General features: G+C 39.4%; 1 protein-coding gene and 1 long non-coding RNA gene across 12 annotated transcripts in view; one reads left to right on the top strand and one right to left on the bottom strand.

Annotated features, from left to right (window-relative positions):
* The first annotated feature begins 105,181 nt into the window (after positions 1-105,181).
* On the top strand, positions 105,182-268,023 carry HUWE1 (HECT, UBA and WWE domain containing E3 ubiquitin protein ligase 1). 11 transcript variants are annotated; one of them, XM_073889207.1, is made up of 86 exons: positions 108,040-108,193; positions 108,454-108,512; positions 109,444-109,528; positions 111,323-111,459; positions 135,967-136,035; positions 141,631-141,729; positions 142,409-142,615; positions 143,820-143,972; positions 168,353-168,415; positions 170,516-170,593; positions 171,628-171,675; positions 171,757-171,825; positions 172,433-172,532; positions 173,811-173,932; positions 174,419-174,569; positions 174,705-174,832; positions 175,443-175,583; positions 175,792-175,897; positions 178,222-178,356; positions 178,846-178,947; positions 179,429-179,509; positions 187,550-187,656; positions 187,821-187,998; positions 189,448-189,539; positions 190,161-190,372; positions 195,549-195,606; positions 196,619-196,795; positions 199,893-200,138; positions 201,523-201,656; positions 202,432-202,526; positions 211,620-211,811; positions 213,459-213,675; positions 214,080-214,202; positions 215,373-215,610; positions 215,996-216,226; positions 217,528-217,650; positions 218,152-218,247; positions 218,841-219,110; positions 221,031-221,183; positions 222,697-222,824; positions 223,045-223,126; positions 223,933-224,109; positions 224,561-224,720; positions 225,210-225,568; positions 228,274-228,469; positions 229,874-230,041; positions 231,121-231,266; positions 231,689-231,755; positions 232,705-232,919; positions 236,299-236,510; positions 237,183-237,365; positions 239,931-240,103; positions 240,456-240,604; positions 241,351-241,426; positions 242,255-242,353; positions 242,941-243,074; positions 243,262-243,430; positions 244,764-244,992; positions 245,640-245,818; positions 246,103-246,192; positions 246,342-246,496; positions 248,101-248,146; positions 249,592-249,879; positions 250,979-251,234; positions 251,433-251,563; positions 252,097-252,311; positions 252,388-252,676; positions 252,809-252,911; positions 253,643-254,189; positions 255,060-255,663; positions 256,356-256,477; positions 256,586-256,742; positions 257,964-258,096; positions 258,381-258,583; positions 259,191-259,318; positions 260,592-260,688; positions 261,626-261,775; positions 262,217-262,462; positions 262,788-262,905; positions 263,548-263,688; positions 264,658-264,945; positions 265,060-265,165; positions 265,757-265,874; positions 266,184-266,365; positions 266,626-266,816; positions 267,396-268,023. In XM_073889207.1, exons 5-86 carry the CDS (start codon positions 135,991-135,993, stop codon positions 267,496-267,498), a joined length of 13,278 nt encoding a protein of 4,425 aa, XP_073745308.1. In that variant the 5' UTR covers positions 108,040-108,193; positions 108,454-108,512; positions 109,444-109,528; positions 111,323-111,459; positions 135,967-135,990; the 3' UTR covers positions 267,499-268,023. The 11 variants fall into 11 exon arrangements, with proteins under 11 accessions (XP_073745306.1, XP_073745313.1, XP_073745312.1 ...); XM_073889205.1 differs by lacking the exons at positions 108,040-108,193; positions 108,454-108,512; positions 109,444-109,528 and adding exons at positions 105,182-105,315; positions 105,515-105,619; XM_073889206.1 differs by lacking the exons at positions 108,040-108,193; positions 108,454-108,512 and adding an exon at positions 107,732-107,958.
* A 19,164-nt stretch (positions 268,024-287,187) lies between these two features.
* The window catches only part of LOC141371810 (uncharacterized), a 38,388-nt gene continuing 37,217 nt past the window's right edge, over positions 287,188-288,358 (bottom strand). Inside the window, exon 4 of the long non-coding RNA XR_012377046.1 lies at positions 287,188-288,358. This exon is cut by the window's right edge and continues 2,284 nt beyond it. This is a non-coding gene — a long non-coding RNA (uncharacterized lncRNA).

Genomic DNA, 288,358 nt, shown 5'->3' with positions numbered 1-288,358 from the left:
TGGAGAACCACTGAGCCGGCCTATCCACCTCCTCTGAGAGATGAATGGATAGGCACAGAGAAACCACTTATGCCATGTGGCCACCCTCACCAAGATGTTTACCTTGGAGGCCTTGCCTCATTTGGGCCTGCTGACCCAGAGACGCAGGGTGGTACCCATACATAAGGGAGAGAGATAGACACACAGACCTGGGTTCAAATCTGAGCTTTGACCTTTTCCTAGGGTGGGACCACAGGCAAATCACTCAGTTCCTCTGCTTTACTTCTCCCACCAGTACAATGGGGAGATGCCGTCTATAGCCCAGGAACATTGTGAGAATTTGAGAAATTTCCTTCTTAGAAACCACTGGTGCAGAGTAATGAAGATGTGATGATAACTATAATTGTTAGCATTATTGAGCACTTACTAAGAACCACATATGGTGGACAGAGGCAAGATGGCAGAGAAGTAGGGGACCCTATTTCAGTCAGTCCCCTGAATTTAGCTGGATATCTATCAAACCATTCTGAACACCCACGAAATCAGCCTGAGATGCAAAAATATGTAGCTGGATCTTTACAAGCAGAAAATCTCCAGTGGTGGCGAGGTATGAAGGGCAGAGTCGTGATTCTGTGGGTAGATATCAGAAGATAAACATAAGGAGGAGGAGGGAGCCAGAAATCGTTCTGCCCTGGGGACTGGGCACAGACTCGCAGACCAGTAGCAGCACTGAAAGGGCTTTAGAGCAGCCCCCAGACAGGATTCAGGAGCTGCGGGAGTGTGTGGGTGAACATGGGGTGGCTTGGGGTTTTAGAATCACAAAGGGCAGAGACATGCCCAGCTCTGGGATCGACCTCTGGGAGAGTTGTTGTGGGGTGCACCACCACGGGAGGCTGCGGTTTTTAGCAGCGCAGACAGAAACGGAGACTATGTGTCCTGGAGGGCTCAGTGAAGAGAAGACTATGATTTCTCTGCTCTGGGGCAGAGGTTTGGGTGCAGTCATTCCAGCTCTGACTCTCCAAAGAGATGGAAGAGACGTGGAAAGCCCCCAGAGAACAAAAGCTTAAAAAAACAGGTTTCCACTGAGCCCACCCCCCTACACAGGGAGCAGGGCAACTCTGTCCAAGGAGAGTTGTCTGAGTAACAGTGCAGCAGGCCACTCACCCAAAAGACAGGCTGGAAGAACAAGAAGATGATAACCCTAGGGTCCCCATAAAACGGGTGCATCTTGCTTGGGTCATCATTAATACTTTGGACTCTGTACATTCCCTCAACCACCCCTCAACAGAATGACTAAGAGGAGGGACCCTCAACAAAGAAAAGAAACAGACTGTGGCCTCTGCCACAGACCTAATGGATATGGATATAAGCAAGATGTCAGAGATAGACTTCAGAGTAGCAATTATGAAGTCAATATCTAAGCACGAGAAAAATATTAGTGACAATATAAAATCTCTAAGGCCAGAAAGGAGATCTAATCAGGCCAAACATAAAAATGCTATGAATGAGATGCAGTCTAAACTGGATACCTTGACAGCCAGGGTAAATGAGACAGAAGAATGAATTAGTGAGCTAGAAGACAAGATGATACAAAAGAAGGAAGCTGAGGAGGCAGGGATAAATAGCTAAAAGCCCAAGAGATCAGATTGAGAGAGATTAATGACCCCATGAAAAGTTCCAATGGCAGAATTATTGGGATCCCCAAGGGGGTGGAGTCAGAGAGGACTAGAAGGTATATCTGAGCAAATAGTAGCTGAGAACTTCCCTAATCTGGGTAAGGAAACAAGCATTCATGTCCAAGAGGCAGAGAGGACCCCTCCCAAGATCAATAAGAACAGACCAACACCCCGGCATATAATATAACAACTCACAAATCTTAGATCCAAGGAACAATCTTGAAAGCAGTGAGGAGGAAGAGATTTCCTATGTACAGAGGGAAGAACATCAGAATAACATCAGACCTGTCCACAGAGACTGGCAAGCTAGAAAGGAATGGCAAGACATATTCAGGGTACTAAATGAGAACAGGCAGCCAAGGATACTTTATCCAGCAAAGCTGTCATTCAAAATGGATGGAGAGACAAGGAGCTTCCAGGACTGGCAGAAACTAAAAGAATATGTGACCACCAAGCCCGTTCTGCAAGAAATATTAAGGGAGATTCTATAAAAGAATAGAGACCCAAGAATAATACAGACCAGAAATTTACAGAGACAATATAAAGAAACAGAGACTTTACAGGCAATACAATGGCACTAAATTCATATCTTTTAATAGTTACTCTGAATGTAAATGGGCTAAATGCTCCAATCAAAAGGCACAGGGTATCACAGTGGATAAAAAAGCAGGATATATCTATGTGCTGTCTACAAGAGACTCATCTTAGACCTAAAGACACCTCCAGATTGAAATTGAGGGGGTGGATAAACATTTATCATGCTAATGGACCTCAAAAGAAAGCTGGGTTAGCAATTCTCATATAAGACACATTAGATTTTAAGCTAAAGACTGTAGTAAGAGATGTAGAAGGACACTATATCATACTTACAGGGTCTATCCAACAAGAAGATCTAACAATTGTAAATATCTATGCCCCCAACATGGGAGCAGCCATCTACATAAGCCAACTGTTAACCAAAATAAAGAGTCATATTGATAATAATACTTTAATAGTAGGAGACATCAACACTCCACTCTCAGCAATAGACAGATCATCTAAGCAGAAGATCAACAAAGAAACAGAGCTTTGAATGACACATTGGACCAGATGGACTTCGTAGATATATAGAGAACATTCCACCCTAAAATAACAGAATCCTCATTCTTCTTGAATGCGTATGGAACTTTCTCCAGAATAGACCACATGCTGGGTCACAAATCATGTCTCAACCAATACCAAAAGATTGAGATTATTCCCTGCATATTTTCAGACCACAATGCTTTGAAACTGGAACTCAATCACAAGAAAAAAATTGGAAGGAATTCAAACACTTGGAAGCTAAAGACCATCCTGCTAAAGAATGTTTGGGTCAACCAGGAAATTAAAGGAGAACTTGAACAATTCATGGAAACCAATGAGAGTGAAAACACATCAGTCCAAAACCTATGGGATACTGCAAAGGCGGTCCTAAGGGGGAAATACATAGCCATCCAAACCTCACTCAAAAAAGTAGAAAAATCCCGAATGCACAAGCTAACCTCACACCTAAAGGAACTGGAGAAAGAACAGCAAATAAAACCTAAACCAAGTAGGAGAAGAGAAATAATAAAGATTCAAGCAGAGATCAATGAAATAGAAACCAGAAAAACAGTAGAGGAGATCAACGAGACTAGAAGTTGGTTCTTTGAAATAATTAATAAGAGAGATAAACCTCTGGCCAGACTTATCCAAAAGAAAAGAGAAAGGACCCAAATTAATAAAATTATGAATGAAAGGGGAGAGATTACGACTAACACCAATGAAATAGAAACAATTATTAGAAATTATTATCAGCAACTATATGCCAATAAATTAAGCAATCTGGAAAAAATGGATGTCTTCCTGAAAACTTATAAACTACCAAGACTGAAACAGGAAGAAATTGACAATCTGAATAGAACAATAACCAGTAACAAAATTGAAGCTGCAAACAAAAACCTCCCAAAAAACAAGAGTCCAGGGCCAGATGGCTTCCCAGGGGAATTCTACCAAACATTTAAAGAAGAAATAATACCTATTCTTCTGAAGCTGTTTCAAAAAATAGAAACAGAAGGAAAACTTCCAAATTCGTTCTATGAGGCTGACATTACCTTGATCCCAAAACCAGACAAAGACCCCATCAAAAAAGAGAATTACAGACCAATATCCCTGATGAACATGGATGCCAAAATACTCAACAAGATCCTAATCAACAGGATCCAACAGTACATTAAAAGGATTATCCATCACGACCAGCTGGGATTTATTCCTGGGATGCAAGGGTGGTTCAACAGTCACAAATCAATGTGATAGAACACATTAATAAAAGAAAAGACAAGAACCATATGATCCTCTCAATTGATGCAGAAAAAGCATTTGACAAAATACAGCATCCTTTCCTGATTAAAACTCTTCATAGCATAGGGATAGAGGGAACATTCCTCAAGTTCATAAAAACCATCTATGAAAAGCCCACAGTGAATATTATTCTCAATGGGGAAAAGATGAGGGCCTTACCCTTAAGATCAGGAACACGACAGGGATGCCCACTCTTGCCACTATTGTTCGACATAGAATTAGAAGTCCTAGCACAGCAATCAGACAACAAAATGAAATAAAAGGTATCCAAATTGGCAAAGAAGAAGTCAAACCCTCTCTCTTCACAGATGACATGATACTTTATGTGGAAAACCCAAAAGAGTCCACCCCCAAATAACTAGAACTCATACAGCAATTCAGTAATGTGGCAGGATACAAAATCAATGCACAGAAATCAGTTGCTTTTCTATACACTAACAATGTAACTGTAGAAAGAGAAATTAGGAAACTGATTCCATTTACATTAGCACCAGAAACCATAAGATACCTAGGAAAACCTAACCAAAAGGGTAAAGGATCTATACTCTAGAAACTACAGAACACCTATGAAAGAAATTGAGGAAGACACAAAAAGATGGAAAAACATTCCATTCTCATGGATTGGAAGAATAAACATTGTTAAAATGTCAATGCTGCCCAGAGCAATCTACACTTTCAATGTCATCCTTATTAAAGTACCATCGACATTTTTCAAAGAGCTGGAACAAACAATCCTAAAAATTGTATGGAACCAGAAAACACTCCGAATCACCAAGGAAATGTTGAAAAAGAAAAACAAAGCTGGGGGCATCACATTGCCTGATTTCATGCTATATTACAAAGCTGTGATCACCAAGACAGCATGGTATTGGCACAAAGACAGACACATAGATCAATGGAACAGAACAGAGTCTCCAGAAATGGACCCTCAACTCTGTGGTCAACTAATCTTGGACAAATCCGGAAAAAATATCCAATGGAAAAAAGACAGTGTCTTCAATAAATGGTGCTGGGAAAACTGGACAGCTATATACAGAAGAATCAAACTGGACCATTCTCTTATACTGCACATAAAGATAAACTCAAAATGGATGAAGGACCTCAATGTGAGACAGGAATCCATCAAAGTCCTAGAGGAAAACATAGGCAGTAACCTCTTCCACGCCAGCCACAGCAACTTCTTTCATGACACGTCTCCAAAGGTAAGGGAAACAAAAGCAAAAATGAACTATTGGGACTTCATCAAGATAAAAAGCTTCTGCACAGCAAAGGAAACAGTCAACAAAACTAAGAGGCAACCTACGGAATGGGAGAAGATACTTGAAAATGACATTAGGGATAAAGGGCTGGTATCCAAGATCTATGAAGAACTTCTCAGACTCAACACACAAAAAATAAATAATCAAGTCAATAAATGGGCAGAAGACATGAACAGATATTCTCCAAAGAAGATATACAAATGGCTAACAGACACATGAAAAAATGTTCAACATCATTAGCCATCAGGGAAATTCAAATCAAAACCACAAGGAGATACCACCTTACACCAGTTAGAATGGCAAAAATTAACAAGACAGGAAACAACAAATGTTGGTGAGGATATGGAGAAAGGGGAACACTCTTACACTGTTGGTGGGAATGCAAGCTGGTATAGCCACTCTGGAAAACAGTATGGAGGCTCCTCAAAAAGTTAAAAATAGAGCTACCCTATGACCCAGCAATTGCACTACTGGGGATTTACCACAAAGATACAGATGTAGTGAAAAGAAGGGGCACATGCACCCCAGTGTTCATAGCAGCATTGGCCACAAGAGCCAGACTGGAAGGAGATGAGATGCCCTTCAAAAGACAATGGATAAGGAAGATGGGGTCCATATATACAATGGAATATTACTCAGCCATCAGAAAGGATAAATACCCAGCATTTGCATCGACATGGATGGAACTGGAGGGGATTATGCAGTGAAGTAAGTCAAGCAGAGAAAGACAATTTTCATATGGTTTTACTCATATGTGGAACATAAAGAATAGCACGAAGGACATTAGGGGAAGGAAGGGAAAACTGAAGGGGGGGGAATCAGAGAAGGAGATTAACCATGAGAGACTATGGACTCTGGGGAGGGGGGTTGGGGGATAGGGTAGCTGGGTGATGGGTATTAAGGCTGTAATGTGCAGTGGGTGTTATATGCAAATAATGAATCATTGAACACTACATCAAAAACTAATGATGTACCATATGGTGACTAACATAGCATAATAATAATTTAAAAAAGAACCACAAATGCTTTACATTAATGGTCTCATTTAATCCCCACAAACACTGTCTATAAAATAGGAGCTATTAGCATTCTCGTGCTACAGATGGAGTGTGAATAACTTTTCCAGGGACCCACAGGCAGCATCTGAGTCCTTGCAGCCTGCACACTTAAGCCCTAAGCTATAAAGGGCAGCTCCCTCTCCCTTCTGCTTAAAGGTTAAGACAGAGGGTAGAGCCAGTTCTGTGGTGATAAAATAGAGCAAAGACCTCTGAAAAGAAAGAGGCCAAAGAAATGTATTTGAGCAGGCACCTCAGGGAGTATGGAGGCTCAGTTTGCCCCTAACCTTCATGACAACTGTAGTAGGAAGATGTAGGCTAAGAGAATTCCCAAGTTTCAATTTTCTGAATGAAAGGTGACACATAGACATGTCTTGGATTAAATTCCAGAGGACTTGATCTTGTGGCCTGCTCAGCAAACATCTGGGACTTGAAATTCATCTGGGATTTCATGAGACATTAAGAGGCTCATTTATGCACATGATTCTGAACATCTCTCTCTGAAGGTAGAGGGAAATATGAAATTCCATCCAAGTCTTGCAGCAGTTTTGCCAAACCCCATTCTCCTCAGCCCTCTCACACCTCTACCTAATGCTCAACATTGCCTCACCTCTGACTGCATTGAAAATAGAAGACGCCAGATAGCAATGTCCTCAATTCCTTGCCACAAACTACCTACAAATACATGAGCATCCCTACCTATCCTTTCCTCACTCTTTACCTCTTGTTACAGTGGAAGATGTGCCATTTTTCCTACTATCTAAACTTTCACAAGTGTTCTGTATCCTATTCCTTGATACCTCATCAAGAACCTTGATTAATCAGTTACTTCTCTCCCTCCTGTATCTTCAGCCTCTAATTTTTCTCCTGACTCAGCTTTTAACATGTTCGAGTCTCTTACATCTTAAAAAAAAAAAAAAAATTGCAAGACATAGAATCCACTTCCAAGATGGCAGAGCAAAAAGCTCCATGGATACAAGCTCCTCAGAATACAAGCAAAACTGGTGAAGACAATTAAAAAAAAAAAAAACATTTAAAATCTCTGGAAATTATCCAAAGGCATACACCAAATGAAGCTTTTATTCAAGAAAATCTATTAAAACTTGGTAAGAACATTGAGAGTCGGTGGTTTTTGAGCCATGACCCACTCCTTCCTTCCTCTCGTCCTCTCTCCTACACTCTGTGTTGGTGTAGACAAAAAGATGAGGCTCCCTCTCTCCTCAGTACCCATCCAACCGTTACCTTATCTCACCTGGAGGGGCAGGCCACCAACATTTCTCATCCTTCCAACTCTGAATTGAAGAGGCAGGGGGCTCCCTTTTTCTACCTAGCCCCCTACTCATAGGGCAGACGCTCTGCCCCAGGCATGACAGGCCAGGAATACAGATGACCCAATCAACCTTACCCAAGTTCACTCATAAGGCAGAGGTTCCACACTGAGGGAGCACTCAGATTAGTGGCTCATTAATTTTTCCTAGTGAGAAAGCCTATATATAAGAAAAGAGCTCCAGAGCTTTCCCCCAAAGAACTGACTTTATTTGAAACAGAAGGTAGGGAATTTCAAGCCTAAGAGCACTCTTGAAAAGAATATCTCCTCTTAATTAAGAGCAACAAGCTAAATAATAGGCCAGCTAATTCACCAGAAAGAATCAGAAAAAATATGCAACAAAGAAGAGCCCTGCTGGGATTGTAACAAACCTCAAAGTCTGACCTCAAAAATTCCTTCTACATAAAACAGACTGAATCAGATCATGGAGCAAATTATGACCCAGGACATTGTCAAAAATAATAGAGCAATCAGTCAGTAATTAGTACAAACTGACAGCTGTTTGTGATATCAAATGAGATAGATAGCTTAACAGGGAGATCAGGGAGAGAGTCAAAATGAACCCTGTAAAACCACTGTCATCCCATGGTGACTGTGCACATGCCCAAGGCTGACAACCCTGAGGAGCAACACCAAAGGTTCCTACTGTGGGGAATTAGCCTTCACTAAAGCATTTTAGTCAAGCCCCTTAAAAAAATAAGCAAACAACCACAAAAACAAGCACTGGAGAGAGGAGAGGGGAATCAGTACCCAGAGTTGCTACAATATATTAATTAAAATGCCCAGTTTTCAACAAAAAATTGTGAGACATACAAAGAAACGGGAAAATGTGACCATACAGAGGGAAAAAAATTAAACAATAGAAACTACCTGTGAGAGGGGCCAGATATAGGATATAACACACCAGGACTTCAAAGCAGTCATTTAAATGTGCTTAAAGAACAAAAGGACATCTTGCTTAAAGAATTAAAGGAAAGGGACATTCAAAAGCAGCCACATATGAGAAATTTAGAAAGCCACACATAACTCAAGCATGCTCACAAATGATCTGAGAAAACCTTAAGCTTTCTCACCTCAGGTGATAACTAGGCTCAGAGCAAGTCTAGGTAATATGTAAGGACCACCGTAGCAGAGAGCCAGTCTGCAAAGACTGAGAAAGGTGGTTGATCTCTCTTTTTTCCTTTTTTTCTTTGTTTCTACTTCTGAAATTCAAAGAAATCTCTGTACAAAAATTAGCTGAACAAAAGCTAAAGGAGCAAGACATCAGCAAGCACACATAACAAATAGTCTTTGAAAAAATAGTTTGGTAAGGTCTAACAATAAACAGACTACTATAGCCTTCAACAACAATAAAAAAAAAAACCCTATGGAAGGGGAAGAATCTAATTTCCAGAGTTATGACAATATAATAATCTAATGCCCAATTTTCAACAAAAAAAATCACAAGGAATAAAAGAATAGAAAAACATGGTAATTCAAATGGGCAAAATAAATTGACAGAAATCATCCCCAGGGGGATCGTATGCAGAAATAGGAAAATCCACCCAAAAATTCTTAGAGATCTTAAATAGTCAAAATCATCTTGAAAAAGAACAAAGTTGGAGGACTCAAACTTCCTGATTTCAAAATTTACCATCAAGCTACAGTAATCAAAACAGTATGGTATTAGCATAAAGACAGACACATAGACCAATGGAATAAAATAGAGAGTCCAGAAATAAACCCTCACATATGTGGCCAAATGATTTTTGACAGTGCGACTAAGACCATTTAGTGAGGAAGAGACAGTCTTTTCAACAAATGGTGCTGGGAAAACTGGACATCCCTAATCAAAAGAATGAAGTTGGACCCATATCTTACACCATTAGAAAAATTAACTCAAAATAGTTCAAAGACCTAAAATATAAAAGCCAAAACTACAAAACTCTTAGAAGAAAACATAATGGGAAAGCTTCAGGACGTTGTATTTGGCAAGGATTTCTTGAATATGATACCAAAAGCACAAGCAAAAAAAAGAAGAAAATAAATAGGACTTCATCAAAATTAAAAACATTTGTGTGTCAGAGGACACTATCAAGAGAGTGGAAAAACAAGCCACGAGAGAATGGGAGAAAATATTTGCAAATCATATATCTGCTAAAGGATTGTTATAGGCTGAACTGTGCCCTCCAAAATTCATATGTTGAAGTCCTAACCCCTAGTACCTCAGGAGTGACTGTATTTGGGATAAGGTCTTTAACTGCCATTCTTTATGTGGTGTGAACATTTAGGATCTACTCTCTTACCAGCTTCCAAGTAGATAATAGACTAATGTTAACTACACTCATCTTACTGTGCATTAGATCCCCAGAATTTATTCATCTTTAAACCGTAAGTTTGTGCCCTTTGACCAACATCTCCCCATTTCCTCCTCTTCACCCAGGCCTTGGCAATCACCATTCTACTTTCTTTTTCTATGAATTCAGCATTTTAGATTCCACATAAAACTAAGATCATACACTATTTGTCTTTCTCTAACTTATTTCACTTAGCACAATACCCTTAAGATCCATCCATGTTATCATAAATGACAAGATTTCTATTTTACAGCTGAATAATATTCCATTATATATACATAATGTATATGTATTATATATACACATATATATGTATATATGTACATATATATGTATATATACATATATATGTATTATATACATACATTTTCATATAATACATATGTATTATATACATACATTTTCTTTATCCATTTATCTTAATGGACACAAGTTACTTCCATATCTTGGCCATTGTGAACAATGATGCAATGAACATAGGGGTGCAGATATCTCTGAGACCATGATTTCATTTCCTTCAGATAAATATCCAGAAGTGGGATTGTTGGATCCTGTGGTAGTTCAATTTTTAATTTTCTTTGGAAGCTCCATTGTGTTTTCCATAGTGGCTCTACCAATTTACATTTCCAGCAACAGCACACAAGTGTTCTCTTTTCTCCACATCCTTACCAACACTTACTAATTCTTGTCTTTTTGATCATAGCCATTCTAACAGATATGAGGTGATATCTCATTGTCATTTTGATTTGCATTGAGGATTAGTAATGTTGAACAGCCTTGCAGATACCTGTTGGCCATTCGTATGTCTTCTTTGAAAAAATGCCAATTGAGATACTCTGTCCATTTTTAAAATCAGATTATATGAATTCCTTATATATTTTGGATATTAATATATTATCTGATAGATGGTTTGAAAAGGTTTTCTTTCATTTGCTAGGTTGACTTTTCACTTTGTTGATGGTTTCCTTTGCTGTACAGAAGTTTTTTAGTTTTATACAGTCCCACTTCTTAATTTTCACTCTTGTTGCATGTGCTATTGGTGACATATCCAAAATTTACTGCCAAGAACAATGTAAAGGGGTTTTCTCCCAATGCTTTCTTCCAAGAGCTTTATGGTTTCAGGTATTACATTTAAGTCTTTAATCCATTTCTAGTTAATTTTTTTAAAATTTTATTATGTTATGTTAATCACCATACATTACATCATTAGTTTTTGATGTAGTGTTCCATGATTCATTGTTTGTGTATAACACCCAGTGCTCCATTCAGTACATGCCCTCTTTAATACCCATCACCAGGCTAACCCATCCCCCCACTCCCCTCCTCTCTAGAACTCTCAGTTTGTTTCTGAGAGTCCATAGTCTCTCATGGTTTGTCTCTCATGGTTCATCTCCCCTCCAATTTCCTCCCCTTCCTTTTTCCCTTCCTACTATCCTCTTTTTTTTTTAACATATAATGTATTATTTGTTTCAGAGGTATGTGATTCATCAGTCTTACACAATTCACAGCACTCACCATAGCACATACCTTCACCAATGTCTATCACCCACCCACCCCATCCCTCCCACCCCCCACCACTCCAGCAATCCTCAGTTTGTTTCCTGAGATTAAGAGTTCCTCATATCAGTGAGATCATATGATACATGTCTTTCTCTGACTGACTTATTTTGCTTAGCATAATACCCTCCAATTCCATCTGCGTCATTGCAAATGGCAATATTTCCTTTTTTGATGGCTGCGTAATATTCCATTGTATATATATACCACATCTTCTTTATCCATTCATCTGTCGGTGGACATCTTGTCTCTTTCCATAGTTTGGCTATTGTGGACATTGCTGCTATAAACATCGGGGTGCACATACCCCTTCAGATCACTACATTTGTATCTTTGGGGTAAATACCCAGTAGTGCAATTGCTGGGTCGTAGGGTAGCTCTATTTTCAACTTTTTGAGGAACCTCCATACTGTTTTCCAGAGTGGTTGCACCAGTTTGCATTCCCACCAACAGTGTAGGAGAATTCCCCTTTCACCGCATCCTCGCCAACATCTGTCATTTCCTGACTTGTTAATTTTAGCCATTCTGACAGGTGTGAGATGGTATTGAGGTTTTGATTTGGATTTCCCTGATGCCAACCGCTGTTGAGCACTTTTTCATGTGTCTGTTGGCCATTTGGATGTCTTCTTTGGAAAAATGTCTGTTCATGTGTTCTGCCCATTTCTTGATGGGATTATTTGTTTTTTGGGTGTTGAGTTTGGTAAGTTCTTGATAGATCTTGGATATTAGCCCTTTATCCAATATGTCATTTACAAATGTCTTCTCCCATTCCATAGGTTGCCTTTTAGTTTTATTGCCTGTTTGCTGTGCAAAAGCTTTTTTATCTTGATGAAGTCCCCATAGTTCATTTTGCTTTTGTTTCCCTTGCCTTTGGAGACACGTCTAGCAAGAAGTTGCTGAGGCCAAGGTCACAGAGATTGCTGTCTGTGTTCTCCTCTAGGATTTTGATGGATTCCTGTCTCACATTGAGGTCTTTCATCCATTTTGAGTTTATTTTTGTGTATGGTGTAAGAGAGTGGTCCAGTTTCATTCTTCTCAATGTGGCTGTCCAATTTTCCCAGCACACTTTATTGAAGAGACTGCTTTTTTCCAATGGATATTCTTCCCTGCTTTGTCAAAGATTAGTTGACCATAGAGTTGAGGGTCAATTTCTGGAGACTCTATTCTGTTCCATTGATCTATGTGTCTGTTTTGCGCCAGTACCATACTCTCTTGATGATTACAGCTTTGTAATATAACTTGAAGTCTGGCATTGTGATACCTCCAGCTTTGGTTTTCTTTTTCAACATTCCTTTGGCTATTTGGGTCTTTTCTGGTTCCAAGCAAATTTTAGGATTGTTTGTTCCAGCTCTGTGAAAAATGTCAATGGTATTTTGATAGGGATTGTTTTGAATGTGTAGATTGCTCTGGGTAGCATAGAAATTTTAACAATATTTATTCTTCCAACCCACGAGCATGACATATTTTTCCATTTCCTTGTATCTTCCTCAATTACTTTTGTAAGTATTCTGTAGTTTTTAGAGTACAAATCCCTTTCTTCTTTGGTTAGGTTTTATTTTATTTATTTATTTTATTTTTGGTTAGGTTTTATTCCTAGTTATCTTATGGTTTTTGGTGCTCTTGTAAATGGGATCAATTCCTTAATTTCTCTTTCTTCTGTCTCATTGTGAGTGTATAGAAATGCAATTGATTTCTGTGCATTGATTTTATATCCTTCCACATGCCTGAATTCCTATATGAGTTCTAGCAATTTGGGGGTGGGGTATTTTGGGTTTTCCACGTAAAGTATCATGTCATCTGGGAATAGTGAGAGTTTGACTTCCTCTTTGCCAATTTGAATGTCTTTTATTTCTTTCTTGTTGTCTGATTGCTGAGGCTAGTACTTCTAGGACTGTGTTGAACAACAATGGTGAGAATGGACATCCCTGTCATCCTCCTAACCTTAGGGGGAAAACTCTCAGTTTTTCCCCATTGAGAATGATATTTGCTATGCGCTTTTTGTATATGGCTTTTATGATATTGAGGTATGTTACCTCTATCCCTATACTGTGGATCATTTTAGTCAAGAAAGGATGCTGTATTTTGTCAAATGCTTTTTCTGCATCTATTGAGAAGATCATATGGTTCTTCTCATTTCTTTTATTAATGTGATCTATCACATTGATTGATTTGCAAATGTTGAACCACCCTTGCAGCCCAGGAATAAATCCCACTTGGGGAATAATCATTTTAATGTACTGTTGGATCCTATTAGCTAGTATCATGGTGAGAATTTTTGCATCCATGTTCATCAGGGATATTAGTCTGTAATTCTCCCTTTTGATGGGGTCTTTGGTTTTGGGATCAAGGTCTCATAGAAAGAGTTTGAAGTTTTCTTTCCATTTTTATTTTTGGAAACAGCTTCAGGATAATAGATATTAGTCTTCTTTAAGTGTTTGATAGAATTCCCTGGGAAGCCACTGGCCCTGGAGTCTTGTTTGTTGGGAGATTTTTTATTACTGCATCAATTTCCTTGTGGTTATGGGTCTGTCCTTGTTTTCTATTTCTTCCTGTTTCAGTTTTGGTAGTTGAAACGTTTCCAGGAATGCTTCCATTTCTTCCAGATCATTTAATTTGTTGGCATATAGTTACTTATAATATGTTCTTAAAATTATTTGTATATCCTTGGTGATGGTCATGATCTCTAATCTTTCATTCATGATTTTATTAATTTGAGTCCTTTCTCTTTTCTTTTTGATAAGTTGGGTCAGGTTTTTGATATAACTTTTAAGTCCATCTGTTCCAGTGTGTCATTCAAAGACCTTGTTTCCTTGTTGATCTCCTTCTTAGAAGATCTGTCCATTGCTGTGAGTGGGGTGTTAAAGCCCCCTACTATTATTGTATTAGTATCAATGTGTTTCTTTAATTTGGTTATTAATTGGTTTATATAATTGGCTCCTCACAAGTTGGGAGCATAAATATTTGTTAGATCTTCTTGTTGGCTAGACCCTTTTAGTATGATATAGTGTCCCCCCCTCACCCCTTACTACATTTTTTGGTTTAAAATCTAATTTGTTTGATATAAGGATTGCTACCCCAGCTTTCTTTTGATGTCCATTAGCATGATAAATTGTTCTCCACTCCCTCAATTTCAATCTGGAGGTGTCTTTAGGTCTAAAAAGAGTCTCTTGTAGACAGCATATGGGTGGTTCTTGTTTTTTTTATCCACTGTGATACCCTCTGTCTTTTGATTGGAGCATTTAGCCCATTTACATTCAGAGTAACTATTGACAGATATGAATTTGGTGCCATTGTAATTCCTGTATAGTCCCTGTTTTTGTAGAGTATCTTTGTTTCTTTCTGGTCTATGTTACTTTTGTGCTCTCTCTTCACTTGCAGGATCCCCTTTAACATTTCTTGCAGGGCTGGTTTAGTGGTCACAAATTCTTTTAGTTTCTGTTTGTCCTGGAAGCTCTTTATCTCTCCTTCCATTTTGAATAACCACCTTGCTGGATAAAGTATTCTTGGCTGCATGTTTTTCTCATTTACTACCCTGAAAATATCATGCCAGCCCTTTCTGGCCTGCCAGGTCTCTGTGGATATGTCTGCTGCCAGCTTAATGTTTCTACCGCTGTAAGTCAAGAGCCTCTTGTCTTGAGTTGGATTTTCTCTTTATCTCTGAAATTTGCAAGCTTCACTATACGTTGGGGTGTTGATCTTTTTTTATTGATTTTGAGGGGGGTTCCTCTTTGCCTCCTGGACTTGAATGCCTGTTTCCTTCCCCAGATTAGGGAAGTTCTAGGCTATGATTCGCTCAAATATACCTTCTATCCCTCTCTCTCTTTCTTCTTCCTCAGGGACACCAGTAATTCTAATGTTGTTTTGTTTTATGGTATCACTGATTTCTCAGAGCCACCGCTCGTGATCCATTATTTTTCTCTCTTTTCCTCAGCTTCCTTCCTTTACATCAACTTGTCTTCCATGTCACTGTCTCTCTTTTCTGCCTCATTTACCCTAGCTGTTACAGCATCCAATTTAGACTGCATCTCGGTTAAAGCATTTTTAATTTCAGCCGGATTAGATTTTATTTCTGCACTAAGAGATTCTCTACAGTCATTTATGCATTTTTTTTCAAGCTCAGCTAGTAACTTTATAATTGTTATCCTGAATTCGAGCTCTGACATTTTACCTATATCCATGTTGATTAGATTTGTGGCAGAGAGTATTACCTTTGGTTCTTTCTTTTTTTGTGAATTCTTTCTTCTAGTCATTTTGCCCAGAGAAGAATGGATGAACAAGAGAACAAAATAAAAAATATCAACCACAACCCAAGTGAAATACACACTAGACGAGTCCAAAGAGGTCAAAAACCAAAAAAGAGAAGGGAAAAAAGAATATAATCTCCCAGGTGTACAAAACAGGGTGATCCACTTGGTCCTGGGTATATTTCGGTCTGTTTGTTAGAAGACAATAAATCCCAAAAGTGTCAAGAAAGTAAAACTTAAAATTGAATACAGTGAAAGGAAGCCAAAACTTAAGAATATATCGATAAAATGTAAATGTAAAAAATGAAAGTTAAAAAAAGACTTAAAAACAAAGAGTTGATAAAATAAGAAACTAGTTGAAAAGAAAAAAGAAAAGGAAAATTTTATACTGAAAAATAAACGAATCATGAGAAAAAAACTCAAATTCTATATACTATTTTCCCCTAGTGCCGGAGACTTGCAGTCCTGTGTGCTCCGTAAACTTGGTGTTCATCTGTTTTTCCAACTGGTCTTCTTTAGGAGGGACCTGCTGCACTGATTCTCAGGTGTCTTTGCCTGGGTGGAGTTGCACCGCCCCTTGCTAGGGGGCCAGGCTCAGTGTAAGCTGCTTCTGGTTGCTCTATGTGGCTTTTGTTCCCTGTAGACTATCCACACCTCTTTAGAGGATGAAAATAAAAATGGCCGCATCCTGATCTCCAACCCCAGAACTGAAAAATGGTGGTCCCTCTCTTCAGTAAAACCTCAGGGATAAGCAGTCTTCATTTTTGTGTGTGCCAAACTCTGCAGACCCCCATGGTGCGTGCCTGCACTGATCTTCCCAGGGAAAGATGGAGGGTCAGAATGTTTCTGCTCTTTGCAGGCCCCCTGCACAGAGAGCTGTGGCCCAATCCTGCCACGGTTCAAGGTTTATGGTGAACCAAGCTGAGAGCCCCCTCCCGGGCTCGATGACCATAACCGGTTTCCCCACTCCAATGATTGGGAACTCTGCTGGCTCAGGCACCCCCCAATCCTTCTGTGACGCCGGGGATCCTGAGACCACATTGTTGCACTTAGGATTCTGCCCCACTTCACCACCTGAGCACCTTTCAGGCAGGGATGTCTCTCACTGGAGCACACTTCTAAAGGTTCTGATTTTGCACTCCAGGGCTATATCACTTTCCAGTAGCTAGCTTACCAAGGCTCCCCCCACCCCCAATGTTTATCCTCCGATATATCCCCTCAGATTCACTTCTCTGAACTTTCTACCTTGCAAAAAGTGGTCGCTTTTCTATTTGTAGAATTCCAGCAATTATTTTCTTATATCTCAGGTTGAATTATAGGTGTTCAGAATGATTTCATAGTTATCTAACTGAAATCAAGGGACCAGATGAAATGAGGTCCCCTACTCTTCTGCCATCTTGCCTTCCCTCTCCCACTGAGACTCTATTTATTTTTCTCTATTCTTTTTCTCTTCCTCAGGGTAGGTAATCTCAGTTGACCTATTTTCAAATAAGCTGTTAATCCTTTTACTAACAAAAATCTGATATTAAGTCTCTACTGAATTTTTCATTTCAGTTATTGTACCATTAAATGCAAAATTTTTTATGTGGTTCCCTTTTATATTATCTAGCAGAATTACTGATATTCTAATTGATGAGCTATTGTTCTCATACTTTCCTTTAATTCTCTAGGCAAGTTTACTTCAGTTCTTTAAACATAACTATAATAGATGACTTAAATTATTTGTTTTATAAAGAAAAGGAGCTAAGATGGTGGCATAGTAGGAAGACCATAGACTTGTCTCGTCCCTTGAACACAGCGAGATAACTATCGAATCACAATGAATACCCAAGAAATTGACCTGAGGACTGACAGAACAAACTGCATAACCAGAGGGAAAGAGGAGGCCTCATCCAGGAAGGCAGGAAGTATGGAGATGTGGTTTGGGTGAGAAATGGATTGTGAGTGCTGCAGAGGAGAGGGAGCCCTGGTCACAGGAAAGGCAGGAGAGAGTAGAGCACACAGGGATACACACAAGGAGAGCACTTCCCCAAAGCCACTGTCTGGGAAAATGATTTTTATGAGTTTTTGCAGCCAGTGAGGCTCAAAGACTGGAGCTTTAAAGGTCAGTGGGCTTGGTTGGGATAGGGCCCTGGGGTCCTGCCCTATTCCTGGACAGAAGGCAGGCAAACAACCCCAGGGCAGACTGCTTGATCTGAGGATCACCTAAGGCGCATGGGGAGAGATCGTTCACTCTTCTTGGAACCCATCTATGAGAGGTGGTGTTCACAGAGACGCCTTTCTGGGGACTAAAGTGCCAGCGGATGCCATTTCCCTCCCTGATCCTTCAGCATAGGAAGAGAGACAACTGCTGAGGGCAGCTAACCCAGCCACTGGCTGTTTAGCTTGCCTTGCTCCAAATTCCATACCCTGCACTCTGGTGTGACTGCCTATTTTGGTCAAACCTGCATCTGTACCAGCATGGTGAGACCCTCCCCCAGAAGATTAGTGCAGGCCACTGCCAAAGCATGTCCATAAAGTGTGGTGTTTTAAATGTTGGTAGACTTGCCTGGGAAAGAGCCCAAAGTGCACTGTGCTGCTCCAGAAAGACAAGCACCCCAGAGACAGACAGCATGAAAACAGTGATCTGAAAAATGCCTGGAACACATGAGGGGAAATTACTCACTCTACTTGGAGGGCTTCTCTGAGAGCAGCAAGCACAGAGACCCCTCTCCGGGAACAAAGGACTTAGCTGGCACCATTTTCCTCCCCTGCCCCTTAGCATAAACCAACTTCAGTAAACAGCATAGCACCAACACTGGCTGCCTAACCTGCTTACACCAAGTCCTACCACCCTGTGCTCTGCTGCTACTGCTTTTCTCAGGTAAGTCTGCCTAAGGCCCAGTTCAGTGAGCCCCTTCTCCAGAAGACCAGTAGAAACCCCTGCAAAACACATCTACCAACCAGAGAGTTCTGCAAGTCTTTATTTCTAGTAGAAGTAGCATCAGATCTCATATAAGAAGCAGACCAGAACACACCTAGTTAAAACTTGTCACACTCTGGCCCAGGACCAAACACTGCCCAATGCAGGCAAGGAGAGTCTCTGCAGAAAACTGGCCCAAAGGACAGAGCACCCAAAACACAGCAGCAGAGTACACACAGCACACATCAGAAACCCTCCCTGAAGCACCAGGCCCTGGACATTATATGACATCTTCATAAAGCCATTACTATCAAGAATAGGAAACATAACAGGCTTTTCTAACACAGAGAAGAAAAGAGAGACTTAGACAAAATGCCTAGATGGAGGAATTCATGCCAAAAGAAAGAACAAGAAAGGTCATAGTCAGAGATCTAATCAAACCAGATATAAGTAATATGCCTAAAGGAGAATTTAAAGCAACAATCATGAGGATGCTCACTGGGCTTGAGAAAAGCATGGAAGACATCGGGGACACCCTTACCACAAAGATAAATGAGTTAAAAAAAACCAATCTTGTCATTTGCTATGATGTAGATGGAAATAGAGGGTATTATGCTAAGCAAAATAAGTCAATCAGAGAAAGACAATTATCATATGATCTCACTGATATGTGGAATTTAAGAAACAAGACAGAGTATGATAGGGGAAGAGAGGAAAAAATGAAACAAGAGGAAACCAGAGAGAGACAGACAAAGCATAAGAGGCTCTTAATCACAGGAAAAAAACTGAGGGTTGCTGGAGGGGAGGAGGGTGCAGGAATGAGGTAACTGGGTGATGGACATTGGGGAGGGTGTGTGTTGTAATGAGTACTGGATATTATCTAAGACTGATGAATCACAGACCTGTACCCCAGAAACAAATAATACATTATATGTTCATTAATTGAATTTAAATTAAAAAATTAAAAAAAATCAGTAAGAAATGAAAAATTCCATAACTGAGATTTGAAACAGACTGGATGTAATGACCACAAGGATGAAAGAAGCAGAGGAACAACTAAGTGATATAGAAGATGGAATAATGGAAAATAATGAAGTTGAGAAAGAAGAATTATGGATCATAAGAATAGACTTAGGGAACTTAGTGTCTCCATCAAACTTAATAACATTCATATCATAGGAGTTCCAGAAGAAGAACAGAGGGAAAGGGGACAGAAGGTTTATTTGAGGAAATTATAGCTGAAAACTTCCTTAATCTGGGAAAGGAAACAGACATCCAAATCCAGGAGGCACAGAGAACTCCCATGAAAATCAACAAAAGCAGGCCAACACCAAGACATATTGTAGTTAAATTTGCAAAATATAGTAACAAAGAAAAAAATCCTAAAAGTACCAAGACAAAAGAAGACAATAACTTACAAGGGAAGACCCACTAAGCTAGCTGCAGATCTCTCCACAGAAACTTGGCAAGCCAGAAGACAGTGGCATGATATATTCAATGTGCTGAATGGGAAGAATCTGCAGCCAAGAATACTCTAGCCAGCAAGGAGAAATAAAGAGTTTCCCAGACAAACAAAAACTAGTTTGTGACCACTAAGCCAACCCTGCAAGAAATATTGAAGGAGACTCTTTGAGTTGGAAAGAAAAACCAAAAGTGACAAAGACTAGAAAGGAACAGAGAAAATCTCCAGAAATAATGACAAAATAAGTAATAAAATGGCACTAAATTCATATCTATCAATAGTTACTCTGAATGTAAATGGACTAAATGCTCCAATCAGAACACATAGGGTGTCAGAATGGATTTAAAAAAAAAAAAAACAAGACCTATCTATATGGTGCCTACAAGAGATTCATTTTAGACCTAAAGACACCTCTAGATTGAAAGTGAGGAGATAGAGAACAATTTATCATGCAAATAGATGTCAAAAGAAAGCCAGAGTAGCTATACTTATATTAGACAAACTAGATCTTAAACCAAAGACTGTAACAAGAGAGGAAGAAGGGAACTATATCACAATAAAGGGGTTGTCCAACAAAAAGATTTAACAATGATAAATATTTATACCCCCAACTTGGAGCAACCAAATATGTAAAATAATTAATAACAAAAATAAAGGAACTCATTGATAATAATACAATAATAGTAGTGGATTTTAATGTCCCACTTACATCAATGAATGGATTATCTAAGCAGATAATCAACAAGGAAACAAGGGCTCTGAATGACACAGTGGACCAGATGGACTTAACAGATATATTCAGAACATTTCATTCAAAAGCAGCAGAGTACACATTCTTTTCAAGTGCATGTGGGACATTCTCCAGAATAGATCACATACTAGGTCACAAATCAAGCCTCAACAAGTACAAAAAGATTGAGATCATACCATACATATTTTCTGAGCACAACAATATGGAATTTGAATTCAACCACAAGGAAAAATATGGAAAAACCACAAATCCATGGAGGTTAAACTACATGCTACTAAAGAATGAGTGGGTCAACCAGGAAATCAAAAAAGAAATTTTAAAATACATGGAAACAAATGATAATGAAAACACGACAGTCCAAAACCTTTGGGATGCAGCAAAAGCAGACATAAGAGGGAAGTATATAGTAACACAGGTTTGCCTCAAAAAGCAAGAAAAATCTCAAGTACACAACCTAACCTTACACCTAAAGGAGCTAGAAAAAGAAAAACAAATGAAGCCTAAAGCCAGTGGAAAAAAGGAAATTAATAAAGATTAGAGAAAAAATAAATGATATAGAAACAAACAATCAAAAATAACCCCAGTAGAACAGATCAATGAAACCAGGAGCTGATTCTTTGAAAGAAGTAATAAAATTGATAAACCCCTAATCAGACTTACCAAAAAGAGAAAGGACCCAAATAAATAAAATCACAAATGAGAGAGATCACAACCAGAAATACAAACAATTATTAGAATATTATGAAAAAGTGGGGGCTCCTGGGTGGCTCAGCTGGTTTCCTAGAAAGGCCCTAGGGATAGAGCTTTCCTCATTGAGTGAGCAAGGTAAAATCAAGACAAGTCCTGAGAATGGGGTTTTTCCAGAGAGCTACCAGAGAGATCAGATATTGACAGTTTTGTAGGAATGGGATTTTGAGGGCATGAAGGAGCCTACTCTTCTAAAACTAAAAATGTTCTACAACTAATTTATGGTGATGGTTGTATACTCAGTAAAGTTATTAAGAATCATTGAATTGTACATTTGAAATGGGTGAATTTTATGATATAAAAAATAACAATGAACATGTTGAAAATAGTCTAGACTACCAATTAAAGGAAAAGACATAGGTGTATAACTTCCAACAATTAGAAGGAAAGTAGATTATGGAATGAAAACATCTTTTAAATCAATCCATAGCAAGGTAAAATCAATATGGAAAAATCATTTATTTTTTATTTTTTAAAGATTTTATTTATTTATTTGAGAGAGAAAGAGTGAGAGAGTGAGCACGAGTGGGGGGGAGGGGCAGAGGGAGAAGCAGACTCCCTGCTGAGTGGGGAGTAGGATGTGGGGCTCAATCCCAGGACTCCAGGATCATGACCTGAGCCAAAGGCAGACACTTAACTGAAGTAGTTGCTTAACTGACTGAGCCACACAGATGCCCCGGAAAAAATCATTTAAAAAGTGGGTTTGAATGGGAGGAGGGGATGCAAAACCTTGAAGTGTGAAAAATAAATTGCTCAAAAGAATGGGGACATGAAAAAACGACCCAGGAGCAAACTTGAAAGAGCTCCCAATTCCCAAATCTGGGATAATTTGAGCAAAAGGGGGGAAAAAAGTATAAACAAATATTCCTGAGTCCATCCTGACATAAATAAAATAAACAAAAAATAGGGGGAAAGGAAAAGCTCTTCCTTACAGTAAAATTCTAAATTAATAAATGTATACAGAATAATAGAAATAGAAGACCATCATTTATACAGAATAATAGAAACAGAAGACCACCATTTATGAAACAGCACAAGAACAATTGTTTCAGGCCAAAATCCTCAATGGATGCTAAAATTAGTGGGCATATGATGAGAAACAGATATTTAGATATTCTCAAAGTATCTTCTCACAAGATATTTATTAATTTCAAAGGGAAAACTTTTCAGTAGAAAATCCTGAAAGACACCACTTTTTTTTTCTGAAAGTCACCACCTTAACCAAGTACCGAGATAATAGATATACAGAGAGTATGTACCCCATAATAATGATGTACTGAAAAAGGCATGACATCAATTTTATTGTATTCTTGCCAAACTTGCATAACTTGAATTTGATGAAACATTAAGACAAACTGAAATTGAGAGACATTCCACAAAATAACTGGCCAGTACTCTTCAAAAATGTCAAGATTATAAAGCACAAAGAGAGACTGAGAAACTGTCAAAACCCAGAGTAGATTAAGGGACATGACAACTAAATGCAATACGGAATCCTGGACCCCACATTAGTGGGACAATTGACAAAATTCAAATATGGTCTGTAGATCAGTTAATAGTATTTATCAATGTTAATTTCCTGTTTTCCAGAATTGTATTGTAAAATGTTAACAATTGGGAAAGTTGGGTGAAATATATTCAGAAATTCTTTGTACTAAGTTTGCAACTTTTTCATAAATCTGAAATTATTTCAGTATGAATGGATGTGGAGAAAGGGGAACACTCTTACACTGTTGGAGGGAATGCAAACAGGTGAAGTCACTCTGGAAAACAGCATGGAGTAACTTAAAAAGTTAAAAATGGAACTACCCTACTATCCAGGAATTACACTGCTAGCTATTTACCCACAGAATACAAAAATACTAATTCAGAGGGATACATGTAGCCTGGCATTTATAGCAACATTATCTACAATAGGCAGATTATGGAAACAGCCCAAGTGTCCATCAACTGATGAATGGATAAAGAAGATGTGGTAATATATACAATGGAATATTACTCAGCCATCAAAAAGAATGAAATCTTACCATTAGCAACTATGTGGTTGGAGCTGGAGAGTATTATGCTAAGCAAAATAAATCAGTCAGAGAAAGACAAATACCATATGATTTCACTCATATGTGGAATTTAAGAAACAAAACAAATGAGCAAAGGAAAAAAAAAGAGAGGAAAACCAAGAAACAGAGAGAACAAACAGATGGTTACCAGAGGAGAGGAAGTGGGGGCTGGGTAAAATAGGTGATGGGAATTAAGGAGTATACTTGTTTTGATGAGCACCAGGTATTGTATGGAAGTGTTGAATCACTATATTGTACACCTGAAACTAATATTACACTGTATGTTAACTAACTGGAATTTAAATAAAAACTTTAAAAAAAATGAAGGTTCTAAAATTTTAGTTTAAAAAAGTAATGGGCTTATAATTCTAGTATCATGGGTGACTAAAAGCTCTGAGTGGCCCTCCGCAAAAACTAGACCCTAGATATTATATGCTGTGCCTCTAACAAAAGGTAAGGGAGCTTTCTGGCAATACCCCACCACTGCTGCCACCCAGCAATATGAGCCAGGCATGGAGTGCAGTCAGGAAAGCAAGCAGTTTGGGTGGTAATACTGTGTAATAGAATATCCAGGGGTCATCTACTAGGGTTCAAAGTCTCATAGGCAAGGAACCTCACCAGGACAAGAAATCCAACAGCTGTGAAGCCAGAGTAGCAGGGACCAGGGAGGGGCTATGAAGCCTGAGTTCTTTGAAAACCATTTATACAGATAATGGCTATTGGAACAGCAAGTGGTGGGTAAGCTGAGTCTGAGACTCCAGCTCAGAGACAAACCTTCAGGAGAAAGGCTGATGTGGTCCTAGAATGGGAATACGCACTTGCACCAGCAGAATTTGAACCAAACTCTTTTGGAAAGAAACTTTTCCCAAGTTAGGCCCATAGCACTTACACAAATTAAATGGAACATGATCTCACAAATAAAGATTGCCAAACACCAAATCCTCTCCATTAGTAAGAATCAGTAAAAATAAGATTTTTTAAAAAGATGTAAATCTTCAGGATGACAGATGTTGGAATAATCCAGTATGCAATAGTTATGTATAAAATGTTTAAAGAAATAAAGGATACATTTACAAATACAAGCATACAATAAAAATCAGTAAATAATGAACAAACTTGAAAATGAATTGAACATGGGGTACTTGGGTGGCTCAATCATTGAGCATCTGCCTTTGGCTCAGGTCATGATCCCAGGGTCCTGGGATGGAGTCCCACATCAGGCTCCCTGCCCAGCAGGAAGTCTGCTTCTCCCTCTCCCACTCCCCCTGTTTATGTTCCCTCTCTTGCTGAGTCTCTCTCTGTCAAATAAATAAATAAAATCATTTAAAAAAAGAAAGAAAATGAATTGAACTTCAAGCAATGAAAAATATAACTGCTAAAATAAAAAGTCAATTCATTAATTAAACATCAGACTAGAAACAGTAAAAAAGATAATTAGTGAATTGAAAGATATATGGGAAGAATTTATTCCAAAAACACCATAGAAAGACAGAGATGAAAAATATTAAAGAGGTTAAGAGATATGGACAATAAAATGAGAAGATCAAACAAATGTTTGGAATCTCAGAAGGAGAAAGTGGAGAGACTGAAGGAGAAACAATATGGAAAAAAATAATGGCAGTAATTTCCTGTTTGCAGTAATGCCATGCAACGCTATGTGGATCAATTTTCCTACATACAACTAAAAAGGTATAAGGTTATAGGGTATAAGGTATACATTACACACACACACACTATACAATAGTATTGTGCACGTATGTATATATGTGCATATAAAAATCTTAGAAAAATGAAGAACTGAAAAGATTGTTGACAAACTGCCACGTTATATTTGGGAGGCAGTGGGTGGAAGGTGAAGCAAAATCTGAATACAAAGAGGCATGAAGAATATCAGAACATCATAGAGGCTTTTGCCTTGAGGGCATTTGTCCACAATTACACCTGGTTCCTGTTCAATGGTAAGGGGGATGGAAGTGAAGGCTCAGCTCCTCCTTCTGGGCATAGAAGATAGAGGATACCCTCCCCATGTTAACTGGGGCCTCCAAAAATCTGCACTGCCAAGGTAAGGGCAAACCAAAACTAAACATTTTTCTTCAACTCCAGAGGTTATAGAGGAAGCCATATTAGCTTGTCAACCTATAATTAGATACCCAACTCCTTCTCATTCAAGAACAAGGACAATGAAGGTATGTTCTCAGAAACAACAAACTTAGAGAGTTTATCACCATCATACTCTCACTAAGATCCTATAGGATGCACTTCTGGAAGAAAGAACGTGATCCCAAATGGAAGGTCTGAGGTGCAAGGAGGAATAAAGGGCAAAGAAAATGGTAAATATGGGCAAATGTAAGTAACATTGACCATATTAAGCAGTAATAATAATGTCTAGAAGGATTAAATAAAGTACCAGACAATAACATGTAGGTTGGGAGAGAATAAAGGGAGATATATAGGATGAGGGCAAATGTTTAATGAACTTTAGACTTTGGTCAGATGCAGGATAACTGGTAAAATAATAGAAACCAAGGACATAACTTCCAAACTAGTAGAGAGGAAAAAAATGGAGTGATAAAAATATTCAACCTAAAAGGAGTAAAAAGCAAGATGGGAGAGAAAAAGAAATAGAATGGATAGCTGAAGAGAATGGACAAAATAAGATGAAAGGTTTAAACCCCAATATATCAGTAACCATTTCAAAGGAAAATAGACTTAAATGCTCCAGTTAGGAGATAGAGATTATCACAGTGGATAAAACAAACAAGCAAAAGACAAAACTAAAAACAAAGTCCTTAACTTGATAAATAGTGTATGCAAAAACATATAGCAAACATCATACTTAGTTGGAGAATTAATAGAACCATTCCATTGAAGTGAATACTAAGGGGTGCCTGGCTGGCTCAGTCAGTTAAGTGTCCAACTCCTGATTTCAGCTCTGGTCATGATCTCATGGCTCATGTGATCAAGTTCCACATTGGGCTCTGTGCTCAGTGGGGTGTCTGCTTGAAGATTCTCTCCCTTGGCCCCTCCTTCCCCCAAATAAATAAGTAAATCTTTAAATTCTTTAAAAAATAAAGTCAATAACAAGACAAGATTTCTTATATCTTCTTTCACAATGTTGTACTAAAGGGCTTGACCTATGCAAAAATGGGGGGGGGAAGTATAAGACTCAGGGAAAAAGGACAAAATTGTCATTATTGTTGTTGTTGTTGTTATTAAATATGATTGTCCACATAGAAAATCTACAAATTATTGGGTTTAATAAGAAATTTCACTAGGGTTTCTGAATAAAGATCAATACATAGGGCGCCTGGGTGACTCAGTTTAAGTGTCTGCCTTTGGCTCAGGTCAGAATCCCAGGGTCCTGGGATTGAGTCCCACATCAGGCTCCCCCTGCTCTGCAGGGAGCCTGCTTCTCCCTCTCTCTCTGCCTACCACTCCCCCTGCCTGTGCCCGCTTTCTCTCTGTCAAATAAATAAATAAAATCTTTTAAAAAAAGATCAACATATAAAATAGCACCCCTATAACCAATAACTATTTTTTAAGATTTTTTTATTTTTCTTTATTTGACAGAGAGAGAGACAGCGAGAGAGGGAACACAAGCAGGGGACAGTGGGAGAGGGAGAAGCAGGCCTCCCGCTGAGCAGGGAGCCTGATGTATGGCTCTATCCCAGGACCCTGGGATCATGACCTGAGCTGAAGGCAGACGCTTAACGACTGAGCCACCCAGGCGCCCCAATAATAACTATTTTAAAATGAAATTTAAAAATTAACCCATTCACAGTGAGAAGGGAACAAACGCATTCACAGAATAAGGGGGGATAAAATGACATACCTAATGTATATGTTTTCTCTTGCTGCATAACAAATTAAAATAAACTTACAGGCTTAAAACAAATATTTATTCGATTTCTGTGAATCAGGAGTCTGGGCACAGCTGAGCTGGATCCCCCGCTCAGGGTCTCACCAGAATGCAATTAACATGTTGGCAGGGCCTGCGGTCTCATCTTGGGCTCAAGGTCCTCTTCTAAGCTTACATGATGGTTGGCAGAATTCAGTTCCTTGCTGTTGTAGAACTGAGGGCCCCAGTCTCTTGCTGTCAGCTTAGGACTCACTCTCACTTCCTAAAAGACATCCTCAAGTCCTAGCTCTGAAGCCTCCTTCTTATAGTATAGCAGCTTACTTCTTCAAAGCCAACAGGAGAATCTCACTTCAGTCTGCTATGATGGAGTCTTACATAATGTAATGCAATCATGGGAGTGGCTATTCCATCACTTTTGCAACATAATGTCATCTAATCAAGGGAGAAACTATTCCATCATATTTATATCCATACTCAAGGAAAGGTGATTATACAGGATATGCATACCAGGAGGTGGAAATCTTGAGGGCCATCTTAGAATCCTGCCAACTCACTTAAGAATAAATATAACAGAAACATATGGGAAATATTTTTGAGAAAAATATGAAACATAGACCATCAAAAAGAACCTACTTGAATAAGTGGAGAGCTATAACAAATTTTGTACGTAATACTCAGTATCATAAAGCTACTAACTCTCCCCAATTAATCTCTAAATTAAATTCCAAATCCAATAAGATTTGTTATGGAATTTCTCAAACTGATTCTAAAATTCATATGAAATAGATTTGTTGAAGAATAATTAATGCAATTATGAAAAAAGAATGGGGGGAAAAGTGACTTGTTTTACCAGATATCAAGATTTATTTTACAGTTATAGTAATTAGAACAGTGTGATTCTGGTGCAGGAATAGACAAATGGAAGAGAATAGAAAACCCAGAAACAAGTCCATGGAAATTAGAATATTATAAAAATGGCATTTTAAATACTTGGGAAAGGAAAGAATATTCAATAAATGATATTGGAACAACATATTTTTACATGGAAAAAATAAAATTAGATCACTACTTTATATGTTACACAGAGAACAGTTCTAGTTGGAACAAAGCTCTAAATATGAAAAGCAGATTTTTAAACCTATTAGGAGAAAATATCTAAAAATATAATACGACTTTGAAAAAAATAAAAAATAAAAATATAATACGACTTTGGAGTAGGAAAGTTTTCCTTAACCAAGTTACAAAAAGCCCAAACCATAGAGAAAAAGAATTATTTTGACTTTATTAAAATTACACCTTCTATAAAATAAAAGTACCATAACCAAATTTATAAGACAAGTGCCAGTCCGGGAAAAGATATTTGCAACACATGTAACAGACAAAAATTAAAAACTGGTATAAAGAATTCCCACAGCACAATAAGAAAAAGACAAAACTCAACAGATAACAAAACAACATATATTAAAAGTCTATTACAGAAAAGGAAAACCAAATGAAAAGATACTCAATCTCAAAAATATGAAATAAAACAGTGAAAAACCATTTTGCATCCATCACACTGGCAAAAATTTCTCTTATGATACAGAGTGTGTGGATTCATTATCACCTCATGTACTGCTGTTGGAAGTGTAAATTGAGACAACCATTTTGGAAAGAATTTTGACACTATTTAATGATACATCAGGTATGTTTACCATATTACCAGTAATTTCACTTCTAGCTATTTTCCCTAGAGAAATCTTCCAACATGTGCACAAGGAGAATGCACTAACATGTTCATCACAGCATTGTAATGGTGTAAAATTGGATAATGTGTAAATATCCTTCAATAAGTAAATGGGTAAATAAAATGTGGTATAGTCCTACAATCAAATACTACACAGCAGCTAAAAGAACTGAACTGGATCTATGTATTATCAACATTTAACTGAAAAAAAGTAAGTTAAAAGGTGACATACATTATTAACATATATATGTTTATATATATGTGCTTGTATGTGTTTATATAAATATATTTAACATAATTTAATATATATTATTAAATATATGTAGTCTGAAGCTTTTTCTGTAAAGTTAAAAAATGTACAATGCCATACTTTATTGCTTATAGAGATATAAATGTATGTAAATAGTATTAAATTAAATATTTATTTATTGAATAGTATTAAATTAGATAGCATGAACACCAAATTCACAATAATATTTGTATCTGGGTGGGAAGAAGGGAATAGGACTGAGGCTAGTTGGACAAAACATACTTTAACTTAATTGCTGAGTTGCTTTATCACTTTTAAAAACATAGATTTGAAGTATATATGATAAAATATTAACAAAGAAGAATCCTGGGTGTATGATTGTTTGTTGTATTATTCTTTGTACTTTTCTGTATTTTTAAATTATAAAATAAAATATACCATAGAAGGCAAAATTGGAAATTCTTCCCAAATGATGCTGGCAGACAGGATTGCATTTTAGTGCCAGTTCCAGGGTATTTGTGCTAAGCAGCAACTGAAAATGTAAAAGGAACAAAAGAAAAAGGAGCTGATATGCATTATCACTGTACTGTTCCCATGGACATGTCACTTAGGTATTCTTGTCTATATGTAATATTAGTCTTCCCAAAGCTCAAAACGATATAAGATGACTAACACATCATCAATATTCCAATGTGTTCTATTAGAACAAAACTATAAGGCTCTGGGCAGCAACCGTATAAAATGTCAAATTTTATAGGACGATAAAGTATATAGGTACAGAATTATTGAAAACCTTGCATATTAAAACAAGATTCCCAAAGAGGGATCTAGTAGAATAGAAGCTCTCTTATCTAATGCAATTATAACTGCAGTCAGTCAGCAAATGGTAAAAATCAGTAAAGCAGAGAATCACAAACATGATACATTAATACATTAAAACTTTTACTTTAAGTAAAACATATAAATGTACATTCATTCACCAATCTTTATTTAAGATCAAGGACTTTTCTTTGTGTATGCTCCCACTAATTGGCCTTCTTCCTCATTTTTCCTATACAAACCATACTCGGTGCATTATCTATGAGTTATAGTTTTGGTTTCTTCAAAGTGTAGCAAGAACTTAAAAGAGGATTCTGAAGCAATCTGAGAGCGGAATCCTTTCAGAATTTTAAGAGTGGCTAATAATGTCAAGTGTATTTTTATATCTTCATTTGCCATTCCTTTTCTTGTGAAAATAAATCTCTTCACGTGTGTTTCTATTTAACACCCTGTTTAATATATATTGTTGATTCATTATCACTGAACTCACAGCCAACAGCACTATAACTCATACCCAAATGAAGCTTACCTAACATGCATAATTTCTCTATAAGGCATATCACAGCCTTCTTATACTTAGAAACATTAGATAGCAATCCCTATCAAAATACCAACAACATTATTCACAGAGCTGGAACAAACAATCCTAAAATTTGTATAGAACCAGAAAAGACACCGAATAGCCAGAGGAATGTTGAAAAAGAAAACCAAAGCTGAAGGCATCACAGTTCCAGACTTCAAGCTGTATTACAAACCTGTAATCATCAAAACAGTATGGTACTGACACAAGCACAGACACGTAGATCAATGGAACAGAATAGAGAGCCCAGAAATGGACCCTCAACTCTATGGTCAACAAATCTTTGACAAAGCAGGAGAGAATATCCAATGGAAAAAAGACAATCTCTTCAACAAATGGTGTTAGGAAAATTGGACAGCCACATGCAGAAGAATGAAACAGACCACTCTCATACACCATATATACCATATACAAAAATAAACTCAAAATGGGTGAAAGACCTCAATGTGAAACAGGAATCCATCAAAATCCTAGAGGAGAACACAGGGAGCAACCTCTGCTCTGTGACCTCAGCCACAGCAACTTCTTGCTAGACACATCTCCAAAGACAAGGGAAACAAAAGCCAAAATGAACTATTGGGACTTCATCAGGATAAAAAGTTTTCACACAGCAAAGGAAACAGTCGATAAAACTAAAAGGCAACCTATGGAATGGGAAAAGATATTTGCAAATGCTTCTCAGGTAAAGGGCTAGTATCCCAAATCTACAAAGAACTTATCAAATTCAACACCCAAAAAACAAAAAATCCAATCAAGAAATGGGCAGAAGACATGAATAGACATTTCTTCAAAGAAGACATACAAATGACTAACAGACACATGAAAAAATGTTCAACATCATTAGCCATCAGGGAAATACAAATCAAAACCATGAGATACCACCTCACACCGGGCAGAACGGCTAAAATTAACAAGTCAGGAAACAACAGATGTTGGTGAGGATGTGGAGAAAGGGGAACCCTCTTACAGTGTTGGTGGGAATGCAAACAGATGCAGCCACTTTGGAAAGTATGGAACTTCCTCAAGAAGTTAAAAATAGAGCTACCCTACCACCCAGCAATTGCACTACTAGGTATTTATCCAAAGGATACAAACATGGTGATTTAAAGGGGCACATATACCCCCATGTTTACAACAGCAACGTCCAGAATAGCCAAAAAATGGAGAGAGCCCAGATGTCTATCGACAGATGAATGGATAAAGAAGTTGTGGTATATATAAACAGTAGAATATTACTAAGCCATCAAAAAGAATGTTATCTTGCCATTTGCAATAACATGATTGGAACTAGAGGGTATTATGCTAAGTGAAATAAGTCAGTCATAGAAAGACAAACACCATATGATTTCACTCATATGTGGAATTTAAGGAAAAAAAACAGATGAACATAGGGGAAAGGAAGGAAAAATAAAATAAGACAAAAACAAAAGAGAGGGAGGCAAACCATAAGAGACTCTTAACTATAGGAAACAAACTGAGGGTTGCTGGAGGGGAGATGGGTGGGGGTATGGGGTAACTGGGTAATGGACATTAAGGAGGGCACATGATATAATGAGCACTGGGTATTATATAGGACTGATGAATCACTGAATTCTACTTCTGAAACTAATAATACAGTACATGTTAATTAAATTGAATTTAAATTAAAAATTTTTAAAAAGAAACACTAGACAGCACTTTAGCACTAAGCTTGGGGGCCATTTTAAACAGTAAACCACCTTATGAATAGTGGAACATGGGATTTTGAGGATAGTGAAACTATTTTGCATGATATTGTAATGGTGGGTACATGCTATTATGCCTTTTGCAAAACCCATAGAATTATACAACACGAAGAGTGAACCCTAATACAAGCTATGGACTTTAGTTAATGATAATGTATCAGTATCAGTTCATCAGCTGTAACAAGTGTACCACACTAATGAAAGATACTAATAATGGGAGAAACTGGGTGAGGGGAGAGGGAGTATATGTGAACCATCTATACTTTCTGTTCAATTTTTCTGCAAACCTAAAACTTATCTAAGAAATAAAATCTATTAATTAAAGATATAATCAGTTGGGGGAGGAGAAAGATGGTGGAGGAGTGGGAGAACTAAATTTCGTCTGGTCCCAGGAATTCAGCTAGATAGAAATCAAACCATTCTGAACACCTACAACTCAACAGGAGATCGAAGAAAAGAACAGCAGCAACTCTCTGAACAGAAAAGCAACCACTTTCTGGAAGGTAGGAGGTGTGGAGAAGTGAATCCGAGACAATATTCAGGAAGATAGAGGGGGAGGGAGCCTCCGTCAGCCGCTACTGGCAAGTGATAGTGCAGCGGAGCACAAAATCGGAACATTTAGAAGTCTGCTCCACTGAGGGACGTCGCTCCAGTGGCTAAGCGGGGGGTGGGGGGGTAGAACCCTCCCTGGGACAGTGTGGTCTCAGGACCCTCATGGTCACAGAAAGCCCGGGGGTGCCTGAGTGCGGCAGAGCGCCCAGGTATCAGAGCAGGGAAGCTGGCTGCAAAGACGGAGCCCAGGAGTTGGGCTCTCAGCCCTGGGTTGCCATAAACCATGATCCGCGGTACAGATGGGCCACTGCTCTTCCAGCAGGGACACAAGAAGCGGCAGATCCAGAGAGACTCCCCTTCCTCCCCCAGGAGGAGTGGCATGGGAGCACACCACAGGGATCTGCTGGGTTTGGAGACTCCACACTGGGTTGTGTGTCAGAGATTGAAATGCTCGGTCACAGGCTGGGTAAGCATGCAGTGCAGCTGGAGACCAGGGAGATTGGAGTGATTGACTGCTTTTCTCTGGAGACTCTATTACAAAGCTGTAATCATCAAAACAGTATGGTACTGGCACAAAAACAGACACATAGATCAATGGAACAGAATAGAGAGCCCAGAAATGGACCCTCAACTCTATGGTCAACTCATCTTTGACAAAGCAGGAAAGACCGTCCAATGGAAAAAAGATAGTCTCTTCAACAAATGGTGTTGGGAAAATTGGACAGCCACATGCAGAAGAAGGAAACTGGGGGTGCCTGGGTGGCTCAGTCAGTTAAGTGGCTGCCTTCAGCTCAGGTCATGATCCTGGGGTTCTGGGATCGAGCCCCGCATCGGGCTCCCTGCTCAGTGGAGAGCCTGCTTCTCCCTCTCCCTCTGCCTGCTGCTCTGCCTACTTGTGGTCTCTCTCTATCTCTCTGTCAGATAAATAAATAAATCTTTAAAAAAAAAAAAAAGAAGAATGAAACTGGACCATTTCCTTACACCACACACAAAAATAGACTCAAAATTGTTGAAAGACCTAAATGTGAGACAGGAGTCCCTCAAAATCCTAAAGGAGAACACAGACAGCAACCTCTTCAACCCCAGCCACAGCAACTTTTTCCTAGAAACATCACCAAAGGCAAGGGAAGCAAGGGCAAAAATGAACTATTGGGACTTCATCAAGATAAAAAGCTTTTGCACAGCAAAAGAAACAGACGAAAAGACAACCGACAGAATGGGAGAAGATATTTGCAAATGACATATCAGATAAAGGGCTAGTATCCAAAATCTATAAAGAACTTATCAAACTCAACACCCAAAGAACAAATGATCCAATCAAGAAATGGGCAGAAGACATGAACAGACATTTTTCCAAAGAAGACATGCAAATGGTCAACAGACACATGAAAAAGTGCTCAACATCGCTCGGCATCAGGGAAATCCAAATCAAAACCTCAATGAGATACCACCTCACACCAGTCAGAATGGCTAAAATTAACAAGTCAGGAAATGACAGATGTTGGCAGGGATGTGGAGAAAGCGGAACCCGCCTACACTGTTGGTGGGAATGCAAGCTGGTGCAGCCACTCTGGAAAACAGTATGGAGGTTCCTCAAAAAGTTGAAAATAGAGCTACCCTATGACCCAACAATTGCACTACTGGGTATTTACCCCAAAGATACAAATGTAGGGATCCGAAAGGGTATGTGCACCCCGATGTTTATAGCAGCAATGTCCACAATAGCCAAACTATGGAAAGAGCCAAGATGTCCATCGACAGATGAATGGATAAAGAAGCTGTGGTATATATATATATATATATATATATATATATATATATATATATATATACAATGGAATATTATGCAGCCATCAAAAGGAATGAAATCTTGCCATTTGCAATGATGTGGATGGAACTGGAGGGTATTACGCTGAGTGAAATAAGTCAATCAGAGAAAGACTTGTATCATATGATCTCACTGATATGAGGAATTCTTAATCTCAGGAAACAAACTGAGGGTTGCAGGAGTGGTGGGGGTGGAAGGGATGGGGTGTGGGGGTGATAGACATTGGTGAGGGTATGTGCTATGGTGAGCACTGTGAATTGTGTAAGACTGTTGAATCACAGACCTGTACCTCTGGAACAAATAATACATTATATGTTTAAAAAAAAAAGAAGAAGATAACAGGAAGGGAAAAATGAAGGGGGGAAAATCAGAGGGGGAGATGAACCATGAGAGACCATGGACTCTGAGAAACAAACTGAGAGTTCTAGAGGGGAGGGGGGTGGAGGGATGGGTTAGCATGGTGATGGGTATTAAAGAGGGCACGTACTGAATGGAGCACTGGGTGTTATATGCAAACAATGAATCATGGAACACTACATCAAAAACTAATGATGTAATGTATGGTGATTAACATAACATAATAAAAAAATATATAATCAATTGACCATAAAAAAATAAACAGTAAGCCACCAACAAAGTCACAAAAATGTGAAAAACATTGCACTAAATGTACCACAAAAGGACACTTGTTTACGGTATAAGAATTAGAACAAAAAAGCAGAACATCATCTAGTTTGACTTCAACTAGGAATATGCACATTAAGCAACCCAAATTTTTTTAAAGATTTTATTTATTTATTTATTTATTTATTTATTTATTTTTATTTGAGAGGGGAGAGAGTGAGCACAAGCAGGAGGGAGGGGCAGAGGGAGAGGGAGAAGCAGATACCCTGTTGGGCAGTGAGCTTAATGCAGGGTTTGTTCCCAGTACCTGAGATAATGACCTGAACTGAAGGCAGACCCTTAACCCACTGAGCTACCCAGGCACCTCTGGCAGCCCAATTTTTTTTGCCACTCTGCTGATCCACATGACTGCAAATAACAGAGTACTGCCAGTATTGATTTCAGGGTTACAAATAAATTTTAGAGAAAAAGTGAATTCACACATATAGGATCCATGAATAATGAGAACTGACCAAATATCCAAGATCACTCCATAGGAAGTCTAATAAGGATGCCACTCCTGGCATGATACCACTTGCAGACTCTTCCTGCTACTGTCAATTCTGTGAATAATTTCTCAACATTCTGTGTCTCTGCATCACTCTCCTAAGAATCAATGTTGTAATGGAAGCCTCTTATGAGAAAAACCTAGGGCCCTGTGTCTTACCAAGACACATAATGGGAGATGATTTTTGCATAGAAAGGGTGTTCTGATGTTAGATAGTACCCACAATGATAAAATACCCACTGAAGTTTACCTCTTTGCTCAAAGTATGCATACATCCTTCTTTGCATGTTTACACTTTGTGTTTCAAACTGTTTCCACCTAAAATCATGCAGTTAAAGTTCCAACAACTGAAAATAGGCTCATTCTCTCCCTACAACGAGGGACATCTCAAAGTCATCATTTACTGCATCTGGCTCCAGTTCCAAGATATCTGTGTAATATTCATCCTTCCTCTAATTCTGACGTAATACAATCACAATATTCTGAAACTATGGTGTAAAAAGTAAACTACCAGCATTCCCCACATAAATTAATGGGCAAAAAAAGAAGAAAAGAAAGAAAAGGAAGATTTGTTAAAATATATTAAAACATACATGGCATAATAAAAAGCAAATTCAGATGAAGTCTATAATTCATGGTTTTGCACCCAATAAAGATGTAATTTGTACAAAAAAATGGTACAAAGAGGAAGCAGAAACAGGAATATATTGGAGCACAGCTTTATATATTATTGAAATTAGGCTGGAATCAATCCAAAGTCTATCATTTAAAATATAGGTTTTAATTGTAATCCCCAAAGTAATTACTTAAAGATTACTTCAAAAATGTAATAAAAGATGGTTCTGGTCCAAGATGGTGATGTAGGAAGACCCTGAACTCACCTCTTCCATGGAGCACACCAAATTACACAATTACACCTATTTACAGAACAATTCCCCCTGAAGAAGAACACAGGGACAACTGAACAGCTTCTGCACAGCATAAGATAGAATAGCAAAAGAAAATAGCAAGAGAGATATAGACATGGGTGCCCACTGTATGGAAATCCCCAGGACCCCCAGATCACTCTAGCCACAGATCCACCCAGCCAGCAGAAGTCATTAACCACACACAGTCTACATAGGAGAGAACCATACACAAGACTATTCCTTCAAGTTAAGGAGAAACACTCTTCCATCTAATCCATAGAAACAAACACAGTAAATCAAGCAAAATGAGGAGACAGAGGAATATCCTCCAAAAGAAAGAACAAGACAAAACCTCAGAAAAAGAACTAAATGAAGCAGAGATAAGCAATATGCCTGATAAAGAATTTAAAGTAATGCTCATAAAGATACTCACTGGACTGGAGAGAAAAGTGAAAGAACTCAGTGATACCTTCAATAAAGAGATAGAAAATATAAAAAAGAACCAATCAGAGTTGAAAAATGCAATAACTGAAATTTAAAAACACACTAGAGGGAATCAACAGTAGACTAGTGGATGCAGAAGAATGTATCAGCAATCTTGAAGACAGGGTAATGGAAAGAACCCAAGCTGAACAGCAAAAAGATAATAATTTTTTTAAATGAGGGTAGGTTAACAGATCTCTTGGACAACATCAAGAAAACATTTGCATTATAGGGGTCCCAGAAGGAGAAGAGAGAAAGATAGGGGTAGAAAACTTATTTGAAGAGATAATCGTTGCAAACTTCCTTAACCTAGGAAATAGATATCCAGATTGAGGAAGAACAGAAAGTTCCAAATAAAATGAACCCAAAGAGATCCATACCATGACACATAATAATTAAAATGTCAAAGCCTAAAGATAAAGAGAAAATTTTAAAAGTAGCAAGAGAGAAGTAAAAAGTTACCTACAAGGAAAAACCTGTAAGTCTGTCAGCTGATTTTTCAGCAGGAACTTTGCAAGCCAGAAGGGAATGGCATTATATATTCAAAGTGCTGACAGCTAAAATCTTACAACCAAGAATACTCTAACTGGTAAGACTATCATTCAGATTTGAAGGAGAGATAGTTTCCCAGACAAACAAAAGATAAAGGAGTTTATCACCGCCAAACCAGCCTTGCACAAAATGCTAAAGATACTTCTTTAAGCACAAAAGAAATGGCCATAATTATACATAAGAATATTATGAATAAAAAGATGTAAAATATGATAGCATATACATAAAATATGGAGGAAGGAGTAAATAAATAGACAGAAATAAGTGTTTTTTAGAATGTGTTTGAGCTTAAACGACCATCATATTAATATAGACTGCTATATACTTAGGATGTTACATAAGAATTTCATGGTAACCACAAACCCCAATCTACAATATTTACACAAAAAATCAAGAGGAAGAAAGCCAAACATAGCATTACAGATAATTATCAATCACAAAGAAAGAGAATGAGAGAAGAAAGGAACAGAGGAGAACTACAAAAGCAACCAGAAAACAAATAACAAAATGTCAATAAGTACATGCCTATCAATAATTAATTTAAATCTAAATGGCTTCCAAACCCTCAGTCTGTTTGGGTTGGCCCAGTGGTGGGTATTAAGGAGGGCACATACTGCATGGAACACTGGGTGTTATATGAAAACAATGAATTGTGGATCTCTACATCAAAAACTAATGATGTATTGTATGGTGACTAACATAACATAATAAAATTTAATTTAATTAAAAAAATAAAAAGATGTTAAAAAAACAAGAAAATAAAATTTGTTGTTAAAAAATGTAAATTGCTTAAATGCTCCAATCAAAAGAAATAGAGTGGCAGAATGGATAAATAAATGAGACCCATCTATATACTGCCTACAAGAGACTCACCTCAGACCTAAAGACACATGCAGACTGAAAATGAAAAGATGGAAAACCACTTGCCATGCAAATGGAAGCAAAAAAGAAGCCGGAGTAGCAATACTTACATCTGACAAAATAAAATTTAAAACAAAGAATGTAATGAGACAAAGAAGGGTATTACATAATGATAAAGGGATCAATCCAACAAGAGGATATAACCATTGTAAATATCTATGCACCCAACACTGGAGCACCTAAATGGATTCACGGGTGAATTCTACTAAACATCTAAAAAAGAGCTATTTACCTAACCTCCTCAAACTATTGGAAAAAAAATACAAAAGAAAGCTTCCAAATACATTCTATGAGGCTAGCATTACCCTAACCCCAAAATTAGACAAAGACACCACAAATAAACTACAGCCCAATATCCCCAATGAACATAGATAAAAAAATACTCAACAAAGTATTAGCAAACTGCATTGATCAATACATTAAAAGGATCATTCACCACAACTGAGTGGAATTTACTCTGGGGATGCAAGGATAGTTCAACATTCACAAATAAATCAATGTAATATACCACATCAACAAACTTAAAAATAAAAATCATATGATAATTTCAATAGATACAGAAAAAGAATTTGACAAAATTCAAAATACATTCATGATAAAAACTCTCAACAAGGAAGGAACATATCTCAACATAATAAAGGCCATATATGAAAAATCCACTGCTAACATCTTATTCAATGGAGAAAAACTGAGAATTTTCCCTCTAAAATTAAAAACAAGACAAGAATGTCCATTCTCACTACTTTTACCCAACATAGTACTGGAAGTCCTAGCCATGGCAATCAGACAAGAAAAAAAAAAAATAGAGGCATTCGTATTGGTAAAGAAGAAGTTAAACTGTCACTATACGCAGATGACATGATACTACATATAGAAAACCCTAAAGACTCCACCAAAAAATTACTAGAAATCATGAATGAATTCAGCAAAGTTGCAAGATACAAAATTAATACACAGAAATCAGTAGTGTTTCTATACACTAACAACAAAGTAGCATAAAGAGAAATAAAGACATCTATATAACATTCTACTAACAGCAAAATACACATTCTTCTCAAGTGTACATGGAACATTCTCCAAGGTAAACCATATTCTAGGCCATAAAACAGGCCTCAATAAATTTAAAATGTTGAAGTATGTTCTCCAACCATAATGGAATGAAATTAGAAATCAGTAACGGAAGGAAAGTTGAGAAATTCATAAATATGTTGAAATTAAACAATACACTCCTACATAACTAATGGTTCAGAGGAGTAACCATAAAGGAATTTAGAAAATATTCTGAGATTAATGAAAATGAAAACACAAACCAAAACTTACAGATTACAGCTAATATAGTGCTTACAAGGAAATGTATAGTTCTAAATGCCTATATTTTAAAAAGCAGAGAGACTTCAAATCAATAACCTAACCTTCCAGTTTATGAAACTAAGAAGGAACTAAACCCAAAGCAAACAGAAAGAACAAAAACTACAGTGGAAATAAATGAAATAGAGCCTAGAAAAACAATAGAGAATATCAATAACTGGTTCTTTGAAAAGATCTACAATATTAACAAACCTTTAGCTAAACTGACAAAAAAGAGAAGATTCAAATTACTAAAATCAGGAATAAAAGAGGTGACATCACTAGCAATTGTAAAAAAAGAAAAGGATTATAAATTGATACCATGCATACTTGCCAATAAATTTAATAACCTATATAAAATGGGCAAATTTGTAGAAAAACAAAAACTACTGAAACTGACTCAAGAAGGGAGAAAATATGGGAGTGTCTGGTTGGCTCAGTTGGTTAAGCAGTCAACTCTTGATTTCAGCTCAAGGGTCCTGGGATGGAGCCCCAAGTTGGGCTCCTTGCTCAGCGGGGAGTCTGCTTGAGGATTCTTCCTCTCCCTCTGCCCCTCCCCCCACTCACACTCACTTTCCCTCTCTCTCTCTAAAATAAATAAATCAATCTTTACAAAGAGAGAAAATATGAATAAACCTATAACAAGTAAAAAGATTGTATTAGTGATCAAAACATTTCCCACAAAGAAAAGTCCAGGAACAGATGGCTTCACTGATAAATTCTATCAAACATTGAAAGAATTAGCACCAATACGTTACAAACTCTTTCAGAATATAAAAGAGGAGGTAACACTGCTTGTACGAGGTCTGATGCCAAAACCAGTGACATCACCAGGAAAGAAAACTATAGATTGATATCCTTTAAGAATATAGATGCAGAGGCACCTGGGTGGCTCAGTCAGCTAAGCATCTGACTCTTGATCTCAGCTCAGGTGTTGATCTCAGGGTCAGAGTTAAAGCCCCACATTGGGCTCCACGTTGGGTGTGGAGCCCACTTTAAAAAAAAAAAGAATATAGATGCAAAAATCCTCAATAGAATACTAGCAAACTGAATTTAGCAGCAAATAAAAAGGACTATACACCATGACCAAGTTGGAGCCCAGGAATGCAAGGTTGGTTTAATATACAAAAATCAAGCAAAAAAGGACAAAAATCATATGGTCATCACAATAGACACATAAAGGTATGCCTGGGTGGCTCAGTCATTAAGCATCTGCCTTTGGTTCAGGTCATGATCCCAGGGTCCTGGGATCGAGCCCTGCATCGGGCTCCCTGCTCGATGTGAAGGTTGCTTCTTCCTCTCCCACTCCCCCTGCTAGTGTTCCTGCTCTTGCTATCTTTCTCTCTGTCAAATAAATAAATAAAATATTTAAAAAAAACAACAGACACATAAAATCATTTGACAAAATACAACCACCTTTCATAATAAAAACACAGCAAACTAGGAATAAAATGGAACTTCTTGAACCTGATAAAGGCTATTATGAAAAACCTACATCTAATATCATACATAATGGTGAAAGACTGAATGTTTCCCCCTAAGGAAGAAGACAAGCATGTCTACTCTTACCACTTCTGTTCAACATTGTACTGAAGTTTCTAACCAGTGTAATTAGGCAACCAAAGAAACAAAATGAATCCAGACTGGAAAGGAAGAAGTTAAACTACATGTATTCACAGATGACATGATCTTGAATATAGAAAAATCTAAATAATCTATTAAAAAAATCATTGGATCTAATAAGCAAGTTCACCAAAGTCACAGGTTAGAAAATACGTATATAAAAATCAATTGTTTTTCCATATATTGGCAATAAACAATTCAAAAATGAAATTAAGAAAATAATCCCAGTTTTGAAAGCATCCAAAAATATAAAATACTTAGAAATAAGTTTAACAAAAGAGTGCAAGACTTGTACACTGAAAGCTACAGAACATCATTGAAAAAGATTTTAAGAACTATATAAATGGTGAGAATACTGTGAGAGATTTAATGAAAATGTCAGCTTTCCCAAAATTAGGCTACATACTTAGTGAAATTCTTATCAAAATCCCAGCAAGATTTTTTGTACATATAGACAAGATTATTCTAAAATTTTTATAAGGAAAGGCAAAGGAACTACAATAGTTAAAACCATCTTGGAAAAAATAACAAAGTAGGAGGATCCACTCCACTTGATTTCAAGACATATTATATAGCTACAATTAGCAGGATATGTGTTACTGGTGGAAGGACAGACACACAGATAAATGGAACAAGTAGAGAACCCAGAAACAGACCCATACAAGTCCAAAGTATTTTTGACAAAGATGCAAAATAATTTCAATGGAGGAAAGATAGCCTCTTCAACAAATGGTGCTGAAGCAATAGGATATCCATAAGCAAATAAAGGAACCTCAACCTAAACCTCAAACTTTATACAAAAATTAACTAAAATGGTTTATAGATATAAATATAAAATGTAAAATTATAATCCTCTTAGAGGAAAATATAGAAGAAAATCTTTAGAATCTAGGGTTTGTTGAAGTGTTCTTAGCCTTGACACAAAAAGCATGAACTGTAAAAAAAAAATCAACAAATTGATATTTCAAAATAAAAATAAAACTTCAAAATTTAAAACTTTTGTTCTGCAGGGGCACCTGGGTGGCTCAGTTGGTTAAGCGACTGCCTTCAGCTCAGGTCATGATCCTGGAATCCAGGGATCAAGTCCCACATTGGGCTCCCTGCTCAGCAGGGAGTCTGCTTCTCCCTCTGACCCTTTTCCCTCTCGTGCTCTCTATCTCTCATTCTCTCTCTCAAATAAATGAATAAAATCTTTAAAAAAAACTTTTATTCTGCAAAAGAACTTGTTAAGAGGATGAAAAGACAAGCTATAAACTAGGACAATATATTTGCAAACCACACATCTGATAAAGGACTTCTATCTAAAATTCATGAAGAAATCTCAAAACTCAGCAGTAAAAAATAGTCCAATTAGAAAATAAGCAAAAGATATGAAGAGACATTTTACTAAAAAGGATATATGAATGGCACATAAGCATAGGAAAAGATATTCAACATCATTAGCCATTAGACAAATGTAGATTAAAATCATAAAGGGAGGGGCGCCTGGGTGGCTCAGTTGGTTAGGTGTCTGCCTTTGGCTCAGGTCATGATCCCAGGGTTCTGGGATCGAGCCCCACATCAGGCTCCCTGCTTAGCGGGAAGCCTGCTTCTCCCTCTCCCACTCCCCCTGCTTGTGTTCCCTCTCTCTCTCTGTCAAATAAATAAAATCTTTAAAAAAAATCATAAAGGGATACCACTACACACCTATTAAAATAACTAAAATAAAAAATAGTGACAAACCCAATGCTGGCAAGGATGTGGAAAAACTGCATCTCTTATGCAATCCTGATAGCAAAGTAAAATTGTATAGCCACTCTCAAAACATATTTTGACAGTTTCTTATAAAACTAGACATGCTATTACTATGTGACCCAGGAATTGCACACTAGGACATTTAACCCAGAAAATTGAATATATGTTCACACAAAAATCTTACACAAATATTCATAAGAGCTTTATTCCTAATGGCAAAAGTATTGGAAACAGCCCAAATATCTTTCAATGAGTGAATGGCTGAACAAATTCTGATACATCCACATAATGGGATAATGCTCAACAATTAAAAGAAATGAAATACTGATATGTGCAAAATATTGATACATAGATAGACAATAAGGACATTGTGCTAAATGAAACAAGAAATTCAATACTTAGAAGTCATACACTGTATGATTCCTTTTATATCATATTCTTCAAATGACAAAATTATAGAGATGGAGAACAGATTAATGGCTGCAGAGGATTAGGGATGGTAGGGGTACGGAACAGATGGATGTAACTATAAAGGCATAGCATCAGGGGATTATTGTGGTTATGGAATAGTACTGTATGTTGATTGCAGTGGTGGTTACATATATCTACATACTTCATTATCAATGTCAATTGGGAAAACTGAGTGAAGGGTACACTTAACTTCTTTGTACTATCTTTTTAACTTCCCATGAATATAAATTGGTTCAAAACAAAGTTTCCTTAACAAACAAAACAGTTTGCTTACAAATCAAGCTGATCTTCCCTGTAACACTAAATGTCAAAAGACAATAGTTCTGTCTATAGTTGAATGGAAATGGCTGTGACTCAAGAATTTTATACTTAGCCAAATTGTCTTCCATATGTAAAGGAAATAAAAAGACAAGCTCAACTTCATTCATTTATTCCACAAGATATTTTGAGTTCATAAATATGTACCAGGTAATATACTAGGTGCTGGGGATAAAAAGGTGAAAATACAGATATGTTTCCTGCCCTCATGAAGCCCCTCAAAAGTACTGTGCAGTGTTTAGAATAAAAAAGCATAGAAACAAATAAAGAAATGCTTTAAAACTGAAATCGTTTCCATAAAGAAAACAGAGTGCCATGATTTAGAATAATATGTGAGAACCTAATTTAGAAGGTGTGACAAATACTATTGGTTTCCCACCCCAAATCATTCTTAGCCCCTTTCTTTGTTGACAGAGATGCCTTCTCATCACAGAAACCAAAAGCTAAACATTCACTTTCTCAGCCTCCTTCACAACTAAGGAGTAGGCATTTAACTCAAACCTGGCCAATGGTACCTGAGAAATCTGCTCTGAGGCTTCTTGGAAAGATTTCCCTTCCTAATAGAAATGCAAAGGAGAACTTTTTCTTTCCTATTTTTTGATATCTGAAGACCCCTGAGGGGAATAGGTTGTTAACAAAAGCCAAACTTTTTCTGCTCTTAGGCCATTATTTTTGTCCTTTTCTTAAAGCTTTTTGTGCCTGTGCAATTCAGGGTTGGAGGCTTCTGCAGCACTCTATCCATTCAGGATATAGGGGAGGCACTAAGGAAACCAAGGGAACTCACTGCTGTGTTGTTCCTCAAGTCCTAAGGCCCCTAGGCAGTTTATCTTCCTTCCACCTTTCAGAGTCTTCATATGCTTGTTTGTCATGTATGTCCAGGGCTTATTAGTTATAAGAGACAAGACCTAGGAAGAATGGGATTATTCCATCTGGGAGAACTGGAAGTCCAGAAATTAGCTTTAAATGTTTATTCTGGTTGCTCTGTAGAGCTTGGCTTATATGGAAGCAAAGTAAGATAGAGCATGGATACTTACTGGGAGACTGTTGCATTGTTCCAGGACAGAGATGGTAACTTGGACTAAAGTGATAGCACTGGAATCAGATATAAACAGACAGATCTGAGATATATGTTGGAAATATAATTAGATGGACTTGCTACTGGATTGGGAATGGGGAATGAGGCAAAGAAAGGAATCAAACAGAAATCATTCAATATCTGGAATTTTCAGAGATGGAGGAGACTGGGACAGAGATGGCTTTCAGGGGGAGAGGAAAAGAAAGCAGCATTTTCATTTTGGTCTAGGCTAGAGAGTTTAAATTGGGAACCTTCAGATTAAAACCTTGAGACTAGACAAAATCACTTAGGGAGAACATGTAGAAAGAGAAGAAGGCCAGGACCATGTCCCAAGGAGTTCCAATATGTAGAGGCAGAAAAGTCATAAGAGAAGTATGAGAAGAGGAGGCCAGTGAAGTAGGGGGCAAACTTACAAGTCTTCTGTGACTCTGGTGTCATAGAAGCAGAGAAAGGAAAACATTTCAAAAAAGAAGGAGTGGCAAATTACACGAAAACCTGATAAAAGCAGGAATTAGAAGTCAGCAAGGTAGCTACTGGATGTGGCAACATGGAGTCTACTTGTCATATTGACAAGTTTCAGTTGGATTATGAGGTTTGAAGCCAAGTTTGAATGGGCTGATGAGTAAAGGGAAGTCAAGAGGTAGTAGCCATAAAGAAGAGTATAGACAATAATTTTGAGAAGTGTAGCTTTGAAGGAGAACAGAGATATTCATTCATTCACTCTGCAAATAATTACTGAATGACTAATATAGGCTAGGTATTTTTCTAGGCTCTGGAGATGTATCTGTGAACAAGACAGGTGGAATAAGCCCTAATATGGAAAATTACCTGGTTAAGGAGGATTTTGAGGTTAGAAAAACTAGAGTATGCCAATAATCTAGTTGAAAGAAAAATACTATTCTGCAGGAGAGTGGATAACACAAGAAGAAAAGTCCTTCAGAAGGCAAAAGATAATCATAGACTGAGAAAATACATATCACCAGCACCTTGTGAAAATTACTTGAAGATGTTCTCCAAACAATGAAGCAAAGTTAAGAATCAACTTCTAGTTTGAAAATAATGATTTTTCAACATTTATTATAATTTTTTCAAGCATACAGAAAAATTATAAGAATGATACAGTGAACACTCATATACCCACCATCTAGATTCTATAATTAATATTTAGCTAAATTTGTTTTGTCACATACTTAGCAACTCATATTACTTTTTGATGCATTTCAAAGTGTTAGAGACATCAATACACTTCATCCCTAAGCACTTCAGAATGCATAAAAGGTAATGATTTCAGCACGTGTTTAATCCCACTGAAACAACCTAAGAGCTATAAAGACAGGAAAAACTCTTTATAAGTGAACAACAAGTAGATCAGAAGCTTTTAAAAACATCTACAAGACAGTCAGATAAAAGCAGCAAGTAACCTACAATTCAACTCATCAAGGTAGAGGTTCGTGTAAGAAGTAAGAGGTCTATCCCCCCACCAGAAGAGCTTTGGAAATGTCCAAAGTCAGCAGCTGGGAGTGGAAACAGAGGCAGGCCACAAGATAGATACCAGGGAGAAAACCAAAGGACTGGGGTAACTGTTTCAGCATCCCACATGTGGACCAACTGGCTGAAGTCTGACCCCAGCCTTCATTTGCTGCAGATGGTAAGGAAAGTGGGAGGCATTACCATAGCAAGATGCTAAAAAATGTAGTTGAACCAGTTAGAGAAAGGGTGTTATGCCCCAACTAGCAATTATCACAATGAAAATCACAATTATCTTTGGCACATCAGGAACGTTCCTTGCACTGTGGGTACCCTATTTTCCATGGGCAATTAGACTTAGGACCCAATACAAGAGCTCTAAATCTCAGACAGCAGGAGCCTGAGGCAAGAGTGGACTAAAAGGTCACTCTAGGGAAAAAATCCAAGTCAGGAGAGACATTGGGCACTACACACCATAGTGCTGGCCCATAGAATAGCTAGGGGAAAAAACTAGTCATTTGACAAAATACTTAACTTCCCTAACATGTGACTACCTTTTTGTAGTTCGTTCCATACTCTTCATGTCCCAGTTGAATTCCCCCAATACAGCAAAATAAAACTACAGAAAATATAAGCTTTTACTTTTCCTCGTTCTCTAGAATACCATCTCAGAGGAAATCTGTCTCAAATGTCAGGAATAGACAAACATAGGTCCCTTCTTCAGAATTAGCAGTCAGAGACAAATAATGAGCTTGTGAAAAGATTCAAAAATTTAAGAGAGAAGACCATTCTGAGGAAATGTTTACCTTTGAGATAGACTCAATGCAATAAATAGGTGATAACTTTAGAAAATAGCAAATTAGTATTCTCAGTGAGATTTGAAAGGACATTCCATTTCTGAAGAGGGAACAATCCAAGCTTAATTTCAGATGAAAAACTTAATTGCAGAATTTGAAAACACAGTGGTGATAGTGAACAGTACATTGGATATTGCAGCAAAAAGTCAGTTATTGAGAATAAAGGCTAAAGAAATTCTTTTATAACCTAAAAATAAAAAAGATGATGATAATGAGTCAAAAGGAAAGCAACATGAAAGTATTTCATGAGTGAAGAATGAAATCCTATAAGAATCCAGAAAGAAAAGAGCAGGTTAACTACAAAGGAAAAAAAAATCAGGTCACAATCAGATTTCTCTTCCACACCATAAAATGTAAGAAGACAGCTGAGCATTATCTTTATAGAGTTTTAGGGGAAACCAAAGTTGTGACTCTATATATCCCACCAAAGTATTGCTCGTATGAGAGCAGAAAAAAAAGACATTCCCAGATATTCAGGGACTCAGAAGGTATACACATTTATTTCCTCCATGCCCACTCCTGCTTTGTAGAAAAACTTCCCTGTACATGGAACGTGGAAAGTTTCCCCAAATACCTGGCCACAGCTCTATGGACCAGCGCTACATACATGCCCCAAACTGAGTGAATCAGGTTATTCATAGAACTGGAAATGGGACCCTGAGAGACTGGTCAGGGAGATAGCTCTGGGCATTTGAATCAAAAGGTCATTTAGAGTCAGTGTGGGAGTCACTATATTGAAATCAGCAAGTTCAAATTATGGTGGAGCAGTGGGGCTCTAAAAAAGAGGAAGAATCCGATTTGCAGAAAGAAGCAGGAGAATGGAGTGGATCCAGAGAGCGAAAGGAAAAAAGACAATGACTTATTTTCCTGTCTGTGGTTATCTACAGAGGTTGCCTGTTGTTTTTGTTTTATAAAACCCCTTTTTGTCATTTTTCATGTTTTATTTCTGTATTGGCTAATATTCTTTTAGTTGAAGTAACAGAAACAAACTCAGATTAGTTTATACAAGAAAGGGGATGCTTTATAAAGATATAAGAGTGGCTTGAGAAATCCAAACGGAAGATGAAACTGGGGCCTCAGGAAGCAAAGATTTAAATGTCCAGGAAGTTCTCTCTTTCCGTTGCTAATCTCTGCTTCTCAGTACATACTTGTTTCATTTTTCTCTCTCTTGCTGCCAATTGATTCTTCTTGCTTCCTGGTCCACAGAATGGGAAATGATTACCAACAGCTCTAGAGTTTCCATCTCCCCCATTGTTTAAGAGAGTTTTCAAACTGAGATGGGAATCTCTTAGTCTCAATTCCAAGGGCTGCAGGGAAAAGGCTTATTGGCTCTGTTTGGATCAGATGCCCACTGCAATCACTTGTATCCAGGGTGATTCCCAAAGTCTTACTAAGAGGTGTCTACTATAGATTATTTTAATTACAAAAATGAATACATTGGATAATAATAAGTGTTGATGAGGATGTGGAGAAATCAGAACCCCTCATACAGTGCTGATGGGAATGTAAATGGTACAACTGCTTTAAAAAACAGTTTGGCAGTTTCTCAAACAGCGAAGCATAGAGTTACCGTATGACCCAGCAATTCCACTTTTAGGTATATACTCAAGAAAACATATGCCCACATGAACACTAATATACAAATATTTGTAGCAGCATTATTCATAAGAGCCCCAAAGTGGAAAAAACCCAAATGTCCATCAATTGACAAACAGATAAACAAAATGTGGTATATCCATACAATTTAACATGATTTAACCATAAAAAATGAAGTATTGGTGTGTGATATAACATGGATAAATCTTGAAAACATGCTAAGTAATAGAAGCCAACGTAAAAGGCCACATATTGTGTAATTTCATTTATATGAGATGTACAGAAAAGGCAAACCTATAGAGACAAGAAGTGGTTGCCAGGGTCTGGGGGAAGGAGGAGTGGAGAGTGAATGCTAAGGGGTATGGGTTTCTTTATGGGATGAAGAAAATGTTCTAAAACATTCAATAACTTGAATTAGTTGTTGGTGATGGTTGCACAACTTTATGAATACACCAAAAATCATTAAATTGTACACTAAAGGGGTGAATTTTTTGGTATGTGAATAATGTCTCAACAAAATAATTGTATAAGAAAAAATGAAAGAAACCTTAAAACAATACATGCTTATTCTTTTTTAAAAATCTAAACAATAAAGAACTCCATAAAGTAAAAAGTGGTAGTTTTCTGATCACCCCTAAGGAGTAACCATTGTTAACAGGTTACTGTATATTCTTCCAGACCCTTTGTTATGCATATAAAATGTATATATAATCTCCATAAACAGGTTTGGTGAAGTATTTTTCTTATCCACAATGATCAAATCAGTAGAATAATACTATATGTTGTTTTGAAATTTTCTCTGAACCTTGCATGAGTGCTACATTGTGTTGACCAAAGCCTGCACTCAGTGCCGGGGGGGGGGGCGGTGGGATCAGGGTATGGTCAACGTGCTAATACACAGAGTGCTCTCCTAGGTAGTCTTCTGGGGGTAAGAAAATTCCTTGCCTTCCAGGAGGCATCATTTGCCTGGATACTACCTTGACTCTGCACACAAGGGCTTCTGTTCACAAAGATGCCTTTGTTTCATCCTTCAAGCAATCACCCTTGACTCTCTTTTACATGTTTCTATTATCTCTAAACTTGGAACATCTCCTTCTCCAAGATGCCTCCACCTTTTGTAGCATTTTTTTGCCTGCTTGTGATTCAAGGATTTCGTTTCCTTTTTCCAATCACATTTGCCTTCTCTCTTTCACAGATTCCTCATAATACTATATCTCCTGGGAGAACCTCTTTCAGTTTTCAAGCACCATATTTATTTCTTTTAGAAATATATCATTTCTGTCATTTCCAAATATTTAGAGTAAGAGCAAGATGCTGGAGCATGTGCTTAGTCCTCCATCTTGATCTACTCTCCTTCATACTGCTTTGTGACTTATTTTTTCATCCAGCAATATATAATGGGCTAATGGTTAGGGTCCCTTGACTGCAAGCAACCAAACCTGATTTATTTTAACAAAAGAAAAAAGGGAATTTACTGTAAGAAGAATGAGACAACTCACAGAACCAAAGAAAAGCTGAACAACTGAACCTCAGAAAGGACAAGAACCAGGACAAATTTTAGAATCTAGGTAATCAGTTTTAATGGACAGGATGCCATTGTTGAGATGAATCTGCTCCAACAATAATTTTCCTATTTTTGTGTGATTACACTCAAGGTTCAAAGTTCCTGAGAGAGACTTATTGGCCTAAATTAGATCACATGTTCAGCCCTTCACCATGGGAAATAAGAAGACTTAATGCATAGTTTCATCAAGCGTGTATGTACTTATTGGGATAAGATAGTTCTCCACAGGAAAAAGGAGGAGTAATTACTAAAAGAAGTATACTGTGCAGACAAGAAACAATAGCTGGCCACCATAGGCCATTTCTCATCTGCCCAATAGCCACCTTCCTATACTTGCAATTTCAAAAATGCCCCCTTCCATAATGTACCTATTCCACGTACAACTGAAAGCACACTCACCCCATTCCCCTAGAGAGTCAACAGAAGTTTCATCAGTTGCTACACCCAGATCCAAGTCCAGGATCTCTGCATGATGACTTTCCTTCTCCACTCCACCCTGATCCTTATGTTCTGTAACCTATGGACTAAATGATAATGTTCACCATCACATCCATCACTTCTATATAGAGCAATGGAGGAGATTAAAAGAAAAAATTTTAAAACATATATAAATATACACATATGTATGTGTAACAAATGAAGTAAAATATTTAAATGAAAGTGTAGCTATTCATTTCTACAACTGGTCAGGAGGCTTCACTTGGTATTTATGACTTCCCTTCCCCATTACCCATTCTACATTTTGAGCTGTTGGTGGGCCTGCCTATATGGAGTTGCTTTAGTCTTCCACTAGCTTTTACTTCTAGACACAGTAGTAGCAGAAAGCGTCCCCAGAAGATCCACCAGGGAGGGCCATCCATACTCATTCTTGTCTCGTTGGACAGTAGCAACCTTATTTCCCCTTGATAGAGTTGGTCATTCCAGCCTAATCAGTAACTCCCTCCCTTTTTCTGGCCATCTCCCCAGCAGCAAAAGAAGCTTAAAATGAAAATGTGGCTGTTTTCAAATATACTTCAGGAGAAGCATACCTCTCTTCAGTATTAAAAACCTCTAAACTGATAGAGTTCAGAATCACAGAGACAGGAAGCAACATTTTTACAAGTGATGCATTAAGTGTAATAGTAAGAAGGATCACTCCCTTGGTTCCTTGATCCATATGTTCTGGCTATGAGATTAAAAGCACCATATGTTTATCAGTTACTGTAGAATGGCACCCCATTTTAACAAGGTGCTGCCTCCCAGTTGAGGCACAACTGTCCTTCCCATTTTCTAAAGCTAGTTGGTTTTAGGTGATGGGAAAAATGGTAAGACCAGTGAACATCAGTTCCTTGCCTGACTTTTTCTTTTGTAGGATGAGTTTCTTGGTCAGCACAGTGTTCTATGTAGATATCATAATGGTGGATGAGGCATTTGATAAACCCATGGATAGTGAAAGCATGGTGAGTAAGGAAGGTAAATCTGTTTCCAAAATAATTAGACATTACAGAGACAACAAATCATTGCCTGTTCTATGAGAGAAGCAGTCTGGCATAATCAACATGCCACTGTGTAGCTGGTTGGTCCTCTCGAGCCATAATCCCTCATTGGAAGCTCATGACAAGCAATCAGGGTTAACAACAGGGTCATTCAGCAAAGACCGATTCAGACTTAGGAGGAGGAAGCTGGACTTTTGTTCATGAGTCCATTTAGCAAGCCCTGGGGTGGCTGGGAAGGGAGGCTGACTGATGTTCACAGGATGTTTCATCTTGTCCACCTGATTATTGAGAGCTTCTTCTGTAGTTGGGGGTTATGATGAATATTCTAGAACTATACAAACAGTCCCAAAATCTGGGACCATTTTGAGAGTTCTGTGTGTGTGTTTCTTCCTTAGATCTCTATGCTATTATACCTCCAATCATGTTCCTTTCTAGTTTCCAATCCTCCAACTAAACCATTAGAAATTGCCTATCATTTGATGAAGATCCAAACCTCTATTTTTCTTTCATGGAAAAGTGGACAACCAGTTTTATTACTTAAAGTTCTGCCCACTGATAAGATATCCCTTCACCACTGTCCTTCAGAGCTGTCCATGAGTGAAACTGTAACACTGTAGCAGTCTATTTCCAGCTGATGACAGTAAACATATTGTGGAACAATCTATAAACTAGGCCAAATAGGTTTTTTTTATTCCTTTATAATCTGGCCATGGGTAATTCTTCATCATCCCTTAGGTATGGGACCCAGACAATGTGAGACACCTGTTCATGCAATTTACTTGGGCCTCCAGGATCTGTTTGAGTGCAGTCTTGTATTTACGTTCCTTTCATTATAGAATATTTGGGGGACACCAGTTTTATCACTTGGTAGATTAGAAAAAAAATTAATGACAAACAGCTTAGGTTGTATACCTAAGGATGTTGTATACCTAAGGTCAGGAATTCATTCTCCACCAGAGCAAACCAAGATGTGCTACTCAAAAGGAGATCAGTGCTTGATGAAAGGGGCACAAATTTACTTCAAACCCTTAAAAATCTCAGTTGTGATTCCCCTTTCAGGGCCTTCCATAGGATCCCTTCCCATTGCAGATTAAGCTGTTTGTTCCATAAAGGAGATAGGGGAAAGAGCCTGGGTGGATTTCAGACTTTGAAGTGGCTGTTGTTCCCCTCTCCCAGCCAGCACCAGAGAGAAAGGGAGAGAGATAGAGAGAGCCAGTTAGAGAGCACTTTGGATTCTCTCCATTCTATTGTTAGAGCCTGGGGTGGGGGAATTCCTGGAGGAAAATACAGCAAGAATGCCCTTGTCACTCCCAGGAGATCCATACTCTCATGCTAGCTCACATTCCAGCAAGTGCCTCCAGCAGTTCATCAAAATTTCTACTTTAATGTTCTTACTGGTTTATATGACATCAAGCAGTGTCTGCTCCAGGAAAGCAAATGCTCAGGTTCTGTGTCTCCCTGCAGGCACCCATCTCTCCCTAGGTCATTTGGTTTGAGACCTCAGTTCTCTGAAGGATTCATAAAAATCATTAATATGCAGGCTTTCCAGCTCTTTTCTTACAAGGGCAGGAGTGACATCTTTCTAGTTCTCTACAGCTCCAAGTTGAAAGTGGACATCCTTTGGAGACTGAAATTTGAATTCATATGATTTTCGTATGTCACGAAACATTATTTTTCTTTTGATCTTTTTATCTCTTTAAAATGTAAAACCATTGTTAGCTCACAGGCTGTACAAAAGCAGGCAGCAGGCTGGATTTGGCCCACTGGTGGTAGTTTGCCAACCCTGATCTAAGGGATTTATATTAGTTTATAGTCATGTGATATGGGAAAAGGTTTGCTAAGTGTCTTCCAAGAAAGGCTTTGGATGTGTCCTCACTCTGAGAGATGCATAGAAAAGACAGTCCAGATTCTTCCTTTTGATGTTGCATGACTGGATATAATACACAAAACTTGAGAAGCCACAATGCAACTGCAAGGGGACTAGTTTCAGGAGGCTAAGGATGGCAGAACAGAAAGGTGACAAGATTCCAGATCCTTGATGACATTGTTGAGCAGCTAAAGTAACAATCACTTGAGCCATCCTACCTCATAACATACTACATGAGATAAAAATTTTTTATCTTTAATTATTGTTACCTTAGAGTTATATTTTCTGTTAGGCATTCTAACAAAAACAATAAGTCAGAAATTCTTGTGTTTTAGAGACAAACAAAAGAAACAGACTCTTGGGGCGCCTGGGTGGCTCAGTCATTAAGCGTCTGCCTTCGGCTCAGGTCATGATCCCAGGGTCCTGGGATCGAGCCCTGCATCAGGCTCCCTGCTCAGCAGGAAGCCTGCCTCTCTCTCTCCCACTCCCCCTGCTTGTGTTCCTTCTCTTGCTGTGTCTCTCTCTCTGTCAAATAAATAAATAAAATCTTAAAAAAAAAAAAAGAAACAGACTCTTAACTACAGAGAACAACCTGATGATTGCCAGAGGGTAGGTGGGTGGGAGGATGGGTGAAACAGATAAAGAGGATCAAGAGTATACTTTAAAAAAAAAAAAAGTACTCTTATCATGATGAGCAATGAGTAATGTATAGAATTGTTGAACAACTATATTGTACACTTGAAAATAATATAACATTGTAGTTCATTATACTTGATATAAAAATAATAAATTAAAAAAGAAAAAATTCTTTACTTCATCAAAATAATTATGCTCATTGAAAGAAAATATTTTTATTTAATTTTTAATTTTAATTACACTTAGTTAACAGACAGTATTATATTAGTTTCAGGTGTACAATATAATAATTCAACAGTTCCATACATCATGCTGTGCTCATCATGACAAGTGGACTTCTTAATCCCCATCATATATTTAACCCCTCCCCTACCTCCCTCCCCTCTGGTAACCATCAGATAGTTCTCTACAACTAAGAGTCTGTTTCTTGCTTTGTCTCTCTCTCTCTCTCTTATTTTTTCCCTTTGCTTATCTCTTTCTTCAATTCCACATATGAGTGAAATCATATATTTGTCTTTCTCTGACTTACTTCATTTAGGATTATACTCTCTATTTCCATGCATATCCTGGCAAATGGCAAGATTTCATTCTTGTTCATGCATGGGTAATATTCATATATATATATATCACATCTTCTTTATCTATTCATCAATCACTGGACACTTGGGTTGCTTCCATATCTTGGCTATTGTAAATAATGCTCCTATAAACATAGAGGTGCATGTATCCCTTTGAAATAGTATTCTTGTATTCTTTGGGTAAATACCCAGTAGTGCATGTGCTGGATCACAAGATAGTTCTATTTTTAACACTTTGAGGAACCTCATACTGTTTTCCACAGTTGCTGCTCCAGCTTGCATTCCCACCAACTGTGCATGAGTGTCCCTTTTTTTCTACTTTCTCCCCAACACCTGTTTCTTCTTGTGTTGTTGATTTTACCATTCTGACAAGTGTGATGGGATATCACACTGTAGTTTTGATTTGCATATCCCTGATGATAAGTGATGTTGAGCATCTTTTCATGTGCCTCTTGGCCATCTGTGGGTCTTTGGAGAAATGTCTGTTCATGACTTCTTCCCATTTTATAACTGGATTATTTGTTTTTTGGGTGTTGAGTTGTCAGTTCTTTATATATTTTGGATACTAACCCTTTATCAGATATGTCATGTGCAAATATCTTCTCCCATTCCATTGGTTGCCTTTTAGTTTTGTTGATTGTTTCCTTCACTGTGCAGAAATTCTTTATTTTGATGTAGTCCCAATAGTTTATTTTTGCTTTTGTTTCCCATGCCTCAGGAAACATATCTCGAAAGAAGTTGCTACAGCCAATGTCAAAGAAGTTACTCTGTGTGTTCTTCTTTAGGATTTTGATGGTTTCAGGTTTCACATTTAGGTGTTTAATCCATTTTGAATTTATTTTTGTGTATGGCATAAGAAAGTGGTGGAGTTTCATTCTTTTGCATGCTGCTGTCCAGTTTTCCCAACACCATTCGTTGAAGAGACTTTTTTCCATTGAATATTCTTTCCTGCTTTGTCGAAGATTAATTGACCATACAGTTGTGGGTTCATTTCTGGATTTTCTATTCTGTACCACTGATCTATGTGTTTACTTTTGTGCCAGTACCATAATGTTTTGATTACTACAGCTTTGTAATATAACTTGAAGTCCAGAATTGTGATGCCTCCAGCTTTGCTTTTCTTTTTGAAGATTGCTTTGGCTATTCAGGGTCTTCTGTGGTTCCATACAAAGTTTAGGATTGTTCTAGTTCTGTGAAAAATGCTGTTTGTATTTTGATAGGTTTTGCATTAAATGTGTAGATTGCTTTGGTGAGTATAGGCATTTTAACAATATTTGTTCTTCCAAGCTGTGAGCATGCAATGTCTCTCCATTTCTTTGTGTCATCTTCAATTTCTCTCATCAGTATTTTATAGTTTTCAGAGCAGGTTTTCCCCTTTTTGGTTAGGTTTATTCCTAGGAATTGTATTTTTTTAAAGATTTTATTTATTTATTCATGAGAGACAGAGAGAGAGAGAGAGAGAGAGAGAGAGGCAAAGGGAGAGAAGCAGGCTCCCAAGGAGCAGGGAGCCCGATGCGGGACTCGATCCCAGGACCCTGGGATCATGACCTGAGCCGAGGGCAGACGCTTAACCATCTGAGCCACCCAGGCACCCAGAATTGTATTAATTTTTATGCAATTGTAAACGGAATTGTTTTCTTAATTTCTCTTTCTGCTGGTCCGTTATTGGTGTATAGAAATACAACAGATTTCTGTTCATTGATTTTGTATCCTCTAACTTTACTGAATTTGTGTGTCAGTTCCAGCAGTTTTTTGGTGGAGTCTTTCAGGTTTTCGATATACAGTACCATATAATCTACAAATAGTGGAAATTTTACTCCTTCCTTACTGATTTGGATGCCTTTTATTTCTTTTGGTTGTCTGATTGCTGTGGCTAGGACTTCCAGTACTATGCTGAATAAAAGTGGTGAGAGTAGAAATCTGTGTCTTGTTTGTGACCTTAGGGGAAAAACTCTTAGTTTTAGGATGATGTTAGCTGTGGGTTTTTCATATATGGCCTTTATTATGTTGAGGTATGTTCCCTCTAAAGCTATTTTGTTGAGGGTTTTTATCATGAATGGATGTTGTACTTTGTCAAATGCTTTTTCTGTATCTATTGAAATGATCATATGGTTCTTATCCTTTCTCTTCTCGATCTGATGTATCGCATTGATTGATTTGCATATGCTTGATCATGGTGAATGGTTTCTTAATATATTGTTGGATTTGGTTTGCTAGTATTTTGTTGAAAATTTTTGCATATATGTTCATCAGGGATATTGGCCTGTAGTTCTCTTTTTTAATGGAGTCTTTGCCTTTGGAATGAGGGTAATGCTGTCCTCATAGAATGAATTTGGAAGTTTTCCCTTTTTTCTATAGTTTGGAATTGTTTAAGAATAGGTATTAACTCTTCTATAAAAGTTTGGTAGAATTTACCTGTGAAACCAACTGGTCCTGGACTTTTGTTTGTTGGGTGTTTTTTGATTATTCACTCAATTTCCTTGCTGGTTATCAGTCTGTTCAAATTGTCTATTTCATCCTGTTTTAGGTTTTGTAGTTTATATATTTCTAAAAATGTATACATTTCTTCTATGTTGTCCAGTTCACTGGCATATAGTTTTTCATAATATTATCTTATGATTGTAGGTATTTCTGTGGTGTTGGTTGTCGTTTCTCCCTCTCATTTGTCATTTTATTTATGAATCCTTTCTCTTTTTTTCTTAATATATCTGCCTAGAAGGGTGCCTGGGTGGCTGCCAGTTAAGCATCTGCCTTCAGCTCAGGTCATGATCCTAGGGTCCTGGGATCAAGCCCCCCCCATCGGGCTCCTTGCTCAACAGGAAGCCTGCTTCTCCCTCTGCCTGCCACTCCCCCTGCTTGTGCTCTCTCTCTCTCTCTCTGTCAAATAAATAAATAAAATCTTTAAGAAATATATATCTGCCTGGAGGTTTATCACAAATTATAGAGGAGAAATAACAACCAACACCACAGAAATACAATCATAAGAGAATATTATGAGCAATTATATGCCAACAAATCGGGCAATCTGGATGAAATGGATAAATTCCTAGAAACATATAAAATACCAAAATTGAAACAGGAAGAAATAGAAAACTTGAACAGACCAATAACCAGCAAAGAAATTGAATCAGTAATCAAAAATCTCCCAACAAACAAAAGTCCAGGACCAGATGGCTTCACAGAGCAATTCTACCCTTTAAAGAAGAATTAATACCTATTCTTCTCACACTGTTGCAGAAAGTGGAAATGGAAGGAAAACTTCCAAATTCATTCTATGAGGGCAGCAATATCCTGATTCCAAAACCAAAGACTCCACTAAAAAAGAAAACCAGAGGCCTACATCCTTGATGAACACAGATGCAAAAATTTTCCATAAAATACTAGCAAATCAAATCCAACAATACATTAAAAGAATCATTCACCATGATCAAGTGGGATTTATTCCTGGGCTGCAAGGGTGGTTCAATATTCACAAATCAATCAACATGATACACCACATTAATAAAAGAAAGGATAAGAGCCATATCATCCTCTCAATAGATGCAGAAAAAGCATTTGACAAAGTACAACATCCAATTATGATAAAAGCCCTCAACAAAATAGGTTTACAGGGAACATACTTCAACATCATAAAGGCCATATATGAAAATCCACAGATAATATCATCCTCAATGGGGAAACACTGAAAGCTTTTCCTCTATGGTCAGGAAGAACACAGGAATGTCCACTCTTACCATGGTTATTTAACATACTACTGGAAGTTCTAGCCCTAGCAATCAGACAACACAAAGAAATAAAAGGCATCCAGATCAGTAAGGAAGAAGTCAAATATCCACTATTTGCAGATGACATGATACTCTATATAGAAAACCCAAAAGACTCCACCAAAAAAGTACTAAAAATGATACATGAATTCAGTAAAGTAGCACAATTGTATTGATTTTTTTTCAAAGAACCAGCTTCTGGTTTCATTGATCTGTTTCATTGTTTTTTTAGTCTCTGTATCCTTTATTTCTGCTCTAATCTTTACTGTTTCCTCCCTACTGGTTTCAGGTTTTGTTTGTTGTTCTTTTTCTAGTTCTTTTAGGTGCAAGGTTAGGTTGTTTATTTGAGACTTTTCTTGCTTTTTGAGGTAGGCCTGTATTGCTATAAACTTCCCTCTTAGAATGGCTTTTGCTGCATCACAGAGGTTTTGAAGCATTGCGTTTTCATTTTTGTTTCCATGTTCTTTTTTTATTTCTTTGATTTCCTGGTTGACCCATTCATTCTTTAGTAGCATGTTATTTAGCCTCCATATATTTTTGGTCTTTCTAGATTTTTTCTTGTGGTTTACTTCTAGTTTTATAGCATTGTGGTCAGAAAATATGCATCATTTGATTTCAATATTCTTGAAGTTGTTGTAGTTTGTTTTGTGGGCTAATATGTGACCTATTCTAGAAAATATTTCCTATGCACTTAAAAAATGTGTATTCTGATGTTTTAGGATGGAATGTTCTAAATATCTCTGTTAAATCCATCTATTCCAATGTGTCATTCAAAGCCATTGTTTCCTTGTTGATATTCTGTTTAGATGAACTGTGCATTGATGTAGGTGGGGTGTTAAATTCCCCTATCTTTGTATTGTTATTGATTAGTTCCTTTATGCTTGTTTTTAACTATGGAATGTATTTGGGTGTTCCTATGTTGGGTGCATAAATATTTATAATTGTTATAGCTTCCTGTTGGGTTGTCCCCTTTATTATTATATAGTGTCCTTCTTTGTCTCTTGTTACAGCCTTGTTCTAAAGTCTATTTTGCAATGAGTAAAAACTCATTTCTACTGTTTTTGTGTTTCTTACCTCTCTACTATCACTTTTGGTCTCTCCTTTCCACTCAAATAATCCCTTCTAATATTTCTTGCAGGGCTGGTTTAGTGGTCATGAACTCCTTTAGTTTTTGCTTGTCTGGGGAAATCTTTATCTCTCCTTCTATTCTGAATGATAGCCTTGCTGTGTAGAGTATTCTTGGCTAGAGGTTTTTCCATTCAGCCCTTTGAATAAATCATGCTACTTTTTCTGGCTTGCAAAGTTTCTGTTGAAAAATCTCCTGCTAGCCTTATGTCTTTTTTCCTTATAAGTTAATGACTTCTTTTGTCTCTCTTCTTTAAATTTTTTTTATCACTATATTTTGCAAATTTAATTGCAGTATGTCTTGGTGTTGGTCTTCCTCTGTTGATTCTGTTGGGAGTTCTCTGTACCTCCTGATACAGATATCTGTTTCCTTCTCCAGAGTAGGGAAGTTTTCAGTTATTATTTCTGCAAATACATTTTCTGTCCCCCTTTCTCTGTCTTCTTCTTCTGGGATTCTTATAATATGAATGTTATTACATTTGATGGAGTTACTGAGTTCCCTAAGTCTATTCTCATTTTGCATAATTCTTTTCTCTCTCTTTTGTCCAGCTTGATTACTTTCCATTACTCTATCTTCTAGGTCATTAATTTGTTCCTCTGCCTCTTCCATCCTGGCTATTCATTCCATCAAGTGTGTTTCTCATTTCATTTATTGAGCCCTTTATGTCTGCTATATTATTCTTTATCTCTGTGTAAGGGTCTTACTCATGCCTTCCACTTTTTTCTCAAGTTTAATAAGTATACTTATGATCATTGCTTTAAATTCTCTATCAGACATACTTATATCTGTTTCACTTAGATCTCTGGCTGTGGCTTTGTCATGTTCTTTCATTTGGATAAATTTTTCTGTCTCCTCATTTAGTCTGTCTCTTTGTGTCTGTTTCTGTGTTAAGAAGTCAGCTGTGTCTTCTACTCTTGAAAGTAATGATTTTATGAAGAAGAGGTCCTGGAGAGCCCTGCAGTGAAGTGTCCACTGTTCACCAGAACCCAGCCCTTTAGGATAGTATCCTATGTGTGTTGCTTATGCCCTCCTGTTTTCTCTGACTCGATGTTCCCTTTAGTGTAGTGGTTTGCACTGACTCTCTGCCTATTGTGGGTGAAAAAACTGTTAAGAAAATGAAAACATAGCCACAGAATGGGAGCAAATATTTGCAAATCATATATTTGGTGAAGGATTTGAATTCAAAATATATAAAGAGCTCTTGAAATTCAATAATAAAAAAAACAAAGAATCCAATTAAAATAAAAAACAGGCAAAATATTTGACCAGACACTTCACCACAGAAGATATATGGATGCCAAAAAGCAAATAAAAAGATACTCAAGATCATTAGACCTTAGGGAAATGCAAATTAAAACTACAATGAGGTATTGCTACTGTATTATTAGAATGGCCAAAATTAAAAAGATTATCCAAACCAATTGTGGAGTATGTAGAGGAACTGGAACTCTCACATAGTGCTGGAAGAATATAAAATGGCACAGCCACTTTGGAAAGCAGTTTGGCAATTCCTTGAAAAGTTAAATACACATGTGCCATATGATCCAATCATTCTTCTCCTAGGAATTTACCCAAGAAAAACTGAAGGTATTTTCACACAGAGACTTGTACAAGAATGTTTATAGCCATTTTATTTTGTCAAAGTTTTTATTTAAATTCCAGTTAGTTAACATAAAGTGTAATATTCATTTCAGGAGTAGAATTTAGTGATTCATCACTGACATATAATACTCAGTGCTCATCACAAGTGCCCTCCATAATGCCCATAACCCATTTAGCCCTTCCTCCCACCTACTTCCCCTCCAGCAACCCTCAGTTTTTTCTCTATAGTTAAGAGTGTCTTATGCTTTGCCTCCCTCTCTGTTTTTATCTTATTTTATTTTTCCCTTCTTTCCCTTATATTCATCTGTTTTGTTTCTTAAATTCCACATAAGAGTGAAATCATATGGTTTTACCTTTCTCTGACTGACTTATTTCACTTAACATAGAACACTCTAGTTCCAGCCACATTGTTGCAAATGGCAAGATTTCATTCTTTTTGATGGCTGAGTAATATTCCTCTATCTATCTATCATCTATCTACCTATCATCTATCTATATGCCACATCATCTTTATCCATTCATTAGTTGATGTTTGGCTATTGTTCATAATGCTGCTATAAACATCAGGGTGCATGTACCCCCTTTGAATCTGTATTTCTCTATTCTTTGGGTAAATACCTAGTAGTGAAATTGCTGGGTCATACGGTAGTTCTCTTTTTAAGTTTTTGAGGAACCTCCATACTGTTTTCCAGAGTGGCTGCACTAGTTTGCTTTCCCACCAACAGTGCATGAGGATTCCCCTTTCTCTGCATCCTCGCCAATATCTGTTGTTTCCTGTGTTGTTAATTTTAGCGATTCTGACTGATGTGGGGGGGTATCTCATCATGGTTTTGATTTGTATTTCCCTGATGATGAGTGATGTTGAGCATCTTTTCATGTGTCTTTTAGCCATCTGGATGTCTTCTTAACCACTTTATTTTTAATAGTCACCAACTAGAAACAATTCAAAAGTCCATCAACAGGTAAATGGATAAACTAATTGTGGTACATCCATATAATGGAATTCTACTCAGCAATAAAAATGAACTATCGATACAACAGCATGGATGAATCTCGAAATAAAGTACACTAAGTGAGGCGGAGCAAGATGGCGGAGGAGTAGGAGACCTGGGTTTCGTCTGGTCTCAGGAATTCAGCTGAATAGGGATCAAACCATTCTGAGCACCTATGAACTCAACGGGAGATCGAAGAGAATAGCAACAACTCTCTGAACAGAAAAGTGACCACTTACTGGAAGGTAGGACGTGCGGAGAAGTGAATCCCAGGCGATATTCGGGAGGATAGACGGCGGGGGAGGGGGCCTCCGTCGGCTGCTTCAGGGAAGTGATAGAGCCGCGGAGCACAAAATCGGAACTTTTAAGAAGTTGGCTCCGCTGAGGGACGTCGCTCCAGTGGCTAAGCGGGGGGTGCAACCCTCGCGGGACAGTGTGGTCTCAGGACCCTCGGGTTCACAGAAAGACCGAGGGTGCCTGAGTGCAGCAGAACTCCCAGGTATCGGAGCGGGGAAGCCGGCTGCAGAGACGGAGCTGAGGCGCGGGCTCTCAGCTCCGGGTTGCCATAAACTGTGATCCGTGGCCCAGTCGGGCCACTGCTCCTCCAGCAGGGACCCAACAAGCGGCAGATCCAGGGAGACTCCCCTTCCTCCCCCAGAAGGAGCGGCGCAGGAGCGCACCGCAGGGATCTGCTGGGTTTGGACACTCCACACGGGGTCGGGTGCCAGAGATAGAAACACTCGGTCACAGGCCGGGTGAGCACGGAGTGCGGCCGGAGACCAGGGACACGGGAGTGACTGCTTTCTCTGGAGGCGCACTGAGGAGAGGGGCCCCGAGTTCTCAGCTCCTCCGGGCGGAGATTGGGAGGCCACCATTTTCACTCTGGTCCTCCAAAGCTGTACCGAGAGCTTGCAGGGAACAAAAGCTCCTGAGAGCAAACCCGAGCAGATTGCTTAGCCTGGACTTACAAGGGCGGGGCAATTCCGCCTCTGGCAAAGACATTTGGGAACCATGGCAACAGGCCCCACCCCCAGAAGATCAGCAAGAACAGCCAGCCAAGACCAAGTTTACCTATCAAGGAGAACGGGAGAACTCCAGCGCTAGGGGAATACAGCACATAGAATTCATGGCTTTTTTACCATGATTCATTAGTTTTTCAAAGTTAATTTTTTAACTGTTTTTTCTTTTTTTGAATTTTTCTTTTTCCCTTTTTCAACCAACATCTTATCAATCTCTTTTTAAAAAATTTTTTTTTATTTTTCATTTCTCGAGTCATATTTTATCCCTTCATAGTAGTTACCCTTATTTTTGGAATATATATGTAAGTTGTTCTCTCTTTAAAATTTTGAGATACAGTTTCTTCTAACATATCAAAATATACCCTAAATCACTAGTGTATGGCTTTGTTCTAGTCTCCTGCCTGATCCATTCTCTCCCTTTTTTTTTCTTTTCTTCTTTTTTTAATCTTCTTTCTTTTTTCAAACAACTTCTTATCTTATCAATTCCTTTTATAAAATATTTTACACTTTTCATCTTTACAGTCATCTTCCATCCCCTCACTGTATCAACCCTTATTTTGTACATATATAAGTCTTTCTTCCTTTAAAATTTTAGGAGGCACTTTCTTCTAACAGACCAAAATACGCCCAAAATCTAGTGTGTGGCACTGATCTATACACTAGTCTGATCATATCTGATCATATTCTCTTTTTTTCTTTTGTTCTGTTTTTGTTTGTTTTTATCTTTTTCTTTTTTTTCCTCTTTCTTTTTTCTTTCCTTCCCTTTCTTTTCCCCTGGTTTCAGGTCTTTTCTGATTTGTATAGAGTATATTTGCTGGGGACGTTGTTAACCTGTTAGCATTTTGTTCTCTCATTCATCTATTCTCCTCTGGACAAAATGACAAGACAAAAAAATCACCTCAGCAAAAAGAACAAGAGGTAGTACCGTCTGCCAAGGACCTACTCAATATAGACATTAGTACGATGTCGGACCTAGAGTTCAGAATCATGACTTTAAAGATACTAGCTGGGTTTGAAAAAAGTGTGGAAGTTATTAGAGACACACTTTCTGGAGAAATAAAAGAACTAAAATCTAGCCAAGTCGAAATCAAAAAGGCTATTAATGAGGTGCAATCAAAAATGGGGGCACTAACTGCTAGGATAAATGAGGCAGAAGAGAGAATCAGCGATATAGAAGACCAAATGATGGAATATAAAGAGGCTGAGAAAAAGAGAGATAAACAATTACAGGATAACGAGGGCAGAATTTGAGAGATAAGTGATGCGATAAGATGAAACAACATTAGAATAATTGGGATCCCAGAAGAAGAAGAAAGAGAGAGAGGGGCAGAAGGTATATTGGAGCAAATTATAGCAGAGAACTTCCCTAATGTGGGGAAGAAAACAGGCATCAAAATCCAGGAGGCACAGAGAACCCCCCTCAGAATCAATAAAAATAGGTCAACACCCCACCATCTAATAGTAAAACTTACGAGTCTCAGAGACAAAGAGAAAATCCTGAAAGCAGCTCGGGAGAAGAGATATGTAACCTACAATGGTAGAAACATTAGATTGGCAACAGACCTAGCCACAGAGATCCAGCAGGCCAGAAAGGACTGGCATGATATCTTCAGAGCACTAAACGAGAAAAATCTGCAGCCAAGAATACTATAGCCAGCTAGGCTGTCATTGAAAATAGAAGGAGAGATAAAAAGCTTCCAGGACAAACAAAAACTAAAGGAATTTGCAAACACGAAACCAGCCCTACAAGAAATATTGAAAGGGGTCCTCTAAGCAAAGAGAGAGCCTAAAAGCAGCATAGATCAGAAAGGAACACAGACAATATACAGTAACAGTCACCTTACAGGCCATACAATGGCACTAAATTCATATCTTTCAATAGTTACCCTGAATGTAAATGGGCTGAATGCCCCAATCAAAAGACACAGGCTATCAGATTGGATTAAAAAACAAGACCCATCAATATGCTGTCTGCAAGAGACTCATTTTAGACCCAAAGACACCCCCAGATTAAAAGTGAGGGGGTGGAAAACCATTTACCATGCTAATGGACACCAAAAGAAAGCTGGGGTGGCAATCCTTATATCAGACAAACTAGAGTTTAAAACAAAGACTGGAATAAGAGATGAAGAAGGACACTATATCCTACTTAAAGGGTCTATCTTCCAAGAAGATCTAACAATTGTAAATATCTATGCCCCTAACATGGGAGCAGCCAATTATATAAGGCAATTAATAACAAAAGCAAAGAAACACACTGACAACAATACAATAATAGTGGGGGACTTTAACACCCCCCTGACTGAAATGGACAGATCATCTAAGCAAAAGATCAACAAGGAAATAAAGACTTTAAATGAAACACTGGACCAAATGGACTTCACAGACATATTCAGAACATTCCATCCCAAAGCAACGGAATACACATTCTTCTCTAGTGCCCATGGAACAGTCTCCAGAATTGATCACATCCTAGGTCACAAATCAGGTCTCAACCGGTACCAAAAGATTGGGATTATTCCCTGCATATTTTCAGACCACAGTGCTTTGAAACTACAACTCAATCACAAGAGGAAAGTCAGAAAGAAGTCAAATACATGGAGGCTAAAGAGCATCCTACTAAAGAATGAATGGGTCAACCAGGAAATTAAAGAAGAATTAAGAAAATTCATGGAAACCAATGAAAATGAAAACACAACTGTTCAAAATATTTGGGATACAGCAAAGGCAGTCCTAAGAGGAAAGTATATAGCAATACAAGCCTTTCTCAAGAAACAAGAAAGGTCTCAAATACACAACATAACCCTACACCTAAAGGAGCTAGAGAAAAAACAGCAAATAAAGCCTAAACCAGGCAGGAGAAGAGAAATAATAAAGATCAGAGCAGAAATCAATGAAATAGAAACCAAAAGAACAGTAGAACAGATCAACGAAACTAGGAGCTGGTTCTTTGAAAGAATTAACAAGATTGATAAACCCCTGTCCAGACTTATCAAAAAGAAAAGAGAAATGACCCAAATCAACAAAATCATTAATGAAAGAGGAGAGATCACAACCAACACCAAAGAAATACAAACAATTATAAGAACATATTATGAGCAACTCTATGCCAGCAAATTAGATAACCTGGAAGAAATGGGTGCATTCCTAGAGATGTATCAACTACCAAAATTGAACCAGGAAGAAATAGAAAACCTGAACAGACCTATAGCCACTAAGGAAATTGAAGCAGTCATCAAAAATCTCCCAAGAAACAAAAGCCCAGGGCCAGATGGCTTCCCAGGGGAATTCTACCAAACATTTCAAGAAGAATTAATACCTATTCTCCTGAAACTGTTCCAAAAAATAGAAATGGAAAGAAAACTTCCAAACTCATTTTAGGAGGCCACCATTACCTTGATCCCAAAACCAGACAAAAACTCCACCAAAAATGAGAATTACAGACCAATATCCTTGATGGACATGGATGCAAAAATTCTCACCAAAATACTAGCCAATAGGATCCAACAGTACATTAAAAAGATTATTCACCATGATCAAGTGGGATTTATCCCTGGGCTGCAAGGTTGGTTCAACATCTGCAAATCATCAACATGATACAATATATTAACAAAAGAAAGAACAAGAATCATATGATCCTCTCAATAGATACAGAAAAGGCATTTGACAAAGTACAGCATCCTTTCTTGATCAAAACTCTTCAGAGTGTAGGGATAGAGGGTACATACCTCAATATCATAAAAGCCATCTATGAAACACCTACAGCGAATATCATTCTCAATGGGGAAAAGTTGAGAGCTTTTCCCCTAAGGTCAGGAACGTGGCAGGGATGTCCACTATCACCACTGCTATTCAACATAGTATTAGAAGTCCTAACCACAGCAATCAGCCAACAAAAAGAAATCAAAGGCATCCAAATCGGCAAAGAGGAAGTCAAACTCTCACTCTTTGCAGATGATATGATACTGTATGTGGAAAACCCAAAAGACTCCACCCCAAAACTGCTAGAACTCATACAGGAATTCAGTAAAGTAGCAGGATATAAAATCAATGCCCAGAAATCAGTGGCATTCCTATACACCAACAAGAAGACAGAAGAGAGACAAATCAAGGAGTCGATCCCACTTACAATTGCACCCAAAACCATAAGATGCCTAGGAATAAATTTAACCAAAGAGGCAAAGGATCTGTACTCAGAAAACTATAAAATACTCATGAAAGAAATTGAAGAAGACACAAAGAAATGGAAAAACTTTCCATGCTCATGGATTGGAAGAACAAACATTGTGAAGATGTCAATGCTACCTAGAGCAATCTACACATTCAATGCAATCCCCATCAAAATACCATCCACTTTTTTCAAAGAAATGGAACAAATAATCCTAAAATTTGTATGGAACCAGAAGAGACCCTGAATAGCCAGAGGAATATTGAAAAAGAAAAGCAAAGCTGGCGGCATCACAATTCCAGACTTCAGCTCTATTACAAAGCTGTCATCATCAAGACAGTATGGTACTGGCACAAAAACAGACACATAGATCAATGGAACAGAAGAGAGAGCCCAGAAATGGACCCTCAACTCTATGGTCAACTCATCTTTGACAAAGCAGGAAAGAATGTCCAATGGAAAAAAGACAGTCTCTTCAACAAATGGTGTTGGGAAAATTGGACAGCCACATGCAGAAGAATGAAACTGGACCATTTCCTTACACTACACACAAAAATAGACTCCAAATGGTTGAAAGACCTAAACCTGAGACAGGAGTCCATCAAAATCCTAAAGGAGAACACAGGTAGCAACCTCTTCAACCTCAGCCGTAGCAACTTCTTCCTAGAAGAATCACCAAAGGCAAGGGAAGCAAGGGCAAAAATGAACTATTGGGATTTCATCAAGATAAAAAGCTTTTGCACAGCAAAAGAAACAGTCCACAAAACCAAAAGACAACCGACAGAATGGAAGAAAATATTTGCAAATGACATATCAGATAAAGGGCTAGTACCCAAAATCTATAAAGAACTTATCAAACTCAACACCCAAAGAACAAATAATCCAATCAAGAAATGGGCAGAAGACATGAACAGACATTTCTCCAAAGAAGACATGCAAATGGCCAACAGACACATGAAAAAGTGCTCAACATCGCTCGGCATCAGGGAAATCCAAATCAAAACCTCAATGAGATACCACCTCACACCAGTCAGAATGGCTAAAATGAACAAGTCAGGAAACGACAGATGTTGGCGGGGATGCGGAGAAAGGGGAACCGTCCTACACGGTTGGTGAGAATGCAAGCTGGTGCAACCACTCTGGAAAACAGTATGGAGGTTCCTCAAACAGTTGAAAATAGAGCTACCCTACGATCCAGCAATTGCACTACTGGGTATTTAGCCCAAAGATACAAATGTAGGGATCCAAAGGGGTACGTGCACCCCCAATGTTTATAGCAGCAATGTCCACAATAGCCAAACTGTGGAAAGAGCCAAGATGTCCATCTACAGATGAATGGATAAAGAAGATGTGGTATATATACACAATGGAATATTATGCAGCCATCAAAAGGAATGAGATCTTGCCATTTGCAATGACGTGGATGGAACTGGAGGGTGTTATGCTGAGTGAAATAAGTCAATTAGAGAAAGACATGTATCATATGACCTCACTGATATGAGGAATTCTTAATCTCAGAAAACAAACTGAGGGTTGCTGGAGTGGTGGGGGGTGGGAGGGACGGGGTACCTGGGTGATAGACATTGGGGAGGGTATGTGCTATTGTGAGCGCTGTGAATTGTGCAAGACTGTTGAATCACAGATCTGTACTTCTGAAGCAAATAATACAATATATGTTAAGAAAAAAAAAGAAGAAGAAGATAGCAGGAGGGGAAGAATGAAGGGGAGTAAGTCGGAGGGGGAGACGAACCATGAGAGACGATGGACTCTGAAAAACAAACTGAGGGTTCTAGAGGGGAGGGGGGTGGGGGGATGGGTTAGCCTGGTGATGGGTATTAAAGAGGGCACATTCTGTGTGGAGCACTGGGTGTTATGCACAAACAATGAATCATGGAACACTACATCAAAAACTAATGATGTAATGTACAGTGATTAACATAACAATAAAAAATTTTTTAAAAATTGGGAGAAGAAAAAAAAGTGCACTAAGTGAAAGAAGCCAGACAAAAAAGACTACATACTGCATTACTCCATTCATATAAAGGTCTAGAAAGTGAAAGCTAATCAAGCCACAGAAGGTCATGGAGTAACTTAAATTCACACTGCCGAGTAAAAAAAGGCCAGTCTACAGAATGTATGATGCCAACTCTATGACAAACACAAAAAAAACAAAACTGTAGAGAGAACAGTAAAAAGATCAGTAGTTGCCAAACACTGGGGAGAGGAAGGGAGGGATGAATAGGTAGAAAACAGAGGATTCTTAGGGCAGTGAAACCATTCTGTATGATACTGTAATGGTGGATGACATTACACATTTGTGAAAACCAAGAGAACTACACAACACAAAGAATGAACCCTAATGTAAACTAGGGTTTTAGTTAATAATAATGTTATCAATATCAGTTCATCAATTGTAACAAATGTGCTACAATAATGCAAAATGTTAATAATAGGGGAGAATTGGGGTGTGGAGTAGAAGAGGTAGATGGAAACTGAATTTTCTACACAATTTTTGTGTATAAAACTGCTCTAAAAAATAAAGTTTATTAATTTACTTAAAAAGAGAAGAAGTTCAAGCGAATCTATAGTGACAGAAAGCATAGCAGTGGTTGCTAGGGGCAGGAGGGCCAGGGTAGGTGGGAGTGATTACAAAGGGGTATAGGGAAATTCTTGTGGTGATGGGTATACTGATTGTGGTGATGGTTTCATTGACATACGTATATATGTCAAAACGTATCAAATTGTGCACTCTAAATATGTGCAGTTTATTAAATATCAATTAGATATCAATAAAACTCTTGTAAAATCCTTTTTTGCTTACACGAGTTTTGATGGATTTTCTATTGCTTTTAACTAAAATTTTTAACTGATAACAATCATCATAGTTAGGCAAACTATGTCTAAATGATACATTTAACCAACCTTTGATTTACCCAACTACACAATGGTAGAAGAAAAACTAAGTAGTTAAATTAAAACTAGTATTTGGAAAAGAGAAAAGGAAACAGCACACAGCAGTCACTACCTGTCCAAAGTCCAGACTCTACTGGGGTAACAAAGGTTCCATTCCTTGCTAGTAGAGTACATTCCTTGATCAACCAATCCATCTGTTGCCACCTCTGGGTCTATCTTGGGAGAATTACCTTAGCCTATTGTCCCCCTTTGTCCCATAGGAGATGGTTTGGGGGAAGAATTCCTCTTTGGGGGGATGTATCACTTTAGTGGTGCACTTCTTGTTGGCAGATTCAGTGTTTCTGAAAGTATGATCTGTGGTGAACCAGAATCACCTGTTTAAAATGCAGGTTCCTGGATCTCATCTCTGAACTACTGAATCATAATCACTGGGATTATGGCCTCGAAATCTACATTTCACCAACCATTCTAAGTGATTCTTAGGTATACTGTAGTTAAAATACTTTGGATGAAGCCTTAAATTGTCATCCTCATTTCATACAAAGGAAAATTTAATTTAGAAAGAGCCGATATGCCCTTCAACAGATGAATGGATAAAGAAGATGTGCTCCATATATACAATGGAATATTACTCAGCCATCAAAAAGGATGAATACCCAACTTTTACATCAACATGGATGGGGCTGGAGGAGATTATGCTACGTGAAATAAGTCAAGCAGAGAAAGTCAATTATCATATGGTTTCACTTATTTGTGGAACATAAGGAATAGCATGGAGGAAAATAGGAGAAGGAAGGGAAAAATGAAGGGGGAAAATCGGAGGGGGAAATGAACCATGAGAGACTATGGACTCTGAGAAACAAACTGAGGGTTTTAGAGGGGAGGGAGTAGAGGGATGGGTTAGCTCGGTGATGGGTATTAAGGAGGGCACGTACTGCATGGAGCACTGGGTGTTATAGGCAAACAATGAATCATGGAACACTACATCAAAAACTAATGATGTATTATATGGTGACTAATATAACAAATAAAATTAAATTAAATTTAAAAAATAGGTTTCAATATTATTTATTCTCATATTGATAATCTGTTCTGAGACTGTCTTAACATAGTTCTCAAACTAGGGTCCATTGCCTGGAGGGGGGTCCAAATGTATACTCTCAATTGTTCATAAATTCTTCATAAAATACTTTATTTTTTAAATAGCTCAGGAAACAACAGATGTTGGCAAGAATGCAGAGAAAGGGGAACTCTCTTACACTGTTGGTGGCAATGCAAACTGGTGCAGCCACTCTGGAAAACAGTATGGAGATTCCTCAAATAGTTAAATAGAACTACATTACAACCCAGCAATTGCACTACTAGGTATTTATCCAAAGGATACAAACATAGTGATTGGAAGGGGCACATGCACCCCAATGTTTATAATAGCAGCGATGTTCACAATAGCCAAAATATGGAAAGAGCCCAGATGTGCATCAACAGATGAATGGATAAAGAAGATGTGGTACATATATACAATGGAATATTACTTAGCTATCAAAAAGATTGAAATCTTGCCATTTGCAATGACATGGATGGAACTACAGGGTATTATGCTAAGTGAAATAAGTCAGTCAGAGAAAGACAAATACCATATTATTTCACTCATATGTGGAATTTAAGAAGCAAAACAGATGAATATAAGGGAAGGAAAGGAAAAACAAAATAAGATAAAAACAGAGAGGGAGGCAAACCTTAAGAGACTCTTAACTCTAGGAAGCAAACTGAGGGTTGCTTGAGGAGAAGTTGGGGGGAGATACGGTAATTGGGTGATGAGCATTAAGGAGGGCTCTTGATGTAATGAGCACTGGGTGTTATATGCAACTGGTGAATCACCAAATTCTACCCATGAAACTAATAATACACTATATGTTAACTAAAAGGAATTAAAATTAAAAAAATTTAAATTTTCTTTTGATGATAATCTAAATGCAAAAATTATAATTCTAGATTTGAATAATTGCCTCATAGTAAAGTCCAGCTATATAATTTTGGTAGCCATGTTACCACTGTTTTTGTAATAAAGGTGGTACCCAGGCATATTATTCCAGTTGTCATGGGTATAACAATGTCTGTGCACCTCTGTCCCTAGCTAGTGATGTACTCACATGTCCCATTCCTTGTCTCAAACTGTAGATATAGGAGTCCCTATTTGACACAGTACAATAGATGTCTGGGGTGATCTGAAAGCATTCTTTCATGTGCTAGAGCTAAGGGTCTTCACACATTGGTTAAATGATTGTGATATAGGGTCTTGAGGCATAGACAGAATCTTGTTTCCATTCATGTCACAAGAGGGCAGTGAGAAGGTGAGGTCCTGGGGTATATAGGTAGAGCAACTGTTCTGTCATGCAGATGCCTAGGGGCCAAGATCTCAAAGCACAAGGTGATATTTCCGTTCATGGGATGGATACCCTTGAGACTTATGCCCTGGCCATGGTTCTGGGTTTGGTTCCCTGGTCCAAATCAGTGTTTTTCATGGCAATACTCCTCATCCATTGACAATGCCTTCTCAAGCCCTTCTCAGGCTATGTAACTACATCCAGTAACCACTATTTGGGGGGGGGGTATAGAGTTTTTATTATTTGTGGTTTCTATTACTTTAAAGGATTGGTAAATGTTTTCATTTTTTCAAGATCTCAACCTACCCCCAAGAGGGACTTCTTGCCACAATGTGTGTATGTGTGTGTCACAATTTGAGCTCACACTACCTACTATACTATGCTCCCAGTAAAAGTCTTTGTGTCTCCACAAGGAAAATTCACTCCCCATCCCACAGCCCTCTCCAAGAGAAAAAGGAATGTGTCATTTTCTAAAACTGATTCAAAAATTCCTGTATGGTAGTTTCTGAGTTGATTGAATTAGTTATCAAATAACATCATCAAAGGCACAGGGTCTTCCATTTCTCTTTCTGTCTTCCTCTACGGACAGCAGATCTTTCTTCCTGGTTGCAAGATGGCTGTAGCAGTTCCAGCATTGCATGCACAGAAACATCCTGTTAAGAAGAAAGGAGTTTATTCTTATACATCTCCTTTTATTACTGAGAAAAACCATTTCCAAAAGCCCCCCAGTAGACTTCCCCTCAGATCCTAGATTGCATGTCCACACCTAGACCAATCACTGACAAGGAGAATGAGCCCATTAATGATTGGCATTGACTATTAAAAATTTCACCACCACCTCAACAGAGGACTGGGTTAAGGCCCCTTCCCTAAGCACATGACCACTTCAGGACTGTGTCAGCAAGGAAGAAGGGAGAGAAATGAATTTAGGCAAAGAACAGCATTGTCTGTTTTTTACCCACTTACCTCACACATTGATTGGTTCACAGGGTGCTGCACAGGATTCCCCAGAGGTGTGGGTGGGTGGGCAGCCTGATAGGTGGCCGTCTCCATCTCCCCACTCAAATTCACCACCCAGCTCCCTCACTCTGATAGTTTAGGTTCTGTTTCCCTCAATTTAAGACAAAGTTGAATCCCTCAAAGGATTTGCTCCTGTCGTCTATTCTGGATACAGGGAGATTGTTCCCTGTCTATGCTGGGGTATATTTTCTATACACTGATTTGGACCAGGGAACCAAACCCAGAACCATGTTCCCTGTCTATGCTGAGGTAGTTTTTCTAACCAATTCCTTTATAAGCAATAAGTTAGTTTGGTAGGTCACTTTATCTGGTCTTGACCCATTTTCTGACTGCACTTTGTACACAGTAGAGGGACTCGAGTTACCTTTCCGCATGTTAGAAAGTAGCTGTCTAGTGATGGCTCACAGGGCAACCCCAAATTTCACAGCAGGACCTGAGCCCCTTATCCTATCACTTCCCTTGCATTTTCCTTTTCTTGTTCATGCTGAGAGGTAGTAGTAGCTAGCTTACCAACCACTACTAAGTGTATTAAGGGTAGATGAACCCTGAATGAATTACCCTGTAGTCTTGCCTACCTCACCTACTCCAAATCAGAGATCAATGAGCAGCCAAGAATATTATCCAAATACCAAAAAGCAGTGGCAACTCCTATGGCATTAATTCATCATGGTATCATTTCAGATGTGTGCCAGGAATGCCTCATATTGGTTCCATTGCCTTTTCTCATCAGGCCTGAGTATCCCAAATATATCTAATACAAGTCAGTTAAACCCCTCTCGTTGTGGGTCTTCCCAAGGATGGTTGGGTACTTTTGTACCCAGCTATTCAAAATATTGTCATCAGCAAAATTAAATCTAGGGGATAGCTCATATATTGAGAATATTTTTTTATTTTTTTAGAGCAGAAACTCTCTAAAGTTGTTATACATAGATTTCTTTTTTTTCGCTCAAAGATATGTTTATTAAAAATTGTAGGTGATTATATATATTTATAGCATATATAATATATATGTAATATATATTAATTTCTTTTAAAATACTTGATTAAAATACCTCTAAAGGTAGGGTTGTATAGATTTTTATTTTCTTTTTGTCATTTGAATGTACATAGATTTCTTATCTTTGGAACCAAATGGCTGCAATCAAAAAATGTACTCTGGTGCCTGATTTTGTCCCTACATGTGTTCGGGTGCATCCCATCAAGGCATCAAAGGCAATGACTTGCTGAGAAAAATACTCTAAATCCTCTCCCTCCACCTACCACCACCACCCACTTGCTCCCAGATCACCCAAGTCATCATGCCAGGGTCTCTAGACAAGGAAGTTATCTTCTAAGGACAACACAAATTGCTTTCTCTGCCTTGTATAGGGCACTAAAACTCCTGGTACTGTCCCCAACCCCAACCATTAGGCAGTTCTCATTCCCTCCAATCTTGAAGCAAAATATTAAGGCCCTGTGGGAAATAGAACCCTTGTTTCTTTTTTTGATCACTTTCCTCAGCTCAGGGTCAGCCCACTCTGCCTTCCTCTCCTCTACACCCAAATGAGGTAGCAAAGACTAACTTGGTGCGATGTGACACTGGGCAGCCCCCAACCATCAGCCTGTGCTGGGCCTTTTGCTACTCTTTTTGCGTGTACATTTGAACCCACTTCCTCTGGTTAGGGACTTCCCCATCTTATGATTCTTGGAAGGAGGCAGAGCCTGCCTTCCTCCTCAGACTTAAGAAAGCCACATCTACTCTCCCTTGCAGCTAGGGTGTTGGCACATAACCTAGACCAGTCACCCTAGACTTTGTCTTAGGAGTTAGAGACTCGGAGACTGAGTCTCTCTCTCTCTCTCTCTCTCTCTCTCTCTCTCTCTCTCTCTCTCTCTCTCAGGCAGCACTAGCATTCACAGCAAGACAGAGCTCCCTGCAGGGAAACAGTGGTGAAAGCTATGGACTGGAGTGCTCAGAGGTGCTGCAGTAGGCTCCTCACCAGACCAGTTCTGCAGCATGGTTTGAGTGTTGTTCCTGCCTGCAAACCTGCTTCTCCAGCCCGCCTGCTCTTTCTGGGAGCTGCCCAATATCCTTTTAATGAATTCTTTTTCTACCTAAATCATCCAGAGTCCAATTCTGTTGCTTGCAATCAAGGATCTGGACTGTTACACAGTTGTATCTCCTTCAGGAATTTGTCCTAGTTCCAAGAAATCCCAAAAGGCTTTCTTTGTCCCCAGGGAGAGTTGAAGGGGATTCTCTGTAGATTTCCATTTTGTTATAGACACTAAAATTAGAAACAGTAAGGGCTACCCACTATTGTCCCACAGTATCTAGTTTAGTATCAGTGAACACATATGTTCTGAGCAATGCCGGAAAGCCCCTTTTAAAGAGATTTTGTCCTGGCAGAAGACTTTAAAATGCTTCTTGAAATAGTTTCATGATGTCCTTTATACAGTAGAACTGATCCCTGTGAACATGTTATTTTGAAATGGGGATTTAAAATGTGCTTTGGCAGGAACTAAATATTCAAATGTAATGAGTATAATTGATTTTAAGAATGTTTCTTTTGAGATGATGCAATAACTGCCTGGTATTGAGCTTGCTTCTCCAGTGTGTGCTGGCAAGAAGGTTTTCAAAGTTTATATTGGTACATTTGAAATCTAGTAAGCAATTGGTTCCCCTTCTAAGCTCTGGGGCGGAATCCAGCCCTAAATCATAAGGCACTAACAGTGTCCTAAGACCTGACCAAAATAGGGCTAGAACACTTTGCTGGAAATTTGAATTTCAGCCATGTCGGTCTGTCTGGGAAGACAATGGGGCCATCCCTCCTGTCATGACTGCCAGAATATACATTTCCCATTTACCTCCACTTGCTGTGCCCACTTCAGGAGGGTCAAAAGCAGCCTCATTGAGTATTGTGCCAAAACTATCCATAGAGACACTAAGCATCTGGGGCTTGAGGGAATAGATGGAGGGTTTCTTTTTTTTTTAAGATTTTATTTGTTTATTTGAGAAAGAGAGAGAAAGCATGAGCAGGGCAGAGGGGCAGAGAGAGGGGGAGAAGCAGACTCCTGGCTGAGCAGGGAGCCTGATGCGGGGCTCGATCCCAGGACCCTGGGGTCACGATCTGAGCTGAAGGCAGATGCTTAACGAACTGAGCCACCCAGGTGCCCCTGGATGGAGGGTTTCTGCCTGTCAAGAGCATATGAGCTGGTAAGGGAATATTGGGGAATGATGGAACTGTTCTGTATCTTGATTGTGGTGGTGGTTATGATTCTAGACTGTCAAAAATCATAGAACTGTACACTAATAATAAATTTTATTGTATGTAAATTAAAAATAAATGTAATCTTTTTCTTTAAAGAATAAGAGTGCTGGAACATTCCATGTGTAAATTGTGGCTATACAGTGGCACAGCAGACAGGCATATGACCACAGTGGAGGACTAATCTGAAAGCACTATATGACTGTCAATTCACACTTAAATTAGCCACCTTAAACAGGAAATTCTAAAATTTGTGAGTAACTGCACATTTTAGGGCCAGGAATTCAAATTTGTGAGGAAGCTACTGGGTGTGGCTTTCTTTTAGGCTCCTGCTGGAAGCTGAAAGAATCTGTTCCCATTTTGTCTTAATATAGCACTATTTATTCCTAGACCCTAAAAACTGGGGTCTAAAACTAACACCTATATGCATAAAGCAATTCGCACTGAACAGCCCATAGGGCCCAAATTCCCAGTAATAGGACCAATTTTCCCTAAAAGTTTTGTGGGGTGGCTGGATTCCCATCATTATGCTACTTTGTTGGTGAGAAGCCCTGGTCTCAATCATCTTCAGGTGCTGTGCCACACAACTCTTGGTTGACTTCCCATTCCAGTAGTTCTCAACCTTGGCTGTAGTTTAGAATCACTTGATACCCAGGCCACCACCCAGACCAGTTAGATAAGAATTGCTGGGGTGTGGACTTAATATCAGTGTTATTTTTTAAGAACGCCTCAGGTGATGTCTATACTTTTGAGAGGGGGCAACTTTATTTCATGGACTAGCAGGAACACAGGAAAAGGCATTAATGAATCTGCTCAGGCCACCATAATAAAATACCTCAGACTGGGTGGCTTACACAGCATTAATTTATTTTCTCACAGTTCTAGAGGCTAGAAGTCCAAGATCAAGGTGCCAGGAAAGTTGGTTTCCCCTGAGTTCTCTTCTTGGTTTGCACATGGACACCCTCTTGCTGCCTCTTTCCCAGGTAATTCCTCTGTGTCATGCACTCCTAATATCTCTTTGTGTGTCCTAATCTCCTCGATTTATAAGGACACCAGTCAGATTGGATTAGAGTCAATCCTAACGGCCTCATTTTGCCTCATTTTAATTTAATTTCCTTTTTAAAGGCTCTATCTCCAAATAGAGTCATATTCTGAGGTACTGGAGGTTAGGGCTTTATATGAAATGGGGCTGGGAGACACAATTCGGCCTATAATAAAGGAGATCATGGTTCCTCTGATACTCCTCAACATTTTTATCTTAACCTGTTGGGTTTAATAGACAAACTCATGGTGCTTTGGGAATGTGGCTGCCTGCATCAAGGGTAGGAGACTAGAGTTCAACAGAGCGGTCCAGTTTCTATCTTCACAAGACCATTCTCTCAATACCAACCACTCTTTCTCTTAGGACCACTTCTGCTTTGTCTCCAGAAGGCTCTGAAGTAGATAAGAATAGGACATTAATCAAATTAACTTCAAATTCCCTGCTGCACCCTAAGCTATAAAGTCTGTCTCTGTTGTGTTTCCCATAACAAATTATGCCCAGTCACATTGTCTAAAACAGTTCACCAGAAGTTACATGTCCAGCCCAAATGATAGTATTCAAATGTCCCAAATAATGTATAAATGTCCAAAATCTGGACAATGTGAAATTTCTTGTCTTCTGAAATTCTTGGGAGGAAAATAAATTTCAAAATTCCAAAGAAATTTAAGTCCAAAATTATTTCCTTCCTAACTACTGTTTCTGCTTACTCACAGCTAGACGGGTCTCACTCTGAGGTGTGAGGAGAGCGGAGGTTCTTTTGGCAACTACAACCTGGGCTGTCATCCACTGGAATAGGTGAAGTTCACTCAGGAATTAATTAATTAATCCAACTTCAAGACTCTCACATGTTCCACTGTGTAAGAGTTTTAAGAAGTTAATTAGACACCTAAGATTTTCCCAGTACCAATGCCACATGTGCAAACTTCAGAAGAAAATAATGTAAAGAAGCAACCAGACAAACCCAGTAAGTGGAATATTCTGCAGAACCATTGGCCTGGTATCCTCAGCATATCAGTATTACTAAAAATGGTCTGTGATAGATTAAAAGAGACTTAAGGGACATAAGAACAGGATGTAATGCATGGTCTGGATTAGATACTGCTTTGGATAAAGCAACTGCAAGGGACATTTTTAGGTAATTTGGGGAAATATAAATATGATCTGGGTGTTAGGTCAGTTGAAATTTTACTGAAATAGTAAGACAGAAATTGATGACTGAAAAAAACAGGCTAATAGAACAGTATATGTAGTAAGATCTCAGTTTGGTGATAAGATAAAAGCACATATAGACATACAGAGAGAGACAGAAGGAGGAATCCTGAAAGGAATACACTAGTGTCTTAGAGTGGTGATTTCTGGGTAGTGGAAATTTTACTTATTTAATTATGTATTATATTTCTGCTGGTCTATATAGTCTCATTTTCTACCATGCATCTGGACTGGTTCTATATTAATAAAATGTTATTTTAAAAATTCTTTGTCACAAGTAAAGCTCAGCCACTGAAGCGGTTGTCCCAAGCAAAATTATTTTGCTAGAAAGTAGTACATAATACAGTCCAGACCCACACCGCTGTCAGAAAGCACAGTGTATGTATATCAGAGAGAGTGATATCTGGAGGAAAGAAGGGTAACCATAGAAAACGTGAGAGAAAGAGGAAATCATCTTGCTTTCAGTCTCAACAGGAGGCAACATAAATTGCCCTAGTTGTCTAGGGTCCACAACCTCTCACTTTAAACTCTACTGCATGGAGTACTGGGTGTTACACACAAACAATGAATCATGGAACACTACCTCAAAAACTAATGATGTAATGTATGGTGATTAACATAACATAATAAAAAATAAATAAATAAATAAAAAATTAAAAAAGAACTCCACTGGGATTTATCAAGAGATTAACGATGGCACTCTGTTTACCCTATGGGGGAGGGTGGAATTCCATGCACATTTGCTGTTACCTCTCTCAGAGAGTGGCGTTTGAGACAATCTTGTCTTCTTGAAAAGTTAAAAGATGTTTTGTGGCGGCACTCCAGTCGTTAGGTCATCTTTGTGGCTCCTTTCCTCAACCTCCACTCTATTTGAAACCACTTAACTCCCCATTTTGAACCCCATGCTCTTGGCATCCCACATTCCCCTAAGGATGGGCTTTGTGTGGTGACCCAGCCTCCACACATGAGCGTTTACATGCAATAAGCATGGCTCTGAGCATGATTCAGAATCTTGCTGTGGAAATTTTCTATTGCTGTGGAAACAAATTACCACAAACTTAGTGGCTTAAAACACGCATGTATTCTCTTACAGTTCTGGAGGTCAGATGTCCCACATGGGTCTCACTGGCTGATAATCAAGTGTCACCAGGCCCATCCCTGTCTGGAGGCTCCTCAGGAGCTCATTTGAGCTGTTGGCAGAATTCAGTTTTTTGCAGCTGTTGAACAAAGGTCCCCATTTTCTTGCCTGCTACAAACTGAAGCTGACTACATTCCTTGGTTTGTGGCCCCTCCTCCACCTTCAAAGTCAGCTATACAGGTCAAGTCCTTTTCACACTGAATCTCTCAGACCCACTCTTTTTCCACTTTTAAAGACTCCTGTGTTTAGACGGGGCTATCTCTGTTTCTGACCCTGGAAAAGCTCCTTTTTTGTTAGTTGTCAACCTCAGCCATCCATTTTTTTTAACTTTTTAAAGATTTATTTATTTATTTGAGGGCGGGGTTGAGAGGTGGGGGTGGTGGGGAGGGGATAGGGAGAGGGAAAGAATCTCAAGCAACTCCCCAAGGAGCACGGAGTCCTATGTGGGGCTTCATCTCACAACCCTGAGACCATGACCTGAGCTGAAATCAAGATTCTGGGGCTTAACAAACTGAGGCACCCTGGGTCCACTTTTTTTAACTTTAAAAATAGTTTATAAAAATGTGGGACTACTGTTTCAAATTCAAACAAACTGAAAGAGACACAAAATGCAATGCCTAAAACTTGACTGGATCCTGATTTTTAAAAAAAGCTATGAAAATTAAATTAAGATATTTGCGATAAAGGATAAAAAATTTCCCCAATGGGAAGCTAAAGGACAGTTTCAAATAAATCCCAACAGCCATTTATGTCTCTGGGCTACCTCATTGTCCTTGCTAACCAATAGTATAGAGATTTTCTAAGATGCTGTGTCTTTTTATGCTTGTGTATTATTTATTGTTCATTTGGAGAGAGACTTCCTTTTTCTCCTACAATCAGTAAGTGACCAAATGATACTGACACTTCAGATCATATGGCCCTGAATATTTCAGAACCATTTTCTGGGTGCTTGATAAAACAGTCAGAAAGTTCAAAGTTACGAAGATTGCTAAATTTAGGGGGAAATGTAACTTTAATTCACTGTTTTTAATGACAGCATTTGGAATAGTACAGCAGGGTTAGAGAAAATAGTTTAAATATATTAATAAGATCTCATGAAACCAGGTAATAATTTTATGGGATTGGAGCAATCTGCTTGAACACATGCCTTATTCTTATCTTCTTATGTTATTTTTTGAGATGAGTCTTGCTCTATGTTTTAATTAGCTTCTTTCCTGGTGTTATTATTCATGAATTCAATAGTAATGAGAAGCAGTATACTCGGCTCCAACAATAATCCAGATATGATGTTGAAAACTGCTTTCCACTAAAAAGATTCAAGACTCCTTGATTCCTTATTTAGTACAGGATAATTCAAGATGATCCCATATCTCTTGCTATAGTCAGAAATCAAGGACTCACTGAGAGGTAGCAGGACATCATTAAAAACAACAATATGGTCATCATCTACGGAGAGCTGATATAGTGACAATTTTAGCATCCAAAAGGAAATGATAATGAAAGCCAAGTGGATCCAGTTGGGTCTGTGTAAAGTCAAAAGGTATGATGCTTTAAAGAATACTCAAATATAAGTTGTACTAGAAATAACCCTATATGCCTAATTCTTGTTTGTAAATATGGAGGACAAATCAATAAATTTGAAGTGTTTTAGGTTGTAAAACCAATATAATACCTTTCTTACATGAGGAAGTTTAAATAGATGTTATGGTGAAATGATAATATATTTATTTTGTTTTCTTCCTACAATACATGAAGTGGTAAATTTTAGAAACATTCCCCAGTATATACGGGTTTGTTTCATTTTGTCTTTATTTATATAGTCACTTAGATTTCAACTTTCTCATCTCTGTTTAGTCAGTTACAATTTTTCAGCTGCTTTCCATCTTTAAAAATTTTGTTGCTCTTTTGTCTACTACGGTCTTTCTGGTTTACTTCTTTTATATTCCTTAATTGTAATTTTGGTAGAGTTTGAATGAGAAATAGCAATGTAAGTGAATATCCATTCAATTATGTTTAGTGCGTAATTAGGAGATTTTTTTAAAGAAATAAAATATTACAGTTATAAATGAAAAAAGGCAATGAAAAGACATTTTGGGAGCAACTAGGGAAATCTTAATATGGCCTCGATGATATTACTAGATTATATTAAAATATTGTGAGATTATTGTTAATTTCCTTAGATGTGATAAAAGTTTTGGAATTAGGTAGAATGTTCTTTCAAGATGCATAGTTAGTTTTTAGGAATGATGTAAGTCAACTCACTTTCAGATGGTTCAAAAAATTACATAGACAATGATAGATAAAGCAAATATGGCAAAATATTAACAGTTGAAACTGAGTGGTGGACATAATGATATTCATTGTACTAAGTTGAACTTTTCTACACATTTGAGATTTTTCACAATAAAAAACTGGGAGCATTTTACACTAGATTTCTTGGTATTTGAAACAGGGCTGAGGGCAGGTTTTAGCAATGCCTAAGTCACCATCTTGATCCAGAAGCTCAGCTAAATTTTTCATATTTTAATCTGCTTCTTAGGTTGGTTACCTTTCCTTCTCTAAAGTGTATGTGGCTATATTAGTTAAGATATAGATTCAGCTTCTTGTAACAGACACCCAAATTGACAAAGGCTTAAATAAAACAGAAATGTATTTCCCTTGAATGTAACAGACCAGAAGAAAGCAGTCCAGGACTAGTATGGTGACTGTTCTATAAGGCTATTCAGTCTCCTCCTTATTAACCAGAATGGTGCTCCTGTCCATATGGTACAAAATGGCTCACATTTTAGCCAGTAGGTTGAAGAATGGAAAAGCTCTCACCTTAAGGGCTCTATGCAAAAGTTGTACACATCATTTCCAGTCACATCACATTGGCTAATATTTAGCCATACCTAGCTGCAGTGGAGAATAGGAAATGCAATCTCTAGCTGGGCAGGTATGTGCATACCTAAAAAGATAATTACCTTGAAACAAGGTGAGAACAGATATTGAAGGACAATTAGTAGTGTCTGATGCTTTAGTTACTACTTTTTGGATCAGAGTATGTTCCTTCCTTTTTCTTTAATTTTGTTTTCAGACCCAGCCACTTGTTTTCCTACCAAACTCCTCTATATTTTGTCTTGTGAGGTTCATTATAGTAAAAGACATGCACTCAAGAAACTGTGGGTAACTAAACCTAGTGTGGTGATCATTTTACAATATATACATTTATCAAGTTATTATGATGTACACCTTAAACTAATAAGATGTTATATGTCCATTATATCTCAATAAAATTGGGAGGGGGAGAAATTCTGGATCTGGCAAAAGCATACACAGTTCAACAATTCTTGTCTACCTTCACCTTCCAGAATTGGATAATTCCACCAGAAGGAATTCTCCCATTAAAATCAGTATTTATTCCAGGCTTAACTCAATCCATTATTTTCTTGCCTGATTTCTCTGTTGTATGTCTCATCTTCCTGGTTTCTTTCTCTAAGAGTCCTAACCCTACACATGGTCTAAGCTTGTGCTCACAAGGACGTGTCATACCTGCTTCCCCACCCATAATTGTGTTGCCTTGAAACTCATCTAAAATGCTTGAAGTATTTTACAATGATCTTCTTAGTGTCCCTTTCATAAATCTGTCCAAATTTTTATACCCACTTAATATTATGGTTTATAGTAGTTTTCCATTTCTGTTGTAACAAATTACCACAAACTTCAAGGCTTAACAATACAAATTTATTATCTCAACTGTTCTGTAAATCAGCAGTCCAGATTGGCTCAACTGGTTTCTCTGCTCAGGATTTCACAAGGCCAAAATCAAGGTATCGGCCAGCTGGGCTCTTACTGGGAGCCTCTGGAAGTAATCTGCTTCCAAGCTCACTCAGGTTGTTGTTGTCAAAATCTAGTTCTTTCCACTAATAAATAGCCTTAGGACCTAGTTTCCTTGTTGGCACTCAGCTAGGAGTGGTCTTTAGTTTTTAAAGGCCTATTTCCAGTCCTTGCACATGGGTTCTTACATCTTACATTTGGAATTCCTCTGACTTCTCCTTCTGCCATAGCTCTCTTGCTGCCAGCAAGGATAGGTTCTCTGATGTTAAGGGCTCATGCTATCAGAGTGGGTCTACCTGGAAAATCTAGAATAAACTCCCTATCTTAAAGTCTATACCCTTAATTATGTCTGCAAATTTCCCTTTGTCATATAATACATCATATTCACAGTTTCTAGAGATTAGAGTGTAAATATCTTAGGGAAGGGGGCATTTTGCCTACTAAGCTGAGGTCTCTAAGGTCAGCTTTCAGAGAACACCTTTATATGCGAATACTTGCCCGTAGCACTGTAGATCTGGACTCTTGCTGGCAGAGTAATTCCTATGTGTTTTTTCTTCTCTGCCTATCTCTCTTTGGTCTCTTTGGGATTCAGGGTACCTCTCTGACCTAGTAACAATTAAAATATCTCCCTGTTTTCTAGTTACATCTTTAAGAACTTTTAGATCTGAGTATATCTTCTTTTTCCCTTTCATCTCTGTTTAGCTTGCTATCCAATTTTCCTAAAATCACATTTTCCTAAGACAATCCCTCTCTTTCTCCAGCTTAAATAACATAACATCTTCGATTTTTTTTCTTTAACTCTCCTATTGCTCTTGTTCTGACAGTAAGATCAAAGCTTATTTTTAATTTATTAACCCTTTATTATGGGACATTTCAAACATACACAAAATTAGAGAGATACAATAATGAACCCCATGAATAGTATAATGAATCACTCTGCTTCAAGAATTATCAACACTTTGCCAATTTTAACTCATCTATTCATACTTTTTTCTGGAATATTTCAAAGAAATCTTAGACATCATGTTGTATCACTCACACATGAATTAGTATAAAGCAATATTTTGAAAGAAATCCAATACCTCCTTGATTTTGTGAGCAAACCCTATTCCTAGAGAAGGTGGTCTTTAAAGTTTTTCTGCTTAGTCTTTGGAACTTTAATAATTCTGACTTGTTTCTTCGCCTCTAAACAAGAAGATGCTATGTCTTATATATGATGAGGACTCCCATTTCTCTATCTGTACCTTGATAAAAATCACCTGTCTTCCTAGGTTAAACCCAGAGTCTGGGTCTTTAAAATCCGAAGTCATAATCATAGTTCATGTAATTAGTAAGTCCAGTGCCAACCTGACACCATGCGGAGGTGGTGGTGGTGGTGGTGGTGGTGTGTGGGGCAGGGGGGTGCTGGAATGAGTCTAGGTGTCTGTGGATGTGCCACAAAAATTCATAAGGCAGCTCCCCCAGAGTTTTTTCCTTGCCTCTGTAACAAGATGCATTCAAATCAAGATAGAGGGACAGTACTGATAGAATACCACTTACTAAACGTAAAATATATAATCTCACTCTTTAGTGCTTTGTGATTCACATGGAATTTAGCTACTTTTGCAGTTAAAAGCCCAGTCTGTAGTCCTGACTGAGAAATAGGAAAAAGTGAGCAAAAAATTTTCAGTCCTCTAATACTGAAAAGCCTGATTATTAAAGCTGTGTTGAACATGAAACTAATGTAACATTGTGTGTCAACTACACTTAGTAAAAAATAAAAAGCTGTTTTGAGGCAAACCCAACCAAGACCAAAATATTCTTTTCCTGATACTCTAACCCCTGTCTCAGCCACAAAAGCATGCACAATCTGTTCTTACTATGGTCCACTTGGTTCCACCTGCTTTTAGACACCAACCACAGTTGTAAGTTCAAAAACCTCTGAGGCCTGTGCTTTCTAAAGCTGCTGTCTATTAAAAGCAGTTGCATGCCTGCAGACACCAATCATAATGTAAACTGTTACAAACTTCCAAAGTCAATGATGCACATGGCCAGTACTTTCCAGGGCTTGCCCTTACGGAAAAAAAGAAAGAAAGGTAAGAGGGACGCCTGGGTGGCTCAGTCGGTTAAGCGGCTGCCTTCGGCTCAGGCCATGATCCCAGGGTCCTGAGATCGAGTCCCACTTCGAGCTCCCTGCTCAGCGGGAAGCCTGCTTCTCCCTCTCCCACTTCCCCTGCTTGTGCTCTCTCTCTCTGACAAATAAATAAATTTAAAAAAAGAAAGAAAGAAAAACCAGTTGCAACACCTGTGCATACTGGCCACCACACTCCCACAAAACGAACTGCCTCCCTCAAATGTTATTCTAGATCTCAAATGCCAGTCATTGTATTCGTTTCTCAAGGTTTTTCCACCCATACACCGTGGGGTCTCCCTAAAGGTCCTATAATCACATCACTCTCTCCCTTGAATTCCAAACTAATTAAGAAATAGACACAGGAGGGGCGCCTGGGTGGCTCAGTTGGTTAAGCGACTGCCTTCAGCTCAGGTCATGATACTGGAGTCCCAGGATCGAGTCCCGCATCAGGCTCCCTGCTCAGCAGGGAGTCTGCTTCTCCCTCTGACCCTCTTCCCTCTCATGCTCTCTCTATCTCATTCTCTCTCTCAAATAAATAAATAAAATCTTAAAAAAAAAAAAGAAATAGACACAGGAGTTGAAGAGGGATCCGAATATTGAGATCTGTTGTTGACAAGACTGGTTTGGAGAATTTCAACCCAAACCTGGATTTTCACACCTTCCTGAGGGAATAGATGGGTCTGTACAGCAGAACCTTACTCCCACTAAGCTGACCTTAGTGGGGCTTGCCCGCATGAAGGGGAAGAGAGGAGGACACAGCATGCTATAGGCAAGGGAGCTCTGAAAAATACAGGGCAGGGAGTTCAGCAGGGGCTGAGCAATAAGCCCTCAATTAAATTTTGGAATCTCACCAATCAGTCACTGTGGGGAGAAGGTGGTAAGTGAAAGAGATGGGGTGGTACAAAGTGGAGACTGGAAAGCTCTCTTCCCAACACTTCCTAAAGGGCAGAAATTTCTAGTTCATGTACAGATGGGAATACTAGAAAGGAAAACATCACATAACTAATAAATATGGTCAAAGGGGAAGAACCAAAAGAAGGGCTGCTTTCCCACAAGGCCAGTGCTTTCTCCAGTGGCCAGCCTTACATACTCACTCCACGACTGGAACAAACCAGAGTGCACTAATATGTAGAAACGAGTGCTCCAGTGCCCAGTAGAAACACTGGAACATACTGGTTTTGCTCCATGAACATCCCTTAAGAGTCTTGCCTGATTACTGTGGCCATATGGGAGGGAGAGAACATTAGAGCTAATTTAAGCCCAGTTATTGGTGGGGGTTTTTTGTTTTGTTTTTTTGCCCCAGATGGCCGAAGACCTCAAGTCCAAATCCAAGACAGAGGATAAAAGAGAGCTTAAAACAGAGCTTGCAAAATGGTAGCTGGCTGAACAGATCCAGTCCACAGATGTGCTTGATTTGACCCATAAGAATTTAAAAAGATATTTTTTAAATTACTTGTCAGCATATAAAAATTGGTAGAGTCCATACAAAAACCTGGATTTTATAGCTTCTCTGGAAAAGTTGGAAGATTCCAGCCACGTGAATGTGCATTTCTGTATGGCAAAATCAACTGGACAGAGTAGCCACTCCTTCTTTTAGGAAGGGGCACAGTGCCCACCTAGCCTTTTGCGTGACCTGCCTAGCCCCTGCCTACATTTGGGTTTGTGATCTCTGCATTAAATTGACCAGCATTAGCGATTGTTTGTGATCTGAAAAAAAAATGCAAATCACCCATCTCCGGGAGTGTTTAATCATGTCAGAGTGAGTATTTGGCAATGTGGAGAGTGCCAGGGAGGTGTGTGCCAAGAATCTGACCAGCCATCGGGGCGGGGAGGGATGAGAAGACATCTGTCTATGTAATGAGGATGGAGAAATTGTTATGAAAGGCAGGAGAAAAGGGGGCCACAGCCCGCAGTGTGGAGAAGCAGTCTAGGCTGGAGCAGGTGACAGCGGGAGTCAATTACAGCCAAGTGTTGCTAGGGCAACTCTGTCTCCATGAACAGCCTGGAGGGCCTCTGGCCCTCTCACTGCTAAGGCAGCTGATTTAGGAGGCCAGAGCTCTGAGGTCAGGGAAGCTTAGGAGGAAAAAGATAAGGTTGCTGAAGCATTGTCCTGGGTTAGGGCTCAAGTACTGGTAGTAGATACAGAGGGAGCCACAACACCCCACACGGAGCCGCTGGTGGCCATTCTAAAGGCCTCTGGAATTAAGAACCATTACGTCTCCATCCTTAAGGGCACTTCTTTCCAAACTGCAGGTTGTAAGTCATTGGCGGGCTACACAATTAATTTAGTGGGACAAGATCAACGTTTTTTTAAATGAAAAAAAATGAGTACAATTTTTAAAACAAGAGTGCACTGCACACAGTAAATACTGTTCTGTGAAACAGTGGTTTCAGATGTCTGTGTGTGTGCATGCAGGTACTGAGCTGTGATGTCAAATTTGTTTCTTGCTCTGTTAAATTGAGCCCCCAAATTTTGAAAGCCTCTGTAACAGGCTACAGAGGCAGTCACCATGGCTAGTTGACTGGATGTGTCTCATTTGGCGGGTCTAGTGGATTTTTTGCTATTTTGTTTTTGTTGTTGTGAGCAAGAATGGCAGATGTAGGCCAATTATAACCTTCTAAGGAGGAGTCTCTGGTATCAGAAAAAATATAGGTAATGTTGGGCCAGCTGGGAAACAGGTTTTGAGGTGTGGCTTCTCAGGAGAAGTGCAACTCCACCTGACTGCTTGAGACTCTACCCACTGGGAGTGGTAGCACTGCTGTGATTGTACAGGTGAAGCCGAAAGAAGAGCCTGCTCCACAGTAGTGGACCCAAATTGTGTTTTTGTCTGGAATTTTCCAGGGTTTTTTTTTTCCTCAAGTTTTTATTTAAATTCCAGTTAACAGACAGTATAATATTAGTTTCAGGTGTAGGATTTAGTGATTCAACACTTCCATACAATACCTGGTGGTCATCACAAGTGCCCTCCTTAATCCCCGTCACCTGTTTCACCCAACCCCCCTCCCCCACCTCCCCTCTGGTAACCATCAGTTCTCTATACTTGAGAGTCTGTTTCTTGGTTTGCCTCTCTTTTTTTCCCCTTATGTTTGTCTGTTTTGTTTCTCAAATTCCACACTTGAGTGAAATCACATGGTATTTGTCTTTCTCTGACTTATTTAAGCTTAGTGTAATACTCTCTAGCTCCAGCCATGTCATTGCAAATGGCAAGATTTCATTCTTTTTATGGCTGAGTAATATTCCATTATATATATATATATACTTAATATATATAAAATATTCCATATATGTACCACATCTTCTATATCCATCCATTAGTCAATGAACATTTGGCCTTTTTCCATAATTTGGCTATTGTTGATAATGCTGCTAAAAATATCAGGTTGTATGTAACCCTTCAAATCACTACTTTTGTATCCTTTGGGTAAACACATAGTAGTGCAATTTCTGGATCGTAGGGTAGCTCTATTTTTAAATTTTTGGAGCCTCCATACTGTTTTTCCAAAGTGGCTGCACCAGTTTGCATTCTTACCAACAGTGTAAGAGGGTTCCCTTTTCTCCACATCCTTGCCAACACTTCTTGTTTCTTGTATTGTTAATTTTAGCCATTCTGACTGGTGTGAGGTGGTATCTCATTGTAGTTTTGATTTGTGTTTCCTTGATGATGAGTGATGTCGAGCATCTTTTCATATGTCTATTGGCCATCTGTAGGTCTTCTTTGGACAAATGTCTATTCATGTCTTCTGCCCATTTTTTAACTGGATTATTTTATTTTTGGGTGTTGAGTTGTATAAGTCCTTTATATATTTTGGATACTAACCCTTTATCAGATATGTCATTTGCAAATATCGTCTCCCATTCTGTAGGCTGCTTCTTAGTTTTGTTGATTGTTTCCTTCACTGTGCAAAAACTATTTTGATGTAGTCTCGATAGTTTATTTTTGCTTTTCTTTCCCTCACCTCCAGAGACATATCTAATATCTAGTAAGAAGTTGCTATGGCTGATGTCAAAGAGGTTACTGCCTGCGTTCTCTTCTAGCATTTTACTTATTTCCTGTTTCACATTTAGGTCTTTAATCCATTTTCCTACAGGAAGGTGGTCTAGTTTCATTCATTTGCAAGTTGCTGTCCAGTTTTCCCAACACCATTTGTTGAAGAGATTCTTTTTCCCATTGCATGTTCTTTCCTGTTCTGTTGAAGATTAATTGACCATATAGTTGTGGGCTCATTTCTGGGTTCTCTTCTGTTCTATTGATCTAAGTATCTACTTTTGTGCCAGTGCCATACAGTCTTGATCACTACAGTATTGTAATATAACGTGAAGTCCAGAATTGTTATGCCTCCAGCTTTGCTTTGCTTTTTGAAGACTGCTTGGGCTATTTGGGGTCTTCTGTGGTTCCATACAAATTTTAGGATTGTTCTAGCTCTGTGGAAAATGCTGTTTGTATTTTGATAGGTTTTGCATTAAATGTGTAGATTGCTTTGGTGAGTATAGGCATTTTTAACAATATTTATTCTTCCAATCCATGAGCATGGAATGTTTTTCCATTTCTTTGTGCCCTCTTCAATTTCTTTCATCAGTGTTGTATAGTTTTCAGAGTACAGATCTTTTACCTCTTTGGTTAGGTTTATTCCTAGATGTCTTATGTTTTTTGGTACAGTTGTAAACGGGACTGATTCCTTTATTTCTCTTTCTGCTGCTTCATTATTGGTGTATACAAATGCAACAGATTTCTGTACATAGATTTTGTCTCCTGTACTTTACTGAATTCATGTATCAGTCCTCACAATTTTTTGGTGGAGTCTTTTGGGTTTTCTATATAGAGTATCATGTCTTCTGCAAATAGTGAAAATTTGACTTCTTCCTTACTGATTTGGATGCCTTTTATTTGTTTGGTTGTCTGACTGCTGTGGCTAGGACTTCCAATACCATGTTAAATAACCATGGTGAGAGTGGACATCCCTGTGTTGTTCATGACCATAGAGGAAAAGCTCTCAGTTTTTCACCATTGAAAATGATATTAGAATGAGATCTTGCCATTTGCAACGACATGGATGGAACTGGAGGGTGTTATGCTGAGTGAAATAAGTCAATTAGAGAAAGACATGTATCATATGACCTCACTGATATGAGGAATTCTTAATCTCAGGAAACAAACTGAGGGTTGCTGGAGTGGTGGGGGGTGGGAGGGATGGGGTGGCTGGGTGATAGACATTGGGTAGGGTATGTGCTATGGTGAGCGCTGTGAATTGTGCAAGACTATTGAATCACAGATCTGTACTTCTGAAACAAATAATGCAACATATGTTAAGAAAAAAGAAAAAGAAGAAGATAGCAGGAGGGGAAGAATGAAGGGGAGTAAGTCGAAGGGGGAGATGAACCATGAGAGACGATGGACTCTGAAAAACAAACTGAGGGTTCTAGAGGGGAGGAGGGTGGGGGAATGGGTTAGTCTGGTGATGGGTATTAAAGAGGGCACATTCTGCGTGGAGCACTGGGTGTTATGCACAAATAATGAATCATGGAACACTATATCAAGAACTAATGATGTAATGTATGGTGATTAACATAACAATAAAAAATTTTAAAAAAGAAAAAGAAAATGATATTAGCTGTGGGTTTTTCATGTATGGCCTTTATTATGTTGAGGTATGTTCCCTGTAAACCTATTTTGTTGAGGGCTTTTATCATGATTGGATGTTGTACTTTGTCAAATGCTTTTTCTGCGTCTATTGAAAGGAACATATGGTTCTTATCCTTTCTTTTCTTAATGTGGTGTATCACGTTGATTGATTTGCAAATATTGAACCACCCTTGCAGCCCAGGAATAAATCCTACTTGATCGTGGTGAATGATTCTTTTAATGTATTGTTAGATTCAATTTGTTAGTATTTTATTGAGAATTTTTACATCTATACTCATCAGGGATATTGGCCTGTGGTTCTCTTTTTTAGTAGTCTTTTTCCAGTTTTGGAATCAGGGTAATGCTGGCCTCATAGAATGGGTTTGGAATTTTTCCTTCCTTTTCTATATTTTGGAATAGTTTGAGAAGAGTAGGCATTAACTCTTCTTTAAAAGTTTGGTAGAATTCCCCTGTGAAGCCATCTGGCCCTGGACTTTTGTTTGTTGGGAGATTTTTTATTACTGATTCAATTTCTTTGCTGGTTATTGGTCTTTTCCAGTTTGTATTTCTTCCTGTTTCAGTTTTGGTAGTTTATATGTTTCTAGGAGTTTATCTATTTCTCCCAGGCTGTCCGATTTGTTGGCATATAGTTTTTCATAATATTCTTTTATTATCGTTTGTATTTCCATGGTGTTAGTTGTTATTTCTCCTCTCTCATTCATGATTTTATTTGGGTCCTTTCTCTCTCTCTCTTTCTCTCTCTCTCTCTCTTTTGATAAGTCCAGCTAGGAGCTTATCAATTTTACTAATTTTTTCAAAGAACCAGCTCTTGGTTTCATTGATCTGTTCTATTGTTTTTTTTTAATATCTATATATTTATTTCTGCTCTAATCTTTTTTATTTCCTTTCTTCTGCTGGCTTTAGGCTTTATTTGCTGTTCTTTTCCTAGCTCCTTTAGGTGTTGGGTTAGCTTATTTATTTAAGATTGTTCTTGCTTCTTGAGGTAGGCCAGTATTGCTACATACTTTGGAATTTTCCTGGGATCTTAGGAGTGACACCATTCCCATCAGTTTTTTTCATGGCCCACATTGTTGGTACCCTACCCAACTGCCAACCTTCAGTTTCTTCCTCCCTAATACACCCCCATTTCTGTTCATATTTAGGGTGACCCTAGACTTCATGGGAGCTGGGATCTCAAATGAAGACCTACAAAATGCCAGCCCCAATTTTTATTATATTCAAAAGACATCACAATTACTCAGTCAACTTGTTATAAAAGTTTCTACATGTATAATCTCAATTTCTGCACTTAGTTTGTCCTGGACTAGTAACCAACATTTTGTAGACCAGCACCAGCCCAGGAACCAGACTATGAGTGGCATTGGTCTGACCTGACTAATCATGGTAATTCTATTTCCCTTGCCAAATGATTGGTTTGGGCATGGACAAGAAACATGATTTCTGGCCATTAAGATAAGAGGGGTTGTCTACTGGGGACACCTGGGAAAAGTTTCTCTTGGTCTTAATAAGGGACAAATGACAGTTATGATCTTTCTTTCAGCCTCTTGATGTTAGTGAATGATCATGTGATGCCTGAGTAGCTGCAGCCATCTTGGGGTCATAAAGTGAAGGACCAACAGGCTGAGGATAGTGGAATAGGATGGAGGGACACTGCATTCTTATTATTATTATGTTATATTAGTCACCATACATTACATCATTAGTTTTTGATGTAGTGTTCCGTGATTCATTGTTTGCATAGAACACCCAGTACTCCATTCAATATGTGCCCTCCTTAATACCCATCACCGGGCTAACCCATCCACCCACCCCCCTCCCCTCTAAAACCCTCAGTTTGTTTCTCAGAGTCCATAGTCTTTTATGGTTCATCTCCCCCTCCAACTTTCCCCCCTTCATTCTTCCCTTCCTGCTATCTTCTTCTTTTTTTTTTAACATATAATGTATTATTTGTTTCAGAGGTACAGGTCTGTGATTCATCAGTCTTACACAATTCACAGTGCTCACCATAGCACATACCCTCCCCAATGTCCATCACCCCAGCCACCCCATCCCTCCCAACCCCCACCACTCCAGCAACCCTCAGTTTGTTTCCTGAGATTAAGAATTCCTCATATCAGTGAGATCATATGATACTTGTCTTTCTCTGATTGACTTATTTCACTTAGCATAATACTCTCTTGTTCCATCCACATCATTGCAAATGGCAAGATTTCGGGGTTTTGATGGCTGCATAATATTCCATTGTGTATATATACACTACATCTTCTTTATCCATTCATCTGTCAATGGACATCTTGGCTCTTTCCATAGTTTGGCTATTGTGGACATTGCTGCTATAAACATCAGGGTGCACGTACCCCTTCAGATCACTACATTTGTATCTTTGGGGTAAATACCCAGTAGTGCAATTGCTGGGTTGTAGGGTAGCTCCATTTTCAACTTTTTGAGGAACCTCCATACTGTCTTCCAGAGTGGCTGCACCAGCTTGCATCCCCACCAACAGGGGACACTGCATTCTTAATGATGTTGCTGAGTTGATGAATTACCTGCTCTTGAATCCCTCTATGTCTGGGAGATAATAAAATGGCCTTATTGGTTGATCCACTACGTGTTGTTTCTGCTGTTAATTGCAACTGAAAGAATTCTAATTGATGCACCTTGCAGGACATAACAGGATTAACTAGTTTGGGTACAGAGGCCTATCTGTACTTAGGATATTTTATGGTGAGCTTAGAATTCCCAGAAGAAATTGTACAGATAAAAAAATGGTTAAATGAAGCTGTAGTTGTGTACTGACCCACCAGACATAGCACATGTCATTCTAAATCTAGCATCATTTTAAAAATTTTAATTTTAAATTAACATACAGTAAATTTGATTTTTTGTGTGTATAGTTCCATGAATTTTAACAAATGCAGAGATTCATGTAACCACCACCATAATAAGGATATAGAATATTTCATCATTCCATAAAATCTCCATCATGCTATTGCTTTGACATCACACCCTCTCCCCACTCCTAACCACTGATCTGTTCTCCATCACTATATTTTTGTCCTTTCGAAAATGTCATATAAATGGAAGCAAACAGTACATAACATTTTGAAATCATCTTCTTTCATTCAGGACAATGGTTCTGAGATTTATCCAACTTGTTGCATATTCATTCCTTTTTACTGCTGAGTAGTATTCCATTAGATGGCCATATCACTATCCATTCAACCCTTAAAGGATATTTGGGTTGTTTCCAAGTTTTGGTGATTATGAGTAGAACACTTTTTAAAGCTTTTATGCACAGATTTTGTATGAACATAGGTTTTTACTTCCCTAGGACAAGTATCTGGGCTTGGGATTGCTGGGTCATATGGTAAGTGTATATTTAACTTTATAAGAAGCTGCCTGTTTTCCAGGGTGGCTATAACATTTTGCATTCTCACCAGCAATATAAGAAAGTTCCAGATGTTGCCCTATATTTTCCTTGAAAAATCTTATAGTTCTGTGATTTACATTTAGACCTGTGATCCATTTTGAGTCAATTTTTGTATTAAGTGTGAGGTTTTAGTCAACGTTCATTTCTTATATATGGATGTCCAATTGTTCTAAATCATTTGCTGAAAAGACTGTCATTTGCCCATTGAATTCTTTGTACCTTTGTCACAAATCAATTGACCATATTTGTGTGGGTCTATTTCTGCATTTTCTATTCTGTTCCCTTGGTCTATATATTTATCCCTTCACCAACACCACACTATCTTGATAACTGTACTTATATAATAAGTCTTAAAATCAGGTTGTGTGACTCCTCCAACCTTATTAATCTTTTCAAAATCATTTTGGGTATTCTACTTCCTTTGCCTTTCTATATGAATTTTAGACTCAATGCATCTGTATTTACAAAAAATCTTGCTGAGATTTTGATAGGAACTGCATTAAATCTATAGATGAATTTAGGGAGAACTGACATCCTTAATATTTTGAGTGTTCCAGTCCATAAACATGGTATGTTTGTCCAGTTATTTAGGCCTTTGGAAATTTCTTTCATCAGAATTTTATAGACTTAAGCATATAGATCCTATACATGTTTTGTTAGATTTTTCCCTAAGTATTTCATTTTCTGGAACTATTATAAATAGTATTGTTTATTGCTAGTATATAGAAATGTGATTGATTTTTGTGTGTTGACCTCGTATTCTACAAAAATTCACTTATTAGTTCTAGGTGTGTGTATGTGTGTGTGTGTGTGTTATTTGGGGTTGTCATCTGTGAATAGGGATGATTTTATTCATCCCCTCCTTTCTTCTCCTCTCCCTCCCTAACTGTCTAGAGTTGAGCTGCCTAATTCAGATAAAATATAAGAGTAGAGGATAAATAGAGTTGTTATAGGTCATCTGCAAATTTTTCAAGTTGCTTAGAAGTCATTCTACAAGAAAGTGACAAAAATATTACATGCAGATGATATGATCATATAACTATGAAAAATGGTAAAACAATAATAAAAATCTACAATAATAAATATTACAAAAATACCAGTACTTCTTATGTGCCAGGGACTGTTCCAATTACTGTACATAAACAAACTTTTGTAATCACAACCCTATGAGGTGGATACTATTATCCCATTTTACAGATGTACAAGCTGTAAATGGCAGAGCGGGGCACAAACCCAGGTAGCCTGACTCCAAAGTTTGCACTCTTAATCATTACCCATTGGAACAGAAGATTCTAGAAATGGACTCCAAAATATCCAGATTAGTATGATTTCAAATGAATGAGTAAAATATCAACTATTCAACAATTATATAGAAATAATGGTAGCTATTGGGAAAAATTAAAGTTGGAAACCTATATGCATCCTATACATCAAAATAAAGCCAATATGAGACAAGTATTTAAAGGCAAAAATTAAAAACATAAAGGTGCTAGAAGAAAACATAAAGAGTTTTATAATCTTTAGGTAGGGAAAGCTTTTCAAAGTACAGCCCATAAGCCAGCTATTACAAATGAAATAATCAGTAATTTGATTATATAAAATATTTTAAATTTGTGTATTCTAAGAAATTTACAAGGGTAAAAGACAAATAACAAACTAAGGAAAATATTTGTGACAGGAAGCCACAGTATTATTATCCACAATATAAACAGAGCTATTCTAAATCAATAAGAAAATACTAAATTCAATAAAAACCTGGGCAAGCAACACAAACAGGCTACACATTTGAAAAAAGAAGAATTCAAATTCTTCTAAGAAACAAATTAAAAGGTGCTTGATTTCACCAAAAAGTTAAAAACATGAAAATGAAGGCAATGACATATCACTTTGTACCAGATTAGCAAAGATAAAATGAGGGAAAATACACAGCTTTGGCAAGGGTATGGGGGAAAAACATTCTCATATTCTGGTACTAGGAATATAAATGTATAAAATCTCTTTTGGAGGGAGAGTTGGCAATGTTTATCCAACTGTAACATGTGCATACCCATTGCAGCAATTCCATTTTCAGGTATTTGTCTTACAGGAGTACATACATGTGCAAAGCTATTTACAAGGATGTTCATCTTAGTACTCTATTAATGAAAACTCAGTAACAATCCAAAGAAGCATCCACCCCATGCAACTAATTAAAAAATAAGGTATATCTCTAAGTATTGACATATTAAGAAACCATAATCGAGTGTTATCCACTTATTTCTGAGGATCCTCAAGGGATTTCATATAGGGTGACTAAAATGGGCATAATCATAATACTTGCCTCATAGAGTTTTTTATTCATTCAGTCTTTCAAAAAATATTTATTGAAAATATACAATTGCCAGGCACTATGCTAGGTGCTGGGGTACAAATATAAACAAAAAAGACATGGGCCCTGCTCTCAAGAAGTTCACTGTTTAGTGTAGGGTGTATGTGGTGTGTGTTGGGGGGGCAGAGAGAAGGAACAGCCATTAATCACACAACTGTACAGTTGTCTTGGGTACCTGGGGAGGAAAATAGCAGAGTATCATGAAAGTGTATTACAGGGTGCCCCGATCCAATTTGGGGGGTCAGGGAAGGCTTCTCTGAAATGATATTTGAATTAAAAAGAAAGTTGGTGATGGGCCAGGCACTTTGTATAAATGCCAGCTCCAGAAGTTAGTTTAAAAGAATGAGATAGACATATATACATGGACAAAGAAAGAATGTCAAGAATACATTAAGTCATTCATCAGTTGATGGACATTTGGGCTCTTTCCATAATTTGGCTATTGTTGATAATGCTGCTGTAAACATTGGGGTGCATGTAGCCCATTGAATTAGTATTTTTGTATTCTTTGCGTAACTACCTAGTAGTGCAATTGCTGGATCGTAGGGTAGTTCTGTGCTTTTAGTAATAAATAAGAAAGACTGAAAATGAATAAACCACATATTTCATGTAAACCATTACACAGAAAGCAGCAAAATAAACTTTAGAGAACTAGAGGAATATATTAATAAGTATAAAAGCTGAAAATAATTATTAAGTACAGAGTGGGGGGAATGGTAGAATAGGAAAATAAATCCAAGAGGTGGTTCTTTGAAAATATCAACAAAACAGAGAAACATCTATAGTCTAGTTAAAAGAGAAAGAAAGAAATGCATCAAAAAATAAGACTGATTGATGGATAGATAGATGACAAAGCAAGTATATTGAAACATTAATGGTAAAATCTATGTTGTGGGTATGCAGGTATGTACTGTAAAATTCTTTCAACTTTTCTGTATGTTTGAAAATGTTCATAATAAAATAGATAAAAATCTATTATCATCCAGAACATCATTTTGAGAAACATTCCATTAGAAGTTTCATTAAAACCAGGAAAACAACAGAGATGCCCACTGTTACCTCTATATTTAACATTTTTCTGGAAATTCAATAAAACATAATATGTCAAGTAAATGCATATAGGAGTTATGAATATTATACAGAGGGGAAATCATTTTCACAGATGATATCATGATCTACCTGGAAAACCAAAGATAGTGAATGTAAAAACCATTAGAACTGATAAGGAAGGTAAGTAGGGTGACCAGTTAAAAAAGATATCCTGTTATGCCCAAAAAATATAAAGGGCTACTTCCAAATAGAGGTGGTAGTGAGAAGAAAGTTGTCTTTCGTGTTTTGCTCCATGTTCAATACTTCTGTGATATTTGAATCTTTTACAACCAGAATGATTCATGTAGTTGTTTGAAAAAGGGAAAGTAAATCTGCGGTAAGCCAAATCCTAAAATGTCCCCTTCCCCAGATTTCCCACCCTAACTTCCAAACTGTGAATGTGATCATAGCTGTGATTAAGTTACATTACCTGGCAAAGGGATTTTGCAGGTTAAAGTCCCCCTTAAAATAGGGAGATGATTCTGGATTATCCCAATGGCTTCAATCTAATCACATAAACCTTTTAAAAGCAGAGAGTTTTCTCAGGTTAGTGGCAGAAGAGAAAGGCAGAGAGACTGTAAGCAAAAGAAGGATTCAGTGTGCCACTGCTGGCTTGAAGATGGAAACGGATAAGTAAGAAGAAAGTGTGGGTGACCTCTAGAAGCTGGGAGCATGGGGATCTCAGTCCTACCAAATAGCAAGGAACTGAATCCTGACAACAGTTTAAGTGAATATGGAAATGGATTCTTCCCCAGAGCCTCCAGATAAAAGCCAAGTCTGGGGACACCTTGATTTCAGCATTGTACGATCCTAAGCAAGAACTCAGTCTGGCCCACAAGACTTCTGACATACAGAACTGTGAGACAATAAGGTATTGTTTTAAACTGCTAAATCTGTGATTTGTTACGCAAAAATAGAAAATACAAAATACTTTATATCCATAAAACAATGAGATATATAGCCTATCAAATTTTCAAAGGTTCAAAACCCTTTAATGACCCGGTCCTGCAAGTGGGATAGAGAAATGGCTCACCCATACTCCCCAGGGGAATGTAAATTGGTAAAATCTTTCCTAAAGTACACTGGGCCCCTAAAATGTGAATGTGATTTTGCCTTGTTGAAATTTATTGCAGTCGAATAATCATAGTGGTGAGCAAAGATTTTTCTGAATATCCTTTACAGAACTGCTTATAACAGTGGACAATTAGAAACAATATGATTTTTTTCTGATTTGCCAAAGATTAGTTGACCATAGAGTTGAGGGTCCATTTCTGGAGTCTCTATTCTGTTCCACTGATTTATTTATCTGTTTTTGTGCCAATACCATGCTGTCTTGGTGATCAAGGTACCATACGGTGGCTAACTGAACATAATAAAAAAAGAAAGAAAGAAACAACATGATTGTACAGCAATAGAAGACTGGTTTGTCAAATATAATATCCTACACCCATTTGAAGAAATAAACTTTTGCAAGCAAAAGCCCAATAGGAATTCTTATAGAACTTTACAAGCTAATTTTCAAATTCACCTGGGAAAGAAAATACACAAGAATAGTCAAGAAATTTGGGGGGGGGAAAGACAGAGGGGCTTACCCTAGCAGATAGGAAATAATAATTTAAAGCTCAAGTGCTTAAAAATATGTGGTATTGATGCTGGTATGGATTTTAGGACTATTGAACTGATGATTTATGTCTAAACCCATATATATACTTAGGAATTTGATTTTTGATAAAGGGAAATAATGATCTGTTGAATAAATGTTTTTAAGTCCTAATGAAAAATACTAATAAGTAATTGGTATTACAAGGGAATAATAGTCATGTATTAAGCATAATATTGTAAGAATATTTAATGACTCAGAAAAATATTTACCAAAAAATTCCAGATAAAGAGCCAAACATAAAAAATTCTAAAATATTACAAGGAAATACAGAACAATGTTCCTAATCTTGGAGTAGAAAGTCTTCTTATGCAAGATTCAAAATGCAAAAGCCATAACAGAAATTATTGGTAAATCTGAATACATCAACATTTAAAACATCTATACCAGAAAGACCCCATGAGCAAAGTTTAAAAATAAGCAGAAGTCTGCAAAACATCTCCCACACATGTAACAAAGACTTACATATAGACTACATAATTCAATAACAAGAAGCCAAACAATCCAACTGGAAAACAGATAAAAGATATGAACAGGCAAGTCACAAAAAAACACAAGCAAGTAGCCAACAAACATATGAAACTGTCCCTTAACCTAACAATCAATGCAAATAATGAGACATTTTTCACCCATCACATTGGCAAAATATTCAAACAACTGGTTAATCTGTTTTGTTTCTTAAATTCCACATATGACTAAAATCATATGGTATTTGTCTTTCTCTAACTGACTTATTTCACTCAGCATAATACCCTCTAGTTCCATCCATGTCATTGCAAATGGCAAGATTTCATTCTTTTTGATGGCTGAGTAATAGTCGTGTGTGTGTGTGTGTGTGTGTGTGTGTGTGTGTGTGTGTGTGTGTGTACTATGAACGTAGGGGAAGGGAAGGAAAAATAAGATAAAAACAGAGAAGGAGGCAAACCAGAAGAGACTCTTAACTATAGGAAACAAACTGAGGGGTGCCTGGGTGGTTCAGTCAGTTAAGTGTCTGCCTTTGGCTCAGGTCATGATCCTGGGTTCCTGGGATTGAGTCCTGCATCTGGCTCCTTGCTCAGTGGGGGCCTGCTTCTCCCTCTCCCTCTGCTGCTCCCCCTGCTTGTGCTCTCTCTCTCTCTCTGTCAAATAAATAAATTCTTAAAAAAAAAAAAAAGGAAACAAACTTGAGTGTTGCCGGAGGGAAGGTAGGTGGAGGACTGGGGTAATTGGGTGATGGGCATTAAGGAGGGCACTTGATGTAATGAGCACTGGGTGTTATATGCAACTGATGAATCACTAAATTCTACCCCTGAAACTAATAATACACTATATGTTAACTAAATTGAATTTAAATTAAAAAATTTTAAAAACAATTGGATAAAATTTAGGGAAATGGTTATTCTTATTCACTGCTGGTGGAGGTGTAAACTGGATCATTCTACAAGGCAATTTGGCATTAAATATTAAAATTTCAAAATGTGCTTTCTTTGAGCTACCTATTTCACTTTTCCATATTTGTCTTACAAAAATATTTTAGCATATGCACAAAAATTGTACAAGGATTTTCACTGCAGCACTGTTAATAGTAAGAAAAAATAACACTCTAATAGTTAAAGATTGAAAACAATATATATTTATCAATAGGTGACTGTATCAATAGTTAACTATAGTACACTCAGTCTGTGGAATACTATACAGTACATAAAATAAATGACATAGATTTATATATACTGACATGGAAAGATCTCCAAGCATGGAAAGTGAATAAAGCAATTAACAGAATACACAAAATAAGGTGCCATTTATATCTTTAAAAAGTAAAAAACACAAAACAAAGCTATGTATTTCTATATGTGTACATGAATGTAAGAGGAACTTTAAATTCATCTGTGTTAAGTGTTTTGCAATAATGTACCCATTCATGTGTAATTAGGAAAACCTTTTTAAAATGAAAAAAAGAACAAAAATGAAACTAATTACATGTTAAAGAAAGGAATGTTTCATGTTGTCATTAAAATGTGTTATAAAATAAAATGTTATAGACAAATATTTAATTACATGGCAAATATTTACTAGGTTATTAAATAATCACATGCTATGATAATATTTTTGTTTAAAACTATAAATACATATATAATGCATAGTAAAAGGCTGGGAGGACAAAACTAAAGCATTAATAGTGGTTCTCTCTAGGTGGTGGCATTACAAGTTTTTTATCTTTTGGTATTTTCTTTATACTTTCATATATTTTCTGAATATTCTACAACAAGAAATAGAAGTGTGTGTGTGTGTGTGTGTGTGTGTGTGTGAGTGTGTGTGTGTTTAGGGGGATGTTGGTTGGAATGAAGACTATAAAAGGAGTGGAATTGGCAAGAAAACTGAAGACTGCTACAGATTGAAATTATAATGAAGATTGTGGGTATGTGGGATTTTAGAATTAGGAGTTGGAAAACTAGATTTTATGGGGCCTAGGAATTAACAGTAGAAATGTAGGGGTTAGAACTAGGTGTAGAGTCCATGGATTATTAGAATTAATGCAGATGGAGAGATTGGAATTGGAGTCAAAGGCCTTACTAAATTAAAAAGTTTTTTGACGACTATAATAGCAGTGTTGGTGAGGATATGGGAATATCCAAATAAACTGGAATTCTTAAAAATTTCTGGTGGGACTGTATATTGTTACAACTCTTCTGGAAGGCCTGTCATGTGCTTTTTAGGAGCAGTGACCTTTTGACCCTATCTACTCCATTTCTACAAATTTCTTCTTGAGAGAAATCTTAGAAATATGCACGTATTTAGTTACATCAAAGTTCATGTCCGTATTTCTTTTAATAAAAAAAAGACCTAAACATGGAGTCTTGGTTAAATAATTGACATTAATGGAGTAACACTCACCCATTAAAAATAACACTGTAAAAATATGGATCAATTTCTCTCAAAAGGGGCCTCCATGAAGCCAAGATCATACACAAAATTTTTGTGTAAATATATATTTGGCGGGAAGTGGATCCATTCATCAGATTCGCAATTCGGGGCATGAACCACTGTTCTGTAGGGTTAGAATTAAAACTGAAAGGTGTAATTAGTTTTTATTTCCTCTATGTTTCAAGAGTACTTTGGATAGTGCTTTTGTCTTTATACTTTAAAATACTGAGTTAATACATGCTTTTAAAAAAAAAATTCAAACCTTACCGAAGTATCTAAAGTTGCAGTTCAAAACTCCCCTCTCCTCTCAACCTCTAATCTCATTCTGCAACCCAGATGAAGCACAGTTAATAGTTAGGGGTATCTCCTACAAAATTCTTTTTATTCCTATACATTTACAGGTGCAAATCCTCTATAAACTCTTTGCCAGTTGCACTACCACCCCAAATAATACCAAGGAGAACAATAAAGAGAATGTTTATTGAGAGCTTTCTATGCGCCTGGAGTAAGTGTTCTAAGGGTTTGCCGGGGGGATTCACTGTAGTCGGCGTCCCCGTGTGTCTCCAGCCCTCCACATCGTGTCCCTGCTTGCCCTCTCGCCCCCCATTCTTCACAAGGCTGCTGGAGAGATTAATTTTTAAACGTAAATCAAATCAAATCACGTCACCCTTCAGTGGCTCCCATCGTGCCTCGAATCAAATTCAATTCCTTAGCGACCCTACTATCCTATACCGTTGACTATGTTGGACCCGGAATAGCTCAGGCGCAGTCCCCTAAAGGGGACTCTGCTCCACCACGGAGGGAGTGCCCTCCCGAGGGGCAGGGGCGGGGCTTCTCAAGCGGCGGGGGTGGAGCCTCAGATCGGGTGTGAGGAGAGCCGGAGGGGTAGGTTTTCCGCGGAGGGCGAGCGAGGGGAGCAAGGCTGAAGCAGGGCCGCGGACCCGGCGCGCTCCTGCGGGCCCCGCAGAGCTACTGCCACCGAGGTGAGCGTCTTCCCCCGGGTTAGGGGGCGGGCTCTGCTCGCGAGGCCGTCCTCGGCTCCTCGCGGAGGGTTGCTCCCACGGGACCCTGCGCGGAGTCGTGGAGGTGGCGGCCTTGGGGAGCCAGCCGGCGAGGCTGGTGTAGGGGCCCGGCGGCCTGCCCCAGCCCTCCCTCAACCCCGCCTTCTCTCCCCTCCCCCAGGCCTCGGCCGACGCCAGCAGAAAGCTATCCGCATCTTCAGGGGCAGCGGGGCGGCAGGCAGCGCGGCGGGAGAGCGGCTGACAGTGCTGACAGTGGGGATGCGAGGTACCGGCATTAGTCGTGGCCAAGTGGCCCTAGCGAGGGAGTAGAGGCCGGGCCTTCGGCGTTTCTCTAACAGGTTCTCGGAAGGCGGCCTCAGGAGGGGGAAGGTGAGGGGCCGGCAGGCAGGCTTCGCGGGTAACTACTAGGTGTTGTATATGTTTTGGTATCTAAATGATACTACACACACACACGCACATTCATTTCGACTAATTGCTTTTTAAAAACTTAATATGTCTTGTAGATCTTCATATATCAGGGAATCTAAATTTATCTCATTTATAAACAGCTGCATTGTACGATTGTACTACAGTTTATTTAACCATTTCCTGATTGATGTACATTAGCTTGTTTCCCTTTGAAGGGGGGGAAGGGGGCTATTACAAGCAACGCTATAATGAATGGGTTTGTATATATACGTTTCATGCACATGTATGAGTATTTCCGTAGGAGAAATTCTTAGAAGAGTAATCGCTACTCAAAGTGTATATGCATTTTGAAATTTGATAGATTTGTCCAAATTGCCTTCCCAAAAGGCTATACTGATTTACACTCTCCAATGTTGTGCAATATTGCCCATCTTTCCACAGTTGTGCCAACATGAATTATTATCAATCTTTGATAATTTGGGCCAATTTGAAGCGCAAAAAATGGTATGTCATTGTTTTCATTTGCATTTCTCTGATTACCAGTGAAATTGAACATATTTTTCATTTGTCCGATTACAAAAGTAAATAGGCAAATATCAAATATCTATAAGCAATAAGCATTTCAAAAATTTAACATTAATAACCCCATTCGCAGTGGCAAGAAAAATGAAAAAAAAAGCAACCTAGAAGTAAACTACAAAACTTTATTGAGGTATATAATAGAAGAATGTTTGCATACATGGAGAGGGGATACCATGCTTCTTGATAAGAAGGCTCAATTTTGTAGTGATGCCCATTTTTCTTATGTTGATTTATACAGTTGATGGAATTTCAATAAATATGCCAAGTTTTTGGAACTTAATATGATTCTAAAGTTCATCCAGAAAAAAGATGGCTAAGAATAACCGAGAAAATATTTTAAAAGATAAGTAAAGACGGGGGTATTTGTACTACCAGCTATTAAAATGTACTCTAAAGGAATAATATTTAAATTAGAATAGACAGAACAATGCATTAGAATAGAAAAGCCCACAAATCGAGCCAGATTGGATCCAAGATTTATTGGAGAAACATTGTTGGCTAGACGTGGAAAAACTGCCATATTAAAAACTGCAAGCACGCAACCCCCCCCCCCCAGCTTGAATTTTCCTTTGAGGGCAGACTCCTTTGTTTGGCGAAAACCACTTTATTGGATCTTTTGGTTATGCCAAGGTAAAGCGTCAGGAGTTAAAAATTAGTGGCTTTAGAGCTAGAACTAACGATATGAGTGAGCCCTTCGTTACATTAAGATGGATTCAGGTTAGCCTGCAGTGCGGCGAGGGAAGGAGTCAGGATATTATGTCTTAAAGATTTTTTTCCCCGATCTAATGGGCAAAAATTGTTATGTCATTGTTTTCATTTGCATTTGCGAGCTTATTGTGAGATTGAACGTCTTTTATGTGTTAGTCCAGGATAATATGTGATTACTGGAGGCAGGTAACAATGGGGGACCCATTGCTCCTCTTCCAGAACGGAGTTTGGCTAATTGGTACAGCTCTGCCCGGAAGCGTGAGAATAAACAGGTTGACTTTTTAAATTTTCCTCAAGCACTAGGCTCTAGACACCTTAGATCGGGGGCGGAGGCAGTTTTCAGGACATGGCCGAGATTTGGCGCTGAGCTGTGTCATCGCGAGGTTTGGCAGCCAGCTCCGCAGTGGGTCGGAAACCTCGTGGTAGCCGAGATCCCTGCAGGACGGGAGGTTCCTCCCTTCCCCCGAAAAACTCCCAGTCATTTTCATGAAACCCCGCCTCTCTCCTTTTTAGGAGCGTGCACTAGGTCTCGCGAGATCTAGTGTTTCCTAAAGGCGAGGCGCGGGCGGCATCCTGCGGTGAATTCGAAGGTCTCGCAGAGACTAAAACGTAATATCGCGATAGTTCTCTCGGCGCATGCGGGAGCCGGCGGCGGCAGATTGGCTCCGCCCCTCGGTGCTTCGTGAGGTTGTGCGTCATTTGCTTTTCGCTTCGCGTAGGGTGAGAGCGGAGCCGTAGCGACTTCGGCTTTGGTGGGAGGAGGGGTCTGGGAAGGGCTGGGCTCAGGCTTTTCCCGTCCGGTAAGAGGTTCTCGCGGGATCGCGCGGAGGCGGCTGCGGTTCGGCTACGGACTGCAGCAGCCGCGGAGGCGGCAGCAGCGTCTTCGGCTCGTGCTGTTCTTAGCCGGTGAGTTCTCGCGCGAGCGGGGTTACGTCCTCGTGGGATCCGTTGGCGGTGGCGGAGGTAGCTTGGGGTAGGGGGGGCAGTGACTAGGGTCGGTCCGCCTGCTGTTAAGATGGCGGCGGAAGCTGATGTCTGTCCGGCCAGGACCCGAGACTGAGGTGTTGGCTGTCCGCGTTTGTGACGCTTTCCAGGCACCCGACGTTAAGGAGGTGACTGTTGGCGAAACACCGAGGTGCTGGTAAGCCGAACCTGAGGCAAAGACCACGCCGTCTCTGTTTGAGGCGACACCATTTCCCGGGCCTCGGTCGCGTGTGGGCCCGCCTTTGCCCCACCAATCGGTCAACGCCTCCGTTGTTGCCACCGCAGTGGGTGGGTTGGGAAGGGGGGGGGGGGGGGTCCTGGAGTTAGTTAGGGAGTGGGGCTGGGGGTTAGATTGGGCGGTGCGGGAAAGGGGACCAACCTATGACGACTGGTTCCCTCCCCAATACCTTTTTTCAGGCCTGCTTCTGTTCTCCGCCCCTTCAGCGGCCCAAATGAATCTCCTAGTTTTTCCTGAGGTGGGCTTCACTTTTCCAACTGCCTTGGTCTTTGAACTAAGATTTAGGGGTCAAGCTTTGGTGTCTCTGACGTACTCCTCCCCCTTTTTCCCTAATTCTGTCCTCATCCACATGGATGTTTGAGGCTCGTATTTAAGAAGAGGAGGTAAAGCTTTCCCTGTCACCCCCTCCCCAGCCCTACTAAGGAAGAGCTTGGCCCAAGCCCCTTAGCCAGTCCTGTCTCCCTCTTCTATTGGTCCCCTTGACGCAAGGCTTGAGTAGAGCCTTTCCCGTTCCGTGCATTTACTCCATCTTTGTGGACGGAACGATACAGTAGCCTCCCGTTTCCTCAGGTCTTCACGTTTGTATGACCCTGATTCGAGTACAGGACAGACTTCTGCAACTTTGCAGACTGCTCCACCACTCTTAGATGGAACAGTGAATGGGTTGGTGGTTGGATGATTGCAGACCTCTTGTTCTTGGGGCTCTTAGCCTTCCCTTCCTCATAACGCCCCTTCCCCCCCCCCCAAAAAAAAACTAAAGAAAAGGCTGTAGAGGATAATCCTCCAGTAGACCAACTTTTTGTCCTCTGTCCCCTGCCATCCCTCTTTGCAGGCTCGGGAACCGCCCCTTTTCCCTGTCTTGCTCTGAGTTCCTGAGTCCTCTTGGTCTGTGGACCTCTATCTTTGCTGCTAACCACCTCTTAACATGTTTCTCACTTAATTCTTTTATTCCCCCCACCCCGTGTTCTTTTTTCAAAAGCTGAATCCCCGAGAGAGGAGATACCCTCCTGTCAGGCTCCACTACATTTCCCGTCCTCCATGTGCTAGAAAATAAAATAGTTTTGACTATCTTCCGACCCTCAATCGTTGCCCTGTTTTACTTTTTTCTCTTCCCTTCCCCCATTCCACCATTACTATAGATGATTCCCTATCATTTGTTTTCTTTGTAGATTACATGTTCGGCATTTTCTGTTAAACCCAATGTTGCCTAGATTGAGGAGACCTCAACATTCTCCAGTCAAGGGAGGCACCCTGGTATGGTGGAAATAACTGTGTGCTTTGGGTTCACATCGAACTTTGTGACCTTGGGCAAATTTTCAGATTCTCAGTTTTTTCATCTGTGTAATAGGGATAGTAGCGCTTATAGTTGCTAGAATTAGACAATTTGTAAAGTGCCCAGCTTATGGTAGGCACACAATAAATTGTTACTTTTTCTAGATCTAAGAATAGGTTGGAATATGGATCTGTGTCATATGGTAGTTTTATGACCTGGTTAAGAATAAGAGATTTTTATTTCTCTAATTGTAAATTTTTAGTATATTTCTAGGCCAGCCCTGTCATTTTTGTAGTTTTTTCCTCCTCATGGGCCAAATTCTTTCTCTCTAGTGGTTCATGATGTTTGATTGTGATTCCCACCTGTCTTAATCAACTAGTCTAGGAATTTTAGTGCAAAGTCACTATCTTGAAATGACCACTGGCCCTAAGGTTCCTGTCAAGAACCACACCCAGGTGCCTTTTAGAAGGGATGCCTCATCCCTTGCCTACTCCCTCTTTCCAGTGCTTCAAAAAGAGTTTGTCCTATTATTTACTCAAAGATGAAATTCGTTGCCATGCTTTCCACAGTAATCAAGGGAACTTCTGCCAGCTAGTTTTCAGGTGTTGATACTGCTTTTTCCCTACCTCCTTTCTTTGGTTCCTCAGATCAGTGTGGGGATCTGCTATTTGGCTATACCTACACAGGGTAATTCCTATCTGAGAGAATTTAGGAAAGTTGTTTGGAATATCAAGCTTCTTTCCCATGACGAATTACTGCCAGTTCTTTAATACACTACCTCCTGTTGTGTTTTGCCATTTTATATTTTTCAGCATTCTTTTTAAATAGAAGTGTGTGTATTCAGTTTGGAGGTAGTTTTTCTTAGTGTTAATATTTTGATTAGACCAATATTAAACTGAACACTTTCATCTATTACTATTACCTTGGCCAGGTGATGGGGCTTGAAATAGGAATATGATGGTGAAAAGTTTACCTAGGATTAAAGATTTACCATGGGTAACCATCTGGTAATTAACCATAGGGACACTAGTTTTGAGCTTTAGGGTTTGCTTTGTTCAACTTAAAGTGCTTTGGAGGTAATAGAATAGTCCCTTTTTCATTGGAGGACAGGACATCACTGTTTAGAGATACTGCCTTGGAGTTCTTTACAGTGGGTCAAGCAATGAATCAGAAATTAAACCTTAATTTGATTGTCATTCAGAACTAGAATAAATCTAGGAATGATAATCTAGGTGTGACCTAAAAGGTTTAATTTATTCTAGTAGATCTCTAAGAAGAGAGGAAGGAGTGGCAGTAGCAGTCAAAAGTATTGTCTAAGGTTCAGTGACAAAGTTCAACCTGAGTTTCCCAGGTGTTTATCAGTTGTCTCCCACTATGCCCAAAAAGCATGTGTGAAGGTGAAAACTAGTTTTTAATGTGTGCAGGGTTTTTTTTTTTTTCCCACAAAAAAATAATAAATTTAACATTGCCTTAGTATCAATTTATAGTGAGGATATAAAATTGTAATTACTATCCCCTATCATTTCATTTGGGTTGAGGACTGAGTTGAGTTTTCAGGGGTGTTGTCTAAATGTCAGAATAGAATAATTGGTTTGGCTGTTGGTTCTGAATTCTTGTTACTGCTTAAAGCAGGTCCTTAAAAATGCAAATTGATATGTGAGGGCTATTGCTTAAGAAATAATAACTGTGATCATGTTTGAACATTGATATAATGGTTAACTCCCCCACACCCTAATAAATGTGTTTTTTTTTTCTCCCCACCTTTTTTTTTGTAGGTCCTCCAATAGTCTGACCTGAGTGGGTTAGTACTCCAGAGGAACTAGCAGACCAACTTGGTCGGGAAGGTTCAGGAAGCTGTTGGAGAAGTGTTGGGATTTCCCACCAGGATGAGTATGATTGGCTGTGATTTTAGGTTAGTTTTTGTACATCTTTGGGTAGTATTTGTATTTTACTTCCTGGAATGGGGGGGTATGTATTTCCATTCTGTAATTGAGCTACTTTGGTTTCTTTCATTGTTTGGATCTGATGTGGCATTGGCTGCTTTTCGTGTTATTGTTTAAATGAATTCCATCTGTACATGATTTTTAAATCACCCTAAAGCACCATTCAAAAAATAAAATTGCAAGATATTATGTCTAATCAATTTTTTCAGAGTTATGAAAAATATCAAACATACATAAATCAGTATAATGATCCCACTATGTATCCATCACCAGTTTTAACAGTTACCAGCTTGTAGCCGTTCTGCTTCATCTGTACTTCTACCAACTGTCCCCACCCATTCTTTTGAAATAAACCCCTGCTGGGGCGCCAAATAAACCCCTGCTGTCATATTTTACTTGCAAAATATTTATATGTCTGAAAGAGAAGGGCTCTTTAAACATAACCTTAAAACCATTATCACAACTCAAAAAATTCACAATGATTTTTGAAGATAGCAAATACGAAGCTAATGTTCATATTTTAGTTTGAATTAGGGTCCAAAGAAAATCCATTTATCATAAAGGTGGATTGATGTGTATTTCTTAAGTCTCTTAATCTGCAGGCTCCCTCCCTTTTTTTTCTTCTGATTTATTTGTTGAAGAAATTGTTGTGCAACTTCCATCACATTTGGTGATGGTATCCCAGAAGTGGTATCTAACCCATTCTTAGTTAAGTTAAAGACCCTGGAGGACCCCCATTATAATGGAACAAAGGCAATAATCTCCTGTATCCCAGTTGGGAGTTGATACTGCTGGCCTAGGCACTATCCCAAAATAACTAGTCATGGATTCCCTTTTCTGTGGCAGAGTCTGATTTAATTGATACCTGACCTCGGTTCCATGTCTTGGCCCTGCTTACTGCTCCACATGAAAAGTAGGCCTCCTTATGGAAGAAGCTAATGTTTCCTAGATAATGACCTAAGTGTGCCTTTGGGATTTTTCATGGTTTCAATTTTCTTAGGTGGTTTAGTTATTTTTATACTGTCTTACAATGTTGCTTTTTATTCTTTTGATGTTGGTATCTCAGCTGCTCTGACCCATAACTTCTAAGCTATTAAGACTTAGTGATGAGTTCTTTGGCTATAATACAGTTTTTGAAATGGCAGTACTAAACAATTTTTGAGAGCTTCCACTTACATCCTGATTTTCAGCTATTAATATGCAGCCATAGTTTTTCTGTTATTTTTCATTTTCTTTTTTTTTAAGATTTTTTTTTATTTATTTGATAGAGACACAGCGAGAGAGGGAACACAAGCAGGGGGAGTGGGAGAGGGAGAAGCAGGCTTCCCACTGAGCAGGGAGCCCGGGGCTTGATCCCAGGACCCTGGAATCATGACGTGAGCTGAAGGCAGACACTTAACGACCGAGCCACCCAGGCGCCCCTCATTTTATTTCTTTTGGAAATGGTGATCCACAGCATAAAGTCCTTTAAACTGTTCATTTCTTTCCTTGTGCAAAATTGTTTATCTTGGGATCTACTGTATATCCCTTCCATAGTCAAAACCTGGGAATGGAAGTTGGACATACAGGCTCCAGCCAGCCTTTGACTTAAGCACAAATGTGGGCGGAGCAAGGCCACTTGTGCCTACCTTTAAAACGAGAGTGATTCCAAGTTGAGAGAGGGTAGAGTTCGTGAATGAAAGTTTTTGAGGTATTTAGATGAAATATGATTTTGAATCACCAGTGCTGTGGATCATGAATTCAGGCTTTTCAGTTCTTTATTCATTAATGGAGAAATCAGATTGCTAGTTGAAAAGTGACTATTTAAAAGAAGTGATTTCTTGGGAATTCCAGTGAAGTCCATTCATTCAACAAAAAATTTTTGAGCGTTGGATATCATGGTTAGATATTTACTCCTGTCTTCAGTTTTCTGTAGTTATTAGGAAGTTTGAACAAGGTCACTTACACCTTCTAATCCAGAGTTTTGAATCTGGGGTAACTAGATTTTTGGAACAGAGCTTTATGCAGTAGGCATTTCAATATTTGAATTGTTCCCAGAGTTCTTAACAGCTACAAGTTTATAATGGAAATGCTGTTGGTTTTTTTCTCTTTTGTTGTGTTTTCAACCATGGGTTCAAAGTATTATTGAAATGCCAGGGCGCCTGAGTGGCTCAGTTGGTTAAGCGACTGCCTTCGGCTCAGGTCATGATCCTGGAGTCCCAGGATCGGGTCCCGCATTGGACTCCCTGCTCAGCAAGGAGTCTGCTTCTCCCTCAGACCCTCCCCCCTCTCATGCTCTCTCTCTATCTCATTCTCTCTCTCAAATAAATAAATAAAATCTTAAAAAAAAAAAAAAAGAAATGCCAAACTTGGTTGCTTTGAAAATGTGTGCCCTTCACATCCCAGGTTACATTTCCTGCTGTTACATTAAGTTGTTAAAATCTGATGTGTAGCTGTAACCATATTAGGCTGCTTTGCAATGATCTCACTATAAGGTTGAGAGTCCCAAGTACTTGGGCTCTGGGTGTTTTGCTGTATTGTTCTCTGACTTGTTTCCTCAGTGACTGGTTACCAGATGTTTATATGTTAATGTCAGGGATAATTCAGCTCAGAAGATTCTTTGGAAGCCCTCTCATTTGATGTGTCATAGGGGTTGAGTTGCTAAAACTTGATGTACTTGTTAACCAGCTTGGTCTTCTGGTTATAGAAATGCTTTCAGATAGTGTGAAAGAGTGACTCTCTATGAGTAAAACAACTGTAGGTTTTGTTTGGGCTGTTAATACTGAGTGTTTTCACATTTTAGTGCCCTTAAAAAGTTTTTAATCATTTGGCTTTAAAAATTACAGTGGTGACATGGATTGATCCCAGAATGTGATTTTTATAAAAAGTTGGAATTTGTTTTAGCTTCTTAATGAATATTAAATGGAGATCAGTATTGTAGATGATTCAGTCTCTGGATTGCTGATTGGACTAGAGGAATGTGAAAGTTCTTTTTCAACCCCTAGATTCTGATAGTATAGTGACTAAAAGGGACTAGGAGTAGGGAATTTAAATTATTCTGGAATGGCCTTTTAGTATAATCATTTAGATTTTAAAGATTGGTAAATGTGAACATAACTGCCATGAATTTATGTACCATCTTTAGCATAACCCAGATTTTAAGTCCTTATAATTAGATACCTGAGATAATTGCTCTGGAAATACTGGGATATATTGTATTTGCTTATGTTTTGGAATGTTTTTGGAAGATTGCTTTTTTAATGATAACATTATTTGCTGTAATTATTTTATTATTTGCCTGTGTTTATTAGACGTATTTCTCCTGGTCTTGCATTTTTTCTTCCACTAATTCTTCATTATTGCATTCTGCCAATTGAGTTCTTATAGATGGAACGATCTTTCAGCATAGTGATTAAGAACATGGATTCTGGAGCCAGACTCCCTAGGTTCAAGTTCTGACTCCTCCCCCCCCCCCTTTTTTTTTTTACCATTTGTCATCTTGTGCAAATTATTTAACCTCTGTGCCACAGTTCTTAATCTGTAAAATGCTGATAGTGTTACCTACGTCATAGGGTTTTAGAGACGTTTAGCTGAGTTAATGCATATAAAGTGCTTAGAACAGTAGCTCTGAAACTTTAGGGAACATCAGAATCACCTAGAGGGCTTGCTAAAACAGTCCTGGGCTCCAACCTCAGAGCTTCCTATCCTATAGGTCTGGGAGGGGCCTGAGAATTTGCATTTCCAGCAAGTTCCCAGGAGATGCTGATGTTGATGGTCAGGGAATCAGTTGGAATAGAACAATGCTTGGCAGAGTATTAACTTTTTTTTTTCTGGACTGTTTTCTCAGTCCCTGAGTAAAATACTTTCCAGTGCTGTTTAGTACTGCTTTGAGCTAGAAGCAGTTTTGAAATCCTTTGTTGCAGTGGTTCTCAAAATGTGGTCCCCAGATCAACAGCAGCAGCATCTGGAAACTTGTCAGAAATGCAAAATCTTGGGCTCCACCCGAGGCTTTATTTTAAAAGTGTGTCTTGGCTTAACTGGGGTGTCTTAGACTTTTTGAAACAGTTTTATTGAGATGTAATTCCCATACCATACAATTCACCCATTTAAAGCATACAGTGGTTTTTAGTGTGTTCACAGTTGCACAACCATTACCACGTCAATTTTAAAACATTTTCATCACCCCTAAGGGAAACCCAGTACCCATTAGTAGTGACTCCCCTTCTCTCTCCCAACCACCTCAGCCTTTGGTAACCACTAATTACTTGATATTTCTATGGTTTGCCTAGTCTGGGCATTTCATACAAATAGAATCCTATCATACGTAAGCAGCTTTAACGTGATTAAAGTGTTTTCCTTTTGTACAGATAGAATACAGATAGGGGAAACCACCCCAAAACAAATTTACAGTTTAATAAATTATTTTAAGGCAAACACTTTTGTTACCATAACCCAACTCAAGAAATAGAACTTTGCCTGTTACACCATAAGTCCTTCCATGTGCACATCCCAATCACAGCATCTTCCCTCTCCAGAAAGTATCTGCTCTTCTAACTTTATAGTAATCACTTGTATTGTTCTGGTTTTATCATCCAAGTGTGCATCCCTGGACAGTATAATTTGTTTTGTCTACTTTTTAAAACTTGACATATCTTAAATACCTATAACTTCCCTTTCTTTCTTTTCCTTACACTATATCTGTTGAATAACTCAGGCCGTTTGACCTGTGGAGTTTCCCACAGACTGAATTGGCTTATTGCATACTCAGTACAGTTACTACAAGTTCCTCTGTCCTTTATATTTCCTGCAAATTCACAGTGGATCCAGAGGCTTTTATAAATTCAGGTTCATGTCCTTTGGCAAGAATTGGCGGTGGTGTGTTTGTTCACAACATTCGTTAAGTTGTAATGACGTGTTTTTTTTAATATTAACAGCCATTTCTGCCTAAAGCTTAGATTGATTAGTTTATTGGGAATGTCAAAATGGTGATGTTCTAACTCTGTCATTTTGTTTTTGTATATTAGATGGAATTTTATAAGGTTACTCAGTGATACAGTTTGTATGAGAAGGGTAGGACATGTGCTGAATTTTTAGTTTTTTTTTCTGACCACTTAATAGTTCTGTCACATTGGGCAAGTTAACCTATCCGTTGCCTCATCTGGGGAAAATACTTTATTTGTGGGGTTATTGGGGTTATATGGGGAAATGTAGGTTGTTAGTACACTCTATGTTGTTAGTACACTCTATGTGGTCAGCCGATGGTCATTTCTTTAACATACTATTTCACTTAACCCCTCCAACAGCTCAGAGATGGGCAGTCACGGTGGTGAAGTGATGGCCAGTTAGCAAAGCCTGTCTGGACCCTTCAGGTCTGTGTTGGGATCATCAGTGGTGGTGAGGAAAGGGGTTTGTACTTTGGTCATTTTGGGGCTGACTCTGTCTGGCCCTAGATAAGTAGGTTTCCACCAGAGTAGTTTTTCACTTTGCCAAGCATTAGGAATCACATTCATACCCTCTAAAGGGTCTTACCCACTTCAGTGGTGATGTGTAATACATTGGTTGCCTTGATCTCCTTACATCTACATAGCTCCCTACTGTTCAGTTTTGTTCTGTTCGAGGTTCTGCTGTAACCTTAGTAACCTTAACCCATAATGAGTCTTCCGAATGGTCATCAGTATCACCACTGTTAACATACTTGAGTAGCACCATATATAGCAGAATAGAAAAGAGGTAAATATCCCTTTTAACATTTTGTATATTTTCTGAAGTATAGCACATGGCACATAGTAAGTGCTCAATAAATGTAAAGCCATTGTTCTTTAAATTAATAATATTACCTTTTTTTCCTCACATCTTAACCTCTTTTTAGTTCAGTAACCATTTACTGAGTGTTTTTAAGTACGAGGAGCTAGGGACATAAAATGAATGAGAGTTGGTTTCTTCACTTGAGAAACTCACAGTCCATTTAAGGACTGAGATAATGTTTAAAGTTCCTTAGCCTTTTCCTTTCTGTTGTCATTTTTCCCCTGCTTTGTCCATGTGTGATATAACCTGTCTATTGTTTTTCAAAGCTCTTCTTAGCTCTGTATCCCTAGCCTTTCAGATTGCTGATCTGTGAGAAAGCCTGCAGTTGTCTTCTATGAATAGAGGGTAATATCAAGAAAAACCTTTGGGCCAAGATTGAATTTCAGAAGTGGCACATGTGGTTGACACTACAATATCAGTTTATGGTCTTAAGATGGACCTATAACTCATTTTCCAGTCTCTATCCTATTGCTTTACCTATCTTCCTGCCGTCCTCTCCCTCCACCCCCATCATTCCCCAAGATGTTTACTACATAAAGATAGAGGCTCCTATACCCAATTAGTGATTTATAAAGTATGTAAAGAGACAGCTGTACTTCATATAAAGTAGGATTTGTTTGTGCCTCAGGTTTCATTCTCACCTAGGAAATGGTAATCAAAAAGCCTACCTCATAAGTTGCTGTGAGCATTAAAGTGAGATTATGTATTACTTAAAATGTTTATATAGGATACTACAAAGATAAGGCAATTGTAATTTATATAAAATAAATACTTAATAGCTATGTTACTTGGGGCAAATTACTTCATCACTGAGCTAGTTTCCTCATCCTTTAAATGAGGGTGATGATATCTCATTCTCTCAACAAATATTTGAGGACATACTCAATAATGCCAGATACTGGAAATTCAAAGATAAGCAACTAGAGAGAGGAGGGTAGCGTGGTCTACTAGGGGAGGGAGACTTGTAAATCACAGTCAAAGGGATTGGTATGGGGCGCCTGGGTGGCTCAATCGTTGGGTGGCTCAGTCGTTAAGCGTCTGCCTTCAGCTCAGGTCATGATCCTGGGGTCCTGGGATCTAGCCCCACATTGGGCTCCCTGCTCAGCAGGAAGCCTGCTTCTCGCTCTCCCACTCCCCTTGCTTGTGTTACCTCTCACTGTGTCTCTCTCTCTCTCAAATAAATAAGATCTTCTAAAAAAAAAATCGGTACAATGAGGTGTGAACAGAATGTGCTATAGCCATTTATAGGAGGTCGTCGAGAATGTAACCCCGAATTTTGTGGGGTTAAACAAGATACATGAAAAAAAGTACATCATGAACTCAAAAAATGCTTTATAAAAATGAAATTAGTTAAATGTATCCCAAATGAATCAATAGCCTCAACCAGTATTTCATTTCTTAACAAGACTTGTGCTTTAGATGTGTTTATTTCTTTAAGCTGGATTTTATGAGCTCCTCTAGGGTGTTATGTGCTCCTATAATAGGGTATCCTGAAAGTACTACTTGCATCTAAAAGGATTTTTTCACCCACTTTTATCATTTTCTAGTTTCTGTTACTGAATTAATTTAGGAAAAACTAGAAAATGTGTTCTTATTTTGGGAAAAGATTCCTACTCCCACAAAAATATTCATTCATCATTAACATTTTGGTTGGTGTGTTCCCATCTTAATGATAAGAGTAACATTTTAAAAATAAAAGCAGTAGAAAATTAGGGACAGGCTTTTCCCAGAATAGGAACTAAAACTATGTCTGGTAACAAGAAAAGATACTCAAACTAAATACCAGAAATGCAAATTAAAATGAGATATTTTTTAACCATTAGGTTGGCAAAAAATAATTAGGTAATATCAAGTCATGGCAAAAATACAGGTACGAATATGGTCTTAGAATACTGCCCACAAGTGGTATAAGTTAATACAGCTATTTATGTGGAGATACTTGGCAAGCTGCAAGATAGTATGTACTATATGGTGCTATTTATATATTTTTTAAAAATTAGGGTAAACTGATTATTTGGAAGGAGTGGTCAAGGAGAACTTTAGCTTTTTCTGTAATTGCATTTCTTTTTCTGAGAAACCTAAAATACACTGAAAAATATGAGAGTGATATGACAAAAATCCTTTCCCTACCCCCCCGGACTGATCATCTTTTGTTTTTTTTAAGATTTTATTTATTTGAGAGAGAGTACAAGCACGGGGGAGTGGCAGAGGGAGAGGGAGAAGCAGACTTCCCACTGAGCAGGGAGCCCAATGCGGTGCTCCATCCCAGGACCCTGGGATCATGACCTGAGAGCCAAAGGCAACCGCTTAACTGACTGAGCCACCCAGGCGCCCCTGAACTGATCATCTTTAACATCTATTTTTGCCTCAAATCTTTTAGTGGGGAGGTGTGATATGAGGGGATATACTTAAGTACTTTCACTCAGTATTCCCCTCCCCACTGTGATCTTTACCATTAATTGCTTGAATTTTTATACTGTGAGAATGGTATAAATTACTCATGTAAGTAGAAATTTAAAAACTGATGTTCACACAGCAGCTTATTACTTGTGTAATATTATTTGCATACTTCTTTAAAGTTTGTAAAATCATTTAATAGGAATGTTTTGGGAGTGGGACATTAGTCATTTGTTCATTTTATTGTAGTTCTTGTTTGAAAATGCTTTCCTGACTTTATTTTTAAGTAACGTTTCTCATGATTATAGCGGTACACATGGCTTATTGTTGAAAAAATACACAAATAAGCACAGAAATCTCCTGCCATTCAGATAAATACTGTTAGTATACTGGTACACAATATATTCTTCCAAGGTTTTTCTTTATGCCTGTGTAGCATACGCATATTTTTCCCCAAAACTTTACTCTTTAAAATGTAATTCATAACCTTCCCTCCAACTTTTTTTGTGAAAATTTTCAAACATAAAAATGCTGAAAGAATAGCACATTAAGCAGCTGTATATCACCAGCTATATCCAACAATAGTTAAAATTTGCCATATTTGATTTATATGTACATATGTATGTTTAATTTTTCTGAAGCACATGAAGTAAGAGTGACATTTCATCCTAAAAAAAGAGTGACATTTCATCCTTTAATCCTTCAGCAGGCATGTCTTAATAAGGACCTACAATATCTACAATACCTTTTATCGCACCTAGGAAATTTGTTCTTTTCCTTAATATTATCTAATAGCCAGTCCATATTCACATTTCCTCAGTTGTCCCCAAATTGTCTTTTTTTAAAGCTGTCTCCAAACCAGTATAGAAATGGTATTTTTAAATTTGCTGTTCCCACTTAATATATTGATCTCTGTTCCTATCATAATGTAATATGACAATATAATACTTCTGATGGCTACATTACATTCTATTGTGTATATGATTTATCATTTATTAACCCAAGTTCTAGTTTTCCATGATCTTCAAATGCTTCCTAGCACACAGTAGGCCATTTGGTAAATAAGTATAGAATAAAGGAAAGAAGCTTAAGAACATCTGAATGAGAAGTCTTTGTGACATTATGTTTACTTTCTTAAGAAATTTCTAGAACTGGAGTGGAAAACTATAAAAAGCTTTTGATAATTATCAAATTGCCCTTTAAAAAGACTATCCTGCATTATTCACTATGGTATGTTTAGTATATAATCATGTTGACTTACACTATGACAGCACCTCAGGGTAAGCCTTGATACATTAGTATTAGAGAAGAGCATAAACCTGGATAGATGGAGTATCATTGATATAGATGGTTCTCTCCTTACATCTATACCTACTGCCATATTTTGTAGGGGCTGGCTTGACTCCTCCAACCTAGAGTGCCTTGTAGTCTTTTGACCTAATCTGGGGCTCCATTTTCCTGCTCCTCAAATTTCCTTAACTGTCTTGGCAGGGCCATCCTTAAGAGGAAGTATAGTCTGGAGGGATGTAGATAGCACTTGAAGACAACCTTTTACATAGAGTATTTTAGATTTTTGCTTTTTTAAAAGTAAAGGCAGACTACCTGCATAGTTAATTCAAATCTCTACCTCTAGCAAAGCAAATTACTAGTGGCTTTAAAATGGTAGTCTTCTCCATGTCCAACAGAAGAGCTGAATAAGAACCTATATTTGATATTATCCGTATCAAACTCTTTTTATTTTATTTTATAGGCCCAGATTAGGGGAAATGATTTGTCCAAGATAACAAACATTGCCGGTTAGTGGTGGAGTTGGGCATTGAACCCAGGTTAACCTAGTCCAGTATTTTCGCTATGCTGTATTTTTTCTTAAAACTGAACTTAATCTGTTTCTAAATGTGCCATCAGATGTCATCCATAGAAGTGCAGAATAAGTGGGCCCAACCTATAAGAAAGTTACCCCCCAAATGGGGAAATTTTAGGGGAGTAGAAAGGTAAATGAGAAAAAGTCCAAAAACTCAGTTTCTTTGTCCTTTTGACTGTGGCTGTTACTTTTCAACATGGGGTCAATTTTGAGCTCTTTCATGGGACATTTCAATTTGGCCATGTGTTTTCATGCGTGTTTGTGGATGCCATAAGCCTGTAGCTAGGACTGAATTTCCTGTTGTAAAACTTTCAAATTAAAATATTTTATAAGCCCATCTTTTTTCCCCCTAAGCCCATCTACTTATCCCTTTTCATTTGTTTTAAATTATAGAAGTGTTTGCTGTTAAAAACAAAGATTCAAACTATTTAAACAGTTAAAAATTAGTGTCCCCCCTCCCCAAATGATAGTCTTATTTTATTCATACCACATTTCAAAAATCTGTTGATAATTTGTATGTATTCTTTTATACTTTTTAGCATTTACATACTGTGTTTATCCATTTATGTCCTATGTATATTTTCATATGTTAAAACATATAGCTCAGCTCCATTCTTTTTAATGGTGCATTGCATTTCAAAGCATGGATCTACTATAATTTAATCATTCCCTATTGTTGATCCTTAGAAGTAGAATTCATTCTGGGTCAAAGGGTGGTACCATTTAAATTTTTGATAGGTACTGCCAAAATGACCTCCAGAAAGGCTATATTGAATTGCCATTCCCACCAGCAGTGTCTGTCAGTGCCCTTTTCTCTACCTATATCTGCCAAAACAAGATAATTGTTGATCTTTTTAATTTTAACCAGTCTGATAAATGAGAAATAGCATCTCCTTGCTTTGGTTAGAATTTTTGTAATTATTAGGATGAGCAATGTTAGGATCTTCTGCAAATTGCAAGTTTGTGAGCTTTTACTTGGTTTTCAATCAGATTATTTGTCTTACTGAGTTTTGGGAGTTGTTTGTATATTAGAAATACCAATCCTTTCTGTATCCTCTTAAAAATATTTTCTGTATTTATGGTTTGGGATTTTTGTATAGTCAAATCTGCCCTTTTGTTTTTTCTTTCCTTTATGGTTTCTAGGTTGTATATCTTTCTTGGAAGATCTTTTCTTTGCCAAGATTACAAGAATATTTATCTGCATTATCTTTTAACACTTTTACAGTTTAGCTTTTTATGTTTAAGTAATGGTGTGAAGTAGGTGTGTGCTTTTATTTTTGTCCAAGTGGTTGACCAGTAGTTCCTGTTTTGGGAGAGACTATTTGATTTTTAAATATATGCTCAGCTTAAAATTCTTGGGAAAAATGTAGTTTGTTAAAACAAAAAAAGTTGGAATTTGTGCCAAGTAGAAAACCAGCTTGGCTACTTTTTGGTTTTTAGTTTTTGAGAATAATTCAAATTGTTCATGTTTAATACTTAACATTTGTCTTGAACTGAAGGCAAAGTGTTATAGACAGTGCTTTAAGAGATTTTAGTTATTTTATTTTCATTTTACATGTTGAAGCTCAGATTGTCCTAAGGTCACAAAGTCAGTTGGTGGCAGGGGACTAGGGTACCTTTGCATACTTTTCTTTCATTTTCAGCAAACATCTTTCATGTTATAGATATAAATGTTTTAAAGCAGCAGATTGTTCACATTGTTTCGTTTATTTAAAGAACATTGGAAATGAGTGTGTGCCAGGCTGTGTGTGGTGCTGTTAAATTTACTCAAACAGAGCCAGTTTTGTCTATATGTTGGGACATATTTTTTTTTCTAAAAGCGTTGTTTTAAAGTTTTTTTGTCACTGAATTAATTTTAGCCTCATAATAAACCTGTGAAGTTGGAGTTACTTCATGTTGAAAGAAGTTTGCTGTCATGTTGATAATTGCCCTAATTACTACTGTTCTTTTAAATCATACAGAAGAATCTTGGTGTCTCTGCATTCCAGATTCATTTGAACCAGCTCAGAATAGTTCAGATAACACTTAAAATCTCTGATTCTTAAGTTGTATGGCCCAAACAGTATTTAGTAGACTATTTAACCTTTGGAGAACTGTAACTTACTTGAGAATGAGACCCAGAGCTTCCCAGTCTCATGATCAAAGTTGAGTTTAACTTTTTGGTTCTTGTCAGTACTTTAAGCTAACAGTCTAGAGATCAGTACATGCTTTATGTTCTTTCATATGCAGATAACATGTAGAAAGTTTGAAAAGACCAGCTCTTGTTTGCTTTTGATCTGTGTTTGTGTGTGTGTGTGTATGGAATATCCAGCATAAGATTGCTGCCCTTAAATTAATCTGGAGCTAAAAGAAATAGAACAAATAATAATATGGCTTACTCATTGCCTTGAGACGGACTGTGTTGTTTATTTTACAGGTTACTGACTCAGCGAGGCATAGTAACGTCTAAGATCATACGCTAATAAATGGAATTTAAGCCCATTTCTGTCCAACTCCCAGGCCTTTCCACTATGCTGTTGTCTTCTACTTCATTTTGACTTTCTTTCAGTTGTATTCCTCAATCTCTACCTTTAAACTTAAATAATCCACAATATACGGTAGCAAGTAAATACTTTACTAAGGTCTCTCACCCTCTCCCCATACAGATACATCTTTTGTCAGAATATTTTAAGGTATTAAAACCTAGCTTTTATTTAGAAATATACTTAATCTAGGCTTTTGATAGGTTTGGGCCTTTTCTACCTTTCTTCAGGATACATGACTAGAGGATTTTACCCAGGAGTACAGAATTCCCTCTTATACAGAGGAGGTTTAATCTTGAGAGATGCTGCATATTTCTTTTTAAACTCAGGGATATGAGACAATTGGAGCTTAATAATGCACAAGCATTGGGATTCTGTTTCTTTGGTTGCTTGTACTGTATTGTATCTGACAGTAGCCTATCATGTGGCTTTAGGGGAAATACCATATGCCTGTGTTTCATAAGTGAAAGTGAAAACATCGTAGTCACTAAGTACTAAGTCTTGGAGATCTTTCTGTGGGGTAATGGTTCCTACTGTTGTAGGTCATGGATCGCTTTAAGAAGCCAGTGAAAGCTGTCACCTGTCTCAGAAAAATTCCAACATATGCAGAAATTTTCCATACACCTTAAAAATTTTTATGGACATCCCTCAGTATAGGACAAGAAATCTGTAAAGATTTCTTCACATTTCTTAAAAGGATGTCCAAATTGCTGTGTATGTATTTTTCTAGACTAAAGCACTATGCCCAAAAAATGAAACTGGGCTAATTGTTTCACTTTTGCTAAAACTGTACTGTGTTTTATGCAACTCAAATCTCTAAAAGTCCAAATTTTTTAAAAAGCAAGAGGATTATGGTTGGTGTTATACAAGGATTTATTTTATGTATTCTGTTGATCTCTTGTAATTGCATTTCCAGCTTTGCTTAGGCCACTAGGAAGTTATAATTTGATTGTGTTTTGTATACTGACTTTGCACTGTTTTTATACTATCATTGCTTCTAGTTTTCCTTTTTCCTCTGATTTACGTTTCTGAATACCTGGCTATCTCATAGCACCCTTTGCAGTGCCCTGCATATAGTGTGTTCATACCTATATGTTGAACAGAAAAATGCAAATTGGATGAATTTTATAAATTGGTTTTCTCAGTTGAAAATTTCACCAAGGGTCTGTGACTTGGATTTTTAAGCTTCCTTAAATGTTTACTGGATAGTCATTCATTCATTCATTAATCTAAGTGACAGTTCCTGTGCTGGTGACAGGAATGCAAAGATAAATAGACACAGTCCCACTCATGCAGAATTCACCCTAGTGTTGAGATTGACATGTAAATAAAGAGGTGAGTTGATTGAAAATATATGCGGGACACAGTGGGGAGCACAAAGGAGGGAGTGGTCGATTTTTCTCTGAGGGAGAGGATATCTGAAAAGGCCTCATTGAGGTGACATTTAAGCTGAGCTCTAGGGGATATGCAGAGAGCAGCCATTTTAGCAGAAGGCGCAATCTGAGTCAAGGTAGTCAAAGTCTTGAATATTAGGGGAACTGTAAAAAGCCTCATGTGGTTAAAGTATGTGGGGAGCCAAGGGGAATATTATGTAATGCTGTGGCCCTGGTATGAGAGGTGAGCAGGTACCAGGTCCTAGAGGTCTTGGATGCTGGGTTAGGTAAGGAGTTTGCACTTGATGTAGGTAGATTTTGAGTTTGAGGGAGATTGTTCTGGTAGTAATGTGAAGGATGGAATGGAGGGATCTGGCAGGGTAAAGTCTTAATTTAAAATATTTTAATTTCTGAGATTTTCAAACATATACAAAAGTTAGAGAATAGTATAATGACCCCAGTGTACCTGTTACCCAGCTTCAACAGTTATCAACACATAGCTATTCTTGCTTTATTTATACCCCATTCTATCCCCCGTTCTTTCCTTTTTTTTTTTTTAAGATTTTTATTTATTTATTTATTTATTTGACAGAGAGAGAGAGTGCACAAGCAGGGGAGGCGGCAGGCAGAAGGAGAGGGAGAAGCAGGCCCCCCGCCAAGCAAGGGGGCTCGATCCCAGGACCGTGGGATCATGACCTGAGCCGAAGGCAGCCACCTAACCGACTGTCCTATCCCCCATTCTTTTAAAGAAAATTCCTCAGTGAGTCACAAATAGGCAAACGATAATTAATAATACCTAACAAAGTGGCTCTCAAGTCTGTGCGGCTGTATCACCTATATAGTTTGAAAAAAAAAAGGTTCCCACCTCATATTTACTAAGTCAGATATTTGTATGGCCAGACATTTTTTGATTTTGAAATAAGTGTCAGGTGACTGCACAGCCAGGGTTGAGAACTCTGGATTTAATTTTGAAGTAAATTATTTTGAAGATAATTTTTAAGTAGGTTGATTTTTCTGGCAAATATGTTTTTCCTGAACTCATTAAATGTTGACTGTGGCCCTTCTGGGTGAACTTCACCTATTAGAAAGTGGTAGGCTTTTCTATGGTTAAGTTCTTGACATTAGTTTGAATAATTAGAGTATTAGTTTAAAGGCTGATGTCTTCATTTTCTGTTAGAGGTGGGCAAGACTGAAGAAGCGTTTGCATCTTCGAAATTGGATGTGATGACATAGGGAATAACCATTGTTACAGTTTATCTTTTGCACCAAATCCAGCCGCAAGTAAGGAAGGGGATGGGAGACAGATCAGTCTTTGAGGGTAGATGAGGATTATTCCAGAGCACCAGTTAAAAATGTGTAGACAAGGAATCTCTTCCTCTCCTCCTTAATTTGCATAATTTTCACTTAGACATTGCTGTTTGTTTTTGTTGTTTGGAATGCTAGTAAGAAGGAGCTACCTGGCGTGCTGCCCTTTCCTTTCTACTGGCAAAACTGATCTGCAGCTTTGGTGAGCCCTATTTTGTTGCCTGATTCTTCTGATGCCAGTTTGTCTCGCTTAAATAATTGGGAGTAATGACCTAAAGGGTAACTCCTGGATCTGCAGCTTCCCAGGGCTGTGGGTGGAGCATATATGGGGGATGCATTCTCAGACATCATTCTTACCTCCAAAGTCAGTGTTGGAGGTTTCAGATTCCTCCTCCTTGGTATCCCTGCAACAGATTTTCTTTGAATATACGACAGAGCAAGGAGAGCAAGGATATACGCTTACCTGAGGTATAGTGTTTACAGATTTTGAAGGAGACTCTATCAAGGTAATTCTGTAGATAATTTCCAGATTTGTCTTGGGTAAATAAAGGCTGTTTTTTGGTTGCTTTATTATTACATTTTACTATCAGTCCAATAAAATCTAGGTCACCAATCCTCAGGGTCATGTTTTATATGGCTCAAGGATAAAGATATTGGTGTCTGTAGGAGGAGGGTGGCAGGGTGGACTGTGTGTGCATAGAGACATTTTGTGTACTGTAGAATCATGGAGCAAATTTGGTTTCGTCCAGGTTTACCACTTGGTATGTGGCTACTCTTGGACTTAGTAAACTGGAAACAGTCTTCATCTTCAAGTTGTTAAAGGATTAGAGATAATGCATAATTAGGTAGTAAGTAAATATTAGCTGTTATAATGACATGGGTTCTCTGAATATTTGTTGGGTTGGTATTAATGTAAATAATCAGAAACAAGGCTGGATGGAAATGTGTTCCCTTTATTAAGAAATCCGTTAATATGATTTCTGTGCCTCTGTAATCAAATAGTGTATATAGCAGGCTGGGTTTTAAGACTGTTTGCTGCTTCCTGAGATAATGGATGGTCTGAGCAGTTCTCACCTGAATTTTCTTTCAGAGACTTCATAGAGGCAAAGGCTTTTGCTTTGTGGCAGGTTGGAGTTTAGTGTTCTCTAAAAGCCTTTTTATTTAAAAACGACCAAATTGCTTTTCTGTGATTTCAGTGGGAATTTTAGGCTGACTTGGATTCATCCACACTCCAAGATGTGTTTGCAGCATTTCTTAACCTACCAATAATAAATCAGTAAATACTGAGTGTGTGCTAAACTTCAGGATTAAACAAAAGGTATAGAAAAGTTTCAAGAGCAGGCAGCAGCCACTCCAAGGCATTTGTTTAGATGATATCGTTCTTAATTTGATGCGTACCGTTTGGATTAGGGGTCACTCTTTTCTACCTTAAGAAAAACTGTACAAAAGGAAAATTCTCATAAATGGATGTATGATTATAAAAAGTTTGGAAGAACCTGAAAAGCATGAAGCATAAATAAAAACTGTGTTATCCTGCCACCTAGAGGCAACCACTGATAATGTATATTTTTTCCCTCCCGATTTGTGGGGGTTTCTGTGTGTGCTTGTTTTAAACTTCCTCATCCTGTGGCAAACATTTTCTCATTAATAGGGGGGAAGTGATAGGTACAGGATACAATGTAAGCACATACAGAGGGACACTCAGTCAAGTTTTAAGAGATTAGGGAGAGGGTTGTCGTAATTCTGGTTAGTATTTGTGCTTTCAAAACCCACATGAGTGTTATGTTAAGGTGAAATAGAGGTTAAAGGGTCCCCTACCCTCAGCTTTCTTAGGAATTTTCTTTTTGTTATCTCCTCTTCCCCTCTACCTTTCAATGACCCCATAATTCTCTGCTTGCATTTACAGCCAACATCTTCAGAAGAGTTTTCTACATATGCCATCTGTATTGCCTCATTTTTTTTAAGATTTTTAAAAAATTTTATTTGACAGAGAGACACAGCGAGAGAGGGAACCACAAGCAGGGGGAATGGGAGAGGGAGAAGCAGGCTTCCTGCCGAGCAGGGAGCCCGACACGGGGCTCGATCCCAGGACCCTGGGACCATGACCTGAGCCGAAGGCAGATGCTTAACAACTGAGCCACCCAGGCGCCCCTTGCTTCATTTTCCATTGATTCCCTGACTCACTCCAGTCTGGCTTCCCTTCCCACCATACCACTGAAACTATTGTTCATCAAGTTATCTCTCTTGCCAATTTCAGTGTACATTTTTCTGGACATACCTCATTTTAACATTGGACACAACTGATCAGTCTTGCCATCTTTTGTCTTTCATGATACCATGATGAACTAGTTTTACTTCTACCTCACTAACCTCTCCTTTTCTGGGTTCTCCTCCTTTTCCTTACCTTTAAATGTAAGATCAAGTAGGAACTCAGTTCTGGGCCTCTCTCCTCCTTTCTTTGTAAGTCATCATCTCCAGACCAATGGCTTCAAATACTGTCTATATGCTGACAATCACAGATTTTTATTCAGTCCATACTTCTTCCATGAACTCCATTCTGCAAATATTTGCCTACCTATCATGTAGTAGATGCTGTGCTAGATGCCGAGAGCTTAATACTGTAGAAAATCAAACTAGTTATATTGATATTTGCTATGAGAGAAACAAGCAGGGTAGTGTAATAGAAAAATAACAGACTAGCTTTAGGTGAGTTGCCTTGGGAAGCCACTTTGGGTCTTAAAGTCATTCCTCAAATGGAACTAGCTATGGGAAGAAATAGGAGTGTGGGGTAGAAGCATTCCAGTGGGAATATCACTTGTAAAGGTCTAGAGGACAGAAGGAACTTAGAGCATTCTAGAAACTAAAGGGAAAGACTAAAGTAGTTGTGCAGAGAGGAGATTGGAGAGAGTTCCAGCAGCCAAATCATGCCAGGACCCTGTGAGTCATGATTAGAGTTTGGATATAATTCTAGGAAAACTGTTGAAAGGTTTTAAGCAAGGAAGTAACATGAGCTGATTTATGTTTTAAGAAGATTACTTTTGCTGCTCTCTGGAGAATGGATTGGATGAAAGTAAGTGTGGAAGTGGGGAGATCAGTTATCCCTATTTCACAGTTGAGGAAACAGAAGTGCACAGAGGCTGGTTTGTCCATGCTCATACAGTGAGTAGATGATCTAGCAGGGATCCTAACCTGGGTTTCCTGATTTTGAGCCTGTATTCTGATCTGGTGCTTCTCAAACTTAAAATATATTAATCACCTGAAGATCTCATTAAAATACAGATTGATTCCTCAGGTCTGGTGGGCCTGAGATTCTGCATTTTTAATAATTCCCAGGTGATGTCAGTGCTGCTGATCCTTCAACCATACTTTGAATTGTAAGGCTAACCTGCCACTACACTCAACTTCTATTGAGCCAGATTTGGGAACTACAGGTGTCCTCTGCCCTTAAGCTGATTCAGTATTGAAAGTCATTCTAAATTTGATCAACTGGAGGTGATTACTACAGAGTGAGTTACCCTTTGAAGAGCGACTTCCCCTCAATATATTTTAAGTGAACACACTTGTCTTGATGTAAACCCTACAAAACCAAGATTCGAACCTCAAAGGTAAATGAAGTTTGGGGGAAAGAAGGAAGGGAAAACGGTTAATTAAATAGAAGTATTTAAGTAATGTATAGCTGTGGATGGTGGTTCATAATCACTTAATTTCCTTAAAGTTGATCTTTTTTAACCTAAGTTTAGGAAGATATCTTCATTACATATAAAGATTGCTTGGTGCTCAGAGTTCTGGTCTGACCCAACAAAGGCAGTAGGCCATTTCCAGGAATTTGTTTAGAACTAATTTTTTTTTGTTAGAGGCTTTTTTATGTAATGGGATTTTCAGCCATTTAACTTCTAAACATTAGGTAGAACTCATTCCGTGGTTACTGTTCCCATCATTAGTGTGATTTGACAGTATCTCACCTTCTGCCCCAGCTTTCTCTCTTGAAATAATTTTCTGAACATAGGATCCAACGGTGTAAAAGAGTCTTGTCACAACTGTATATTTTCATCTACAGGGATTTATTGTAATAAAACTAGTAAATAAAGAGAAAAACATGTTGTTAAAGCATGGACGTGGGCGCCAAAAAGGCCTGGATTTAGATCTTGGTGCCGGCATTTACTAGCTAGGCATAAGGTACTTAATTTCTCTGAGCCTCAGTTTTCTATCTGTAAGTGGGGACAAAACTTGGCTTGAGTGGTGAGGATTGTATGAAAGACTATTATATGAAGCCCCTTGGGCAGCATGTCTCAAAGTTTGTTCTTTGGGATGCTTAAAGTTGTGGGCTTTTAGTAAATAACCCTTGAAAAAAATGGTTTTGTGCCCTAATAAGTTTCCTTTACCCAAGATTTGGAGCTGTTAGTAATGTCAGTCAGCCACTTGACTATCCTAAAGGAAGACAAATTCCGTTTTTAACATTTCCCAAATTACTGGAACCTTGTCTTCCTTCATGAGCAGAAGGCTCTAAAATGCTTTAGGAAACACCAACTCATTGTCTGGCTTGTAGTGAGTGCTCAAAAAATACTTTCCTTCCCACTGTGAAACCAGCTTAGAGAACCAAAAAAAACTTGAATTTTCTTAATTGATGTCTCATGGACAGTATTATACTTTTTTAAACAATAGATGTTTCTTGCAACAAAATTACAGAAACCAGGTTAACGTTGCACTGGTTAGGGGAATGTGTGTGTTCGTTCATTTGTTTTGGCTTGGTTGTTTAATTGGGTGCCTATCATCTGAATCTGTTTATGAAAAGTTTGGAGCCCAAACACTGCAAACGGATAAAGCCAAACATAATTGCTGTCCCCGAACCTTGACAGCTAGGGCCTGGGCTTAGGACCTACTCTTGACAGATTAGATGCTCACACTTGGGATTTTTTTGTGTCTAGAACCACTGATGCAAATAACCTGAGACGGTTCAGAAATCATTCTGCCACAGCAGGACCTTCCAGGCATCTAGAGTCTGGTGTTGGCAATAGAGGCGCCCCCAACTAAGCTGTGGGAGGTCCTTGGCTGAAGTTCAAGGCAGCATAGCTCCCTTGGTTCCTCCTATTTTCTGAATATGGATCTATAAGCCTTCCTATTGATTCCCTAAGCTGTTACCCTTCCAGTAAGTCATTTTTCTGCTTTAGTCAGAGTCTATTTTCTCGACCGAGACCCTTGGCTGGTACAGAATCCCAAGTCAGAACAGCTGTGGTTAAAGTGAGACACATGTGTGAAGATTTGCCAGTGATCTCATCTCCATTTTCTTAAGTCAGTAAAAGAGTTGGAGTTGTTTATTAATGCAAGTTAATCAGTGCTCTTGTTTTGGAGGATTGTTTGGTTTTTTGTTGAATTGTGAGGTTCTTTATATATTCTAGATACTGTATATGGGTCGCAAATATTTTCTTCCTTTTATACTTTTACGTTTAAGTCTGTGATCCTTTTTTTTACTTTGCATTTTTTAAATTGAGATAATAACATGACATTATAATAGTTTTAGGTGTACAGAATAGTGATTTGGTATTGTATATATTGTGAAATGATCACAGTAAGTCTAGTTAGAATTTTTTCTTAAGACAAAAACTTTTAAGATCTACTCTCTTAGCAGTTATCAAGTGTATAATACAATATTAACTATAGTCACCATGCTACACATTATATCACCATAACCTATTTGCTCTATAACTAAAAGTTGGTACCTTTTGACCACCTTCACCCGTTTCACTCACCCCTGCCTCTGGCATCTACCAATCTGTTCTATCTGTGAGTTCAGTGTTTTGGGACTTTGTTTTTTGAGACTCTACATGTAAGTGAGACCATACAGTATTTGTCTTTCTCTGAGTTACTTCACTTAGCGTAATGCCCTCAAGGTCCAGCCATTTGTCACAATGGCAAGATTTCGTTCTTTTTTATGGCTGACTAATAACTCCTGTGTGTGTGTGTGTGTGTGTGTGTGTGTGTGTGTGTGTGTGTGTGTATGTATGTGTATCCATCCACTCATCCATCAGTGGACAGTTAGATTGCTCCCATGTCTTGGCTATTGTAAATAATGCAGTAAACATGGGGATGCATAGATCTTTTCAAGTTAGTGTTTTCCTTTTGCTAAATACCCAGAAATGGAATTGCTGGATCATATTTTTAATATTTTGAGGAACCTCCATAGTGTTTTCCCATATTGGCTGCACCAATTTACATTCCCACCAACAGTGCACAAGGGTTCACTTTTCTCCACATTCTCACCACATGATTCATTTTGAGTTAATTTTTATATAAAGAACGAGGCTTAGATCAAAGTTCATCTTTTGCCTATAGATATCTACTTGCTCTGGCACCATTTGTTGATGAAACTATCCTTTGGATTGCTTTTTCAACTTTGTCAAAAATAATTGGGTAGGGGCACCTGGGTGGCTCAGTTGGTTCAGCGCCCAACTCTTGATTACAGCTCAAGTCACAGTCTCAGGGTTGTGAGATTGAACCCTGTATCAAGCCCCATGCTGGGCATGGAGCCTGCTTAAGATTCCTTCTTTCTTTCCCCCCCCCCATGCTCTCTCTCTCTCTCAAAAAAAATCAGGCATATTTGTATGAGTCTCTTTCTTGAGTCTCTGTTCTGATTGATACATGCATCTATCCCACCTCCAATACTACATATATTATATATCTTAACTACTGTAGGGAGATATATATATGTCATGAAATTGGATAGAGTGATACCTCCTCTTTTTCAAAATTATTTTAGCTCTTGTAGTTCCTTTGTCTTTCCATATACATTTTAAAGATTTATTAATTTTAGAGAGAGCACACAGGTGAGTCCACGGGGTGGGAGGGGCAGAGGGAGAGGGAAAGAGAATCTTAAGAAGACTCTGTGCTGAGTGCAGAGCCTGACACAGGGCTTGATCCCACGACCCTAAGATCACAACCTGAGCTGAAACCAAGAGTCAGACGCTCAACTGTACCACCCAGGCACCCCATATACATTTTAGAATAATCTCAGTTTATTTACAAAAAAAATCTTGCTGGGATTTGGGTAGGATCTGCATTAAACCTGTATATCAATTTGAGGGGAATTGACTTCTTTACTGTGTTGTTGAGTCCTGTGAGCATAGTATATCTTCATATATTTAGCTCTTTGGTTTTTTTTTTAATCAACATTTTGTAGTTTTCAACATACAAGTCCTATACATGCTTTGTTAGATTTACACCTAAGTATTTTAGAGTTTTGTTTTGAGCAATTGTGAGTGGTGGTATACTTTTAAAGTTTGGAGTTTATGTGTTCATTGCCAGTATATAGAAATAGATTGATTTGTGTATGTTTATCTTGGATCCTGCAACTCTACTGAGATCATTTATTAGTTCTGGGAGTGGTTTTTTTGTAACATTGGTGGATTTTCTACTAGATTAATCCTTTGTCATCTGCAAATAGGGAGTTTTGTTTTTCCTTTCTGATATATATACCTGTTATTTAATTTTCTTACCTTATTAGAGTGGCTAGAACTTCCAACACTGTGTTGAATAAAGTGGTGAGAATGGACATCCTTACCTTGTTTCTAATTTTGGAAGGAAGGCATTCAGTGATTTGGATTGTATGGTGTTGGGGCTGGCTGCTACTCAGTAGAGGTAGTCTCAAAGCCTCCCAGCAAAGGACTGCAGCCACAATAGTGTGATAGCTGCTTGTTTTAGGGAATGAGTGTGAGAAGTTTTGTGAGAAAAAGCCAAAACTGAATACAAGTAGCTCACTTAAATTTCCACTACATGGATCAGATCGTTGCCAGAATCCTGTTGGTCTTGTTTTAGATATTTGGAAGTTGTAGGCAGCAGGCATTTTGTTCATTTTCTTTTATATTCTGAGATAAGTTTTTAAAAAGTAATCTGGAATTTCATATCCTAACATGTGAACATGTGAACCGTAGAGGGAAAACTGTGTGTGTGTGTGTGTGTGTGTGTGTGTGTGTGTGTGTGTGTATCTGTCTCTATGAAAGCATTTTAGAATATACTCTGGATGTTTCACCAGTTCTTCCTGAAGTGTCCACTGGTTAAATAGATGCCAACCATGTAGGCAAATACACTTTATTTCCACAGTACCGGACTAAAGTCGAGGCCAAAAGATACCTGAATTTTATACTTGTGCTTGGTCAGCTTTATACTCTGACAGCCTTCTTGGGGGAGAGACATTGACCTTCAGTTACTGCTGTGTAGCAAATAACATTATTAGTAGGAGAATCCTTGGTGTGTAAAGAGCTTTCAGTTCACCTCTACTTCTGTCCATGTGTCCTAGTTGCTAATGGGAGAAACCTTTATTTCTTTCTGTCCCTTGTCTGCCATGAAAGATCACATAGGTTTATACTGTGGGTTGCCCACTTTTGTGCCTTCTAAATTAAATGGCCTTAGTAAAAATGATTTGTGTTCTGTGCTTAGGACATTTCTAGTGGGAGTCTTATACCTCATTTTCTAATTTAAAAATAAAAGTGTCGTGTTGCTTTTGTTCTTCTAACACAACTAATATATTTTTATTGGTTAAAACAATAAAAGATACAGAGATGTATATACCTAATCCTTTTGGTTAACAATGAGTTAACATTTTGATTCATACCCCTTCTAAGCAGTTTAGACATAGGTTTATACTGTTTGTTTTATAACCTTTTTATTTCACCATGAATATCTTTTTGTTACGTAATTGTGTGCAGTGTTTATAACAGTTGTGTGTGTAATATTTCATTTTAAACCAATCCTTTTTGGACATTTGGTCCTTTCCAATTTGTCACTATTACATATGGTCATGCAGTATAGATTCTTGTGGTTAAATATTTGTGTACTTCCTTATGATTTTCTTTGGATAAATTCCCAGAAGTAGAATTGCTAAATTTTCCAGAAAACTACAAGGATATGGTGAATTTTTCCATCCTGAGGTGTGTTAAAAACATTGTGATCTTTTATTTTCAGTTATGAGTTTGAGAGGTTTGTTTTTTAAAAAGTGTTTTAATTTTGGCTTAAATTGATTGCAGTCTTACGCAACATATGGATGTGGGCCAATTTTGTCTGGAGAGATTCCTTTTTCTTCCCTACCTCATAGCTGTGCCTCTAGTTGGCATGGCATCATAACTCCAGAGTTTTTGCTTTAAGCATTTTGCATGTTCTTCATTCTGTCTTGTTTATGTCAAGCATATAGTACTCAAGATTGCAACTTTTAAGTTCTCACTTTTTTGGGAAATTTCTTTTCAGATCATAAAACAGAAAATCGAAAACATGAAAGTAGACAGGACTAAACTGAAAAAGACACCTACTGAGGCTGTAAGTATCCAGAAGTATACTCTATTTTTTCATTTCAGAAAAAGTCCGGGCAATCACTTCAACCATATTGATCTTCAAACTGTGTCATCACTTATATATACAAAGTGCAATAAAACAGCAAGTTGTTTTGAAACGGTCAAATTTACTTTTGAACTTCGCTTGATTAAAAAAGTGAATAAGCTAGTCACCAGTGGAAAGTGAGCACTAAACTGTTTGTAGCTTTATGTACCTGAAGTAGGCTCCCTGGCTGCTGTCTTCTGTGTGTTGGAAGGCAGTGTGGTATAACGGAAAGAGCAGATGTGGATTCAAATTCTGTCTGTACTTGTGGGTTCTTTTTCAATTTTGTTTTCTTGAAAATTAAAGTGGTAACACCTTTCTTAACTAGATTTCTTGTGAGGCCAGTGTTGTAGCTTTTTTAAAATTATAGATTCTTAATCATACAATTCAGCTTAACCTGTATTAACCTGTGTATTGGTTGACCATGTCAGTTGATCCTGTCAGCAGTAGAAATCCCAGGTTTAGTCCAATATTCTGTCAGCTGGCTTAAACTGCATTTTGAGGTTAAGAAAGTATTGCGTTATTATGACACTCCTGTAGATCCCATTATGTTGTAGTTCAAGGAGCACGAGCTTTGGAATTAGACATGAGTTTAAATCACTAGATTTTTGTGGCCTGATTTTCACAGCTGTGAAACAGGGTTGATAATTTTTCTTTCCTTGATGTGAGGCAGATGCTTAGCAAAGTATCTGGCACATAATCAATTAGTTCATTTTCTAAATACAAGCCATTTGATTTTTTAAAAACTGTAGCTACCTGGCAAGTATGACCATGGATATCACTATTAACATTTTGCTATATTTCTTCTAGTCTTTAAAAGATTATTGCATGGACATTCTCCCACTCTTTTTTGTTAAGCATTATACTAATGAATGTGAGAAATGCTGTCTTCCCATACCCTCATCAACATTACAGATTATCTTTTAGATTTTTGTTAATAAGTGGGGGAAATATTTCATGGTTTTAATTTTCATGCTTTAATTACATATATTTTCAAATTTATTGGCCTTATATTGGTTGTCTGCTCATGCTGGTCATTTTGTATTTGACATTGGAATATCAGGTTTTTTACTGAGTGCCATACATATCAAGTATGTTCACTTTCATATATCTATGGATACTTTCCTTTTGATTTTGTTTTTGATGTGTTTTGGCATCTTGAATTTTTGACAGTTATATACTCAAATTATTTTGGAAACAAAAGAGCAAAAAGAAAACTTGCCTTAAACTACACAAATTAAAACAGTGGCATCGGGGCACCTGGTGGCTTAGTTGGTTAAGCGCCTGCCTTTGGCTCTGGTCATGATTCCAGGGTCTTGGGATCAAGCCCCGCATCAGGCTCCCTGCTCAGTGGGGAGCCTGCTTCTCCCTCCCCTGCTCCCTCTGCTTGTGCTCTCACTCTCTCTCTCTCTGTCAAATAAATAAAATCTTTAAAAAAAATAAAACTGGCATCCGTGTAAGAAGATAACCTAGGAAAGGATCCTAGTGTACATGTGCGTAAGAACTTAACATGATAATTATAGGAATTATTGGTAGGGAAGGACAATATTAATCGAGAAACTGTCAGGAAAATTGTTTTGACTTTTGAGGGGTGGGGACTATTATATTGAAGAAATTCTAGATAAATTAAAAGTCAAATATTTTTAAAAGAAATAAATTCTTGGTGAAATATAAATGAATATTTACCTGGTGTTAGATGGGGATGGCCCTTCCAAGCATTAAAACAAAGGGAAAAAAAAATAACAGAAGCGTAAAGTAATATATCCAAAGTAAAAAGGCACATGACAAGCCGAGGGAAATATTTGTAACCTAATACACAGTTGACCCTTGAACAATATGGGTTTGAACTGCACAGTTCTACTTATATATGGATATTTTTCAATAAATATAGTATTGTAAATGTATATTTCTTTTCTAAAAATCATAACTTTTTTCTAGTTTATTATAAGAATACAGTATATAATATACATACCATAAAAATATGTGTTGAGTGTTTATGTTACCCGTTAAGGCTTCCAGTCAACAGTAGGCTATTAATAGTTAAGGTTTTAGGGAGTCAAAAATTCTACTTAGGTTTTCTACTGCATGGAGGATAGTCAGCACCCCAACCCCCATGTCGTTCAGCAGTGAACTGTAGTAGCTACATCACTAGGAGAGATGAATATCCCAATGACAAAATGGACATAGTCATTTCAGAAAAGAACAAATTCATTAAACTTCCAGAATAACCTTATACATAATCAGAGAAATGCAAATTAAATTTTTTCTTCTTTTACCTAGTGGATTGGTACAGATTTGTTCTTGGGATCACACCTATACACACATTCCTGGCTCACAACATTTGATAGCTCCTAGCTAATTACTTAGGATAAAGTCCTGGAATTGGAATTTTTAGATCATTGCCTATACATTTTTTTTCTTAAAGATTTTATTTATTTTTTACTTGCGAGAGAGAGAGAGGGAGAGAGAGAGCACAGAGGGAGCGGGAGAAGCAGACTCCCTGCTGAGCAGAGAGTCCAACGTGGGGCTTGATCCCAGGACCCTGAGATCATGCCCTGAGTCGAAGGCAGACACTTAACCAACTGACTGAGCCACCCAGGTGCCCTCCCTATAAATTTTTAAGGCTTGAAGATGCTTAGTTTCCTTGAGCAGCATACCTAATTTTCTGTACTGTGGTTAATACTAGGTATTATTTTTAAGGACATTTAAAAATTTTTTTTACCTTTTGACCCCCTTTACCCATTTTTCCCACCTGTCCGCCTATGGCAATCACCAGTTTATTCTCTGTATCTATGAGCTTGGGTCTTTTAAATTTGCTTTTTGTTTTTTGAATCTGTGTATAAGTTGAGATTATATGGTATTTGTCTTTCTCTAACTTCCTTCACTTAGCATAATGCCCTCAAGGTCCATCCATAATTGTTGTCATAAATGGCAAGATTTCATTCTTTTTTATAGATGAATAGTATTTCACTGTATATGTACACCCCATCTTTATCCATTCATCTGTCCATGGACTCTTAGGTTGTTTCCATATCTTGGCTGTTGTAAATAATGTTACAGTGAACACGGGGGTGCATATATCCTTTCAAATTACTGTTTTATTTTCTTGGGTTAAATACCCAGAAGTGGAATTGCTGGATCATATGGTAGTTCTATTTTTAATTTTTTTAAGGGATCTCCACAGTTTTCCATAGTAGTGGCTACACAAGAAATGCATTTATTGATCACTTTGTATATCAACAGCTGTGCAAAGGATTTTCCCCTAGATTTGATATCTTTATTGGAGCAAGTCAGTGTGAACCTTGGCGATTAGTATGCATCCATTGAACTGGCAAGTGCTTTCTTTTGCATTACCTGGAGAAGGAAAATAACAATCAGTTTGCATTTATGTAGCAGGAACAAGATGGTAAAGATAGACTTTTGTCCCTGGTGCATTCTGCAAACCACAAGGTCCGTAGGGACCTTGAGACTGCTGATAAAACAGAACATCATGCTGGTATATTAAATTGATGCCATTATGCTGACTGTATCTTGTGAGCAGAAAATATGTATGCCAGAGACTGACTGCCCTTTGAAGCTTCAGGGTCTTCCACATCAGACAAGTTTCTAGGAGTCCAGAGGTCTGGGAAATATCAAGATTTCCCTTCTAAAGTGAGAGATGAATTGCTGTGCCTTGTACCATATACCATGAAGACAGAGGAACAACATAGGAGGTGCCTCTTTGGATTTTGGAACCAGCATACATCAAATTTGGGCTTGTTGTTTCGATTCATTTACTGGATAACCTCTAAAGTAATAGTGAGGTCTGGATCTAGAAAAGTCTGAGAAGGGTTCAGGTTATGATATAAGCTGCCCTACTATGTGGACATTTTGACCTAGTAGAATGAGACGTCTGATTTAGGTGTCAGCCAAAGATGCCTCTGGCAAGCTGTGATAGAAGTGCAGCTGAGATTCCTAGAATTTTGGCAAGGCTGTTGTCTGCCAGCAACTATTCTAACATTCAGAAAAGCAGCTTCTGGCTTGCAACTGAAACTTGATACAGACTGAATGCCTGATTGAGATGTCAAGTGATTATAGGATTCAAATGTTCATCATGAATTGGGTGTAATCTAACCCACAGAATCAAAAAATTGGATCTGTGTAACTGCATTTCATTAGACATTGAAGTGGTATATTTGATACTAAGCCTGAATAGGTCCAGAAAGCACAAGTGAATTACATGAGCAGGTGGTTTAGACTCCCATGTTATGTTTCTCTTGCTTCATCACCTCTCCCTCAATGTATATGACTTCAGGGAGAGAAGAAAAAAGTGCAGGCCTGTTAATGGAAGGATTTTATGCCAAGGATTTTACATGCATTACCACAGAAATTTCAGGTAGCTCTTAATAATGCTTCCTCAGAGGGAGAAAGGTTTGGGACTTAGCTTAAAGAAGACCTTTAAACAACCCTGTTTTTCCATGTTGTGTTTTGCGTACTGAAAACACCTCTAGTTTAAATCTCACAACAATGTTGCTGGATAAATAGGTGGCGTTAGTTCATTTTGCAGAAGAGGATACTAAGATTCAAAGAGGTAGCTTACCAACTATCTAATTCCAAAGCCCATACTCTTTGTAGTAGTATGCCGTCTCTCTATTTTAAGCCCCTGTTATGTGAAATAAGTGCTTTAGTATGTGGCAAACATTTGAACCTCACATTATCAAGGTAGTTATTAGGTCTCTTTTCCTGGTAAGAAAACTGGCTGAGAGATTGGACTAGCTCATGATCAAACAGCTTATTAAACATCAAGCTAAGAACTGAACCCAGTTTTGTTTGGTTGCAAATCTAGGCCCGTTTCCAGGATACCATATTGCTTTACAGAGAAAAAAAGCCAGTGTAATCATTTCCAGCTGCCATCCATTAATAGAAGACTTCTGTGTCCCAGTCCCTAGCCGCCTTCCTTCTCCACTTTCAGAAACTTTACTATAAGCTCTCAGTCCATGCCTTGTTACCTGAAAAACAGGCCTTTTCATCAGTAAAAGAGAGCAGGAATATATGGCAGTGGGAATCCTGTAAGAATGAAGTCCCAGTATTAGAAAGTTCAGAAGGTCTTTGCCCTCCTACAGTTAGAGGGTTTAATGTTGCAGAGAAATACAGCCAGTGCTAATCTTCACCTTTAACTGTGAGTTCACTAGGGTTTTTCAGTGTTCCTCTGATTCAACATTTCTTACCAGGCATTCCAGTTAACTTTCATGCTGTGGTACAGAGTCTTTGATTTTGTTTTTATTGGTGTCTATCTCGTTTCCTTTATTTCTGTTGTCGGTACCCTTCCAAGTAGATTGTCTACAAGTTTATCCAAGTTAAAAATGCACAGATGGATTGTTTTATTATAATATTTCCCTTTAATCCCAAGTGATTGGCAAATTTCCCATTTTCTAATATAGTATATTCTTTCAGAAGTTAAATTGCTGAGTGTGTTAGCCTAAAGATTCCTTTTCCCATTCTTTGTTTTTGTGTACCCCTCATCCTCCAAAACACTCTTTGAATACCTGTTTTTCTCAGCCTGCAGACTGCAGAGCCTTAATAGACAAACTCAAAGTTTGTAATGATGAGCAACTCCTCTTGGAACTGCAGCAGATCAAAACATGGAACATTGGGAAGGTATGTGAACCCATGCTCCCAACAGACAGGGCTCCCTGGACTAGTACATCATTTTGTGTTCTCTGATACGGAAAGAGAAACCACAATGAGGTAGCATCATTCATCAGTTACTTAATAAGTATCTAGTGTATGTCTGATACAGCTCTAGACCAGTAACTTTTAGCTTGTGAACACCAAGGAAATATTGAAAAATGTGAAAGAACATTTTGCTAGCTGAGGATGAAGAATGTTTACACAGGTGATGATAAAGAATTTCAACCACAGAATTCCTTTAGTTTGACAATATGAGTTTGAGATAGTTAAAAGAATCTTCTTTAGATAACTCTAAAAAAATCTTTAGATAACACTTCTGATAAAATGGGTTCTGGCAGGGAGAGTCATTGTATTTGTAGACCTCAGAATGTAGCCAGAATTCTCTCTCTGAAGCCTAGTTAAGGTGTCTACTGGTGTTAGCACATGTATACTTGATGCACTGATGTAATAATGAACTCAGGTTTATATGCCTCAGAGTATGATATTTCTCATATAGGTTTCTGTACTGGTGGGGGGTTTTAAAGAGAAGCAAAGGTGGGAAGTGAACTTGTCTAGGTGTCACGCTCAGCAATCACTTGTAGCAAGGCACCCACATGGTACTTAGTACCTTATTCTCTGATGTTCCTCTTTCTCTTCCCTTCTCTAGTGTGAGTTATACCACTGGGTGGATCTGTTGGACCGCTTTGATGGAATCCTGGCAGATGCTGGACAAACAGTGGAGAATATGTCGTGGATGCTCGTATGTGATAGGCCAGAAAGAGAACAACTGAAAATGCTTCTCTTGGCTGTGTTGAACTTCACAGCCTTGCTCATTGAGTACAGCTTTTCCCGGCATCTGTACAGTTCCATAGAGGTAGGAGAGGTTCAAGCCTATGTGATCTCAAGTATTATTTTTCATGTCCAGAGATAAAGAAATTGCTATTTCTTTCTGATAATTGCTTCTTTCCTTTTCATTATGGAGGTGTGGGGTTTTCGGTGTCAAAGACAATGATGATGTTTTTTGGATATAGATACCCTTCACAGGTTGCTGGGAAGGTTCTTTATTGTCACCTTCACTCTGCCTTTCCAGATTCAAGAAATTAATGAGAATGTAATACATGTATTGAAGTATTCTTGGGAATTTGCAAAAATTGATCTTTGTTCCAGGTTATTAGAGCAGCCCCGGATCACTTAAACTGTTAGAAATAGTTTGATTTCCTTGATACATTACTCATTGCCTAAGTGACCTGTTGTGTTTATTTTCCCAAGTCTTTGGTAAAGAAATAGGATCAGAATTTAAAGGAAATGGCTTGGGAAAAGTGGAATAACTGAACTAAAGTATCGCACCCACGGTTTTAAGTGAGGAACGGATAAGCAGTCTGTTAAAGATAAAATAGATTAGTTGCAAAAGGAAATCCATAGCCTTCAGGATTATCAGCAACCAGAAATACCTAGGTTTCTTGCCAACTAAATGACATAATGATTTTAACACTGACCAAATGCTTCAATATATGATGAACTTTGATTTTATTAAAAAATCTAGTCACTTTTGGATTACTGTTACATACACTATACTGTAACAGTCATAAATGCCACCAGCTGTTGCTATCTTTAGCTTCTCTATGGAGGACCCTGCATTTTAATTAGTTCCAATTTTATATTTGTCAAAGGATAAAGAAGGAGCATAAAATTATCTTTCTTTCACAATACTTTTAGTCTAGTTGGAGACTTAATGTTCTTAAGTTCCACTTTGTATCAAAAATCACGTTTGTCTCTTTTGTAATCTGTTTTTTCCCATGGGGACACCTGTGCAATTTTGAGCTGCTGCTCACTTTTTTCTTTTCTTTTCTTTTCTTTCTTTTTTAAACTTGGACTTTCTGGCTTGCTACCAGATTATAAGCTGCTTGGGGACAAGGTTGCATGTTGTAGGTGCTGAAATATTCATAAATAGCTTTTTGTATTGTTAAACTCCTTGATAGCTTTGTGTATATGAACAAATCTATTACTACATAGGCATTTTAAGTTTTCAAGGCCTAGTGTGCCCAATACCATAATCTTGCCCTTTTTGTTCCCTGTAGCATTTGACAACTTTATTGGCTTCCTCTGATATGCAAGTGGTGCTGGCAGTCCTAAATCTTCTGTATGTATTTAGCAAAAGATCAAACTATATCACACGCCTTGGATCTGACAAGAGAACCCCACTGCTAACCCGGCTACAACACTTGGCAGAGGTGAGTCATGGTTAAAGAGTGGAAGAGCACAAAAATTGGACCATATAGTTCCTTTTCACAGGTGTTTTTTACATTGTCAAAATGGATTACTATCCATAAGTTTACTGGCCTAATTGAATAGAACTGTGGGGGCCCCTTAACTAAGTTTACCCCAAAACCTAAGAAGTATTCTCAATTGTTACAAAGATTTTGAGGGATTTCATGAATCTCTACTCACAAAGCAGAATCACTCTTTGTTCAAAAATGGCAACAACTTTTCTAGAAAGAAAGTTCATAATCAGATTCTACTTTGGAAGGAAGTAGGGTGCAATCTGGATTTGAGTCTTGTCCCTGCTTATTAGCTCTGATACCAGTTTTCTCTGGGAATTTAGTATATCTACCTTAAGAGTAGTTTCAGAATAAAATAAAATGTAGGATACTTAGTGCTATGCTCAGTAATTGGTTTGTGATGGTAGTAATTATAATTGAAGGCAAAAAAAATAACCACTCTCATATAAAAGTAACTCAACCAAACTATTGTCCAGTGTTCCTAGAGACAAATTGATCATATGTACTTAGGGTTTGAGAGAGGTAGAAAGCTTTGCTAGAAAGCTTTCTTAGAAGAAAATTGAGGGGTGCCTGGTGGTTCAGTCAGTTAAGCAACTGCCTTCAGCTCAGGTCATGATCCCAGGGTCCTGGGATCGAATCCCACATGCTCCCTGCTCAGCAGGGAGCCTGTTTTTCCCTCTCCCTCTGCCTGCCACTCCCCCTGCTTGTGGCTCTCTCTCTCTGTCAAATAAATAAAATCTTTAAAAAAAAATTGGTAAGGCTGACTTTTTAAAAGCCAATTAATGATTACATCATAAATAATATAACTCAAGTTTCAGGCTATTTTTAGGTACATGATTCCTTAAAAATCCCCCCCCCAAAAAATCTATTTATTTATTTTAGAGAGGGAGAGAGAGCCAGGGGTGGGGGTGGAGGAGCAGAGGCAGAAGAAAGAGAGTTTCAAGCATACTCCACACTGAGTGCGGAGCCCGATGCAGGGCTCAATCTCACGACCCTGAGATCACAACCTGAGCTGAAACGAAGAGTTGGATGCTCAACCGACTGCACCACCTAGGCACCCCTCCTTAAAAATCATTTTTGAATGATATAATATATACCATGTATTGTGAAAATTCTAGGACATACAGAAAAGTATAAAGAGAATATCACCTTTAATTCATCCAGATGGAGCTTCCTTCAAAATTTGAGTATATTTTCTAATTGTATTTGCAAATATGTATATACAGATGTGCGACCTGTTCTGTTAACATAATTTTCTCATGTTATTAAAAAACGTAAGACACTTCAGTGTTGGCTTTCCAAGTAACAGAGGAAAAAGAAGCCATATTTCAATAGATGCTTCAAAAGCATTGGAAAAAATTCAGCACATTAATTAAAACTAATATAAACTCTTAGAAAGCTAGGAAGACAAAATTTAAATTTATAAGTCATCTACCAGAAGTCATAATGGAAAAACTGAAGTATCTCCATTGAATTCAAAAGTCACGCAAAAATGCTATTACTTTTGCCACTTAAATTTATAGTAGAGGTCCTAACAAATACAAGAGAAAAGGAAGAAATGAAGGATACGTATTAAAAGAGAAAACTTGGGGCACCTGTGGCTCAGTCACTTGTCTGCCTTTGGCTAAGGTCATGATTCCAGGGTATTGGGATCCAGCCCCGCATCATGCTCCCTACTCAGCAGGGAGCCTGCTTCTCTCCCTCTGCCTCCCCCTCCCCACTCGTGTGTGTTCTCTCTCTCTCTCAAACAAATAAAGGCTTAAAAAAAAGAAAACTTACTATTATTTGAAGGTGATAGGATTGAGACTTTTGGTTTTCTGGGGAGACAGTATAAAATTATTAGAACTAATAAAAGTATAGTGAGGTAGCCAAGTAAATGATGACTATACAGAAACAAATATTTCGTCTGTACATTAGTAATAACCAATTAGATGATTAGAAAAAAGACCCTATTCACGGTATCGAGTATATTAAAATAAGCCATAATGGGTAAAACCATACGTTAAGAGAAGGTAATGTAGAAGATTATATTGTGACTTACTGGTAGTGAAGGAACTCTTAAAAAACCCAAAGCATAAATCTTATCGTAAAAATTTAAATTTGATCATACAAAATTAAGACTTCCTTTTCAATGAAAAACATCATAACTCACAGCGATATGGGCGCTCACATTGGAATGTAAATCAGCACACTGCTTCCTTGAACAAGAAAAACATCAGTTGGAATAAACAGTGTACTTACTGATATGGCTGACTAACATTCTGGTGCAAACTCATTTTGTCATGGACCAATACCACATTCGAACAATTGGTGGAATATCAGCTGGCCTGTGTACAACAATAAGCAGCACTGCCAAAGATAAAACTTTACAGAGTAGTGATAGATGGATAAATGTTTAGCAATGTTTTAAAACTGTCAGGGGTGGTGTGCCACGGTGGCACAGTCAGTTGAGCATCCGACTCTTGGGTTTGGTTTAGGTTGTGATCTCAGGGTCATGGGATCGAGCCGCATGTTGGGCTCCGCTCTCGGTGTGGAGTCTGCATGAGACTCTCTCTCTCTCTCTCCTTCTGTCCCTTTCTCCCTAAAATAAATAAATCTTTTTAAAAAACTGTCAAGGGACTTTGTCATTGTAGTATATTTAAGGAACACCTCCAAATTAACCAGGATAAACAAAGACTATGGATAGATAATTCACAGACCAGGGAATTCAGCACATTAATAGATGTTGGAACTCATTAGTAATTAGAGAAATACAGCTTATAAAACTACCAGATTAACAAATTAGAAAACTGTGTAATGGTAAGTGTTAAGCAGGCATGTGAGGCTGTAGGAACCCTTGACTGGTTACTTCTGGGTATATATCCCAAAGATGATTTCACATTATTCCATAAGGTAACATCCGGGAAAATACTGCATCATTGTGGCAGTTAGTAGATTGGGTAAGTAAAATGTGCTGCATGCATATTATGGAATATGTAGCACTTAGAAGCAGTGAACCAAATAGTACATGTAGCAACATCAGTAGCTTTTAAAAATAATGCCGGGGGGGGGGGGTGGTTAAAAATGTTTATTGCTCAGTACCATTTCTGAAACTTAAAAATGTACACACAGAACAACATAAAGTTTTGAAAAAAATTATAGATATAAGAAGTGAAAAGTGTTGCCTTTGGCAAGGAGAAAGGAATGTGAATGGGCAATAATTAGATGGTTTACATAAATAAGTAAAAGAAAATAAAGGTAACCAGCAGTATTTAAGATCTGTTAGAACAAAACTAAACCTTTATTTACAGATTTAAAAGATGATCTAAATTTGTGAGTAGAGACAGATGATACCATTTTCTGCATGGGAAGACGCAATATAGTAGAAGCCCTCTTTGATCAAATTAGGGTCAACAGTTGTTAGGTTAATTATTGTTAAAATGTTAAAGCAGATCTTTTTAAAAATGTCATTACTACATACCACTTTTTAAAAAGATTTTATTTTTAGAGAGGAAGAGTGTGAGCCCGGGGGTGGGGGTGTGAAGGGGGCAAAGGGAGAGAGAATCTCGGGCAGACTCCGGACTGAGCGCAGAGCCCATGACCCTGAGATCACGACCTGAGCCAAAATCAAGAGTCTCTGATGCTTAACTGACTAGCCACTTAGGTGCCCCAGTACATACCACTTTTTAAAAACTGAAACACAAATGTCAATTCCTTTTCCTAACTTTCTAATGTAAGGCCACAGACACTACTTGGAGTCAGAAATAGTCTGTTCTCTTACTTACATAAACTACAACTATCATCTCTGATTTCTTTAAAGTAGAGCAACAACGGTATAAAGACTTCAGTTTGTAAAGGAACCTGAATACAGAATTGGAAATTTTTATAATTTACCCCGAATCTCTTTTCCCTAATTTAACACTTTTTATTTTAACATCTTGCCTTTTTAGTCTTTGCCAGATACTCAGATTAGTTTTTATAAAAATAGTTCCCTTTTCAGTTTAAATCATTGTTCTATATAATATTTTAACTTACTTATATACAACTGACATAAATGAGTTTAGAGACAAACACCTGGCTTGGTACACATACAGATAACTGGTGGGAGCAAAAGAGTGATTGCAAGCATGCATTATTCAATATGTTTTAAGTTTTTTTAATTGGCATAGGAACAGACAAATATGTCTGCAGAATGAAATAGTAAGCGTTGTGTTGTTTATAAAGAAAAGTGGGACAATTGACTGTTTGAGGGAAAAATGCGTTGAGATCATTTCTTTACACTAGTCACATGGATCCTACAAACCTATTTAGAAGTAAATATAGGCAGCTCTTTAACATCTTTCATGAGGAAGGATTTCCTAAGTCAGAAAACCTATAAGCCATTTTAAAAATTGACAGATTTTATGTAGTTATAAAGAAAAGGCAGATGACTTCTTAAACTGGGAAAAAGTATTTGCACTGTGTACAACAAAGGAGTAACACGTTATGTAAACAGCTTTTACAAATCCTTAAAAATGTAAATAACATTAGGAAAACATGCAAAAGTATATGGACAGATAATTCATAAAGGAATATGAAATAATTTTTAAACTTGGTCAAGAAAACATGAAAAGATTACACTAGGAATAATGGGGAAATGTACATTATGTGAGATCATTTTTTACCATTAGATTGTCAATACTATCTATAATTGGCTAGGTTATGGGGAAACAGGTACTTATAAACTGTTGGTGTAAAAATGCCCTTCTGCAGGGTTATTTGGCCGCACCTTTAATTTTAAAATGCATACATTTTATTTCATCCAGTAGTTCTAATTTAAGGAAATTATGTTAAAAACATATTCAAGTGTGCACAAAAATTATGCTTAAGTATTCTCACTGCACCATTGTTTGGGAAAAAATTTGGAACATATTTAATAAGGCATAAAAGTGCAGAAAGTTACATACCTTAATTGTAAGCTTAGAGAATTGAATTGGAAATGATGGGTGAGTTTCACTTTTTATATTCTCTACTTTAAATGTTTTAGCTATAATGTATTATATATTTTATAATTAAATGTGAGAATTTGTAATGACTTTGTAGATGTATTTTTAATGACTATAACATTCCATTGTTTGTGCTATAATTGTTACCTGATTTAATACCTACTATATGTAATCCCCTTAATACTCTGAGAATAGGAATTCTTACCCTCATTTTACAGATGAAGAGTATGATATTAAGCAAGGTGAAGTGATTTGCTTAAAATTCCCATAATCAGGCAGTGATTTGGGGTTTGAAACCTGATCTATTTGCTTATACAAGCCATACCCTTTCCAGCCATATTGAATGGTTTTCAGATTTCAGAACAAGGTTTACATTTAGAGATGGAAGAAGAGTGTTCTAGTTAATTTGGTGTTTTGTGTAGAGCCATAACAGCACCTATCAGAATTAATACTTTGTCGGATCATAGCACCCCACTTTGAGGTTATTTGATTATCTGTCAAACTAACACTTCATACTTTATTAAGTTAAATGTTCTGACCATTTAGAAAGTAAAAGTTAAAATGCATTCTATACTTTTACATGGCAAACATGCAAAGTGTGGAATTTTTTTGCTGTAGTTTTTGTGTAGTTTGGGATTATCATGTTCTTTTCTTCCCTTGGATCATTCTATCACCAGGAAGGATTGCTTAAATGATTGCAGTTACAGTAGTTTCCCCCTACCTTATCTGCAGGGGATACATTCCAAGACCCCCAGTGGATGCCTGAAACCATAAATAGTACTGAACCCCATACATACTATGTTCTTTCCTACACAAACCTATGATAAAGTTTAGTTTGTAAATTAGTCACAGTAAGAGATTAACAATAATAACTGATAATAGAACAGTTATAAAAATATACTGTAACAAGAGTTACATGAATATGGTTTCTCTGAAAATAATTTATTGTACTGCATTCACTTTTCATCTTATGATGATAGGATAAAATGCCTATGTGATGAAGTGAGGTGAACGACTAGGCATTGTGATGTAGTCATCATGATACAGCCTTGGTCTGCTGTTGACCATCTGACAATATGTCAGGAGGATCATCTTTCAGACTGCTGTTGACTGTGGGTAACTAAAACCATAGAAAGTGTTTTGGACTCCTTTTACCTTGTATGACACTTGTGCTCCCTTTTTCCTCTGAATTGGGCTAACATAAAGACTGTAGATGGAAGGTTGACTTTTAAGTACCAGACAATTTACAGTCTTGATGGGTGCAATACATTGCAGCTTTTGTGCTTGATGCTTTGTTATTACAAATAAGAGCATCTTAAGGTTTTCAAGGGGTAAGACATATATGCTAGGTATTTAGTAGTAGTAACTACTCAGACTCTCTATTAAAATTTTAAAAACTTAATTTTTCTCAAAAATGTAACTTGACATGGGTTGCTTTCTCCTATATCTTCTTTTGAAATGTGACAGTTCTTATAACAGTGGTCTTCAACAGACATTTTGGTTCATGTCTCTTCATTTTTTAGACTGCTTCCTGAATCTGAATTCTTTTTGTCATCCATGCCCTGTGCAACAGCTACATGTATTCACTTGCATGTGGTTAAGAACTTGGGTTTAGAAGGATCTAATTCTGTCAACAGATCAAATTAATCTCAGTTTATATATCTGTAAATTGGGGATTATGGTATCTACCTCATAGTTTTTAGGTGTAAACTAAATGAGTCATAAAATTCCTAGGTTTAATGCTGATCACGTTGAAAGCACATAATAAATGGAAACTATCATTGAACATGGTTGTCAGCACATAAACTACATGATAAGTCCCTTTTATATTTACTATATATGCATTATTTTGCATAAATACATATTGCCACATGTTTGGGGGTTTTTTGGTGTAGTCTTTTTTTCTCTTGGTCATCTTCCTACAACCTAAAGTGTATCCTTGTGTATGTATTTTTATCTTTATATTATATTGACATGTTTAGGGTATTTTTGTCTTTGAATTACGGAGGCAGGACATTTTTGCATCTCAGTTTTCCTTTTTTTTTTTTTAAGATTTTATTTATTTACTTGAGAGAGAGAGAAAGCGCACATGAGGTGGGGAGGGTCAGAGGGAGAAACAGACTCCTTGCTGAGCAGGGAGCCCGATGTGGGACTCTATCTTGGGACTCCAGGATCATGACCTGAGCCAAAGGCAGTCACTTAACCAGCTGAGCCACCCAGGCACCCATCATCTCAGTTTTCTTATTTAATGGTTTGTTAAAAATTCACTAAATCACTTGTGTAACTATGTCATTCTTTTAATGGCTACATAATATTCCATAGTTTGAATGTTCCATAATTTATTCAACTGTTTCCCTATTAATGCATATTCTTTTTTTTCCTATTATGAACAATGATTGCTACATTAAGCAATCTTATATATATGCCCTTACTTACTGATAATTTTGATTCTGTGTAAGAATCCCAGTAATCTCCATGTTACTTTAATTGGCCCTTACCTGATGGATAGTGAATTTGAGCACCTTTTCATGTTTGGTTATTAGGATTTGCTCTTGTGGATTGTCTGTTCATTTGCCCATTTTTCTCTTGGTTTAGTGTTTTTCTATAAAAGCCCTGTTGGAGATATTAGTCCTTTGTCTCTGTTTAAAGTATTTTCCCCCAAATCTTTGTGATGTTTTTATTGTGTTTATGTACGTATTTTCAGAAATGGTTCAAAAAAAGGTAAATGGCTTCTAGAAAAAATGTTGAACATCATGTTTTGATCTTTATGAAAAATGCCTTTGTATGTGTATCTTTTCTCATGATAGTTTTTTAGTGACTCCCTTAACCCAGTGATGTGGGCCAGTTGTGAATATGAATAGTGGTTAGTTAACTGCAAATGTAGAGAAAGTTCTCCAAGACTTATTGAATTGTTAAAAGCCAGTTTGTTGTTGTTGTTGTTTTATTATTTTTTAACCAACTGAGCCACCCAGGGGCCCTAAATTGAATTTTTAGTTAACATAAAGTGTATTATTAGTTTCAGAGGTAGAATTTAGTGATTCATCAGTTGCATATAACACCCAGTGCTTATTACTTCAAGTGCCCTCCTTAATGCCGATCACCCAATTACCCCATCCCACCACCCACCTCCCCTCCAGCAGCCCTGTTTGTTTACTATAGTTAAGAGTCTCTTATGGTTTGCCTCCCTCTCTGTTTTTATCTTATTTTATTTTTCCTTCCCTTCCCCTACGTTCATCTGTTTTGTTTCTTGAATTCCACATATGAGTGAAATCATATGGTGTTTGTCTTTCTGTGACTGACTTATTTCGCTTAGCATAATACCCTCTAGTTCCATCCACATCTTGCAAATGGCAATATTTCATTCTTTTTAAATGGCTGAGTAATATTCCAGTATGTATATGTACCACAACTTCTTTACCCATTCATCTGTTGATGGACATCTGGACTCTTTCCATAGTTTGGCTATTGTAGACATTGCTGCTATAAACATTGGGGTGCAGATGCCCCTCCAGATCACATTTGTTTCCTTTGGGTAAATACCTAGTAGTGCAATTGCTGGATGGGAGGGTAGCTCTATTTTTAATGTCTCGAGGAACCTCCATACTGTTTTCCAGAGTGGCTACACCAATTTGTATTCCCACCAACAGTGTAAGAGAGTTCCCCTTTTTCCGCATCCTTGCCAACATCTCTTGTTTCCTGAGTTGTTCATTTGAGCCATTCTGACAGGTGTGAGGTGGTATCTCATAGTGGTTTTGATTTGTATTTCCCTGATGCCGAGTGATGTTGAGCATTTCTTCATGTGTCTGTTAGCTATTTTATGTTGTCTTTGGAGAAATGTCTGTTCATGTCTTCTGTCCATTTCTTGATTAGATTTTTTGTTCTTTGGATGTTGAGTCTGATAAGATTTTTTTTAAGATTTTATTTATTTATTTGAGAGAGAGAGCATATGGGGGGGAGGGTCAGAAGGAGAGGCAGACTCCCCGCTGAGCAGGGAGCCTGATACGGGACTCGATCCTGGGACTCCAGGATCATGACCTGAGCCGAAGGCAGTTGTCTAACCAACTGAGCCACCCAGGCACCCTAAGTCTGATAAGTTTTTTTTTAAGATTTTATTTATTTGGGGTGCCTGGGTGGCTCAGTCGGTTAAGCGTCTGCCTTCAGCTCAGGTCATGATCCCAGGGTCGTAGGATCGAGCCCCACATCCAGCTCAGTGGGGAGCCTGCTTCTCCCTCTCCCTCTGTCTGCTGCTCCCCCTGCTTGTGCTCTTTCTCTCTGTCAAATAAATAAAATCTTTAAAAATAAAAAAAAATTTAAGATTTTATTTATTTGAGAGAAAGAGCACAAAGAGGGGAGGGGCAGAGGGAGAGGGTGAAGCAGCTAAGCAGGGAATCTGATGCAGGGCTCAATCCCAAGACCCTGGGATTATGACCTGAGCCTTAGGCAGACGCTTAACCGACTGAGCCGCTCAAGTGCCCTGAGTTTGATAAGTTCTTTATAGATTTTGGATACTATCCCTTTATCAAATATGTCATTGTGAATATCTTCTCCCGTTCCATAGGTTGCCTTTTAGTTTTGTTGATTGTTTCCTTTGCTGTGCAAAGCTTTTTATCCCAGTAGTTCATTTTTGCTTTTGTTTCCCTTGCCTTTGGAGATGTGTCTAACAAGAAGTTGCTGTCGCCGAAGTCAAAGAGGTTGCTGCCTGTATTCTCCTCTAGGATTTTGATGGATTCCTGTCTCATATTTAGGTCTTTCATCCATTTTGAGCCAGTTGGTTTTGTGAAGGTCTAGCACACTGGTTCTCAAACTTGAGCATGTATCAGAGTAATTTTATTATTGGTCTCCCTCCCCTGTTCACACACCTTTATCTCATTCCCCCTCCCGTTTCTGATTCAGTAGGCCTGGGACAAGGCTGGATAATGTGCATTGTTGTTGGTTGTTTGGTTTTTTTTTAAGATTTGATTTATTTATTTGAGAGAGAGAGCGAGTGAACACAAGCAGTGGGCAGGGAGAGGGAGAAGCTGACTCCCTGCTGAGCAGGGAGCCCAACGTGGGCCTCAATCCCAGGACCCCAGGATCAGGACCTGAGCCGAAGGCAAACGTTTAACCAACTGAGCCACCCAGGTGCCCCAATAATGTACATTGTTAACAAATTTCTAGGTGATACTAAGGCTGCTGGTCCAGGGACCACACTTTATAAACCACTGGTCTAGTCTATCCTATTATGTAAAGTTACAAAATCTTACTGAATTCTTACAGTTCCATGTCAAAGAACATCAAGCCTTTTTCCTGATGTCTGAATACTTACTCTTTAGCAAATCCCATCTAGTGAGGTGGGTGGTGTCAAATATTACCTCTGTGGCATGGTTGATAAAATATTTTTTGGGTGTCTGCTTAATTGCTAGAATCATGGTAACACTACAAGGTAGGTGAGGATAGTGAGATTCAGAAGTTATATTATTTTTGGGAAAAGCCTTTGGGCTTTTAGCCTCTGATGAAGTGTAAAATGTATTATTTGCTGTTACTGTCTTAGATGTTAGGGGTTGCTATATAGCATGGTTTTTATTCCAAACCTGGATGTGTCAGTCAGAGATGCAGCTCTTGAATCCACACCCAAACCTTCCAGTTGATACCATTTAAAGAAGTATATGACCAACCCTGTGCTGGATGTAGTATAAAACATGTTCTTCTCTTTATAAAGCTTACATAGTAGTTGAGAAAGCAGATATATGTGCATAATAAAAAGGACAAAGAACTAGTTATTCTGAGTAGTCTTAATAAAAAGCCTAGAATCTCAAACATTCCATAGATTTACCTTGTTGGCTGCAAAAGAACTTTTCTTCATAATAAAAATATGTGCTCAGTATTTTAAAAAATTTAGAAATGTACAGAAGATAATTTATCATGACCATGTGTCTATTCTTAGCATTTTGGTAGATTTTCTTAGTCTTTTATGCATATTTCTTTACATGACTGAACACATGGTCTATATAATTTTATGATTTTAGTGTACTAGCATTAGTGTTTTCCCCAGTTAACTTTGCATAATTTTGTAAGAAATGTTTCTTTGTGTTTAGTGTAATGGTAGTATCATAAATGTCATAGTATCACAGACTTTCACGGATCAGGTTTGGTTTGGCACATGGTTTTTTAAGGATTCCAGCTTAGCACACCTCTCTAGTCATTGGTGCTCTATTTTTATCAGATTACAAAAGATGGAAAGATTTTTCTGGTGACACAGATAATAGAAGTATGCTAAAACAATTAGCTGTGACAACAGAAGAAACAAAAGGAACAGTTGTGAAGGTGTACAGCTTTTCAAGCTTATTCTGCCTTGCAGGTTCAGATCCTTGGTTTGATCCTCAGTCTCATCGTTGGTCTCTTCTATGTGGCATCAAATGTTTGTACCCTTTATCCTCATGGTTATCAGCAAATTCCATGTTTCTTCACCAGAAGTCCTGGGAATAGCCAAGAAAATAGAAAATGTAATGAAGTATTTTTCTTATTGGGTATTAAACTTTTTAAATAAAGCTGTAGGAGTTAAAGTAGTATGGTAGTAACAGTGGAATTTAGTTGAACATTTACACAAACAGATCCAACATGTAGGAGTTGAATTTATAATAAGGACAACATTTCACATTAGCAGAAAAAGGAATTATTCAATAAATAATATAAGAACTGGCTAACTGGGGCAATTAAAGTAGATTCTACCTTATCAGAGTAAAATTAAGATGTATTAAAAAGTTGAGTGTTGAAAGCATGAAGCTAAAAGCATTCAAAGAAAGTATAACTACATGTTCTTACGTTGTTTGGGGTGGGCAGTCATTTGGGGAATGAAACCAAATAAATACCATCAAAGAAGAAATTGATATTAAAATAATGGCTTCATACCTTTTGTGAGTGAATATTTTAAATACTCTGAAGTTATGCCATCATACCATCTCCATTTACAGAACATTTCTCATCGTTTGGGTTATTTTTCAGTATTTTTTCTATTGTAAATAATGCCACAGTGAATATCTTTAATGCATCAATATTTAGTAACATGCTTTTATTAAGTTCTTAATGAATGTTGGACCTTGTAATTTACACATTCTTGTCTCATTTAATCATCAAAAAGATGCTGTAAGCATCATTGTCCCAGTTTTATACCTAAGCTCAATTTTGAGATAAAAGTCAAAAAAAATTGAGTAGCTTGTTCCAGCTGTTGAAGATGAACATAATAGCCAGCTGCCTTAAATCTTTCCCTTTTCACTGGTTCCTCCTATCTATATGTACATTTGAAAAAGAGCAAGAGAAAGCAAGAATATACCTTTTTGGGGGGGGGGGTCAGCTTAGGGAAAGGAATGTCTGTTTTTGTTGATTTTTTTTTTCAAAGAACCAAATTTGGTTTACTTGATTATATCTCTATTTTCTGTTTCATTTATCTCTGCTCTAATTTTTGCCATTTCCTTCTTTCTGTTTGCTTTGGGTCTGGTTTGCTCTTTTTTCCTTAGTTCCTTAAGGTAGAAAGTTAGGTTACTGATTTTAGATCTTTCTTTTTTTAAAGGTAGGTAATTAAGCTGTGAATTTCCCTCTAAGCACTGCTTTCAGCGAATCCTATAAGTTTTAGTATGTCATATTTTTATTTTCATTCATCTTGGGGAATTTTTCTAATTTCTGTTGTGATTTCTTCTTTTACCCATTGGTTGTTAGGAGTGTGTTGTTTAATTTTTACATATTTGTGAATTTTCCAGATTTCCTTCTGTTTTGGATTTCTGATTTCTTTCCATTGTCTTGGAGAAGATAACTTTGTATGATTTTATTCTTTTTAAATTTCTTGAAGTTTGTTTTGTGGCCTAACATATGGTCTATCTGGGAGAATGTTTTATACGTACATTAGAAGAATGTGTATTCTGCTGTTGGGTGGATTGTTATGCATATTTATCTGTTAGGTCTAGTTGATTTAATGTTCTTCTATTTCCTTGTTTATCTTTTGTCTAGTTATAAACATTTGCCCTTTGGATTAGATTAACGCTTGAGTAATGAAGAGTTAGTTTGAATTAATACTTAGTTTTAATAGTACATAAAAACTTTGCTCCTGTATAGCTCTGTTCCCTCCATTTTGTGTTGTTGCCACAAATTACATCTTTATACATTGTGTGCCCATCAGTATAGATGTATAGTTACTGTTTTATATGGTTGTCTTTTAAATAAAACACAGAAAACGAGGGGTTATAAAACTAAAAATATATTAATACTGACTTCTATAATTTACCTGTGTAGCTACATTACTGGTGTTTTTTTATTTCTTCATATGGAGTCAAGTTACTGTCTTGTGCCCTTTCATTTCAACCTGAAGGACTCCAGTTAACATTTTTTGAATCGTGTGTACCAGCAATAAGGTCCCTCAGCTTTTATCTGGGAATTCTTAATTTCGCCTACATTTTTTTTTAAAGATTTTATTTGACAGAGAGAGACACAGAGAGGGGGAACACAAGTAGGGGGAGTGGGAGAGGGAGAAGCAGGCTTCCCGCTGAGCAGGGAGCGTGATGTGGGGCTCGATCCCATGACTCTGGGATCATGACCTGAGCCGAAGGCAGATGCCCCGTCTCCTACATTTTTGAAGGATAATTACGTCAGATCCAGAATTTTTGATTGGCGATTCTTTTCTTCTAGCACTTTGAATATGTCTTCCCACTGTACTCTGACCTCCATGGTTTCTGATGAAAAATCGGCTATTGATCTTATTGTGGATCGCTTGTACATAACAAGTTCTCTTGCTCTTGCTGCTTCAAGATTCCCTTGAAATAGATTTGTAGATCATGTCTTCGGTCAAATTGGAGATGATTTTGGCAATTTCTATAAATAATTTCTCTGTTCCCCTTTCTCCCCTCTTTCTGGGACTCTGATTATGCATATGTTGGTACACTTGATGGAGTGTCCCACATTATCTCTTAGACTTACTTTTAATTTTCCTTCTTTCTACTCTTCAGCTGGGTGATCTCAATTAACCTAGCTTCAGATTTGTTGATTTTTTTCACCTTCCAATATTTACTTGAAAATATACTTGTCTCAGATTTTTACGAAAGTAATACATGTTTAGTGTTGAAAGTAAGAAAGTACCTAAAATTGTAAAGAAGTAAGTCTTCAGTCACCATCATGTACAAAAAATAACTGATAGCATTGTGTTTCATATGCTGCTTTTCCCTCCACATAACCCATGATATCTTCCCGCAGCATTAAATATTTCTTTGGAAAACGTAATTTTTAAAATAGAACTACCATGTGATCCAGTAATCATATAACTGGGTATTTACCCAAAGAATACAAAAACACAAATTCGAGAGGATATATGCACCATGTTAATTGTAGCATTATTTACAGTAGCCAGACTACAGCACCTGTCCATCGATAGATGAATGGATAAAGAATGGAATAATATTCAGCCATAAAAAGAATGAAATCTTGCCATTTGCATCAACATGGATGGACCTAGAGAGTATAATGCTAAGCGAAATAAGTCAGAGAAACAAATACCATATGAATTCACTCGTGTGGAATTTAAGGAACAAATGAACAAAGGGGAAAAGACAAACCAAAAACCAAACAGATGATTGCCTGAGGGGAGGTGGGGGAGGTGGGTGAAATAGGTGAAGGGGATTAAGAGTACACTTCTTGATAAGAGAATAATATATGGAATTGTTGAATCACTGTACTGTACACCTGAAAATAATTTAATACTGTATGTTAACTATACTGGAATTAAAATAAAAATGAATAAATGTGTTGACTTAAAGATTTAAAAAATAATAAAGTTAAATTTGCTTTAATACTTTTTAGGAAAAAAGAAAATTAATTTTTAAAGACTAGACCATAGTCTTGGCTTCTAAACCACCTCCTGGTCCTCCTGAGTTTCCAGAACTGCCCTTCCATGTCTTCTTGGCTACTACCTCCTCCTGTGCTCAGCCTCTTAGTGTTAGAGTGGCTCAGGGCTCCACCCTGGGCTTTCTTATATAATTACTGCCTCAAAAATCTCTACTGGATATCTAATAGTTGTAATGTGTACAATATCAAACTTCTGACCTCTCCTCCCATTTGTTCCCCTAGGCTTAGCCTATTCCATGTACCTGGCTCCTTTCCTTTCCTGGACAGTGCTAGGTACACTCTTCCTGCAGGACCTCTACACAGCTGTGTTCCCAGTTGTCTCTATGGCTTGCGCCCTCATCTTTAAGTCTTAAGTACCACTATCTCTGTAAAGTCTTCCCTAACATCCTGTTTTAATATTAGAACATTGTCTACTCCTTGTCAACCTTTTTGCCTTTATTTTTCTTTATAGCACATGTTACCATCTGATGTTCTATATATTTAATTACATTAGTTGATTGATTCTTCTCCCTGCTTATATCCGCTATTGAAACACTCAAAAAGTGAATATTTTCATTTCTGTTACTGTGCTTTACAGAGCTGTATTTTCTATTTGCTTCCTTTTTTATAATCTCTTTGTTGATATTTGATGAAACCATTCTCATGGTTTCCCTTAGTTCTTTGTGTATGATTTCCTTTAGCCCTTTGAGCATATCTAAAATCAATGATTTAAAAGTCTTTGCCTGTTAAGTCCAATATCTGGATTTAGGGATAGTTTCTATTTTTTTTTCAAGCTTTATTGAGATATAATTGATATATAACGTGTAAATTTAAGGTTTACAAGATGTTGATTTGATATACTTAACATATTACAAAGTGATTACCACACTAGGATTATCACCTCACATAGTTATCATTCCTTTTTTGTGGTGAGAACATTCAATATTTACTCTGAGCAACTGATAAGTATATAATACAATATTGTTAACTGTAGTCACCATGTTGTATATTAGATCCCTAGATCTTATCATATAACTGAAAGTTTGTACCATTTGACCAACATCTTCCTATTTCCCCCAAGCCCTAGCCCCTGGCAACCACCATTCTGTTTCTGTGAGTTCAGCTTTTTTAAATTCCACATATAAGTGATATGATATAGTAATTGTCTTTCTCTATCTGACCTGACTTATTTCAATTAGAATACCCTCAAGGTCCATCCATGTTGTCAGTAAAGGCTGGAATTCCTTCTTTCTCATGGCTAAATAATACGTGTGTGTGTATCATCTTCTTCATCCATCCATCCATAGATGAACACTTAGTTTGTCACCACATGTTGTCTAGTGTGAATAATGTTGCAGTTAATAGGAAAGGGCAGATATCTCTTTGATGTCCTGATATCATTTCCTTTGGATATATACCCAGAGTTGGGGTTGCTGGATCGTATAGTAGTTCTAGTTTTAATTTTTTGAGGATAGCATTTTTCCATAGTAGCTATACCAATTTACATCCCCACCAACAGTGCACAAGGGTCTCCTTTTCTCCAAATCTTAGCCAGTACTTGTTATCTCTTGTCTTTTTGATAATAGTCTAGATCCTAACAGGTATGAGGCAATATCTCATTGTGGTTATGATTTGCATTTCCCTGATGATTAGTGATACTGAACACTTTCATATACCTGTTGGCCATTTATATGTCTTCTTTGGGAAAATGTCTACTTAACTCCTCTGCCCTTTTTTTAAATCATTTTTTGTGTGTCTTACTGAGTTGTAGGAATTCTTTTACTGTTCTCTCACTTCTTTTTGCCATTGTTGCTTGTACTTTTGGTATCCAAAAATACCAAGACCAGTGTCAAGGAGCTTTTACTGTTTTCTTTTAGTAGTTTTACAGTTTCCAGTCTCATGTTGAAGTCTTTAATCCATTTCAAGTTCAATTTTTTGAGTGGTAAAAGAAAGTCCATTTTCATTTTTCTGCATTTTGTTACCCAGTCTTCCCAGCACCATTTATAAAAGAGTCTGCTTTCCCCATTGATTATTCTTGGCTCCCTTTCAAATATTAGTTGACCATACATGTGAGGGTTTATTTCTGGGTTCTTGATTCTGTTCTGTTGGTGTATTTGTCTGTGTTTATGTCAATACCATACTGTTTTTATTACTCTAGCTTTGTAATGTTTGAAATCAGGAAGTGATACCTCTAGCTTTGCTGTTCCTTCTCAGGATTGCGTAAGCTATTTGGGGTCTTTTGTGGTTCCATATAAATTTGAGGATTTTTTTTCCTATTTCTCTGAAAAAAATGCCATTGGAATTTTAAATAGCAATTACATGAATCTGTAGATGGCCCTTGGATTGTATGGACATTTTAACAATATTCTTGTGATTCATCAACACAGGATATCTTTCCATTTGTGTCTTTTTTTTTTTTTTTGAGAGAGAGAGAATGAGAGAGAGCACGAGAGGGAAGAGGGTCAGAGGGAGAAGCAGACTCCCCGCCGAGCAGGGAGCCCGATGTGGGACTCGATCCCGGGACTCCAGGATCATGACCTGAGCCGAAGGCAGTCACTTAACCAACTGAGCCACCCAGGCGCCCCTCCATTTGTGTCTTTAATTTCTTTCATCAGTGTTTTATAGTTTTCAATGTACAGGTCTTTCACCTTGGTTAAATTTATCTCTAAGTATTTTACTGTTTCTGGTGCTACTATAAATGGGATTGTTTTCTTTTTTTAACTTTTTTTGAGAGAGAGCAGGAAGGGTGGGGTGGGGAGGGGCAGAGGGAGAGGGAGAGAGAGAATCCTAAGCCGGCTACACACCCAGCACGGAGCCGCCCTAGGGCTCAATCTCACAACCCTGAGATCATGACCTGAGCTGAAATTAAGAGCTGGACGTTTAACCAGCGGAGCCACTCAGGCGCCCCAGGATTGTTTTCTTAATTTCTTTTTCATGTAGTTTATTGTTAATGCATAGAAATGTGACTGATTTAGTTCTAACAGTTTTTTGGTGGGGTTTTTAGGGTTTTTTTTTTTTTTTAGTACATAAGATCCTATCATTTGTAAATGAAGACAGTTTTACTTCTTTCTCAAGTGGATGCCTTTTTTTTTTTCTTGCCTAATTGTCCTGGCTAGGACTTCCAGTATTATATTGAATAGGAGTATTAAGAGTGGGTACCCTTGTCTTGTTCAGGATCTTAGAGGGAGAGCTTTCGTCTTTTCACCATTTGAGTATGATGTTAGAGATGGACTTGTCACATATGGCCTTTATTAAAACGTTGAGCTGTTTTTCCTTCTATACCTCATTTTTGAGTTTTTATCATGAAAGGGTATTGACTTTTTGTCAAATGTTTTTTCAGCATCTGTTGACATCATATGATTTTTGTCTTTAACTCTGTTAATGTGGTATATCATATTTATTGGCTTGTATATGTTGAACAATGATTGCATCCCAAGGATTAATCCCACTTGTTAATTGTGTATGATCATTTTATTTTTTTTTAAAGATTTTATTTATTTATTTGAGAGAGAATGAGAGATAGCACGAGAGGGAAGAGGGTCAGAGGGAGAAGCAGACTCCCTGCTGAGCAGGGAGCCTGATGCAGGACTCGATCCCGGGACTCCAGGATCATGACCTGAGCCGAACGCAGTCGCTTAACCAACTGAGCCACCCAGGCGCCCTGTGTATGATCATTTTAATGTGCTGTTTCAATTTGGTTTGCTAGTATTTTGATGATAGTTTTTGCATCTTCACTTATCAGGGATGATGGCCTGTAGTTTTCTTGTGGTGTCCTTATCTGGCTTTGCTATCAGGGTAATTTTGGCCTCTTAACATGTTGAGTTTGGAAGTCTGGCCTCTTCAACTTTTTGGTAAGAATTTGAGAAGGATTGGTGTTAATTCTTTAAATGTTTGGTGAATGTGCCAGGAAAACCATTTGGTCCTATGCATATTTTCCTGTATTGGGTATGTTTTGATTACTGATTTAATCTTCTTACTCATTATTGGTCTGTTCAGATTTTCTATTTCTCCATTATCCATTATTGATATTGTAGGAATTTATCCAATTCTTCTATGTCATCCAATATGTTGGCAATTTGTTCATATGTAGTTTCCTTTTTATTATTTTTTTTTATTTAAATTCCACTATAGTTAACATACAGTGTTATATTAGTTTTAGGAATGCAGTATAGTGATTCAACAATTCTTTACATTAGTCAGTGCTCATCATAAGTGTATTCTTAAACCCTACCACCCATTTCACCCATCTCCCTCCCCACCTCCCCATCAGTAACCATCAGTTTGTTCTCTATACTGAAGAGTCTGTTTCTTGGTTTGTGTCTCTCTCCTTTTTTTCTTTGTTTTGTTTCTTAAATTCCACGTATAAGTGAAATCACAGGTAGTCTCTTAATCCTTTATATCTCTGTGATGTCATTTGTAATGTCTCCTCATTTCTAGCTAAAATTTCATCTATTTAGTTCATCTTTTCCAAAAAACCCACTTTTACTTTTATTGAGCTTTTCTATTTTTTTTTTTTGGTCTCTATTTCATTTATTTCTGCTGTGATCATTGTTATTTCCTTCCTTCTACTAATTTTGGGATTAGTTTGTTCTTTTGTATCCTTGAATTATAAAGTTAGGTTTTGTATTCGAGATCTTTCTTGTTTTTTTTTTTTAAGATTTTATTTATTTATTTGACACAGAGAGAGGGAGATAGAGCATAAGCGGGGGAGCGGCAGGCAGGCAGGCAGAGGGAGAGGGAGAAGCAGGCTCTCCGCTGAGCAAGGAGCCCGATGTGGGACTCGATCCCAGGACCCTGGGATCATGACCTGAGCCGAAGGCAACCGCTTAACCGACTGAGCCACCCAGGCGCCCCGAGATCTTTCTTGTTTCTTACCATAGTCATTTATCCCGATAAACTTCTCAGAACTACTTTTGGTACATCCCATAAGTTTTGATATGTTGTGTTTCCATTGTCTTTTGTCCTGATATTTTTAAATTTCCCTTTTGATTTCTTTTTTTTTTTTTGATTCATTGGTTCTTCAGGAGTGTATTGTTTAGTTTCCACATATTGTGAATTTTCCAGTTTTCCTTCTATTATTGATTTCTAGTTTTATACCATTGTGGTTAGGAAAGATACTTGGTATAATTTCAGTCTCTTAAATTTGCTAAGACTTGTTTTGTAACTTACTATGTAATCTAGGCGGGAGAATGTTTTATGTACATTTGAGAAGGGTGTGTATTCTGTTCAGTGAAATGATCTGTATATTCCTGGTAGGTTGCCATTTGCAACAATATGGATGGAGCTAGAAAGTATGCTAAGCAAAATAAGTCAGAGAAAGACAAGTACCATATGATTTCACTTATGTGGAATTTAAGAAACAAAACAAATAAAGGGAAAAGATAGGCAAACCAAGAAATACACTCTTATCTATAGAGAACAAACTGATGTTACCAGGGGGGAGGTAATGGGGGGATGGGTTAAATAGGTGATGGGGATTAAGGAGTACACTTGTGATGAGCACCGGCTGTTCGGTGGAAGTGTTGAATCACTATATTGTACACCTGAAACTAATATCACACTGTATATTAACTGGAATTTAAATAAAAACTTTAAAAAGTATAGTTTAAATTCAGAATTTCCTTATATTCTGTCGGGACAATCTATCCATTGTTGAAAGTAGGATGTTGACATCCCCTATCATTATGTATTGTTATCTGTTTCTCCCTTCAGATCTGTTAGTATTTGCTTTTAATGTATTTAGGTGCTCCAGTATTGTGTGCATATAATTTACAATTGTTATGGATTAACTCCTTTATCATTATATAATGACCTTCTTTGTCTCTTGTTACACGTTTTGAGTAAGAGTGTATTTTGTCTGATACTAGTATAGCTACCCATGCTCTCCTTTCATTTCTATTGCATAGAATATCTTTTTCCATCCCTTCACTTTGAGTCTACATGTGTCCTTAAAGCTGAAGTGAGTCCATGTAAGCTCCTGGGTCTTGTTTGTTTGTTTAAATTTTATTTAAATTCAATTAATTAACATATAATGTATTTGTTTCTGGGGTACAGGTCTGTAATTCATCAGTCTCATATAATACCCAGTGTAATTACAACACATACCCTCCCCAATGTCCCACCACCCAGTTACCCCATCCCTCCACCTGCCTCCCCTCTAGCAACCCTCTGTTTCCTATGATTAAGAGTCTTATGGTTTGTCTCCTTCTCTGGTTTTGTCGTTTCATTTTTTCCTTTCTTCCCCTGTAATCCTCTGCCTTGTTTCTTAAATTCCATGTATCAGTGAGATCATATGATAATTGTCTTTCTCTGATTGACTTATTTCACTTAGCATAATACCCCCTAGTTCTATCCATGTTGTTGCAAATGGTAATATTTCATTTTTTGATGGCTGCATAATATTCCGTTGTGTATATATATATTTATATACCACATCTTCTTTATCCATTCATCTGTCAATGGACATCTGGGCTCTTTCCATAGTTTGGCTATTATGGGCATTGCTGCTATACATTGGGGTGCAGGTACCCTTTCGGATCACTACATTTGTATCTTTGGGGTAAATACCCGGTAGTGCAATTGTTGGGTCATAGGGTAGCTCTATTTTAAACTTTTTGAGGAACCTCCATACTGTTTTCTAGAGTGGCTGCACCAGCTTGCATTCCCACCAACAGTGTAGGAGGGTTCCCCTTTCTCCACATCCTCACCAACATCGTTTCCTGATGCGTTAATTTTAGCCATTCTGGCTGGTATGAGGGTGGTATTTCATTGTGGTTTTGATTTGGATTTCCCTGGTGCCAAGTGATGTTGAGCAGTTTTTCATGTGTCTTTGGCCATTTGGATGTCCTTGGAGAAATGTCTGTTCATGTCTTCTGCCCATTTCTTAATTGGGTCTTGTTTTTCTAATCTATCCAGCCACTCCATGCCTTTTAATTGGAAAATCAATACATCTACATTTAGAGTAATTATTGATAGGCGAGGACTTAGTGATGCCATCTTATTGTTTTATGGCAGTTTTATATTTTCCTTGTCCTTTCTTCCTCTCTCCCTGCCTTCCTTTGTGAATTGATGGTTTTCCATAGTAGTATGCTTTGATTCCTTTCTGTTTATCTTTTTCGTATCTAATCTACGTTTTTGCTTTGTGGTTACCATGAGCCTACATAAAATATCTTACAGCTAAGTCTTTTTTAAGCTGATAACAACTTTGATCACACACAAATACTCTACCCTTTTACTCCCCCCAACCTCATTTTATGTTTTTAATGTTCAGTTTACCTCTTTTTAAATTGTATATTCATTAACAAATTATTTTAGCTCTTACCATTTTTACTGTATTTGTCCTTTGAACTTTATCATCCATGGGTGATTGCTTTTTTTGTTTGTTTTTACCAACCCTTGTATCGAGGGCTGACTTTCAGTAGATCACAGTGAGGGTGCTGCTCTGCTATGTACAAAACCCTGACCCAGAAGCAGGTCGTCTACAAATGGTTTAGCACCAGGTTCCCCACGAACGTGCATTGCGTGACAGGTGAGAGGTCGGCCCCCTTTCCGGCCGCACCCCATTTCCCGGGACAAGGGGCTCTGAGCACTGGACCCTGGTCCTGACACGCAGCAGGGAACGGTGGGGGACCGGCTATCTGAGGCCATCTGAGGCCCCGTGGCACTGCTATGTCGTTCTGCCTGGGTGGGATTCTGATTTAGGAGGTGTTCAGTCATAATCCCACAGATGGTAGCTTTGCCCATGGGTGACTCTTGAAGACCATGTTCTCCTGGGGCTCCTCAGAGTGGCTGTAGCTGGTTCACATAGGCCACTGCAGGTTCTGTAGCTGAGACCAGTACGCAGGTCTATTACCCAATACGCAGGTGGGTGAGACTACCCCCCCATCCTTTGGCTTATGGGGCTAGGTTCCCCAACTCCAACAAAGGCACTTTTGTCCATGGATGGATGCCAAATTGTTGCATAGGGGCAGTGAGATATGTCTTATTTGGCCATGATGCTGACATCACTGCTCATGCTCATGTTGCTGTAATTTTTTTTTCCTTTGTGTGTTTCATAGTGTCTTGTTTCTTTGTATACCTCATAGTTTTTTTTCTTGAATAATGGACATTTTTAATATTATAATGTGGCAGCTCTGGAAATCAAATTCTCACTCTTCCCCAGGGTTTATTGTTATGGTTTGTTGTTTCTTTATTTTACTTTTTTTTAAGTTTGTACCTTTTAAAGATTTTATTTGACAGAGAGCACAAGCAGGGAGAGTGGCAGGCAGAGGGAGGAGGAGAAGCAGGCTCCCCAAAGAGCAAGGGAAGCCCGATGTGGGACTCGATCCCAGGACCCTGGGATCATGACCTGAGCCGAAGACAGTCACTTAACCAACTGAGCCACCCAGGCACCCAGTTGTTGTTTCTTTAGACTTTTCTGAACTGATTTCATAATTATGTGATCATTAATGCTCTTAGCTTAGTGGTTGGCTAGTGATTTCCTTTAAACTCCTAAACAAGAAAATACATACTCCCCCAGTCTTTGCAGGCAGGTTTTGTGTGTATGTTCAGTGGCAATACTCATATCTTCACTACTCAACCAGGATGTTTACAACTATGCCTTAGCCTTCACTTGTGACTTGCACAGAGCCTGATGATCACCCAGGCGTGTGGAACTTGGGGCCTTCTCGGGTCTTTTCTGAGAATGTGTTTAACCTTGGGCATACATGTGGCCTTCTAGATTTCCCAGGAGTCTGTGGAACTTTTCCAAGCCCTTATTCTCCAAAGCATCTCACTCCCCAGCCATTTCCCCCCAAACTTTCCAGTTTGTCTATTGTTTCGCCCTTGTCCCAGGAAGCAGGGATTAATGCATTTGCTTTTTAATGTTTTCAGCAAACGTTCACCCCACCCTTGGGAGCATTCCGAATCAGGCAAAAATGATTCAAACACTGTTGAAAATGCAAGTGAGTTTATTAAGTAAGAATATATGGCTGGAGGTTTGGATTCGGAGGCCAGTAATAGTGCACAATTTAGTCATTTTCCCCCATTACCTTAGGGGCTAGTACTTGATGAGTGTTTAGACTTTGTGATGGCAGAATATAGTAGGAGTAGGCAATATAGAGTCTTCTGCTTTGCAGCTTGGTTCATATCAAAAAGGAACTGTAGAGCATGTGATTCCTCACAGTAGTGAGGAAGGTGAACAGGCTGAGAGCATGGAAAGCATAATATAGTACTGAAGGCCTGATGGGATAAGACTGACCTGTCAGCACGTATGACTGAAGGCATGTATAATTGCTTATAGTTGCTTATGTTCTTCCCAGTAGCATCCTCACAAAACAGTGAAATTGATCTCATTGGAGAAATCGCCTTTAGGCAGACCTTGAGTCTTAAGTCCTTGCTTCTGTTTGCTTCCTCTCCTTGTTGGACTTTCACAGTGGATGTCTTCTCAATGTCAACACTGTATTCCAAGGAGCCACATACTCTTAAATATTTTATACACAGGGCTACTTCAAGCACTATTTTAACACTGCCTTTTTCCTTTTTTAGAGCTGGGGTGGAAAGGAGAATGGCTTTGGACTTGCAGAATGTTGCAGAGACTTGCATATGATGGTAAGTAACTCTGGGATATGGGTATCTCTTGGCAGAGCTATGTGTGGTCTCTTTTTGAGCCTTACTTTACAATGAATATATGGTATATTAAGTTGCCACTTCACATCAGGACCTTTGAGGAACCTGAGATCAATTGAGACATAGCACATCTTGTCTAGAAATGCTTGGGCCCTCAATGTGCTGACAGTAGGAACAATCTCAGAAACACAGTATATGTTCATATCCAGCTCTTGAGTAGGAAGCTGTATTTGGTGCATCCGTTTGAAAGTGTTGAAAAATCCCAGAAAGGGTATTTGCTTGTATTCTCTCACTGAAACTATTGGAATTCTGGGCAGTATGGTATGGTTTTTAAGAATGGATGCTTGGGGAACAGTCCTGCCATGAAGGTTATTGAGAACTTAAAATGTTCTGTGTGTTTTCCATGTTTACTCCTCATGCCCTGTCCTGTTCATACCTTTCATCCATGCTTAGGTTAGAAGGTTAAGCCATCCTCCCTTCTGCTTTGATACGTTGTTTTGGAACCACAAGGTACAGTTGGATTTGTTAAAAAACAATTCTGTGCCAAGAGGCAACATATTTTCCAGCAGATGTTGCTCTCTTTTGTCAGTTTGTCGTGTATAGAACAAATAACTGTGATGAAATTTAGTGAATTTAGCAAGCCTTTTTTCCCCTGGGAGAATGGTTCTTTTTCTGGTCAAAGAAAACTACAAATTAAAACAAATTACTTTCAGGCGCCTGGGTGGCTCAGTCGTTAAGCGTCTGCCTTCGGCTCAGGTCATGATCCCAGAGTCCTGGGATCAAGTCCCACATCGGGCTCCCTGCTGAGCGGGAAGCCTGCTTCTCCCTCTCCCACTCCCCCTGCTTGTGTTCCTGCTCTCACTGTCTCTCTCTGTCAAATAAATAAATAAAATCTTTAAAAAAAATAAAAATAAAACAAATTACTTTCCCCCTTAGTTGGTATACGTTCTTTAGTGTGCGTTATGTGAATGAATATTGGGTAATACGGGAGGTAAGTATTATCTCTTTAATAAAGCTACATAAATCTTAAAGAGTATTCAGTTTGGAATTCTAATTATGAGAAGATGACTTTCGTCTTAAAGTTGGTTAATTCTGAGCCTCCTTTTGTATATCAAGCTTGTTCTTTACCCCTTGTCAAAACAGTATGATACACTCTACTAAGTTTGTATGCTGTCTTGGGCCCAGTCTGTGTTAAGAAATCGCACATCCTTTTATTTATTGATATTTGGTATATCAGTGAGACTTTGAAAAATATGATGTGTACTTTAAAAGGAAGTAATACATATGCATGTTTTTAAAAATACATATGCATGCAATTTCAAAATTATTGTATACAATAATCAATTTTTAAAATGCATGTGTTATGTAAATATAATTAATAACTTTATTATATTCAGTAATTCTCCATTCTCAGAAGCAACCATGCTATTGGTTTCTTTTAAGGATTCATTCTAATGGGCATGCTGTTGTCATCTTAATTTTGTCTTTGCTTTTCTAGAGTTAAAGAGGATTCGTTGTCAGGGTCTGGTTCATATTGACTTGGTATTTACCTGTGCAGAAAAGCATTTTGATACCATGGGAAGTGGTGTAGAATGGTATGAAAGGGAGTATTTGAAGAATTAAGAAGGTACACTAATGAAGCATAGTTTGAATAAAATATTTCAAAAGGTGATGGTATACACTAAAGTTTCCATAAGAATGTTCTTTTCTATTCCCAAGTTAGTACCTAGACCCTTGTATTTGTTCTCCGTCCTTTCTTGGATTCTTATTCATTATTGCTTGGCAGACTTGCCTCTCTTTTTCCTCTTGAAAATAGCTACAGTCAGAATTGATCTCTTGAAAGAAAGAGCAACTGATAACTTAATAAGAAATGTGAAGGCTTTTGGAGCTCTGGGCTCCATCCTCCTGATTTTGTGTTGTTATAGGACATCTGAGCTCTGCTAAGACGAGGGGTGAAGGCACTATAGCTGCTGACTACACTGCTCATTCTGCTGCTACAATGAGTTGGACAAATGGTTAGGACTTTGAAGGAAGATTTGGGGAGAAGATGGTATCTGATTATTTCATGTGCTTTATACACAGAAATACCCACCCAGTGCAACTACACTACACTTTGAATTCTATGCAGACCCTGGGGCCGAGGTCAAAATCGAGAAAAGGGTGAGTCTCATTCAGACTTGTTCTGATAGAGTCTGTGATGGACTTCTAGGACGACTCAGTTAAATGAGAGGATGGTTTTGAGCTGCATTGCTGCCCTCCCAAGTTAAATATATCTAGCAGCTTCTCAGGAATAACTCTTCATAGTTTGGATCTTATATTGGAGCTACTGAAAGACAGGACTCCCCTATGAGGCATTGCCATGTCTTGTGCATTTTTCTCTGTCTCAGTTGAGAATTCCAACATTCAGTTTAATAGTCTGGATAGTGATCACTCAATTTTCTCTATTAGCCAGTTTGTAAGAAGTCTATATATTGCTTACAGGGTCCTGCTTTAATTATCTAGTCATTTCATATTCTTTGAGGAGACACTAAAATTCACTTTTGTTCATAAGTAGCTTTAGTGAATAAGATTTTTTCCCTACCTATAGCATAATAATCTTTCTAGATTATGGCTCCTTGAAAACAGCTGTAGTACATATCTAGAGTGGAAACCATTTTCATGGATTTGGTCTTTGCTGTGAATGCAGAGGCTGTGGGAATTAAGTTAGTTAGGCTTAAAAAGGGATAAGGAAGAGAAAGACAAATACAGAGAACAAACGTGGTTGCTGGAGTGGAGGTGGGTAGAAGGGTGGGTGAAATAAAGGGGATTAAAAGTACACTTACCGTGATGAGCACTGAGTAATGTGTGGCAGTGCTGAATCACTATACTGTATACTTGAAACAAATATAACAGTGTATATTAATTATACTTCAGTTAAAAATAATAAAACTTGTAAAAAGGATAAAGAATATTAAATGTGTCTGACTATTTGCGTTACATTTTGATACTATTGTCTTCAAAGCTTTCTTGAAAATAGCCTATATATAAAATGGGTATTTTGGGGGACTCTGAAGTTACCTTGATTTTAAGAGCATTCAGTTAGGCTTCAACCTAGGGTGACATCTTGGTTTTCAGACAGCTCTCTTTTAGTCTTATGGAAAGGGAAGCTAAGGTATTAACAGTGACTTCTAACAACTCTATCTTTTTAATTTCAGACGAGTAGTAACACACTACATTATATTCACATAGAGCAACTTGACAAGGTAAGAGGAATATTTGACTGTTGGCTAGTTTCCTAACATTCAGTTTACTTTTTGTTCCTAACCAATTTTTTTCTGATGTAGATTTCAGAAAGCCCTTCTGAAATCATGGAATCTCTTACCAAAATGTACAGCATTCCTAAGGATAAGCAGGTATGATAGGTCCTAATATTTATCTAAAGGGTGTGGTTGTTATCCATGTAGATTAGTGATACTTGCTGGGCTGGGAGACAGCATATCAGAAGGAAAGGAGTCAGATCATGGGTAAATTAGCCTCTGTGAGCCTTCGTTTCCTCATCTTTTATGAGGCCAACACCTACTAACTTTCTAGGTAGGTTCTTAGGAGAGATTGAGGAAGACTTAAGCTGCTTTACTCATGCAAATCTAGTGTTAGTATCTCAACACTTTACAGACGAAAGGAGAAAACATTTAGGTCTGGTTTTTTTTTTTCATTGTTACAGTGATAAAATATTTTATTTGATTAATAACAATCAGAACTTGTGCCAAATGTCTTAAGCTTGTTGCCTATCAGTATAGTGATAGTTCTTGGCTTATGGTGGGATATTGGGATTCTCTGAGCCTGTGTTTTGTGGCTCTCGTTTTGTCAGATAACCTCAGAGTAGAACTGTTCTGTTTGACACCTTAACAAATAGCAACAGTAAACCATTTTACCAAATATCCCAAGAGGTAAGATTTAGCCCTCAGAAAGTACATTCACCGTTTTCATTGGTTTCTTAATTTAGGTCTTGTATTCCTACAGATGCTGTTATTTACACACATACGGCTGGCCCATGGCTTTTCTAATCACAGGAAACGATTGCAAGCTGTTCAAGCCAGGCTGCATGCAATATCTATATTAGGTAAGAGAATAACACTACAATTAACAGGCCCTGATGAGGCAATTTAGACATGATTTCCTTTGCACTTCATCTGTGTCTTTGTTCCTGTGAGGCTTATTGTAGTTATCTAGGTGGCAAGTTAAATTGTAAAATTATGCCTACATTTCTAATGTTCACTGTATTCATCATTCTTGAGCTCCTTAATGTTGTATTAGAAAACAGTGTAATACTTACAGACCTATATCACTTGGGTTTAGTCTTGATTTTGGCCCTTTTTCTTTTAGATGGATGTTCAGGTAGTCCTCTCTCCTGGCCCCTATTCTTCCTTTTGCCATTTCATCTTCCTCTTCTGTCCCGTCAGTAGTATATTTCGAAGTTAATTTTCAAGGTATTCATTAAGTCAATACTGTGCATTTTACTTTAGGGTAATAGAAAGGACACTGGTTTTGGAATCAGTCCTGGGCTCTCATCCGGATTCTGCAGATGATTAGCTACATGTTTATGCTTTTGGCCTGTTTCTTCATTTAATATTGGGACTGCACTTACCTTATAGGCTGATACAAGGGTTAAATGAAAACCTGTAAAGCACCTAGCACAAGCTAGGCACATAGCAGGTATAAAATGGTAGCTGCTGTTAATATTACCAGCTTTAGTTACGTTATTACTTGTTTGTCTCCTCTTTTAAACTGAGTTCCTTGAAGTGAAATTCATAACTCTTCTTTTTGTACTCACACCTAGCGTAACTTCTGGGGCGTTAATGGATACATGTTTGTTAAACTAAATGAATGTGCTCAAATCCCTTAGTTTGTACTTCAAGAGACTGTGTCTACTATTACCTCTGTGTGGGATACATTGAAAGTGGATTACACTCATTCTCACCTTTTACTCCACAGTGTCATATGGTTCTGACTTAGTCTGCAGTAGTCCAAATTCTGTTCTTTACAGCCTGTATAAGTGTTTCCAGTGAAAAACAGAAGCAGCACATGAAGAGACGAAAATGCAAGTCTATATCCAAGGCATAATAGTTATTATATCAAGTAGTGATATTATAAAAAATTAACTCTTCACTTTCTCTTCATACTTCCATTCCCAAAAATCCTTGCTCATGACAACCAGTACTAATAGAAGAGTCTGTAGTTTGGAGAATATTTAGGGCTTACCACCATATTTGATCAGTCTTCTAGAATTCAGTGATTCTGCCCTCCAATGCTGGTTGGAAGGGAATCTTTTCCCAGAACCAGTAGGTGCCAAAAGGTTTGTCATTAGGCAGTGGCTTGACCACTGCCTTCTTGCCTAAAGTGTTTATTTCTCCTTTTGCAGTGTATTCCAATGCCTTGCAGGAGTCAGCAAACAGTATCTTGTATAATGGGTTGATAGAGGAATTGGTAGATGTCCTTCAGATAACAGATAAGCAGCTTATGGTAAGTATTAACATTCTCCTGTGTATGTCAGGCTCATGTATATTTATTTTCCTTTTGGTTTCTCCCAGGGGTTTAGAATGAACCCCAAGACGGAAGCTTAGCTCTTTTACTTTTTCCTCCTTTGGATATTTAGCTGCAGAGTTAAGTGCTGGATTTTCAACGTTATTCTCAACAGACCTCTACCCCAAACCATTATCAGTAGAATGACTTTAATTTTGAGTTCTGGGTATTAGCAACTTTGTTCAATCATCTACCTTTTTTTTTTTAGATTTATTTTTTTTATTTAGAGAGAGTGAGGGGGGGAGGTGCAGAGGGAGAGGATCTCAAGCAGACTCTGTACTGAGCACGGGGCTCAGTCTCATGACCCTGAGATCATGACCTGAGCGGAAATCAAGATTTGGGCACTTAACTGACTGAGCCACCCAGGTGCCCCCAGTCATCTACTACTTATTTAATACATCACGTGTTTACCTTCCATTTTCATAGGAGATTAAAGCTGCTTCTTTACGAACATTAACATCAATTGTCCACTTGGAGAGAACTCCCAAACTCAGCAGTATTATTGACTGTACTGGAACTGCCTCTTACCATGGATTTTTGCCGGTACTTGTGCGGAACTGTATCCAGGCCATGATTGGTAAGTTTTGATGATTGTTACTTTAGGTAGCAAGAACTTCACCCTTGCTTTTGTCAGTCTTTGTTTAACATCTTTCCATCTTAACATTAAATTCTGAGCTTACTTTTTTTCTCTCTCTCCCAACCTCCCACATAGATCCTTCCATGGATCCATACCCTCACCAGTTTGCCACTGCTCTCTTTTCTTTTTTATACCATCTGGCCAGCTATGATGCTGGTGGTGAAGCCTTGGTCTCCTGTGGAATGATGGAAGCCTTATTGAAGGTGCTCTGCTTTTTTTTTTTTTTAAATACATTTGTGGGGAAATCAACTAAGAGCAGGGTGTAGAGTTACAGGTTTGGAATGGTTAATAGTGAGAGCAGATAGCATAAGAAGTTTACCCAGAAAATGTTATTCTTAATTTTTCTAGTTTGGCATTCTAGTTATCTGTCTCATTAACAACTTTTAAGTGCAGCTATCTCCATTAATAAGAATTGATCAGTCTAGCATGGTCTGAGAGTCAGGAGGCTCCAGGTACTAGTCAAGACTAACCATATCTTATCATGACCTTAGGCTGTTACCCTAAAGAAAAAATATGTAAAGGTACTTTGTAAATTGTGCTATTAAGGTAATTGGCTTTACTTTGTGCTTGGCACTGGACACACCAGCTTTTTTCTCCCTGAATATTTTATTTAATCCTGAAAAGTAATTTTATGTCCCCATTATCTTAGGAGGTTGAGTCCCGGAAGTAATAGAGCTATCATTTGACAAACACGTTTCTTTTCTCCCACACTGTACTTGCCTCCTTGAGACCCTAGACTGCATGTTTCCAAAAGAATTATTCACAGTTTTATATCTTTTCATTTGATTGGCTCTTTTTTTCTCTCCTCAATAGGTCATAAAGTTTCTTGGTGATGAACAGGACCAGATAACATTTGTCACCAGAGCCGTCAGAGTGGTTGACCTCATCACCAACCTGGACATGGCAGCTTTTCAATCCCATAGTGGACTTTCTATCTTCATTTATAGACTTGAGGTATTATTATACAGGGAGCACTTTGCGTAGACATACCCAGTAAGACCTGAGCCTAGGAAGTATCCTAATAACCCTAAAGAGCCATCTTAGCCCTTTTCTGTTTTTAGAAACCAGTTTTATAATCTGCCTGTGACATTCTTTCATTATAATTATTTTTAACTCCTGGTATATATGTAGGATTTTCTTACTACTTTTCCCTTGATTGTAGCATGAAGTAGATTTGTGTCGAAAAGAATGTCCATTTGTGATCAAGCCAAAGATCCAGAGACCCAGTACTGCACAAGAAGGAGAAGAAATGGAAACTGATATGGATGGTAATTAACAGTTACTAAGTCAGAATTTTCATTTTCAGTAAGAATTTTCATTCTTCCTCCTCATAAATTCCAAAGTGCACAAGTAACTTAAGTGTGTATTTTCAGCAACAGAACAGTGTTTTTCTACGTAAATGATTTGTATATTGTTTTTCATGAGTATAATTATAAAAGGAGGAGGCACAAGTTTGTTGGGAATAGTGATGGAAGGTGAAGCAGATAGTAGAGCTGCAGTAGAGCCCCCCCAGTCACTATGGGATGTTAATCTGTTTTATTTCAAAACTTAATAGCTGTTTTCTAAGTATTGGTTCATTATCTTCTTATTCCCACTAAAATGTAAGCTCCATGAGATCAGGATACTGTTTTATTCACTGCTCTTTCTTCAACAGTGCCTGATATATTGTAGGTATTTAGATATGTGTTTGGGAAAGATAAGGAGAATGTAGACTCATTAGGGACCTTATGAAACTATCAGACTATTTTGAGAAGGAAGAGGAGAGGTAAAGAAGTTGAATAGGCAACATGTTTTAAATCATGAAGTCAAAAAGCTAGGCAACCAGATATTCTTAATCTTTGGGTGCATCATCATGTGTGTTTTTTTTTTTTTAATCTCCCTGCCCCCATGCATAGTTCATGATAATAGTAATAAAGAAAAAATTCCCCAAAACAGCTTTCTTAGAATTTAAATTCTTATCTTGCTGACCTAGGATGTCATTACATGAATCTGTTTCATGCTTATGATAAAGGTACTAAAATTTATAATGCTTTCATTCTTGATACTCAATACCCATAGGAAGCTGTTCCTTTTTCTCTGTTTTTTTTTTTTCTGAACACAGTTATTTACATGCATTGCTGTCCCTAGAAACTCCTTTACCCAATTTCTATCTCTGGTTTATTGTGGGCAAGCTGGCATTTGAGTTAATGGGTGAGATCCCAGAGTGTTGATTAAAATGTGACATCTAAATAGAAGACTGTTTAAAAGCCACACTGTTTGGGCGCCTGGGTGGCTCAGTTGGTTAAGCGACTGCCTTTGGCTCAGGTCATGATCCTGGAGTCCCGGGATCGAGTCCCACATCGGGCTCCCTGCTCAGCAGGGAGTCTGCTTCTCCCTCTGACCCTCTTCCCTCTCGTGCTCTCTATCTCTCATTCTCTCTCTCTCAAATAAATCTTTAAAAAAAAAAAACCACACTGTTTATTATAAATCAGGTGTTGTCAAACTTGAATATGCATAAGAATAAATTAAAAGTGCTTGCTAAAGATGTAGATCTCAGGGGTGCCTGGGTGGCTCAATTGGTTTAAGTATCCAACTCTTAATTTCAGCTCAGGTCATGATCTCAGGATCGTGAGATTAAGCCTCACATCAGATTGTGCACTCATTGTGGAGTCTGCTTGAGATTCTCTCCCTCTCCTCCTCCCCCCACTTGTGCACTCGTGCACTCTCTCTCAAAATACATAAAATTTTTAAAAAGTTGTAGACCCCATCTGCAATGCTTGATTCAGTTAAGTGTGCAAGTGAAGACCAGGAAAATCCATGTTTTTAAAAATTTTTTTAAAGATTTTATTTAGAGAGAGCATGTACATGTACAAGCAGGGATGGCAGAGGGAGAGAGAGAATCTCAAACAGGCTCCCTGCTGAGTGCAGAGCCCTACTTGGGGCATGATCCCACAACCCTGAGATCATGACCTGAGCTGAAAACGAGTCAGATGCTTAAACAACTGAGCCACCCAGGCACCCCAGGAAATCCACATTTTTAACAACCAATCTAGGTGATTCTGATGTATTTGTAGAGAAAATTTTATATTCAATAAAATGGTTACAAAACTATGAGTTTGTGCTTCCTGTATATAAGTAGGCACAAGTATGTATGTTTGTATATGTATAAAAAGATTGGAAAAAAGTATTTCAAAATATAAACAATGGTTTATTACTATTGGAGCTTAATTATATTTTACAAATTGTAAGAATTATCTTGTACTTCATTAAAATTAGAAAAAGCTCTACGTACAGTCTGCTACCCACCAGTAGTGTGTGACATTGCATGTTTTACTTACCACTATTTTTCCTCCCACATTGGTGGCTGAGAAATATTGAAGGGGATTTCTTTTGAAGGATTGTTTTTAACTTGCGTGTCTTAAATAACTAGTGCTGTTAAATACCTTTCTATTTGTTTTTGGAAAGCTTAACATTTTTATTTCGGGTTTCAGTACCATAATCTGTCACCATTTTTATATCATTTATCTCTTCTTAATGGAAAAAAAAATCCTCAATCGTTCTTTTGGTGGTGCTTTTATTCTAACTAGTTTCTTTATCATAACTTTTACTTTAGTTGCAGATGTGACTATGGAAAGTAGTCCAGGCTCATCCATCTCTATGGAGCACCGGCTAGATGTTGAATTAAGGGCATCAAGTTCTAGCAGCAGCACTAGTCTCTCTTCTGGCTCTGGCCCTGGCCCCCGTCCTGGTGGGTAGACAAGTAGATACCCAGTCTTTCACGCTGAATTACTAAACTAGTCAAGAAGGTACTTTGGGAGCAGCTTCAGTGGTACACTTGGTGGTTTGCTTCTTAGGACTATACGTGTTACTTTGCCATTCTGGTGTCCATTTTCTCATATTAACATTTATTTCATAGTTTTCCAACTGTTCACACATTATTTTATCAAAGCAGCCATGTCAGATCAGATAGTATCTAAAACAGAAATTGAGGATCAGAGAGTTAATCTTTTTACTTGCACTTTTACTTCAGTCTTTTCATTTTAGTATTAGTTTTGTGTAGTTCTTGGTGATTTATTTTCCCAGTTTTCAAAGCTTCCCAACATCCAGAGATCTCACTTCGAATGTCTGCTAGTGTTGATATAGTGTATATGCATCTCTTAAAAAATTGTTTTATGTGCCTGCTCATTGTGGTCTAATGGTGAACTCAGTATAATCCTCCATCTTTCTCCCTTGCCAGGAGTCCAGTGTATTCCACAAAGAGCAGCACTTCTCAAATCCATGTTGAATTTCCTCAAGAAGGCCATTCAAGACCCTGCTTTCTCAGATGGCATACGACATGGTATTTGATTTTAAATTCTTTCTTGAAGGATGTTTGACTCTCTCCAAAGATTAGTTCTTTTGATACTGATGCTACTCTTGTAATAGGCTTAAGAAAAGGCATGCCATTTTGAATAGCTTTTAGTCATTTAGTGTCACTTTTCCTAGACCTAAGGATTCTCTAGCTATTTTCATAATGATTCACCCATTTTTTTTCCTTTTTCAGCTTTTGACTCTGTGCTCACTTCCAGCCTGCTACTCCACTTTGTCTTTGTCTGTATTCTTTTGTTCTCTGACCCACTGTTAAGAGGCTATTTCATGGACAAAAAATAAATAATAGAATATGAGGAGGAGTGAAGTAGAAACCATTAGACTGGAATCAACACAGGAGTTTGTTTACCACAGTGGTGGTATATATAATATATTGCTCCATCATCTCTACCCATCAAACTACTTCTGGACTGATCATATTCTCCTTGATGTTCACCTTTCTTTTCTCTTAGTGATGGATGGTTCTCTCCCTACCTCCCTGAAGCACATCATCAGTAATGCAGAATACTATGGCCCGTCACTCTTCCTCCTAGGTAAGTGGTATTGATAGTTGGCTATACCAAGCTGGAATAACCTGGCAGAGTTCTCTGTGTATTTTATATCCTTATAGGGTTTTACTGTCCACATTTGTCCTCTGTGTTATGTATCTTTCTAGTTGGTGATGAAATAAAGGTCAGAATTCAGTTTCAAATATCCATTTCTTGAATGCCAAATATACCTTCTATAAGCAGTATATAATAAATCATTTGTGATAAGTAATATCGTACATTGTGCTGTACTTAACATTGCAAGTGTGATAAGCATGTCTTTATTCAATGGTTAGTCCCCGTCTTGGTCTGGAAAATTCAGTCAGCATGGTTTCCGTTCTTAGAATTGAATGTCAGATCCACAAACTGTAATATAGAAAATTGTTTCTTGCTGTAAAAAATGCAGTTTGGGAAGCTGTGGGTACTTTGTAATTATTTGTAAAAATGCCTTGCAATTTTATGTTGGCAATACTCTGCGTATTGCTGTTGTTAAAACCTCATTTTTATTAATTGCCATTTATTGAGTGCCATACATACTCAGGACAGTGAGATACGTCAGTTTCTAGAATTCTCCTTAAAACTAAAGGAATGTAGTGGGAAGTATAGAAACAGAGAACACCTCCTTGTACCAGTAGCACATGTTTTTTTTAATACTTTGGGGTATCTGGAGGGAGTAGTTTTGGCTACTATAATTCAGGTACTTGTTCCCTTGCTGAAGCAGATTCAGGTTTTTATCTTTTAAGTTTGTATCCTGTGACCTTGCTAAATTCACTTAGTAGTTCATAATTGCTTTGTTAATTTCTTAAGATATTCTGTATAGTCCTCTCATCTACAAATAGTTCTTTTTTTAATAATCATTTTGCTTTTTATGTCTTACTGCATTGGCAAAGATTTCCAATACAGTGCGAAATAGAGGTGGTGAGAATGGGCCTCTTCACTTTGTTCCTGAGCTCAGGGGAAAGCATTCAGTATTTCACCACTAAATTTGAGGTTAGCAGAAGGTTTTGTTCCTCTTTATCAGTTGAGGAAGTATTCCCTTATACTATAGCAACTCCATCTTGACATGGAGAGACACCCTCCCAAGTTTAGGTTCATATGGCAGAACTTATGACCTTAGTCTTTGGTATGATTGAAGATTTGTTACACAGGTAGAGAAGTCCCAAGTTAAGATGCAGGGAAGAAGGATGGCTCTCTCTGGGAGAAAGCCCCCAAACAGAGAAAAGCAAGTGCACAGTCATCAAGGGGAAGTTTAAAGGAGGCAGCAAGAGGACATGTGCTTATGGGGTGGAGGCAGGGAGCAGGTGAGCCCTCAGAATGACACAGGAAGCCAGAAATGAGACTTAGAGCACTAAAGCAAACATAGCGGAGGTCAAAATTCCTTCTCTAGAGTCTTAATTCATCCTTGCTGTTTGAATCAGCATAGTAACCTTCCTGATTTACTGTAAATAACTTGTACTTGAGAGGAACCAAATTTGCAAAGTCAACTCAAAATAATTAGGCCAACAATTATTATTGTAGCTCCATAAATGATAGTGTAGAGCCTTTCACTGTAGCCAGAAGGAGACAGCCAGGAAAAGAAATTAATGGGGGCCTGAGAATCTCTTGGCACATTTTTTGATGTAGTTGGCTGTTTATTTTTTTGTTGTTGTTTTATTTGAACTATTCTGGATACCTTAGCTGTATTATTGACCCACATGCAGCAGGAAGTCCCCTTTAAGGCACAAACGCCACCTTAAAATAACAGTTTAATCCAATCTGTTTTAAGATTTTATTTTTTTATTTATTTTAGAGAAAGTGCACACACGTGCACAAGCGGGCAGTGGAGTGGGGAGGGAAGGGGGAAAGAATCTCAAGAAGACTTGCGCTCTGTGTGGAGCCCCACGACCGCAAGATTGTGACATGAGCTGAAACCAAGAGTCGGACGCTCAACCAACTGAGCCACCCAGGCAGCCCCAGTCTTTTTACCAATTATAGCAACTAGACTTCTTTTGACCTCATTAAGGGCTTCTAAGACTTGAGCTGTTTGGTTTATGTGGTTGGCCAGGAGTTGTGCCATTGTTTGGGTAGCCTCTAGAGGAAGCGTCTATGTCACAAATAAACCTAATCTTGTGCCCATTATACCAAAGATGGTGATGCAGCCCAATATAAAAGATAAAAAGATGGCCCAGTGCTCCCCTTTGTGGCAAGACTTGATGAATAAGCTGGACATTCTGGTTGGATCTAGGGTACCTGGATACTAAATACCCATAAGACACAGATCAGGGTGAATGGATTAGAAGGGAGCAGTTGATGGAGTAGAGTTTGACCTTGCTGAACGGGAGTTGTGTCGTAGGAGATCCAGTAGCCCAAGGTGCTTGGAGGGTGGAGTCTCTAGTGGCCAAATTATATCAGAGCAGACATGCAAGGGCAGAATAGTCTCAACAAGAGGGACATCACTGTCTAGACTCCGGATTGGTGGGGAAGGCTAGGAAGGGCATGAAGTCAGTAAGGAAGCTCTGTTGAGGTTGTGCTGTCCTGCTGCAACAGTTCTATGCTAAAACCAACCAAATAAGGATTCTGACTCTTCCCAAATTCAACCTCTGACTCTCCTACCCCACTTTTATACCCAGCTGTATCCCTTTCTAATTTCCCCAACTGCCTTTCCTTCTCGCTTCTGTTCCTAGACTAGCTGATGCCAACGCCATGGTGGTTGTTATTTAACCAGAGGATGGCAGATAGTCAGTATGAATATTGAAAACCTCCCAGGGGCAAGAGTTATTTGTATAACATTGCTTGGGCTTGGGCATCTGTTAACATTGCTTAGAGTTTTAGTGCTCAGGTGACCTTCTCTGTTACCATTATATAAATACTGTCTTTCAAGTTGAGGAAGATGGGAAATCTTGGTGCAGTGATGGTGGAATAATGGAAAGTGAAATGTGAGACTGTCAGATTAAGGAAAGTCAGCTGATGGGGCCATTGGAATTGTGACGAATGATTTGGCCACCCATTACAGGGGCAGTTAACATTTGGGACTGTCACCACTGAGGCTGGGATTATCAATTGTGCTGAAGTCATCATCTAGGATACTGGGTTGATGGGAGTCCTGGCCTAACCCCAAAACTTTGATGGAAGGTTTTATACATTTGAGAAATAATTACAGAAGTGATTTTTGAGTATTCCTTTGTCTCTAGGAGTTATGGAGTAATTTCTTACTGGGAACTATGGACTGATTGAATATTCCCAAACAGTTGAGGTCACAGCATGGGGATAAAGGAGCCCAAGTAGTTTGGCATTGAGTTGGAATGGTAGACTCCCAGACTCAGGCCGTGAGCCAAATCTGACATTGCTAGGCCAACCAGAACCAGAATGTTCCATAATATTTTCAGACCTGTTGCGATCTATAGGTCTTGGCATGTTGGAGGTGTCGGTTTATTATGGAAGTCACAGGCATTGTTATCCCAGGTCCCGTAGTGGTATAGGGTGGATCCAGAGCTAGCATCCCTACTTAAGAATGTTAGTACTGGGATCTAATTTAAGATCTTCCTTTACTTTTTAGAAGAACCATAAAATTGTAGGTGTGGGAACAGGCAGGCACCGAGACCTCCATTTACAAAGAGGGACCTCCAGTTAGTGAACCTTTAAAACTATTATATTGGGAAAAGACTTTAGCAAAGACCTTTTTTGTGGCATACAGAATAGTCTGAAAGGGCAGAGGCCCTCAATTTTCAGTGGCTCCCCTTCTGTTACCCACTTTAAATACAGGCACCAGTCTAGCATAGGTTGTGCACCAAGATCAAAAAAGGGGCAGTGTCTTTAAGTGAGAAGGGATTCTGTTTGGTTATTATAGATTCATACATGGAAAGTGTTCCTTTTACGGCTAGAAAAGGAATAGAGAGGTCCTCGTTGCATTTTGTTAGGATGTTGTATGACTTAAAAGGTCGAGAGTTCAGGGTAACTAAGATAAAGTGGGTAAAAGACAGACCCATTTAGGAGACCATTGTACACTTTTTTAAATTTAAGAGCATGCCCTTAAGTAGGCTATTATGTTTTTGTGGTAGGTCTGCTGTCTGCAGATGATAAGACAAATAAGAAGTTCCAGGTGATGCCTTGTTTTTATTGTCTGTGCCCAGACTGAATGAATAAAATGTGTACCCACATCAGGTCAGAGTTGGAAGCTAAAAGGAAACTAACATTTAGTGAGGCCTATATTAAGTGTTGGCAGTAGCATGACAGGAAGGATAAACCAAGACCAGGCTTGTGTAACATTGAATCTTTGTGAGAGAATAGTAACTTGCACCAGCAGATTGGGGCAGTGGCTTAATAAAATGAATTTGCTAGTCAGAGAAGGTGTATTCACCCCTTTGTATGGATTCCCACTGACCATGATACCAATAGCAGGACCGGGTGCAAAGATCACATTGGTAGGCTAGAGTTTGGGCCAGGGCCAGTAGCATTGGATGTTATGCACTGAGCCCAGATTTTAAGGGTCTGGAGACTGAGATCACTGGAAGTCTCATGGGACCTGTTGAGCTGAGGGCAGGGAGTAATAGCTTATTTGAGAAGTGTGAATAAGTTAGTCAGCTATGGCATAAAAATGAGCTGCCTGTGTGGCAGCCTTGGTATGAGTTGAGACATCAGACTTTAATTGTAATACGTGAAGTCTGAGCAGCAGTATGTTCCCAATGTAGAAAGCCTGATAGGGCATGATACTGAATGTGGTAACTTTTGAGCCCATCGACCAACAACCCACTAAGGCTACCGTTAGCTACCATCTGGGAGTCTATAAAAATACGAACAATGGTCATACCTTGATTGAGGTGTCCTCCAGTGCCAAAATGACTGGTCTGCTCTTAATTGGGCTGACTCTTGAAGACCCATCCTTTATCAGGAGTGATTTGGTCATGGGTTGGAAAGCAGCAACTTTCCAGCAGGTTCCATCACATGTGATTAGTGTTACTGCCATCTGTAACATAAACGGACTCCCTTTCTATCGGAGTTCCTATTCAATGAAGGCGTGTCCCTGTGCTTTTAAGACAAAAGCCGGAGGCTGTGAGTTCACGTTTTGACTTATTTTGGACCTTTAACTATAATTTACTTTGTCTGCTCTTCACATTTTAAAAGATATTTTAGGTGTTTAATCCAGCTTTTAGTCGTTTTCAGCAGAATGATTTATTAAAGTATTGTGCCTTTTTATCTTGAAGAATTTTCTATGTTGGTGTATTTTTTTGTGATCACCAATATGTTCGTTTTTCTTTTTCCTAGAGTCTTGTGTCTTAATTTTTTTCATATTCTGAATCTTACACTAGCTTTTTTACTCCTTTTTTGGTAATGGTTATTCTTATATTTTATTGACATTAAAAATTTCTTACTCTGTCTTCTGCCAGACTAGACAACATAAGATCTTCAACCTGCCTTCACATCACCCCTTTCTCATCATTTTCATTGTCCTTTTTTAGTAACTCTTTGACTTTCCTTTTCTGATTCATGTTTCACTGTTGTTGGAGTACATCTTCGGGTAATTTTTAAAGTGTCATACTTCTTTTCCTTTCAGAATTTTGTGGACATTTCTCCATTGTCTTCTAATGTTACATATTTTAGGTAACCATGATGTTAAACTGGTTCTTGTTCCTTTGTAGGTAACTTCATTTTCTCTTTGCTGTAGGAGTTTACAAATTTCACCAGGACGTACTTAGTTCTGTTTCTTTTCAGTATTTTTTCATAGCACTTGGTTAGGCCCTTTTTAAAATCTGATAATTCTTTCTTGCTTCAGGAAAATTCCTTTGGTTCCTTTTAACTTAAGTATTCTCTCTTGGAAACCCTGTTGTATAGCTAGTACGCCTACCATGTTGATCTCATGTCACCTTCTGAGAGAATTTCTCTGTATAATCTTTCAAGATGCCTATTGCAGTATCAAATTTTTAATTTTTTCTTAACAAACTTTGTAAATTTCTGTTTCCTTCTTCTTAAGGGACCCTTTGTCTTAACACTTTATTGCTGTTTTATGGATTTTGTAGGTTCTAGAATGTGATTTTTATCAATTTTTTAAGAGTTATCTTTCATTACTTAACTCTTAGTTGCTAGGTTCCACATGGAGCCAGTTGATTTTCGTGTTTCCTTTTTAAAATTCTAATATTTGGGGGGGGGAAATAAAAATAAAATTCTAATATTTGGTCATCTGTTAATTTTAAAAGAGGGTTTAAACTGTCCCATTGCACAGTAGCATTATGACATAGCATTATAGTTCGACCCTGGTAAAATAACAGATTTGGTGTCTTAGTAACTTCTAGTAGAACACTAATATTAGTTTACGAATACTCAATTTTCATAACCTTTTGTAGTTTAGACGTTTGTTAAAAAAAAAAAGTCTATGGAAGGTTGTATTATATACCAGTAGGAACCCGAAAAAGGACTTGTATTTTCCATAAGTTTATAGTCCATCAAGCCATTGACAACTGTTGGTCCCCAGTAATTGTCATATATTTGCCATTTCAATGACATTTGGAGTAGATTCACCCTCTGTCAGATTTTAAAATCAAAATTTTTAAATCTCATACAGTGAGTTGGGAAGCCTTATCCTAATTGCTCCTAGAAGGTTTAATAACCTCACATCTAAAACCGTCAGTTTAGGGACACCTGGGTGGCTCAGTCAGTTAAGCATCTGCCTTCGGCTCGGGTCTTGATGCCAGGGTCCTGGGATTGAATCCTGCATCTGGCTCCTTGTTCAGCGGGGAGCCTGCTTCTCCCTCCGCCTGCCACTCCCCCCTGCTTGTGCGTGTGCACACTCACTCTCTTTCTCTGACATGAATAAATCTTTTTTAAGAATAATAAAACTGTTGGTTTGGTGCCTTTCTGTTACTTGGTATTTTTTTTAAAAATTCTTGTGGTTATTAGGCTAGTCTGCTTTGCTTTCATTTCTTGAGAGTCAATTTTTATGACATTTTCTTATAAAAGCGTTGCATTTCACTTGTTAGCATACAGTTTGTAAAAATTTTATTTATTCTGAATCCTGTTAGATCTCCTTCTTTCATTGCTGACGTATTGCTTGCTTTTCTTGGATTTCCCATAAGCTTGTAAGCTTTTTCAGTCTTTTCAGAGGGTTAGTTATTGGTTTTAATTATTTGTGCTTTTTGCTTGCGGTTTCACTTTTTTTTTCTATTATTTCTAGCTTTACTTTTGGTTACCTTTTAATGGATGCATTAATTTCCCCTTGAGCACTGATAATAGTCTATAAGCCCATGTTAAATATCATATTGTCAAAAATTGGTCAGATTACATACCTAAGAACTCTTAACATTGCTAGTGGTATTTTAAAATTGCTAAAAGGCTTTTGAGAAGACATTTTGTCCATTCCATCAGTTGTTTACATTCACGTCAATCCAGCAAACCACCCCCCCATCTTAGATATTTTCCCTGCATTTTAAACAAAAAAGGATGTGTTTTTAGGTTTATGAATTCTCATAATTTTGGACAGGTTTATATCCACGGTGGTTCATGTATTTAATGGAGTGGTATGCAGCCATTCAGATTGAATGAACCGTAGTGTTGTGACAGGGAAAGATAAAGGAGAATATATGGTGTATATTAAAATTTAAAAGAAACAGGTTATATAGAAGTATAACCTCATTGGTGTAAAAATACTCTCATAGAATCTTAATATTTTTCATTTATATATATACTAATAAAATTATATATATTTAAGATGTAGAACATGATGGTGTACGTAGTGAAATGATTTCTATAATCAAGCTAATTAACAAATCATCTCATAGTTACCTTTTTTTTCACGTGATAAAAGCACTGAAATCTACTCTCTTGGTATATTTTTCAGTATTCAATATGGTATTATTAATTATCATTATACCTGTACATTGCCCATAAAAATCTTGAAAGTTTGTCACCTAATTCTTAATAGTGACCTTCTGATGAAGCAGTATTAGGGGCGTTCATTTCAGAGTAAGTACAAGTGTTTAAATTGTTGAACATAGAGTATGTTATTTTTCAGCCTTTGGAATTTTTTTATTAATACCTGTGAAGAATCTCTCAATTTCTCCTATTTCTCTTTTTTAGCTACTGAAGTGGTGACTGTGTTTGTATTTCAAGAACCATCACTGCTGTCCTCACTCCAGGACAATGGATTAACAGATGTCATGCTTCATGCACTGCTTATCAAAGATGTGAGTCCTTTACTGTTCCTCTGTAAAGAATGCTCTGTGTGTACCCCTCCTCACAATGTATCCCTCCCCTACTATCTCTCTGTGCAATACCCTGCTCAAAGTTTTGTGGCATCTACACCTGAACGCTTTTAGAGGTCTTCAAACTCACTTGATCTTCTGTCTAGGTTCCTGCTACCCGTGAAGTCCTTGGCTCCCTCCCAAATGTATTCAGTGCACTCTGCTTGAATGCCCGAGGTCTTCAGTCATTTGTACAGTGTCAGCCTTTTGAACGTCTTTTCAAAGTTCTTCTGTCTCCAGATTACCTCCCAGCCATGCGAAGGAGGAGGAGTTCTGATCCTCTTGGTAAATCATCAGGATTTATCTTATATTATTATAATTGGTTTACTGTTGTGCCAAGATTTTAGATGATTATCAAGCCACCGATTGGTAAGAAAACCCTTTCTTGACCTCACATCATTTCTCTGGCTAGGTGTGCTAAGCTTAATGGGAATGATAGTTATCACTGTAGCACTATATACATTGTATTGCAGGTAAAAAGAGTACTTCACCCTTATCCTCTGCTCATAATATTTTCATGCTTCTCAACAGTTCATTGTATGTATCTGTGTGTGTTTTCAAAAGTTCAAAGTTTTAATCAAATTTGTACAAGTGTTGGGAAAACCAAACTTTGGCCATAGAAACCTTTCCCTTCCTGGGCCACCGAAGGGACCAGATCATGTCCCAGGTGACCTGAGTGGCTCCAGATCTTCAGGCAGTACCTCCAGGCCATGCCCTCACGCTCCAATTGGCTGTAGCATTTGGGCAGGTCAGAAGCTAAACTGTAGCTGAGTGACTCACAGAGGCTGTGCCCCCTCCTCTTGGGTTAGGGCAGGAGGGGCAGTTCTGGATTCCCACGTGGATTCCCAGGAGGTGGGACCTGCACTACACCGCTACCTCAGTAGCAGGAATTATCCAGTGGAGATCTTGGGGGCAAGTTCACCTAGGGTTCAGGGTCTGGGACAAGGGGAAAAGGGTCTCCTTGGGAGTCCAAATTTCCACCTGTCACCATTCCACAGATTGTCACTTTGACGCCTCAGTGGTCAGAGCTTGAGAGAGGCTAAGGACTTGTTCCCAGTGACCTCTGGATGTCAGCAAATAAGGGGTGGTGCTCCTTGGACTGTCAACAACAGTTCATTGTTAGATGTACTGTCATGGTGCTAGTGAGAAACGGGTATTAGGAGCAGTATATTTCCAGGAGTAGCAACAAGAGATACGAAGATCTGAGCTGTTGATCTTAGTAATCTTCTGTTCTAATATCCAAGTCCCCAAAATAGTCACAAATGAATAGATTTCCTTCTCAGTGTATTTGAGACCAGATTATTGAGGAACAGCGAGAAGATAGGGCTCCAGAAAGAATCCAGTTTTCACAGGTGTGCTTTGTCCTTTCAGCCACCACTGTAGCATTCTAGCCATTGTCATTCTTTATGGGGCAGCCAGAGGATTAATGGTTTATGCTTCTTTCTTTTCTGTCTCTTTTTACAATACTACTTAAGACCTTGGCAGTAGTAGAGATTGCCAGGGTAGAATGTAGTGTACATGGTTATTTTAAAATATGTTCAATAGACTGATGAGGTTTTCTTCTTCCCCCGCCAGTGACTTGCTTTCAGAAGTTGGTGTGAATTCATTTGAGAAAGCATGGCATTAAAAAATCACAACCACCAGCTCCGTTTCTTCTTTCCTCCTCATTGGCAGAGAAGATAGCTCAAATTCTATTTTCTTCAGTCCTTCTAACAGTTCTTTTTTTGCTTTAAGGGGATACTGCATCTAACCTGGGGAGTGCTGTTGATGAGCTCATGAGACATCAGCCCACCCTCAAAACGGATGCAACGACTGCGATCATCAAGGTGGGAAGTGATAAGGCTGACCATGGACATGAGAGAGCAGTTAAGGGGGTTTTTAAGAAAAAAAAAACTTGGCTTACTGGAGGTCATTTGGATTCTTGGGCTAGGCCTAGAAGAGGATTATGTCTACTTTATTTTCTCCATGTCCTTGGGTTGGTCCTTTGTCCCCCTCCCCCAAAAAGTCACTTAAGTATTGCTTTCTTCTGTAGGATATTAACAAGTTGCCAGGATTTAGTTTCTATTTGTAAAAGCGTATTACTTTTTCTAATCTTTGTTTCTTGATTTTTTTTCACATTTAGTATCCCTGCCAATTGCCTGTATAGTTTGTGAGTTCCTGGTGCTTGTGAATTAGGACATGGAGTCAGATTAGTCATGCAGTCACTTAACATCTGTGTGACCCTGAACAAGTTATTTAAACTTCAGAACTTCAGTTCCCTGGTTTGTAAAATAGGATTGAGGACTATATTCCAGGAGTGATGTGTCATACGTATATACATACATACATACATGTATATAAAGTGTTTTGGCAATTCTGTGTATAACACATAGAAAATGCTCCAAAAATGTTAGTTGTCCCCCATTTCTTATTTACTAATAAATAATCCTATTTCCTGTGTCTTTCAGTTACTTGAAGAAATCTGTAATCTTGGAAGAGACCCTAAATACATCTGTCAGAAGCCATCAATCCAGAAGGCAGATGGCACTGCCACTGCCCCTCCTCCAAGGTCTAATCATGCTGCGGAAGAGGCCTCTAGTGAGGATGAGGAGGAAGAAGAAGTACAGGCCATGCAGAGCTTTAATTCTACCCAACAGAATGAAACCGAGCCTAATCAGCAGTAAGCATTCGCAAGACAGGTTCCCTAGTCTTGTGATCTTAGGCATGTCATTTTCATCCATAAAAGCGAGGATGTTGGTTCATTATAAGGTTCTTCAAGCCCTAAGAGTCTAGTTTTTTCTTTCTTTGATCATTGTGTGTCATTTATGCTTCCATATTTAATTGTATTGGTTGCCTTAGCAAGATGTCTTTCTTTAAAATTTGTTCATGGAATTGAATCAGTTTACTATATCAAGTTGATGGGCTTTTCTCAGAGGACTTTTCCCCATTGTTGATTTGGTATTTGCATCATTGCTTGATTGTTTCCGTAAGTGAGTACGTAAAGAAACATTGCACTTTTGAAGCCTATCTCCTAAGTCTTTAAAAATTATAGGGATTTGTTGGTTGGTCTTTGCTTTTGTTTGATTACTATCTGTTTATTCTAGATAAATCAGAAGTCTTTGGAATGTACCATATGATTATAACCGGGCACAGGAGATTATTTAAGTTTTGTTTTTACATAAAAATTGACTACCTGGATGGTGAAATGGGGATTGGCGGGATGAAATGTAACTTGTAGCTGTAACTCTTAATCGCATTCGTGCTAGAAGAGGGTGTGATCCCTCTGAACTCTGTCATGCATTTATCCATTTAATAAGTGTTCTTTTGGTTTATAGATAACTAGTTCTGAGAAAAGCAGGAATGTTTTAGGTGTGGATATGATTGGGTTTGGGCTGGTCTTGAAGGATGGCTTGGAACTTGAGAAAATTATGGCTGAATACATAGAAGGAGCAAAGGCCTAGACTCCAAAACTGGTGTGCCATCTTGGAGCTCTAGGAAGTGATGAGCCTGTTGGTATGAGGTTTGTTTGGAGGTTTGTTTTCTTTCTTTTTTACTACTAAGTACGTTGCTTTGTTGAGCAGATGTCTTACCCTTGTCTGAGATGGCAACTCTACCTTCATTCTAGCAGCATCTTCTGTTTTGATTTGATTAAAATGTTCTCTTTCCGGAAAAGGAAGACACCTGAAAGAAAGTGAGACTGTATGCAGAGGAGTCAGAATCTGTGCTTACTTGCCACACCCTTGATTGTCAGCCACCCTGCTGGGATATGGTTTCCTTTCCTGACTACAAGATGAAAGATTTCTTAAACTTGATGAGTGGGAGGGTGGTTTTGAGTGAGGCTGTGCATGTTCATCTGCATATAACTTTTTCTCTACCTGAATATCTTCCAGACACCTTAGATCTAACGTGCCCAGATTTTAAGCTGTCATAGTAAATTGACGTTTTCTCACATCCTTGTATTTTTTCACTCCATGCTTTTCTTGGGATATGTGTCACTGTGTTCTATCCATATTTGTCCCCCCAACCCCAAATTATCTTATCTCCTTTTCTATCTACCAAATTCCTGCAAAGCCAGCTCAAGTGTCACATTCTTAAAGGAGCTTTTCCTTTTTCCTCCAAACAGGAAGTCTTTTGTGTTCTTCCAAAAGTCCAAAAGTTTTGTTAGAATTATTCGTATATATTCTGATGGTTTCTCCCATTAATCTGTATGCTCCTCCAGGGCAGGGACAATGTCTTATTTTACAGTGTATCCTAATTACTTTGTATGTAGCAGATAATCAGTCAGTAAATGTTCTTTTGGTGCTTTGATGGAATAACTCAAGAGCATTAGGTGAAGGATTTCCTGAGCCTTAAATGCCAAGAGAGGTGGATCCTAATGAAACATGAATGAGAATGAAGAGATAGTAAAAATGTAGGCACCCACAGCATTAATACTCTACCATAGAGTTAGTCATATGTAGCTTCTAAAGCTAGAGGATCCTAGTACTTGGTACTCCATGGTATTGATGTTTTTCTATACTCTGCATGGTCTGGGTGTTCATCACTACCTCATTCACATAACATACCTAAGAGTCTCACATATATTGACACATACACTTTTCCACTTCTACCACCTTCAGAAGCCTCGATTGGGTCACTCTGGATTATTAAGGCTGGAAGGAAAAGCAGGAAACTGCCTAAACTCAACCTTCATCTTGAAAGCCACAATATATTAAAGGGAGTTCTTTTATCTCCTTATCCCAGGTGGGAGTTACTTTGTACTTTGTGCCAGTATGGGAAGAGGCTTAGAAAAATTTACAGTGTGTGCCATCCTCTCTCTCCAGAAGTCTTATTTGTATCCCCCAACTCCCCCTCCAATGCAAAATTCTTCAGTGGGACTCCCAAATTCCAGTCTCATCTGTTGTCCAGTGCCATAAACACAAACACATGAGTAAATTTTTTCCAATGTTTTTTATTGAGGTTTAATTTCTATAAACTACACAGATCTTGAGATTCCTGTTTCTCTACACTAAAGCGAGGCAGCTACTTCTTTCTTTTTTTTTTTTAAGATTTATTTATTTTAGAGAATGTGAGTGCACATTGCCAGGGGGTGGGCAGAGGGAGAGAATCCTCAAGTAGATTCCCCACTGAATGCAGAGCCCAAACCCGGGGCTCGATCTCACAACCCTGAGATCATGACCTGAGCCGAAACCAAGAGTTGGACACTTAACCTACTGTGCCAGCCAGGTGCCCCTACTTACTTTAATCACCATTGAATAAATTTGCCTATTCCAGAATATCCTAAAGATAACAATAGATGGAGTCCTATGTGTGTATCATATCTGATACATGTACTTTCTTGTATCTGGCTTCTGTTCGTGTTTTTGCAATTCATCCATGTTGTTGCATCTATCAGTTTGGTTGTTCCTTTTCATTGCTGAGTAGTGTTTCATTGAATGAATCCACTCCTGTGGATGGATTTTTGAGTTTCCAGGTTTTTCCAGGCTAAAACTATTTTTCTCTTATTTTTTCTAAAATCAGCTTGTATTTGAAAATGGTGTTTATATATGATCTTGAGATGTGGTTTTGTGCTCAATCTGGAATAAGGAAATTTAGGCACCACAGTCTACCCCAAATACATGGAGTTTTGTTCTACATCCAGAGACATTCACAAGTAACTCTAAATACTTGTATTTTGGCCTCTTTTTTCTGCCTTCTAAACTGTTTGATGTCAGTAAAACTGATACTGCTGGGGATGAATATACTTGCCAATGAGTAACCAGGGCTTTTAGTTGAGGCATCATGGTTTATTTTGCGGTGGATTCCATTTACTTTGCCTAACTTAACTGCCTATCCTGAAAAACTTGAAAGAAATGGGATATATAAATCCATGTGGTCTTTGGAACTTGAATAACAAGTGTCTGGGCTTTAAAGGCAGCAAATGTAGAAAAGCAGTTGTTTCCTGAGTTTTAGTTCACTGGGAGGACTCCTTTGCCAAAGGCAGCTGTGTCTCCTCAAGAGCTGGAAGAAAGAGGTCCCCCCCACCCCACACCCCAAAAATTCCATGAGACCTGTTGTTCTGTACACTGTACTATGACACTCAATTGGAATCTTTCTCCTGTACTTCTGATTAAGGGCACTAGTACCATAAATACACATGTAAAATTGAGTCTGGGAATATGTGTTTTAGTGAAAGGGGAGACAGGAAGTTTTTAATTTGACAGTAGGTAAATTGTTTTATTCATCATGGGAATGCAGTCTTAACTGTTTCAAAGATGCTATGGGTCAAAGTTTCATATGAAGTTAAGATTACAATTTTTCTTAAAACCAGTTGACGGGGATTTCTGCTAGGGAGAGTTTATCTTATCTACTATTCCTGTATGGTGTTCTGAGCCTGGAAACCAAAAGATGAGGATAATGAAAAAAGTGGTTATTGAACAAATTTGTTCCTAGATTTGGATTAAGAAACTGTTGGTTTGTTTTCTCTCTAACTTCTGTCTAGCAAATGAAGGAAGTACCTTGGTCCCATTTCATGATACTACTTTGGCTCTTTGCCATTATCTTTGGTTTCTACAGAGGGACAAGTATTTAATTTGGGCTAGAGCCACACCTGCACTCCTTAGCTGTAGAGATGGATTTCTGGGTTTTCCCAGGAGGTGCAATGAAGCTGGGGTAGATGATTGACGTAAGTAGCAGGGAATGCTGCAGTGGTTCTGAGAAGAAACTTTACGGTCAAGGAAATATTGCAGTCTTGCCATGGAATCATTCCACTCCTGGCTTATAGGTCCTGCCTTTGTACAGAGTTCTTCCCTAAATTCTTCATTGAGAGTGTTCACAATATCCTTGCCAAACCCTAGCTCTGGATATTTCATCACTGAAGCCATTTATGATGCCTCTCCACTAGGTCTAGTCTCCATTTTGCTGTCAGTGCCCTCATGCCTGGCAAATCTTTATTTACATCTTATCTTGCTCAGAGACAAGGACTGTTAACTTCTTGTGAATTCTGTTGCTTTCTCTCTCCTCCTACTTCTCCCTTTTATTTCTGCCCCTTCCCCCCAAATGTCTTCAAGGGCCTATATCCAGAATGCTCCTTATTAGACTCAAGTTTTGTTCCTTCCTAGGGTTTATCTTGAGGTAGATTTTGTTTCATTTTAATATATTTTGTGGGTTTTCTTTCCTGTTTATTTCTTGAAAAAGCCAAGATTGGGCTAAGTGCTACCTTTTGGCATTACTACAGCCTTCTCATCTGCAGTGTAGCATTCAAGTATCTGAAGCAAAAGACCTGATCAGTTTTTGGATAGTTCAGGGACTGTTGTGATACAAGTATTAATTATTAGGAAAGGAGGCCTTGGGTGTTGGCTTCATCTTTGATTAACTTTGTTCTGAATGGTTTGTCAATCTTAAGCATGGAATTTTGAACAAAATTAAATTCCATTTCCTGCTCTCTATTATAACTTTAAACTTGAAGCAAGAACATGGTAAGATGTTTATTGTATTTGTTTCTTTGTCTAGCTCTTGTTTTCAAGCAAGTGTTTCAATAGTCTCTTAATCAAACTGACTTATTTTTTAGTATTTTCATATTGATGAATTCCTCCTATGATAATTTGCCTAAGATAGGAGTTTCTTTTGAGATATGTGTAAATGCGGAGCTTGTGAAGGCTTGGTTTTTCCTTTTGTGCTCTTAACCTATCAGGCTAGGAAAGCTAATTTCAGAATTGATTTCAGCTCTTTTTTTTTTTTTCCTGTGCTGTTCTAAAGACTAGAAGTCTGACTTAGAGAAAGGACCTAGAATTTCATGCTATTTCCCTTTCCTCACTTTGTTCTCTTGCACTGGTGTTGTGAATTTGTGTGTAACTCACTCTTTTCTCCCTTAACAGGGTCGTTGGTACAGAGGAACGTATTCCTATTCCCCTCATGGATTACATCCTTAATGTGGTAAGATTGATGGTAGGGCAAACTGAGTAAAGGTGTGTGTTTTTCTGGAAAATGTGTGGGATTACCAAATAGTCTAGTGATTTCCACATTTATGTTCATTGGGGCCCTTAAAGTGTGGATCAATGGGGAAAGATGCGCAAACCTTGTTCTATGAGACTGGTTTGCCAAAATTGGACAATACTCTTCACTTTTTTTTAGATACTCCCAATTTTCTGTTCATTGTTGTTATTCACCATTGGAATCCAAACATAAGAGTGGGTTTTGTTAGGACAATCCAGTATTATGTTCTTTGAATGTGTCCAACATGTATTTTTTCCCATTACTTGCTATTTTTCCCATTAACTTCTCTTTTATATTAAAAAAAATAGTAATATGGCTATTTCTTTTAACTTCCCATGTCTTTCACAAGAGAAAAGGGAAGAGTTTGACTTTTCCCAGAATTGTTTCTCTATAAGGGGAAGCCCACTTAGCAATTGTTCTAGCCCACTAAGCACGCCCAAGACTTCCAGAGGTGGTTTCTCTTGTGCTTGTGTGTTTCTTGCCCACATTTTACTTTCTTCCCTTAAAAAAATGCTTTGTTTGGTCCAAATCACTCTTCTAGAGTTCTGGTTTTCATTTGCCTTATGAACACATTGAGGGAAAGTATCCATATTTGCTTACAGGGGAGAGGCAACACACTATCATGCAAGAAGCAAATTAAGAGATCAGATCTGATTTTGCCACTAATTAATGGGTGTGGCCCTGAACAAGTCATTTATCCTCTCTATGCTCTCAAATTATGTGACTTCAGATGTGACCAAAAAAGTAGATTGGGAAGAATTATTCATGTGTGGTGTTTTTGTTTTTATGTTCAGGGTTCATATCATATCTCTGTCCCTATTTACTTGAGGTTTTGGTATTCTAGAAAATACTGATTTCATGACTACAGGGCTACCCCTGTCCTTATTCCAAGCTGGCCTTTTAGTTCCAGGTGTCAGGCTCTAACTTTTTTTTTTTAATTTTCATTACCTAGATGAAATTTGTGGAATCTATTCTGAGCAACAATACAACAGATGACCACTGCCAGGAATTTGTGAATCAGAAAGGACTCTTGCCTTTGGTTACCATTTTGGGTCTTCCCAATCTGCCCATTGACTTTCCCACATCTGCGGCTTGTCAGGCTGTTGCAGGTGTCTGCAAATCCATATTGGTAAGAGCTTCTGGCCAAATATTTTCATTTCTTTTTAGAAATCAGTTTTGCAATACTTCTGTATACATGTTTTTACTGTGGTCTCCCTTTACTTTCAACTAAAAAATAATGAAATTTGTGGTTATGTACTACAAGTGAATCAGGTAACTAATAAATAGTGTGTCGCATTATTTCTCATTGAAAAATTGAAGTGTTCATTGTTCCTAGGTTTGGTATATAGTTAAAACATTTGAGTTGTATTAGAAGGGATAGTAGATGAAGAATGTTTTGGAACTGGGTTTATTTTATTGTGTCATCCTCTCATGGATGCTTTTTAACACAATCTGGTATTGTTTAGTCATATAGCTTTTTTCCTTTTTCAGGCTTGATAGTCATGCATTTTAAGCATAATTGACCTACTAGTTTATTTTATCAAAAAATTTTATCAAAAAATTAAGTGCTTTATTAAAATAGTGGTAAAATGCAGATCAAATGATGTTTACCTTTTTAACCATTTTTAAGTGTATAGTTCAGTAGTCCTAAGTACATTCACATTGTTGCACAACCAATCTCCAGAAGTTTTTCATCTTGCAAAACTGAAATTCTGTACTCATTAAACAACAACTCTACATTCCTTTCCCTCCCAGCCCCTGGTAAGCATTGTTCTGCTTTCTGTCTCTCTGAATTTGACTGTTCCAGGTAGCTCATATAAATGTAATTCATAAGGTATTTGTCTTTCTTTGATTGGCTTATTTTGCTTAGCATAATGTCTTCAAGATTCACCCATGTTGTAGCATATGTCAGAATTTCCTTCCTTTTTATGACTCTTCTTGTATGTACAAGCCACATTTTGTTTATCCATTCATTCATTGATAGACCATGGGGTTGCTTCCACCTCTTGGTTATTTTGAGTAGTGCTGCTATGAACGCAGGTGTGCAAATACTTTTTCAACACTACTTTGTGTGTATGTGTGTGTAAGAGCACTTAAGGATCTACTGTCAGCAGATTTCAAGTATACAATATAGTATTAACTATAGACACCAAGCTATATATTAGATCCCCACAACTTACTCATAACTAAAAGTTTGCCCTTTGACCAACATCTCCACATTTCCCCCCAGCCCCTGGCAACCATCATTCTCTCTAGTTTTATGAATTTGACTTCTTTCGATTCCATGTAAAAGTATGCGCATACCCAATACTCCTTTCAGTTCTTTTAGTTGTATACTCAGAAGTAGAATTGCTGGATTATATGGTAGCTCTGTTTTTTGTTTTTTGTTTTTTGTTTTCAAGGAACCACCATACTGTTTTCCATAGCAGCTCCATCATTTCACATCATTCCAACCAGCAGTGCGCTAAGGGTTCCAATTTCTGCATCTTCACCAACACTTATTTTCTTTTTCTTTTCTTTTTTTTTGTTGATAGTAGCCAACCTAATAGGTGTGAAGAGAGATCACATGGTTTCGATTTGCATCTTCTGATGATTAATGATGTTGAGCATCTTTTTATGTGCTTACTGGCTATTTGTGTATCTTTGGAGAGATGTCTATTCAAGTCCTTTGCCTGTTTTTTAGTGGGGTTGGTTTTTTGTTGTTGAGTTGTAGGAGTTCTTTATGTTCTGGATATTAATTCCTTATCAGATAAATGATTTGCATATATTTTCTCCTGTTCTGTGGTTTGCCTTTACTTCTGTTAATAGTGCCCTTTGATGAACAAAAGGTTTTAATTCTGATGAAGTCCATTTTATCTTTTTTTACTGCTGTTGCTGTGCTCTTGGTGTCAAATCCAAGAAATCATTGCTAAATCCAATGTCATACAGCTTTTACCCTGTGGCTTCTTCTACGTGTTTTTAGAGCTTTAGTTCTTACATTAGGTTTTTGTTCTATTTGGAGTAATTTTTTTAGATGGTGTAAGGTAAAGTCCCCCTTCGTTCTTTGGCATGTGGATATCCAGTTTTCCCAACACCATTTGTTGAAAAGACTGTTCTTTCCCTGTTGCACCTATGTCTTGGCACCCTTGCCAAAAATATTTTGACCGTAGATGCAAGTCTTTGTTTTGGGGTTTTATTATATTCTATTGGTGTTAATGTCTGTCTTTATGCCAGTACCACATTTTTTTTTATTACTGTAGCTTTGTAATAAGCTTGGAAATCAGGAAGTGTGAGACCTCCAACTTTGTTCTTTTTCAAGATAGTTATACCTATTTGGGGTCCCTTGAGATTCTTTTACAAATTTTAAGACAGATCTTTCTATTTCTTTCCCCCCCCAAGCCATTGATAATTTTATAGGGATTGCATTAAATCTGTGAAGCTCCTTCATTAGGGCTGGATTGTGCAGTGATAAGTAATTTCTGCTAAAAATCAGTAATCCAGTTGCGTTTGGACTTGAAAAGTCCGTAATTGTGACATACCTGTATTTAATGTTTTATTTTGCTTTACTCTTTGCAATATTAAGTGCTGTTTATGAGAGAGTAAAAGAGGCTCTGCTTCATCGTTATCCTGCCTCTAAGATACTGTGTGAGAATGGATAGATTTATTTAAAGCCTCAGGAAAGGCACATAATTTCTCCTATCTTTGAAAGGCAAGTGATAGTATTTTACTGTGATTTTTCTGCAGACTCAAAAAGCAATTATAAAGGCCATGTCCTATAATCCTTGAGTTGTCTTATAAAAAAGGAAATTGCCTACCTGATGCCTGTTCTAGAATCATCTCTTTTTATTTTAGGAAGAAAAAAACAGTTTTAATACTGGTTCACTTCCATGCTTTGGAACCTTGCCCAATATTGCTCCTTGTTGAGTAAAATTTACAATTAATCTTATAGTATGGAGTCCTTGCTATAATAGTATTTCAGTTTGGCCATCACAGGCTTTTAAATGATTGACTTACCACATTTGAAAGCCTCTCACTTGAGAGAAGTAAAGTGTTGCTCTAAAAGGAGGCATTGGGGTATGTCCTACCTGCATTCATATTTTGGCTCTACCATTTACCAGATGGGATCACCATGGCCAGGTTCGAAATTTGTGACACTTGTCTTCTACTTCTTCCATTGTGACTATTAAAGACATGATGTCTATGAAGTTCATTGTACATTAATGCTTTAATTATTATTCTTGTTTCAGACACTGTCACATGAACCCAAAGTCCTTCAGGAGGGTCTCCTTCAGTTGGACTCCATCCTTTCATCCTTGGAGCCCTTACACCGCCCAATTGAATCCCCTGGAGGTTCAGTGTTGTTGCGAGAACTGGCTTGTGCTGGCAATGTTGCTGATGCTACCCTCTCAGCTCAGGCCACACCTCTACTGCATGCACTCACTGCTGCCCATGCCTACATCATGATGTTTGTTCATACTTGCAGAGTTGGACAGGTAAGAACTGGGGGTGAACAAGTTAGTTTAAAGCTGGCAAAATACATAGGGCACATACTGGGCATCTTAACTATGCTTATTAGAAGCAGTTCTACCTGGGCTAGCTGCTAAAAGAACAGATTTTTCTTTTGGTGGGGGATGCAGGTTTATGCTTCAAGATGCTGTCTGGTATTGAATGGAGCACTGGGTGTTATATGCAAACAATGAATCATGGAACACTACGTCACAAAAAAAAAGATGCTATCTAGTTTCATTTTCCCTTAGTATTTTTTTTCATTAGAATTTGGGTGACCACATAATTTGTTTTGTGAGTTAGACTTTTTTGAGAGTGAAAGTTGAGTTGGAAACCTTGTTGAGTGCTACCTCAGGAATTTGATCACTGCACATGTTTTATTAGGTTAATGTAAATAATAGGCATTAATAGGAATACCTGGGTGGCTCAGTCGGTTAAGCGTCTGCCTTCGGCTCAAATCATGATCTCAGGGTCCTGGGATCGAGCCCCACATCAGACTCTCAGCTCAGTGGGGAGTCTGCTTCTCCCTCTCACTCTCCCTCTGTTCTCGCTCTCTCTCTCAAACAAATAAAATCTTTTTTTAAAAAATAACAGGCATTAATAGATCTGTAGCAGCCACATAGGCCAACTGGGATATATAGTCACCTTTTTTAGTGGGCAAGCTTCAGTTGGGTGCTCATCTGGCCTTATTACTTGCTAATCTTTGTACAAATGCATGTGGGCCTGATAATGGGATGGCAGGAAGGAAATTCGACCATAGTACATTTAAGTCAATGGTCATTAACAGAGATGAGTAAAGATGACCTAAATATCAAACCGTATGCCTGCAATTCATGTGAGGTTCCTCTTGTGGTTCCAGAAAGATGGGGGGGCGGTTGTGTGTGTGCTCACAGTTTTACAACTTTTAGTCCTCAAGTAATCAATTCTAAAGATTAATGATGTAATGTTTTAGCAACCTTGTTTTATGCTGTTGAGCCAGGAGTATATTCTTTGTATCAAATCAAATGAAAAGCACGGAAATAAACTATTTAGAAAATAATACAATTACATAACATTGGTTTGGGATTTATTTTCATGACTTTTTATTAAATGAAATAAAAAGATGAAATGTTCACTTCAAGGAATTAGATAAATCTAAATATTTATTGAAGTTAAGAAATAAGAGGGAAATAGCACGTCCTGCACCACCTAACAAAATTACAAGACTGTCAATGAATCTGCAAAACCGTTTCTTTAAAAAGAGTTGCCTATGACCATTGCCTTTTGCTTTACAAAAAGCAATGAGAAGAAAATGAGAAGGGATGTTAGATATAGACTGTAAATGTTGCAGAGGGCATCCCAAAGATCAGCTTCTGTTTACTTTGATTGCAGAGTGAAATTCGTTCCATCTCCGTAAACCAGTGGGGTTCTCAGTTGGGTCTGAGTGTTCTGAGCAAGCTGAGCCAGTTATATTGTTCCCTGGTGTGGGAAAGCACTGTTCTTCTCTCCCTGTGTACCCCAAACAGGTAAGGGAATGGTCATCTCTTTATCATCTCTATTGTCTTTCTTAATAGAGAACTAAGTTCAGTGATCCTGGAGGATTGCTTTGGTCAAGAACGGAAGGCTATTACTAAAGAGTTCAGAGGGTTCCTTGTCTGTCTTAATCTATTCAGGCTATCACAAAATATCACAGACTGGATCCTTATAAACAGAAATTTATTGCTAATAGTTCTGGAAGTCTGAGACTATGGTGCTAGCTAGCATGGCTGGGTGAGGGACCTTTTCTGGGTTGCAGATTTTTCATTGTATCCTCACATAGTGGAAGGGACTAGGAATGTTTCTGGAGCATCTTTTATGAAACAGTAGTCCCATTCATGAAGGTTCTACCCTCAAGATTTAAGCACTTCCCAAAGGCCTTACCTACTAGTACTATCACATTGGTCATTAGGATTTCAACAAACGAATTTTGAGGGGACACAAACTTTCACTCCACAGTATTGTCCTTCCCATTTACCAGCCTAAGGACATGCTTACAGTGTTTGTTATCTTCTGCATCTTTGATCTTATGTCCTAATTATTCTGTGTCAGCGTGATAGGTGTTTAAAATTTGTTAGCCAAATCTAAAGTTGAGTTGGAAATCTTGTTGAGTGCTACCTCAGGAATTTGATCATTATACATGTTTTATTAGGTTTACTTCCCTGTTATAGGAGGGATATTGTCAGCCAAGCAGATTAGGGACCAAGCACAACTTAAGAAATGAGCTATCAGGGTTCTTTTTACTCATGGTTTGTCTTGTTGCAGCCTACCATCTGGGTGTGAATTTGGCCAGGCAGACATGCAGAAACTGGTTCCAAAGGATGAGAAGGCAGGTACGACCCAGGGCGGAAAAAGATCAGGTAACTCCAAGAAACTAAAATCTTAGTCATTAATTCTCTTAAGTTTTATCTCTATGTCTTTATAGGTCTGTTGTGAATATTAAGTTAGCTCTATTGTCTTTAGTCCTCAATTTTTTTCCTTTCATTTTTATTTTAAAATTATTTTCACTTTCTCTATAAAATGTATATACACAATGGTAAAAGTTACAAGTTGTAGTAGAAAGAATCACATTTGTACCACAAATAAATAATATTTTGGAACTATATGCCTAGTCTTTCTCCCTAGGGATACATTTTATTAGCATAGTTGTGATTATCTATCTTGGAGATAATATTTTATGGATCTCTTTTTACTTAACATTAAGTGCCATGTAAAGGGTCTGTGAATTAACCATTCCCTATTAAGTTTTCTAACATACTATTTTGAAATATGAGTATCTTTTTATATAGTTTTATGCAAATGGAAAATTAATTCCTAGAAATTACTGTATTGAAGGCTATGGCGGGACTCTTAATTTTTGTATGCTTATTTTTCAGAAGTTTAATTTTACTGTTAAAAATGGCAAATGATTGTTTTAAGTGGCTGTGGAACACTTTAGAACCACACTGTTCAATATGGTAGCTACTAGCCACGTGTTGACTGTTGAACACTTGTAATGTGGCCAGTATAACTAAAAAGTTGGATTTTTTTCCTTCTTTTGCTCTCCCTCCCTCCTCCTTCCTTCCTTTTCTGTCTTCCCACTTGCTCTTTTTTTTTTCTTTATTTCCTCTTGTAAGGGGGAGGGTTTATTGGGTTGATTTGTGTGTGTCTCCCCACCACACAAAAAAAATACTGTGTTGAGGCACTAACTCCCTCCCAGCACCTCAAAATGTGACTTTATTTGGAAATAGGGTTGTTAAAGATGTAGTTAAGATGGGGTGATAGATTGGATGGAAAAAACTGAATTCTTAATTTTTATATAACTAGTGTTATTCTGTACAGTTAGAAGGCTTTTAAGTATGTTTAGAACAACTTTGGTATGTGAATGTATTTTTCTTTCAGCTAAATTGTATGAAATAAATGTAGGTCAGTTATTTTTATGAAAATTTAATGTCTGGGACACCTGGATGGCTCAGTCGTTAAGCTTCTGCCTTCGGCTCAGGTCATGATCCCAGGGTGCTGGGATCAAGCCCCTCTTCTCCCTCTCCCACTCCGTCTGCTTGTGTTCCCTCTCTAGCTTCATCTCTCTCTGTCAAATAAATAAATAAAATCTTTAAAAAAAATTTAATGTCTGAATTGAGATGTACTCTAAGTATATTTCATATACATACCTGTTTTTTAAAAATCCTGAGTATAAAAATGTATACTCAATAATTTTTATATATGATTATATCTTGAAATAAAAATTGACTATATTGGGTTAAGCAGTATATTAAAAATTATCTGTTTTTACTTTTTAATGTGGCTACTAGAAAATTTAAAATTATGTGGCTCATTTATTTCTATCGGACAGTGCTATTTACTTTTTCTGATTGCATATTTAATCTATTTTTCTAAATTTTTATTTTTATTTTTGTATATTTTTGAAGTTTTTTAAAATTCCAGTTAACATACAGTGTTGTATTAGTTTCAGTTGTACAATAAACTGATTCAACAATTCCATACATCACCCAGTACTCATAAAGACAAGTACACTCCTTAATCCCAATTACCTATATAATATAACACATCCCTGACACCCTCCCCTGTGGTAATGATCAGTTCTGTATAATTAAGAATTTGTTTCTTGGTTTGTCACTCTCTTTTTTCCCCTGTAGCTTGTTTGTCGTTAAATTCCACATAGGAGTGAAATCATATGGTATTTGTCTTTCTCTGACTTATTTTGCTTAGCATTATGCACTCTAAGTCTATCCATGTCCTTGAAAATGACAACATTTCATTCTTTTTTATGGTTGAATGGTATTCCATTGTATGTATAGGCCACCACTTCTTTATCCCTTCATCAGTCCATATCTTGGCTATTGTAAATAATGCTGCTATAATGCATGTATCCCTTTGAATTAGTGTTTTTGTATTCTTTGGGTAAATACCTACTAGTGCAATTGCTGGATCATAGGGTAGTTCTGTTCTTTCTGAGGAACCTCCATACTGTTCCCTACAGTTGGCTGCACCAGTTTGCATCCCCACCAACAATGCATGAGTGTTCCTTTTTCTGCACATCCTCAACAACACCTTTTGTTTATTATTTGTTTGTTTTGATTTGCATTTCCTTTATGGTAAGTGATGATGAACGTCTTTGCTTGTATCTTTTGGCCATCTGTATATCTTCTTTGGAGAAATGTCTTCTGCCCATTTTTTAGGTGGATTATGTGTTTTTTGGGTATTGAGTTGTATGAGTTCTTTACATTTTTTGGATATTAACCCTTTATCAGATATGTCATTTGCAGATACCTTCTCCCGTTCTGTAGGTTGCCTTTCAGTTTTGTTGATTGTTTCCTTCACTGTGCAAGAAACTTTTTATTTTGATGTAGTCCCAATAGTTTTTTATTTTGTTTCCCTTTCCTTAGGAGACCTATCTAAAAAAAAAGTTGCTATGGCTGATGTCATAGAGGTTACTGCCTATGTTCTGTTCTAGGATTTTTTATACATTCAGGTCTCACATTTAGGTCTTCAATCCATTTTGAATTTATTTTTGTGTATGGTGTAAGAAAATGGTGCAGTTTCATTCTTCTGCATGTTGCTGTCCAGTTTTCCCATTAGCATTTATTGAAGAGACGGTCTTTTTTCCTATTGGATATTCTTTCCTTTGTTGAAGATTAATTGACCATATAGTTGTGTGTTTAATTCAGGGTTTTCTTCCCTGTTCCACTGATATATGTGTCTGGTTTTGTGCCACTGCCATACTTTTTTGATTACCGCGGTTTCATAATATAACTTGAAATCTAGAATTGTGATGCCTCCAGCTTTTTTTTTTTCTTTTTCAAGATTGCTTTCACGGTCTTTTGTGTTTCCATACAAATGTTACGATTGTTCTGGTTCTGTAAAAAAATGCTGTTGGTATTCTGATACAGATTGCATTAAATGTGTAGACTCCTTTGGGTAGTATAGACATTTCAGCGATATTTGTTCTTAAATCTGTGAGCATGGAATGTCTTTCCATTTCTTTGTGTCATCTTGAATTTCTTTCATCGGTGTTTTATAGGTTTCAGAGTACAGGTTCCTGACCTCTTTGGTTAGGTTTATTCCTAGGTATGTTATTTCTGGTGTAATTGTAAATGAGATTGTTTTCTTAATTTTTCTTTCTCCTGCTTCATTATTGGTGTATAGAAATGCAACAGATTTCTGTACATTGATTTTGTATCCTGTGACTTCATTGATAGGTACATCAGTTCCAGCATTTTTTAGTGGAGTCTATAGGGTTTTCTATATATAGTATTATGTCATCTGCAAATAGTAAAAGTTTCATCTCTTTCTTACTGATTTGGATGCCTTTTTCTTTTTTTTTTGTCTGATTGCTGTGGCTAGGACTTACAGTATTATGATGAGTAAAAGTGGTGAGAGTGGACATCCTTGTCTTCCTCACCTTAAGGGAAATGTCCTTAGTTTTTCCCCATTAAGGATGATGTTAGCTCTGTTTTTCGTATATGGCCTTTATTATATTTAGGTATGTTCCCTCTAAGCCTACTTTGTTGAGGGTTTTTTTTTTTATGATTTATTTATTTTGAGAGAGCATGAGCTACAGGATGGGGCAGACGGAGAGAATCCTCAAGCAGACTCCTCCCTGAGCATGGAGCCCCATTGCAGGGCTTTATCCCAGGACCTGAGGTCATGACCTGAGACAAAATCAAGAGTCGAGCCCTTAAACAACTGAGCCACCCAGACGCCCCTTGAAGGTTATGATGAATGGATGTTGTACTTTGTCAAGTGCTGTTTCTTCGTCTATTAAAATGATCATATGCTCTTATCTTCTCTTATTGATGTGATATATCACATTGACTGAATTTGTGGTTGTTGAACTACCCTTGCAGCCCGGGAATAAATCCCGTTTGATCCTGGTGAATTTTTTTTTTTTTAATGTATTGTTGAATCAGATTGCTAGTATTTTTATTGAGAATTTTTGCATCTCTATTCATCAAGGATATTGGCCTGTAGTTCTCTTTTTTTAGTGGAGTCTTTGGTTTTGGAATCAGGATAATGCTGGCATTCTTCTTTAAAGAGTTCACAGGTGACATCCAGTCCTGGACTTCTGTTTGTTGGGAATTTTTTTATTATTAACTCAATTTCTTTGCTGGTTATCAGAAATTTTCTATTTCCTCCTGTTTCAGTTTTGGTAGTTGATATATTTGTAGGAATTTATCCATTTCTTCTAGGTTGTCCAGTTTGTTGACATATAATTTTTCATAACATTCTCATGATTTTTTGTATTTCTGTGGTTTTAGTTATTTCTCCTCTCTCATATGTGATTTTATTTGAGTCTGTTGTTTTTTTTTAAACAAGTCTGACAGGATTAAAGAACCAGCTCATGGTATCATTGAACTGTTCTATTGTTTCTTTAGTTCTGTATCATTAATTTCTACTCTAATCTTTATTATTTCCTTCCTTCTGCTGGTTTTCGGTCTTGTTCTTTTTCTAGCTCCTTTTGGTGTAAGGTTAGGTTGTTTGAGACTTCTCTTGCTTGTTGAGGTAGGCCTGTATTGCCATGTACTTCCTTCCCTCTTAGAACTGCTTTTGCTGCATCCCAAAGATTTTGGACCATCATGTTGTCATTTGTTCCCAATTACTTTTTTGTTTCTTCTTTGATTTCCTGGTTGACTCATTTATTGTTGAGTAGCATGTTCTTTAACCTCCATGTATTTGTGATCTTTCCAGATTTTATCTTGTGGTTGACTTCTAGTGTCATAGCATTGTGGTCTGAAAAGATATGCATGGTATGACTTCAATCTTGTTGAATTTATTCAGGCCTAGTGTTCTGGACTAATATGTGGTATGTTCTGTAGACTGTTACATATGTAATTATAAAGAATATGTATTCTATTTTGTTTTAGGATGGAATGTTCAGGATATATCTATTAAATCCATCTGGTTCAGTGTGCGATTTCAAAGCCATTATTGTTGATTTTCTGTTTAGATGATCTGTTGATGTAAGTGGGGTGTTAAAGTCCCCTACTATTATTGTATTACTATTGATCAGTTCCTTTATGTTTGTTATTATCTGTGTATTGGGTGCTCTTACGAGGGTACATAAATATTTACAATTGTTTCTTGTTGGATTGTCCCCTTTATTACTATATAGTGTCTTTCTTTGTCTCATTACAGTCTTTGTTTTAAAGTCTATTTTGCCCAATATAAGTATTGCTACTCCGGCTTTCTTTTGACAACCATTTGCATGATAAATATTTCTCCCCATCCCCTCATGTTCCATTTGCAGGTGTCTTTAGGTCTAAAATGAGTCTCTTGTAGGCAGCATATAGATGGGTCTTCCTTTTTTATCCATTCTGTCACCCTGTCTTTTGACTGGAGTGTTTATTAGTCCATTTATATTCAAAGTATAATTATCAATAGGTAGGTAGGTATTTGCCATTTTATTACTTGTTTTGTGGTTGATTCCAGAGATTTTCTCTGATCCTTTCTTGTCTCTCTCTCTTTCACAGTTTGCTGATTTTCTTTAGTGAAATATTTGAATTTCTTCCTCTTTATTCTCTGCATATTTACCTAGTGGTTTTTGATACACGGTTACCATTATATTTGTATATAACATCTTTTACATATAGCAGTTTAAGTTTGAACCCGTTCTTTCCTCCCCACATTTTAGGGTATGTATTACTATATTTTAAATCCTTTTTTTGGTGAGTTCCTCGATACTGTCACTTTTGGTCTTTCCTTTCCACTCATAGAGTCCTCTTTAATATTTCTTACAGGGCTGGTTTAGTGATCGTGAACTCCTTTAGTTTTTGTTTGTCTGGGAAACTATTTATCTCTCCTTCAAACCGAATGATAGCCTTTCTGGATAGAGTATTGCTGCTGCAGATTTTTCCTATTCAGCACTTTGAATATATCATGCCACTCCCTTCTGGCTTGCCAAGTTTCTGCTGAAAAATCTCCTGCTTGCCTTCTGGGTTTTCCCTTGTAAGTTAATGACTTCTTTTATCTTGCTGCTTTTAAATTTTTCTCTTTTATCACTATATTTTGCAACTTTAATTACAGTATGTCATGGTGTTGATCTGCATTTATTGATTTTGTTGGGGTTTCTCTGTGCCTCCTGGATCTTGATGTCTGTTTCCTTCTCAAATTAGGAGAGTTTCCAGCTATTACTTCTTCAAATAAATTCTCTGCTCCCTTCTCTCTCTTCTTCTGGGTCTCCTATAGTACAGATGTTACTATGTTTGATGGACTCACTGAGTTCCATAAATCTATTCTCCTATTGCCTAAATCTTTTCTCTCTTTTGTTCAGCTTGATTACTTTCCATTGCTGTCGTCTTCTAGGTCACTAGTTTGTTCCTCTGCTTCTTCCATACTGTTGTTTGTTCCATCAAGCGTGTTTCTCCTTTCATTTATTGAACCCTTTATCTCTCCTGTGTTGTTCCTTATCTCTGTGTTAAGGGTCTCACTCATGCCTTCCACTCTTTTCTCAAGTCCAGTGAGTATCCTCATGATCATTGCCTTAAATTCTCTATCAGGCATGTTACTTATATCCGTTTCACTTAGATTTTTGGCCGTGGCCTTAAGCTGTTCTTTCATTTGTAATAAATTTCTTTGTCTCTTTATTTTGTCTGCCTCTCTGTGTTAAGTCAGTTGTGTCTTCTGCTCTTGAAAGTAGTGACTTTATGAAGAAGCAGTCCTAGAATGCCCTGGAGTGCAGTGTGCCCTGTTCACCAGAACATGGTACTTCAGGAGAGTATCCTGTATATTATGCTTATGTCTTGCTGTTTTGTCTAAGTTATTTTTCCTGTCTGTGCAGCCATTTGCACTGACTCTCTCTGCCTTCTGTGAGCTGTACTTGCTCTCTGTAATGTTAGTGGGACCTAGGCAGGCTAGCTCTGAGGGGCATGTCCACTGGTGAACTTAAAAGCTGGAAGGTGGTGTTAGGAAAATGTGCACTGGACCACTAGTCCTATGCCAGGTTCCTCAAAACACTGAAGCGGCTACGGACATGCCTAGGTGGGGTATGTGCGGATTTAACAGAATTTGCCCTGAGTAGGTGAGTCCTCAGGTGACCTCGTGGCTGTGGTGCACTGCTAGCAAGTTAGGTAGCACTTGCCTGTACAGCCTCGCCTCCTGCAGGGTGCTCTGTGTTAGTGCTGGGGGGCAGGGAGGTGGGGTGGGGAATGGCTCCCACCAGCTCTCTCCTTTTCGGAGAAATCTCCCAACATGCTCCTAAATCAATATCAACAGATCTGTCTTCCCGATTGCCCTCAGCATTGTGTTAAACTGCCGTTTTTATGTTACTTCTTCATACAGACTGCTGTCTCTTTAAGAGTGGTGACCCAATGATAGTTGGTCCAGTGCTAAGTCGTCTTACTTTTAAAACTCCAGACTCCCAAGTCCCAGTGGTTTTACAAACTCCCGAAATTCAGCCACTCTGATTTTTAAAGCCAGATTATGGGGATTACTCTCCCCGTTTGAGCTTCTTAGTGCAAGTGCCCATTTCTCTGCCCTTGCTATGTGCCCAGCTCCCTCCCTTCAGTGGGCAGCCTCCTTCTGCCTTTCTGACCTTCCTAAACTTTCAGATGCAGCTGCTTCTCTATATTTAGTTGTGGAGTTTGTTCTGCCAGCCTTCAGATTGTTCTTCAGTTTAATGACTTGGATGTGGATGATACCTAGTTGTAAATGTAGGACTGGGTGAGCTCAGGGTCCTCCTACTCTGCCATCTTTCCAAGCTTCTCCTTGTATAGTGTTTTGTTTTGTTTTTTAATTTTTTTAATTTAAGTAATTACACCCAGCATGGGGCTCAAATTCAACAACCCCAGGATCAAGAGTCGCAGGCTCTTCCAGCTGAGCCAGCAAGGCACCCTGTACAGTGATATTTTAGAAAATAGCTTTTGTGTCATATCACAGTAAAGTCACAAATTGCAGTAAGCAGAAACTATACACAATTTTCAGACTCTAATACAACAAACCTAAAATAAAAACTTTTCCCCTTATATTATCTCAAGGAAGAAATAAATTTAATAAACTATTAAGGAAACAAGACAATTCTGTGTATAAAAACTGATAGGATATGCTTAAAAATTGTATTTAGGTTACTAAACATAAGGGAAATGCTTAAGGAACAGATAAAGGATTTATATGACAGTTATTATGGGAGAGGGGAGAGAATTAATAAACACAAACCTTTGGCCCAGTTAAATTTGGAGAAAATGGACCAAACCAAAAATTAGAACCTCAAATTTAGTCAAAATAAACCAAATTTGAATCAAGGAAAAAATAAATAATTTACTAAGAAGTATGAATAAAATTAGATTCCGTGTCAAAGAATTGCTTCACCTAATAATCTGGATATATTTTTTTCCAGCAATTTCTTTCACACATTTAAAAAGATGATTCCATTTCCACCTAGTTCTTTTTTAGAACATTACAAAGAACACTTAGTGATGTGTTTTATTAAAAGTTTGTCTAAATCTGATTATTAGTTATAAGAGCATGCATATCTCCACCAAAAAAAAGATACATCTCACATTCATACACAAAAATCTTAAATGCCATAAAATATATTTCTCCAGTGGCAATCTGTGATGTTTAATTTGAGTTTATTGACAAGCCATAAAATATTAACAGGGTATTCACCTTGACAGCATTGGCTGGAGGGCAGGGAACACCACGCACATTGTAGTCTATGTGAATGGTGCTCCCTATGTCATACAGTGCCTATGGTTTTGCAGGGTAGCCCTGGGTTAAAACAGTTCATATGCTCCTGCTGGAAGATGTCAGTATTGGCTACCTAGAAGGGCTCCAAGGAAAGGAGCATATCAGTAGTTATGTTTTGTTTTTGTTTTTCCTTTTCAGATTTAGGAAGTAATGGACATTTTTAAAGAGTAACAAGCACCATAGGTAGCTCTTTCTTGTGACTCTCAGGACAAGGAACCAGGTAAGTGATGACTCAACATGGTCTTATTGCTCCCCTCTTATGTCTACAGATGGGGAACAGGATGGAACAGCTGCAAGTATGGATGCTTCTACCCAGGGCTTATTAGAAGGCATTGGACTTGATGGTGACACATTGGCTCCCATGGAGACAGATGAACCTACTGCTTCAGACTCTAAAGGCAAATCTAAAATCACACCTGCTATGGCTGCAAGAATCAAGCAGATCAAGCCTTTATTGTCAGGTAAGTGATTTTCTTCATTCTACTCCCTTTTCTGGCTTTCAGAGCCTTAACCAGTTCTTAGACAAATTCAGTTGGTCTGGTTCTGTTGTTTCCTTTAAAGAACTTATAAACTTGGGTGGCTTATTTTCAGGTGCTATCTACTACGTGACAGGCTCTGTACTAACTTCTAGGGATACAGGGATAAGAGACTTGCTTCCTGAAAGCGGTTTCTTTAATTCCTTCCTTGCTACTCATTCTTCAACTACTGCAAATGGCTCCTGCTCTTACCATTCCACTGAAATGACTCACCAGTGACCTGTTGCTAAGTCCATTGGATACTCTTCAGTCCCCTTCTCACTTGTCTGCAACATGATAGTCGGCCCATCACCTCAAAATGCTCTTTTCTTGGTTTCTGTGGTATTAAACTCTCCTGCTTTACTCTTACCTGTTTGGCTACTCCACCCAGTCTCCCTTTTCCTTTCTCTTTCCCTTAAATACAGCTGGCAAATGACATGGTTAATTCATGTTTTAATAATGTCATTTTGGCAGCTCTGCAAAGACTACATTAACATGATATAAGACTGTATTAAAGATGTGCACTGATCTGTCTTTGTCTTCTTTTGCCCCTTAATGTAATATCAATGTTTGGGGAACCTGTTTTGTATGTTCCTTAATATTTGCCACTTTCCGACACCTTAACGTAGAGGAAGGTGAAGACCTAACTCCTGGGAATCTGGAGCTTTGCCCCAAAGCAAGCAGAAAATGGCCTTTGGTGGGGCACCTGGGTGGCTCAGTTGGTTGAGGGTCTGACCTTTGATTTCAGCTCAGGTCATAAGATCAAGCCCCACATCAGGCTCCGTGCTGGGCATGGAGCCTGCTTGGGATGCTCCCTCTCTGCCCCTCCCCTGCTCATGCGTACACATGCACAGTCTCTCTGTAAATTAATTAATATTAAGAAAGCCACTTAATAAAATTTTTATGCTTTTCCTAGCGATCTTTTTCCTTTGGGGATCGTATATTTAATGTTGTGATCAGACAATATATACGATGTTCTTTCCTGGTCTAAGTGGTTAACAGTTTTGCTATTTTTATTTATTTTTTTTTAAGATTTTTATTTATTTATTTGAGAGAGCGAGAATGACAGAGAGAGTGCACATGAGAGAGGGCAGGGTTGGAGAGAGGAGCAGACTCCCCGCTGAGCGGGGAGCCCGATGCGGGACTCGATCCCGGGACTCCAGGACCATGACCTGAGCCGAAGGCAGCCGCTTAACTGACTGAGCCACCCACGCGCCCCAGTTTTGCTATTTTTAAAGTTCTGTAGGCATTTTAAGTGATTCTGTTCATTTAACTGGTTCATATTGATGCTTCTTCTACAAAGGTGGTTTCAACTCTGTACCTCCTTTAACAGTGTGTTTATCTTATTTGTCTTTCACATTTGTTATATATCAAGTGCCAATATACTTCTCTGTCTCCTGCCTTTAAAAGAGGCATTTATTCTCTGCGGAACTTCCTTTTTGGATTGTCCTATGTAGAAGCAAGTCCAAGTGTTTCCCAGGTGTTGTTGGGAGGAAGTGGTCAGTCATAAAAATGTATTGACAGTGATGTTATTCAGTTATAATGAAACCATTCTCAGCATACTCTCATGCCTTATTCTGACTTGGTTTCCAGCATCCTCCAGATTAGGCCGAGCGCTCGCTGAGCTTTTTGGACTCCTTGTTAAACTTTGTGTGGGGTCTCCTGTCCGCCAGAGAAGGAGCCATCATGCTGCCAGCACCACCACAGCACCAACACCTGCTGCTCGATCCACAGCCTCAGCCCTCACTAAGCTCCTCACAAAGGGCTTGTCTTGGCAGCCTCCACCATATACACCTACTCCCCGCTTCAGGTAAGTTCTACTTGAGATATAGAATCTAACTGATTCCTTTTCTACTTAGTGGAGAGTGAGCCACTAAACTAGAGGACTTGAAAGGTTCCCTGTTAACTCTAGATGTGTAGCCTACATGCAGTTTAATGTACTTGTCTTGGTTCTTAGTCTAGAATATAGAGATTTTTAAAGCATTTATGATCAAACTGTATTTCAGTAACCTTGTATTTTTTAGTGAGAACTGTCACCTTTTTTGCCTTAGAAGTTTTAATAACCAGACTAGCCAGCCACCCACCTGAATTCCAGTCAGTCTCTCAGTCACTTCAGTGCAATGTTAAATTTTACTCTAGGCAGCTACATGAATTCCCACCGCTTCTGTGACTGCCTCAGAGAAGGCTAAAATTTTGCTTTTTCCCCTCTTTCAGGCTGACATTCTTCATCTGTTCAGTTGGTTTTACATCCCCAATGCTGTTTGATGAGAGGAAGTATCCGTACCACCTCATGCTGCAGAAATTTCTCTGCTCTGGAGGCCACAATGCTCTTTTTGAGTAAGAATCAAGTTGCTTCACAGAGAAGCATTTCTTGGAGTTTGGTCTTTCTGTGCGCCTTAGCAGCACACAACTTTCTAAATCACCTATCCTGTAGTAGCGGGATACATAGAGACAGCCGTTAGTTGTACCCTTTCACATTCTGGGAACTAGCCATATTTGTCTCAAGTCTTCTTGGAGGGTGGGATTCAGCCTGTCCTAGAGGTGTTTGTAAGGGTCTCTGCTTTTCCTCATCTGGTTTTTAGTGCCAGGTATACATATTTTTCTAATAGACTTATCCTTTTCTTTTGTTTCTCTGATAATTTTTCTGCTTCTCTTGGTCTGAAGATTCTAAGCAGAGTTTCACTTTTTTTATTGAAGTATAGTTAACATACAATGTTATACTTGTTTCAGGTGGTCAACCTTGTGATTTGACAATTTTGTACATTATGCAGTGCTCATCACAATAAGTATAGTTATCATCTGTTACCATACAAAGTTACTACAATATTATTATCTTTATTCCCTATGCTGTACTTTTCATTTCTGTGACTTTTTTATTTTATAACTAAGTTTATACCTCTTAATCCCCTTTACCTATTTCGACCATCCCCCTACTCCCCTGTGCTCCCTCTGGCAACAGCCACTTTGCGTTTTTCTGTTTGTTCATTTTGGCTTTAAAAAGTAAAGCTAAGGGGCGCCTGGGTGTCTCAGTCGTTAAGCGTCTGCCTCTGGCTCGGGTCATGATCCCAGGGTCCTGGGATCGAGCCCCGCATTGGGCTCCCTGCTCCGCAGGGAGCCTGCTTCTCCCTCTCCTTCTCCCCCTGCTTGTGTTCCCTCTCTCGCTGTGTCTCTCTGTCAGATAAATAAAATCTTTTAAAAAAAAAAAGTAAAGCTAAAAGTGGTAATCATTTTGCATTCTATATGTGTATCAAATCATCACATTGTATACCTTAAACTTACATCTGTTAGATGTCAGTAATACCCCAATAAATCTGGAATAAACCCTCCCCTCAAAAAAAGATAAAGCTAATAAATGTACAGATGTTGGACGGATTAGCAGCTGTAGCTCCAAGAGGAGGGACATGTAATGCTGATGTAGATACTGGGAACCTTCTGAATGCCCCCCTCCCCGCCCTAATCTAAAATACTAATATTTTATCTCCATACTTTCTCTTATTTGAATTTTAGAACTTTCAATTGGGCTCTGTCCATGGGAGGCAAAGTTCCCGTTGCTGAGGGATTAGAGCATTCAGATTTACCTGATGGCACAGGAGAATTCCTAGATGCCTGGCTAATGCTGGTGGAGAAGATGGTGAATCCCACCACGGTGCTTGAATCTCCACATTCACTGCCTGCCAAATTGCCTGGAGGTGTCCAGAACTTTCCACAATTCAGTGCCCTCCGCTTCCTTGTGGTAACTCAGAAAGTGAGTATTAAGCATTCTGAAACCAAGAGGGATTTCTCATGCTGACTAGGTAGCTCTCCCTCTTTTTTGTCCTCCTTAACAAAATAACTTGATTGTTGGAGAACCATTGGATCCTACTCCCAGATAGGGCTGCCTTACAGAACGGGATAGAGACCACTGGAGAATTTCCTATAGTGTAAATATTTTAACTGTAAACCTGAGATTGGTATTTCAGGTTGGGTTAAATGCCCCTTCTCTGTGCTTCTTTAGGCCTCCTCAGTACTGACGTAGGGTTTATTGTTGGCACTGACCTTTCGTGGAAAGACTATCCCATAGGTCTTCGACTTATTCCTCCAGTGGCTTTGAGATAAAATGATCTTCACACAGCTTTTCAAATGACTTCTAGGCAGCCTTTACTTGCATCAAGAACCTGTGGAACCGGAAACCCCTGAAGGTATATGGTGGGCGAATGGCTGAGTCCATGCTGGCCATCCTATGCCACATTCTCCGAGGAGAACCTGTGATTCGAGAGAGACTGAGCAAAGAGAAGGAGGGATCTCGAGGAGAAGAGGACACAGGGCAAGAGGAAGGTGGCTCTCGCCGAGAACCTCAAGTCAACCAGCAGCAACTGCAACAGGTAGGATCCTGGCTTCCCACTCCAGGGCCCAGACTTTGCTGCCAATAGAAAACTCACAAACCCAGAAGTATATTCTAAGTTTACATGCCACTAAGTGGGCTGTGAGTTTTCTATGTTTACATGCCACAAAGTGCTTGGTGCTCTTAGCCAGGAGATAGGTTTAAGTTTGTTCCCTCTTCGCATTTCTTTTTTCTCCTGAGAAAACTGAGGTGTAGTTTCAGTGCTCCTAACCGGTATAAGATTTGTGTCCTCCCAAGCATGTTGTTTAGTATTAAAACTCTTTTATAGTATTCTCAGTAGGCTGTGGCTGCCTTGTTCTTTGGAGGTAAACTATCCTCTAGCTAGCTACTTACTGATTTATCTATAGAGGGAAGGGTTGAGGGTATCATGACCCAAATTTATTCTCTAACAAGAGCTCTCTGAAACCTTACCTACAAAACTTGTTTGTTTTTAAGTAAATACATAAACCACATTTTGAAAAATCAGAGGCTAGAAGCGGAGGGGGGAGGCACTTACGATCCTGACCTTTCAGTCTCACAGAGCATTTAGCGTATTCCTCTGGGAATTTGTGTGTGTGTATGTATGTACTCTCTATGTCTAGAGTCCTCTTCAAATATGTCTTCTATAAGCAATAAATGGTCACTTTAAGAAAATTTGGAAATAAAATATTTTTAAAGTCATTTATAATATCAACACACAAGATAGTTTTTCATCACTTAGTTTTATGCCTAATTTTTACATAATTAACATGCAATATATAGAATTGTGCTATCATTAAGAAAATGCTTTTTTAACTTCTTGTCATTCTTTTATTACTGGATATTGGTTTTCTTACTTGATGTTGTAAAGCTGTGGTGTATAGTTTCTTTTCGTACAAATCTTTCTGTACATCTCATGATTATTTCCTAGTAACAAAATTTCCTAGGTCAGCTTCTCAGGCTCTTGTTCTGTTGTCAGTTTGTTTTCCAGAAAAGTGGGGTCCAATTTTTACTTCTTTGTGTAAATCTCAGTCTTCAAATTAGAACAGTCCTATTAATGAAAACCATCTAGCCCCATTTTCATAGAGGAGAGAATTGAGAATCACCTTGGCTTCCTGCCCCAATGTGTAGCTCTAATGTTTGAATACTATGGAAGCACCAAACGGAAGGATTGTTCATTTACTTAACTCCCTGAGCTTATTAATGTTAGTTCATATGAAGTTAGAAAAACTTCTTTCCATCTTGAAAGGGTTTCTACCTTTTTAAAATGCATTTAGATTTCTCTTTTACTGTGGTTCTGAGATCCTGCATTCTTTCTGTTAGCTCATGGACATGGGCTTCACAAGGGAACATGCCATGGAGGCCCTGTTGAACACCAGCACCATGGAGCAGGCCACAGAGTACCTTCTAACCCATCCTCCTCCAATCATGGGAGGAGTTGTTCGGGTAAGTTGGCTCAGGGGGCTCTAATTTTGTAGGCATTGGTTTGGCTGCTGATGGGTTTTTTCTTCTGTTGTACTTCCATCATTGGTCTTCCCTTCTAAAACTACTTTTCATTTTCAGACTTTTGCATGCCAGTATTTTCATTTTGTGATAACTCTCAGTTCTAGAATGTAATAAGCAGAGGCTTCCTCTCTCCCAGCCATGCAAATTACTGGATTTTTTTTTTTCCCAGAAGAACTCTTAAGTTGTCCACAGTCAGAAAGCAATAGAAGACACTCCCCTTTCTGAGCTGCAGAATAAGTGGTCACGTTGAAGCCTCCTTCCTGTGCTTAATTTCATTGTGATTTTCCTTGTCTGTTATTGTAGTGACCAGATAAGACTAGGTGGGTTTGACTCTTAGCAGCATTCAGAGCACCTTCTCCTCTAAAGCTTGAGCACAGGATGTCTGATTCCTTATAAGTTGGTATGTGCTTTGTTGCTGGATTTTCTGTTCTTTCTCTGTAGGATCTGAGTATGTCCGAAGAGGACCAGATGATGAGAGCAATTGCCATGTCTCTAGGACAGGATATCCCAATGGATCAAAGAGCAGAGTCACCTGAGGTAACTAGGAAACAGGACATCCAAAAGAGTCTGACACATTAATCTTAATATTTTTATGAACATTCTGCTACTGCTGCAAAATAATTGGAGGAATTAATATCTAAAGAACAACATGGGAGTATTCATTCATCCCAACCTTGCCATCACTGATACACTTAATTGACCTGAAGCTTTAAGTGAGGCCCATGAAATGTGAACCTTTTACTGTCAAATAAGAGACCCAAAATGTACTTGGGTAGTGTTCATTAGGCCAATTTTGGCTGTCTGTTCTTAGGTAACAATTACTTCAGTTTACAGTATTGGCAGAGAATGCAGGACAGTGTCTCCAAATGATTTTGTGGGAGGCTGTGATACAGGATGCTGTAAATAAGTTGGCAGTACTTTGGGAGTTGGAAGCGTCCTCTGCTTTTTCCTGTCTTGCCTTAACCTTTGAGGCTGCCCTCATGAATGATTACCACACCCTGAAGAACCTATCACCTGCTTGAGGGGAAAGTAGTGGGTATTCAGTATGGTAGAACCAGTACATTCTTAGAGCATTCCCTATTTTTCTTCAACTCTCCCGTATGCTATCATTCTTCCTTCCCTGCCTCCAGGAAGTTGCTTGTCGGAAGGAAGAGGAGGAACGGAAAGCTCGGGAAAAGCAGGAAGAGGAGGAAGCTAAATGTCTAGAAAAGTTCCAGGATGCTGATCCATTGGAACAAGATGAGCTCCACACTTTCACAGATACCATGTTGCCAGGCTGCTTTCACCTTCTTGATGAGCTGCCGGACACAGTGTACCGGGTGTGTGATCTGATCATGACCGCAATCAAACGTAATGGAGCTGATTATCGAGACATGATTCTCAAGCAAGTAGTCAATCAGGTAAGTTCTCCAGGACCCAGAAGAGGAGAGTGTTATATGCAACTAATGAAATGTTGAACTCTACATCAGAAACTAATGATGGTAGTACATGTTGGCTAACTGAACATAATTTTTTTTAAAAAAGTAAAAACAAGAGTGTGTTTTTCTGCCATCATCAAACTCTGATTAAAAAAAAAATGAAACCTTTTTAGTTTTGTTTCGGAGGAGTTGGTTTTTTGGTTTTTGGTTTTTTTAATCCGATACGGGTATATTCTCTTTGAATTCTTTAGATTTGGTAATCTCACTCTTTCTTGAGTGCTCCGTGCAAAAAGTGAATAAACTACTCACAAAAAAATGTTTTTGAAAGGAAAAAACAAAGCTCTCTTTTTCTAGGCATCTCTTCTGAAATTCATCTAAAATGTCCCAAACGTGACTTGAGCCAAGTTAGGTCCCATGGACTAACAGTGAATAAATGTTTTATTTTCCCTCTCCTATGTAACAACCACTTGGACAAAAAAGTTCTCATCATAATGAATAGCTGTGACCTGGTATTTATCTTTTTTTTTTTTTAAAGATTTTATTTATTTCAGAGAGAGAGAGTACACAAGTCGGGGGGAGAGGCAGAGGCAGAGGGAGAAGCAGGCTCCCCGCTGAGCAGGGAGCCCAATGCGGGGTTCGATCCCCGGTCCCTGAGATCATGACCTGAGCCGAAGGCAGATGCTTAACCAACTGAGCCACCCAGGCGCCCTATTTATCTTTTTTTAAACAGTGTTCTCCTCATTATGAAATTAATGTATACTAATTGTATACATTACTACTTTTTTTGTTTTTACTAATGGGGTTTTTGTTTTTTGTTTTTTTTTTAAGATTTTTGTTTATTCAGACAGAGCGTGTATAAGCAGGAGGAGGGGCAGAGGGAGAAGGAGAGAGAGAATCTCAAGCAGACTCCGAGCTGAGCATGGAGCCCAAAGCAGGGCTCAGTCTAAGGACCCTGAGATCACGACCTAAGCCAACATCAAGAGTCAGATGTTTAACTGACTGAGCCACCCAGGCGCCCCTACTATTCATGTTTTTAAATCATTGGAATCTTGTTTTACGTATTTTTTAAAGTCAAGAAGCAGAGGAAGAAATCAAAGTGATATATGGAAGCATAACTTTAGTGTATGGAAATATTACAAAAGTAAAAGGCAAACTAGATAAACCTTTTTTCTACACAAAATAAGACCCAGGTTTAGTTATCTTCCTATAAAGAGCTTACAGAAATTATATTAAAACTAAAACTTGGGGCGCCTGGGTGGCTCAGTCCTTATGCATCTTCCTTCAGCTCAAGTCATGATCCCAGGGTCCTGGGATCAAGCCCCACATCAGGCTCCCTGTTGAGCGGGGAGCCTGCTTCTACCTCTACCTCTACCTGCCGCTACCCCTGCTGGTACTCTCTCTCTCCTGTCAAAGAAATAAAAAAATCTTTAAAAAAGAAAAAAAAGAAAACTAAAACTTAGAGCAAATATAAGAAATTTAACATGCACACTAAAGCAAGACCAACATTTCTGACATTCTGGTTTATTTTTGTTTTTAATGATAATTCTGAGGCAGATGTAGTAAAAGATTATTGATGGAAGTGTAAGTTGATAGAAGCTTTGTGGGGTTGACTATGTACTGGAACTTATTTTCCCTAGAAATTGTTTAAATATTAATTTCCTTTAACTTACTAGCTTCTTGTGTCTAGCCTAGGAAAATCATCTTTTAGAGGTGCTCCTTTCATAGCATACATCTTTTGATGCAGGCACGAAATCTCTATAGTAAATGTTTTACTGTTTACTCACCCTCCTTCAGCAAACGTGTTGGGGATAGAGGGAGTATTTTACAAGGTTGAGAATGTTTTGACAAACCTTATCATACTCTATCTACAGTTACCCGACTTGGTCACTTGTGCTTTTGTAGGTATGGGAAGCTGCTGATGTATTGATCAAAGCTGCTCTTCCACTGACAACAAGTGACACAAAAACTGTGTCAGAGTGGATCAGTCAGATGGCCACCCTGCCCCAGGCTTCCAATTTGGCTACTAGAATCTTGCTTTTAACACTGCTTTTTGAGGTAAGATTTAGATTTTTTTGGTTCCTGTGATTCATCATTGAAGAATTATCAGATACCTACCATTTGAGACCTTGAAGAAAATAGAAATATAAGGCATGATCTCTGCATTCCATGAGCGCACAGTTTCTGATAGGCTGTAAGACATGTAATTAAGTACAAAATGCAATGTTTTGTGCCACATAAATAAAGAATTTTCTCTGAGTTCAGGAGGAAAGCTAATGCATCACTTCTGGATAATGAGGAAGAAGCTTCTCAGAACAAGTGTTAATTAATTGAATTGTGTCGTAGAGGATTTGGGGGGGTAGTAGTTAAAAGATTTTTAGAATGACCATCATAGTATAGTTGTGGAATAATTTAGGCCTCTCTGAAGAAACCTAACTGGCAGCCAAAGAGTGAGATCGGGGATGTGGAAATTGGATAATAGGCATTAGATAGAATCTGATTCTTCGTTCATACCTGGTCAGTCAGCAGATTATTTTAGGCAAGAGAATGGTTTGGCCAGGACATGTTCTTGTTCCAACCAATACAGGAATTAGGAGGCAACTGACCTTGAACAAGTGATTCTTCATTTGTTGCTCATGTTTAATAGTAAAACCTGAACTTAATGGAGTAAATCCTTTACAACAGCTGAGGAGATTAAGTCCAATATATGTTATATTGTGTGTCTCCAGTCTTGACTTTCCTTTTTGATGACTTTCCCTTCCTATTCTTACTATAGCACTTGTGAATGAATACTTATGGGAACAGGGTCCTCAACATAAAATGGAGAGAAATCACTCATGAATCCCCTCTCTTTTAAAAATCAAAGGACCTGCCTTATATTTTTTTCTAGTCTTTTTCCTATGCATTTAAACAATTAGGATCAGACTGTTAGACTTTTGTATCCCGTATTCTCAGTATTATATTATGAATATTTTCCCAAGTTATGTGTACATTCCATCTTTTGGATATCTCCTAGTTTATTTAAGTAATTGCCTGTTGTTGGACATTTAAATTACTTCTAGTGCAGCCCCTATAAAGGAACTACTTTAGTGTAGACCCTATAGGGGAACTACTAATCATTGCTGTGTTTAATTATTCCATCTTCCTGGAAAGAATGTAAAGGTTCTCTGAAAATCAGCTTTTCAACTTCAACATAATTAAGACTGTGTAGGCTAGATGACAGTCCTTAATGATATTAATGATACTAATAACAGCTTCCATGTTAAGTATATACTAATGTGCCAGGCACTATGTTGGGCATTAGAGTGATTGAACATATACACACACACTTCATTTAATCACCACAATTAACATTGGAGGTAGAAATAATTATTTCCTGTGATCCCTGGGGGATCTAGACACCCAAGGCCTAGAGAATTTAATAACTCAGATCACACAGCTGGTAGGTGGCGGAGGTGGAATTTGAATTCAGCCAGTTCTCTTAGTGTTCACCTCTGTGTTCTCCTATATTGTGCTAATCCTTAATACTGAGTAGAGGGTTGGTATTTATGGTTTTTCTTTGATCAATTAGGAGTTGAAGCTACCTTGTGCCTGGGTCGTTGAATCAAGTGGCATCCTTAATGTCCTAATCAAACTCTTGGAAGTAGTTCAGCCCTGCCTACAGGCCGCCAAGGAGCAAAAGGAAGTCCAGACCCCAAAGTGAGTGACTTTTATCTCACCTGGTTTCATTTCTGTTCCCCTTAGACTTGGGCCATGAAGTGTAGGGCCTGAATCAGGCACTTTTCTGGACCATGTATGGGGCAAATCTTGGGTACCTTTTGTGGTTTGAAAATAATTGAGGTGCCTAATGAAATCAAGATAAGTTTTCCCATATTGTGCAAATTTCTGGTTTTCCCAGAGTAAATCATTTCTTTTTTAGGTGGATCACCCCAGTGTTGCTCCTGATAGATTTCTATGAAAAGACAGCCATTTCCTCTAAAAGAAGAGCCCAAATGACTAAGGTATATAATAATAGGGTTGATAAAACTGCTAAGCTTCTCAGGACAAGAATAGACCAGAAGAGAATATGAGAAGAGTGGTAAAAAATCAGGGGAAAGCTCCCTGATTAAGACGTAAATCTCTTGAGGAATCTTAGTAACTCTAGATTTCTCTTCTGAATGGTGAGTTGGAATTACTTTTTTATGGAGCTGCTTGCGAAAGGGCCCAAGAACTTAACTGGAAGTAAATGTTAAAGGAATGTGCTATCTCCAGAGGAGGGAGTGGCTTTTATGTGAAGGACTGAGTGTGCGGCAATTCCTCCAAAAGGCGAATGTTCCTTTTTTTTTCTTTTTAAGATTTTATTTATTTATTTATTTATTTTAGAGAGGGAGGGGTGAAGGGCAGAGAGAGACTCTTAAGGAGACCAGGAGTCAGACACTTAACCGACTGAGCCACCCAGGCGCCCCAAGCCAAGTGGCTCTTTATACGAAAATCATATATGCCACATTATCTCAGTGCCTTCTCAGAAACAGAAATTTTGTTCCTGCACATCCAAATTGTTTCCCATTTGTAGAAAACAGTTGGAAACAAAAGGAAAGCTGAGGATTGCAGGACAAGGGTGTAGAGGGTTTTGCACCTATGGAGGGGCTCAGGAACTTGAGAGTTAATGCATACAAAAATTTCTCTCTTGGCTCTCAAAATTTCATTAAATGTTCAGTGTTATTTTTTTTTCCTGGGTTAGCTTTAGCAGTGAACAGATGAAGTTACTATTTCTTCTAAAAACCAATCTTGCAGGAAATACAAAGAAACTTTGTGTTCTTCTATTTAGTATCTACAGTCCAACAACAACAACTGGCGCTGGTTTGATGACCGCTCTGGGCGTTGGTGTAGTTACAGTGCAAGCAACAACAGCACTATTGATTCTGCCTGGAAATCTGGAGAGACAAGTGTGCGTTTCACTGCAGGCCGAAGAAGATACACTGTCCAGTTCACTACAATGGTGCAGGTACATGCTCACTCAGTGCCATAAACTATTGAAAAGACAGGAAGGTACTGGGTGTGCCTTTTGGTTTGCTTCTTCCTGAACCAGCAGTCCTCATGTGTTTTAAGAAACGCTAATACCACTACTAAATTGGGTATAATTTACAGAGAACGGTGTCTTCCTAAAGTCATTAGTGAGACCATGGGTCAGTCTGTGGCAATTTGATACTGTCCCACCCAGAAATGATTTTAAGTGTTAGAGATGGTATCTGCTCTATTGGAAAGTTTCCAGTTTGTTATAGGGCCTTATGTATGCTACTTTTCTTCTGGGGACTTTAGGCTTTCTCTCTATAAATGATAGGGGTGGGATAAATTGCCAGGGTTCCTTCCTGTTACAGGATTTTGCCTGGGAGTTCCAACCCCTCTTATAGTTTCTTTTCTTTGTAGAGATTTTTTTTGTCTTCTTGAATTTCTAGGTTAATGAAGAAACAGGGAACCGGCGTCCTGTGATGTTGACTCTCCTGAGGGTACCACGGCTGAATAAAAACTCGAAAAATAGCAATGGACAGGAGCTAGAGAAGACACTGGAAGAAAGCAAAGAAATGGATATCAAACGTAAAGAAAGTAAAGCCAATGGTATGGACTTTTAGTTTTGAATCTTTCACGGTGTGTTACATAAAGCTTAATGTACCTTTATGGCTTAAATTTTGGCCAACTTCATCATGAGTGATTTTCTTATCCATCAGATTGCTTGGTGACTTAAAGATCAAGAATCCTGGGCGCCTGGGTGGCTCAGTTGGTTAAGCAACTGCCTTCGGCTCAGGTCATGATCCTGGAGTCCCAGGATCGAGTCCCACATCGGGCTCCTTGCTCAGCAGGGAGTCTGCTTCTCCCTCTGACGCTCTTCCCTCTCGTGCTCTCTGGCTCTCATTCTCTCTCTCTCAAATAAATAAAATCTTTAAAAAAAAAAAAGTCCTTTTTAAAAAATGCCCTTTCCTCTGGTTTGGAATTGATGTTTTGTATGTTTCTTTTAATAGGACCCAGGTGCTTGACCTGGCTATGAGGGAGAGATGTGGGAAGAAATGTCAAGTTAAACTGTCTGAACTCCTACTTTCTTACTTGCAGATACTCCTTTGGCCCTAGAGAGTACAAATACTGAAAAGGAGACGAGCCTGGAAGAAACAAAAATTGGGGAGATCCTGATCCAGGGCCTGACAGAGGATATGGTGACTGTTTTAATACGGGCCTGCGTGAGCATGCTAGGAGTCCCTGTGGACCCAGACACTTTGCATGCCACGCTTCGCCTCTGCCTGAGGCTCACCCGAGACCACAAATACGCCATGATGTTTGCAGAGCTGAAGAGTACCCGCATGATCTTGAATTTGACCCAGAGCTCAGGCTTCAATGGGTTTACTCCCCTGGTCACCCTTCTCTTAAGACACATCATTGAGGACCCTTGCACCCTCCGTCATACCATGGAAAAGGTAAGTCTTTTTGGTGTCAGAAACTGGTTTAGCCTTATATCATACCTTTGTTCTCCTTGGTCTCAGAACAGCTACATTTCTGGTTCTTCATAAGGTGTGTATGTATAGCTAGCTAGATATATAGACTATATGCTTTGTCTGGCAAACTTTCCCAGCTATGTGATCAGGTGCTTGCTTCGGTATGATAAATTGTCCCATTGGATGACTTTTTTTTAAAAGTAGAACATAAGATTTTCAATTCTTAAATTTACTATAGTAATAAATCTTACCTATAAAGTCCTCTTTGGCAATATATATGGGTTTCTTGAAGCAAAAACTGTTAATGAGGAACTGGGATAACTTCTGCCAAGTTCACGTCTTAATTACCTTAATAAGAGTATTTCTCATGTGTTCACCCATGAGCCTATTTTCCAAACATTGTATTTTGGAGTTGTAAAAGTAGTAAAGTTTTAGAAATATTTATGATATACCAGACACTTTAATAAGCTCTTTACAGATACCCATTGTGCAGATTGGAAAACTGAGGCATGTATGTTCATTTTAGGAAACAAAGCAGTGGAAGAAATGACATGGCAATTAGAAAAAATGAAATTTTTTTTAAGATTTTATTTATTTATTTGACAGACACAGCGAGAGAGGGAACACAAGCAAGGGGAGTGGGAGAGGGAGAAGCAGGCTTCCCGCGGAGCAGAGAGCCCAATGCGAGGCTCGATCCCAGGACCCTGGGATCATGACCTGAGCCGAAGGCAGACGCTTAATGACTGAGCCACCCAGGCGCCCCATGAAAATGTTTTTAACATCAACATTAAGACATCAGAGGGAGGAGTAGGGAAGACAAATGTCTTATTTCCTCCTCCTAATTCTTTGTCAACAGTCATCATGTGAATGTTATTGGACTTCCATTTTTCTCTTTTGGGACATTGTTTCCCACATTTGTAAGTAGTGTTAGAATATGCATTTTTGTGCATAGCTTTGTCACATTTAAGATTTGTTTTTCTTAGAGATTCCTAGAAATTGTATCAAAATGTACAAGTATTTTTTAACTTGCTTGCCAGAAAGGGGGTGCCACTTTATACTTCCACGTGTGTATGAGTATACATCTCACATTCTTCAGACAGTTCTTTGCCCAGCCTTTTTTATTTCATCTGACATGAGCAAAATCAAAAGGAGTGCTATTAAAAGCTGCATATACATTATTCCAAGGGTAAGAGACAGCCCAATAGGGAAGAAACAACTATATACAGATAGAATTCTGACTTAAAAACAAAATACTCGAATTGTTTCAAGTTTATACAACTTAAAAAATGCTAGGAAAAAAAATACAGGTTCAGGATGAGAGGACTTTCTGGGGCGCCTGGGTGAGTCAGTCGTTAAGCGTCTCTGCCTTTGGCTCAGGTCATGATCCCGGGGTCCTGGGATCAAGCCCCGCATCGGGCTTCCTGTGCTCGGCAGGAAGCCTGCTTCTCCCTCTCCCACCCACCTCGTTGTTCCTACTCTCGCTGGTGTTCCTACTCTCGCTGTGTCTCTGTCTGTCAAATAAATAAAATCTTTAATAAAAAAAAAAAAACTTTCTAAGCTTAATTGTATTTGGGGGTGTGGGGAGCAAAGGAAGATCAGTGGCAGTTTTAACGTATCAAGTTGGCAAAATGTAAATGCTTGATAATATCCATTGCAGGTACGGGTGTGGACAACCAGGCATACTCTTACTTTTGGTAGGAGTGGAAATTGGTGCAGCCACATTGGAGGGCAATTTGGTACTGTCAGTTTAAGATATCCTTTGACCTAGAAATTCTATGGCTAAGAATTTATTTGATAATTGAAGTCAAGTATGCCGAGGCACATATAGAATGTTCACTGTAGGAATTGGTTGTAATAACAAGAAATGAGATCAAATGTCCAGCAGAGGACTAGATAAATTATAGCACATTCTTCATAGTGAAATTACACTTCTCTGTATTTAAAAAATGAGAGTTTATAATTGTAGCCTTACAGGCAAGATAAAGGGTTAATATATTAAACTAAAGAGCATGACTGATTTGGTAAGAAAAGCATTAAGATTCCAAAAGATGTTTGTCTTTGTGAACATAGCTCACAAAGGAATAAATAATGGAAAATATAGTGGAGTTATTTTCTTTATTCTTTCCTGTATTTTCTATTGATTGATCCGCCCTTTTATGAGAAGACCAAAAGCATAATGATGTGTAAGCCCTGTAGTATCAGAGCAATAGTTTGATATTTCCTGTGGCTATCTGAGACTGATAATTGACTTCGAGGCATAAAAAAAACATTTAATTTGTACACCAAGATACCATATTGCATATTTTTAGAGTTTGAACCATTCTGGCTTAAAATTGGGACAGCATTTGGTGGGAAGGCTAGGAGCTGGCACTTATATGTGAGAGCTATAATTTAGATGGATGATCAGTGGTCTAGATACATTTCCCAATTTTTATGAAGATCACATGCCATCTGGTGTAATAATTGATAGTTTTGGGATATGCCGAATGTTGTAACTTTTTTTATAATCAGGAAGGAATGGGACTTAAAAGACTAAGTGTATCTTTTCTCAAAAATCTAAAGCTGTCATCCACTGTCTTGAGGCAGAGTTTGGATAGTATTTTAATCCTTGGTAACTCTTCCTTGAATGCAATTGTATTTTTGGAAAGTGGCCTTTAATCAGCAGTGTTTCTTCCTCTCTTTACTAGGTGGTTCGCTCAGCAGCTACAAGTGGAGCTGGTAGCACGACCTCTGGTGTTGTATCCGGCAGCCTTGGTTCTCGGGAGATCAACTACATCCTTCGTGTCCTTGGGCCAGCTGCATGCCGCAATCCAGACATTTTTACAGAAGTAGCCAACTGCTGTATCCGCATTGCCCTTCCTGCCCCTCGAGGCTCAGGAACTGGTGAGTTTCCCCTTCTCCTGGCCTTTGAGACATTGAAGTCTATGGCCTAGTATAACCCCAGAGATTTTCTTTGAGAAGATCTATAACTTGGAAAGCCTCCTTAGGCAAGTGTTGGGACATTGACTAGTTGGTCATGTGGGCCAATTCAGAAGTACCCAGTAGCTTTTTACTTGCCCTGTGGTAATCCCTGCCAGAGATACCAAGGACTCATTCAGTCTAGTCCTTGCCTTCAAAGAATTTGTCTTGGTGTGACAGCAGAGCTTATATACAGTGTGAATGGTTTACAGATAGAGTAGTAATTGAGGGACAAGTGGACATGTGATGACTTCACCTGATGCAGTAGGGAGTACACAGTATCAATGTGTTGGTACTCAAAATGTCTGGCCTATATTGAATTATGAGGAAACAATTAAATGCAAATTGTGAGATACTCTATAAGACAGCTGACCTAGATTCTTCAAAAATATTGTTACAAAGGGGAAAAAAATGCAAGGTTCTCCTAGGTTTTAAAAGGAAACTACAAAGAACTACCAACCTTGATGGGATTCTGAACCCAGATAAAGAGATTTAGAGAAATTTGAATACTGAGTATGGTCAGATAATTGTGTCTTTGTTAAATGTCTTGGGTGTTATGATGGTATTCTGGTTATGTAGAAAAATATCTTTGATCTTAAGTATCCAGGTAAATAAATTTATGGGTAGACAAAAGGTGATTCTAGATGAAAAGTATATGAGTGTTAATTATACTAACCTTTAAACTTTTCTGTAGGGTTATGGGTTTTCTTTTTAAAATAAAAGGTAGGTTGGAAGGGGGGACTCATTATCTTGGGAGCCTCAGATATGTGCCTGGCTCTGTGCTGGGCAGATCTCATGTGTGATCTCTAAAATCTCAAATTTTAGGAATGAAAAAAATAAAATTAAGGTTTATTTAAGTAATTTGGCCATTATCCTGTAACAGAACTGGATTTCAAAACCAAGTCTCCCCAACTGCAAAGACTGTACTTTTTTTTTATTTTAAGATTTATTTATTTGTGTTCATTGGGGGGAGGGAGAAGCAGACTCCCCGCTGAGCATGGAGCCTGATTAAAGGTTCCGTCTCATGACCATGAGATGACCTGAGCTGAAACCAGGAGAGTCGGGCACTTAACCAACTGAGCCACCCAGATGCCCCATATACTCTTTTTTGCCTGTATTCTTTTTACTATTTGGTACTGCTGTAATAAGTTCTGTGGGATTTAGGGAAAGTAAAAGCCAGATTTTCTAGTAGGCTACTTAAACATTGTAAATGGCCTTCTGTTCCAAGCTTACATGTTTATACGAGCCCCCTTCTGAGTCTTTATCAGTAACCAAGTGTAGGTACTGGTTCACCATTGACTGATTTTTCTCTGTCTCACTTTGGCTTAGCTTCCGATGATGAATTTGAGAACCTTAGAATTAAAGGTCCTAATGCTGTACAGCTGGTGAAGACAACCCCTTTGAAGCCCTCACCTCTGCCTGTCATTCCTGATACTATCAAGGAAGTGATCTATGATATGCTGAATGCCCTGGCTGCATACCATGCTCCAGAGGAAGGTACGTAGCTAATGTACCTCAGGAGCCTGGGCACTTTGCCTGGATCTTTCAACCAACTTAAGTCTTAGTGAGCACTCACTATGTGCCCATGTACTGGGAATCAAGATGAATAAGACATGATGCCCTTTTCTGAAAAAACTAGTGGTCATACATTATGACAGATGGCAAAATAGTGGTGAGTCCTAGAGCAAGGCACCTGGCCTGGTGGGGGTTGTGACCTGTAGGAAAGTTTCTTAGAACAAGTGGTTTCTGAGATAAGTCTTAAGGATGAGGAGAATGTTGACATAATGAGAATCCATCCCTTACAGAGGGAAGAATAAACAAAGATTAAAGAGATAATATCTTGTAGACAGAAAAACAAATACCAAGAAGTCTCTAATGTTTTCATTCTCAGAAACAAAAACATCTTTATCTCCCAAAAAACTGGAATCAGTATTAGAAGGTGTGGTTAGACTTTCTGACCTTTGAGAGCACCCTCCCAATCCACCTTTATTCCTAGCTAAGGTGCTGCTTGTAAGTACTGGGAAAGTCATAAATGAATTACTTGGAACCTAGTTTTCATTCCCGTCATATCCTTCTGGATTTTATTTGGGACATACTTATTTGATAGGTCCCACAGAATTGCCAAAAATTGATGAATATAGTCTTTATTAAGTCAAGAGAATCTGAGTCTTTGGTGCTTTTCATCATTCAGCACTCTGATCCATAGCTCCTTTTTCTACAACCATAGAACCTTTATTCCGCCTCATATATCCTCCCCCACCCCCAAAAATAATTATAGCTAGGGCAACCATTTATTGACTTCTGTTGCATTAGGCATAATACCAGCTATGTTCATTTAAGCTTAGTAGTGACAGGTGAGGAAAGTAAATTGCCTGTGGTCACAGAACTAGTTAGTGAAAGAATGAGCCTTTCAACCATGCTCTCTTGGTTATACTACATTTCTCCTCTTAAGTGAAAGCCTGGCAATATCGTTATATAAATAGTCATAGTAAGTTGGAGTGAAATTGACCAAGCTGCCAAATAGGCATTAAGATTGCACAGTTACAAATGAGTTCTGTTTTTGTTTGTTTTTCTAGCAGAGAAATCTGACCCTAAACCTGGGGGTATGACCCAAGAGGTCGGCCAACTCCTACAAGACATGGGGGATGATGTATACCAGCAGTACCGGTCACTTACTCGTCAGAGCAGTGACTTTGATACACAATCAGGTTTTTCCATTAATGTAAGTCAATTCCAACCTCTTGTTTCCTTTTCCCTTTCCAATACCCACATGTTCTCTCCATATTTAGGGTTATGCTACAGAAATTTCAAAGGTATTAATTTTGACGTACCTATAAATTACCTGTGGCCTATAAATGAAGATAAATTTAAGGTGTCCCTGGGATTTTTCTCTGTTTGGATTGGAAACATTTCCTTAAATTCATTTTTCATTCTCATTTGCCCCTGCCCCTGCTCCCCATTCTCCCAGTCACTTTATAATGATGGCTTCCCACAGATTATAGTATATAGCAGGTAAAGGTGATTAAAAGATCAGCCAAAGAGAATCTGTAGCATTCACAATGAGTACCCTGGGAAGGGATCCTACCATTTAGGGACAACTGTCTTTGAAATTAATAATGGCTCAGGAGTATTCTTCTTCCATAGAGTCAGGTCTTTGCTGCAGATGGTGCCTCCACTGAGACTTCCACATCTGGGACATCCCAGGGAGAAGGTAATGGTTTACTTTCTCTTGTTCTTATTTCTCGAGAGGACAAAGAAACTGGGTGTCCTGGGCAAGGGGGTATGGGAATGTAGGCATAATTTTCGCATTTACTTGTCTAAGTGAACTTTTCTCAAGAGTGAGCTCAGTGTTCTGTAAATAAAGGGTTTTTATATGCTAAAATTAATAGAACTGTGACTTAACCAAGTAATGGTTTCTATGGTAAGATCCTTTAGATCTACTCTTTAAACCACCCCATATCACCCCATATATTTTGTTGGCTTTCATGCTGGTTTATAGAGTTTTGGTGCCAGTGACACAATTCTAGCTCTTCTAAGGTTTGTGCGGTGGATTCTTGCCTTCTAGCAGTTTTTCCACAGAGCCCATTGGCTGCTTAGCCAACAATTAGAGAAATGTCATGTGGAAGCTTCCAAGAGCTGCTTCTTGGATAGGAAGATCTTTGAGATCTAAGCAAGGAGACAGTTGTACTTGATACAACTGCTGGAATGGAGGCATGCTGGGATAAAGTATAGAGGGCACGTGATATAAAAGTATCTCAGTATTCCTGGATGAGACAGGAAAACATTTATAGAGGAGATCAGCTTTTGAGCTAAGCTAGATAAGTAAATATGTGCCAGGGAGACATGTGGGAAGGAAAAGGTAAAAGGGTGCATAAGGCATCTTTGGAGAGCTATTAGTACAGTATTGCTGGAGCATAAAATTATGTGTAAAAGGAGGGGAGTGACAGAAGATACAGCCTCCCTGCTGTACTATATCTACATATTATGTCTGAGACCTGTCATCCTAGCTATCTGTGCTTCCACTGCATTGTGATGAGGACATTCAGTTTGTACCAGTGTCCTAAAGTGGAGGAGAAGTAGTATTCTCTTTGTACACGAGGCTTGATGTTTGCCAGTATTTCAGTATGAAATTAAACCAGAGTTTGGCTCTTTCTCAACAGCATCAACTCCAGAGGAGTCTCGGGATGGGAAGAAAGAGAAAGAAGGGGACCGGGCCTCTGAGGAAGGCAAGCAGAAAGGCAAGGGCAGCAAACCTTTAATGCCCACCTCCACTATTCTTCGTCTTCTGGCAGAGTTGGTGAGGTCCTATGTTGGTATTGCTACCCTGATTGCCAACTACAGCTACACTGTGGGCCAGTCTGAGCTGATCAAAGAGGTAATATATCCAATCTGCCTAAGATTTTATACTGTCATTATTTGGATACAAATGTGTCAGACACTTTGCTAGAAACCTATGCATGCTAGCCCAGTGTTGCAAGGCAGAGGCCTCTTGCGATAACATTGAAGAAGCTAGGCATTTTCCAGTAATGTGGTGCCATCAGGCTCATTACAGGGAGTGAGTTGGTGCCATTTGTTATTTGTTTCGTAGAAAACCACTTGGTCTACAGTGTGGCGACTGCAAAAGACAAGGTTTAGAGTCAAACCAATTAAGAATCTGATCTAGATAGCAATCTAGGTAATACAGGATCTTGGTGAAGTTGCAGGAAAAAATGGGTGAGTTGAAGAGATGTTTTAAAGGTAGAAATAGACAAGAATTGGAAGATGACAAAATCAAGGACTCGTTATGTGGGTTTTCTATTTTGTTAGAAGAAGAAATGGTTTGAAGAGTGAAGGTAGAATTTGAAAAGTATCTGTGGTTTGTCTGCATAGGGGTGTCTAGGGGACAGTAGAATAAGCCAAATACACAAGAATATGGGTATTTATCTTCCAGATGTACTCACACCCGTGCAGAGACAGCTGATGTGGTTAATAGTATTTGTAACATGGAATATAAGGAAAGCCTAAATGTCTATCAGAGCTATGAGAAAGAATGAAGTCATATTTTATATGTCCTGATACGGAATTATCTTTGAGTTAGATTTTTCAAGTGAGAGGGCACTTTAAGAAACTAGATCATGTTCCTATATATGTAAGAGGGGTGCCCAGGGAGGTTTTGTAAAGTGGACCTTGTTCTGGGGCGGGGGAGTCACATTGTAATTTTATGGTTAGTAAGCAGTAAAGGGTCTGAGAGTGGAATGGGGACAATAATGTTGCAGGCAAAGAATAAGAAAGCTGCCATTTTTTAAGCTATTTTGACTTTAATCCAAGTTTTTAAAATACATACAAAAATACACAATTCCTGAATAATTCATCAGTTTTTCTTGGGTGACCATTACCCAAATTAAAACATTACACATTCCATAAAAGTTTACCCCTTCATGCCTTTGTACATCTTCCCCTCCCCTTTAAGCTTCCGTAAGGTCACCATTATCTTGAGTTCTATTGCCATAGATTAGTTTTGCACTTTATATAAATGGAATCTTATAGTATATACTCCTTTGTGTCTGGATTCTTTTATTTAAGATGTTCGCAAGATTCATTTTTCAGTGCGGTTGTAGTTTTATTTGCTGTATAGAGTTCCACTGTGTGAATGTAACACAGTCTCATCCATTCTAGTGCTGATAGACAGTTGGGTAGTTTTCCATTTACAGGTATTAAAAGTAGTGTTGCTATAGTCCATTCTTATACATGTCTTGGTGAACGTATACAGTTGACCCTTGAACAACACAGGGTGTTAAGGTTGCTGACACCCCACCCCTTTCCCCCCCTCCATGTATGCAGTTGAAAATCTGCATATAACTTTTGACTCCCTAAAAACTTTACTGGTAGCTTTCTGTTGACCAGAAGCCTTACCAATATCCTAAACAGTCAATTAACACATACTTCATATGGTTATATGTGTTAGGGAAAAGAAAATGTGATTAAGAAAATCATAAGGAGAAAATATATTTACAGTATGGTACTTTATAAAAAAAAAAAAATCTGCGTATAAGTGGGCCCACACAGTTCAAACCCGTGCTGTTCAAGGATCAACTGTTATAAGGGGTTCTGTTAGGTGGTATATGCCTAGGGATAGAATTACTAGTCTCTTCAGCTTTAGCAAATGGCACCAAAAGTTTTCCAGAGTAGTTGTGTCAGTTTATATCATCACCAAGCACAGCATGTGGGAGTTCAGGTTGTTTCACCTCCTTGCCAACACTTGGTATTTTTCTCATTTTTCATTTTAGCTGATCTAATGGATTTGTAGTGGTATTGCATTGTGGTTAATATACCCCTGTCTTTATTGGCCATTTGGATATTCTCCTGTGACAAGTCCAAGTCTTGTATTCTTGTTTTCTATTGAATTATTTACATATTCTGGATATAAGTCTTTTGTGGAGTTATGTATATTAAATACACATTAGGCATTTTATTTCAAAGCTTTTAATCATTATGCCAGTTGTAGTTACTCATGGAATAAGACATTTAATTGCAAATTTATTAACTGTGTGTTTAATATGTGTCACGTGACTTTGTGGTACTGGGTACTCCTAGGTGCTTTACAAATGCAATTGATGATCCTTACCTCAGCACTGGAAGATTACTGGTATTGCTACCTTTAACAGAGAAGTAGAGAAGGCTCAGAAAGATGAGCTTGCTCAAGGCCAGCTGCAGAGTAGCAGGATTAGAATTGGAACCCAGGTCTCTAATTACAAATCCAAGTCTCTTTACTACATCATACTGCTTTCCCAAATTGCAAAGCTTTTTTTCCGGTTTTTACTAATAATGTCCTATAACATATTTATACAATTTTATATTTTATTCACTACTGGGGAATTTTTATTTCTAATAAGTTCCATCTTAACCAGGCCACCTTATCTAATTATCCAGACTTTAGAATTCTTCAATGCTTTTTTGTTATTGAGGCAAAATTTACATAAAATTAAGCATTTTAAAGTGTATAGTTGAGTTGCATTTGGTACATTCATTGTTGTGCAACCATCATCTCTTTCTAATTCTAAAATCTGCTTGAATGACAACAGAACTAAGTTCCTTTCTAATATAAGGAATTACCAGGGCAGACATCATTGTTAGAAGGAACAAGTCTCAATTTCCTTCCCTTGTTGGGCCTTTTTTGCTATTTTGTATAACTGCATTAAATATGTTTGCATATCCATATCTGTGATTGTGCTGTTTCTCTTTCAACTCCTGCCAATTTTTAGCCCAGGGTCCTTAGCATATTGTAGGTATCGGTAAATATTACAATTTAATTAACTACTGAAGGAATTACAGCATTCAATTATGAATCAAGATTTGAATGCTTGCCATTGGCTAAGTTTTTTGTGCAGGCCATGTTTCTTTGGGCCTCAGATTACCCATCTGTCAGATGGGGAAAATACTGAACTTGGCTTAACTGTTCTATAGGTAGGTTTACTGTGAACAGTTCTATCAAATATCACACATAAAAATGTTTTGAGAAATACCAAGTGACATGTAAATAAAGGTGCATAAACTGTGTAGTGAGGAATGAATGGGATTTAAAAGCATAAAATCTGGATTTGCTACTCACTTAGCTTGTACCTTCAACCCTTGGTCTTCTCATCTATAAAGTAGACCTGATAATCACTGACTGGATGACTTCAAGGATCAACTTTGTGTATTTGTACCTTGTTGATATGCAGACAATATGGCATAATTATGCTTGTGAGTAAATGTCATGATTAATGACTTTTCAGGACTGCAGTGTGCTAGCTTTTGTTCTGGACCACCTCCTCCCACATACCCAGAATGCAGAAGACAAGGACACACCTGCCCTGGCCCGCCTATTCCTCGCAAGCCTGGCTGCTGCAGGGAGTGGCACAGATGCCCAAGTGGCCCTTGTGAATGAAGTAAAAGCAGCCCTGGGACGGGCACTGGCTATGGCTGAGAGTACAGAGAAACATGCCAGGTAAAAATCCATGCCTGACGCAGTGCTAATAACCAATAGCATCCCCTTACTCCATTCCTTGTCCATGGGATTCCTTGCACTTGTGAACAAGAGTTCTGGTCCCACTGGCACTGTGTATTCTCTGGTCCTCTCAACTAGTTCTAGTGCTTCCAAATACCTAGAGTGCTGATTACATTTGGAGGAGGGTACAGCTTAGAGAAAAAGCAAAGGGATGTTTTCATTATACTTCTGAGGTCTTGAAGAAGTTGGGCAGGGTATTCAATCTCACTTTTTTAAATTAGTGTAAAGAGGGGCGCCTGGGTGGCTCAGTCATTGAGCATCTTCCTTCAGCTCAGGTCATGATCCCAGGGTCCTGGGATTGAGCCCCCACATTGGGCTTCCTGCTACACAGGAAGCCTGCTTCTCCCTCTCCCACGCCCCCTGCTTGTGTTCCCTCTCTCACTGTCGCTCTCTCTGTGTCAAATAAATAAAAATCTTTAAAAAAATAAAAATAAATTAGTGTAAAGAAAATTAAGAATGCTACCACTCAGGAAGTGAGCTCTCAACCTGTTTCAATGTTACTTCCAGAAGGAAACACTGAGGGCACAGGAGGGTTTATCCGAGGCAAGTTAGTGAAGACACCAAAGAACAGGCAGTATTCATATGATAGAGCTTTTAAAATTTCTCTCCCAGGCTTCAGGCAGTGATGTGTATCATCAGTACTATCATGGAGTCCTGCCCCTCCACCTCCAGTTTCTACAGCAGTGCCACAGCCAAGACCCAGCACAACGGCATGAACAACATCATTCGACTCTTCCTAAAGAAGGGACTGGTTAATGACCTGGCAAGAGTGCCTCACAGCCTGGACCTGTCCAGGTAAAATTATTCCTGAACTCCAGCTGCAGGCTTTTGCCCTCTCTTTAGTCATGCTGCTTTTATTTCTTCATTTGCTTATATTTCCTGTATCCTCGTCAGATGAGTAGTGAGCCACCAATGTGATAGGAAAAGTTTGGTATAGGTGGGAACCTGAGTTCTTAGTATTGTGGTTAAGCAAGGCACTTGCCTTTCGTTAGGCCTTAGTTTTCTCATTTGCTGCAAACTCAAGAGTTGGACTATATGAATAAGTTTTTTCCCAAGCTTCCCCTACCTTAATTAAAAATAACCTATTATTATAAGATTGTATGTGTATCATGAGAACTACAGATGAGCAAAAATAGATACCATATTTCTGCCACTCAGATATCACTGTTACCTTACCACATATCTCTCAGTGGTTTTCTTCACATACATACAAAATGTATTTTTTTACTAAAATGATATTATATATGTTGCTGTGTAACCTGGGTTGGGTTAGGGTTTTTTGTTGGTTTTTTTTTTCAGTTACTATCTCTACCTTCTGGTATAAGTAATTTTTCGTCCTATATAATGCCCAAATCTATATTCAGAAATTTTTGTCCAAACCAGAATCTAGTTACAGACCTTGCATTACATCTGGTTATGTCCTCTGAATCTCTGTTATTCTAACACAGAACCTTAATTTTTTTAATCTTCATTTTATTTCTGTTAGTAACACTAATTTATTGAGGTGATCAGGCCTGCTGTCGTACAGAATGTTTTGCCTTCTCGATTTGGTCCATTGCAGTGTCGTTTAACTTGTTCCTTTACTCGCTGTTTTCTGTAAACTTCTAATAAGAGCTAGAAGCTTAATGGAGCAATTTAAAAATTATTGGTTTAAGATATATCATAAATGATGTATATCTCATATTCTGTCATGGGGAGACATCTCTTTGAACTATCAAAAATCATGATAAAACTACTAGACTGATAATCATCATTGTACTGTTATATTTTCACCTTTCTTACTAGAAAATAATCTATGTTAGTATTTTGGCACTGTATCCTGTCAGCCACATACCTAATCAATGATCTTAACACTAACTGATAATCCTGTCCTGTGCCAATTTCTTCGGGGATTATCAGTGACAACTTTCTAATTTCTGTCATTCCTTCTACACTGTTAGTTGGCATTTTTGTGTGACAGAGTCCCTGTTCAAGGGGGTGAGGGATCTGGTTACCCTGAAATACAGTTCCTACTGAAAAGGCAGGATAAAAACTTTCTTTTCTTAAGTCACCAATTTTTAATCAATAGATTTAATCACCACCTCAAATGCAACTTTCTCTGGCTTTCGATTTTCTATTTTCACTGATTTTTTTTAATCAGTGATTGAATTATTTGGATCACTGCAGTCATTCTTTTTCATTACACCTTTGGCCCATGGGGCCTCCTTAGGTTGACTTCTTTGTCCTTTTGATACAAGCTCATCAATTTTTTTAAAACTTTTAAAAATTTCAAACTCAGGAGTGAGCACGTATGTTTCATCTAGATTAACCAGTGGTTATCATTTCTGTCCTATTTGCTTGAGTTCCCCCTTTCTTCTCCCTTTTAGGAGCTAAATCATTTGAAGTTTATTGCAAACAACATGATGCTTAACCTGTGAATACTTCAGCATGTGTCTCCTAAAAATAAACATTCCTTTACATGGCTAGAATATCATCACATCTAAGAAATTTTACCATTGATGTAACAATACTCAATTTTTATGTCATATTCAAATATCCCCAGTTATTCTAAGTATTATACCTTGAGGGTAGAGTGTTTTGATCCAGGATCCAATGAGCATGACTAATTGCATTTGATTGTCACATGTCTCTTGTTATGGCATTTGACTGTTTTGAAGAATCCAGAAGGCCAAATGTCTTGTAGAATATTCCATAGTCTGGATTTGTCCAATGCTTCCTTATATTTAGGTTCAGGTTAAACTTCCCAGCATGAATAGTACATAGGTGATGTTTGCCCTTACTGGTGCATCACATCAGGAGACACACAGTGCTAATTTGTCCCATTATTGGTAATGCTAAGTTTGATCACATAGTTAAAGGTTAGCTTTCCCCCTTTGTACTTAGTAAGTTTTTTATGGGGTGATGCTTTGAGTTCATATGAAGATTATATGAATATCCTATGCCCTGAAGATTTTTAACTCCATAGTTTTAGCATTTATTGGTGATCTTTGCCTGGATCACTTATATTGCTATTTGAAAAGTGATGATTTCTGATTTTCTCATTGCTGTTTATTAGCAGGCAGGCATTCTTTTATAGTGAAGATTTCCTTCTGCCTATTTGTATCCCTGTGGCTGCAGGTTCTTTTTATATTTAATGTAATACCATTACCATCATTAGTTTTGATACTTCAGTGATCTCAGATTTGGCCTGTGGTAATGATGACCCATTAATTTTTTAAAGCCTCTGGCACAACAAGATGTCCCAGACTCACCTTGTACCCTCCATGCCCCATCCCTGGAATCAGTTACTCTGAGGAGCCTTGGTTCCTTTTAGTGTGGATTTTTGTGCTAAGTCCATCTCTGTATCTTGCTTTATCTCAGTCCAAACATGGCTAACACAGTCAATGCTGCTTTGAAGCCTTTGGAAACACTTTCCCGAATTGTGAACCAGCCCAGTAGCCTTTTTGGCAGCAAGAGTGCTTCTAGCAAGAGCAAGTCTGAGCAGGATGCCCAAGGAGCTGCTCAAGACTCCAATAGCAACCAGCAGGACCCAGGTAGGGAATCAGAGCCAATGGACTGGAGAGCTGGCTGGGTGGGCATAGCTATTTTGTGGGCACATCGCATCACAACTGTTCTGGCTTGGTATTGTTTCCCTGGGAACTTGCTGGCCTTCCAGAGATCTGTCATAGTGGCGTGGGAATCTGCCCCACAAAGAATTCCTTAAAATTGCAGCCTTATTTGGCTATCCTCACACGTAGCCTTGTCTTTTCCTTTGTCACCCATTCATTTACTCTGAGAACTTGTAAATTTGCCCAGGGAAGGGACCTTATTGTCTTCATGCTTGCCTCGTGGTGCCCTGCACATAGGCACCCTTTGATTATTTTGCTGGTTGGTTGATTGTTTCAGGCGAGCCTGGGGAAGCAGAAGTGCAGGAGGAGGATCATGATGTCACTCAGACAGAGGTGGCAGATGGGGATATCATGGATGGGGAGGCTGAAACCGACTCAGTGGTGATTGCTGGGCAGCCTGAGGTGCTCAGTTCACAAGAGATGCAGGTAGGGAGGCAGATCACCCAGCATACCCCTATTGCGGCGCTGAACCAAATCCCCAAGCGGTGTGGGTGGGTGAGTACTTTAGATCTTTGCCTCAATGCTGTCTGTTTTGCAGAGGAGCACAGATGATATGCTTAGTAGTAGATGCTCAGTAAATGTGTTTGTATTAAATGAGGGGCGGGGGCAGGGCCAGGATGCTATCCATGTACTATGAAATGGAATAGATCCCAAGAGGAAAACTTAGGCACAGGTGAAATGTGGAAGTAGAAAACTGGCCTGAGTCCTTTGGGCCCAAGGTCTTTGATTTATTTGGCTCTGGTCATTAATGGAAATTCCTTAACATCACTGTTGTGCCTATAGCACCTGGTCTCACTGGAGCATTCAAACGGCTATTTTCTAAAGACCCTAAAGAAAGCATTGTAATTTCTGGAGCTGCAGTGGTAAGAAATGGGGCCTACAGTCCTAAGCTGCTAGCTCTGAGGAGATCTGCATGTATTCCTGGATAGTATAACGACTAACCTGGTCTGAGATAACTGGGATGAATCCATTTGAAGGACAGTCTGAGTGTGGATTGGCAGCACATGGTAGTTTCTGTGCTCTTAGCACCAAATGTGTGGTGTTTTATGCAACATGCTCTGTCACACGTTATCCTAGAAATATATACTCCCTTGCTGGCTTTTTTTAGGGTTTCCGTGCTAGCACAATGATAGACTTGTGTGCATCCATATATATGTTCTATTTCTCTCCAGGTTGAGAATGAGCTGGAGGACCTGATAGATGAGTTGCTTGAGAGGGATGGCGGATCTGGGAACAGTACAATTATAGGTGAGAGCCCCAGAACTGAGTATAGCCTCTTCCTTTGCCTCAGTCTCTCTTGGGAGGACCCTTTTTCTCATCATCTGCTTGCTCAGCTCTGCCTAAGGGCTCATAGCCAGCCTAGATTGCTGCTTGTCTTGATGTTGATGGTCTTACAGATGAGAAATTCACAAACCATCTACAGACCTGTGGTGGCAGGTCTGAAGCGTTGCCTGTGTGGGGGAGGTGGAGGGGGTGGCCATCAGTATAGATGCTACATGAGGCACATCAAGAGTGTTATTCATGGAAGCCTAGAGGAGGCTTTAGAGGCTGTAGGGTGAGAAAGCGCTTTCCTTTCAGTTTTTCAGCAAAATCCAGGGGCTTTCCGCCTCTGAGTCTCAGTAGTGTAAAAAGAGTGATCATTCCCTAAGGGTGGCCCTTTTTACAATTCAAAGGGAAAACGGCAAAAGTACCCTACTGTCACCTGGTTACAAGGTTCTATGTGTTATTTGTTTTTATTTTATTGATGAAGGAAATCAAAGGATAAACGGAAGTAGACATGTATTCTTAAATCTGACAAGGCTTTTTCACACCCATTATCCTCTGTGGTTTCACAATTAGTGGGATTGGCAGGGCAGATGTGATCATCCCATTTTACAGATGAGGAAACTGAGACTCAGACAGGTAAAGTGACTGGCCAAGCTCACCTAGCTAGTCGACAGCAGAGAACATAGGTCTTCTCCCTCATCCAAAAAAAAAGTGGATATCTGCTAGGTGTACATAGCTACTTTAGGCGCACCCAATCTGGAAAGGGAAGTCCTCTGTTGTTCAGTGAAGGCTCTGCTCTGTAACCTTCAGTGAGCAGAAGTGGAGAGGATGAATCACAAGAGGACGTGCTGATGGATGAAGCTCCTTCCAACCTCAGCCAAGCTTCCACCTTGCAGGCCAACCGAGAAGGTGAGAGTGCCGAGGCCAGAAAGGCCTCCCTTCTTGCCCTGCACGTCTGACAGACACTACACTAGGGTTTTCCTGGAGGCAGCTGCCCACATGTGCAGAATAAGGAAGCATCTGTCTGCATGCGCTGACATACACCATCCACTTTATCCTCAGCCAGTTTTTCAAATAACATGTTACTACTGCTTGCCCAAAAGTTTGTCACTTCTTACTTGGTTCGCTTTCTTCTCACCCACCTGCTATCATCGCTCCAGATTCCCTCTTACCAACAGGATGCAGTCAGTAGCAAAGTAGGGCTGGAAAGGCAAGGGGGCACCAGCAGACTTGGCCAAGTCCTAGACCATGGCTCCTGAAGCACCACTCTGTAGCCAGCCTCCACATTCAGCCACCCTGCTCAGCGTGTTGATGCGTTGATTGGCACTCTCAGGAAATCAGGGCTGGCTCACTAAGTCTGTATATCACCCCAGATCTGATTCTTCCTCTCCTAGAGTCAGATACCCCATCGCCTTCCCACTCAGTCTGCCGGCCTGCACAGTAGCCTGTTTGCTAGCTACTCAGTATAGTCCTCCAATGTGCTCCCTTTGTTTTAGATTCCATGAATATCCTGGACCCTGAGGATGAGGAGGAGCACACTCAGGAAGAGGACAGCAGTGGCAGTAACGAGGATGAGGATGATAGTCAGGATGAAGAGGAGGAGGAGGAGGAAGATGAGGAAGATGATCAGGTGAGGGGGGACTGTGTTTGGGCTGGTTCAGACAACCTCTTCCGTGGGAACACAGAGCTGGAGAAAACCAACAGTCTGGGTTGCTAGCCTCAGCGCCTCCCTCCCTCATGTGCAAATGTGGCCATGACACCAGACTTCAGAAAACCCTTACCTCCAGCAATTCTCCATCTCCTATTTTCCCCTTAAGGAGGATGATGAAGGTGAAGAGGGAGATGAAGACGATGACGACGATGGCTCTGAAATGGAATTGGATGAGGATTACCCTGATATGAACGCTTCTCCCTTGGTCCGATTTGAGCGCTTTGACCGGGAGGATGATCTCATCATTGAGTTTGACAACATGTTCTCCAGTGCTAGTAAGATACAGGGGCTCAGCTGGGTTTTATCTCTTGATTCTTATACCCTTCTCTAGGGTAAGCCAAGCAGTGAACCAGAGCAGCTATCAATCTGATACAGACAGCACTTCTTTTCCTATGCTGACTTCCTGGGGCAAGGGATATCTGAATCCATCTCTCTCAATAAATGTATACTTAGAAGAAGGAATTGTGAGAGGCTGCTTTTGTTCTCTCCACCTCAGTAAACAGGCAGCCATTTTAGAGCCTGGACAACTTGATGATTTGCTTGAATTTTTTTTTAAGTGAGACCAAGGCTGACTGCATCAGGCACCCATGTGCATGCTACAGTGACAGGGCAATCAATAATTCTTATGTCTGTAACACTGGATCTTGAGAGTTTGGATGAACACCTTTGAGCTTGGCATTGGGGAGTAGATTTGAGCACATTCACTCTGGTCATCAAGGATGCATCTTTTCGGAGGAGAGAGTGAATCTCTTCCCTTCTCCCCCATCAACGTCAAAGTTCGCTTTTAGCATCTAGTTCTTAAAATCAAGCTGTCTTGAGAAGGCAGGTCTTGACCCCAAATCACAAGCATGATATAGCAGAAAATACTGAACTGTTCTGGTCTATTGTCTTGGCCAAGTAGTCTCTTACCTCTTTGAGCCTCAGTTTGTCACCTGTAAATGAAAAGTTTTAAAAGAAAAAAAATGGGTTGTATTACATAATTTTCAAGGTGCCTTCTGTGATTTTCTTTGCATTTTTGTGATTTCCATCAGTCTTCCTTTTGTTGAGCCTCCCTTCGTTTAGCAAATTAAACAAATATTTGAGGAGTGCCTACTGTTTCCTAGGTACTCGGGATACAGCAGTGAAAAAGAAAAGTCCTTTTCCGTGAAAGGAGCTTATGGTCTGTTAGGAATTATAAGTAAGCAGGCATTACGTTGTAGTATGGGTAAGAAAGCCCAGAGAAAAGGATTATTAAGCCAATCTGTAGAATCAGAGGAAGTGACATCTGGGCCAAGAACAAAAGAGCAGGTGAAGAAGGGGGAGTGGAGTCTTTGAGGTGGAGGGAGTAGCATGTTTCTGAGGGGCCTAGAAGCATCACTGTGGCTATAGCGTGGAGAATGGATTGGGAGAAGGTACTATTTAGGAGGCTGTTGCAATATCTAGGTAAGAGATGGTGGCATAAGCTATGGTAGTGTCAGTGATTATAGATGAGGCGTGGGAATGAGGGAGAAAGGACAAAGCTCAGGTTTCCGTGTGAGGAAGTAAGGCCCAGGAGACATGGTTCTGTTGGAACAACCATGGAAGAGATTTTTTTTTTGGCACTGACCCCTTTACATATTGTCCTTGCAGCAGACATCCCCCCATCCCCAGGAAATATCCCTACCACTCACCCACTGATGGTACGCCATGCAGACCACAGTTCTCTGACGTTGGGCAGTGGCTCCTCCACAACGCGTCTCACCCAGGGCATCGGGCGCAGTCAGAGGACCCTAAGGCAGCTGACAGCCAATACAGGCCATACCATTCACGTTCATTACCCTGGGAATCGCCAGCCCAACCCTCCTCTTATACTCCAGAGGTGAGTTACATTTGTCCCATTTCTTTGGATTGTATGTGCAGCCTTTTGGAGAATACTAAATTGTATAACACAGTCTTTTTGCTTAAGTATTATCCAATGCATCCATTCAGCAATCAGTGAAGCATCTCATGTGCCAAGCACTTAACACTTTAAATGTAGACAGGACAGGATTTCTGCCCTCAGGCTTATGAGTTTAGTGGAAGAAACAATTTTAAAATGAGGGAAAAGGACATAGGTGTCATAATGGTCAGTGTACAGGCTACGGTGGGTATACAAGAGCGATGTACCCTAACACAGTGCCTGGCATTATCAGTGACACAACTATGGAATAATATGCGGCCTCAGCCCAAATAAAGTTTGCAGACTAATGGAGTAGTTAGAAAGATAACTAAGATTTATGCCTAGTGGGGTACCTGGCTGGCTCAGTCAGAGAAGTATGCAGTTCTTGATCTTGGGGTCATGAGTTAGAACCCCGTGATGGGTGTAGAGATTACTTAAACAAAAGTTTAAAAAAAAAGATTTATGCTTAATGTGATCAGGTCCGTAATAGTGTTAAGCATTTCCAAGAGGTCACAAAAAGGATCTCACAATAACAGATTGAAGGACCCCCTATGAATTACAGTGACCATGGCACCATCACCCTACAGGTTGCTTGGTCCTTCTGCTGCTGCTGACATCCTTCAGCTGAGCAGCAGCCTTCCCCTACAAAGCCGTGGCCGAGCCCGCCTCCTGGTAGGCAATGATGATGTCCACATCATTGCCAGATCTGATGATGAACTGCTGGATGACTTTTTCCATGACCAGAGCACAGCTACCAGCCAAGCAGGCAAGTTTGTGTGGTGAAAGGGAGGGTACAGTTTTTCACATTCTACTTTTTCCTTGCTGAGGGAAGGCAGAGCAATATCTGCCCTGCCTAGAGAAACCACATTTTATTGGAGCCAGAACCACTTGATAATTTAGCCAAGGTCAACAAAACCTTCACTATCTCTGGATACTTGTGATGTGCCAAATCTTGTGATGGACTTTGGGTCCTGTTAGAGAAATATGGCAATTTTTGGATCAGATGACATATGACCACTCCAAGAATCTCACTCTTTTGTTCCCCTACAGGGACCCTGTCCAGCATCCCCACAGCCCTGACCCGCTGGACAGAGGAATGCAAAGTTCTTGATGCTGAGAGCATGCATGACTGTGTTTCAGGTATGTGGCAGCTTGGTTATCTGAGCAGTAGTGTGCCTTCCACAGCTGGGATGAGTGCGTGGGAATTGTTGCCCTCATTCTCTGGCTGCAAGCTCTGCCTCTTGGCTACCTCCCCTGAGCAACCTCTGATCTTTGCCTCTTTGATCCAGTTGTTAAAGTGCCCATTGTTAATCACCTGGAATTCCTGAGGGATGAGGAGCTGGAAGAAAGGCGGGAGAAACGCAGGAAACAACTGGCTGAGGAAGAAACTAAGATAACTGACAAAGGCAAAGAAGATAAGGAAAACAGGGATCAGAGTGCACAGGTGATTTGCAAGGGCTGGGAGGATTCATCTTTGGCTGTGTCTTCCTTTACTTTCATATGATTTTGGCATACGCATAGCACCAGTCATTAAAGAATCCTGAGATGTTCACACTGAACCTGAGAAATGATTCATTCCAAATGCACCCTACATTCATATGTTTTTTAGGGGAAAGAATTCAAACCCAGAGGGAAAATTATGTCTCCAGTGTCTCTTGCTGGGGAAAACCGGAGCAAGAAGCAGAGTGGCTCCTGACTTACCAGTCACACTGTGTAGTCTCTACCTTCAGTGACTGCAGCTAGACAAGAAGAATGATTTTGATTATGCCCATGCTCTTGGTGGTTCAGTTGCACTTCACTTAGTGGAAGTGGATTGACTTACCAAGTGTGGGGAATCCTAACCAAGATGACCCCATTCCATCATTTGGATAAGTTAGGCTTAGGATTCAATCAGGAAATATTCGTGCTCTGAACCCTAGCATGACATGTCATTTTCTAAGGCTTTGATTTTCAGTTTGTAAAATCTGTAGCATGACTGGTTTGGAAAGAAGCTACCTATTTTAAAACTTCTGGGAAGTTGAACAATACTAGCCTTAAAATATATGAAGTAAAAGCTAATAGAAATAAGAAATTGGGGCGCCTGGGTGGCTCAGTCGGTTAAGCGTCTGCCTTCAGCTCAGGTCATGATCCCAGGGTCCTGGGATCGAGCCCCGCATCGGGCTTCCTGCTCAGCGGGAGGCCTGCTTCTCCCTCTCCCACTCCCCCTGCTTGTGTTCCCTTTCTCGCTGTCTCTCTCTCTCTCTCTGTCAAATAAATAAAAATGAAAAAATCTTAAAAAAACGAAGAAATTAAAAGACTTGAGTGAAAGACTTTATTATATCCCACTCAGCAGTTAGGTCAGATTGAGGATTTTGAAAATGTTCAGTTAGGATAACAAACTTGATTTAACAAATACTTTTGTATGAAAGTTTTACCTGATAAACAATAACGTGGTTTCAAACACATGAAAAGGGATAGAAAATAGGCAAGCCTGGCATATGATTTTAAAAGCTGGAGTGAACAATTGGGTCACCTGGATGGTTCAGTCAGTTGAACGTCCAACTCTTGGTTTTGGCTCAGGTCGTGGTCTCGGGGTTGTAGGATGGAGCCCAGCACTCAGGGTAGAGTCTGCTTGTCCTCTCCCTGCCACTTCTGCCTCTTCTTCCCCCACCCCCACTCACTGGTCTCTCTCTCAAGTAGATGAATGAATAAAATCTTAAGCTGGAGTGGACAAAATGAGCCCAAAGAAGGGAAATACATAGAAATGAAACTTTGAGGAATTCTTGCTGGTCTTATGATTGTATTTAGGTCATGTCCTGTGCCCAGCCCAGCTCATTATTCAGTCAGCCTCCTGGCAGTTTCCCCTTGTTCCCAAGCCATCCTTCGGTACAAGTATGTATTAGAGAAATTAGAGATACATTTGCACACTAAAATGTTCATCTTTCATCCAGGTCCTTGAACTCCTAGATGGCTTATGTGGGTGGGGGGGGGAAGGGGTAGCTATTATAGTTGACCCCTGTCTTATGTGCTTGCGAAAGTCCCACATTGGTCTGTCCCTTCTCTTTCCAGTGTACTGCATCTAAGACAAATGACTCCACTGAACAGAACCTCTCAGGTAACTCTACCCCCTTTTTCACCTTCTTGTTAACTGGTTCTTTTTCCTGACCCTTTCAAGTAGCTGGCCCAGGTGGGCTGAAGATGAACACTGGTGCTCTGTGGGATGAGGTAGTAGATTGTATAGTTTTAGGGTCATACCCCATCTTGGAGATAACTATACAGTCTACTGTCTTTCCCACGGTGGTACACTTCCCCTCCGACGTGCTCTGTTCAGGGTCTCACTCTGATCATGCTGTGCTGCATTCTGGCATGTGTAGCCAGGCCATGTGTCCTTCCCCTTTGGTGACCACCGTGGTGTGGTGCTTCCTGAGAAGGATGGCAGTGGTTCCCAAATGCCAGCCCTCAGTGGAAATGAACAAAATAAAGAGGGTTTGATGAGCTTTTCAGAAAGCTGAATTTATTCAATTAGGACTGGTTTTTATAGAGATTATGTCCTTCCTAGTTCTTTAGTATCAAATTTAAGTGATATTGAAAGGATTCTTTCTTATTTGGCTAAACCTAGGTTTGGTAACCCAATGTTAGTCTCTTTCTATTTTTTCCTTTTTATATAAACTTTGTGAGTCTTTGGAATCTAAACGTCTAGGGATGTTAGCAATCTGTCTTTGGCATCTGTGGGCTAAATGGTATTACTACTATATGTTTTGTATTCCTCGTTCTAATCTTAATGTCAGCTATTTCATGGTTCTAATAACTGATCCATGTGGTATTATGTCTCCCCCACCCCTATTTCCTCAGAACTTTCTTCTGTTTCCCTATGCCTTCTGTCTTCTTTGGCATTTGAATTGCAAAATGATGATATAAAGCCTACACAGTATTTTTTTTTTAAAGCAGTGAAAGTGGGTGGTAGGTGTCCTGGTGCCTTTAGCAAAAGGTCTTTGAAAGGGTCTGTCATCAGGTAAAATGGCCTTTTGTCTGCTGCCCTTGCTGGAGGATTCTGCTCATGCCGGGGTGAGGTAGTAAGTTGTATTGTTGTGGGGTAGGGATTTTAGGCCCCAATTAGAAGATAACTATACAACTTACTACTTTCCCTGGTGTGGGCATATTCATACTTAGTCTTGGCACTGTTGCCTGCATCAGAGTTGTAGATGTTCCTGGGATAATCAGGACTGGAAGAAAAGGGAGGTGGAAGGGGATAGGTGATATTTAGGGTGAGGCAAATAACATTACAAAGCGACTTGAACTCTTTCCCCTTCCACCCAGGGCACAGAAAGGATTTAATTCTTAGGATCTACAAAGATTCAGATCTCCAGTTCTTGAGACTAAGATAGCACTGTGCCTTAGCCCTCATCCAGGGTATACCAGATCAGCCACAAGCTGTTCCTAGGAACACTCGGGGGTCGGAGCGGGGGGATACTTGTCAGGCCACATGTGCTGATTGAGTGGCTCCCTAGGTTCTTGGCTGATTGTCCCTTAACACCCCCATTGTTATTCTTTCCGAGAAAGATGGGACTCCTATGCCTGACAGCTACCCAACAACCCCATCTTCAACTGATGCAGCTACATCTGAGTCCAAGGACACCCTTGTCACTCTGCAGCCCTCACAACAGCAACAAACACTCCCACCCCCACCAGCCTTGGGAGAGATTCCTCAAGAGCTGCAGTCCCCGGCTGGAGAAGGGGGTAGCTCTACACAGCTATTGATGCCTGTAGAGCCAGAGGAATTGGGTCCCACAAGGCCAAGTGGAGAAGCAGAAACGACTCAGATGGAGTTGTCCCCAGCTCCTACTATAAGTGAGTAGAATTTCAGGGTTTGGGTGGTGGGTGAGAGGTGATATAACAGGAGGGAAGAATGGACATCTTTGGAGTTTCTCTTTACTCTCCTTAAAGAAATAATAGCAGCTCGGGTCCTCAAAAGAGTAGGATCTCAGCTTGCACATTTGCTTTCTTAGCTAAAGTTGAGGTTTCTTCTCTGTGGACTCAAGTGATCATATATCTGAATGTCTAATGATACAGGTGATGATGCCAACAGTTTGTTGAGGTAATCACTTTTCCTGGGCTGTCGTGGCAGGCCTGTTACTTCTTTAAAAACCTTCCTGGGGCACCCGGCTGGCTCAGTTGGAAGAGCATGTAGCAACTCTTGATCTCAGGGTTGTGAGTTTGAGCTCCACATTGGGGGTAGAGATTACTTTAAAAAATAATAAAGAAGTAAACTTTGAAAAACAAAAACAACCCTGCAAAGTAGGTAGTGTTACCTCCATGAATAAACTGAAACAAATGTGAAATTATTAGCCTAAGACCGTTCAGTAAGTGATTGAGCTGAGATAAAAATCCAGATCTGTGTGACTTCAAAGCTCGCTCTCCTTCAACATCCTTCAGGGATGGCAAGCACATGACCCACCCACCCACACACAGCTCTCCCATCCTAGCAAACACCATTTATCTCATGGCACTATTTCCCACTGGTTTGAAATGGGGCTTCAGAATTCTTCTCAGCAGTGTTCCAACAGGGTAAATTGAAACCTGTTTGCTATTCCTGCTCTGTACCATGCTGCCTGTGATTTGCTCTGGAAAAACCTTAAGGCGTAGGAGTTTTTTCTTTCAAGGAGCTGCCTTTAGATAAACAGAACCAGCATGCATGTACAAATGGTGCCTGTAGGGAGTCTGAAAGTGACAGACTCCCTTACCCCGGGGGTGCCTAGGGAAAGGTGTTTCACAGGCATAACTAGAACACCATGAGGATTTGAGCTGAGCTTTATAAAGCATATGAGATTGAGGGGGAATGTCAGGCCAGAGAGATGGTAGAGAAGTGAGAAGTCTAATCTGGCTGCATCTTAATTCGGCCCCCATCTTCTAGGCAGAGATCTAACCTCTCCATGTGACTTCCTCCTAGCCTCTCTTTCCCCAGAGAGAGCTGAAGATTCTGATGCGCTGACAGCTGTCAGCAGTCAACTGGAAGGCTCTCCCATGGACACCAGTAGCCTGGCTTCCTGTACCCTGGAGGAGGCTGTGGGTGACACCTCAGCAGCTGGCAGTTCTGAGCAACCCACAGCAGGCAGCTCCACTCCTGGGGATGCCCCACCTGTTGTGACAGAAGTGCAAAGCAGGGGCGATGGCTCAGGGGAACCTACCCAGCCCCCTGAGGACAGGTAAGCATTGTGTGAGTAAGAGGAAGGCAGGATGTGATGGTGGGTATTTCAGGCTACATGCATACTTGTTAACTCTTGCGCATGCTTGGTGCACTGGGGAAATCAACCTGGCTTCTGTGAGAACTGGGTATTATAAGAGTATTTTATAAATGGGAAAACATTAATACTAAGAACAACCTGGAAATTTATTTTCTTCAGCTCTCCCCCTGCATCCTCTGAGAGTTCCTCCACCAGAGATTCTGCTGTGGCCATTTCTGGAGCAGATTCCCGGGGAATCCTAGAAGAGCCACTGCCTTCAACAAGCAGTGAAGAGGAAGATCCCCTTGCAGGTGAGCTTCATGTGTGCTTAGGCCATCCTGGGGTTATTTAGGCTTCTAGTAGCTTTTGGCATGGAAATGCCTGCCAGTTAAATGTTCTATCCAGATGGAAGGCAGCATACATGTGGGAGGAGAACCAGCAGTAAGGGGGTGCTGATGCTGCATGATGGAATGAGCCCAGGCTATGGAGTCAAACAGATCTTAAGCTCGGGTTATCCCCTCTGCAGCCACCTACCTTCAGAACTTGGGACCATTACTTAACTTCTCTGATCCTTATCAGTTCTAAGGGGGCTTGATAATAGCTGCATGGTAGGGTCTTGATGAAGATTAAGTGACAGCATACACACAGACTCTGGCACATAACAAGAGCTGTTCTCAGCCTAGGGAAGGTGAGTGGGCCTCTTTGTGTCTTCTGTCCTTTGCATGCATTGAGGATAAACAAGGCTCGTTTTTCCCTCAAACAAGGCCATGGGTCTCTTTACTCCCAAGTACATCTTAAGGTTGGTAGAGATGGGAGTCCCTTCACATTTTGTGCCTCCCCTCAGGTATCAGTCTACCTGAAGGTGTGGACCCCTCTTTTCTGGCTGCTCTGCCTGATGACATCCGCCGGGAAGTCCTGCAGAACCAACTGGGTATCCGTCCACCAACTCGGACTGCCCCTTCAACAAATAGCTCAGCTCCTGCAGTGGTGGGGAATCCTGGTGTGACCGAAGTGAGCCCTGAGTTCCTGGCTGCCCTGCCTCCAGCCATCCAGGAGGAAGTATGTGAGCAGGGAGCTGGTGGGGCTAGGCTGCATAGCTGTGGGTATGCCCCCATTGACTTGTTCTGCTCCGTAGGTGCTGGCACAGCAGAGAGCTGAGCAACAGCGACGGGAACTGGCACAGAATGCCAGCTCAGACACCCCCATGGACCCTGTGACCTTCATCCAGACCCTGCCCTCAGACTTGCGCCGTAGTGTCCTAGAGGACATGGAGGACAGTGTGTTGGCTGTGATGCCACCTGACATTGCCGCTGAGGCGCAAGCCCTGAGGCGAGAGCAGGAAGCCCGGCAGCGACAACTCATGCATGAGCGGCTTTTTGGCCACAGCAGCACCTCTGCACTCTCTGCCATCCTCCGAAGCCCGGGTACAGAGGGAGGCAAGTGGGAGGGCTCTGAAATGTTTGGCTTTGGCCACATGAGGCTTTGTTCCCCTTTCTGTTATTGGACCCAGCTAACCCCATCTCCCCAGTTTCAATTTCCTTTTTCTTTCCTTCCAGCTTTCACCAGTCGCCTCAGTGGCAACCGTGGAGTCCAGTATACTCGCCTTGCTGTGCAGAGAGGTGGCACCTTCCAGATGGGGGGTAGCAGCAGCCATAACAGGTACCTTTGTGTTTTTTTGACCTTGCCATACCACCTCTCACATCTATTGCTAGTCCAGCTTCCTTAATTTATAGGTGGAGAGACTGGATGACCTCTCTAGGATATTGCCTTGAATGAGTAGGGGAGCCAGATCTTTGGACTCCCCCTTCAGAAAGCCACACTTTTGGGTTGGCGTAGCTACCATAGATCATAATCACAGAGTAAGGCAGACTGGCAACAGGTGCTAGCTGTGGTTGTAATAAGTAAAGCCACTTGAGCTTATAACACATAGGCTGTGGAAGAAGAGTTCATGACTACCCAGGCTGAAGCTGACTGCACCCAACATGCCAAAATGTAAAGGGAGTGATCAGTCCCAATGAGGCGGGCAAATCCCTGGTAGTCTAGAGAAGGCAGGAAATAAGCATTGGGTTGTTTTTTTTTAAGACCTTAGGTGCAGTCTGGTTTTACCAATTGATAATATAGACAGTGTGTGATGTGTAGTGCAAGTCACTTAACCTATTAGAGCCTCTTGTTCATCATCTCAAAATGGGCAATTCTTTTGTCTTCTAGACTGTAGAGTACTTGATACCCAGTAGATACACAAGAGGGCAGCTCTCGTTATTATTAAGAACCCTTAGACTCTCCCTTCTTATGCCTCCTTGGAAGTATGCAGCTCATTCCCCTTCCCTAGGCCTATACCTAATCCCAGAGCTCTAGCTGAAGTGTTACCTAGAAACCATGCTCTGTTCCAGGCCTTCTGGCAGTAATGTGGATACTCTCCTCCGCCTCCGAGGACGGCTCCTCCTGGACCATGAAGCCCTATCCTGTCTCCTGGTCCTACTTTTCGTGGATGAGCCAAAGCTTAATACTAGCCGCCTACACCGAGTACTGAGAAATCTCTGCTACCATGCCCAGACCCGCCACTGGGTCATCCGCAGTCTGCTCTCCATTTTGCAGCGCAGCAGTGAGAGTGAGCTATGCATTGAAACACCCAAGCTCTCCTCAAGTGAGGAGAAGGGCAAAAAGTCAAGCAAAAGCTGTGGGTCAAGCAGCCATGAGAACCGGCCCCTGGACCTCCTACACAAGATGGAGTCTAAGAGCTCCAATCAGCTTTCCTGGCTGTCAGTATCCATGGATGCAGCCCTAGGCTGCAGGACTAATATATTCCAGATCCAACGTTCAGGGGGTCGCAAACATACCGAGAAGCATGCAAGCAGTGGCTCCACTGTCCATATCCACCCCCAGGCTGCTCCTGTTGTCTGCAGACATGTTCTGGACACACTCATTCAGTTGGCCAAGGTGAGGAGCTTGAACCCAACCCTGGGGGATGGAAGAGAGGTCGCAGCCACAGCCTAGATGAAACCTGAACTCTAAGAAAGCTAACAGGTCTTTCTTCACTGTTAGTGCTGAGGCCTGTATTGTTTCTGAGAGTTGTCCAGTAGATAATTTTGTGGGGTTTTTACTTTCACTTTTTATAGTTTTTGTGCATTACCTCATTTGGTTATCAAAACAACTCTTAGTGGTCTGTATGATCCCCATTCTACAGATGAAGAAGCTAAGGTACAGAAATTTTTAGTGGCTTTGTCATGTGGCTAGTAAGTGATGGAGCTGGGCCTAGAACTTAGGTCAGTCTTTTTTTAAGAATTTTTTTATTTATTAGAGCATGAGTGGGGACGCAAAGAGGGAGAAGCAGACTTCCCACTGAGCAGGGAGCCAATGTGGGGCTCGATCCCAGGACCCTAGGATCATGACCTGAGCTAAAGTCAGACACTTAACTGACTGAGCCACCCAGGCACCCCTGTTCAGTCTTCTATTTAATTATCATTGCAGCCATTTGTTGAGGGCCTGCCTTGTGCCAGGTACTATGCAAAAATACATTATCCCCTTTAATCTCGGCAATTTTTTGATACAGCATAATGGTGCTCCCCATTTCATAAGTACAGAGACCGATGCTCAGAGGTTAACTAATCATCTCCCTACAAAGCCCTTGTTTGCTTCTCTAGGTTATTTCGCCATCAGTTAGATAAAACTCCTGTATGGTATCTCTCCCATGTCACCAAAGCTATTCAGAGGAGTGGAGTATCTAGGAACCAATTGTCTTTCCTTGTCAGGAAGACCTATCCTCTGTGTAGACCCCCTAGACCAAGCCTGTCCTCCTTTTGCCGGCAGGTATTTCCCAGCCACTTTACACAGCAGCGGACCAAAGAAACAAACTGTGAGAGTGATCGGGAGAGGGGCAGTAAGCAGGCCTGCAGCCCATGCTCTTCACAGTCCACCAGCAGTGGCATTTGCACAGACTTCTGGGACTTATTGGTAAAACTGGACAACATGAATGTCAGTCGGAAAGGCAAGAACTCCGTGAAGTCAGTGCCAGTGAGCGCTGGTGGTGAGGGGGAAACCTCCCCATACAGCCTCGAGGCCTCTCCACTGGGGCAGCTCATGAACATGTTGTCACACCCAGTCATCCGCCGGAGCTCTCTCTTAACTGAGAAACTCCTCAGACTCCTTTCTCTCATCTCAATTGCTCTCCCGGAAAACAAAGTGTCGGAAGCACAGGCTAATTCTGGCAGCAGCGCTTCCTCCACCACTGTGGCCACCTCAACCACATCTACCACCACTACCACCGCCACCTCCAGCACGCCCACTCCCCCTGCTGCAACCACCCCTGTCACTTCTGCTCCAGCTCTGGTCGCTGCCACGGCTGTATCCACCATTGCCGTAGCTGCTTCGACCACGGTGACTACCCCCACAACTGCTACCACTACTGTTTCAAGTAAGTGTGGATGTAGGCTGGGAGCTTTGGGGTATGGACACCCACCTCACCCTCCACTCCCCCATCCAGGTATTCCTCCCCAAATAATAGCAGTCGGCTTGGTTTGTGTTTGCAAGAGCCAGATGCGTTCATTCTTGCCCTCCTCAGTCCCAGTTCTCTCTCTCCATCCTTCTCCTCCCCACACCCATCCACCCACCCACACAGACGCTGGTGAAGATCAGCAGGCATTCACTGAGTGTGGCTTCCCTAGGCTAAGCACCAAAAGGAGGAGAGAGAGAAAGTCCCTGTCTTCAAAGAACTCCCAACCTTTCTAGCCTAGTTGAGGGACCCAGTCTCAGGAAAAAGTTTGAGAGCAGGCAGGATACCATTTGAATCAGGGTAGACTAGCCAGGCTATCCTAGGAAGTAAACGGAACGAGCCCTATAGCGGACTAGTAAGATTTACTTGAAAAAAAAACGTTTTGAAGAGGGGCCCCTGATGGTAGAGAAACAGTTGAGAAATGTTTGAGATCGTCACTTTAGAAAGTGCAGTCGTGAGAGTCCTTGACATCCCAAGTCATTTGGATTTGATTTTGGTAGGTGGCTTTTCATTTGCTCTACGTTCCCATATTGAAGCCCTGCACAGTTTAGTCATTGTTTGGTTCTGGCATGTTAGTTTTAGAGGCTTACAGTGTTCCATCTGATTCCTCAAAGCTTCTACAACTACTAAGGCCAGCAAATCTCCAGCAAAGTTGGGTGATGGGGGCAGCAGCAGTGCAGACTTTAAGATGGTATCCTCTGGCCTTACTGAAAACCAGCTACAGCTCTCTGTGGAGGTGAGTCCCAAGTTCTTCTGAATCCCAAGATTGGGGGAGAAAAGGTAGATAGGAGTAGATAAAGTTTTAGTTCTCAAGTTGAGGCTTACTCCTTTTCTTTTTTCCCAGGTGTTGACATCCCACTCTTGTTCTGAAGAAGGTCTAGAGGATGCAGCCAATGTGTTACTGCAGCTCTCTCGGGGAGACCCTGCAACCCGGGACACTGTTCTCAAGCTGCTACTGAATGGAGCTCGCCATCTGGGTTATACTCTTTGTAAACAGATAGGTAATAACGGGAGTAAAGCCTCTTGTCTTTCTGAAACCTTCCACTGAGGGAATCACCTCTTTATGGAAGCCTTCCCTGAATCTCCAGGTTGAATCAGACTCCTCTGTGCTTCTGTAGCACAGACCCTGTGTCTGCCCTGTTGCAACACTGATAATACTGGGTTGTCATCTGTTTTCCTCTGCTCAGTTGTTCATGGAGAGCAAGGCTGGGCTTCTCTCTACATTGCCAGTGCCTGGCACATGCCTTGTAATCAGTGCTTAGTAAAGGAAAATGAGCACATGTAGGACCAGCAGTACTCCCTTGTTTCTCCATTCTGGGCACTTACAAGAGCCCTACAATGAGCCTGCTTGAGGCAGCTTCACCACCTCAGAGATGCACCTGCACTTCACTTAGGCTCAAGAATTGGGAGTCCAAATGGTAGGTACCCTCTGCCTTTGTGCAGTTGTAAGGGTACAAAAGTTCTAAAAACACTTGCAAATATCTAGTTTCAGTCTTTCTTCCTGTTGTTAACCAAGAAGAAAACTAAAACCTGGGGAGATAAAGCGATTGAATTGAGGAGTAGAGCCAGATTTTCTTTCAGCATATAGAGTCTGTTTGCTTTCTCCCACCCCCATCCCAATCATGGATCTCCCTAGATCTCAGCTACCTGCTTAGTTATCTTCTTCTCACAAATGTGCCTAGAGCTGAGGTGATAAGGGTATTGGTTAGACTGTATGAACCAGGGTATTCTTTGTTACATGAGAACTATAAGGTTCTTCCAGAAGGAATTTGGCCAGTCTCCGACTTTCCTTGACTCCGACCATTCAACACCTGTGGGCCAGGCATTGTCCCACCTACTCTACTGCAGTTATCTCCTAATTCTCAAAACTGCCTTGTGAGGTTAGGCTATATTAGTCTCATTATTGAGATAGGTAAGTGAACTGGGAGAGGGGGTTAAGCAATTTGCCTGAGATCGCCTCAGAAACCGATAATTTTCCCCTCTGCACTGAGCTGCATTTTGTGTAGATTCAACAGATTGCTGAAGCGGGGTAGATTGGTAGTCTCTGGATGGTTGATCCATGAACACACATCGTAAGGTGAACAGCAGAATTCCTGCTCACTCCAGATTTCTCTGCAGCCGAGCAAAGAAGATAGGCTGTGCAGGTTTCTTGGAAAGGTTTGGCTTTCAACTGCTTCACTAGGGGAGTCTCTGAACACTTGCTGGCTCCTCTGCCTGACCAGGTACCCTTCTGGCTGAGTTACGGGAATACAACCTAGAACAGCAGCGACGAACCCAGTGTGAGACCCTCTCTCCTGATGGCCTGCCTGAGGAGCAGCCACAGACCACCAAGCTAAAAGGCAAAATGCAGAGCAGGTGGGTGGTTGCCACCCATTTGGCTATGGGGCTGGAATCTGGGGTATTCTAAAAGGTGGCTGTTGCTGGTTTCCTGGTTGTTGGTGGTGGGTTTTTGTTTGTTTTCCCCTCTCTGGGAAGATTTTCTTATCTATCCTGTACATACTTGACCTTATTTTGTCCCACTTGTGGGATTTCCTTCTGAGAGTCTTTAACCCTCTGGTTGACACCGAAAAGCCCTGCTCGCTCTGGATGTTTATGCTTTGATGCTGTCAGTATACGCAAGCCACCTCTACACTATCCAGGTTTGACATGGCTGAGAATGTGGTAATTGTGGCATCTCAGAAGCGACCTCTGGGTGGCCGGGAGCTCCAGCTGCCTTCTATGTCCATGTTGACATCCAAGACGTCTACCCAGAAGTTCTTCTTGAGAGTACTGCAGGTCATCATCCAGCTCCGGGACGACACACGCCGAGCTAACAAGAAAGCCAAGCAGACAGGCAGGCTAGGTATGAAACTGGAGTGTCCAGTTGAGGGGCAGGGTTAGTGGTGGCAAACTCAAAGAGTCCCTGGAGGGCGGGACTTAATGTCATGTCTCCATCCTGCTTAACCTTTCCAAAAAACGAAAGTAATGATCCTTTCCTAGGCTGTTGATGGCTGCGTTCTGTATCTCACTCAAGGTGTCTGCATAGGAAATTCATTAGGGCAAGTGAGAATTAAGGGGGAGTGGAAATCCGGCAAAGAAATTGGGGGCATATCTTTTGTTGAACAAGATTTAAGGCACTGAGTGTGTCTCCTTTCTGCTTCTTTGATCACTCCTGACTAAAACATTGCAGCCATGTTGCCTCAGCTGTGGCCTGCCAAATCCTACCTCTTTCCTCCTGTCCCACAGAACCATCTCCACCTGCCACTATCCATCTGCCTAGCGCCATGTCCCCTACCCTTACTTGTAATGGTAGCCCTTAGTGCCTGGTGAAGAGCACTCTGAAGCTGCCTGAGCTAAAGGTCAAAGACTTCAGCAAGATGCCCTGTGGCAGCCCAGGAGATGGGAGAGAGAATATTGGGCATTCCCTCTTTCTACTTTTTATATCTTGCCTTCTTTTTTCTTTCTCCCAGGTTCTTCCGGTTTAGGCTCAGCTAGCAGCATCCAGGCAGCTGTTCGGCAGCTGGAGGCTGAGGCTGATGCCATTATACAAATGGTACGTGAGGGTCAAAGGGCGCGGAGACAGCAACAAGCAGCAACGGTTAGCATGATGCCTGTGGCCCCTCATTCATTTGTCTCTCTCCCCTGCCCCACCACATCATCAGTGGGGTTTCACTGCCCTTACCTTGTATGCTTTTGCATTAAGTTTGCTGTATGAATGCTTCTGGACAACAGGGTTACTTTCTGTTGGTGTTTTCTCTACTGTTCATTGTTTTGGACTGATATGATTTAAAGCTTGGCCATCATACCCCACTCCCAGCTATCCAGTCAACAGTGGCGCTTTTGCAAACTGCATAATGCTTAGTGTCTGGGTTCTGAGGGGGTGTGGGATGAAGATTTTTCAGTCTCATGGAATAATGCAAGTACATCAGGAATCCTGCCCTTGAAATTCCCCGAGCTTGGTACATATCCCATGCAGCCTCTTCTAGGCTATGGCTGGTCCATCTACCCTGGCCTCTGCTTCTGTTGTCCATACTCTCTCGGCACCTTGGCACCTAGGCACTCAGGCACTTTTAGGAAGAAACCTTCAGGTTCCTAGATAGCCAACTCATTGTTGGGATCCCAGCACAGAGTGGCTTTGGGAAAAGCCTGGCATCTTGTATGTATGCTGTGGCACTCTCTCATTGTTTTCCTGTCCTTGCAACATGCAAGTCACCTTCCCAAGATCCGGGAAATAAAGGTATCCTGAGGCCTGGTTTTTCTTTGCATATGATTACTATTACACAGTATGATTTCATTGAGCATGCTGAGAACATCGTAGAATTTGAGGGCTGTGACTCCCAACAGGGTAGAAAGGGAAAACAACTCTGATTTCTGGAGTATTTTCTGCCCTGTCTTTCCCATACCCAAAAGGACAGATGTTGGCTTTTGAATAATCCCACCCATCAAAGGTTGTCCCTTATTTCCCCTTTTCTGAGCAAACAGAAATAGCCAAATCTACAGTCTGCTCACCTGAATTTTTTATGTATGTATATATATATGTAATCTGTCCCCAGAAGAAGTCTTCCAAGTCTGTATCCAGAAGGCTGGTGTCTGACTAGACATAGGTCTGGAGTAGAGTGGAGGCAATGCAGGCATCCGGGGAGCTTTTTGGAGAAGTTTGCTAGCTCAGGGTGGAGGACAGCAAAGGAGATGGGAAGACCATTCTTTTGTTCGAGAAAGCTACAGAGTTTTTTGACCAAATAAAGGAAGCTTTATCTTTCCAAGCTTTCTAAGCTTATGATACGCGAGAATGGGTAGAGCCAGCCTCTAGCCTGTCCCTGAGGAAAGCAGAGTTGCACCCTTTTATGTGACTTTGTCTCCCTTTTATCCAGTCGGAGTCAAGCCAGTCGGAAGCCGCTGTCCGGAGGGAGGAGTCACCCATGGATGTAGACCAGCCATCTCCCAGTGCTCAGGATACTCAGTCCATTGGTCAGTACTACTTCCTATTTCCAGTGCAGCAAAAGAGAGAGCCAGTCTTCATGGAATGTCTGCTGGATCCCTTGCACTCTACATACATAAGCTCAGTGTTTTCCAGTTTGTTCCAGTGAACACTGGTTTTTGTAAATGTTAATAGGCATTTACCAACCAGGATCACTAACTGTCACCACCTGACCCTTTCTGGAGATGCATAGCATACGCTACAATTCCTAAAGAAACTGAGATGTGATGGTGTTAGACATGGAGATAGCATATGTTTGAGTTGTGGCTCTCCTGTTTACTGGCTCTGGGACCTGAAGCAAACCTCTCTTAGCTTCAGTTTCCTTGTTTAAAATAGGGGTGTTAATAGTTAGGAATGAACAAGTTAACATACATACACACACACACACACACACACACACACACACACACAGCACTTAAATAGAACCTGGCACACAGTGGATGCTATTAGTAGCAGCATTTCTCAAAGTTAATTGTATGTAGAATACTTTCTGATGCCCTCTTAACACGTTTCTGTGGAATCGTGTTGGCATAAGACATCCATTTTTGAAATATATTAAATCATTTAATAATCCACAGGTTCTCTGAGAACTAATGAGGCAATGGGTAAACCAGCACTGTCTGGTAGAACTTTAGTAGTCACTAGCCACATGTGGCTATTGAGCACTTAAAATGTGGCTGTTGCAGCTGAGGAACCAAAGTTTTTATTGTATTAATTGTATTTGATTTAAATTTAAATGTCATCCAGTATAGGACTAGAGCTTGCTTTCAGGTGTTGCTCAGTATTACTTAGTAGCCAGCGGGCCAGTCTACTTGATCTGGCATTAGACATAGGCCATTGATTAATGGCCTGCACATTGGTCTGGGAAAAAGCCTAATGAAAGAAAAACCTCAAAGACTTTTTGTCTTTCCTTTGTGTGGCCTGTAGGCTCAGATGGAACCCCACAAGGGGAAAAGGAGGAGAGGCCACCTGATTTACCCCTGCTCAGTGAGCAGCTGAGCTTGGACGAGCTTTGGGACATGCTGGGAGAGTGTCTAAAGGAACTGGAGGAATCCCATGACCAGCATGCGGTGCTAGGTGAGTTGTGGCCTTTGGGCCAAGGTCCCAACCCACTGATATGCTCTGGGGCCCTTTCTGCCCGCTTAATTTTCTTCCTTCCAGATCATCCCTCTCTCTCTCAGTGTCTGTAATGAGAATTCAAAGGAGAGGTGTTTTCTCTCACTTCAGTATCAGAAAAAAATATTTGCCCTCTCTTTTAGTAGCTGGTATCTTTTCACTTTTTAGACCAGGGGAATCTTTATAACTTGTTGCCTCTTCCTTTTTTTTTTTTTTTTAAGTTTCAAGGAAGCTCAGACTTCCTCTGTGGCTTTATTTTTCTTTGCTACCATTGTATTTCTCCTATAAGTTTTCATTATTTATTCTTCCATATTGTGTTTCTGTAATTTGATTATGAAGAAGAGGTTTGTATGTTGAAGTTTCTAAAGTAAAATATCACTTCCCTGTCATTCCTATCCCCAGTGCTACAGCCTGCTGTCGAGGCCTTCTTTCTGGTCCATGCCACAGAGCGGGAGAGCAAGCCTCCTGTTAGAGACACCCGTGAGAGCCAGCTGGCACACATCAAGGACGAGCCTCCTCCACTCTCCCCTGCCCCCTTAACCCCAGCTACTCCTTCTTCCCTTGACCCATTCTTCTCCAGGGAGCCCTCGTCTATGCACATCTCCTCAAGCCTGCCCCCTGACACACAGAAGTTCCTTCGCTTTGCAGGTACAGGAAACTCTTCGGCCCCCAATGAAGAAGTCTTCATTTTTTATAGGGTCATTTCATACGCTTTATTCTTAGGTGTTTTGTGGGGGAGAGGGGTGAGAGAGAGTGAGAGTGTGTGTGTGTGTGTGTGGCAGGGGGGATGGGGGGGTAGAGAGAGAGGGAGAGAATGAATGAAGCCAGTGATGTAGGGACTGGGTCTGAAAGCCCTTTTGTGCCACACTGTCTTGATTCCCTGAAACACAAAGAGAGTTGCTGTCTGGTTGGCGGTCATGTAGTCTTCTGGGGGCCAAGATGTGCTGATTCTTGCTGTCCTTTCTCCCCTCAGAGACTCACCGCACTGTGTTAAACCAGATCCTACGGCAGTCCACCACCCACCTCGCTGATGGACCTTTTGCTGTCCTGGTAGACTACATTCGTGTCCTCGACTTTGATGTCAAGCGCAAGTATGTGTCCTGGAGGCTGTGGGATGGGAACTTTTCCAATGGTATCTCTCCTCCCAGAAAGGAGCCAAAATTCCTCCTGAAGGAGTGTTTTCAGGGAAAAGACATTTCCCTTGGTGGCAGCCCTTGGAATGGTGCTGGATGGGAGGGAGGAGGTTCATTTGTGCCACTGACAGTCATTATACCTAAATACTCCTTGGCCTTCTCCATTCCCATCTCCATTCTTCATCAGAGAAATGCAAGCCTTTGTTTAATCACATGACTTCTAAAGTTCCATTCCATTCTTTGGGGTCACGCAGGAGGTGCGGGTAGCCATAGTACACTTATAGCAGGACTCAGGGGCGGCAGGGGCTCCACAGCACTCCTGTCATCCCTACTGTTCTGTGCACCTACACATACTACCTGCTTGTTGCAGATATTCTGTGTAACGATCTCTGTGGGCCTTTATTCAGTAGAGATGGGAAAATTTAGAGTTGGTAATGAATGACCTGCTTCTCCCAACTACTGGGCACCTTCAGGTTCACCTGGGGAACAGATGTTTGGAAGATGGGAGAAGCATCATTGTAGGTCTTCATCCTAATCAAGCTAACAGAAGTTTACTCTGCCACCCCCAATCCTATTTTCCTTCCTTCCCTACCTCCCAAGATATTTCCGCCAAGAGCTGGAACGTTTGGATGAGGGACTCCGGAAAGAAGACATGGCTGTGCATGTCCGCCGTGATCATGTGTTTGAAGACTCCTATCGTGAACTGCACCGGAAATCCCCTGAAGAAATGAAGAATCGATTGTAAGAGCCCAGAACAGAGAAAAGACAGGATGGGAGGGTGGAGGACCTTCCTACGTGGTAGTAAAGGCTTACTCCAGTGCCAGATGTGCAGGGGAACTCCAAAAGAATTCCAAATAGGAACCTGGTATAATCTCACTGAGCTATCTCCTGTCTCCTTGGCCTGGTCTCATGACTCTGGTCTTCTACTGGCTAGCTGGCCCTTAGGCTGAGCTACCCACAATTCCCAGAGAGACAGAAGAGTCTTCGGCATTTACAAAGATAGACCTGATGGCTTCGCAGAGAGCTTTCTCTTATACTAGGAATAGGAAGCCTGCTGAGCAAATGCTATCCTGGCTTGGAGGGGGGACCACACTTGCATGAGTGGCCCCTCACCAAATCGGTAATCACTCCCTGGTGATCCTGAAGCCACCTAGAGGAGATCAGCAGTTTGTGATACTAAATGTCATGGAAGCCAGTGAGATGATAGACCTGTTGGAGTAGTTTAATGCTCCTGAGCTCAGGAACTTGATTCCTCCTCTCCCTCGTGGCATTGGGCTCACCATCCATGTTATCACATAGGAAGTCAGGCTTCTGAGACAGACTGGGCCCTGCTCCTCCACCACCAAATCCTTACAGACATCAGGCTGAGCTCAGCCCTCTCTTATACCACTTAACAACTCCTCTCCCTGCTTTCCCTAAGTGAGGCCCTCAGTCTCTATACCTTTTCTATTGCTGTTTTCTGGAATATTGATAAGCCTTTACTGATAATTCAGGACATCTTTTCTATCGATGCTTTTGTTGTCCCAGATTCCCACCCTTCCTCTGGGCTTTCCTGGCACTCTGCATTCACCTCTGTTCTCTGATCCTGCACTCCCCAGCCACTGCTTCACTCAGTCACTCGCTCGCTCACTCACTCACTTGGTTCATGCTGCATAAAAGAATGGATTTATCCTGGGCTTTCTGCACATCTGTTTCTGGTCTCTTATGCAGGTATATAGTGTTTGAAGGAGAAGAAGGGCAGGATGCTGGAGGGCTCCTGCGGGAGTGGTATATGATCATCTCTCGGGAGATGTTTAACCCTATGTATGCCTTGTTCCGTACCTCACCCGGTGATCGGGTCACCTACACCATCAACCCATCTTCCCACTGCAACCCCAACCACCTCAGCTACTTCAAGTTTGTTGGACGCATTGTGGCCAAAGCTGTATATGACAACCGCCTCCTGGAGTGCTATTTTACTCGGTCCTTCTACAAACACATCTTGGGCAAGTCTGTCAGGTGAGGAATGTGGCACAGGATCCACATTCTCACTTGACAGGTCCTTTTCTTGTGTCCCACCCCCATACTTCCTCTCCTCCACCCTAACCCATGACCCTAATTGTGTTTTTCTAGATACACGGATATGGAGAGTGAAGATTACCACTTCTACCAGGGCCTGGTTTATCTGCTGGAAAATGACGTCTCCACACTAGGTTACGACCTCACTTTCAGCACTGAGGCAAGTCGAGAAATTTTGACCACAGCACATCCTAGATAGTCCAAGAAACCCATTGTGGGACTGCCCTTAAACTGGCACTGCATAAAGTCTCATGCCCCATTCCCCATCTAGCAGTGAGCAGTGGGTATTTGTATGAGACATTACAAAAACCAGGATTTGTAAAACAATCCAGGGTGTTCCCTAGTTTCCTCCTTATTTAAAAAAAAAGTGCTCTAGTACAGGATTTTTCATTCCCAAAAGTAGTTCTTTATACAGATAAATATAAATGGGAAAAAAAATTTTTTAAGGTTACTCTCCCTCCAAATTGTTTTCCATAAAGATTGTGTTGTGTCATGTTAGGCATGTTAACCATGCCTTTTTCCCTTTCACCATTGACCATTTCCTTACTTTCAGCCTTGAAGTGTTTTGGGGCCAAACCTTGGCTTTTCCCTATTACAAAGTTACGCACTCATGAGAAACGACACTTTTTTATGACCTTGCTTTGTCTTTCTGCCCAGGACATGGCAAAGAGTTCAAGTATTCCGAGGTAGCTATATAAATCCCATCCTAGATCATGCCTGATAGTAATGATTGGTGTTTTGGGTGTTCTAGGTCCAAGAGTTTGGAGTCTGTGAAGTTCGTGACCTCAAACCCAATGGGGCCAACATCTTGGTAACAGAAGAGAATAAGAAGGAGTATGTACACCTGGTGTGCCAGATGAGGATGACAGGTAGGGGAAATGTCCCTTAGACCCCTTATTGTTCATATGGAAGAGGTCAGGCCTCAATCATTTCACAGATAACTGGGTTTTTTTCTCTTCCCCTGTGCCAGCCACAAGTGCCTTGCACAAAGAGTCCACAAACACCTGACCAAAAAGTATTTCCCTTCACCCACTCTCTTTCAAGGGCCAGAAGCAGTGTTAGGTGAGGCAGGCAGACCATTCAGCATCCTAGTTGCAGCAGGAGCCAGATTGAGGATCCCTGACCTCTAACAGTTGTGTGAGTCTAGCTGCCACATGGCTTGTTGGTTCTCTCCCCAGGAGCCATCCGTAAACAGCTGGCAGCTTTCTTAGAAGGCTTCTATGAGATCATTCCAAAGCGCCTCATTTCTATCTTCACTGAGCAGGAGTTAGAGCTGCTCATATCAGGACTGCCCACAATCGACATTGATGATTTGAAATCCAACACTGAATACCACAAGTACCAGTCCAACTCTATTCAGGTGAGCTGCTGCTGGCATCCTTCCCCATATCCCTGAGTAGTGCTAGTTGGTATGACACCACATAAACCAGCACTCTTAGGGGGCAAGGGGATATAGGTGACAACTTACTTAGACCTAAGTCTTCATCCTCTGGAACACATTTTCAGGGGGTGTTCTTGCTCATCTTACGGAAGAACTGAAGCCCATTTCACAGAATGGATTTGCCTGAGATTCCAGATTCCATCCCACCTCACACTGGCTTCTTGTGTCCTTTCCCACAGATCCAGTGGTTCTGGAGAGCATTGCGTTCTTTCGACCAAGCTGACCGTGCCAAGTTCCTCCAGTTTGTCACAGGTACTTCCAAGGTGCCCTTGCAAGGCTTTGCTGCCCTTGAAGGCATGAATGGCATTCAGAAGTTTCAGATCCATCGAGATGACAGGTCCACAGATCGCCTGCCTTCAGCTCACACATGGTAAGAGAAGAGTTCTCCTTTTTAGCATTCAGACTGAGCTTGCATATTTGTTGCTTCTAGAACCCTAACCAAGGGCAGGAACCCCAATCTGGCCCCAGCTGTGCTAGACCTGTGGTAGCTCATAATTTGGTGGTTTTGTGGAAAAGGTGATGTTTGAGATGAGAAGCTGGCCCAGATTCACAGTGAGCCTGGGGGGACATTGCGGGTGAGCACTGCCGTAGGAGAGCACAGTGTACTCCAGGGCCCAGCTTGGAGCAAGGAGTTGCGGGGAACAGAAAGCTTAGAGGTTGGATCAGCAGAAGTTGGATCACCAGTGACCCCAAATGCCTCCTTAGAGCTTGCACATTAACCCATAGGTGAGGCTGTGGTGTTTTAAGGAGTGGCAGGGTCAGATTTATGTTTTAGGTGCCTGATGGCCAGTATTAGGGCCAGATTGGAGGAGGGAAGACCAGGCTAGGACAAGATTTCAAGTCTGCAAGAGAGGAGTAGGTTCTTCAGGGAGGAAAGGTCAGGGGGCACCATGGGAACACGGGGATTTGGTTATCTTTTGTCACAAACTGATCTTTCTTCTTTCTCTAGTTTTAATCAGCTGGACCTGCCTGCCTACGAGAGCTTTGAGAAGCTCCGCCACATGCTACTATTGGCCATCCAGGAGTGCTCTGAAGGCTTTGGGCTGGCCTAATAAGGCCCCGCCTGCCACTGTGGGGTTTTCTACCATTGTTGGACCTGGGAATGGGGGGAAATGAAAACAAAAAAGAACCAGAAAGAAAATGTCAAAAACCAATAAATGAAATCCACCAACTCACCATGTGTGTGTCCCAGCTTCCCCATCTTCCCCAGCGCATACCCGTTCCCCCTCTCCTGCTCATTCTCTCTCCCTCTCTCCCTCACCTCCTCCTCCCTGTTCCATGCCGTCCATGATCCCCAGCCCATGTGTTAAAAAGGCATTAGCCTTTGCAGGGACCTGTTTGTCCCAACTGTTTGAACAGTGTGCTCCTCAGATTCTGTGTTCAGAAGGATTTGCTGCATTGAGACTTGAAACCTTTGGATAGGGGAAAAATTATATATATATATATTTTTTTGTTCTGTTTGCATTTCTTAATTTGTGCTTGGAATGTGTTGATGTGCACAGCTAATGATTCAATGCGAGACAAGATTGGCGTCTGTGTTGTGGAGGTTTCAAATAAAGAGCACTCTTCATAACTCACTTTTCACAACGGAGTTTTTTTCAAACTTGAAACAACTCTTGAACACATGCTAGACATCTGGAGAAAAGATGCAAATGGACTCTCCAGAAAACCATCTCTGCCACCACCACTGGTGCATCTTCCTTCTTCAAAGTCTGTTTCCCCATTGTCAGGAGAGATCAGCAGCCACCAGGAATTGAGGGGAGCCTGTTTTTTTAGAATGGGATCTGCACTTGAGGGCAGTGATGGTGTTAACAGTTTGCAGCCAAGGACAAAGCATCACCTTGCTGGAGGGGAACAAATCAGGTTATAAGAAACACTGAGAACTCAATCCAACCAACAGTTCTATTTGATGAGCCTTTATAACAGCCTCAAGTGTAGAGCTTAGTTTAAAATTTTTATTTCATTTAATGTTTTAGGTTTTTTCTAACAAATTTCAGTAAGCAAGTAATTTGACTAGCTCTCAGAACAGTCTTCCCATCCGTTTTGGTTTTGTCCTGTCATCTGCCAGTCTGTTCACGGATCAACCAGTAGTCTCATGGTTTTTACTCCAGCAGTTAAAGCTGATCCAAGGACTTTGATGGTTCCAGCTTTCAAAGAAAAATAAAGGTTTAGTTAGAAAAATAACCCCAAGTGATGCTTGCTTTGTGTGGTTTTCTCATTTTCTGAGGCTCTGTTTTGTAAAGATTTTCTCCTTAACCTAGTCCCCCTGCCCTTGGTCCTGATGGAAATGGCTGCTAGACATTTTCTCCCTTTCTTTAAATATTCATACTTGCCTATGCCTCATCCTGCTGACAACTGAGAAGACAGATGGACTGACCCTGTCCCTGCTATTGAACTTCTAGTCAAGGAGGAAGGAGACTGAGTAGTTCTGTGACAAATGTAGGAAGGGGTCCCTAGTTTCCCGGAGCAGAAGTCCTTGACCTAGCCTGAAAGATCGGGGAAGGCTTTCCATTGTCAGGCATTCGTGAGTTGAATCCTAGCTGGGAGTTAATATTGAGGGGGAGGGTAATCTAGGTCAAAGCAGGAGGAGTCCAGCTGATGGCACAGCTTGAGCAAAGGATGGTGGCCTGAGATGAGGCTGGGAGTCCAGCGGGGCTTTGAAATGAAAAGAATAAATAAAGTAGAATTGATAAATAAGCTTAAGAACGGATTCCTTGAAAAATCGAAGTAGGAAAGAAACCTCTAACATTTAAATTTGGGAGGTATAGGGTTTGGGAGTTGGGTGTGGAAGCTGGGAGTACAGATGGAATAACAGTGAAGAAAAAAAATCTAATTCAGTGGCATACTACAAAAATCTAATGTGTCAAGCATGACTTGCCTTTGGGATATGTGTATGGTGTAATATTCATCACCTCAATGTCAAGAAAAATCCTGTTAATTGATGCAAGGCATTTGCTAACAATATTATTGGTAACTTAAGACACTACCTTGATAAGCTTGCCTCAGACCAACCGCCAGCATCACACAAGAAGCGTAAGGTGGCCAGTTACCACTATTAACACTGTTATGCCAATTCTAACCATTTCAGTATAGCAGAAACTGCTAACCAAAGAACCAAAAGTTATTAGCACTTAAAACCGTCCAAAAAGAGGACTGGTTATAATCAAAGTATTCACTCATGTCGACATTTATTGTCCCAACAAGTGTGAATAAATAATACATACCATGGAATTCTGTGTAGCAGTAAAAATGTATCCCATATATCAACATGCATAATCTCAATGTAAGTATGAGGCCTGTTTAAAAGTTACAAAACAATACTACATAGCATATGTACCAAGAGCATGAAAAACTACATCCATACATATGAAGAGTGAAAATCCGTGCATGAGTATGACAAAGTACTGTACAATGTTCAGGATAAGCTGTGGGAGACGAGATGCAGTTTGGAAGAGGTAATCACAGAGCTTCAACCACGTTGGTGATGTTTATTTCTTAGACTAGGTGGTGCTAGACACATGGGCGTTCCTTATAATGCTATATATTATGATAACGAGATAGTTCATGTTTTTGAGATAGACAAATTTCACAATGAATTTGAGGTAGGCAGCAGGGGAGTCAATAACAGACCTAATTATACATGAAGGCTGCTTGCATGACATGATTAAACATGTCTCTTTTTGCCCCCGAGTAATTCCCTCCACTGATCTATCTGTGCGTTATGATTACCATGGGTTATCTCCTTATTAAAATAGTCCTCTTTTCTTATAATCAGGGTGACCATGTAATTTATCAAAGTTGGAAAAATTTAATAAAAAGGGTGCTGTTAATAATTATGCTGGGCCACAAGGGCAAACTGGATAAACTAGAATGTATGGTTCTATATTTAGGATGTGTATCCGTCTAGGCTGGAGAAACAATCACCCCTAATAAAATTCCATTGAGCACTTACCATGTACTGACAATACCGAAAGGCTCAGCATTAAGGGAAGGAGGCAGGTGTTAGGAAACTACAGGGGCCAATGGGTACACAGAGACTTACAAGGCAGGTGTAGCAAGATTAAACATGTTCTCAAGTACAAGCGATAACCAGTTAGAGAATGAACAGGAAATAGATTATCTTTACAACAATAACAAAATACCAAAGAATAACGAGTGTTTAGGACTCATGAAAGAGAAATGGCAAAACTCATGTTTAAGCATAAAAGAGGCAAATGAGACATACTGTGTCCATTTGCATAAAAATGCAAGTATAGCTGGCTTTGAGAGACTGATACGTTAAACAAGATGGGAGTTGAAATAGGCAGACCTGACAGAATGGCCTCAGCGGTGAAAAATGAGGCGCCAAGAGCCAGTTGTGGAAAGGAATAGCTTTGTCAATGTTAAGGTCAGGAAACTTGTCTAATTATTGGGAGGGTAAAAAATATAAATTTTGCCCTGCACTCCACACTAAATTCCAAGTGGAAGATTCAAGAGTGAAAACTATGAACTGATTTTTTAAAGCACAAAATGAAAATATGGGCAAATAACTGATCTGGACTATGGAAAATCTAAGGCTAAAATCTACAAGGACATCATAATGGAAAATGATAAATTTGACTACTAAAATGGCAACACCATGAACAGAATTAAAAAAAAATGACAATCTAGGGGGGAAAATGTCTCTAACAGGCAATGGGTTAATCCTTTATATACTTTTTTTTTAAGATTTTATTCATTTGAGAGAGAATGAGAGCGAGAGAGCACATGAGAGGGGGGAGGGTCAGAGGGAGAAGCAGACTCCCTGTTGAGCAGGGACCCCGATGCGGGACTCGATCCTGGGACTCCAGGATCATGACCTGAGCCGAAGGCAGTCGCTTAAGCAACTGAGCCACCCAGGCGCCCTACATATATACTTTTTAAAATATATATTTTATTCTTTTTTTAAGATTTTATTTATTTATTTGAGAGAGAGAGAAACAGCATGAGAGGGGAGAGGGTCAGAGGGAGAAGCAGACTTCCCGCTGAGCCGGAAACCCGATGTGGGACTCGATTCCAGGACTCTGGGATCACGACCCGAGCCGAAGGCAGTCGCCCAACCAACTGAGCCACCGGGCACCCTAAAATATATATATTTTTTAAACTTAAAATTACTAAGAAACAAACTCCCCAACAGAAAAACATGCAAGGATATGAAAAGGTGATTCACAAAAGAAATATAAATGAGCAATAAGTATAAATGCTTACCTCTGTAATAACTATTACCTCTGTAATAAAGATCCATTAAAAACCCAGTGGAAACCACTTACCAAATTGAAATATATGATGGTTACCAGAGGGAAGGTGTGGGTTAAACAGGTGATGGGGATTAAGGAGTGCACATGTGATAAGCACCAGGTGACGTATGGAATTTTGAATCACTATACTGTACCCCTAAAACTATGTTAACTAACTGGAATTAAAATAAAAACGTGTGTGTGTGTGTGTGTGTGTGTGTGTGTGTGTGTGGACACAGGTGGGAGAGAATGTGAAGAAATGGGCACTGTTACACAGTGCTGAGAAATTGGCACCACCTTTCTGATGTGTAGTTTTGTAATGTCTACTGAGAAAGAGAAAAGCAGCCCCTGACTTCTGGGAGCTGGCCTGGCATTCACAGTTAGGCATTGGTGTTCTTCTGTTGAACATAAACAATTTCACAGAATATCAACATCAGAGAAGGCTATTCTGTAACCGTTATGGATTAAGACAAAACTGAGACCACCTCAAAATCATGTCTGAACACAGACAAAACATCAGAAACATTGTCTAAACCACCTAAATTAACTGAACATCCCCTATCCTGATTAATGAGTGACTGCTTTTCTTTTTTAGCCATTTACAGCTTTAGCCTCTTTCTAGTCTGTCCTCTCTATAGAGAAGATGTGTTAGCATACCCAATCATGAAATTACTCCCCAGTATTCAATCTAGAGTAAAACTTCACTTTGAAATGTCCCCAAATCACTTAACAAGCCCAAATCCTAGGATATCTTTTTCTCTTACTGTGATACCCCACAGTCCCCCATGCTGTGTGTTTCCCCTCACTGCCAACTTTCTTGACTCCAGGCAGGTTCATGCTCCTGAGCCTCGGCTGCTGGGGCACTGACACTGAAGAACTTTATACACAGTAAGGTGCCAACTGGCATGTATCCTATATTCCTGTTAATGCTTTTTAATATTTATAAATTCAGATGGAAACTGGCAGCCCAAACTCTTTGGCTTGCAGACTACAACCCCGTGTATGTGTGAGGGTATGTGTGGGTGTGTGTTAATGTGAATGGTTTGGGGTAGACATATCTTCTCCGGGTCCCACAGTCTCCACCACTCATTATATATCTTCTTGCTTTGTTCACTGAACAAACACTTACTGAGCATGTACTGTGTGTCAGGCTAGGGCTGCAGCAGTGAACGCATCAGACGTAAATTCCTGCCACCATGAAGCTGACATTCTCATGGGGGAAGGCAGACAATAAATATGTCAAGGAGTGAGTGACATTTTCTTTTCTGAAGAAAAATACACATAAAAAGAGAGTTAAGGGGGAGGCTATTTTAACCGGGGTGGTCAGAGGAAGGCCTCTCTGAAGAGATGATGTTTACGCTTAGAAGATCTGCTTGGAAGAATCGAGGGTATAAGCCATCAGAGGATCTCAAGGACTCGTGTTCCAGGCAGACGGAACAGCTAGTGTAGAGGTTCCCAAGTGGGAATTCGCATGGCGTCCGGAAGGAGGACCAGGGTGGTTCTAGAGAGGTAGGTGATGGGAAGTGTCCTAGGTGTTGAGGTCAGAGAGATAGACAGGAGTCAGAGCTCAGGCTTCTACTCTGAGTTAAGGGGGGAACTACCCAAGGGCACTGCACATAAGAGATGGGAAGCAGACCTCCCTACTGCTCGCGAAGAGCAGGTGGGAGGGGCCAGCGTGGAGGCCGGGGAAGCCTCAGGAGGCTGCGGAGGCCCTCTTCCAGGCAGTTCACGAGTTACCGGCGGGGACTCTGAAAACAGTCCTTAATAGGTTTATTGTAGGCTTGGGTGAAACGAAGCATTGTTAAAGGGCAAGGGGGACTGAGGGCCTAAGGTGAGCCAGAGCCTCCTCTGGATGATGATGGTGGTGGTGATGACGATTTCCTTGTCTGTTTTTCACCGTGGGCGCGTATTTCTACAACTGAAAATAAATAGCCTAGTTCTAGTGGGCACGCCCTGCTCCCTCCCCTCCCAGACGCCATCCTTAGGAACTAGGAGCGTCCCACCCTGCCCGGCACGCCCCACCGCTGGGAAGCCTCGCCCGGCTCATCTTGGTTTGCCGGGGGCTTCCCCGGTTTCAGTACCGAAAATCCCACCTCCTCGGCCAACCAGGACAGCTGCTCACCGTCCCCAAGTGGGTCACCCTCCCCAAGCCGACTCGCTCCTCGGCCGCTGAGGGAGAAGCCTGGGCGGCAAGCCCCGCCCCAGCACTGGGCCTCCAGCCAGTGGCGGAGCCGGACGTGGTGCCCAGGCGCGCTCTGCCCGGCAACCCCAGGGCCCCCCGCTACGGCTCAGCCTGAGGCCCCACACCGGAACCACCTCCCCCTCCCCTTCCTGGAAAGTCAGTGGGTGTGACTCTGGGTTTGTGTCACTGGACAGCTTAGGGGAGGAGGCACTGTTGCTGTGTTGGGGAGATTGTGTGCTGTCTGACTGCAAGTGATCGGATGACTGTGCGCATTGCTGATTGTGCATAACCGAATGGGCTTGTGGGGGTTAACCGTGCGTCTGTCGTTCCAGAAGTGGGGGTGTGACCGTGTGACCGCGCGCGCGCGTGGCCCGGATCTGGTGCCTTGAGTTAGGGTGATTGTGTTGTTAAATAACGAAAATGTAACCGAGTAAGTTTTAAAGATGTAATTGGCCTTATTAGTCCATTCATGAATCGGGCAGCATCCCATCTAGCAAGTAGAGGGGGAGCTCCAAAGGGCTACAGAAAAGGAAAGGTTTTTAAAGTCAGGACCAGGAGGTCATAAACAGAAAAAGGGATTATTTGGGGTGAGGTGACATCCTTTGTGAGAAAGGGGTCTTATTAGGCGGATTACCTCACTTTTCTTTGGGAAAGGGAGAGGGCCCATATGTAGCAGATTTCTTCATTGGTGCTGACCAGAAAATTCCTGACTGGCTGGTTAAGACTACATGTCTGGGGAAGGTTGAAACTACAATTAGGTTAGGTATTAAGCCCCAGCTTGGTGACTTGGCCTAGCATAAGTGACTCCATGGGGGCCGGTGGTTTTCTTTTTAATAATTCTCCCCTTTTGGTCGGACTCTCGGCTTAATTTAGAGATGTGATCAAAATTTAAGGCATTAGCACTACTCCCGGCTACCACTCTGAAGGTCTCGCCGTTTTTTTCTTTTTGTGCGGTATCCCCAGATATCCCCTTTGTGATATTCACAAGTCATGGTTTCAGGGTCACAATCTTTAAGTCGGTCATTGTCTTCGTTCCTTTTCTGACACTCCAGTCCTAAGGAGATCGTTTGCTTCGCGGTGAGCAGCTACCAACCCGCATTTAGAGCTCTTGAAAGAATATAATGCCTCAGGGAGATTGTTGTGATTATAATGACCAGGATAATTTCCGGTGTTTGGAATGCACTTTGGAGTGATGGTCCCCAAGACCCAAACCAATCAAAATCAAGTAAGTCAAAGAAAGACCCCGCTGAAGGAGTCTCCTTTATAAGCCAAGTGCCTTGCTCAGCGATCTTAGGTTAATTGTTTCAACTTCCCCAGAAGTGTTAATCCAGCGGCAGTAGGTGGTGTTGGCCAGAGCACAATGAATCAGGGAACACTACATCACAAACTAATGATGTAATGTACGGTGATTAACATAACAATAAAAATTTAAAAAAAAAAAGAACTACTTTGGCCAGAGAGTCTAAGGATCTTTTTTGGGCAACTATTGTCTTAGCAACAGAATCTGCACTACCTTCAAGAGTTAAGGAGGGGTTCGTGATTATAGCTTCGTTTAGATTTATTCCTAGCCAGGGAAGTGGGGCCCTGGTTCAGTGAATTCTGAGTCACGAGAGGCTCCTGGGAAGTCCTTTCTAACTCAGTGATGTAAATACAGGGGAGTCGACCAATGAGGTGTCTTAGTTCCTTTGGGGAAAGTTGGGAGCACCGTTAGATAACCTAAAAGGCATTGCCAGGTTATGTGCTGACCATCTAGGCATTCATAGGCCCATGGAGAATGACACAGACAAAGACAAACCCTGTCAAGGCAGAGACCATTCCCGTTAGGGTGGTCCTGTTAATAGACTCATTCACAGGGATTGCTGCATTTATTCATTCAAGCCAGTGGTCAGTCAGGTTTTCAGTGCATGTGGGAACAGAATTCCTGAGCCTGGAAGAGTCCTTCTAAATGCCTGGCAAAGGTGGGTGCTGCTAGGGCGGTCTCACTGCAGAGGGGGCAGGTCTGATCTAGATAGTCATGGGAACATGGGAGTGCAAATGGACTAATATTTATGTAGGGAGTTGTGTCAAATTGGGTATGTACAGCTATAATTGGAGAGAGGTCACAACAAGGCACTGGATGTTCTGGCCGTAAGAGTTGAACTCAGTAAAAGAGACTTCTAAGGGTGGGGAGTGGTCAATTGTAGTTGAAGGGACATTAAGAAGAGAAATTGGTCACAGGGAGGACGAGGGGGTCTCTAGGATCATGGGTAGATTGCTATGTTGGATAACAAATCCAGCAATCTGAAAGGTTACCCCCCTCTTAGCAATGACCTAGGAGATGCAGGGGAGGGCATTATGTTTCCAGGCCAATTCCAGTAAAGGAAAGGGAATAAAGGAGAAAGGGCTTCATGGCTAAAGTATGAAGTCTTGATCTAATGTCTTTTTTTGCTTGTTTGTTTGCTTGTTTTTCCTTTTTTTTTTGTTTTGTTTTATTTGTTTTTCCTTATTTTTCATCTGATGTCTTGAGCAGGAGCGGTCTACCCCAATGTCAGCTACTTCTCTTCCTTGTCAGTTTGATTTGGAGGCCTCCAGTGGCTGCCCAGGATCAGCTATCAGGTGGAGCCTTCTTTAGCTGTGAGATGCATAACCAAGGCTCAATGCCTTCTAGTTCTGCAGCACTGTCAGTGGTCAGGAGCACTTAGGAAGATCCCTTCCAGTGGGGCAGGATGGCTGTCTTACTCTGGTAGTATTTCCAGATTACCCAGTCATCAGGCTCTAGACTGTGACCAATAGGATCCTTTGAACTGGAATATGGGAAAGCTTCTTGAACCTGTTGATAGGCTTGAGCATAAGACATTAAGGACTTACAGTAGCTTACTCATTTGAGGTAAGGGATCAGCAGAAGGTTTGTGCCAATAGACATTGATCTACTGGTGCCTATCTCATATGGAGTGAGTTGATGATTTCCAAAGGCGGTGCTACGAAGAGTCAGCAAGACCAAAGATGGTACCTAACCCAAGGGAGTCTGTTAGTTTCAGCAAGTTTAGAGATTTTAAGTTGAGGATCTTGTTAGTTCTCCCAACCTTGCCTGATGATTGAGGGTGATAGGACAATGGTAATTCCAAGAAGTTTGCAAGGTTCTGTGTTAAAGCTTGTATGGTTGACCCAACAAAGTGGGTGCCTCCATCACTGGAGATCATGGAAGGTACAACCCAAGTGGAAAACGCATTAAACGGTTTCTTTGCCACTGTGAGGGCATCAGCCCTGTGGCAGGGGAACACTTCAGGCTCTCTGGAAAACATACATACAGTAACAAGAACATATTGATACTTCATACTAAGTGGCTGTTGAATGACTTCCAGCTGCAGGTGTTCAAAGGGTCCAGAGGAAGGGAACAAAAACACTCATTCCAAGATTGAGGACCTGACAAATCAGACACTGGTGGTAAACTGTTTTTGCAATTTTACAGAAGTCTCTCCGCTGATGTCTATTTATAATTTGAGTCATCTCAAATGCACCACAGTAGGTGAAGGAATGTAAAAGCTGAAAAATGGGGTTTGCCAGGGAGCCGGGAAGAACCAAGTAGCCATCTGGGCTTTCCCATAGCTCTGACTGTTCATTTAATTTACAAGCATTGTTTGCCCATCTTAATGTCTCTGCTTCTGACTGCTGCCATGTTGTAAGGACATCAGGATGGCAAAAGTCTGGCATGGAGAGCAGCCTGATCAGAGTCTGGCAGAAGCAGAATGGGCTGAAATTGCCTTTGCATGGGAGTCAGCCAGGGCATTCCCCTGATACTCAGGTTCAGTCCTTTTAGTGTGAGCCTCCATTTTATTTATTTATTTGAGAGAGAGAATGAGAGAGAGAGAGCATGAGAGGGGGTTTCGTCAGAGGGAGAAACAGACTCCCTGCTGAGCAGGGAGCCCGATGTGGGACTCGATCCCAGGATTCCAGGATCATGACCTGAGCTGAAGGCAGTCGCTTAACCAGCTGAGCCACCCAGGTGCCCTGAGCCTCCATTTTAAGGACAGCAATTTCAGAAGGTAGCGAATAGCAGTAAGAAGGTCATTTACTTGCTGCCCTTTTTTTTCCCTGCCCATTTTTGATTGGGGTCCCAGAGGATGTAAGAGAACTCCTTTGTTTCCATAACATGCCCAAATCATGGACAAACCCAAAGACCTTGCAGGTCGTCAGTACAATACTAACAGTATTTAATACAGAGCTCTGCTCATTGGGCTGATTTCGCTTGTGGGAGGTTCCCCTTTTGAGTAGTTAATATTGGATAGGAAGAGTATAACCAGCTTGGAGATTCCCTTGTTCGTGTCTATAGTATGACCTGTCAACAAACAAGATTAAATCAGGGTGAATTAAAGGAGTGTCTCATAAATCAGGCTGCAGTGTCATGAAATGGGATGTTACTTCCTCGCCATCATGGGGCTCGCCTTCATTGCGCAGGCGTGGTAACGTTGCAGGATGAAGAACGTTGCAGTGTTTTAAGATGTAGATGAGGTAGTGAAAGCAGAAGGTAGGAGGTTCATCCGCTTGCGGAGAAGATGGTTTAGTCAATTCAGAGTTAAGAAAACTCTGGACACAATGAGGAGTTCGTAAATAGACACTATTTTCTAGAGTTAGATCTGCCGAGGCTTCTGTTAACTTTGCATCTGCGGCTATAGCCTCAAAACTGCTGGGATAGTTAACTAATTAGAATTTAAATAAAAATCCTGAAAGAAAAAAAAGAGACTGCTGCGATAGGCACAAGCGAGCGAACCAAGTTATGTGCTATAATAAGCAATAGGCATATGTTCATTACCACGTTCTTGCGTGAGCATTCCCAGGGCTTGATTATCCGTCCCTTTCTTGTACAAATAAGGAGAAAATTTTTGAGTAGTCAAGTAGCCCTAAGGCAGGCAGTTCTTGTAGTACTTATTTTAGGCTTTTGAAGGCCTGCTCACGTTTATCTTCCCAAGGAAGGGGCTCGGGGACTGAAGTGTTCGTAAGTTCCCACAGTGGAGAAGTTAACAGAAAAATTAGGAGCCCACGATCTGCAATTGCCAGTCAAGCCCAGAAACCTGTGAAGCTGTTGCTTGTGGGCCTAGGAAATCCCCGGGTTAGTTTATTTTTTTTATTTTTATTTTTAAAGATTTTATTTATTTGACAGAGAGAGACACAGCGAGAGAGGGAACACAAGCAGGGGGAGTGGGAGAGGGAGAAGCAGGCTCCCCTCAGAGCAGGGAGCCCGATGTGGGGCTCGAACCCAGGACCCTGGGATCATGACCTGAGCCGAAGGCAGACGCTTAACGACTGAGCCACCCAGGCGCCCCTCCCCGGGTTAGTTTAATTCTTTTTGGAAATAGTTGGATTCCCCCAGCGCTTAGATTATGACCTAGGTAATGAACAGAATTTAAAGACAATTGCCATTTTTCCGTAAAGACTTTATATCCCTTTGCAGCTAACTGTTGCAGCAAATAAGTGGAATCTTTTATGGACGCCTCTTTGGTAATTGAGCACAGCAAGAAATCATCTACATATCGTAAAAGCTCGATTTCCTGGGGAATTGGTAGGTACTTAAATCCTGGTGGAGCACCTGGGGAGAAATAAGAAGGGACCTCAGTGAGCCCTTGAGGCATAACTGTCCAGGTGTATTGTTGATTGTTCCAAGTAAAGGCAAATAGATATTGGCTGTTGGGGTCTACAGGGTTGCTAAAAGATGCTGAACAAAGGTCTACAGCAGTGAGCCATTTGAGTCTGGTGGGACTTATGACAGAAAGGTATTCAGGTTGGGACAACGGGGAAATGGGGAATAACAATCTTATTAATAGCTCTCAAATCCTGGACAAATCACCATCCCCACCCATTAGGTTTAGGGCCCCATGGGCGTGTCACAGGGGCTGGTACAGGGAATGATTAGCCTCTGGGTGAGAAGGTCTTACGCTATGGGTGTGAGGCCTTGTTTGGCCTCAGACTTTAATGGATATTGAGGCAATTTAGGAAGAGGCTTAGTTTTATCTATTTGAGTTTTTTTAAGATTTTATTTTATTTGAGAGAGAGCGAGAGAGCGAGCACAAGCAGAGGGAGTAGCAGAGGGAGAGGGAGAAGCAGACCCCCCTGAGCAGAGAGCCTGACATGGGGCTCAATCCCAGGACCCTAGGATCATGACCTGATCCAAAGGCAGATGCTTAACTAACTGAGCCACCCAGGCGCCCCTCTATTTGAGTTTTTATAGGCTCTGCACTTTCTATTCTCCCAGTGTCAGTATTAGAAGTAGCCCACAGATTTTGGGGTACCTCAATTAAAGTAGGGGACTTTTGTTGGACTTCTTCCTCTTCTACATCAAAGACAGATTGTAAGGAATATAAAAGATCAGGTTTGAGTTGGTCAGGAAATTCCAAGGTGAGGGTCTCCATTGGAGGCAAAATATTATTAGCCCTTTTAACTTAGGAGATCTCTACCTAATAGGTTGACTAAGGCTGTATCTCATATCAAAAAGGAATCTTTTTCATTGACAGGTCCCAGAGTCATTTGTACTGGTTGAGATAGAAACTCTCTCTGAATTTTATTAGATACCCTCACTCTGGAAACTTCATTACTTCAAGGGATTTGTCCTGTGATGGTGGGGTTTAAGGTAGAAAGCGTAGCTCTGGGGAAAAAAAGAAAGAAAGAAAGCGTAGCTCTGGTATCAACTAGAATTTGGCAAGATTTCCCATTAATTTTAATTTTAGTTCCCCCTTGGCTGTTTAAGGGGATTAATGGTAATAGTTTACCAGAGAACCTTTCAATGTCCCATCAACTGTGGGAGGGGCACATATGGGGACCCTCCTCTGGAGGTACATATAAGGGCATTTCAAGAAAAATTTGCATAGGACCTTTGAGGACAATCTCTTTTCCAGTGTCCCAGGTGATTACAGCTGAGACATCTATCCTTGAGCCAGTGTCTTCATGCTGAACCCCTAGGAGGGTGCAATTTGAGAGGCCCAGGTGCTATTTTAGGTCTCTGACCTTGGAGCTGTTGTAACTGTAAGGCTAACTGCTTGGCAGCTTATTGTTTGTGGTCTAGCTCCAGGGTTCTTCCAGAATGGTCATGAGTTCAGTTGGTCCAGTGGCCTCCCATCCTGTTTTCTGTCTTTTTATCAGTCCACTAATTTCAGGAGATAATCCATTTACAAATAAAGCAGCTAGAGCAGTTTGGGTGATCTTATCTATTGTACGAAACCCCAAATGCTGTAGAAGGAGGGCTTCTAAACAGGATTTAAAATCTTCCACAGAGTCACCTGGTTTTTGTTTGCAAGTTTGTATAGTAGACCAATCAGTGTGAGCTAGGAAGACCCTACGAATGGCTTGTAAGGGTTCGGGTGCTATTTTGTGAACTTCTGGTCCTGAGACATTGAAGACTGAGGATCTTGAGTATCATCCTCAGGATTTTGCCATCTTGCTTCCTGAGTCCATTTTGGGGCTTTACCAGGTCCTACCAACCTGTGTCCAACCTGATGAGGATCTGGCAGCCTGGAGTCATAAGCCCCAATAATGACTAAAAATTCTTCAAAAAACTTTGGGGGTCCCTCCCTAGGTTTAGGAAATTCTTTAACTATGGTCCTTAGGTCAGTCTTTGACCAAGGGTAAAAGATAGCTGAGGATGTCCGTCTACCACCTCAGGTAATTTTATTTTAAAGGATAACTGTTAGTCTCTTCAGAGTGGACAGGCAGTTCAGACAGTGAATTAGTAAAAACGTGAGTGCTCAAGGAAAGGAAGACAGAGGGGAGCAGAAGGGGTCACATCAGCCTTACTGTGCTTTGTTTTATGTAATCTCTTGTGCTTTTAATTTTTCATTAGCCTTCTGTGATGAATCTCTTTTTTAAAATTTTTTATTGTTATGTTAATCACCATATATTACATCATTTGTTTTTGATGTAGTGTTCCATGATTCATTGTTTGTGCATAACACCCAGTGCTCCATGCAGAACGTGCCCTCTTTAATACCCATCACCAGGCTAACCCATCCCCCCACCCCCCTCCCCTCTAGAACCCTCAGTTTGTTTTTCAGAGTCCATTGTCTCTCATGGTTCGTCTCCCCCTCCGACTTACTCCCCTTCATTCTTCCTCTCCTGCTATCTTCTTCTTTTTCTTTTTTCTTAAAATATGTTGCATTATTTGCTTTCAGAAGTACAGATCTGTGATTCAACAGTCTTGCACAATTCACAGCGCTCACCGTAGCACATACCCTCCCCAATGTCTATCACCCAGCCACCCCATCCCTCCCAGAATCTCTTTTTTTTAAAAGATTTTATTTATTTATTTGAGAGAGAGAATGAGAGCGAGAGAGCACATGAGAGGGGGGAGGGTCAGAGGGAGAAGCAGACTCCCCGCCGAGCAGGGAGCCTAATGCGGGACTCGATCCCGGGACTCCAGGATCATGACCTGAGCCGAAGGCAGTCGCTTAACCAACTAAGCCACCCACGCACCCTGTGATGAATCTCTTAATGAAGCTCTTTTGGAATCTTGAAGTCTTTTGGAGCCTTCTGCCTACCAATTAAAATAGGTATCTCATTCTGTTTGTTTAATTTGGGATCCCTTGCCCTCAAGTACACATCATAAATGAACAATCTTGTCTAATTGGAACATTCCCCATTCCCCGTAATGGCTGTTGTAATTCTAGGGTGCTTTTAGGAAGATTTTGCCCTTTTACTAGGTATCTATAGGCAACCTCAGGAACTATAGGTTCTAGACATAAGCAGGTTTTCTGAAGATGGCGCACTCAACTCTTTTAATTTAAAGGATCGTATTTCTTTTAGCTAGACCTTTGGGCTTCTCAGAGCCAAACCAATACCTAAGAGGGACATGCCATGGGATTGGGGATTGTGGGGTGTTTTACAGCGTACCTTGTTGCACAGAAATTTTCTTAAGGTTGGCAAATGTCACTCTATCCTGTTCTGTGACCAATGTATGCTACACGGCAGTTTTCTTGAGGTGGCAAGTGCTCTAACAGTCTAAATGCATGACGCATGCCCATCAACATTTGTGGCTTTTTTTAAAAAAGATTTTATTTGGGCCCCTGGGTGGCTCAGTCATTGGGTGTCTGCCTTCGGCTCGGGTCATGATCCCAGGGTCCTGGGATCGAGCCCAGCTTTGGGCTCCCTGCTCGGCGGGAAGCCTGCTTCTCCCTCTCCCCCTTCCCCAGCTTGTGTTCCCTCTCTCGCTGTGTCTCTCTCTGTCAAATAAGTAAATAAAATCTAATAAAATCTTTTAGGGTGCCTGGGTGGCTCAGTCGTTAAGCGTCTGCCTTCAGCTCAGGTCAGCTCAGGTCATGATCCCAGAGTCCTGGGATCGAGTCCCGCATCGAGTCCCGCATCGGGCTCCCTGCTCAGCGGGGAGTCTGCTTCTCCCTCTCCCTCCCCCCCACCGACTTGTTCTTTCTCTCTCTCAAATGAATAAATAAAATCTTAAAAAAAAATAAAAATCTTTTTAAAAATTTATTTATTTATTTATTAGAAAGAGAAAATGAGCAGGGGGAGGGGCAGAGGGAGAGGGAGAAGCAGACTCCCCACTGAGTGCAGAGCCTGATGTGGGGCTCCATCCCAGGACTCTGGGATCATGACCTCGACCAAGGTCAGATGCTTAACTGACAGAGCCACCCAGGCGCCCCTAGGCTTTATTTAAAATAAAATTTTACTGACCTGAGGCCTCGTACTGGACCCTCCAATTTAAATCGGACCCAGTCCGATCCTGGACACAGTCTAGTTTTTAAGCCAGACCCAGTCCAACTCAGCCCAGTAACCAACAACAGTCCCAAATGTGGAATCTGAGGATTAGGGAAAGGATTAAGGTTTTTCAATCAAAATAGGGAACTGTGGAAAGCCAATTAATATTGGGAGCTCAACACTAAGAAAGGAGGGCACAGAACTAAAAGAAACTTACCAACGGCCCTTGGAAATAGGGAGAAACACAGAGAACTCAAGAGTTCACAGGCACCACACCTGTGTTTCTCATTGTCCCGGAATGCTGTCAGAAGTTCCCTTTGGATCCTGATGCTGCCACCAAATCTGTTGAATGAAAGTTCAACCAAGTACATTTTAAAGATGTAATTGGCCTAGGCGCCTGGGTGGCTCAGTTGGTTAAGCGACTGCCTTCGGCTCAGGTCATGATCCTGGAGTCCCGGGATCAAGTCCCGCATCGGGCTCCCTGCTCGGTGGGGAGTCTGCTTCTCCTTCTGACCCTCCCCCCTCTCATGTTCTCTCTCTCTCTATCTCATTCTCTCTCTCAAATAAATAAATAAATCTTTTAAAAAAGATGTAATTGGCCTTATTAATCCATTCATGAATTGGGCAGCATCCCATCTAGCAAGTAGAGGGTGCTCCAAAGGGCTACAGAAAGGGGAAAGTTTTTTTAAAGGTAGGACAAGGAGGTCATAAACAGAAAAAGGGATTATTTGAGGTGAGGTGACAACCTTTGTGGGAAAAGGGGTCTTATTAAGTGGATTACCTCGTTTTCCTTTTGGGGTTAGAGAGGGCCCATGTGACAGAGTATCTTATTGGTGCTGACCAAAATATTCCTGACCGGCTGGTTAAGACTACATGTCTGGGGGAGGTTGAAACTACAATTAGGTTAGGTATTAAGCGCCAGCTTGTTGACTTGGCCTAGCATAAGTGACTCCATTTTGGGCCTGTGGTTTCCTTTTTAAGTGAATGTCCATATTTGACATAGAAGAGGGGCCATCGGTGAGTGTGTCTGTGTTTCTGGGAGTGTGTGTGTGGGGTGGGGGGAGAGAGAGAGAGAGAAACTATGTAAGCACATGTCTGTATGGGATTGCCTCTGAGTTTGGAACTAGCTTTCTTATGGCCAAAAATTGTCTCTGTGTATCCCTGGGCCTCTCTGGGCTTATGTGTGACTCTTGCATAGTAGTCAGGCCTGTAGGTTCTGGAATTAGACAAACTGGCCTGGGTACAAATCCTGGCCCTTACTGGCTAGGTAACCTTGACCAAACTACTGAACCTCCCTCTTCCTCAGTTTCCTCATCTGAAAAACAAATCCTAATCATTTCTATTTGGTGGAGCATAAAATGAAGCAATACTTATCTGGGGCTCGGCACAGCACCTGGCCCATAGGAAGCACTGGCTAAACATCAGCTCATATTAACATGCGGCTGTATGTGCAGGGGTGCACAGTTGTGATTCTGCCAGCATTTCATTTTTTTTTTTTTAAAGATTTTATTTATTTATTTGACAGAGAGAGACAGCAAGAGCAGGAACACAAGCAGGGGGAGTGGGAGAGGGAGAAGCAGGCTTCCCGCGGAGCAGGGAGCCCGATGTGGGACTCGATCCCAGGACCCTGGGATCATGACCTGAGCCGAAGGCAGACGCTTAACGACTGAGCCACCCAGGCGCCCTCTGCCAGCATTTCAGAGATCATGCATCTAGGCATGACTCTCATGGGTTTCATCAGTTTATGGAATATTAGTTTGGCACCTCCTAGATGCCAGGCACTGCACTAGACCCTGCATATGCAGTTATGAAAAAAAAAACCAACAACAAAGCGGCCATAAGCCCCTGCCTTCAATCAACTTCCACCTTCAGGATCTGACCACACTGACCACTTTTAACACTACAGACATATTTGCCGATGTACAGAATTGCATGGGCACAAAAGTATTGCAAGAAAGGGACAAAGACGATTTAAATCAGTGGGTGACTAGTTACACATGTAATCCATCCTCATTATGCCCTTCAGGCTTCTTCTATTCCTCGACTCTCTAGTCTGTTCCAAGGATCTATCTGTCTATCTTAATTCCAATACCATGCTGTTTTGATTACTGTAACTTTATAATAAGCCTTGAAATCAGGTAGTGTTAGGCCCTCCAACTTTGTTCTTTTCTTATAACATTGTTTTGACTATTTCAAATACTTTGCATTCCATATGAATTTTATAAGCTTGTCAATTTCTGCCCTCCCCCCCCCCCGAAAAACCCTCCTGGTATTTTGATTAGGATTTCATTGCATCTATAGATTAATTTGATGAGAACTGACATCACAGCAATATTGAGTATTTCAATCCATGAACATGTTATATCTCTCCATTTATGTTGGTCTTCTTTAATTTCTCTCAGTGATATTTAGTGCTTTTCAGTGTAAAGCACTTGCAAGTCTTTTGCTAAATTCCTTCCCCCCACCCCAGTAGTTCACCTTTTAATGGTATTATGTTTTTTACTTCAATTTGTGACCATTCATTGATAGTATATAGAAATACAATTGATTTTTTTCTATTAAACATGTGTCCTACAATCTAGCTAACTCACTTATTAGTTCTAGTAGGGTTTTGTTTTGTTTTGTTTTTGTAGATTCCACAGAATTTTCTACATAGGTAATCATGTTGTGTGCAAGTAAAAACAGTTTTTTTAAAAGATTTATTTATTTATTTGAGACAGAAGGGAGCAGGGAGGGGCAGAGAGAATCTCAAGCAGACTCCCTGCTGAGTGTGGAACCCAACTCAGGGCTCAATCCCACGATCCCGAGATCATGACCTGAGCCGAAATCAAGAGTTGGACGCCCAACTGACCCACCCAGGGGCCCCCATAAAACCAGTTTTACTTATTCTTTTCCAGTCAGTCTGACTTTTATTTCTTTCTCTTGCCTTATTGCCCTGGCTGTCTAGTACAATGTGAAACAGAAATGGTGGGAGTAAAGCATCCTTGCCTTTTTCCTGATCTTGGGGTGAAAACACTCTTTTTCTTTTTCTTTCTTTTAGAGGCAGAAAGGGTGGGGGAGGGGCCTAGGGAGAAGGAGAGAGAGAACCTTAAGCAAGGTCCATGCCCAGCTCAGAGCCCTAATCTCACAACCCTGAGATCATGACTAGAGCCAAAATCAAGAGTTGGACGCTTAACCAACTGAGCCACCCAGGCACCTCTATCTTTTACCTTTAAGAATGAAATTAGATGGAAAAAAAAGAATGAAATTAGATGTAGTTTTTATGTAGGTGCTCTTTATCAGGTTGAAGAAGCCCCCAAATTCTAATTTTGTAAGGGATTGTTTTTTGTTTCTTCTTTTTTTTAATCACAAATGTATGTTGGGTCTTATCAAATGTTTTACTAGTGTCAATTGAGATGATCATATGGTTTTTCTATATTAGTCCATTAATATGAGGAATTACATTGATTGGTTTTCAAGTGTTAAACCAACACTTGTATTCTTAGGATTAAACCCTACTTGGTCATGCGGTATAATCCTTTTTATGTATTGTGTTGGATTTGATTTGCTCAGATTTTGTTTAAAACTTGTGTATCTATGTTTATGAGGGATATCTGATCTGTAGTTTTCTTTTCTCATATCATTGTGTTTTTACAAAGACTTTATTTTTACAGCAGTTTTAGATTCATAACAAAATTGAGCAGAAGGTACAGTTATTTCCCATATACCCCCTGCCCCTGCACATACATAGACTCCCCCATTATCAAAACCTTACATCAGAGTGGTACATTTGTTACAACTGATGAACCTACATTAACATATTATAATCACCCAAAGTCCACAGTTTACGTTAGAGTTTATTTGTGGTCTTGTACATTCTATAGGTTTGAACAAATGTGTAAGGACATATATCCATTACATAAATCATAAAAAGCAGTTTTGCTACCCTAAAAATCCTCTGTGCTCTATCTCGTCATCCCTCCCTCCCTCCCCCTAACCCCTGGCAACCACTGATCTTTTTACTGTCTCCATAGTTTTGCCTTTTCCAGAATGTCATATGGTTGGAACCATATAATATATGGCCTTTTCAAATCAGCTTCATTTATGGTTCTTCCATGTCTTTTCATGACTTGATAGCTCCTTTCTACTTAGCACTGAATTATATTCCATTGTCTGGATATACCATGGTTTATTTATCCATTCACCTACTGAAGGACATTTTGGTTGCTTTCAAGTTTGGGGAAATATAAATAAAGCTGCTACAAATATCCATGTGCAGATTTTTGTGTGGACATAGTTTTCAAATTCTTTTGGTTAAACACCAAGGAGCATGATTGCTGGATGGTATGGTAAGAGTGTGTTTAAGTTTTTTGTGTTTTTTTTAAGATTTTATTTATTTATTTATTTGACAGAGAGGGACACAGCGAGAGAGGGAACACAAGCAGGGGGAGTGGGAGAGGGAGAAGCAGGCTTCCTGTCGATCAGGGAGCCCGATGTGGGGCTCAATCCCAGGACCCTGGGGTCATGACCTGAGCCAAAGGCAGACACCCAACGACTGAGCCACCCAGGTGCCCCAAGAGTGTGTTTAGTTTTGTAAGAAACTGCTAAACTGTCTTCCAAAGTGGCTGTGCCACTTTGCATTCCCACCAGCAATGCATGAGAGTTCCTTTTGCTCCAGATCCTAACCAGCATTTAGTGGTGTCAGCATTCTGAATTTTGGCTATTCTGATAGGTATGTAGTAGCATCTCCCTGTTGTTTACATTTGCATTTCTCTAATGACATAGGATGTGGAGCATCTTTTCATATGCTTATTTTCCACCTGT

The sequence above is a fragment of the Callorhinus ursinus genome, unplaced genomic scaffold (genome assembly GCF_003265705.2).
Source record: "Callorhinus ursinus isolate GAN/ISIS: 27379988/994484 unplaced genomic scaffold, GSC_fseal_2.0 scaffold103, whole genome shotgun sequence".
In the NCBI taxonomy this organism is placed as follows: Eukaryota; Metazoa; Chordata; class Mammalia; order Carnivora; family Otariidae; genus Callorhinus; species Callorhinus ursinus.
This window is presented reverse-complemented; position numbering and strand designations above follow the sequence as displayed.

Excerpts from the sequence above, each read along its gene's own strand:
- HUWE1 (XM_073889205.1), top strand. The coding sequence starts at position 135,991 with ATGAAAGTAGACAGGACTAAACTGAAAAAGACACCTACTGAGGCT. Across the intron at positions 179,510-187,549 it reads CCCGTCACTCTTCCTCCTAG|CTACTGAAGTGGTGACTGTG; the intron begins GTAAGTGGTATT and ends TCTCTTTTTTAG. Across the intron at positions 231,756-232,704 it reads TGGGACATCCCAGGGAGAAG|CATCAACTCCAGAGGAGTCT; the intron begins GTAATGGTTTAC and ends CTTTCTCAACAG.